Genomic DNA, 245,100 nt, shown 5'->3' with positions numbered 1-245,100 from the left:
TCTGTCTATCTCTCTATTTATGTATCTATTTATCTATCTACATATCGCTCTCTCTTTCTAGCTCTTGCTATCTCTCTATCTCTCACTATCTGTCTCTATCTATTGCTATCTCTCTTTATCTTGTGCTATCTCTCTCTCTCTCTATCACTCGCTATCGCTCTCTATATCTCTTGCTATCTCTCTCTAAATCTAACACTCACAATCTATCTATCTATCTATCTATCTATCTATCTATCTATCTATCTATCTATCTATCTAATATATTTACACCTGTTTCTAAATAACAAAGAAAATGGAAAAATAACTTTGCAGCCCAGTAACATGGCAAAATACTTTGAATTTTAAGCAATAAAACAAACACAGCCCCTTACCATAGCTATTTTTTTTCTTCGGTGTTGACACTGCCATATGTATACTTTGGTAGGAGATGAACATGTTGCAAATTGCAATAAATCCCTGTATTCCTATACCTTCTCACACAATACACTAATACACCTCACACATTCCACCCTCCATCCAAATACCCCTTTTACTTACACCTTTATCTTTCTCTTCTACTCCATCACCCATCTATCTCACTATCACATACAATATCACCACATCAATAAAATATTTAACTACACATCGATCTTCAAACTATCACTAAAAAAACACTAACACTGATCCTCTTATTAAACTATCTTCTTATAAAAATAATTCTTGAAACAACTATTACCTACGCACTCCTTCTTTCTCTTTCTCACACAATATTACTCATCTTCTCTCTAAATGTCCATAATTACCTCTATAAACTACATATACCACTAATTCTTCCTTTTTATCTCTTCTCTTACCACTATCTATTCACCATACCACATAATTTTAATACACAGCATATAATTCATCACTACTTAAACAACAACCATTCTAATACAACTCATATAATTCCAATAGACATCACATACAGCCACTACACTGTGCAACAAACTCATAAATAATAAAACAATAACATTACAATGCCAATAACTCTATGTATAACAGATGCGAGACCTATTGCATTGCAAATAATAATGCTTGTTCCTAATTCTATTTATATCCTTAATAAGATGTTGGAATGGAAAAGCATTACTTCTGTGGATTATGGACTTTGATCCGACAAATAAAACTGGAGCAGTGGTCTAAGCTGTAGAGACTGCAGGATTACATGCACAAAAAAGAAATACAGCTATAGCCCTTTTGGGGTCCCAAGGTACTGAACCTGAAGATGGTCCACTTAGCCCCTTTTCCTTTCACTTCCCTTGTCCCAAAACCAGGCTGTGTTATGTTTATCCAAACTGAACCACGGGACAAATGGTAAGGCAAAGAGGCACAGGTCACACAAAGGCCATGCTTTGCCTTGATCAGGTGTTCTGATGCTTTCTGAGCCACCAGGTAACTGGTAAGACGTCTTTAAAAGCGGGGCACACACAATAAATATAGCTTTTGTCATCTGTGTTTTCCTATGACACAACCTAGCATATCTAAATGTAGTTCTAAGGAGCATCCACTGACATCCCTTGACCTGTCTGAATTGTAATCAACATTTTTTTCATTAATCATTTAGTTCAATGTCTGTGGTTTGCTAATTTTTTTGATTCTCAAGTTTAAATGTTTTGTCAAAAAGATGAAACTGAAGATTCAGGGAATCACTTGGTTTTCATATAATTATATTCTTCATACAATGTATTTATATGGCACTTAATTAATCAGCCTGAACCCCACGGAGGTTTAAGCCTGTAACCTAATTAGGCCAGTGCATTGTCCGTTCAGCTATCTTACCTGTTGTAAACAAGGTAATTGTATGTTACATCATTTCCATGTGTTGATGATCTGGGTGGAGAATGTAACAGACCCAGTTTCAAAAGCCCTGAGCTGTCTTCCAGCTTACCTCCATACATGTGTCTTTTGCAACCAGACTTGTTCAAAGCACTAAAACCATTACATCTGAAAATTGTGTCCAGTTTTCTTTGTTCGTGACAAGAAAATTCTATAAAAACCATTATGGTCTTGGTTTTCAGAGATGCCTCAGAATTTGGTACTACTCTCATCTTGCAACAGGAGCCCGGCGAATTGTCATTTGGTCAGTGTCTTCTCTCTTTTGACACTTTGTTTATCTATGTTTCCAGCATATATTTCTGACACACATACATAGTAATGCTCACAAAATGATGCCTGTTTTGGGGAGATTAATGCAGTTTGTTGTAGCTGTATTCAAAAGGAGAAAATGAAGAACTTGTTGGGGTCCTCGCGTTGGTAAAATTTGTGATCACCCGAAAGAAGAATCTGATGTCTGAAAAGGAAACACGGCACAGTTGCATTTATTAGTCTAGTAAAATGAAAGCAAACACAATTCATGTCTAACAAAAATAAATGAGATTAGTATACAGCATTAGTATTGCTTTAGTATTGCTTATCAACTATTACAAATTAACTGAAGAAATTAAAATTGATTGAAAGTACTGAAGCTGATTTGATCTACGAAGACGGAAGAAGCGCTCTAAAACAGAAACATCATCAAGGATACGTTAGCCGCCGACCCAAATTGAACAGAACATCCTTACACTCACCGCAAATGAGGTCAGCCTACACTTTGCACATTTTGGACTCAAATGCGTTGTCTTGGTTTTCAGACGTAACATGCTTAATGTCCTATTTTAAGAAGGTCGAATGAATTTGCAATTTTGTACATCAAAACCATGTCTTGATGCAGCTACAAATGGCACAGTGTATGTACATATTCACCTAAAGCAACGACAGTGGTGATTCCGGATTTGTTTGCACACAGACCCCACTTCATTGCTTTAGACGTAAGATGTATAAAGCTTTATTTAAGATTTTTTGCCCGACAATATTTTAGTATCGGCCCAGACAACACTATCTGTCATTTGAAACTTTGCAATGGTGTGGAAAACCACTTCATACATTCAATATTTATTAAAGATTTGGAACTCCTAGGAGGTCCACATAAAAAATACATACATATTATTACGACTAATAAAACATAACAGATTTAATTCCACAAACCATCATAGAATTATCAGGGACCTGAGTTAGCGAGGCTAGAATTCCTTTAAGTAAGAGCAGTCAATATTGTCAGTTATCCCAGTGTGTAAAATACATAAAATTATCAACATTAAAATCATGTGCAGAATAAAATTCAAAGTCCATTTTCATCTAGAGGATCAAAAAATTAGCAGCAAGAAGGAAATAACAGAGCATCTCCTAAAAGGTGCAAAGTGCAGTAAGTATCAGCCAGTTCATATACAGAACAAAGTCCAAAGTTCAACTTCAGCCAGAAGATTCAATTTAGAATTAGCAGCGAAAAAAGGAATGATTAAGCATATCCAAACCTGTGCAAATAGCAATTCAGTAGCAGCCAGTTCAAGCGCAATATACATCCAAAATCCCACTTCAGTTAAGTTTTTTTTTTCTTATTAACAACAGAGCATAGTGGGAAACAAGCGCAACATATCCCTATTGTGCTAAATAGCAGTAAATAACAACCAATCAGTGTGCAAAATACAAATTGATAAAAGACAACATACAAATACTTTGCAAAAAGGATGACAAACTTGGGGGTTATCCCCCCAATTGAAGAATATGTTATAGATTTAAAATATATACATAAACTCCTTAAAATAATTAAAAAGTTTTACACATACTGCTTCGTTTTTTGGACAAAAGAGATAGTCTCTTGCTGATGCTACATTTTTAACACCATTTTGTAAAAACATCAGGCCGAAGCTAACGATGACGACTCGAGACCAATACTGGACAAACAAACAAAACATGGTCTAGGGTCTGAATGCTCAGCTTACAAAAGGTACAAGTTTTTCCATTATTCAAATTCAAATTCTGAGACCAGTTTGCTGTTAGGTCATTTAGAGGTAAGAGGTTCATGCGGCATAAAATGAGCAAACGTTGAATTCCGTGTTCTAAATTCCAAAATAAGTATTTTTGTGCAATTCTCAGTGAGTTTGTCCTTACTATTAATTTTAATCTATCTTTAGAATTGCAAAATTTAGTATCTCTATTAAAGCTAATTTTGCCACTTAGGGTTTTTAGGAGAGATTTAAATCTTAATGGTGGGAGTGTGAACACTGATTCTTCTTGTATACCAAAGGTTTTTAGTGCCAATGAGAAATCACGGTAAAAAATGTGATTACCTGCCTTAGTATCGAAGATTTCATGACACATGAAAGCTCCTAGTGAATCTGGATCGCTATTTTTTAGCTGATATCCCCAGCGAATAACCCTGGATAAGCCTTGGCTATAGGAGCTTATTAAACCAAATTCCAATCTAATTGCTGCCGTTAGAACTGACGTGTTAAAATTACATATTTTACGTAGTATCTGGACTTCAATCCTATCCAAAAAACTCCAGTTCGTAACAGGGATTGATTTGATCTCATAGCGCAGAGTTGGATGGATTTTTGCCTTAAAAACCATTATTAGATGTAAAAAGTGTCTTCTGCCCATAGCACTGTAAAAAATACGCAAGCCATTGGTGTGAGATGTAGCTTTACAGGTGCTGTGATCAATATGAGGTGTGTTCTTCAAGTTGCCTGTTAACAGTTTCCCTAAATAGAGGTATGAGTTTACCACCTCCAGCTTTTCAGGACCAATTTGCCACTTAAAATTACATGATTTTCTACTTTTAGTACTTTTCATAATAAAAATTTTACTTTTAGAAATATTAATTTTCAAAAAATGGCCCACTGTATATTTTTGTAGTGATACCAACTTTCTATTCAACCCAAGAGGGATAGGTCCATTACTACTATGTCATCTGCATATAAAAGACATGCAAAAGGCCTGGTACTTATCTTTGGTGCATCTCCATCAATTTGAGCAAAGCATTCGGGTAAATCTGCTATATATAGAGAAAATAGCAGTGGTGCTAACAAACAGCCTTATTTCAAACCATTTTATGTAGGAATTACATCTGATAAACCTTGGTTTCCATACATTAATATCTGGCACCAAGTTTGCGAGTGTAGTGCAATAATTAGTGATAGCAGGGGTGAAGGCAAACCCATTTTTTTCAATTTTCTCCATAATAAAGGACGATCTACCTTATCGAAGGCTGTTGAAAAATCTATGAAAGCCATATATACATTTGAATTACGAGTAATTGTGTATTTCTCCTCAATTAATTTCAACATAAAAATATTGTCTAAAGTATATTGTCTTTTCCATCACCCATTCCGTGAGGTGATCGAGGATAGTCCGTGCAAATATTTTCCCCGTCGCATCCTGTAGGGCTATTTGCCGATAATTACCTGGGTGTGTTCTAGGGCCCTTTTTATACAGAGGAATTAAAATACTTCCCGACCAGGATGGTGGAGTCTTCCCCTGGGAGTAGCAAAGATTAAATAGTGGAGCTAGATAGGTAGCCCATAAAAGTGGCTCCTTTTTTATTACTGTAATGGGAATTTCATCAGGGCCCATTGCTCCTGATGAGCTCATCTTTTTAATAGCTCCGGCCACTTCATCAATTGAATGTGCATAATTGAATACAACATTTTTAGACTGGTCGGGAACCACCATTATTAATCTACAGGAATTACAATTCGCGGGATACAGTTCTAACAAATGAAGTTTCCATTCTTCTTCATTTATAGGTATAGGGAGAGATTTCACTCTAGTGCCACAACAGTCGGAGAGTTTTTCCCAATACCTTTTGGAATTATTCTTTGAAGCTGCCTCGTTTAGCTGTATCCATGCTCCATCTTCCTTTAATTGTCTTAGGGAGCATTTTTTTCCTCTGTCTTTTCCTCTTTAGTTGGTTTATTAATTTACTTAGCTCGCGCAAGAAATTCAGGAATTGAGCCCTCACTAATTTATTTATTTCCCTGTTTATAGTAAGCAATGGGTTTAAATGTGATCTGCGTTTAACAGGAGCATGTGTTAAATTACAAGATTTAGCCAGGAGACCTATATTATAGGAAAAAGCTTCAAATAAGTCTGTTTGAATGGAATCACACTCTACTGTTATTAAATGCTGCTCATCTCTTATTAGCGTCGATAAGTGTGCTTTTAATTTATTGGTCGCATGAGTGTTCCAGTGGATTCTGCCATTTGTTACATTGAACCCTACTGTGTCACCTTTAAAGTTCCAGGGGCCTATCTTAGCACAAGTAAAATCAAATTTAAAACAAATCAGCATATGGTCTCTGAAAACATTTCCTAAGACTTCCATATTCGTAAGTTTGTGGAAAAAATCTGCAGATACAATTAAGTAATCTATAATAGATTTCACAGTTGGCGCCTTATGAGTGTAGTTTGCTGGAATATCTTTTTCTAGCCTCCCATTGGCAATTATGAGATCTAAACTTCTCAAACCTTCAAGTAATAAAACCCCTCTTTTGTCTGTCCTGCTGTTAATCGGGAATTGTGCAATGGGAATATTTAGGGCTTCGTTTTTTTCAGTGTTAGAAAAAAACCTTATACTATGGGATGAAACTTTAGATTTCAAATCCCTAACTAGTAATAAGGACCTGCATTCTTCAATTTCCATGATAGAAGAGATAAAAAGGAATAAATCTTTTAGTAGATAAGAGGAAGATGCGTCGGGAGGTAAGTATGCATTTACGATCAACAAGGAGTCTATGTGGACCTGGCCGTCCTTATGATGTAATCTAATGGCCTGAATTCGGCTAGAGGCATGCAAAAATTCTTTATATGCCCATCTGAGACTTGTACTTAACAAAATGGCAATACCTCCTTTAGCGTGACCTCTATTCACTGGGAGCGCCGGCCGGCTCAGCACAAAATAATCTTCCGTGGACCAGTACTTTGTGATCCAGGTCTCTAGTAAACAAATGATATCGGCATTCTGCTCTTTCAAGAATAAGAGTTTGTTATTATTAGTGTTTAAGCTGGCTGCGTTCCAAGAAATCACTTTAATATCCTTGCTAGGGAGAGTTCCCACATTTTAGGCCTAAGGGTCTATTTGAATTAAGAACACCTGCAACTCAGCTCCATTTCTTATTTTCCTCCTCTACGGGAAGCACGTGCTGAGTATTTTTCTCTAAATGGAGCGAGACCCTCCTACCTTCTTTACCGAGGAAAACCTGCAAAGTACTCTCCTCTGAAAAAGGTAAACCTCTTGCGGGGGATACTAGATCAATGTAAGGCAGCATATTTTTGGCCACTGTTTTTTAATGATCGTTCTACTTCTGGTCCTAGAACATAAATGCCACAACAGCGTAATTTATCGCTGTGCCATTATCAGGTGGGAAATAGCTTTGGAGGTGAATGTTACTCTTGCACCCCTAATATTGTTACATTTTTGAACCTCAACCAGAGCAATGTCATTACTTTCTATCATCTGTAGTCCCGAGATTTCAGCAAAGCAACCCAACAAAAAGGTCCTATTCATATATAGTTCATGATCAAAAATAAACAAGAACTCCAAGCTATAAGGGGCAGGCTGGAAGATATTACCTAGGCTAGATACCTCAGAAATATTATTATTGGAACTATAGATGACATTATTACCCAGAGAGGAAGCAAATAAAGAAGCATTAGGGTTCAAAATACTCTGCACACTAGGAGGAACACTTGTATCTAATGTCACTGTATCATTGTTAGATGTAGTAGGTACACTTGAGTTCGGATAGGAGGAACAAGGACCCGATAGAATCAACTCTGTTTGTTCATCTTCTTTCTTCAAAGCATTTAAATCCAGCTTTGGTGTTATATTAAAGACAATGTTAGGGTCGAAGCGTAGCTGTTTTGACTTTTTTTTTATTTATCCTTCGGTGTTTTTCTCTTTTTTCCTTCAACTTTTTCTTACAGGCGTTGTTACTTTTGTTCTTAGTAGCGTTTTCCTTAATGGGAGAGCATCCGACTTTACGACCATCCTCTATAGGCTGCTTTGAGGTATTTACACCAGTTTTCAGGAAGATAGGGAAAACTTTTCGAATTATATTTGAGTTTGTATTTTCCGTCTTAGTTTGCGGGTGGGATGTAGATACAACCACTGTAGCTAAAGACTTGAGAGTCGAAGAGTTGCTGTAAAGTAGAGGAATGTAATTTATCAAGTATATCTTCATTTTCTTTCATTTTGGCTTTTATTGTTTCTATTAGAGAATGGCTCACCAGCCTGGATGCCATAGTCCCGCTTTTTAACGTGTGGAAGAGAGTCTGTTTGAGTGGAGTAAAGCTTGTCGGAGACTTCCTTTGAAAGTAAGAAAGTGGAAGGTCCCTTCCCTGGATTAGAATTACTAATGGGAGGTACGCAAACTTTTTCTGACAATAGCTTTTGTTCAGAGGCTAAATCCTTTGTCAGGGCCAAAACGGAGTCCAGAATAGAGTCGGAGTTGCTTACTGATTTCTCCATTAGGGCTAGGATGGAAGCCAGCACTCTTTCTAAGCAAAGTAACGGTTCCGACATCAACATTTTTGACTCTGGATTATTAGTTAAAGGCAGAAAGTTCGGGGATAATTCAGGAGTTAATGAACCCCGAGAGTCTAATAAACTTGTTCCACTGCGTGTACTACTGAACAGTTGCAGTTTCACGGGATGATCTTTAGAGGAAAATGAAGTGATTGGAATAAGAATCCTGGACGATTCTAGATTATGAGCGTGAGACAATTTATGGGACTAATCTAAATTAATGTCCGGTAACATAAAGTCTTCCATTATGTGTTCTCCCATTTTTAGGATCAGTTGAGAAACTCCTTCGGGTTCAAGGACTCCATGTGCAAGGGAGTGAATGGTTAGATTTGCCAACAAGGAGTCAGCCATCCTAGATTCCAAATGTTGGTAATCTGTGGCCCATGATCCGCCGGAATAAGATGGTGGAACGGAAGTTACTACTGGTAATGGTATTTCAGGAATTGCCTTGGGCTCTTCATGATCTTCACGTTCTTTTTTGTAGGGCTCCAGCATCCCTACAGGTTTTAAACTCATTTCCTTTTTTGGAAAGAAGGAGGAGATGGTATTTAAACTCTGCAAAAGGTTTATTTGCAGTAAGTTGTTCTTTAGAGGATTAGCTCTAGTTTTTTGACAAGCTCTTGTGTACACCAATCTGCCAGAGCGTGATCTTTTTGCGCTCATATCTTTGTTCATATATTATATTACAATTTCTTTAGCCAGGTCTGTCTGGTCGGCCAGCACGGTCAGCACAACACAGCCAGAGAAATGTGGCTCTAAAGCGCTAATGTTCCGATGCGCCGCTTATGCTACACCGGGCACCAAACGCAGAGCGCTGAGTTTCCACTCTCTGACGTACAGAACACAATTTCGCGATCTCACAAGCTCGAGCGATTGTAATTACTGGCTGCCGGCCCTGGGCTACGGGGCTCAGAAAGACGCAGGAAGGGGATCCACACTTATCTCCAGTAGTCAGCGCTCTTATCCAGTAGTCAGCGCTCTTGTCTACAGGAGGGGAGGGGGTGGAGCAACAGGCTTTTACAATATCTCCTATGTCTCTGAGCCCAACCCCCCTCTACCACTCCACCTCTTCACCACACTGCTCCGTTCAGGCCCAGACCTGTCTATCCAATCTTTTCAGCCACCTTCAATTTGACTCTGCTTTCAGCTCTGCAGTACTACAGTCAGACTGCTCTCTCTTTGATGCACTTAATTCGCTTAAGGCAATTAAAAGTAATTTGATGATTTTTTGTGAATTATCGTGATTAGTAATGTTAGAATTGTGAGTTCAAATCACAAGTCAATAGTACAAGTGAGCCAAACTTTCGCAAAAAAAGAAGAAAAAAGAACACAGGAAAATGTGTGGAAACAGAGTAATGTATGCACTAGAAGGGTTTAACTAAGGGCAGATCCCTTTAAGGACGAAATCCCTCACTCACCAATGGTGACATGCTTCATCATAGGGACTCTCCTCCCAAAGGAAAAACCTAGTTCCTTTGAGGGCTACAACCCTGAGGGAGGAGCTCAGGGATGTTTTTGTGGAATGTATTGGGTAACCTAAACCCACCTATGATGAGTGTAATGTGTGAGTGAGGACGCAGCGCAAATGATAATAAAGTGTATGTGAGATGTTAAAACTGACTACTAAGCAGAAAAACAATTTTAATCTATATCTGCCTAGTGTCAGGATTAAAAAAGCAGTACACCAACGGCATGGATATCAGCCGCTCAAGTGTAATGACAATTGGTCGACATGTTTCAGCCGTATCAGGCTTTCATCAGGACCTACGCAAAGATTGCTGCTGCTCAAAAAAAGTGAGAAAATAATAATGAGTGACTTTAAAGGATATCAAGAACCAAACTCTGGTCTCTTAGTGAGTAGATTTCTTCAAACCTATGGGAGTGAAAAAATATATACAGTGAATACCAATATGATATATATTAGTGAAACAATAAAAAGGTCAAGGGACCAGACATAAGTAAACCCACACAGTGTAACAAAACTCTTACCCGCTATTGCTGGGTATGAGACCTCACCTACGCCTGGCAACCGCTCAGGAAGGGAGCACCGCTCTACAGATAAAGGAAGAGAGGAAAACGAACTAGATTGTAAGTCCCTACATGTATCGGCTATAGCATGCAAGATACTGTTTTATCTTATTGCATGAAAAGGGACTACATCATCTAGAAAATAAAACATAAAAAAGGAGGAATAACTAACAGGAGAAAAAAGCAACCCACGGCATACCACCAACTCAGCCGTGTGACGTGAGGCTATGTTGATAAAGCCCAAAGGTCTCATGGAACAGCATTGTATTGACCAAAATGACCTGGACTGGTATAGTAGAAATTAAAACTACGGGTAAAAAATAGATAATAACGTTGGAGCTATGATTGTAAAGCCCAAAACTACAATAAAACAGCAATGTGTAAATCTGTAAGGCCCAAAAAGGTAAAACCAAAAAACGAAGCTATAGGTGTAGCAGGGGCAGTGATGGCGGTCTTACCTGTCCGTCGGTACTTCTTGGCAGAGAGAGCCTGCTGCCGGAGGTAACCAGACGTAACAGGGCCCCGCCTTTTATCTCCGGAGTACGTCGCATTGATTACATACACCTGATGGTATCGTCGAGATGAGCCCAGTGGGCGCGTTAGCGCGCCTGCTCACAACCGAGAGATACGTACCGAGCAGACTGCGCATGTCCGTAAACGGACACTGATTCTATGCGCATGCGGATGTACGTTAGTATGGCTTAACAAAAAAAGCGTCAGAGTGCGCAGGTTCGGTGTCAAAACCTGAACATGCGCGCATGCGTGGAACCATGTAAGTGATGGTGTGAAGATCAGTTTATCTGGGAAAACAAATCCTGGGGGCAAAGTACCACATAGACAAACTAAAGATGTATATCGTCCCCCCAGACCTAAGGAGGACAAGGCTACCACACCAATAAGGGAGTAGCCAACCAGACATAATTAAAGTATTATGCAGAAAAAGGAAAGGGGTTGTAGCCCTCAAAGGAACTAGGTTTTTCCTTTGGGAGGAGAGTCCCTATGATGAAGCATGTCACCATTGGTGAGTGAGGGATTTCGTCCTTAAAGGGATCTGCCCTTAGTTAAACCCCTCTAGTGCATACATTACTCTGTTTCCACACATTTTCCTGTGTTCTTTTTTCTTCTTTTTTTGCGAAAGTTTGGCTCACTTGTACTATTGACTTGTGATTAGACCCTAGGATTTCTTGGTTTGTACAGTGCTTTGTAGGGGATTCAATCCTTAGTGGTCTTTAAATTTGTCCCTTGAACCCTCCCCCTTGAACTGTTGTTTTTTGAGAATTGTGAGTTCTCCTTGCCGCTGCACACTACATCTGCTGCCAACCACACCGCATCTACCGCACTTCGTGCTTCGCCAGCTGGACTTCACACTCTGCGCACTGCAAACCGGCAGCTTCAGGAATCTACTTCAGAGATCTGCCGGCCGGCCGAAAGCAACAACGGCACCGGCAGCGAAGGTGACAGTGGCTCTCAGCCCTCAACTCCCACCTCCACGGATCATGCGGGCTGTACCCGGGAAATAACCGATGTTTCTGTTAGCTGATGGGCTGGTAGCTCACGGATTACAGATGAAATTCGGGCGGCTGCGGCTCCGGCTGCAGCTCCTCCTCAACCACTACATAAGGAAATACTGCCTCACGCGATGCCAAATAAGCGCAATTTCAAAGTGTAAATAATGACATTGTCACTTCGGTTCATTTTATGCTAAAATTGTAATGGTTTTTACTAACTACACAATAAAGTATTTTTTTTCTCATCAAGGATAAGCAAGGATAGCTATACATCTCCTGAACGGTTGATTATTTGTCCTAAATTCTTTTTGCCTAGTATGTTTTTGAGTTATTTGTTCAACCACATCACTGAACATACTAAGGGAAATCTTTCTGGATAGCAGAAACCACCTATATAATGCAAAAAGACAAGGGGGCATATTATCAAGCCAGGCGATAAAATTATTGCCGCTTTAGCGGCAGAAAACTGCCGCTAAAACGGCGATAATGGGCTTGATAATATGCTCTATGGAATTCCAATTGAAGCCCATGTTAAATGTGAAGGACGTCTAACATGGGCTTTAATTGGAATTCCATAGAGCATATTAACAAGCCCATTATCGCCGTTTTAGCGGCAGTTTTCTGCAGCTAAAGTGGCAATAATTTTATCACCTGGCTTGATAATATGCCCCATTATTATTTGTCTAATTTCATATCAGCTAAAGGCAGCAGAAGTGTTTGCCTCCATTCTAGAGTGGATGGATCAAATTGGATGAGCCTAAGTGCTGACAAAACTGAATTCTTACTTGTCGGTGCAGCATTGACTTAAAATTACTTTTATGCTGGAGATTTAGGGCCTGATTTAAAGTTTGGTGAATGAGATGCTCCTTAACAAACATGACAGATATCCAGTCCCAGTATTACAAGTGCCATAGGATTTGATGCACTTGTAATACAGTGGTTGGGATATCCATCACATTTTTTGAGAGTATTCCATCCACCAAACTCTAAGTCAAGCCCTTAGGTATTGAGGTAAAGGAAAAAGTGAAAACTCTTAGAATTATTTTTGATTAAAAGCTTGAGATGGGTCCTCAATTATCCATGCCATTCAGACTTCCATCTGATGATCCTATGTAAGTGTTGACACCTATTTTTTCAAGAATACATCAACATTGTCAGGGTGGTCCCTGGATCTAATATTTACTAGGGCAATGCTCTCTTGGCTGGGACATGTAAGTCCATGATTAATAAGCTTCAGGTGCTGCAATACATACATTGTGTGGATTTATTGTGATTGCCTATCGTTTGGAGAAACGGACTCGAGAACTCAATGAATATAATACTGCAGTCTCTTACAGGAATTAATGTTATTCAATACACATTATTTCCAAGTAAGTTATGGGAAGACCGTGGGTAATAGCCCATCTGTCTTTCCTGCTTGGGTTGGTAAGTTGGTTCATACCTGTGATTGCCAGGGGGTTGTGAAAGTCTAACTGAGACATATTTACAAGTGGACTTGTACAAATGTATCATAGTTGTATTGTTCACCCAGCTGAACTGAGGTTGATGACCTCAAAGCCATAATCATGATAGAAAAAGCAGGCGCACCGCTGATATTGCAAGTCATTCATTCTACATGACCAGACAAGGTTGCAAGACTAATGCTAGGGGAGTATCATCCGGTTTAGTGGCTATGGAGCAAGTAAAGGCTACTTTACTGCAACTGTGCAGGTTGCGGTTGTTTGCTCCCAATGTCCTACGTCCATCCTACTATTCATCTGCAAGCTGGGCCAAACACAACCCCTTCTGCAGTCGCTGTCAGTGGTAGTGATCAGGGCCGGACTAGCCGTACCGGACATCAAGTGTTTTCCTGTTTCAGTGGGCTGGAAGAGTGGGGGCCGGTTTTGGAGCTGTGGGGGCAAGCAGTGATGCAGTATTGGCCCTCTGTTACAAAGGCAGCAGCAGTGCTTCACATTAACAACACCACCCTTCCCCCCTCCTCGGGCCGGTCCGATAAAATTGTAGCCAGGGCTGGTGTGTGTTCTCAATCCTGCCCTGGTAGCGATGTAAGCAGTTATAGGCTTCTCAGGGAGCTAGTGTGGGGGTGCTCGAGCTCCCAACTCAACAACTGCACAGTAAATGAATACAGAATCTTCAAACACATCCTTGTCTTTTCAAGAAAGAAAACGACTTTAATACGAACAAGAATGTAATAGTACACAGTGCTTATTAACAGACAGCACTATTCAGGCATTGTTTTGCCTCTTCCCACTTGCTCTCTACTTCCCCCTGATCCAGACTCTCCACCAGTTCTAGGGGGTCTCTCTCCTTCTATGGGGATATGCAGTAGTAGGGTCAATCGACCTTATGTGCAGTTTTACAACATTCTCAAATATGTGTGCACCCAATCTCAGTTCAAAAGTTCAAACCACGCGGTAGTGAAAATGGCCCCAGTGGGTTGGCCTCACTGCACACACTCAGCCACGAGAGGGGGTGCCGGCCAGCAGCTCTTTGGTGCTCCTTCTGGCGCAGGGGCCGCACACGGAAATGCACCATTCCTGATCTTGAGACGCCAGCAGCGCTGATGACAGTCCTGGCTTGACGCAGTCCCAATTAAACCAATTGTGAGAGTCTCTAACTTTGGGCTCCTGGTGATGTTACCACAAAGGAGCAAGATGAAAATTGCTGAGGCCCCAATTGGGCCAGGTGACAACCTCTTCTGGGGGGCTACGACTTCAGTAGGTGCAGATCATAATGGGCTGGGTACAATGGGTCACTGCAGGTTCAGCATGAGCTGATCACACAAGGCAGTCCTGGCCGTACATAGACCTAATTCTATTGGACTGTTGCAGCCATGCATAGACTGATCATGATATTTGGCAGTTGCAGCCAAACACAGGCTTATTCAGACGTACCATCATGGCCCGACCGTGCCTCTGGAAGGGCGGTCAAGGTTCCCACCAGGAACAGCATGGAGAGAATGCAAGCATTACAGACACTGCGGTACAGTAGTTTGCTCTCCTCCGTTTTCTTTCCTGGGTGCTTCACAGACACTTCTACTGGGAACTGATGAACCATTTTTAAGAGAAAACTGTTTTCTCTTGTGATTTTCTTATAGAGGTAATGGAAAGCGCTCCAGAAGCTAAAACGAGAGCATATTTTCAGTAAATTTACACTATCTTTCTCAGCCAACGGTCTTTTCTGTATTTGATGACTCCTAACAACATTGTCTGATCAGTAACTGATCACAGCACTATAGTACACGTGCACCTCTAATCCTTGCATAACTGAGGTAAATACAGCCCAGACATTACTTATTCATTTTTGAGGCTCTAGCCATTGGTCAGACCAGCTATCGCAAAACATTACATTGTAATTCCACCTAAAGTGTCAGTAGATGACTTGGATTAGATATTGTAGTGATAGGCTACTGAAGCTGCCTGATTCCTGATCTGGTCAGAGAGGAGGTTGCATGGGGCTCTGCTGGAGTAAGTGAGCCGGGGCTTGTGGCGGCCATGCTGAGCGATGAGGCCTGGTGGTAGCTTGCAAACTGAGGCTGTACGAATACTCGGCACCAAGCAGTAAAGGATGGCGCTACTGTAACCTGGCCTGTATTTAAGAGTGGTAGCCTCAAGAGATCTCCCACCGACATGGTGCTGGGAACAGCAGATATGTCATACTAGCCTCTTCACAAGTGACTACGACAGACAAGACCCACAATGGCAGATGAGGAGCGTGAACTGCGGGAGGCCTGATACTAATTAGACCCTGGGGAGTGCTACTTGAAGGTACTCTACAACTCACAAAACCTGTGACTCTGCTCTTAGTTCACGCAAGGCATAAGACTTTATTATTGACCACCACTATATTTGAGGTTCACAATTGAGCCATTGTTGCAATCTGACCAGTTTGGAGCTTGGCTACGCATGCTTGTGGAAGCACCCTCATTGTGAAAGTATGGGGCACTGTTTTGAAGGTGGTCGCATTTTTGAGGCCGTGTTTTAACAACATCTGGTGGCTTCCAATATTATTTGTGTGTGGCTGATGCATGTGCTTGATGGCTACATGAGCAGATGCATCACTAATTCACAAACAGTAGCTTTCACTGGCACCCTGTACTAAAATGCCCCTGCAGGAATTACACCATGGGAAAGGAAGACACCAAGCAAGGTCAGCTCACTTTTGAACACAAAGACAGTTAGCTCGCACTCCCAACCCGGGTCCTGCTGAGCTCTCTGGAGACTAGTGATGCACCTGATCAATCGGATACTGACATTAAAAAGAACGAAGGATCTCTGAACTGGAAGATGCTGCTGTGGATATTCAAACCTCACTGCAGTAGATGGAAAGAGAAACAACTAAATTGTTGCAAAGAATGAAGATCTTGAGGTGCAGTCACACAGAGACAACATACACATCATGGGCCTTTCTGAATCAACCAATCTTGGCAAGCCTTAGACATGTTGGAAAACTGCTTGCTGACCTAATTATCAGGCCCATTCTCTCGGAATTATTGGTGATGGAGAGAGTGCACAGATCTTTGGGCCTTAGGCCCCCTCTCCTGGGGCACACACCCGGCCTCTTATTGCCAGGCATTTAAATTACCGGGATTGCAACACTGTGCTGCAACCAGCCAGGAAGAAAGGCCCCCTTTGCCACCAAGACAGTATGATATCTCTTTTCCCATAGTTTACGTTGGCAGTGCAGCAAGCCAGAAGGGCATTTGTCAAAGCTAAAAAGTTGCTCAAGGTGCAAGACATCAAACATACCTGATGACAAGTTCAACATAAAAAACATACACATTTATTTGGGAACGCCAAGGAAACGCTGAAGATTTCTAAAGCTGTCATTAGAGATGCTAAGGAGATAAACCGCACGTACAGATGACCAGCATGATTCTACGGGTGAATGATACTAATGAACTGCCTAAAGTTTAAATAGACCTTCGCAATCAGAGATGAGAAATACTCAATCTTCCTGTGGCACCTCATGCCAGCTTCACTGACTGTGTTGTCAACGAGATGGATGATGAACTAAGTTTGCTGGGAAATTTTCCCATAGGGCATAACTATTCTATGAACTAGTGTTGCAGTTTTTTAATATAAACATAAAAAGTTGACATCACAGTGTGGTAGGTATAAACTATATAGTTATTGACAGCCAGGTCTGGCTTTATCAGACACAGTGTATTTGGGGAGAGAGCGATGGTCTTCTGGAGCAAAATATACCTGGTTATGGTAATGTGGGGTGTTGGGTTTTTGAGGGTTGCTCCACTGAAAGTTGAGGGTGATCCTGTATTCGTTGGGGTAAAGTAGCTTATGTTGGAAGCTATACAGGCAAAGACCAAACTGAGGGTTCCAACTGGTGAGCAGGTTTTCTTACTATAACATGACTAGTCTTTTCTATTTTCCCTTTCTATTTGTTGTGAATTCTTGTGTTTTTCCAGTTTTTTGCAAAATTTGTAAAAATCTGTGGTTACCAGTGTTTACACTTTTTTGGCCACAAACATTAATGTGCATGGCGTTTTTCCACTGCTTTTAAAGAATATGGATTTTATTTTCTTCCTTTGTTCCTTCCTATTGCCAATTCTTCCTTCTTTGTTTCTTGGTACTAAATCCCTCTTCTGTACCTTTTCCTTGAATTTGCTCTTCCTAGTCTCTTTTACTTATTTCCATCACCTCCCTACCTTTCTCATTTCCCAGCACCCAAGCTCCTCTCTTCTAGCAGTCAGTCCAGTCCCTGCTGATATGTTTGCATATCATTAAGATTTGATTGCTGCTGATAAAAGGTTAACATTTAACACACATTCCTGCTACTTTATTCTTGAAAGATCTACTGTATTTATGTTGTTTTACTTGAGTCATGCAATGTAAATTGTGGAGTGCTCTGTTATTGCAGGATAGTGCCATACTGTCCTGTTTTTGTTTTGAGATACCAAAAAAGGACGGGGCTATTAAATGAAGTATTCTTAGCCTATTCATGGTCTATGTGCTTATTTAGAAGAAGTCTGCTGTGCATACATTTAGATATTGGGTCTTTGGTGATAGCAAAGCCTTCTCCACTATAAAGAAGCAACTAAAGTAGTAAAGGAACATCATGACCTGTTGGATGCCTTGAGTTGTTTGCCTGTACAGTTCACACCATGAATGAAATTTATCTTAGTACGGTGCGTGCTAAGATTTGATTTACACCATACATTTGGACCTTTGTTTATTTGACAGCAGTGTAGGGAATGTGCTCGTTACAGCTGTCACTGTTCTAGTGTGAGTTCCATCTTGGTGAAAAGAATGAACACAGCTCTACGATGACATTAAATATTTTGGTGTAATTTGTACAGGTGATTTTGTCAAGTGTCGGGCCTTGTTTCAGCATGTTAGGTTCCAAGCCTCATTTTGACATGGCAGCAGTAGGAATGAAAATTGAACTTGGTGATCTGGGACTGCATCATAAACATGTTCACTACTCCAGTATGCAGGTTCCGAACTCAAACATGCACATGTCTTGTCTCAAATTGTGCTGTTTGCAGCACATGTTTTTAAAACATAGGGGCATATTAGCAAGGGCCAGATCGCCGCTTTATCTGCACTTTTTGCCGATAAAGAGGCGATTTTTTTATCGCCCAATTACCAAGCTGTCGCTAACAGCAGTTGATTAACCATATGTTTGTTAAACATAGGGGCATGTTTACAAGGAGTTAACTCCACAATAGCGTCAATCTTTTGACGTTAAGGCAGCTTTTTTTTATTGCCAAATTCACAAGTTGCCGCAAAGCCCAGTTAGCGGCATTATTTCAGCGTTAACGAGAATTTGTCACAGCTCCTTTTCTGTTAGCATGACTTGCTGAAAATGAGATGCAAGGTAGGTGTTCCCGCAAAAAAACTCCCTCAAAATACACAGCGTGATATTTACAAGCATTTCCTTGTACATCGCTAACAAAAGAAAAACAGCTGCTAAGTCACATTTGCAGCAGTTTCTTACCGCTAGCATTTACCTGGTCTTAAAAATGAAGCTAACCTACTTGTACAATAGCGGGCTTATTTATGAGGTTTTGACACAGGGCAGCACCGCAAGGAATCTTGCTGCTCTGTGTCAAATGAGCTGGGCAGGAATGCGCTATATATATAAGATACGGCGCACTCCGGTCCTTTTCCCCAGCGCTGGCACACAATGGGCTGCCAACGCAGGCACCCTTGCACTATAGTGCAAAGGTGCCTGCGTTGCGGGGCTGATTGATTTAGTGCAGGAACCAATCAATCAGGGGTTTATATAGGGCGGCAACTCGCCCGAGAGGGTCTCAAGGTGCAGAGGGGGGTGAGGGGACTGCTGATCCGTCTGGGTGTGGATGTTACAGTCGAAGAGCCAGGTCTTGAGGTACTTCATGAATTGGGTCAACAAAGCGGTTTGCCTGAGGTGGATGGGCAGGGTGTTCCAGTTCTTGGCGGCGAGGTAGGAGAAGGATCTTCCTCCAGTTTTGGTCTTGTGGATCTGTGGGATGGAGGCCAGGGTGAGTTGGGGAGAGCGGAGTTGTCTGGCTGGTGTGTGGAAAGTGCGGTGGTGCTTCAGATATTCTGGTCCTGCGTCGTGGAGTGCCTTGTAGGAATGTGTGAGGAGCTTGAAGGTGATTCTCTTGTTGATTAGGAGCCTGTGGAGTTGTCGGAGGTGTTGTGTCATGTGGCTGCGGCAGGGGATGTCGAGGGCCAGTCTGGCTGCAGTATTCTGTATGTTCTGTAGTTTCCTGAGCTGTTTCTGGATGATGCCGGCGTAGAGTGTGTTGCCGTAGTCAAGTCTGCTGGTGATGGGTGCGTGGTGACTGTCTTAATGGATTCTATGGGGATCCATCTGAATGTCTTTTGAAGCAGGCGGAGTGTGTGGAAGCAGGCGGAGTGCGTGGAAGCAGGATGAGGATACTGCGTTGATTTGGCGGTTCATTCTGAGTGTGGAGTCCAGTAAGATGCTGAGGTTGCGTGCATCGTCCGTAGGTGTTGGAGAATTTCCAAGTGCCGCAGGTTTCCAGGAGTCGTCCCAGGCTGAGGGAGTGGATCCCAGGATGAGTATTTCGGTCTTGTCTGAGTTGAGCTTGAGTCAGCTGTCTTTCATTCAGGTAACAATGGCCTCCATTCTGTTGTGAAAGTTGATTCTGGCAGCTGTGGGTTCATTGGTGGGGGAGATGATCAGCTGGGTGTCGTCTGCCTAGGAAACTATGTTGAGTCCATGGCTTCTGACTGGCTGCAAGGGAGACCATGTAGACGTTGAAGAGGGTTGGGCTCAGGGAGGAGCCCTGGGGCACCCCGCAGCTGATCTCTGTAGATTCTGAGAGGAACGGGGTAGTCTGACTTGCTGTATTCGGGATGTCAGGAAGCAGTGGATCCAGTCCAGTACCTTGGTGCAGAAACCGGCGTTGGTGAGTCTTGTAATAAGGGTGTGGTGAGAGATGATGTTGAAGGCGGCCCAGAGGCCCAGTAGGATGAGGGCTGTGGTTTCATCCCAGTCGAGGAGGGGGCGGGTGTCATCAGTGGCGGCGAGAAGTGAGGTCTTGGTGCTGTGGTTGCTTAGGAAGCCGAAGTGGGAGGTGTACAGGACACAGTTCTCTTCAATGAACTCGGAGAGTTGGGCGCTGATGGCCTTCTCGATGACCTTGGCTGGGAAGGGAAGGAGGGAGATTGTTCTGAAGTTCATGAGGTCTGTCTGGTCGGCAGATGGTTTCTTCAGCAGGGGTTGATCTCAGCGTGTTTCCAGTCGTCTGGGAAGGTGGCGGTTTCGATGGAGAAGTTGACGGTGCGGCGAAGCTGGGGGGCGATGGAGGTGGCTGCTCTATGGAAGATAGGCATGGGCAGGGATACGATGGAGCTCTGGAGTGGATGCTCTTCATAGTCTTGAGCGTGTCGTCTGTGGTGAGCGGAATCTGTTAGGGTGCGGTATGATTGCGTGCGGTGGGGGCGGGCGTAGTGGCAGGGTCTTGGATTTCGAAGCTGTCGTAGATCTGCCTGATCTTGTGGTGGAAGAAGGTGCTGAGTTTGTTGCAAAGGTCTTGGGAGGGTGGGACGTCTGTGATCTTGCAGTTAGGCTTTGCTCTTCTGTGCATTGGTGTTGATTATGTCTTGGAAGGCCGTTTTCTTTGTGATTTTGAGCAGAAGGTGTGGTGTGTTGATGGCAAATTTGAAGGCTGTAAGGGTTTCCAGGATTTTGTTGTTCCTCGATCTCTTCTCGAGTCGCCTGCAGGTGCGTCTGGACTTGTGGAGGACGGGAGTGAACCAGCAGGCTTTCTTGGAGTGTTGCTTGCCTGGTGCCTTCTTGAAGGAAGGGTGCCAGAGTGTGGGCGCAGTTGGAGATCCATCGGTGAAGGTAGCGCGCTGCGGTGTTGGTGGAGTGGTCGTGCTGAGGAAGTCGACGAGACCTTGTTCCAGCTTCAACAGGAGGGGGAGGGGCAATGAGGGTGGTAGTGTGCGTTGGGCATGGCGAAGGCGAAATGTACACAGTGGTGGTCAGTCCAGAGGAGCTCGGTGGTGTGGCTGTAGGTGAAGTTCCCACTGGCAGAGAAAACGGGGTTGAGCGTACGTCCGGCAGTGTGGGTCGATGCAGTGACTAGCTCCTTGAGTCCAATGTTGTTGATTTTCTCCAGTAGGGATGCGGTGTTCTGGTCACTGGGGTTGTCCAGGTGGAAATTGAGGTCTCCGAGTAGGATGTAATCGGTGGATGTGAGAGCCTGGGGTATGATAAGGTTTATGATGGCATTGGTAAAGGGGTGGGTGGTGGCCCGGGGCCCTGTAGACGAGGAAGGGGCACCTTCCTACACATAAACCAATCATTCCCCACAACGCAGGCACCCTTGCACTATGGTGCAAGGGTGCCTGCGTTGGCACTGGGCTCCTGAAATTAGCGCCAGTGCAGGGGGAAACACAGGGCTGCACCATATTGTTCTAAATATTGTACATCCATGGTGTCACAAGGACATGCGCCACTTCTCATAAATGAGGCCCTGAATCTGCATTTCCTCTTCCCCTGGGACTCTGGCTGGTCATCCTTGCTGTTGAGGTGGGGAGGTTGGGGGGGCACAAGAGGTAGTTACTGCAATCAATAAGTGCCCCAACTCAAACACCCCAGGACCTGATGAGGCGCCATCAGGCCTCTTCAAGGGTAATATTAATGTTTGGGGGGCACTACTGACAAATGTAGTGAAGTCAGCCTGTAGAACAGGGAAATTCAACACCTGGTCCCAGTTACTATTTGTACCGAATTATTAGAAAGGTAATCACAGTAACCCAAGCTGCTATCACCCAATCTCCCTATTAGATGTGCTGGTCGAGGTGCTGGGGAGAGTCATCTTAGTTAAGCTGTAGAAGTGGGTGGAAGACACCACCTCCTGACTGACATCCAATATGGATTATGGAGGGGTATAAGTACTGTGGAGCAGGTCTTACCCTGCCTTTTCTGACCTTGAAACATACAGTAGCAACAAAAAAGAACTATCTAGGTTTTGTGGATTTATCAAACACATTTGACAGCGTCTCCCATAGTAAGTTCTGGTATCTGATGGAAGATATCGGGGTGGATGCACAAATTATAAAAAATAATTACAGTGCTCAGAGCAATTCCCCATAGCCAGAGGGTGAGACAGGGCTGTGCCCCGGAACCCTGGGAGTTTATTCTATATACTAAAAGAGGGTACTGATGGGGGTGAGGGGTGCAAGGACATGCCCCATATAGGCCACAAAACCATCTTTACGCTCCTTTACGCAGATAATGCGGTCCTTTTGCTTGACAATTTTGCCTCATATATGGGAGACTTTGACTTGAAAGTCAGTCATAATGAGGTATTTGTAAGGACCTGTGAGGCATCCACTCCAATAAGGAAATGTTTTAGAATCCAAGACGTCGAGCTCAAACAAACTCTCACATTTTCATACCTGGGGATTATTTTCAGTTCAGCAGGCACCTGGAAACAACATGTCAATATGACAAATGACCACTTTGCAAAGGCAACCACTGCACTTTTTTCCTTCTCATCAACGTTGGTGTTAAAGGAACTTTGCACATTTCATCGCGCAAAGTGTATATCAGTGGCCACAGTCTATGGGGTTACGCCAACGTAGTGAAGTTAAATCTGTTCGAGAATGCCTTCCTAAAAAGACTATTTTCGTTCCCCATAAGCTTCATGTCTGCCTTTTGCTAGGGCTGCTTCATATAGAAGAACTTATTAGAGTACAGCCCTTACTCCTGTGGCATAGGGTACGGACTAAACCAGAGGCTCATTTACACAGATTGGTAACAGAGGACTGTGACTCACTAGACCGGTGGCAAATGAAACCGTGGATTTAGAATATAAAGACTCTATTACATGACTGATAGACCGCAATTATTTGATGATCCAGCCTCCCTGTCATATGTGGGTAAGACAGATCTCAAACATGTGTGCCTCCAGTATCATAAGGAGCAAAGATCATCATCTACTCGTCATAAAGTCAGTTTTAAGATATACTCAGATTTGTTAACAAGGATCAGTTTGCAAGCCCAGTTGGCAGCAATTAAGAACAGCCAGCACAGCTCTATTCTAACTCGATTCAGACTTAATATGGTACATTGTGCTGCCACCTCCCCCCATAGCATTGATGTGTGCTAGTGTTTCATCATACATGTGGCACACTCTACGAATGAGAAAATCTCTGGAGGACTTGTGAATTTATTGAAGGTTATAGAATATGAAGTGCAGGTGGTTTTAACAGATTTAACTAAATTGGTTGCATGCTTTCTGATCGATTATCTTATTTTGTATTACTGTGCTTTTGTAATGTAAAGTCGAATGAAGTTTAAATTTGATTGAGTGCAATGCCATGCTTGCTGACTGTATGACACATGCAGAAATATGACAGCAATTAAAACGCTGACGTGGACGTGCCTTGGCAACCCCCCAAAAAGCAGCATCTAGTTCTGGCATACCTTGAAAGACATGGAGTGGAGCTAGCGACGCTGCTCAAGACACACTTGAGTCCTGGGCTCACTGACTATTCTGCGCAGGGCTGTGGACAATGTTGGTATTTTGCCTCATATAGGACTCATTCTAGAGGGCCAGCTATGATTATCAAGAAGACTTTATGCTTTAAACTTCTGTACTTGCATTCAGACCCCCAGAGTGGATTCCTGACGGTGGTAGGCACATTGCACGACACCCACATTGCCCTTATCAATGTGTACGAACACGTGGGCAGTTCTTTTAGGGCATTTTAACGCTATGCATACAACACAGGGCAAAAAAATATAAGCTGGGGAGGGCGTTTAATCGATCCCTGCTGTCTGAACTCGACAGTAATAATCCAACTAGGACGGACCTCCCATGTGCTGCTGGGCTATTGAACCAGGTGTTGTAGATGGGTTGGGATGTGTGACCTGTGGAGGGAATGTGAGATTTGGACATGGCATACTCCTACTATTTCTCTGTACATAATACCTACTCCTGGAGCAACTTTTGGCTTACCTCGACAGAAACAAAATTGTGATTCGATGACATTACTTATTTCCCAGTGCTGATCGAACATGAGCTACCACACACTCCACTGTGGAATGGATGTGACCTTTCTTGTCAAATGCCCTGACCAATAGTGTTTTCCAAAGTTATTTTCAAGCGGCTATTATAGAGTTTGTTTTACATTAATATAGGTTTGGTGGGTAGTACTTCCACAGTGTGGGAGGCTTTTAAGGCCTATATTTGGGGATTTGTGCTTACCAGACAGGGGGAGTGCCTTGCTATATACAAACACAACTGAGGGAGGCTGAGAGGAACCTTTCGGAATTGGAGGTGAAATATGAGACTGAGAGCTGCCCAGGGACGTAATCAAATATGAATGCTGCTCGACTTGAGTATAGGGAACTCGAGGACAGGAAAAGCCTCTATTTGGCTAAGCACACTACAGCTGATATCTATGGGGAAGGTGAGAGAACAAGTAAAATATTTTTGTGACTTAAAAAAAATAATCAATTAAACAGGCCTCTTGAGACATGGGGGGGGGGGGCTGCCATGCTGCAGGAACTTTGGTCTTGCTAAACATTTTTGCGAGCAAATTAACATCTAACTTTACCTAGATGGAGGATTATTTAAAGGAAATAGCACTGGCTTGGTTTGAGGACAGAACTAGATTTTTTATTAAGGAACCAATTGATGCACAAGAGATAATCCTTGCAATTATTACCTGGGCGACTGTAAATCTTCTGGATCAGATAGATGCCTTCACAGTGGAATTTTATAGAGCATTTAAGGCAATCCTGGCTCAATGACTGGCCAACCTTTATCATGTATCAGTTGACACAGAGCTACAACACCCTCCATCCAGAGAAGCGTTGATTAAGGTTATCTTGAAACCTGGCAAGGATAGGCAGGACTGTGTTTCTTACAGAACACTGTCCATCATGAACTTGAACAGTAAAATCCTGGTTTGCATAGTGGCTAATTACTTAACCTGCTGATAAAAAACTTGGTTCTGCCAGAGCAGTCTGGTTTTATATCAGGCAGGGCTACCTTTAGTAACTTAAGGATGCTCTTTCCACTCATGCATCAGGCATGACCCTCGGTTAACGCCCCATTTCTATTCCTAGACTTCGAGAAGGCGTTTGATTCTCTAGAGTGGCTCTTCCTGTTTGCTGTGCTGCACAGATTCAGCTACAATATTCGAGTCCCACAGCCAGGGGATGTGATAATGGTTGCAACTTTTAAAAGTTCCAAATTTAGAGAAGTATGCAAGAAGTCTGCTCTTGCCATAAAGGCTTTAGATACATGGCTGCAGAGAACCCACATACATAAAAGTATAGCCTTTACTTGCAGATGTATGGTATCTTTATATGCTGATGATGCTATGCTGTTTGTTAAAAAAACTGATCTCAATCTAACATTAATTATTGGTGAAATACAAAGAGTTGGGGCCTAATCAGGTATACATGTTAATTGAGAAATTTGTGACATGTTCTCCCTCACAGAGGCCCCCCCTAACACCACACATTAATTACCATCTGTGCTGGTGTGACAGTTCGGTTTAATACATGAGTATCAGAGAGAAATAATTGGAAATATGGGACAATTATTGTCCTGTCACGGACAAATTAAGTCGGCAAATAGAACGGTGGATGACATGGGTAGAAGTGCCCTGAATACAGTGCTGGAGCTTCCCAAATTTCTTTATCTAGTCAATGATACGCATATCCCCCTGGGTTCATTCTTCTTCACAAAATTGAAATCACTGCCTACTAGGTTGGTTTGAGAAGGAAAGAGCCAGAGACTGAAATGGGAAATCCTCACATTGCCCTACGAAAGAGGAGGGTTCTAAGTTTCAGACCTGGAGCAATATTATCATGCCGCCTAATCCCACTATGTTGTACACTGGTTTCATTCACAATGCAAAGCACTACACTTGCAGATAGAGAAATACCAACTGGAAGTGAAGAGCATTGAAACTGGTATTGCAGTCCCAATGGCCTGGCCCCTACAGCCTATCCAAACCGGCCGATATATTAATTGGTCATTACAGACTATGGCTAAAGCGTATGGGTTTTCACAGTTATACTCTCTTGAAAACCCACTCATTGACAACCCAGCACTACCACCCCCCAATTCATCCAACCACACTGTGTAAAGTAGTGAAACCTAGTCTAGAAAAGACTGGCCTTCTGAGAGTAGGACAACTTTACATAGCTAATACGTTTTTATCACTGGAGCAATTCAAAGGAGACAGGGTGATGCCTCCCATAGACATGTTTGAATATTTAACACTGAGACATGCTGGGCTTACAAGATGGCCACTGTTCCCGGATGAACCATGTGAAATTCATCCCGATTGCACGGGCGATTGAAGATCAGAGAGCAAGGGACTGGATATCTAGGTTGTCTAGTTTATACACAACTTGCCTTTCCGCAACTGCAAACAAGATTTTAGAACAGGTGTCTCCAACCTTTTCAATGGTTAGAGCTACTTCTGATCTATGAAAAACGTGCTGAGCTACTGCCTTATATATGGATTTGATAACCGCACAAAAACAGATGAAGCAACATTGTCCCTAGGGCACCCAGTCCTGATGCAGTATGTACACATCATTATTGGCAGACAGTATGTTGGGGAAAAATTGTGTAACTATGTTGTCCGTAAGAACCAGTGTTGTCCCTACACTATCCTTTGTAAATCATCTGTGAGAGATGTCTCAATGGTTTTGTTGTCTCTTAGTCATGCAGTACATAGGATGGAACAATCTTCATTATAAAGCTAGGACCCAAAAGAATGCCATTTTCTGGCTAATTGCCCTAAAATCCATTCATGGGTGCCCAGAAATTGACACATCCTTCACGATTTTAAGATTAGGAATATGTACATGCACACTTAATAGTGCTTTACATACCCCTGCAACCATCCCCACCCACATACATATACCTATGAGGCAAAGATGAAACACAAATTAAGAATGAAGAGATTGTTGTGGGTAGTACCCCTAGAGAAACAAAGAAGAGGACGAAAGAAAATGAGAAAAAGGAGCGAAAGAAAAACAGAAAAGGGAGTGAAAGAAGGAAAGAGAAAAGAGCTCGTTGAAGGAGAGAAAAAGAAGAAAGTATGAAAAAAGGGACTGGAGATAGGGATAGGAAAGAATGAAGGGAGGGAGGAAGAAAGAATAGAGGGACAGAGAAGAGGGTGGAAGGAAGGAGAGGAAGAAAAGAAGGAAAGTGAAGTAGGAAACAAGCAGAAGAAGGACAGAGAGGAACAAAGGAAGGATAAAAAAGGAAAGAAGGAAGGGACGAAAGACAGGAACAAAGGAATGCAAAAAGGAGCGGATGAAAAAAGGACTGAAACAAATGAACAAAGGAGAGAAGAAAATGACAGCAGGAACAAAGAAGAGAAGGAACATAAAAAGCAGCTAAATAGAAAAGAAAGGGAAAGAAGGAATACAGTAGAGAAGGGGAAAGAAAAAATGGGCAAAGAGTAGAAGAGTTAGAAAATAAAGAGGAGATGCAGAAAAGGGGAGGATGGAGGTAAAGGACAAATAAAGCAAGCAAGAGTCAAAGAGTAAGAGAGTGAAAGAGAAACAAAGAAAGAGAAAGAAAAACAAGAGAAAAATTAAAGAAAAAGAATATATAGAGAGAGTATCAGAAAGAAGAATTAAAGAGATAAAGAAAGAAAATTTGAGAAAAAGAAAGAGATAAAGAAAAAGAGAGAATGGATGAAAGAAAAAAAGAATGATCGAAACTGAATGAAAGAAAAAAGGAACCAGAAAGATAAAGAAAGAGAAAAGGAACGAAAAACTAAATTGAAATAAATGCAGTGCAACTGTTCTCCAAATATTTTACTGCCATTGACTTTCAGGAAATAAACCACTGATTGAGACTTATCTTCACTGATGCTATATTTTTTCAGGGTGAAGGTTTTTAACCCATTAACTGTTGGGCTTTTCCACCCTAGTGCTGAGCCCTTTTTTTGTTATTTGTGGTAGTTCACGCTTAAGCCTCCTTAAGTTTTTGTTCACCTATGGTATTGATGGAGCAGGTAAAGCAAACATTACGTACTGGCCTATTAGAAGAGGAAGTTAAAGCCCTCTCTGTAACAGTAATGGATAACTCCAAGGATATCGACTTTTTAAAGAAACAGAATAAAACACTACAAGATGACTTGGAATGGCTTGAAACTCAATCACGTCGGAATAATTTAAGATTCCTTAAAATTCCTGAAGGGGCAGAAAAAGGGGCTGTTAAGGCCCTTATTTGTGTTCTTATGAGAGAAGGTTTGAAGGATAGGCCTGAGATTGATTGCGAGAAGGAGATCCAGAGGGCTCATAGGGACCCTTTTAGGTTGAGTCCAGATAGGAAGACCCCCAGAAAGATTTTGGTAAATTTCTTAACTTTTGCTGTTAAAGAGGCTGTGTTGCAACGGGCTTTGAAAGGGGGTTCTTTGAGCCATGATGGGTCTTCATATCAAATTAGGTCAGATCTCAGTAAAAGAACTGCTCAGAGACAGTGGGAATTGGGTACTAGAATTACCGAGTTACGGAGTAAGGGTGCACAAGTTCAGCTAAAATTTCCTGCAATGCTTAAAATCATGTGGCAGAACAAAATGTTTAATATAAGTAATCCAGAGGAGGTTGATACCTTCCTATCACAGATGGTATGATAATGATTTTTGATCAAGTTTATGTTAAACATAGTCAATACGATGGATATGGTTGAGCTAAGGAAAGCGTACTTCGATATGAAGTAATTTATGGATAGAATTTATGGATCGGCGGCTGTATTTGTCATGTCTTTTTTTTTTTTTACTATCAGCTCCCTCCTCTCCTGGAGGGACAGGGGAGGACGCAAAGGGCGGAGAATATCGCCTTAGGATGAAGAGGGGGTTTCCCAGGGGGTGGGAAGAAGGTGGGAGCACTGGGTGTAGGGAGCAGTGGGAGAGAAATAAAAAAATTGTCCTCATTCGCGTATCTTCTCTAGGGAATGTGTTAGCTGTATATATGCTTGTAGGTTCGAATCAAGATAATTGTGCGAGAATCTAAACTTATGGGATAGAGAATGGATAGGTTTAAAATAGGTAACTTTTTGACCTGGCATGTGAATGGGCTAAGATCTAGGAGGAAATTATCTAGAGTTTTGGAAGTTCTTAAGGGAAGTACTCCCCAAATTATACTACTACAGGAGACTCATTTGGAAAAGATTGAATGTAGACAATGTTTTCAAAAGTGTAGATGGGTTCAGGAGGTAGTATGCTCGGATCAGAGGGGGAGTACTTGAGGAGTCGCCATTATCATTAAAAGCAATAATGGAATAAGATTACTCAAATATGAAACTGACTGTTCAGGTAGATGGTTGGTGGCGACTCTGGTAATTCAAAATTGGCCTCTGGTATGTGCAGTTTACTATGGACCGAATAATGATGATCCGGAGGCCCCAATTAAGATGGAATCCTGTTAATTAGAGACCACGGTACCTATTTTGGTGGGAGGAGATTTTAATTTAGTTATGGATAAGGGATTGGATAGGACCTCTAAGGTAAATTATATGAATCCACCAAGATCATTTTCCAGGTTAAAGAGTATGATGAAGGATTTTACCTTAATTGATATCTGGCGTATTAAGAAGGGGGATGTTCGGGAGTTTACTTTTTATAGTAAAAAGTATAGACATCACTCTCGAATTTACTTTTTTTTGGTAGACCAAGAGTTACTTGGGGATGTATTGGAAATTGTACATGTCCCCGCGATAATGTCGGACCATTCAGCTGTTGCCCTCGCATTGAAGATACAGCAAAAGGAAGGGCAGAGAAGATGGATAGTAGATAGAACCCTTTTCTTAGATGAGGGGATAGTTAATGATCTGAGAGAAAAATCTGTAGTATATTTTCGTACGAATATAGGATCAGTTGGATATCAAATAGTTTCGGATGCTTATAAGGCTTATTTAAGGGGAGTCCTAAGATCTATAATGATAGGGAAAAGAAGGATGGAGAAACGAGATGAGGAATATAAAGTGGAGGAGATTAAGATTAAAGAAAGAGAACTAAAGAAGGCTTCAATGAATGACTTAGATATTGTTCTTGCTTTAAGTAAAGAGTTAGAAGGGTTACAGGCAATGTTTCAAGCATGCATAGATGAGAAAATATCCGATAAATGGAAAGCTAGTAAACTTCGTCACTTTGCATACGGGGAAAAATGTAGCTCCTTATTAGCTTGGAAAACTAAGGCAGTTAGAGCTAGAAATAATATTCAAGAACTAATTAGCAAAGCCTCTGGTGAAATATTGCATACTAACGAGGGTATTTGTAAGGAGGCCTGTAGTTTTATGAATTACCTATATAGGGAGGATATTTATCCTGACCAAGAGGATATTATTAAATGGTTAGAACAAACAGATCTCCCTCAGCTTACTAATGACCAACAGAAACTATTAGGAGAGATTACAGAAGGTGAGATTAGAGTTCAATGTAAGAAAATGGCTAGGGGGAAAGCAGCAGGGCCGGATGGCCTTCCAGTGGAGGTGTTTTAATCTATTATTGATACAATAATCCCAGTCTTAAAAGTCTTGTTTAACCTAATTTATATTAGTGGGGAAAATGCTCCTATGTCTTGATCAGAGGCAATAGTGACTTTAATTTTAAAGCCTAATAAGGATCCGAGAATTGTTGACTCATACCGACCGATTTCTTTGTTGAACTCGGATTATAAGATTTTTTCCGGGGTTATAGCAGCTCGGGTAGCTAGGGTGATAAAACAGGTCATTCACCCTAATCAAAGAGGTTTTATCCCTGGAAGACAACTACATGAATTAACTTTTCAGTTGGTAGGGGTGGTAGACATAGCTGAAATGCGGAGGGAGCCACTTACGATAGCGGTTGACGCAGCTAAAGCTTTTGACCAGGTGCATTGGCCTTATATGTGGGACTCCCTATGTAGCTTTGGATTTCCGCGTAATATGGTTACGGCGATGCAAAAATAGTATCGGGGTCCAAAGGCTAGGGTTTTGGTAACTGGGGTATTGTCTGATTGGTTCACTATCTCTAGGGGGACAAGGCAAGGTTCTTTTTGACTTATATATTGAACCTTTTGCAAATTTGATTAGAGCAGATACTTCCATTCTTCTGTTTAGATCTAAAAATTACAAGGTTAAATTAGCCCTGTATGCGGACGACCTATTGTTGTATACAAGAAATCCGCAGTATGCTATTCCAAATGTAATGAGGAAGGCAGAGGTATTTGGGCGGGTCTCAGGCTATAAAGTAAACACGGATAAAACAGAGATTATGCAGTGGAATCAGATTTTACAAGGTTTTGGGGTGAAAACCCAAATACGATATCTAGGGATTTTAATTCCACAAAAGTTTGAGGATATGACAAAAATTAATTGGAGGAAAACTAGCCAGGAAGTGGCAGGGTTGCTGTTAAAATGGGAAAACCTCCCCCTAAATATATATGGTCGTGTGAATTTAATAAAAATGATCATCCTTCCAAAGATCACATTTCTCTTTACCTCTATCCCTTTGATTTTTAAGAAAGAAGAAATAACAAAGCTTCAGGGTAAAATAGGCAGTTTTATTTGGGCGTCCAAAAGCTCTAGGATTTCTTGGAAAAAGTTGAGGAGGAGATCAGTGGGCTGGCGCTTCCTGATTTGCTTGTTTATAGTTATGCTTTTCATTTTAAAAATGTGCGGATGCTGGCCAATAAGATAGACAAGTCACCTATATGCTCAATCTTTTTTGCTATGTTGGAAGATATCCCGCAGGGCCAACGGTATTTTCTTTTCAAATTTGGAGATCCCAAGTTTTTTAAGAAGATAAGACTAAGGTTTTGAAGGCCGCCTTGAACACTTGGATGTAGGTCAGGAAGGTTTTTAAAGTCCCTTATTTTTCCAGTTATGCTCCAATATGGGATTCCCCCGGTACCCCCGAATGTTTGAGAGATCAGCTCAGTCAGCCTCTGAAAATTAGGTGGTATTCATTATTGGGCTGATTTCAAGCAGGGCTCAGATTTTATGAGTTGGGGAGATTTGAATTGTCTTTGTAAGGGGCAGCTAACAAGATTCAAATACTATCAATTAAGTTCCTGGTGGGTTACACAGGTTTGGGAGGAGGTGGATAATGAAACAAAATTTAGTCAGGTGATGAGATTTGGCCAGTGGAAAAAAGAGGTGTCCTTTTGGTACTGGGCCTTTTTGGAAATGGACAAAGAACTAGAGGCTGAAATTGTGAAGCTTTGGCGTCAGGAATTTGGGGAAGAGGATGTAACTCATTTGTGGCGTATATCTTATTATTATTTACGAACTGTAGTTAAACCAACATCACTTAAAAGAAATCATCTATTCACCACATATAGAGTATATTGGTCACCTGCAAAGTTAACCAAGATCACTAGTAATGTATATAATTGCCCTAGATGTATGCTACCATTGGCAGATGATATTCACTTGTTTATGACATGTTCTAATATATCTTCTTATTGGAATTCCGTGTGCGATTTTATCAGGGAAACGATTGGGATACAGATTACAATCTGCCCTCGGTTAATTTTCTTTGGTTTATGTGTGGAGGAAAATGTGCAGATATCTTTGTGTAATGCGAAATTTTTGTTCTTTGTGATTCTTTTGGCCAGACGGGAGATATGTAGGTTATGGAAATCAGGAAATTCCCCTTTGTTCAGTGATTGTCTCAGAAATATAATTTATATTAGTGAGTCTGATCTGGCATGTGACCCTATGAGCGAGTCGAGAATATGGGCACCGTTAATAAGATGGAGAAATAAAGAATTGTAAATCCTATGATTAAGCCAAAACCTGCTGACGGTAACATCCTCCTCTTAGTGGCGGTATCATCGGGTAGAGGAGAACTGAGGTGGACGCAGCAGAATGCTTGAGGGATACAACTCTTGATTGGCTCTTGGTCCACCAGTTGGTATCCTTATATAAGACCCTGAGCGATCAGAGTGAACCGTAGCAAGAAGGTTGGCAGTATGAGGATAAAAAAAAAGAAAAAGCAAACATTTTGTATACCTCCTCTAATTTGCATGTAATTAATATGTAATCATTCTAAAATTAATTTAATTAACATGTTTGCAGTGAAATTTACTAATCAACTTTTGCACCTTGATAAACACGAAATACACGTGGGATTAAAATGCTAATTGCATGGCAGATTAATTAATTAATTAATTACGGTACGCAAACTAACCTCAGATTGTGGTTAAATAGAAAATTGCATGATTTATGTTGCTTTGTGATTGTTTGTGCTTTCAAGACTATAAAATGATGAGTATTATCGCTCTAAATGTTGCTACAGCTGGGGAAATACTAATATACATTGGGATTAGTGTGGTTTTAAACATTAGAATCTCAATTTTTATATTTTAATTACTGTTATGTCTGTTTTTGCTTAAGTTGGCATTCGGGCCTACTAGGCCACAGTACCCAAGATGGAGTCTCCGAAGACGACGCCACCATGTGAGCGCGATGGTTTCTGCGCAGAATCGGGTGGCTCTGGAGATCTCCAAATGACCTAAAATCTACGACACCGTGTTCCTTGTCAAGGATAGGAACTCGTTTGCCTACCAACTGACGACGGTATGGGAACAGCGGAAAAACAATACAGAACCTGTGGGGGAATGACTTCTCTTCCTCTAAATGTTACATTCAAAACTTTCGCCTGGGAGAAAAATGAACAATATAAAATGTATGCCTTCCTATGCCAGGTCTTTATGAAGAACAAGTTTACCCTGGGAAACGTTTAGAAAACTTACAGATAACCCCGAACTGTCCAATCAGAACATTTCTCTACCCCTAATTTGTTGCATGTTAAGATGAAGTAAGAGGAAAAAAAGGGTATATAAAGCCTTCATCTGCCAAAGGGGGGTGCACATCGGGTTGATCTTACATGGCGTTGGGTCTGCATTGAGCTGGTGACGATTTACATGGTTTGCCTTGGGTTTCTTTGGTTTTCGGGAAGTTATTTCATCTGACGGGTTGATCTTTGCTGTGGGTCGGACAGCCTATCCCGGAGATTGTACCAGAGAATGCTGATAACTCTCTGTTTGCTCAGAGTCGTCGACGCTTGTTAATTGGTAATTAATTGGCTGCGCTTTCTAAATTCATGCTTATTTACTAAATGTCTGATTCCTCTTATAAAACCACAGAATTTATATTATGAACTGTAGTTAATAAATGCTAAACACAGAGAATTATTATTAGATAAACAAAGCTGGAATAATACAAAATGAGTTTGTGGTTCTTTAATTAATTACTGAAAATGCCAAATGTTTTCCTAGACTTTAATTGTGTTTTAGCTGGTTCTAATTCACCATCAACCAGTCCAACTAATTGGTCCATCGACCAAGTGGTGGAGTGCCTTGATGTTAAGGTCAGGATTCTGTAGGTGTATAGGATGTATATAATGTAAAGAAAATTAATCCTGATAGGTAATATGGTACCCACATGTCCAGCGCTTTTCTCCTATGTACGGATTCGAATGAGAATTATTGAATGACGAGTGCGTGTTGGTGTTATGGGCCCACCAATGAATGAGTGTATGGATGAGTTGTTGTGATTACGAATCTGCATCAGATTTCTTGGTAGCAGATTGATGATTTTATTGTATTGGTTCGGTGATTATCGATTTATGTTTTAACACTTTATGTTGAGTATTGTTTATGTTAAGTGTAGTCTGAAATTTGAAGCTTCTGGGAAGTAGGAGGCTGGTTGCCCTGTATGCAGGCAGGGGGAAATGTGTGGCAAGTGAAGTCGCACAGTGCATTGTCTGATTTCAAAGTGGTAACATCGTTGTGTGTTATCTGTAGGGACATTTTCCGTGTGAGAGTGGTGAATAGATGGCGAAGGCCACCTGTGAAATTTCAGCCTTAGTAACAGAAGTCAATTGTGAGCTCTGAATACGCTTATCCCTGGGAAAGTAACAGGTCTCCCCTAAGCTTGTAAGAAGGGTAAGGTAGAGGGAAGTGCTACCTTATCGGCGTAACGGAAAATTCTGTGGTGGGGTAGAGGTAAGCGCTGCCTACTGGAAAGACAGAGTTCTTGTGTAAATGAACAAAGCTATCTCTTTGGTTTAGCGGAACAGGTAATGGAGATGTTTACGTTGTTACTAACAGGTTTTGATTAAAGAAAACGTAAGAAAAGCTTGCCGAAATTTTATGTAAAGGTGGGGTCAGCAAGAGCAGGAGTAGCGAGAAAGGCTGACGTCAAAAAGACCGTGCTGGGATTGGGCAGCTGTAGCTGTAGAAAGACGAAGCTTTCACTGATTGGTGCGTTAGTGTGAGACGCGCTGGGAGTGGAGAGTTACCAGAGTGACGTAAACGCCCAGGATTGGTGCGTTAGTGTGAGTCGTGCTGGGATTGGTTATTTTCAGGAGTGACGTGGACGCTCAGGATTGGCGCATTAGCGTGAGTCGTGCTGGAATTGGACAAAATACGGAGAAGCCGTGAAGGAAGTGATTTGCAAAGCTTAGTGGATTAAGAACTTTTTGAAAATTAAAAATGATGTACTACGATCCACCTGAGAAAGAGAAAAAATCATGGTTTGGAAAAATCAAAGACCTATTTAAAAAGGATAAGCCGATTGTAACTAGAGAAGGACAGATACTTCCTCCACCAAAATCGCCTGCGTCTTTTATGGTAGCAAAATATGGATATCATACATGTATTTGGTTAGAGAATTGGGCAAAGTATACCAAAGACGATGGAGTGCTAGCATTTCCAGAAAATGGTTAATTTAGTGTGGCAGTATTACGAAATTTAAGAGAAAGGATGATGAGGTTAGAACCAAAACCCAGACCTACCCAATTCGAGGCTATGACTGAATGGGAAGAAGAGATGTATGAAAGGGAAAGGCATCGGAGTGGGCGAAGGTATAATTATATGTTTGGTAGACATTGTGGTCAAGAAAATCATGATGACAGAATGAGAAGATGGCGAAATGCGAATATGACTGATGGTATGTTTTCTCTGAGAAATGCTGGAGAGGTGAGTGGCAGAAAATGCACAGAAAAGAGAAATAACACAGGGCCAGAAGGTTACCGATATGGAGTGAGTGAATCAGAAGATGAAGTGCTGGAAGACATGTTTTATAAAAACCCACCTCCATATCAACAGGATTCTCCGTTGGTGACGCCGAGTGCACCGGCAAAGGAGACTGTAATGAATAAACATTTTGAACAAATGCCACCTAATTTTGGGAAAAATAATCAATTTAAAGATTCGGAAATGTCACAGACCGTAAGAACTGAAAATGAAAATTCTGGAGAGTTAGCTAGAACTACACTGGAATTAACGGAAAAGATTAGAGAATTAACTAAGAATATGGAAGCAGTGACTGTGCCTGTAACTATAGGACCGGTGATACCTGTCTTTGATTACCAAAAAGATAGTGAGCATTGCTCAACAGTCCCATATAATTGCGGTTTGCAAAGGGAAAAAGAAAGGAGTGGTTCCGTAGAAAATGACTGGAAAATTACGGGAGGAATATCAGGATTAAGTACCCCTAAAAATTTAACTGTAAATCAAAGTCCAGCGAGTAAGACACCTATGCCAACAGAATCAGCAACCGAAACCCCAGAGAGAATGACAGATAAAATGAGAATAGAGACAACCCCTGTAGGACCAACATCAGAAGAATTAAGTGATTGGTTAGGAGAGTTAATTGTAGGAACAAATTCCAACTGTTAAATTAAAAGCATACCAAGATGAGGAGTTAATGTTTTTATGTAAAAGCATAACTTGGAGGGCAAGGACTTTGCATGAAAAGTTAGAAGAGACAGCAAGTGAAATGAAAATAAGGTCATTACAAAAGCCATATAGGGTAGATTTTTCTGAAAAGGATATTGAAAATTTGAATACTACAGGGAGACTGACCCAAATAAAGAACTGATTGCATTGTTGAGGAAATGGGGTGATGTGGACCGATGGAAGAGTAGATGGTTTAGAAGAAGAGAGGAAACTACAGACAAGGCCTCTCTTGCTTTTCCAGTAAGAGAGAAATAGCCAGTGATAACAGAATGTCCCATGAGAGAAATTCCTGGAGGAGGATATGTGCATGTTCCATGGACTAGACAGGATATTTTGTCATTTACCAATGATTTTCCTAGGTTAAGAGAAAAACCAGTTGAATGGTACCGACAGGTAGAAAGGTTTGTCAAACTTTCAAGGGTGTTGTGGATAGATCTGAATGGTCTCTTCGATATAATTGTACCTGCAGATTTATGGGCAGAATGTAAAATTACAATAGATTGGCCAACACAAGAATATCCTAGGGATCCTAAAACGGGAGCCCCCGATCCAGAAGTAATGAAGAAATATGATCAGGTAATTACTTTTTTGAAAAATAAAGTACCTCCGAAAGAGACTGACTGGGTAAAGATTGACAGAACTCACCAGGAGGTTAAAGAATCAGTGCATGCGTATTACGAAAGGTTATTGTTGGCTTTTAAACAATACAGTGGAGATGAGAAATTAAGTGAAAAGGATTTGAGTCATTTTGTGTACAGATTTGTTTATGGTTTAAGGCCTGAAGTTAGCAAAATGATTAAACAGCATACAGTAGATTGGCAAAACAAAAAGATAGACAAAGTGTTACGACATGCAAAATATTTTAGTGATGAAATTAAAGACAAACAGTGTAAATTGAAAGAAAAGGCAATGTGAGCACAGGTTAAGGTAGCCGAGCGACAAGAAGCCCAGTTAATCGAGAAAGCCAATGGAATGGGGCAAGCAAAACAAAAGCCTAATATTGGAATAGGAAATGGACAGATCAGCATAGAGGAAGCAAAAAAGAAATGGCCATGTCATAATTGCGGAAAATTAGGGCATTGGAAATCCGAGTGTAAATTGCCACCGAGAGCTAATGGTGATAATTCATCATTAAATCCACAGGTGCAGAATGAGGTGAGTTGCCAACCGCCGCGACAGAAGCAGGTTGTTACCCAACAGTGTCAGGTGCCAAAGCCACCTTTTCCACAGAACGTAAATCCTCAAAGATACAGTAATGAGACAGGATTCTACAACGAAGAACAGGTAGCAAAGCTATCGCGCGCTGGTGCCGTTTCGCAGTATTGGATGCAACGCGATAAGAGTGAGTCAGAAGAGAATTATTGATGGTGCCTAGGAGAGGAAGAGGAGTGCGCACTTGGCGCAACTCTAGAGGTAGACCAGACAGGACCCTTTGTGGATGGAAAGGTGAATAAAGAGAACATGACTTTCCTAGTGGATACTGGTGCTACTCGTTCAACTGTTAGATCAGCTGAAGTGAAAAATCTTCCTCTCTTGGGTGAAACAATCCAAGTAGTTGGAGTTTCAAACAGACAAATAAAAGCCTATCTTACTGATCCTGTAAAGGTTAGAATAGGGAAATTCACTGATATGCATCGATTTGTCGTATGCGACACTAGTCCTGTAAATCTGTTGGGGAGAGATTTATTGTGCAAGATGAATTTCACCATCTTTTGTACACCTGATGGAACAGCCTTTGAAACTCCCAATGAAGACGTACTGTATAGAATGACAATGGCAAACTTAGAACCTGAAATTACTGAGGCATTTCTTGTATTTGATCCAGAAGGATTGCATCAAGAGTTGAAAGAAACAGTGAAGACAGAAGTGTGGGATTTCACAGGAGAGGATGTTGGATTAATGAAAAGGGTAGATAGATCCTGTGAAAATAACTGTAAAAGAAGGAGTGAATTACCCGAATATACCTCAGTATTAATTAATACCAGAGATAATTGCAGGAGTAACGTCTGTAATAGACAGAATGATTGAACAAGGAATTCTGCGAGAGATAATGAGCAGTCCGTGTAATTCTCCGATCATGGGTTTGAAAAAGCCAAATGGGACCTTTAGCATAGTACAGGATTTGAGAAAAGTGAATAAAATTGTTGTTCCTTGCTACCCCATTGTGCCAAACCCTTTGGTAATTCTATATCAGATTCCCCATGATGCAGAAAGGTACGCAGTCATTAACTTGTGTCATGCTTTCTTTTCTATGCCATTGCACCCTGATAGCCAACAAAGTTTTGCGTTCCGGTTCGGTGAGCGTATTTTGGCATGGTGCCGTATACCTCAAGGGTATACAGAGAGTCCTTCACCATTTAATCAGATTCTAAAGAAATCATTGGAAGATTTAAAAATGCCCGAAAGTTCAGTGCTTATTCAATATATCGATGACCTATTAGTGGCATTGAAGATATGAGAAGCATGCGTGGTTGACACAGTTGTGCTGTTAAATCATTTGGCGAATAGAGGACTTAAAGTATCCCCATCAAAATTACAGTTTTGTCAGAAGAAACAACAATACTTAGGTCATAAGATTGAAAATGGCCTGAGAAAAGTAACAAAGGACAGAATTAAAATAATCAAAGGAATGAGAGCACCAATGACACAGAGAGAAGTCAGAATGTTTCTTGGAATGATGGGATATTGTCGACAGTGGATCAGCAATTTCTCGCTGATTGCAAAACCACTAGAATTATGTGAAAGAGCCCCTTGAGCTGAATAAAGAAGAGATGAAATCTTTTAAGCAACTGAGAGACTGCTTGTGTGAAGCACCGGCTCTTGGAATGCCTGATTATAAAAAAGAATTTGAGCTATATTGCAGTGAGAGAGATGGGTGTGCTCTTTCCGTGTTAGTGCAAGGACATGGAAGATTGAGACGACCGATTGCGTATTTTTTGGCTGTGCTAGATCCGGTAGCTGTAGCATTGCCTGGTTGTTTGAAAGCCGTGGCAGCAACCTGTAAGAGTTTGGAACAAAGTGAAGGAATTGTAATGGGATATCCTGTGAGAGTGTTTGTTCCCCATGATGTTGCGATCCTTTTGACAAGCAGTAAAACACAGTTCATGACGCATAGCCGTCTGACTAAATATGATAGGTGATTTTGGGTGCTACAAATGTGAGTCTTGTAAGATGCACTAAAGTGAACCCATCGACATTGTTACCTGATGCTGTGAATGCAGAGGTGAAAGATGATGTTGATCATGTTTGTTTGGAAGTGCTTGATTTTTGCACCAAACTGCGTCCTGACATAAAAGATGTGCCTCTGAAAGAGAGTGACTATGTGATGTTTGTGTATGGGTCTTGCCTAAGAACTGGAGAAGAAATTTTGAGTGCTGCATATGCTGTGTGTACTGTAGCGACTGTGTTGGAAGCATCTTGTTTGAGAGGAGTACAATCTGCTCAAGTTGCTGAGTTGTTTGCACTGATTAGAGCATGCAAGTTGGGAAAGAATTTGTGAGTCACTGTGATTACTGACAGTCAGTATGGGTTTGGAGTGGTGTATGACTTTGGGCAAATTTGGTCCCAAAGAGGTTTCTTGACACCGAGTGGAACTCCAATCAGAAATGCAGAAATAGTTGGAAAATTACTTGAGGCGATACAGCTGCCTAAACAGATCGGCGTTATAAAATGTAGCGCACACAGAAAGGGAACTGACTACGTGTCAGCAGGCAATGAGTTTGCCAATGACCTAGCTCAGTATTGTGCACGAAACCAAACTTCATTAAATCGTAACAGGGACAAGGAAATGGATTTATGTCCCTTGCTTTTTACTAACACCGTAAGTACATGGGATGAAGTGAGACAGTTACAGGAAGAGGCAGGGGAAGAGGTGAAGAGACAATGGATAAAATCAGGATGTGCGCCACGAGAAGTAGAAAGAGTTTGGGTTTACAGAGATGGAAGACCAGTAATGCCTAATAGCATGATCTCTACCATGGGACGGATGTACCATGGGCAGGCTCACATAGGCAGGGATGCCATGATTAGACTTTTTAAACAGACCTGGTATAATGCAAAGTTTTGGCTTATAGCTGAGAGTCTTTGTCGGAGATGCCTCATATGCCAGCAATTTAATCCAGGAAGAAAAACTGTGGTGAGCTTGGGAACCATAGGACGGGAGGGAGGTCCTTTCACTCGGATGCAGCTTGATTTCATTGAAATGCCCTCATGTTACAGGCTAAGATATGCAATGGTAATTGTCTGTCTGTTTTCACGGTGGGTTGAGGCTTAGAAGACCAGGAGGAATGATGGGGTTACTGTAGCAAAACTCCTACTGAGAGAGTTCATTCCTAGGTTTGGTTTTCCAGTAACGATTGAAAGAGATAGAGGAACACATTTCCAGAATGAGGTTATAAAATTGATTTGTGAAGCATTGAATGTACAACAGAAACTGCATTGTGCCTACCGAGCAGAGGCTTCTGGAGTAAATAAATGGCACCATAAAGAACAGATAGGGAAAAATGTGTTTGGCCACAGGTCTAAAATGGCCAGATGTCTTGCCTCTAGTTCTAATGACAATTAGATCAATTCCTGACAGGAAAACCAAACCAGAAGTACAAGTCACCGGAATGGACATATGTGGCACTTCCTGATATATAAGGAAGCGGATAGCCAAGAAAGTCTAAGAGTGACTGTGCAGAAAGTGGACGAAGGAGAAGAAAATTCAGAAATCCTGAGAGTTATCTTGTCTGACACCAGAGAAGAAACGGATGATCAGGAAATTCTGAACCAAGATTGTGAACCTAAAGACAAAAACGATTCATACATGGATTGAGTGGTAAAGGAAAATCAAAAGGAATTAAAACCCAGACAAGACACGTGACCTGAAAAAGAACCAAGTAGGCCACCAAAGCCTTAGGTTTAGACAAAGGTAAATTGTTGAAGAAAAGAGGCTAAGTCAAAAGACACTGATAATTAACAAAATGGCAAACAATGAAAATAGAAATCAAACATGTGGATTTCTCAGAAGATGGTGTAAAATGTGTTTTTGTTGTACAGGATTATTAATGCTTGTGTGGATTATATTGGCAATAACAATTTCATTTAGAGTAACATTTGAAGAGATAGTTGGACATACAGTAAATAGAACTAATGATGTAAGGACAGATGAAAGTCATGTCACAAAACTGGTAGATAGAACAGAACTTCACAAAGATAAGTCCATAAACGATTTTTCTAATAATGTTTTTTCAAAATTATTGTACGAATATGCGAAAACAATGGAGGTTAGAGACTGTTATGTCTGCATGCAATTACCTGCATCTGTATCAGAAGGTGTCACTTATCATCACCTTCCTTTGACATATGGGATAACTTGTAGTGTTTTAGCTAGTCTGTTTTATAAAACAGGAAAATTAGAATACTATTATACTGATATTGATAATATTTTCTCACAGATTCCTGTAGTTCCAGAATTAAACAAGGTGATTCCTGGTAAAACGTTAGGTGAATTTTTCCTAGAGAAAAGAGAATTAACTCTAGAAGAGGTGTTTAAGAATAACCTTACTTGTAGTTTAAGAAAAAAGAGAAAACTTGCCTGAATATGGTAGAGGAGAGGAGAATTAAAATGCAAAAGAAGGTGGCTGGGGAAAAGATGGATACAACATTTTTGGATGTTGGGAAAGAAAATCATTTAAAAGGAGAACCAAACCCAGCAGTGGCTTTAGATTGGCCCCAGAAAGGGAAGTCATGCATAAGTAGAGATAATACTGTATATGATAATTATTTTGTAGGTGCAAGTGAATGCCATGTCTTATACAGAATAATAGGAGGATGGGGATTTAAAGGAGGAAAAGATCCAGTATTCCCTGGGATATATTACATTTGTGGGAACAGAGCTTATTATAGGTTGCCGGATCACTGGTGGTACGGGACTTGTTATGTAGGCCTGGTTTTTCCAAAAATATTTCACGTGGAAAGGGGAAATGACAGATTGCATGATATAGGTAGACAGCTAACACGTAGAAGGAGGGAGAGTTGTTCAGAAATTATTGGTGATATCTTTGGAGCACTGATACCAGCAGTTGGAATATCTCTGAATGCACATAAAATTAGAAAATTGTCTACAGTTGTGGATCGTTTATCAACAAGCACAGCTGGAGGGTTCTTAATGGTGAATACCAAAATGGTTGTCATGAGAGCAATGATAATGCAAAATTGACTTGCTTTTGATATTATATTGGCCAAAGAGGGAGGAGTCTGTGGAATGCTGAAAGTACAACATTTCTGTACTTATATTCCTGACAAAAGTCAGAACTTAAAGAAATATATTAAGAATATAACTGATTTGCATGAAGAAATTGTTCCAATGGAGGTTGAAGGTGTATGAGAGAAACTTGGTAAAGGTTTTTCCACTATTAAGAATATATTAACAAAACTAGGTAGCTCCTTTTTGGGAAAAATACTGATACCTGTGACCTTTGTGATTATTTTAATGTTAATATTAAGATTAGGGTGTGTGTGCATGAAAAGAAGAAAATTACAAAATAAGATAAAAAGAGAAAACAAGAAAAGGAAAGAAAAGGAAATAAGAGAAAGAGAGATAGAGAGATAGAAGAAATAGAATTAGAAGAGTTGCAGATAATGTGTACAAGAAAACAAAAGAGAACAATATGGAAAACACTATGATTTAAACTAGCAAATGCAAGAGGAACTGAATAAAACCATTTCCGTTAGAGAAATTTATAAAATTTAGTGAATAGTGGTGATGCTTAAAATCACCAAAGGGTGGATTGATGGAGCAGGTAAAGCAAAAGTTTTGTATACCTCCTCTAGTTTGCATGTAATTAATTATGTAATCATTCTAAAATTAATTTAATTAACATGTTTTCAGTGATATTTACTAATCAACTTTTGCACCTTGATAAACACAAAATATACGTGGGATTAAAATGCTAATTGCATGGCAGATTAATTAATTAAGTACGCAAACTAACCTTAGATTGTGGTTAAATAGAAAATTGCATGATTTATGTTGCTTTGTGATTGTTTGTGCTTTCAAGACTATAAAATGGTGAGTATTATCGCTGTAAATGTTGCTACAGCTAGGGAAATACTAATATACATTGGGATTAGTGTGGGTTTAAACATTAGAATCTCAATTTCTATATTTTAATTACTGTTATGTCTGTTTTTGCTTAAATTGGCATTCGGGCCTACTAGGCCATAGTACCCAAGATGGAGTCTCCGAAAAAGACGCCACCATGTGATCGCAATGGTTTCTGCGCAGAATCGGATGGCTCTGGAGATCTCCAAATTACCCCAATCTACGACACCGTGTTCCTTGTCAAGGATAGGAACTCGTTTGCCTGCCAACTGACGACGGTATGGGAACAGCGGAAAAACAATATAAAACCTGTGGAGGAATGACTTCTCTTCCTCTAAATGTTACATTCGAAACGTTGGCCTGGGAGCAAAATGAACAATATAAAATGTACGCCTTCCCTATGCACAGTCTTCATGAAGAACACGTTTACCCAGGGAAACTTTTAGAAAACTTACAGATAACCCCGAAGTGTCCAATCAGGACATATCTCTAACCCTAATTTGTTGCATGTTAAGATGAAGTAAGATGAAAAAAAGGGTATATAAAGCCTTCATCTGCCAAAGGGGGGTGCACATCGGGTTGATCTTACATGGCGTTGGGTCTGCATTGAACTGGTGACGATTTCCATGGTGTGCCTTGGGTTTCTTTGGTTTTCTGGAAGTTATTTCATCTGACGGGTTGATCTTTGCTGTGGGTCGGACAGCCTATCCCGGAGATTGTACCAGAGAATGCTGATAACTCGCTGTTTGCTCAGAGAGTCGTCGACGCTTGTTAATTGGTAATTAATTGACTGCACTTTCTAAATTCATGCTTATTTACTAAATGTCTGATTTCTCTTATAAAACAACAGAATTTATATTATGAATTGTAGTTAATAAATGCTAAACACGGAGAATTATTATTAGATAAACAAAGCTGCAATAATACAAAATGAGTTTGTGGTTCTTTAATTAATTACTGAAAATGTCAAATGTTTTCCTAGACTTTAATTGTGTTTTAGCTGGTTCGAATTCACCATCAACCAGTCCAACTAATGGGTCCATCGACCAAGTGGTGGAGTGCCTTGATGTTAAGGTCAGGATTCTGTAGGTGTATAGGATGTATATAATGTAAATAAAATTAATCCCGATAGGTAATAAGGTACCCACATGTCCAGCGCTTTTCTCCTATGTACAGATTCGAATGAGAATTATTGTATAACGAGTGCGTGTTGGTGTTATGGGCCCACCAATGAATGAGTGTATGGATGAGTTGTTGTGATTACGAATCTGTGACATAGAATATGTAAATTTGGCCCTTGCGCTGCATCAGTATCCACGCCAAATTTGCGTCCTTTTTTTTTCCACAATCCTGGGAATGCTAAAGGTACCAAGGGTTTGGGATTCCCCTACAGTAGATTTAGAAAATAGCCAAAATACAGCACACTTTTGAGTTTTTTGGGAAACATGTGAAATTAGTGCTCTGGATAAAAGTGCTTTCAGGAACTTTACAAATTTGAATAAAAAACACAAATATTTTACTACAGTTTGGGAATTTTTCAAAGAAGTATCCCAATTCCCCCATTGTGCTTTCAAGCTACTTCCAGTTTGTACTGGAAACCAGTGTAAAACCCATGGGTGATCTAGAAAGCTATATACTTCTGAAAAGTAGACAGAATTCAGAATGCAACAAGAGGTCATATGTGTAGATCCCTCAAAGGTTTTCCAAAGAACATAACTGTTGAAATAAAGAAATATTGAAAATTAGTACAATAAAAACAGCCACCTGTTAGAATGTTTTCATCTATATTAGTTTGCCATACGTTTGGTTGACCCTTTTGGTTGCAGGGATATATAGGGCTCGTAGGTTCTCGAAGAATCCGAAGAACCCAGAGTCAACAACTGAGCTGCACTGTACAACGTTTTTTTATTTGCTTACATGGACACATCACATTATTCCACTGAAATATGAACCTTTTTTTTGCAAAGTAGGTACCTCTAGATTTTGGGCTTTAGCTCAGACAGCACTTAGGGAAACCTAGCAAACATGTACTAGACACCTTGGGGAATCCAGGATGTGGTGACTTGCTTGGCTCACGCCAGGTTGTTTCACCCAGAGTCACTTGGAATCATCAAACTTTGACTTAAAAACACAGTTTCCTTACATGTCTGTGATGGAAAGTTCTGGAATCTGTGGGGAGCCACAAACTTTCTTTCATCAAGCATTCCCCTAAGTCTTCCGATAAAAATTGTACCTCACTTGTGTGGGTTGGCATAGTCCTCATGAAAGGACATAACCCAAATTGCAACATTGATACATCAAAGTTTTGCACTCAGAACTGCCATGTTTTTTGCAAAGTGGGTGGCTGTGAATTTTTGGCCCTAGCTCAGCCAGTACTTTGATAAACCTCGCAAATGCTACACCACTTGGGTGGTTGGGCCTGGTGCCGCAACAGGAATGGATCAAACCCAGGTCAAAGGGAGCCCTGACTCCCATTGACCTTCGTTTGATCCGTTCCTGTCGTGTGTATTAGTCCCAACTACACAAGAGGTGCAGCGTTTTTATCAGCATAAGTGGGGCAATGCTTGGTGGTAGTAATATTGTTGATTCCTGTGGATTCCAGAAGTTTCCATCACAAAAATATAAGGAAAATTTGTACTTTCAGGTGAAGTTTGAGATTTGCAGGGCACTGTGTGTAAGAAAACCTTGTGGGAATCAAGCAAGGCACACCTCCCCAGAATCCCCTGGTTGTTTAGTTTTCAAAAATGTCAGTTTTGGAAGGCTTTAATGGGTGGTGGCAGAGCATGGCCCCAAATGCCGCAGCTACCCCTATTGCCGGTCTCTCCATGTAGCACTTTAGGGCTTTTTGATTCAAGGCCACATGGCCCACCCACACAAGTGAGGTACCATTTTTATTGGGGGACTAGGGGGAATGTTGTGAGGTAGGAAATGTGAGGCTCCCTGCAGATTCGAGAAGTTTTCTCCACCAAAATGTGAGTGAAATGTGTGTTTTTTGTCAAAGGTTGAGATTTGCAGGGCATAGTGAGCAAGAAAGTGGTGTGGGATGCATGCGAAGCACACCATCCTAGACTTCCCCAGATGTCTAGTTTTCAGAACTGTCTGTAGGTTTATCCAGGTGGCAACCTACTCAAGTCCAAAAAGTGCAGCCGTTCACCTTTGCAAGTGGGACAATATTGGGAGTTAGCCACATTTTCTTGGCCCATATGTCAAAACAACATACATAGGAATGGGATGCTTTAATCCGCAGCGGAGCAGAAAGACTGTTGAGATTTCAGGGGTGAGGGTTGGGACTGACGCTAGGTTGGGCAAGACCCACCCCATTATTTTATATACAAAAAATATATTCCTGCCATACAGTCGGCTTTCCGTCCCCCCCGGGCAAATTGGGGGCACACCTCCTGTCTGCCCCAGGACGGAAAAAAAATTGTTTGTCCCTTTTAGTGTGTGGTGTCACAATGCTAGAGTGCCTCATCCGCACCTCTTTCTTTTGCTCCAAAAGCAAAATCCCTGCAGTCAGGTAGAACTTCTCAAACTTTCCCTGGCATCTAGTGGGCTTTCTGCCTCCCCAGCAGATCGGGGGTAACTACCCTCCTTTTCAGTCAAACAGGGGTGCCAGAAAGACTGTTGCCCCATTTACCTGGGGTGGGGGCAAGGCTATTCCCATGCCCGGCAGCTACTCCCGTTTATTTTTTATTTAAAAAGAATCCCTGGTGTCTAGTGGGCTTTCTGCCCTGGGGTAGATAGGGGGTAATTACCCTATGTGACCCCCAGGGGAGGCAGAAAGACTGTTTTCTCCATTTAGTTGGGGCGGTGACATAGCCATGCCCATGGTGTGCCGTCCCATATATATATATACATGTGCAATATATGTATAGTGAGCAAGGTAGTAATGCTGTCGAAACACGTACAACAGTGCCAACAGCATAAAATAAAGTGCAGTTTTTGAATATATATCTATATCTTTATATATATATATCTATATTCACTGAAAAAACCATAGGTTTTAGGGAAAGTTATAGTTAGATAGACATTTCACTCGTACAAAACCATAGAAATTCCCCCAATATAGTTAGTTCAGCTAACTATAACTCGCGCCGCCGCAATGCACTGCTGATGACGTCACATATTACGTCACTCAGGCAATTAATTCCCCTTCCATCCTAGCCCACCAGGTTCCTCCAGTAAGCACCACAGAACTGTGTTGCAGAGAGGTGTAAAAAGGGGCATGACCTGGACCACCTCTCTGCAACGCAGCGCAGTGGCGCTTACTGGAAGCACCTGATGGGCTAGTTGGCCCCCAGGGGCCCTCAGGATGGAAGGGGAATTAATTCTCCAACTTAAAACACGCCAACGGGCGTGTTTGCACACGTCACCTCAGGCCACACCCCCTCCCTTCACCACTGTGTAAACACGCCCCATGGCACGTTTTAAGTTGGGGGATTAAGTCCCCTCGAATCCTGAGGATCCCTGGGGTCCAGCTAGTCCACCAGGTACCTCCAGTAAGCGCCACAGAGCTGCGTTGCAGAGAGGTGTAAAAAGGGGCATGGCCTGGACCACCTCTCTGCAACGCAGCGGAGTGGCGCTTACTGGAAGCACCTGGTGGGCTCGTTGGCCCCCAGGGGCTCTCAGGATGGAAGGGGAATTAATTCTCCAATTTAAAACACGCCAAAGGGCGTGTTTGCACACGTCACCTCAAGCCCCGCCCCCTCCCTTCACCACTGTGTAAACACGCCCCATGGCACGTTTTAAGTTGGGGGATTAAGTCCCCTCGAATGCTGAGGGTCCCTGGGGTCCAACTAGACCACCAGGTACATCCAGTTAGCGCCACAGGGCTGTGTTGCAGAGAGGTGGTCTGGGGCCACGCCCCTTTTTACACCTCTCTGCAACGCAGCTCTGTGGCGCTTACTGGAGGTACGTGGTGGGCTAGTTGGACCCCTGGGACCCTCAGGATTGAAGAGGAATTCATTCCCCAACTTAAAACGTGCCACAGGGCGTGTTTACACATGTCACCTCAGGCCCCGCCCCCTCCCTTCACCACTGTGCAAATGCGCCCCATGGCGCGTTTTAAGTTGGGGGATAAAGTCCCCTTGAATCCTGAGGGTCCCTGGGGTCCAACTAGCCCACCAGGTACCTCCAGTAAGCGCCACAGAGCTGCGTTACAGAGAGGAGTAAAAAGGGCCGTGGCCTCTGAACACCTCTCTGCAACGCAGCTCCCTGGCGCATACTGGAGGTACCCGGTGGGCTAGTTGGCCCCCAAGGACCCTCAGTATTCAAGGGGAATTAATTCCCCAACTTTAAACGCGCCACAGGGCGTGTTTGCACACATGTCACCTCAGGCCCCGTACCCTCCCTTCACCACTGTGCAAACGCTCCCCGTGGTGTGTTTTATGTTGGAGGATAAAGCCCTTGAATCCTGAGGGTCCCTGGGGTCCAACTAGCCCACCAGGTACCTCCAGTAAGCACCACAGAGCTGCTTTGCAGAGAGGTGTAAAAAGGGGCGTGGCCTATGAACACCTCTCTGCAACGCAGCTCCCTGGCGCATACTGGAGATTCCTAGTGGGCTAGGTGGCCCCCAGGGACTCCCAGTATTCAAGGGGAATTAATTCCCCATCTTACAGGGGGAGCGTTTGCAGAGTGCTGCAGGGAAGGATGCACGATGCCGGTCTTTTTTATTTTATTTATATTTTTAGAAGGGGGGCTGTGTGGGCTAGTTGGACCCCTGGGACCCTATTTTTGGGCCCTGGGGAACCCATCCCCCAGGGCCTGACCCCTATCTTGTTAAATTAAAAAAAAACAGAAGGGGGGGCGGCGTGGCCCCCCTCCTGAGGCCATTTTCGGCCCCGGGGATCTCATCTCCCGGGCCATGGCCATTGTTTTAAAAAATAATAATAATTGGAGGGGGGCTGCGTGGCCCCCCTCCTCAGGCCACTCATGGCCCCGGGGACCTTATCCCACAATGGGAGCTGCTGACATGCAGCTTCCCTTATGGAAAAGCAATTCTGCTTTGCTTCATTGAAGCGAGAGCAGGTTTCCCCGGGACACTGCAGGAGCCGGCCCTGGGGGGTGGTGGTCCCCAGGGCCATGAAGGGCTCCAGGAGGGGGGCCACGCGACCCCCCTCTCCCAACAATTGCACAATAAATACTAGAGCCCCGGGGAGGTGGCGGTCCCCGGGGCAGCAGGGGGGGACATGTGCCCCCCATGCTAAATAATTAATCAAGCCCCGGGGGTGGCGGTTCCCGGAGCTTGGGGGGGGCTGTGTGCTCCCTGCAAATATTTATAGAAAGCCCCGGGGCGTGGCAGTCCACGGGGCTGCGGGGGTCCCCATGGGACCCCGCAATTATTTTTCGCCCATGCCCCCGAGACTTGGCCCACCCGGGGGCTAATTAATAACGAGGCGCGGAAGCCCGCGCTTCGTTTTTTAAATTTTCACGGCCGGATCCGCGGCTCCTCCGCGCATCCCACGATTTAAAAAAATCTTTTTTGTGCCCTGGGGGTCCTTGTGTGACCCCCTGAGCAGGCCTAGGGGGTCAGGGTGTTTCTACCCTGCCACCTTTTCTTGTTTTGGGCATTTGTTTTACTGTTTTCTTGTGCCTCGGTTCTACTGAGGCACAAGATGGCTGCCAACACTTCCTGGTTTGGAGTGTTGACAGCCAATTAGCATTAAGCTTGTGATTGGGAGGGTGTGCGGATCCTCCGTGCCTCTAGATATCACTATCTTCTCAAAAACTACTGAATGGATTTACACCATTTTTAAAAAGGTCGCTTTCTGAGCCATACAGTACCTTTTTGCCAAATTTGGTGTAATTCCGTTCAGCAGTTTTTGCTATAACCGTGTCCAAAATTTCCTATGGGAAATTGACTTTTTGACCTCTATTTTTTGAATTTCTCAGGAACTACTGAACGGATTAACACCATTTAAAAAATAGGGCGCTTTCTGAACCAAGGGCTACCTTTTTGCCAAATTTGGTGTAATTTCGTTCAGCAGTTCGGGCTGTAGCTGTGTGTAAAATTTCCTATGGGAAATAACATGGGGAAAACGCGTTTTGGGACCCCCTTTTTTCTCGCCCACCGCTTGACGAATCACCCCAAACTTTCAGGATAGGAGCTGACCAGAGCACCCCACCAGTTTTGAAAAGTTCGCAAAGATTCGTCAACCGGCGCCAAAGTTATTGGGAAAAGAATGTTACGATTTTCCTATGGAAACTAGGTCCCAACTATAACTACCTACTGGTGGCTGCCAGTAGGTAATATAGATATATATATGAAAATAAAGGATGCAGCACTCTTGAGTAGTATTTTGCTAAATGTAATCGTTAGCGTTCACTCCTCCAACGCGTTTCAGCCACACTAGGCTTTTTTCGCGGTCAGTGAGTCTTTCTTTGATTTCACTATTTATACTTCCCATCTCTGCCTTCAACTAGCATTATTTTCAACAGAACGTTACACAGATAACAGAAAGACAATTGCGCTTGTAGTCAGGTATTTACACTTTTGGCAGTTACTTTTCGCTGTATGTTGTAGTCAGCATTTTGCTCAAGCCTGGTAATTTATATTAGGCTGCACATGATAGTCAACTTTATATCACATTTGGGTATAGTACCAATTGAAGTGTGCATGTATATAGGACATGATATTTGTGCACTCACTTTTAAGCATAATTGCGTATCAATGCAAAGCGCGACATTCATTATTGAGAAATTACTTAAGGGTTAAGTACCCAACTCATAGTAACATGTCCTACTGTTATATGGCAGTTTGAAGCTGGTTGGTATTATTTATTCAAGATGTACGTAAAGTTCTTCATCATTATTTATACCCCTGGGGCTCTTCGTTCTGAGTCTTATAATCAGATGTGATTCCATTTGATGTAGCAGTTTCACACGATCACCCCCACGTTCTTCTTGGGGTATCATTTTTATTCCGTAAAAACACATGGATCTCCAGTCTCCTTTTTGACAATTCCTCATATGTTTTGCTGTAGCATATGTCATATCAGCATTCTTTACTGCACTAATATGCGTTTTTTGAGCATGCATTTGGTGCTCCCTATATATTTCATACCACATTTACATTCTATGACGTAGATCACACATTTTGAAGTGCAGGTGATGTTCTGATCAATTATAATTGATTTCCCATTAGGTTCAAGAATGCTGGACATATTGCGTCCTATTTTGCAGGCTTTGCATGAGTTGCATGTTTTGAAGCCTTTCCGCTGGTTTGTTAACCAATTTGTTGGTTGTTTCGATTGAAAGTAGCTTTTCACCAAAAGATATTGAAGAGAAGTATTTTTCTGTAGGTTAAAGTTGGCTTACTGCCAAGCACCTCTCCTATGTCAGGATCTCCCGAAATTAGGTGCCAATATTTTCTCATCTTATTTACAATGCGTCCACTTTCCTTATTGTTAGGTGGTCACAAAACGTGGTGGATCTTTTTCTTGAGGAATTTTTTGTTTTTCAATCAGGGTCTCTGCTCTTGTTTTGTTGTCAATTCTTTTTTTGCATTTGCTCAAAGTTCGTTCATTATAGCCTCTCATTTTAAACCTCTTTTTACTTTCTTGAATTTTCTGTTCCGCATCCGTCTCTTTTGAGCAGTTCCTTTTCATGCGTGTAAATTCCCCGTAGGGGATGCTGTTTATTATTGGTTTAGGGTGGAAACTCGTTCCATGCAAGACTCTGTTGGTAGCGGTCTTTTTTCTGAACAGTGTCAATTCAATCTTGCCATCATCTATATAGATCTTAGTATCCAGAAAATCAATCTCTTTTTTTGTGTGTTGTACATGAAAAAGCCAGACCAAATTGATTTTGATTAAGTTTGGCAAAATACTTTTGAAATTCATGTTACGTTCCGTTCAAGATAAGGAACAGGTCATCTATATAGCGGACCCATAGAATGACCCGCTCAAGATCATTCTGATTTTCTGCATTCCACGCTATGGTCCTTTCCCACCAACCCATAGTGATGTTGTCGTAGTTCGGGGAGAAAGAAATTCCCATAGCTGTGCCATATTCAACAGCTTTATTGAAAAGGAATATGTTGTTGGTCAAGCAGATTTGTATCATTGTGAGAAGCATTGTTGTGTGTCCAAGTTCTGATACATTTCCTTGTTTAAGGAAATATTTGCACGCTGTTTACCCAACAACCCGCTTAGCAACGAGGGTAAAAGCGATATATTATTCACTCCGAAAGTAAAGCGCTGTCAGGCTGACGTTTAAACGGACTGAAAAATGGAAGCTCGAGCAGCGAAGCGAGCGTCCAAATCAATGTTAATGTTCAAGCCTGGCGAACGGAATGAGAATGCTGGGGCGAATAATGAAAACATTCAAGACACGAGCAGTATGACATTAAAACAGCAAATTAATCAAATTGAAAGGCTGTATAAAAAAGAGGCAAACAAAAGCTTGGAAATCATAGTTTTAGAGAACAATATAGAAGTAAAACGCATCCTACGAGGCCTGAGAATTTTCACCATGCCCACACACTCAGATACAATTGAAGAACTGCTGGAGGAATGGGTACATAATAACGCAGAATGCTCTCTTAATATGAGGCGCATACTAATTAAACACGCCAAACTTTATGTGGTTGAGATCACAAACAAAATTAAAGAGATGGAGGAAATCTTAACTAATGAGACGAACCAGGAAGAAGTGTCCAAATTAAGAAAAGAAATGGATACCAGATTAGAGAAATATGAACAGGAGATACAAGAACCCAAAGAACGTAAACGTAAATTCAAACGTGACGAGCAAGATTACCTACAAGGTAGAATATTAACGTTTGCAAGACGGTTTGACAACTTAAAAAAGAACTATCCAGCACAATACACTAAACCCACTGTGGTAAGCACAAGTGAGTCGGACGCCAGTTAATGCGAAACACCAAGAGATGTAAGCAATACCGGAAAAAGATCTTTTTTTAGAAGAAATGAGGCTGATGAACCTAGACAAGACCCTAACAAGGGGGGGGGGCGGCCGAGGAAGAGCGGCAAGCCAAGGCCGAGGAAGAGGGACAAGAAATCCCTCGCAAGCACAAGAAAAACAAGAAGGGCCAAGCGAAAAAAGACAATACTCACGCCGCAACAGGAAATAGAAAAAGTCAACCTCATTGTCAACATCTAACAATACCAACTATCACAAGATGAAAAATCAGTCCTTAACAAAGGCCTATCGTTCTGTCCGGAATCTCACTTTAACTACACGCAAGTACAAATTGATCTGTACAAATACATTAGGAAGCTTAAATTGGCAAAAATACATGCCAACAAAAGGGGTATTGTATATGATGAAAATGCTCTACCAGAAAATAGGGAAAACAATGAAGAACTTGCGATCACAATAGATCAAATGCCGGTCCTCAAGAACATGTTTGACATTTTGTATGAATTGGAAGATAAGGCAATGACCGAAGAAGATATACTGGAACATCTAGACATACAAACTAACAAAAGAACAGAGACTGGGCTAAAAAGAAATCAAAATACTGTCCGGCGTTGTCACCAGGAAATAAAATCGACCTATTTTCTGATACAATTATTGAAAAGCTAGAAAGACTACCACAAATTCGGAACCCTAAACACAGAGAAAATCTAACGACCAATGAGAGAAAAGCAATTGATAAACTAATGGAGAATAAAGACATCACAATAAAGCCCGCCGACATAGGGGGAAATATTGTGATAATGGACACAAAGGACTATATCCAAGAGGCACTACGACAACTAAATGATGGAAATAAATATTGTGGATTAAAAAACAATCCAATAGAGAAAATGACAACGGAATTAAAGGCTAATCTACAACACTGGTATGATAAACAGCTAATCAGTGATGACGAAAGAAAGTTCTTAATGAAGGACTTTCCAGTAATACCATGTATATATTTTCTGCCAAAAATCCATAAGACTTAGTGTTTAGGAGGAGCAAGATGGCGGCTGCTTCAGTGGCCGATTAAGCAAGTGCTTTTCCGCCTCCGCAGATCTACCTGAGTCTCTGATGGCGTTTCTACCTACCTAACTGTTCGCAGCCCGAGGGCATCGGCATCAGTGCTAGCCTCAGCGCTTCTGTGGTCTGGACTGCTCCCGATATATCTAGCTGGCCTCGGAGTTTCTCGGTGGTGCTCTTGTCATTTATGGTTTGGAGATTCTTCTGTGCCGCAGCGGCTTGGAGCGAGTTGCGGAATACGCGGTGTCTACGGCGGTGCTTCCCATGGTCAGTCAGTGGTGACTGTGGAAACCCTGGGAGAAGCATGGCAGGGAAGAATGTGCCTTCGCGATTTGGCCGCAACAGAGGGGCCGGGCAACCTGCTGGGACTCCGGCGAGAACACGGCAGGCGGCAGCGGGGGAGAAGCCTGCCGAGAAGGTGGCTGATAAGGTCGGTAAGGTCCCAGTCAACCGGCAGGAAGCAAATAGCTCACAGCAGGCTCCCCAGCTAGCAATCCCAGTCCCTGTGGTGGCGGAGTTGGAAGGGGATACTTTGGGCTCAGCACATCATATACCAGCGATGTTTAAATTAAAAGGTAAAACTCGCGGAGACGCAGCCTCACCCAGTGCGCCAAGTCTGGGCGAGGGGGGGCCACAGCAGAATTTGGGCACTCAGGAAGCACAACAAGCGATACGAGTGACTCCGGCTATTCTAATTCAGCCAAGTCTTGGAAAGGGGATTCTGGGAGATGGAGTCCAGGAAGGATTAGAGCAAATAAATATGGAGGTGGAACTGACAGCACAACAGCCGCAGCGGCAGAATAATGAGGGGAGGTCAAATATCGCTGTCCAGAGCGGGGCTGGTACTTTATTATCAGATCTTAATGCAAAGACTGGAAGCATAGAGCCGCCGAGAGAATTATGTGATTTGCCAGATAAAGTTTCAACTGTGGAGGACTTCTTCTCTCTATCCGATAGGTCTTCGGTAGACAGCGCTGTACAGGACTGGCTGGAAGGGGCCAGCACGGGGGGAGAGGAGGAAAATCTGGAGGAGTCTGTGGATCTATCGGGCTGAGGTGATCAGGTGCCCAGAAGAGGGGCAGGGAGGGGTTCAGAGGCCTCTTCTGCCTGGGATGAACAAAATTCACCTAACTACGCTGCTTCTGTCATATCGGGCGGAGCTGCCCCTGCTTTACAGGTCCAACCAATGGGAAAAAGTTTAACACCAGCACCAGAAGAGATTACATTAGCTACTATTTATGACCTAATTATGACTCACAGAGCAGAGACTCAGGCCGGGTTAATACGCACTCAGAATGCATGCAAACGACTGCAGAATGCTGTCAGACGAGTAGCTAAGACTTGTTCGGATGTGGTTATAAGGATGAGCGAGGCTGAAACAAGGATCTCTACGTTAGAGGATGAACTATGCGCTCAGAAGGAAACAGTGGGGTCTCTTAAGACATACAGGGATGACCTCCAATTGGTCGAGACGTAATAACCTGAGAGTGCTGGGTGTGCCGGAGGGGAAAGAGGGCTCTGATCCGTTAAGGTTTATGGTGGAGCTACTATCAGAGGCGTTCCCAGAGTTGGGGCACTGGGATTGGCAAAGGGAAGTCCAAAGGGCACACAGATTCCCATTTGTACAGAAGAAAGGACAAGTGTCAGCGTTCCCTAGGGCTATTTTGATTTCATTGTGCAACTTTAGGGCGAGAGAGGAACTCTATGATTTAGCACGGCCAAATAAAAGGAGAAGTGCCAAGGGCTGCGAGTTTTTTGTCCGACCGGACTTTTGCCAGGACACTGTCGAGCAACGGTGGAAGCTTAGACAGCTTATACCAGGGTTTCAAGCTATGGGGGCTCAGGTGTTTCTCCAAAATCCAGCTAAACTGAAGGTGGTTAAGGGTGGTCATAGTCAGTTTTTTATATCAGAGATTAAGGCAAAAGAATATCTTCAGTCAATCTGATTATTTTATATGGCTTTATGCCTTACGCCTATAGATTTGGAGGCACTTTGTTAGTATGTTCAGGGTATTTAGAAGGGGTTATTGCAGACCTCTTATATTTTCACTGTGAGGGCTCTTTCTGGGTTATTTAATGAAGGTGGCAAAAAGATGAAAGGATGAAAGGTATGGATTTATGATTGAGTCCCTGGGCTGTAGTTAGGTGGACAACGTTTGTTTTTTCTCTTATTAGGAAGGTGGGTCTGTAGAGGTGGAAGTTGGGCACTGCGCTTTATCATCACTAGGGAAGTGATTCCCAATGCTCTATGAGGGTGGAATAGGGGGTAAAGGGGAGGGTAGGGCTGGTAGTTTAGGGGGAGGGCTTGGGGGGGGCTGGGAGGGTGGGTGTGGGGGATGGTGGGTGCAGGGTGTAACCGATTCAGCGAGGAGCACAGATTATATATTTTATATTCTATATCAGACCGCTTTAGCTAAAGTTTGCAGATACATATATGTTAGGATTAAAAATTGTATCAGTCTCTGAAAGAAATCAGCTGTATCAGTTGTATATATGCCATGCAAGCTGCTGGTTGAAACTTCTCTGGTGGGTGAAATGTCATAATGCTATGTTTCTAAGATCAAAACATGGAATGTGATACGGAAGTAGGATGAGGAAATTAATATGTTGTACGCTTAATATCTGTGGTTTGAACGATTTTAGGAAAAGACGGGTGTTGGCCAGAATTATATATTCAAGTTCGTGGGATCTCCTTTTTTTGCAGGAGACGCATATTGCATGGTCCAATAGGGCCTGGCTCTGGTCTTTAGGGCTAGAACTTTTGACCTGCACAACGCAGACAGTTAATGCTAAGGGTGTAGCGATACTTGCTAAAAGGGGATTATTGAAGGTCAAGAAGTATAAAGTCGATAATTTGGGACGCTGGGTAATGATGGAGGTAGTGGTTTCTCAGCAAGTTATCACATCATGTTCAATATATGGCCCAAATATGGATGACCCAGGTATTTTTCAACTGATTAACACAGAATTAGCATTATATCCACATCCTATGATTGTTTGTGGTGATTTAAATATCCATCTTCACTCGCAGGTAAATTTAAGGATAGCTGAATCCTATTTTGGTAGGAAGCCGCGAGGTTTTAGGAGCTTGCAGGCGTTGGTCCAGGACCAAGGGTTATATGACGTGTGGGCGGAACTTAATCCAGGTCAAGGCGGCTATACATATTTTTCTGGCCCACATGGGAAGATGGCACGGTTAGATAATTTGTTGGTTTCTGGTGCTGTTTTACCGAGGGCTTCAATTAAGATACTTCCTAAAATTATATCGGATCATAATCCGGTAGTCCTGGAGTTCGACTGTATGGGTTTAATGGCTAGGACCACAAAATGGACATTTGACAGAAAGCTTTTGCTTAATGAGGATTACTGTATCTGGATGGACAAATGGATCCCTGAATTTATCCAGGCGAACATAGGGTCAGCTAGGATAGATATTGTCTGGGACGCATTAAAGGCGGGGATAAGAGGGGAGACACTAAGATTTGCTGCAAGGAAACTTAAAACAGAGCGTCTAAGGGCTATAGATGACTTAGCGGCTCTCTCTCGGCTGGAGCAAAAATTAGTTCAAGAAATAAATTGTGTAGGTAGGGTTAAGGAGGTTCAGGCTGAAGTTGCTGCCTGTCGGGCGAAAATATATCAAGGCTATGCGGATGTGGCTGCTGTCAATTATCAAATACATAGGAGTGAGCTTTATGAGTACGGAGAAAGGGTCGGGAAAGTTCTCGCTAACAGATTACGCCAAAAAGAGGTCCATTCTAGGATAGCTAAGATTAAAGATGTCAATGGGAAATTGGTGGAGACCCCCTCTCTGATTCAAGATGCTTTTAAAAAATATTATGAAAAATTGTATACGCCAGAACCAGTCGCAAGTGCAGAGAGGTATCTAGCGGGAAAGGTTTGCTTGGGGTTAACGGAACAGGATAAAGATGCACTGTCGGGGGGGGGGGGTCTCTTGGGAGGAGATCGAAACTGCTCTGCTGTCGTTAGCATCAGGGAAGGCGATGGGATCGGACTCGATCCCTTTAGAGTTTTATATTAAATTTAGGAAGACGCTAGAGGGGATAATGACTTCAGTATTTCAAGCGGCGTTTGTCGGGGTCCCCCCGGCTTCTTGGTCTCAAACAGTGATAGTAGTTTTTAAAAAAAAGGGAAAGGATCCCCAGGAGCTTTCCTCATACCGACCGATCTCTTTAATAAATGCTGACAATAAAATCTATTCGAAATGTCTGGCAAGGAGACTGGGGGAAGTTATTGGCCCTCTAGTCTCATTACAACAACATGGGTTTATCGCTGGGAGGGGGACCACGGACCACGTTAGGCGACTTATCTCCGTATTTGATTGGGCCCAGGCGATGGGTGTCCCTGTTGGGGTGGCCCCGTTGGATGCCGAAAAGGCATTCGACAGGGTCTCCTGGGAATTCTTATGGGCAGTAATGAGGTGGAAGTCATTCCCTAACGGGTATATACGGGCAATACAGTCGATGTATTCCACCCCGAGTGCAATAGTTCGGCTGGGGGGAGAGGAGTCACAGAGCTTTTTGGTTAACAGGGGCACTCGGCAGGGGTGCCCCTGTTCCCCACTCCTGTTTGCTTTATTCATAGATCCCCTTATTGAAAGTTTAGAGTTTGACATGGAAATTCTACCGGTAACTACGCAGCTATATTCAGTTAAAGTCTTAGCATACGCTGACGATCTTGCGGTTTTGTCATCAGATATGAATAGAGCTATGCCGAGAATCGAGGCTATAACTGAGAATTTCGGCGCAGTGTCCGGCTATAAATTAAACTTGGAGAAGACTCAAGTGTTGCATTCAGAGGTCGGACTGCCACTGGAGGTCGAGGTGGGGGTGGTTACAGAGGCAACGTATTTGGGTATAATTATCTCACCTCAAACCCAAAATATTCCGAGGATCAATGTGGAGCCGATACTCGCTTCCTCAAATAAAACCTTGGAGTGAATAAATCGGTTGCATCTTTCTTTATATGGAAGGGGCAACGTTTTGAAAATGTCCATTTTCCCTAAGCTTTTATATTTGTTTCGGGCCATTCCAATTTTTTTTCCGAATGTTTTATTTTGTAGAATAGAACGAATGTGTACACGTTTTCCTTGGGGTTACCGCCGCTCTAGAAGGGCAATTAAATGGCTTTACTTGCCAGTGGAACGTGGTGGTCTGGCTCTCCCAAATTTTTATTTATATTACTCGGCCTCGTTATTTCAATTAATGGGTGTCTTGATTTGGGGTAAGACGGCAGTTTTGGACCCTGCCTTCTCCCCGTCTATATATGAGTGGTGCTTGGGAGAATCAGCACAAGGGTTACTCTTAAAAGTGTTGGAGCCAAGCTACTACAAAAAGACCAGGTTCAAAATTATCCAGGCGGCTTATTTAGTCTGGAAGAGGTTGCGCAAACAGCTATCTATCCCTAGTATCATATGGTATACACCCTTGGATTCAACTGCCTTATCGTCCGTGGTATTTCAGGATTCGGTTATGCGTAGGTGGTCACAGCTTGGTATTAGGTCAGTTGGAGATTTGCTGGAGCAGGGTGAGATGGTATCTTTTTTAATATTGCAAGACAGATTTGGGGTTGGAAAGGCTGATTTTTTCAAATATTTGCAATCAAGAAGCTTCCTACAGGCCGCAATTGCGGGGGGGGAAATGTCAGCCCCGACAGATCCGTATTTTGGATTTAATAAAAGGGAAATGCAAAATAGGGCAAATATACATGGAACTTATGTTAATACAATCCGATGATCTGGCCAGGCAGGAAGCAATATGGGAGGAGAAAGTGCCGGTAACTAATCTGGATTTACAGCTGGTAATGCGAACTGCCAGCTCTATTTTGCTTTCTGGCAGTCTTAGAAGCCAATCATATATGGCTATGTTTAATCTGTACTACACGCCGGCAAAGATAGCAAAGTGGAAGGCTGGGAGGGGGACTAACTGTTCAAGATGTGGATTTTATGCAGCAGATTTGTTGCATATGTTTTTTTCTTGTCCTGCCCTCCAGCCACTTTTTCTGGATATTGAACGATTTTTGTTACAATCTTTGGGAATACCTATTTCTGTTACAGCTTCTCTGGTTTTGTTTGGAATAGAATTCAGCACAGATGTGGGCAGGCAAGCGGCATCTTACAGAGGTTTTAAGTTTATTTGTATGTCAGTTTTGAGGTTATGTATAACATCTCAGTGGCTGGATCCTGAGCCCCCGTCTTTTATAAGTTGGAGGGCCAAACGTATTTCTATATATAATACGGAATCTGCATTATATAAATTGAAAGGTATTGCAAAGAAAAAATTGGGGGTGTCAATATGGGAGCCGATCAGAACCTGGGTACAGCAATGATATCTAGTAATGTATTATTGTTTTTTTGTTTTTTTTTTGTTGAGAAACTATAGATGTGTATATTCTGATTTTCCTCTGTTTTTTATTCTTTGTTATACATAGTGGTCTGTCAATAATTTAGTGTGTCCTTGCTGAATCGATAAAAAACTCAAAAAAAAAGAAAAAAAGAAAAAAAAAATCCATAAGACTTTGATGAATCCACCTGGGAGACCCATAGTCTCTTCTTGTAGTTCTCTATATGAAAATCTGTCCCAATATGTGGATAACTTTTTAGCGCCAATTGCACAGAACATGAATTCATATTTGAAAGACATGAGTGACTTCCTAAGAATTTTAACAGGAATAGCTTGGAAACCGCGATATCTCCTGGTTACAATAGACGTTGTCTCATTGTACACGTCAATCAGGCATGATGTTGGGTTAACAGTGTGCAAATATTTCCTTAAACAACAAAATATATCAGACCTTGGACACACAACAATGCTTCTCACAATGATACAAATCTGCTTGACCAACAACATATTCCTTTTCAATAAAGAGCTGTTTAAACAAGAATGTGGCACAGCTATGGGAATTTCTTTCTCCCCGAACTACGCCAACATCACTATGGGTTGGTGGGAAAGGACCATAGCATGGAATGCAGAAAATCAGAATGATCTCGAGCGGGTCATTCTATGGGTCCGCTATATAGACGACCTGTTCCTTATCTGCCTTTTACATGTACAACACACAACAAAGAGGTTGATTTTTTGGATACTAAGATAGATGATGGCAAGAGCGAATCTACACTGTCTAGAAAAAAGACCGCTACCACAGTGTCTTGCATGGAACGAGTTTCCACCCTAAACCACTAATAAACAGCATCCCCTACGGGGAATTTATACGCATGAAAAGGAACTGCTCAAAAGAGACAGATGCGGAACAGGAAATTCAAGAAAGTAAAAAGAGGTTTAAAATGAGAAGCTATAATGAACGAACTTTGAGAAAATGCAAAAAAAGAATTGACAACAAAACAAGAGCAGAGACCCTGATTGAAAAACCAAAGATTCCTCAAGAAAAAGATCCACCATGTTTTATGATCACCTACAATAAGGAAAGTGGACGCATTGTAAATAAGATGAGAAAATATTGGCACCTAATTTCGGGGGAACCTGACATAGGAGAGCTGCTTGGCAGTAAGCCAACTGTAACCTACAGAAAAAATACTTCTCTTCAAGATCTTTTGGTGAAAAGCTACTTTCAATCGAAACAACCAACAAATTGCTTAACAAACCAGCGGAAAGGCTTCAAAACATACAACTCATGCAAAGCCTGAAAAATAGGATGCAATATGTCCAGCATTCTTGAACCTAATGGGAAATCAGTTATAATTGATTAGAACATCACCTGCACTTCAAAATTTGTGATGTACGTCATAGAATGTAAATGTGGTATGAAATATAGGGAGCACCACATGCATGCTCAAAAAAACGCATCTTGGAGCATATTCGTGCAGTAAAGAATGCTGACATGACATATGCTACAGCAAAACATATGAGGAATTGTCAAAAAGGAGACCGGAGATCGATGTGTTTTTATGGAATTAAAAATGATACCCCAAGGAGAACGTGGGGGTGATCGTGTGAAACTGCAACGTCAAATGGAATGACGTCTGATTATAAGACTCCCCAGGGGTATAAATAATGATGAAGAACTTTACGTACATCTTGAATAAATAATACCAACCGGCTACAAACTGCCATATAACAGTAGAACATGTTACTATGAGTTGGGTACTTAACCCTTAAGTAATTTCTCAATAATGAATGTCGCGCTTTGCATTGTTACGCAATTATGCTTAAAAGTGAGTGCGCAAATATTGTGTCCTATATACATGCAAACTGCAATTGGTACTATACCCAAATGTGATATAAAGTTGACTATCATGTGCAGCCTAATATAAATTACCAGGCTTGAGCAAAATGCTGACTACAAAATACAGCGAAAAGTAACTGCCAAAAGTGTAAATACCTGACTACAAGCGCGATTGTCTTTCTGTTATCTGTGTAAAGTTCTGTTGAAAATAGTAAATGTACACTACATCTCCCATAATGCTACTTGAAAGCAGAGATGGGAAGTATAAATAGTGAAATCAAAGAACGACTCACTGACTGTGAAAAAAGCCTAGTGTGGCTGAAACGTGTTGGTGGAGTGATAGCTTACGAATAAATTTAGCAAAATACTACTCAAGAGTGCCGCATCCTTTGTTTTTAAAAATTAAATTCGGCCAGGATCCGGCCCCTATGCAGAGCACCCACGGCGGAGCGCACTCAGAACGAAGGGATCACTTTGTGGCATATATATATAGTAGTAAAAAGCATTAGTCTGGTAATACAATGTATTTAGACAGAGATTGCAACTAGTTGGGATATAGTCATGTTTGTTTATTTCTATGCTTGACCACTTGTTGCACATGTGACTCACTAAGGCAGATATAATTGGCAAACTCGCTGTGTTGCGCATCATGTGACCAAGGCCTGTGACAGGCTGAAACGCGTAATGGCGGCGATGGTGTTTTTTATATTTAAATAAATTATTGGATTCTTCATTGCATTTTGGGTCTGCTTCCGTTCTTTGAGGACATTCCTGCAATTTTGAAACAGAGTTTGGATGTATATATACATATATATATATATATATACTTGAAGATGAAGGATCACAAGAAAACAACAGCCAGCCAGGGCAAAATTCTGGATCTCAAAGGATACAATGAGTCACAAAGAAATAAAATATCCAAGAAAGAAGTGACTCAAACAGATAGTTTCACCAAAGAACAAAAATATATTTCCACTACAACGTTTCAGCTTCCGCCTTCCTCAGGTAGTACAAGATGGTTTGCTCAGTGCCTGCACAGATGACACAGCTGAATTTCCAAATCAATGCATCCAGATGGACTGAACATTACTGACAATACAACCTGATTACTGCATATCTCAAGAGCTCTCAGGACTGCATTGATTCCACATTCCAAATGGAATCTTCACACATGATGCTTTTTGAAAATGTAGCTGTGTCATCTGTGCAGCCAATGAGCAAACCATCTTGTACTACCTGAGGAAGGCGGAAGCTGAAACGTTTTGAATGAGTTGTGGGTGCACCAGGAGAATGAAGTCCAGAAATCAACAGGTAATGTCAATAAAGTTCTTTATTTTTAATTTGTACAAACTGCACCAAGTGTGTCAAGGCTCAGCCAACGCGTTTCATTCCCTCTCAGGGAACTTCATCAGGGCTGAAAAGATGGTGTACAAGGATAGTGTCAATACCCAATATTTGTAGTAACAACAAGAAAACGTGGGAGAAGGTCCAAGGGAGAGATTTTAAAGACCAGCAGGTTGTGAATCCCCTTAACCGAATTACTGTAACACTGGACAACCTGGGTCTAGTGCTGAGTCAACAAAGATAAACAAAAGGCATATCTACTAGTTCCGACATCTCTAGTTAGAGAAGAACCCTTTAGGGAACAGAACCCATCAATCACCGAGGAGTCAGTGTGTTGTCATCATCTGGGTCTGTTTCTCTTGATACACCGCACCAGGTCTAGATGGAACGACCTGATCGCGAGTAAAGAGAGGTGGCATACAAGGGTTGTAATCAGATCTCCACCAGATATGACGAAAAGGTGAATTCTCCTTCGCGTGAGAGGGGTTCAAAAAAGTGCAGCACTAAATCAAAAAAGTGTGAATAAAAATGGCTAGAGAAACTCAAAAGTGCTTTAATCGATAGAGTACCCCTGCCAAAATTAAAAAGCAAAATGGCAATTTAGCATAAATACATCGTCATTATGCTCATTGTCCATAGTATCTGGTCGGTCGACATGTTTCTGCCCACTGGGATCTAAATAGTATCAAGGGCATTCATCAGGACCTCAATTTTGCTGCTACTATGAAAAAGTGAAAGTGTAAAAATATTTATTGTATTACAGACATTCCTACCACCGGTTGAACTCCGTGGATGTCAAAACCGGGTACCTAGGAAAGTGGAAAAACATAGATAAGGAAATGCGAAGAGCTATCAATGTTAACATGACCAGCAGACAACAGTATAAATATACCGTCATAAAAAACACAAATTAGTGTTGGTTACATCCAATAGTGTATTAGATTGCACTTACCCTACAGTTCTGGGTGATACCCTCACCTCAACCTGGTTTCTACTCAGGGAAGGGGGCCCCGCTCTGATAAAGGGGAGAAGAAAAAAGAAACAAGGCTGTTGAAAAACATGCCTAAATCTTTAAGCTCCCCATCATAAATGACTAAGAAGTATGAAGTTTATCCATGTCTCTAAAAAAAAAATATATAAGTGGAGGCACAAAGCATGGCAGTGATGTCCTTATAAGGGTAAATTACCCCTGCCTTCTAATCAGAAAAAAAGGGAAGAGCCCTAACAATTCAAAGATAGATATAGTTAAAAAGCCATTGAAAGACCCAGAAGGCTCTTATGAAAAACGCTAGTGTTAAGGACTCTTATGTTGTTGGAAAAGGATTCAGAAAAAGATTCTGAGGCATTCCCAGAGTAAGAGCTAAGCTTACCTCTCCGTCGGTACCCCAGGGCGGTCTATGAGTAAAGACCGGAGGTACCGACGCGAGCAGAGAGGGAGTGTTTTATAGTGTACTAGATTGCAAACAGGTGGGTCTGTTACATCGGGGTGGCTTTGGTAAAGCCTGTAATGTTTGTGACAGCGTGAGGACCCAAATGCCAATAATGAGTACTGCGCATGCGTTGAAAGCGCAATGAAGTGCGTATGTGTTGTATTAGAGACGCTGATCTAGTACATCTCTAATGCAAACAGGTGGGGCTGTTACATCAGGGTGGCTTTGGTAAAGCCTGTAATGTTTGTAACAGCGTGAGGACCCAAATGCCGATAATGAGTACTGCGCATGCGTTGAAAGCGCGATGAAGTGCGTATGTGTTGTATTAGAGACGCTGATCTAGTACATCTCTAATGCCGATATCGAGTACTGCGCAAAAGAGTGCCACCAAACTTACCAATCATTTCATCTCGGCAGGCCACAGAGAAACAGATCTTCGTTGGGTAATACTTGAGCAACCCTATATTCCCCAACATATTATGGACATCCAACGTTTTCTCCTCTGTAGAGAACAGAGATGGGTTTATCGTCTACACTCAGATACCACAGGACTTAACGACGATATTCCCTGGCTTTTGCTATAAGCTATGTGGACATCAAGGAGCATGTCCCTCACTTAGTTCACTCTGGTTAAACTCCTTTTAATCTGTTTAGTCAGATTTGCCCCCTTTTCATTAGCCTTATTTGTGAAAACTGCGTATATAGTTTGTGATACGTTCAACTCGAGGGTTTTCAACACATACATAATCTACTATATCTGTGAATCCTTCGTTGAACTTGTCGCACTTACACATTGAACCAACCATAAGGCTACCGCGACATGCCAGATTAAAATCCAGTCATAATAGTTCCTCATCTTTCTGTTTCTACTGGTCTGACAAAGCCCCACCTGTCTTTGCTGTGATTGACATGAGCGCATGCTCATCGATTAAAACACGCTTGGGTGAGGGGTTCAGTTCACATTTTTATAGAGGTTGTTTGATCTATATGATGTCCTTTCAAAAGCCCTCACGTTTTGTTTTAAAATTACAATTTCCATCTTGAATTTAATTCTTACAGTGACTAAAGCGGTTATCTACTTCAGCCGCTTTTGATACTAGAAACTGCCGAAATCCCTTTCTATCTATTTAGTGTGGGTATCTAGTACAGGCGCTCTACAATATTAGAGATGTACTACCACAACGTCTCTAATATAACACATGCGCACTCTATCGCGCTCTCAATGCATGCGCAGTACTCGATATCGGCATTAGAGATGTACTAGATCAGCGTCTCTAATACAACACATACGCACTTCATCGCACTTTCAACGCATGCGCAGTACTCATTATCGGCATTTGGGTCCTCACGCTGTTACAAACATTACAGGCTTTACCAAAGCCACCCTGATGTAACAGCCCCACCTGTTTGCATTAGAGATGTACCAGATCAGCGTCTCTAATACAACACATACGCACTTCATTGCGCTTTCAACGCATGCGCAGTACTCATTATTGGCATTTGGGTCCTCACGCTGTCACAAACATTACAGGCTTTACCAAAGCCACCCCGATGTAACAGACCCACCTGTTTGCAATCTAGTACACTATAAAACACTCCCTCTCTGCTCGCGTCGGTACCTCCGGTCTTTACTCATAGACCGCCCTGGGGTACCGACGGAGAGGTAAGCTTAGCTCTTACTCTGGGAATGCCTCAGAATCTTTTTCTGAATCCTTTTCCAACAACATAAGAGTCCTTAACACTAGCGTTTTTCATAAGAGCCTTCTGGGTCTTTCAATGGCTTTTTAACTATATCTATCTTTGAATTGTTAGGGCTCTTCCCTTTTTTTCTGATTAGAAGGCAGGGGTAATTTACCCTTATAAGGACATCACTGCCATGCTTTGTGCCTCCACTTATATATTTTTTTTTTTAGAGACATGGATAAACTTCATACTTCTTAGTCATTTATGATGGGGAGCTTAAAGATTTAGGCATGTTTTTCAACAGCCTTGTTTCTTTTTTCTTCTCCCCTTTATCAGAGCGGGGCCCCCTTCCCTGAGTAGAAACCAGGTTGAGGTGAGGGTATCACCCAGAACTGTAGGGTAAGTGCAATCTAATACACTATTGGATGTAACCAACACTAATTTGTGTTTTTTATGACGGTATATTTATACTGTTGTCTGCTGGTCATGTTAACATTGATAGCTCTTCGCATTTCCTTATCTATGTTTTTCCACTTTCCTAGGTACCCGGTTTTGACATCCACGGAGTTCAACCGGTGGTAGGAATGTCTGTAATACAATAAATATTTTTACACTTTCACTTTTTCATAGTAGCAGCAAAATTGAGGTCCTGATGAATGCCCTTGATACTATTTAGATCCCAGTGGGCAGAAACATGTCGACCGACCAGATACTATGGACAATGAGCATAATGACGATGTATTTATGCTAAATTGCCATTTTGCTTTTTAATTTTGGCAGGGGTACTCTATCGATTAAAGCACTTTTGAGTTTCTCTAGCCATTTTTATTCACACTTTTTTGATTTAGTGCTGCACTTTTTTGAACCCCTCTCACGCGAAGGAGAATTCACCTTTTCGTCATATCTGGTGGAGATCTGATTACAACCCTTGTATGCCACCTCTCTTTACTCGCGATCAGGTCGTTCCATCTAGACCTGGTGCGGTGTATCAAGAGAAACAGACCCAGATGATGACAACACACTGACTCCTCGGTGATTGATGGGTTCTGTTCCCTAAAGGGTTCTTCTCTAACTAGAGATGTCGGAACTAGTAGATATGCCTTTTGTTTATCTTTGTTGACTCAGCACTAGACCCAGGTTGTCCAGTGTTACAGTTACAATACCCAATATTTAACATGTAACCTGTATTAACCAACATTGTACAACTAAAATCATATCTAAACACAATTGCACAGGACTTCCAAACAGAAAACACATCAATATACAATGATCAGGGAGGAGCCAAGATGGCCGACGGGTCGGACGCCTGAGCTCCCGGCTCCGTGGACCGTCCGGCTTCTTTTGTTAATCCTGATTAATCCTCCTGACCTGCGCCGCCCAGCCGCCGCGGATTACCGGCATTGAAGTGACTGGCGTTCTCCTGACACCTTTATCGGCGGGTTTGGTGGCTGACTCGGTGTCTACTACGACCTCCGGCGCTCCCACGGGTCCCTGCGTAGATGGCCGCCGCTGGACGCCGAGGGATGTGGACGGGGTGCTGAGCTGGAATACTGCGGGTGATCGCGGGGGAGGAAATGCTGGCCGTGCGACTGGAGTCAGACCCTTACGTCCGGGTCGGACTCCCCCGAGCGCCGGCAGTGGTGTGGACGACGTCGGAGCCCCCTAATGCTAGCTCTCCTCCGCCACCCTGAAGACAAGCGAGCGGACTCCATTTTGTAGCGTCTTCCTGCGGCGAACGGCCGGTTCTCGCGGTGGCCGTGGGGCGCTCTCGCCCGGTGCAGCTCCCGAGTGGAGCACGACGCTTTTCCGGTGTCTACATCCTCGGATCATAGTCAATTTTGTCCCGTCACTAATTGCCCGCAGTGGAGATGACAATGGCGTCTGCTCTTCTTGCTGAGACGCTGGCTGACCCTGGACTCGCAGTGTCTGCGCGCCCATGTGCCCCGGAGCTGATTGCCGCATCGGAGGAACAGCGGGATAGTGCGGACCGATGCTTGGTACAGGAGGGACCCGACCTGTGGGGATGTATTGGCCGCCCTTGTGGCGTTAAAAGTGGCAATGCAGAGTACTTGCCGGGCGCTGACCCGGAGAATCGATGAGGCACTGGTTGCAACGGGACGTTCCCGGCTGGAGGATCCCCCGCCGCCCCTGTTTTCTCCTGGAGGTGAAACAATGTCGCAGAGTGGGGGGCCGGTGGTGCGGAGTCCTCCTGGCTACAATGTAACGCGTCAACCCATCGACACGGATACAGTTGCAGGGACACCCTTCACTTTGAACGTTGTGACTCTGCCTACGAACTATCTGCTGAGACCTAGCCTTTCGCTTCCCTTGCCAGATGTTACCCTGAAAGCACCTATCGCTCGAGCCTCTGTGGCATGTTACTGCTGCGTTTGGGACCCTGTGGTACGATACGTCTTCATTGTCCCCTTTCCTCGAGAGCGGCCATCTTGTCTCTTTGTCCTGGCTGAAGGTGACTCGCAGCAATGGACGGGCCTGAATCATATCTGCCGGTCCGGACAGGGGTGATGGCATGCCGGTTGTCGCTTTGGTTGGATCGGCATACGGGGCCCTGGACTGATACACGTTTTGTAATTTTGGATGAGTAGTCTTTAATGACCAGTTTTTGTTACATGTCGCTGCGATTTCGCCTCCTGTTTCCTTCTTCTGCCGGGGGGAGGACTTGTGAAGTGCTGAAGTGCTGGGTGTTATTGAATCGGGACCACCGGGTTTACGTGGGTCTTTTGATACTGTACTGTACATGGCGCAGGATGTATGAGCGGCGCGGGAGTCCGGGAGTTCGGCAGTGTGGTGGGCTCCTCCCCGCTTTATGGTCTTTTTTCCTTTCTTCTTTCCTTAATTCTATATTTCGGGTTCCTATGGGGCGACAGACACGTAGCTAGGGGGGGGGTAGGCCATAGCCTCGGCATGCGTGTAGGGTGGGGGGTCTTCTTCGATACGTTTTTTGTTACTATGGGCCTTCTTTTTCTTTCTTCTGTCCTTTTCCTACGTCTTTTTCTAGGGTCAGTGGGGGGGAATGGTGTTAGGAGGGTAGCGGCTGGGAGGCACATTTCGCTGCGTATCTATATCCTGGTATTATAGTTTCGTGCCGCCATTTTAGATATGTTCACTGTTAGTTGACTCTCCTGTTGGATGTTACCCATTTATTGTATGTTCGTCTGTTCTGTGCACTGATCCGTTCTAGCTCTGTATCTCCTTAACTTTAAAACTTTTTAAAATTAACCTTACTGTCTCCTGCCACTCAGTGCACGTGGATTTTGCAACATAGGTCGTATGCTTTTAGGTGCTGCCGTGCCACCGAGTGGACGCGTACTTTGCTATCAAGCATCAGAAGTGTCGAGGCCGGCCGGATGGTTGTAGGCCCGTATTTGTCTTGTACACAGTGCTAAATAAAGGTTTTAAAAAAAAAATAAAAAAATATCACACAACACTAAAAAGAAAAACATAATAATACAGAATCTCCAAAGAGATAGACATCCATGAATATTGACTCCAACAATTTATATTACATATATTAAACATAATAACGTGAACTAAGGTCCAACATTGAGAACACCATAACCTAACATGACACAGTGATAACTTTAAAATCTACAACTGATTTAAAACATTTATACATAGTGAGAGACAGGGGGCATGTGCAGTGTGTATATAAAACTCATTTTAAAACTAAGACACCCTCTCCCTTTGTAGTTTATATATAGTTGACTGACAGAATCTAAAGTTAGAACGGCACTAGTGGCCAGGTACTTGCTTAGTTATGACAGTAAGAAGAGAAAAGGGAAGGATTGAGGGCTATGGATAGACAACGGTGACCACTGATTGCAAATAATATATACCCAAGCAGTTGAGCTAACCACTCATATAACTCAATGTAAAGGGATTCATCATGCATCCGAGAGACAGCATATCTCAATAGCATTGCATAGCTCATAGATAAAACGAAAGACATCGTCTATTAGTAACATTGCATACCTCATAAATAATATGAAAGAGCAACCGAACCTCCAACCGGCCCTACTGAAGGTACAGCACGGCCCACACCGTAGGAACTCCCTGTAGCTTAAGTACGAACCAATACTCCTGAGTTCCAGCACCTAGTGGGCGTACAAGGTTGATATATGTCCAAGTTAAGCAGATGGCAAACCAAGTATGTTATCTTACTCAATCAAACATTGTCCTTAAAAAAATCTTAAAAGACAAGAAATGATCATAGAGAAACCAAAAACGGTATCGGAGGCTCATATACCTGACATTTCAAAAATGTCGATAACAGAAATTATGTGGTCAATCTAAAAGTCTAGGTCTGGAACAATCTGGCATTCTAGCTGTATATGTTAAGTTTCTCCAGAGAAGAACCTGGGGGGGATAAGATAAACACTTTTCTAAAAGGCGACAGAGGCAAACCTAAACCCACCCAGAGAGTCGGCAGTAATAGCTAACATCGCTGGCAAATGAGATACATCATGTTACGCCTACCTGTAGTTCTCACGAGCCGATTGTCACAAAATCCTGTAGTCAGGTCGAATATCAATGTCCAGTCTGTGCGACTGGAACCTAATGAAAGGGCAGCAGGTATAAAAAGTCCTGCATCAAGCGACCTGAGGAAATATAAATTATATAATGTATACGGCGTACCAACGACCAAATAGAATTGAATAGAAAGAGACCCAACATCCAATAAAATAGCCACAGTGTGGATCGCTTGGTCACATCAACTGTTAGCAAGGATACCTGGTGCAGGCAACGTGTAATAATGTTGTCAAAAACACTACCTTCGGGGGGCGTGGCTAGCGGCCGACGAGTATGGCCGCTGCTTGAGTGAGATTCCGTATCCCCGCCGACAAACCTTCAAAACCCTGTGCCATTCAGACCATTGAACCCGTTTCAGAACTGCCGCAGGCCCCGTGGAACCGGCTGGGGGTGATCGAGTAGCTGCGGAGCACCCGCAGAGGTGACTTCGCGGGCCCGCAAGACAACGAAGGTGTCTCCTCCATGGCGGGGTCCGGACGCCCGGGGCTGGAGGTCGGGACCCTGTGAGAGTGGCCGCGCCGTCACCCCTCTGGGACGACCTACAGAGCAGGGTGCGGGCCCGCGATCGAGGCGGCCTCGGTCGGATCGTGGTTGGATTTCTGGAGCAGGTTGGCGGCGGGCCAGTGGCGTAGAGGCGGGCGCCCTGCAGCAGCTCCTCCAAATTGAGGCCCCGGCTTTGGAGGCCTGCTGGGCCTGGACCTGGCACTGGGTGCGATCAACTTCCTGAAGTGAAAGCCAAAGCGGAGGGGTAGCCCGGGGCTGCCCGTAGACACCGGTGTCGGCTGGTAAACGTCGGAGGGACACCCGGAAGGTGCGGCTTGCCTCCCGCTGACGCATGAGATCAAGCGTGCCGTGGCAGGGGCTCAGAGGTGAGGTGGTTGGCGTCCCGCGGCGGCTCCCATAAATCAGACCCCCGATGCTGGAGGCCTGCTGGGCCTGGGCCGGAGCTGGGTGGATCGACCCCTTGGCAGTGGAAAGGAAAGCGGAGGGGACCTCGTTGACATCAGGACGCTTTGCTGAGGGGAGAGTGCGGAGGGAGGTTTGATAGCACGCAGGAGAAGATCTTCGGTGACAGCGGCCGGCCTCCCCCCCCCCGCTCACCCTCGTGCCTCAGTCGTCCCTCCTTTCTCAGGGTGGACGGTCAAAGGGACCAGGCTCTTGCGCCCTGAGTGGACACCAGCTCCCTACTTGAATGTGGCGGTGAGTGGCGGTCATTCGGGGCGGGCCAGCTCGCCTCCAGGGATACTCAGCGGTCGGCTGGGGCCAATCGTGAACAGTGAAAGCAACGGTTACGGCTGCGCCCAGGCAAGTTTATCTCTTAAGGGGTGCCGAAGACAGGGGCATTGGTGTATTACATGGTTGTTGGAGGTGGAGGAGTCCGGCTGGCCCTCCCTGCCGTTGGGGGGGTGAAGCATCGGTACAGAGGCTACGAAAATCAGCCACATAGACAATCCCTCCCGCACATAGGAGTCTGCCGGCTGTCGTGCTGCAATGGCCACGGGTGGAAAGGGTTCCAAATCGAGTGCCCAAAAACAGCTAGCGAAAGTTGCGTGGTCCAAAACGCCGGGCACGGGGGACTCACCGCCGTCAAAGCCGAAGCGGAGGAGCGGCGACAGAGGCAGCCACATCTGGTCAAACCCCGGAGCCTACTGTTCACGATGTTATGGCGGCCATAAATGGGGTGAGGGCTTCGGTGGAGTCGGTCACGGTGGAGGTCTCTTTGGTCCGAGCCGATCTCAGGAAAATGGATGATAAGGTTAAAGAACTAAAGGTGGTCACTGGTGCCCTACAGTCCGACACGGCGGAACTCCAAGTGCGGATGCTTGACATGCAGAAGCGGCAGGACAGAATGGCGCAGCAGCTCGACGACTATGAAGGGAGGGTCCGTCGCAACAACATCCGAAATCTGGGGATTCCGGAGAGAACTGAATGCCCGGCGGCGGACCTCTACGTGGAGGACCTTGTTACAAAGCACCTAAAGCCTAAATCGCTGTCCAGCTATTTCTCTATTGAGAGAGCCCACAGGGTACCAGGGGGAAAACCGAAACCAGGGCCCCCCCCCCGAGGCCCATTATTGCTCGGGTGTTCAACTACCGAGATAGGGATGCCATTCTACAGGCGGCGAGGTCCAACCCCCCCCTTCATATAGACAACTATGATGTGGCTTTCTTTCCGGACTTTACGGCCAAGGTCCAGGCCCAACGGCGAAGTTTCCAAGCAGTAAAAAAGGAACTAAGGGACCGAGAAGTTAAGTACGCGATGCTTTTTCCTGCACGTTTGAGAGTGGAATCGGAGGGTAAATCCTGTTTTTTTGACTCTCCAGTGGCTGTATGGGACTGGATGGAAGGATGGTGCTCGGCGGGCAACCGTAAGAGAGATAGACCAAACAGATCTGGTCGTTATAAAGACCCTGGCAAAGAAGTCGGAGAGAACGGCCTGACGGAGGAAGAACGTCAGCTTAAGGACAGAGACTGAGTAACCCGGGTGATGAGGAGTACGATGTGCAATTCCAACGACAAATACAGTTGGGGGGGTGGGGTTCCATTGAAGCGGGACCGCGGTTTGGATGGGGACTGTTAGACAAAATTGAGTGATATGTTCCATTAACGTGACCTGGTATAAAGGCGTTAAGAGTAGTCATGGATGGCTTACAATACAGGATACAAGCGTTCTGATTAGGCGGGGGGGGGAGCTAAAACACCCCGTGTATATTTCAGAATGTTGGGGGGGGAGAGAGGCACTCTGCCACGTTTGGGAGTGGGTAGTTCGAAATCCACAGGCAGGAGGGCAGGGAGGGGGGTGGGGATTGGGGTTGGGGGGCATTGGGTAGTTGGGAGTTTCTTTGGTTAACTAGGAAGAGGAACTGCTTAATACTAGGCTGGACGTACATATGTTTCTTTCTGATTGGATTAACTCATGGCCTAATTGCTCACATTGTGATGTAGGATGGAGGGGGGTAGAGAACGGACGCTTTCTGTGTTGACATGGAATGTAAACGGCATGGGGGATAAGATTAAGAAAGGGATTGTACAGCAGTTTCTGAAGAGGCACTCTCCGGATGTGGTCTTGCTACAGGAGACGCACTTGGTGGGACAGAAGTCTAAATCTCTCACTAGATGTATAGGGTATAGGCTCTTGGTCCATGCTGAATACACGTCGGGGTCCAGAGGGACGGCAATTTTGGTAAAGAAGTCTGTACCTCTAATAGTCCGGGAGGTGTGGGCGGATCAGGCTGGAAGGTTCGCCGGAGTGGAGGCCAGCTGGGATGGTAGGGACTTCAACATAATTTCGGTTTACTTACCGCCAGCCCTGGGTAAAATAGCGCTGGGAGACCTTGGGGGCAGACTGGCGAGACTTCACGAAGGTACACTAATTATGGGAGGGGACTATAACATGACACCGGATGACACAGTTGATCGTCACCCGCCGAGGGCACAGGCAAAACTTAACACGCAAATGCCTGACTTCATGGCGGCGATGGGGCTGGCGGACGTGGGCCGAGCGCTCCACCCGACGGACAAATTATTCACTTTCCTTTCCAATAAGCACCACAATTTATCACGAATTGACTATTTCCTTACACATAGCCTGTCAGTGGGGAATTTCGTTACGTCCCGCATTTTGCCACGAGGTATTTCGGTTAATTCCCCGGTTTGGGTGGACTACACGCACTGGGAGAGACAGGCACGCTCCACTATCGTCATAAACCCATGGCTCTTGCAAATACCAGACATTAGGGAGGAACTCAACACGCAAACGGAGAACTATTTTGTTGAAAACAAGGGCTCGGTTGCATCGGCCCTGACGTTGTAGGTGGCATACAAGGTGGTTCTGAAGGGACACGCGCTCTCCCTGAAGCTGGGATACATCGCTAAGAAACGTGAACTCCTGGCTAAGGTGGAAAAAGATCTCATAGACCGAGAACGCGAGCATGCACGGAGACCGTCCCCTGATGCTGCCCACAGGCTTCTATTGAAGCAAGACGAGTATCGGGTAAAAACAAGGGAACACATGCTGGCGAAGTATAGCCGTACCCAGCACAGAATCTATGAGATGGGGTATAGGACGGGTAGAACCCTGGCGTGGCTGGAGAGGAGAGAACAAGGCTCAAGATGGGTACAAAGGTTGACCACCTCGGAGGGAGACACTGTGACCCACCCTAGGGACATCGCAGAGGAATTCGCTGTACACCTGCAAAAGATATACTCCCCCTCTACCTCCTATGAGGCGGAGGAGTCACGCCAGCTTCTCCGAGACAGCGATGTCCGAATCCTTTCCGATGCAGATAGGAAAATCCTCGACGAGGATCATTCAGTCGAGGAAATTGGTAAAGCTATAGGCCAGCTTAAGTCGGGTAAGGCGATGGGGCCTAATGGTATTCCTGTCGAATTCTTAAAAGCTACGGTATCGCGGACGACATTGCATCTGAAGGCCATGTACGAGGAGAGTTTAGAGGTAGGACGGCTGCCAGAGGATCAACGACTGGCAACTATAGTAGTGATTCATAAGTCGGGTAAACCGATGGACGCTTGCGGCTCCTACAGGCCAATCTCGCTAATTAACACCGAAGCGAAGGTATTGGCGAAGGTCCTTGCTGAAAGGCTGGTATCGGTAATCGCATTGTTGGTTCACCCAGATCAGTCCGGGTTTATGCCTGGAAGGAATACCTCCCTGAACCTCAGGCGTCTGCATAATGTAATGGCCCGTAGGGAATACATTGAGGAGGCTGTTGTCACTTGACGCCTCGATGGCCTTTGATTCAATAGAATGGCCATACATGTTCGCAGTATTGGAAAAGATGGGTTTCGGCCCCAAATTTATGGCCTGGATACGGCTGATGTATGCTGATGTCTTGGGGCAGGTGAGGGTAAATGGGTATACGTCCCGGATATTCAGACTGCAAAGAGGCACTCGGCAGGGATGCCCTTTGTCCCCGCTGATATTTTCTCTCCTCCTGCAGCCCCTGGCAGCGTGGGTACGCCGGGATGGAATGGTCCGAGAGCTAAGATGGGCAGATGGCATAGAAGACCGAATATCTCTCTACGCGGATGATGTTCTGCTGTACTTAGCTTCCCCATACACCTCTATAAGGGTGGTGCTGGATATATTTAGGAATTTCGGGAAATACTCGGGATATGCGATTAATTGGCATAAGTCCGTGCTATACATGTTGAGAGGTCAGGTCCCCCAGCTTCCGGCGTGTTGTTCGATTGAGGTGGCGGCAACGGGGTTTCGATATTTGGGGGTCTTTGTTACGCCGGATCCAAATCTCTTTTATGAGTCCAATTTGGCCCCCCCATTGGCCAAATTACGCGCAGATGTGAAACATTGGAGATTCCTACCGCTGTCGCTGCTGGGACGGGCGTCGCTTTTTAAGGTGCTGGCTCTACCCCGCTTCCTATATATCCTGCAAAATTGTCCGCGCAAGGTTCCAGACTCATATTTCAGAGCGATTGATGGAGAGGTCCGTACGCTGTTGTGGGATGGGAAAGCCCCGAGGGTGGCACTAAAGAAAATGACTAAAAGCTGGTATGATGGCGGCATCGCATTGCCAGACCTGCAACTGTATTATTGGGCGGCACAGCTAGCGACCATTAATCAGTGGATTTACCAACCTCCAGATGACCCAGCATACGCTTTGGACCGCTATCAAATGGATAGATCTGGATATTTGGGGGCATTGTATGCCAGCGGCAGGAGAAACAGGGGCCGATTCTTTGGGCCCACCCTACATACACTGGAGATTTGGCATAAAGTACACTCTCGCTTGGGCTGGGCTGACATTCTCACGAAGGTAACGCCCCTATGGCAGACGCAGAAACTGGGCATGCTGTGTTATCAGCCTGGTTTTAACAAATGGGACCTTATTGGCATATCAATGGTCAAAGACCTGATTAAACAGGGGGCCATAATTAAATTCGAGGAACTGCAGCGGCAATATCACCTGGCGAGTGGGGAAACATATCGCTACTTGCAAATTCGACATGCTCTAAAGGCGGCCTTTCCGTCCTTGGTGGGCATACCGGAATCTACGCCACTTGAGGATAGGCTCTTAGATGGGCCCCTAGCCTCGAAGGCAATATCACTTACGTATAAGAAACTGTGTAATAACCTCCCGGATATTTTTGTGAGACTTAGGGTAAAATGGCAGGTGGACTTGGGGTTGATGGATGACGAGGACTGGCAGGAGGCACTTATGTCCCCCCGAATTGGAAATGCGTCAACAGACAGAAAGAGCAGATTGCTTGTAATGTATATTTTGTTTAATGACTTGGTATATACGAAAGTAGGGTCCGATAAGAATTTATCGTCAGTCTACGATGTATAATGATGTGGTTAAACCAATAAACAAATTTAAACCAAAAAAACACTACCTTCGCGTAGGCAGCGTGCATCTTTAATTTTAACTCCCAAGTAAGAATCAATTGTATATAGCCTAACTCCGACCTTCATCACAAATAATAATTATGTGGTTGTCTGTGCCACCATGTGCAACATTCAACATTAAAGAGCAGTTTGAATATCACACACCACTTTGGTCCAAGCAACCAATACTCATACTTGAGTGATAGTGAAAGCACATGCGGTCACCGACGTAAATTTCCCTATACTCAAATATAAGATAGAGCCTTAACCTCCGGTTTGCTAAAGAAGTACCCAGGACCCATTTTTTTTTTTAAACAAGAAGTACCCAGGACCCATGATATGTAGTTAGGATAGGTCCCGGCCCAACATCCACTCCAATACGTGAACCAAAGCTAATAACACAAAATCCCAACTTGCACTGTTCAAGCACTCAGAAGATACTGTTAGGGGCCCAAAACATTTGACATGCTCAGTTTCAACTAAAAGGGGCCCGTCAGCTGCCGACCCAAAGTGCCTACGCATAAAGCCTAATATGCCAGCAGTGTCCTTACCGTGTTCCAAATACGTACGGTCTGCACCCCATCCGTTATCGAGTGTGTCCCGCCGTTCATTCAAGTATCCTTAGCTCCTCCCCAAAGTCAATGACAGCCAATCAGAAAGCCAATGACGTCAAAATGAGCAATACGGGTGCACAACACACCAGTGAATGGTAACTGAAGCCGCCATGTTGGGTGGATTTAGATAACGGGTTTGGCGCCCGGGCAAGGCGTATTATTATAATGGGAAACCCAGAGTGAATATATAAAGACAGCTATATGATGATGCAAGTGTTTCGGGAGTGAAAGGCCGTCACCTAAGTCGGGACATCTGGCAAACATAGAGACAATACTTAAAAAGTCTTCCCATAGGTTCCATAGTACAATATTAAAAGCCCAACTTTTTATAACAGTAGACCCTAACAAATCCATCTGGTAATTGGAGTCAGGGAATAATATGTTGGCATCCTACAAACGCAGAGGGTGTAGAGTGACCATAAAGGTTAAGCATACAAGGAAGTGGGTGGTGAGTTCAGCCGCCATCTTGAGAAAACGTAAACAGTAGGTAGTCCTCTTTCTATTGGTGTCATGGTTGACAATTAATTTGACGCATGTTGGTTGTTAACCGGCAACATATGATCTTTCTAGCAAGCACGGAGTAAGAATGAGAGTGATCTTAGGGCATATTCAAAACATAGTGGTTGTCCGAGGTGGCCAAGAGGCATGGAGACCGCACCACCATAATGGGAGGGTAAGTAAACCAGTAACCCCTAGCAAGTGCCAATACAAAAAAGAAGAAAAGGGAGGAACCAAAATAAATAAAGACACACAATCCACGTAAGATGAAACGGGAGAGCTAACAACCCAAGAGCATAGGAAGCTGAAACGTTGTAGTGGAAATATATTTTTGTTCTTTGGTGAATCTATCTGTTTGAGTCACTTCTTTCTTGGAGATATATAAATATATACAAAAAAAGAAGCAGAGAGAGGTGGAAAGCAGCTCCCTTATACAGCACTCTCAACACCAGCGACACTCCAAATTTGCTTACCTCAAATGTCTGTTTTTCTATCAAAATCTTTAAGCATAGGATTAGCATAGTGCCATCCACGTCGGGATAGAAAGGGACAAAGTATTTTGCTATTTCCACAGCAAAGTCTTGAAGCATAGGACTAGCACACAGTGCTATCAATGCCAAACTTTAAAATGACCAAAGCCTTTTACCACTCCAGACACAGTATTACAGCTTTTGGTTCGTAAAATACCATCCAAGCCAACCTGAAATGAATAAAAGCAACCCCTGAAAAAAAAGAAATATATATATATATATATATATCAGTCCCAAAATGAAAAGCAATCCAAGTGCGCTCTCAGGAGAAAAACCACAAACACGGAAATGCAGGAAAGGGTTGTTTAATCCACACCGCGTTTCAGCTCGGAAGCCTTGTTCACGTGGAAGATCGTGTAAGACAAGGTAACTGATAAAGTTGCATTTCAAGAACATAGACATAGGACAAGAGGAAAAGCCCGTGGACACAGAGATAGACTGTGCCAGACATATTGGAACATGAAATGCTGTATAGCATATGACTGGATTTCAATCAAAGGTTGCCATGAAGCTTGCTCAAAGTAAACAATGCTTGTAAAATAAAACAAACAGACTTAAATGCCTTGATGTCACACAAGAATGCATCATGTAGTATCACAGTCGCTGCATATTTATGCAATAAATTCAAAAATAAGTGCTCAAATGTAAAACGAAGTGTAGAGCTGTTTCAAATGAATGCATAGTGCATGTAAACTGAATGAAGGTGCCAGTGCCTTACAGTTTAGTCATAGAAACCATGTTGAATTAACGACCCAAGTGGGTTACTGTAACGAAGCGCAGCAACGTATATACCAGGCAGAATGGCAGGTGTGTATGTAACATAAAATTAGGTCAAATACCCAAGGATGAAGGTAAAGTACATATGTGCCACGGACATCCAATTGTAATGGAAAAGAAGCAGAATACATCAGTTACCGTGCTCGAAAAAGTGAAGGAACGGAAGGAAGGGTAGGTGGCCCATGTGAGGTGAGTGCCAGTGAGAGGGCACCTTCCTTTCTTCCTGAAATAAAAGAAACAAAAGAAAACAATGTTAAAATTGCCGAAGCAAATACTTAAAAAAGTACATGGTACACAATTTGATGAGGAGAAGAAAATCAACCTGTGGTCCGATAGACATCATAGGAAGAAAAGGAAAAAGGAAGGGCAAGGTCACAGAACCACATATGTTTAACATGATGTCACAAAATTGAAAACAATTACAATGGCATTACCAAAGAAATCAGAGAATTCTTAACATGCAGCACTACTTTTGTCATTTATGTAATCGAGTGTCCCTGCCTTTTATGGTATATTGGAAGCACCACGCTTCCTGCCAAAAAACGCGTCCTTGAACACAACAGAGCCATAATTCACAAAGATGAGAAATATCCAGTGGCTCGACATTTCAAAGACATACATTTCTCCAACCCCGAACTCCTCACTTTTTTCATCCTAGAACAGATTACAAAAAATTTCAGAGGAGGCAACAGGGTACTTAAATTAAGGCAACGCGAATCGAAATACATAGTTGAATTTCAAACCAAACATCCGGGGGGCCTCAACCATGATGAGGAACTTTCTGTTCATTTAAAGGAATAATCATGTTTTCAATTTTGTGACATCATGTTAAACATATGTGGTTCTGTGACCTTGCCCTTCCTTTTTCCTTTTCTTCCTATGATGTCTATCGGACCACAGGTTGATTTTCTTCTCCTCATCAGATTGTGTACCATGTACTTTTTTAAGTATTTGCTTCGGCAATTTTAACATTGTTTTCTTTTGTTTCTTTTATTTCAGGAAGAAAGGAAGGTGCCCTCTCACTGGCACTCACCTCACATGGGCCACCTATCCTTCCTTCCGTTCCTTCACTTTTTCGAGCACGGTAACTGATGTATTCTGCTTCTTTTCCATTACAATTGGATGTCCGTGGCACATATGTACTTTACCTTCATCCTTGGGTATTTGACCTAATTTTATGTCACATACACACCTGTCATTCTGCCTGGTATATACGTTGCTGCGCTTCGTTACAGTAACCCACTTGGGTCGTTAATTCAACATGGTTTCTATGACTAAACTGTAAGGCACTGGCACCTTCATTCAGTTTACATGCACTATGCATTCATTTGAAACAGCTCTACACTTCGTTTTACATTTGAGCACTTATTTTTGAATTTATTGCATAAATATGCAGCGACTGTGATACTACATGATGCATTCTTGTGTGACATCAAGGCATTTACGTCTGTTTGTTTTATTTTACAAGCATTGTTTACTTTGAGCAAGCTTCATGGCAACCTTTGATTGAAATCCAGTCATATGCTATACAGCATTTCATGTTCCAATATGTCTGGCACAGTCTATCTCTGTGTCCACGGGCTTTTCCTCTTGTCCTATGTCTATGTTCTTGAAATGCAACTTTATCAGTTACCTTGTCTTACACGATCTTCCACGTGAACAAGGCTTCCGAGCTGAAACGCGTTGTGGATTAAACAACCCTTTCCTGCATTTCCGTGTTTGTGGTTTTTCTCCTGAGAGCGCACTTGGATTGCTTTTCAATTTGGGACTGAATTTACCGGCACGCTCCGCCGGAGTGTGCGCCACCTCCCTCTCTGGGTCGCTGCAGTCAGAAGGAGCAATTCTGAGCCTGTTTGTATATATATATATATATATATATATATATATAGATATATGTATAACGGATCCACTCTTCGTTTCGGTTGAGACGGCAACCAACTTTCGGGGAGGGGGTCTGGTAACGGAGGCAACCGACCTCCGTAACGATATCGGAAGATTCCAACTCCCGCTACTTCCAACCTCCACATGGCGGCGGCGAAGGAGACTCAGACCCCGCAGAACTTCTGGCAAGATGTTTATTCTTTAAACAACAACCCACGCACGACGCGTTTCGGGCCTCAGGAGCCCTTGATCACATGCGGTTTTACATATCGCCATTGCATTTTTTATGTGTTTGTTTGGTGTCCACCCACTTTCACCACTCCGTGTCACATGATGATTACCATGGAAGAAAGACTCGCTTTGTATGGCGACTTATGTGAAGCCCTTTACAAATGTACAACTTAGTTTCTTGCTGGGTGTTTACACATTGCCAGTAAAAACCACATATTTGACATACATATTATTAAAATATATATGCGCTAATGCTTCAAACTTATATAAATATATAAATATATAATTCATTTGCAAAGACATTACGGGATTAATCCACATACAATGCATATGTTGTAGCAGCAAATCTTAATTAACATTGATCAAAAAGAGCTCATTTCCGGATAAATCCAGTAAAAACAACGGAGTAAAGTGCATATGTGTTTAGCAAAGAAAAAATGAATGTTAATGTGCAAATTGGTGCAAGACGTGCAAATAATATATAAATATAAAGTGCAATGCAATATATACAAAGAGACCAATTCCAGTATACTTAAAATGCAAACGTATATAAATATTATTAACAGTAACATTCCACTCACGAAAAATACTATTAAAAGACATATTTTATAAAATTGCTTGCTAAAAACTTCATTATACTTAAAAAAGGTCTGATTTGAGAAAAAATCCTTTCTATATGGCGACAGATGTTACATTTCCAATACACATTTTAAATTATTGATGAGCATCATCTGTGTGCCTGTTACTATTATTTCTAATTATTGTCTGAATGTATCATGGGTGATGACAAAGTTTCATTTGTACTCATCTCATATAGTACCTCCGCACCACAGATATAAAACAACATCTAATACTTTAGAGTTTCATAAAAGGTTGTGCATGTCCTCCGTGTTGATAAACCCATTGGGCCACTTACTGTCGAACTCTAGAATGATTTTGGTTTCTAATTGTCTGAGTTGGCGTTCCCTATTGCCACCCCTCCATGGTTTCGGGATAGCATTAATCACATAATAGGTAAGACAATTAATATCATTCGCATGGGTTCGTTTAAAATGTTGTGCCACTGGGTACGCAGGGTCGCTGTGGAGAATAGCCCTTATATGCTGCAATATTCTGACATGCACCTGTAGCTTCGTACTACCAATGAAGTTAAGGCCACAGGTGCACGTCAGAACATATACAGCATATTCTGTTTTGCAGTTATAGTTACCATGAATTGGAATTGGCGAATCACTAAATGGAATTGAATAATGTGTCTTATTACAGCCAAATTTACATGCTCTACATGTGGCACATTATCTAAAGCCATTCGCTGGTTGCAACCAGGTGGCAGCTTTTCTGATCTCTGGGGAATTTTTATCAAGGATAGATCCCATTGTTTTGCCTTTTCTGAATGTGATCGTTGGGGTTTCTGCTAACCTGTTGTGGAACACACTGTCAGCACTATGGGCCAGTGTTTCTTAATAATGGCTCTAATTTTGCGTTCCTCATTACAGTAGGTTGTGATTAGTCTTGGGGTATCCACCTTGCTTGATCCAATAGCTGGTTCTTGTTCTGTCTCACTATTGTCACTTTTTAAAAGGCTATATCTGGGTCGCGTACTAGCTTTTCTAGTGACTTCACATATTATTTTATCACTGTACCCTCTAGCTTTCAATCTTTCCAACATTTCATTCAAGCACCTATTGAAATCTGCCTCATTACTGCAGATGCGCTTGAGTCTAAGGATTTCTTCATATGGTATACTTGCAATCAAATGCCTGGGGTGTGAACTATTCACATGTAGCGTGATGTTCCCAGACGTTGGCTTTCTATATAAGGTAGTTGAAAGTTTACCTTCTTTGGTGTGAAGCCTCACATTAAGAAATTCAATTTGTGTCTTGTGGATGTGGGACGTGAAAACTAGATTCATAGAGTTTTTATTAATATCTTCGAGAAACTGATGGGCTTCTGTCTCATTTCCTTTCCACAACATGAAGACATCGTCTATGTATCTAAGATATGTGATTACATATGACTCAAATGGTGCTTGGTGTGTCTTTTTGGGGACCTGTTCCTCCCACCAGCCAATATGCAAGCATGCATAGCTGGGGGAGAAACAGGCCCCCATAGCCACACCTCTTTGTTTTTGAAAACATCATTAAAAGGAAAAAAGTTATTATTGAGGCACCATGAGATGAGCTCCAAAATTACTTTATTGAGTTCATAGAATTCGCTAGTTCCTGTGTATAAAAAATGTTTTACCACTCTCAATCCCTGGTTGTGATCTATACTGGTGTACAGTGATTCTATATCGAGCGTAATTAGATATAGATCGTCAGTCCAAATTAGACCTTCAAGAATTGTAGGTGGGAAGCAGATGGGGGTAGTTACCCCATCAGACATTTACTAAGGGTGGCGGTATGGGCATGTCCATGCCCGGCAGCCCTCACCCCTATTTTTAAATAAAATCCCTGGTGCCTAGTGGGCTTTGTGCCCCCCCGGAGGGGGGGGGGGGAGATAGGGGAAAATTGCCCCCATTCTTTCGTCGGGGGGTACGAATGACTGAAATATATAGTTTGGCACGGGGAGCACAAGCCCTTGCCCAAGGGGCAACTTTCCCTATACCTGGTGGCTAGTGGGTGGATCCCTGTTTGGAGATCACTCTCCTGTAGTGATCCCCAAGCAGGGGTCCACTAGGCAGATGTACCATTGGAAAGGGAATATTCTCCCTTTTCCAACAATACCTCTCCCAAAGGAATCAGTGCTCTAGGGGTGAGATATGCCCCTGAGCACTGATACACTGAAAGTAAAACAAACCCATGAGCTATTTTTACTTTCACTTTACTGCAATGATGTCAGAACACCTTGCGTGCTGATTATGATTACAGTACCCAGAAAAAAAACACTCAGGCTGCTCGAGTAGCTCTTCCTGAACAGTCCGACGATGAAGTAAAATAAAGGACTCACTCTGGTGCAGAGCATCAGAGAGGCTTATAAATACCTCACCTGTGTCGGCCAATGTCCAACACTCGCACTGGGGAGGTAGTGTGGCCGTAGGCCATTGCCTGACATTCGCAATCAAGAGGTTAAATGGGGTGCTCTGAAGCATGGCGTGTACTAATTGTTGATTAAGGCTTTGTATCAGCAATTTAATTTTTTATTTACGGGGAGAGAAGGTTGCATATTTTTCCTGTAATCACCGTTTCAGGCCTCACAGCTGCATTTCCCGAAATGTAGAGACAGGAAGAGAGCTACGCCAAGAAAAGCTGCAAGCTACTGGTAGCTAGTGATCGACCTGTTGCAGACTTCTGTTTTTGAATAATGGGAATCTGACCTTGGGGAGACAACCGATCCTGTAATGTGGAAATGTTGTGCCCAAACTAAAAAGATGTTTAATAATTATATATATATGCTAACAAACTTTAAATTCCTAAACAGGTTGTACTACTCTCCCAGAACAGACCCAGAAAGGTCTGCCTCTTATACATGATCTACATTCGACCCTCTGGGCTTTTTAGTTTGGGAATGTCCTCCAACTGTAGCATGCTTGGAGGAAGTTGCACAGATCATCAGGGAGATGGTGGGCTGTCCAATGAAATGCACCCCAAGATTGATGCTCCTAGGCTATGTAAGGCATGTCTCTCAGTCAACAAAGAGACTGGTTGCAGTACTTATCCTGTTGGAAAAAAGTAGGTTGCTGAGATCATAGATGAAAGGTCTGATACCTAAGGTTGAAGATTGGTTGAAAGATGGTAAGCTAGACCCAGAGACCTACAGGGCCACTTAAACACAGCAAGGCGAGGACCAGCAAGAACAACCCTAACTGCAGAGTCTAACGAGAAGGCCATGAGCTTTGCCTCTAAGAACTCCCTGCTGAGATGGTGGGAAAACCTTTGCCAATATCGTGATTGACTATGGTGGTTAATTACGTGTATTATGCAGTTGGTAGGGCCCTCAGGATACTTGGATGCTAATTGAAAAATGTATACTCTATAGCTATGAACATATCATTGTCCATAACAGTATCAACTAATTATGCTTGATCAGGCGTAAACCTGCCAAGAAACTGGAAGATATGTCTGTACGTATTGTGTCTGTTCTTTTATTTGCGTTTTTGAAAAATTAAAACTAAAGATTAGAACAAACCTATAATCATCCATGAACTTCCAAAGCACAGCCAATAAATTATTAGAATGGATTTAAAGAGGGTCATTAAAGGAAGGCTAAACTAATAGCTAGTCAAATTAAAAGTCCGCCGGATGAGCGGCCCCTTTAGTTGGCAATGCTTGAATGTGAAGGGTTCTGGTAGTTCTTTAGGTGAGGGAAGTCAATGGTCACGTTTTCCTGAATAGTAATAACCAGGTAGCACTGGTTAGTTACACATGCAACTCCGATGTAACGTATCTAGTAGACAAACAAGCTGCGTTCCAAGATGTGGTGGTATACAGTCGCTGAGGTTGTTGGAAGAATGTAGATTTTGCTACAAAGCACAGGGTTAACATTTTGGGTTTTAGGCATTTTTGGTTTCTGCATGCAGATGAGCAGCGAGTGGGTGCCATGTGCATTGTGAGAGGACAGGGCAAACTATGTTTGCACATAACTTGTAGACGAGATGTTCGAGCTACAAGATTTACTAGGAGCAGGAATGCTCTACTAAGGTAGATGATGAACATCTTTTGATGACGAAGAGACAGGATGCCGGTGCTTGTGTACCAGGAGTGAGGGAACAGCCAAGAAGCAACACTGAAAGGGTGTTTTTACAACAGGCCAAAATTAAACAAGTGTGATAAAGATCTGTGATATAAAAAGCTTTCTTATAAAGCAGTGACTGACCCAGGTCAATATCACTTTCCATCAGTGCCTACACTATCACAGGGCTTCAAGACACTGAGGGGCATATTTACGTAAAATGCCGGGGGACACAGCTGCGCTAAATTTAGCAGCACCACACTCCGACATTTTTAAAATGCAGGGATGCACTGTATTCACAAGAATACAACGCACCCATGTGTTTTCCCTATCGCTGGCGTACAAAAAGCTGAATAGCGCTAGCACAGGCACCCTACTGCCATGTTGCAAGGGTGCCTGCGCAGCCTGCACATAATCAATCAAGAATGGCGATTTGCTCTTATTCTCTACAGGACACATGAAAAGAGCAAAAAAACTTGAATCGCCATTCTAACGCTATGGGATTCGTTTTTGGCACTGCCTCAGCCTTGTAAGTCTAGGGCTGCATCAAAAAGCAATGGGTGTTGTGCTGGAACGCCCACAGCAACACGCATTGCATGGCCCTTTGCAGCAGAGAACTGCAGCGGAAAGGGGCATATTTACAAGCCACGTTAGGGGGCTTAGCGCCACCTTGTAAATATGGAAAATGGCGATACACCACCGGAGCGTAAAAAAAAGTGATGCTTCGGTAGCAATAGGGGCTTGTAAATATGCCTCCAGAACGAGTTATTTCATGAACATTGTTCTTGAATCTCCCAAGAATTTCACCAGGCAGGGAGTGTACCTGACATTCCCCTTGTAAGCTGAGGGTCGGTAACACACGAGGGAAATGGAGGCTTATAAAAAAAAACACAAGAAACACATATTTAACTGGTTTCCACATGCCCCCCAGTTTGGTGACAACAGGGCATCAAAAAATAATACAGTACAGTCCACATTTTCTGGCAATGACTTTCCCAGGGGAAATGAAGTGCTATCAATTATTTTGGAAGTGCCCACGGTAGCATCACAAATGTTTCTATTTAACAAAATAAGGACGTGTTCATGAGAGAAACTGTGTCCTTGTAGTACACTGTTTAGGAACAGAAGCATTAGGATGAAGGGCAAGTGCAAGCAGGTGACCTGTGGGGAATATGTTTAACTACCCAACTAAAATATAGTAGCCTAAATATTACTTACAAAAATATTGTGAAGGCAAGTAAGTATAGATTAACTTTTCTTAACTCCACATTTGTTTACCTTAAATATATATACATACAATGTCAAGGTACATATATGTGGATTCAAGAATAGTGAACCTATACTTACCCATATATACTTAGCTTCGTCATGTTTTGGTAGTTGATATCTACTCTACAACAGTGGGTGGATTATGAGCTGTGAAAGCAGGTGGCGCCATGCTGGGGTTGGCATGAAGAGGCATTCCACCCCTAACAAAAGAGGAAGTACCCAGTTTCCCGACGACAGACGACAAGTATTCAGGAATGAAGTGTCATCAATAGCTAAAGCCTGGGTAGTGTCATCCCAGAGAATCTTAGGAGAGGTGGGGACAGCACATTACTATCTTAAATAGGCCAGACTCTCTAGTTAAAATGTAACCTCGTAATTCTAACAATTGAATATATTTAAACCCGTTAATAAAATCAGGAATGAAAAGGGCCTCTAAAGCAGATTAATGAACACAGAATCATCGTGAGCAGCTTCTGAGGATAGGAGTCTAGGAGGTGTAGGCTCAGTCACACGTGAGGTGTGGGAAACCCTGGCCAAAACGTCTTGTAGTCTGGGAACTTCCTGTGATAATATACTTTCCAGATCAACAGACAGACAGCATTAGCACGGGTAGTGTATGCCAATGATGGAAAACCTGTGAAAGCTCCGATCTCCTGCTACACAGAAAAGGGGAATGAGTAGCAATATTCCCCCCTTTAAAGCCTCGAGATCAATCGTATTTCAATCAGCCAAAAGCCCAAATCAATTAAATGCGATGCACCAAATAAGGCACATAATTGCAGTAGCATGCTACACTATTTGTTCATATAGTAATTGGATTTGCCCCTTGATGCTGTGATGTGCTGAAAGTGCTCGAGGGTTCTGATGGATTTTTGTAAGTAGGGAATTGTCAAGGACAAAAACTCTGAGGTAAACACATACACACCTATACAGTAGGCAGAAAGTACTTCAGAGGCTTACTTTTTTCATTGTATTTGATTTGTTTCTTGGACTAGAAGGTCCACAAGAGCTTTAAGTAATCTCAGTTACTATATAAATACGACACCACAAAATGTTATCGACTGCCCCTATGTGTTGGGAAAGGTTTGAATCAAATAGATCACCTTATCCACTTCAATGCACATTTTTGAATTATGAGACTGTACGTCAGAATACCAAGCACATGTTGCCTTGTCCCCCTGATCCTTGAGGGTTCCTTGCTTAATTTGTTCATCTGAATATAGATTTGGTTTTCCCGTGGCCCCCCCCCTCCCTCTCAGACCCCCTTTTTATTGACCACCCTAGGGTGGTCCTATGTGGAGTTCCTCTGCTGTGGTTAGACGCCCTTTGAATGTTTTTCGCCTTGCTTTTTGTTTTTCTTTACTTTTGTTGATATTTATGTAAAATAAGGTGTATCCTGACTTCCCTTATGTGCAGCCTGATCTCCTGTCATTTAGCGGAGCCCCTGCGGGCCAGTCATTGTTTTTGAACTGCTTGAACATTTCTGAATACTAGCGGCCGGCCCAGGTGGTTGTAGGCCTGTGCTTGTACCCTTTTTCTCTGCACAATAAAATTTATTTAAAAAAAAACAAAAAAAAGAATACCAAGCACAAAAATATTGTGCTACTAAAATATAGCAGCCTAAATATTGCCTACAAAAATATTGTGAACGCAAGTATATACAGCTAAGTATAGGTTTACTTTTTTAACCCCTTCCATGTGGCGCGGATTCCCCCGCGGTGCTGACCGTTGCTTGCGCGGGCGTGGTCATGACGGAACGGTTCCGTCATGAGCACAGCTCAACCGACGCTCATGACGGAACCGTTCCGTCATGAGCACCGAAGGGGTTAAACTCCACATTTGTTTACCTTTAATATATATACATACATTGTCAAGGTACATATATGTGGATTCAAGAGTAGTAAACCTATACTTACCCATATATACTTAGACTTAGCTTCGTCATGCTTTGGTAGTTGATATTTAGTCTACAACAGTGGTTCATAACCTGTTGTCTGGGGACCTCCTGGGAGTCCGGAAAGCCTCCTTAGGGAGTCTTCAACTGCTTAGAAAACGAAACAGTATTTACAGAACGATAAAGTGTATTTAAATAAAGAAGCAAAACATACAACCGAATATTTTAAAATGTTCTACAAATGTGAAGTACATCGAAATTAGAGGCTAAAAGATTGATTTGTGTGATATAGTATGGATGATGAGTGGCCTCAACTGAATTGAGAAAACCACCAACCTTCCTATTAAAATGTAATTTTTTTTTACATATTTGTCTGCATATTAAACAAAAAGTTTCATCATCTGTGTTTTTGTTTGATGAATGCCTGTTTCTGTATTTGTTGTTTTGTTCTGCAGTTCAAATCTTCGAAAATCCTTAGGCCAGGGTCCCCACCTCCAGTAATGACTGAGTGGGGGTCCCGGGATGCCAATAAGGATTCAGTTGGGTTACCCGGGTTACTGAAATGATTAAGTGGGGTCTACAGAAGTCAAAGGGTTAAGAAACACTGGTCTACAATATTTTGGTAACACATTATTTAAAACTCGATATTTAGGTAGGATACCATTGATGAAAGTTTAAAAATCACGTACAAACTAAAATGGAAATCTTAACCTAAGGTAAGATCTAAGAGAAGATCTGGTGTTGAGGTAAAAGCTAAATCAATGGAGTGTTTATATTTTAGCCCCTCTAGCCGCTGTAGTCTTTATCTACCCCTCTTCTTGATCTTGAAATCGAACTAGCTGACATGACACGGCTTTACAGACACTTGCATCTGGATTGAGGCACAATGCATCTCTTGCCTACTAGTTGAAGTTTGTGTAGTATTACACTGCATGAGAATCTCTCATTTAAAATACATTTGATAACTCACAGTATTCTCTGATTAATATCAACTGTAATTGATTGTGCTTCTAAAGCATCTCTGTTGGAATTAAATACTCTGCGTCGAACACAATTTAATGTGAGATTATGCCCAACAGAAACCCGCTACTCACATCCTTGATTGGCGATTTGTTCATCAACTGATGTCTTACATCGGCAGGCAGTGTAGAGAAAAGCTCCCTCTCTACAAAGAGCTGATTCTTACTGAGATAGACACATTTTTCCAATTCCACCGGTAGCTTTTCCAGTAGGTTCTCGTTTAGACTTAGCACATTTAGTTGCACCAGATTGCCCACCAATGAAGGTAGGGTTTGGATCTTATTGTGGGAAAGAAGAAGGGTTTGGAGATCAGTACATGTAAACAGTTCCACGGGGAGATCAGATATGTTGTTATGCGATGCATTGAAGTACTCCAGCTTCTGCAGCTGACCGATCTCCTGGGGAATCATCTCAAGAGCATTGTAAGACATATCCAGATGGCTTAACTGCTTCAGATTACAAATGCTGGGATTGAGTTCCGAGATCATATTGTTATTTACCTGCAGGGTGGTAATGGCACTTATCTTTTCAATAATTGACGGAATACTGGTAATTCTGTTTTCAGATAGTTTTAGGCAACATAGCTTCTTCAGGTGTTGGCAACTGGCAAGTTCTTCAAGGGAAGTCAGATTGTTGTTGGTCAGCTCGATTTCTTTCATGTTGGTCAAACTGAAAATGGAGCTTGGTATCCTGTCTAGCTTGCAGTCCAGAAGCCTTAGGTGAGTCAGGCTGTAAAATTTCTTTAGGCTAGAGAGGGAATGAAAACGTGCACCCTCGTTGTGAATAGTCAACTGACTGAGTGTACCTGCTACATCCAACATGGCCGATGGGAGCTTCCCCATGGAGAGTTGTAGATACAAAGTCTTGAGCTCCTTCAGGCCTCGAAGTGAGTGGAAATTTATGGTCACCTTGTCAATCTGAAGGCGTCCTTTCAAGTAGAGCTCCTGGAGCTTCCACATCTGATACAGCCATGAGGGTAACTCCTGTGCTGAAGAGTAGTGCACTCTTAAAACCAGCAGAGTTTTCTTTAGAAACATTAGAGCCTGAGATTCCATTTTCACGTTGCAGTTGTGGAGACACAGCTCTTTCAGTGCTCGTAGGTGTGTGATGGTAGAACTGATTGTCGGTGATCTGATAAATTCTAGCTTCAACACTTCAATTTCGTTCACTTCGAACACCTGACTTGGGATGCAGGGAATCATGAAGAGTCGCAGCTCTGTTTTCCCTTCAGAGTTGATGGTCAGGCACTGCCTCAGTTTCTCAGTTGTCCAGTAATGGTTGAGGTTAACCTGCAGCAGCTTGGTCTCACTCACGTCGGAAAGAAAGACAGCAAACTTCCAGGAATACAGTGTATCATACTGGTCAATGAGGTGCAGCAAGAAGGCAAAGTCGTTGACCACGTCAGGAATATCGCTGATGCCAGATTCCCTGCGGGTGGCTTCAAACGAGTACTCTTTGAGCTTGACATAAAATATCCAGTAGACAGTATAGAAGCAGGTGCAACAATAGATGCTGAGTGCAAACAGGTAACCTATTGAGAGCATGCTATACATTCTCCATAGTCCATGGATACAGTAGTAGTCTATGAAGCCTGTTATATTCAGAGAGTCAGTGCAATGGACAGTATATCTCATTCGAGGGGTGTAGACTGCAACATAAGATAGGAACACCACTGTCTCCAGAGCCCGCAAAATGGTCTGCCTCTTGTACATCTGGTAAAGAATATCTTTCTCTTCCGTGTGAACACGAAACATCTTCACCTTTTCAAACAAAGCTTTCGCTTGCTCACCTTCCCTTTTGTCCAGTATCTTTCCTGATGTCCTATCAAGTGATGCTCCTGGGAGCTTTTTTGATAGTTTAGTTGCCAGCGAGGGCTCCTCCACTGGCCCCTCTGGCGGCAAGGTTTGGACAACATGTTCCGTTTTACTTTCTATCACTAATGTTGTTGTAGATGGAATGGAAGAAGTGGGGCTTATCGAAGAGGAGCTGGCCGGTTCGTAGTAGTATTCAGGGTCTTCGAACACAGTCTCTGAAAGTGCTCTGGTGGTCCAAGGGGAATCCAGGCACTTGCCTAGCACGGCTATAAAATGCTCTATCTTTGAGCTTGTTCCAGGAAATTTGAACCAGAAATTGCTACTGATGAAGAAAATCATGGAATTTGTGAGAATGAGATAGGGAAAAAACTTTGAATATGTCAAAATGGCATTGTCGTAACACCACTGGTTAATGAGCCCATAGTACTGTAGGTCTAGCTGAGTTTTAAAGCCAGTGATCATGACCTTTGTGTCCGGTTTATTCAAGGGAGTCACGTTCCAGACATTGTCAGTCACAGAAAGACCAGGAGGCACAGGAATACAAATCATTTTTTCAAATGACACCTGTAAAAGATCAAATATGACAAAGTTATGTAAGAAAAACAGTTTTGAGAATCTTTGTATTTAATCAGTTTTGCAACTCGCATAAGTTAGTTTTATGATGAGTTAGATGTTGTTAGCTCTGCTACTACTAATAAAACCGCTACTACTTACACCATTTCTATAGTGCACTCTACTTTTTAATGTGTTCTTAAGACCAGCTTGAGTGGGTTGCACATTGTGGTGGGAAATTTGTTCACAACCTGTGTTACTAATTTAAAGAACAGTGCATTGGTGGTGCCTGGACCGCCTATTACACCCCTACACCTTCTTGTAAATGGCTCCAGTTTGCCATAATTTGGATCACTCAATACCATGCCACACCATATTTTCCGATTGGAATGTCGCTGGGTGTTTGTAACTGGAGACTGAGAATGCCAAGGTCACTGCAAAGGTAACTCATCTCACTCTTGCAGCTAACCACCTCCCACTGTCCACTTGTGGGAACAGATTACTGAGGCGTGTAGGTTTTTCATGTTTGCTTACCACTCTTGTCTGTCCTAAAAAGCTATGCCTACTAGGAACTGCCAGCAGAAAGACCTGAGGGCAGATTAAATATTTTTTCACGCAACACATCAAGACAACTTGCTGCCCTGCACTTCGTGGAAAGGCGAGGCTAGGAATGCGCCACTTCTATCAAGATATAACGCATTCCTGCCATCAGCCTGTGCTGGCGCACAATCTGCAGCCTAGTGCCAACACAGGCCCCCTCATGCCATAAAGAAAGGGTGCCTGCGTTACAGGCAGGATTGCTTTTGTGCAGGCAGGTGTCCCTAGAAGGATTTTTTGTGTGCAGGCAGGTGTCCGTTCCTGCACAAAAACAATCCTTTGAGGCATTTTTCACTTTCTAAGTGTGCTGCAGAATGCTGCACACTCCGAAAGAGGAAACAACAAGGAGAACTAAACATAATTGTCCTTGTTGTGCCCCTGGTGGGAAGGCGTACAATTCTGACGCAGTTCCAGGTCCTCCAGTGTTGATAAATCAGGGAATGCTTCAGAATGCATGAGTGGGAACAACCACAGTCCACCCATGTAATACCCCCACCATGCAGATTAACGCAAGGCAGTAACTTGTGCTGCCTTGCGTTACTACAGATTTATTAAGCCATGCAGGGCTACACAAGGTGGCCTTGCATGACTTGGTATGTATCATTCTAAGTTTTGTCTGGCCCTGCGTCATCTTGTGTGCTGCATGGGCAAAGCAAAACCTTAATAAATCTGGGCGATGGTTTTTCTTTCTTGGCTGAAGGCGAGGATTTTACATTTCAATTCAATTCAATTCAAAAAGCGATTATTCATCTTAAAATACAGAACAGTCAGTATATTAAAATTAGATACAACCAAAAATAAATACATATATTTACATATTAAAACAGTTCCTAATACAAGATTAAATATATCCCACGCACAAGACTTTGAACACATCATAAAAAACTATTAAAATACATAATTCCACGTAGTTCGTTCAATACCCCAAGGGGAAATATCTTAGCTATTAGGGCCCCCCATTTTTCATCCGCAACACCCATGCCCAACTCAGGAACTTAGCTGCTCCTATTACTGCGATCTCATTATAGCCAGATTTCAGCAGCCTCTTAGCAGCCATCGCAGAGCTGGTTCCTAAGGACCGACATGCTGGTTTTAACCACAAGCTACGAGGTTTGTGATAGACCGGACATACAAATAGGAGATGGTCAATATCTTCAGTATGATCCGGGCAAAATCGGCACTTATCACCAATTCCTGGTTGCCACTTACATGTAAACTTCCGGAGTGGCAATGACCCAACTCTGCATTGGTGGTAAAGCTTGCGGTCTAATGGCTTTGATATAAGGTCCCAATAGCTTTCCAGGCAGGGTTCATCTTTTAGATCTAAAAAATCTCTAGACAGAATGGGGCTAGTGACAGCGGAGAACTTCTTTATTTTAATTAGCTCCCAATATGCTGCTCGATAGGATTCTTTGGAAGGAAATTCCACCGATTCAGGGCTCTCCCAAAGTTCTCTCATCCCATGTCAATAAGGAGAGATTTTATGCCAATCAGCCATGGGATCCTATGCAGGCGATCCAATCCCCTTACTTCGGTCAAAGCCCTAGCAAAGAGATGGAGCTCTGGAGTAATCCAGAGACGCCTCCAAAAGGCCAACGGCCTATAACGGGCAGTATCCACAATACTATGACAGACTAAGTCAAACAGAAGTGGAGTACGGGGGGACGATTGGGGCAGGCCCACAACCGATCTCATAAATGTATTCTGGGCTGTGGACAATTGGTTCAGGTTACAAAACCCCCAGATTTCAGCACCATATAAAATAGCGGGAATAATTTTAGTCGTGTAAATTTTGACCACTGGAGCTATTGGCTTAGTTAATGATAGCCTGTGTTCCTTGGTCAATGCTCCCGCTAATTGAGTGTGTTTCAGTGCAAGGATCTTAACTTGGGGATCCCAGCTCAACTTATCGCCAAAGGTGACACCCAAATAGGTGAAGACTTTTGTCTGCTCCAGAGGTTTCCCACCCATAAAGACTCGTGCTTTAACGGGCTTGGACCCATGGAGCACCATAAACTTAGTCTTCCCTACGTTAACCACAAGCTCATGTTCGCAGCAAAATTCCTCAAAACGAGACAGAGCTAACTGCAGCCCCTGTCTCGTCTTGGATAGTATCAGCTTATCATCCGCGAACATGAGCAGGGGCACCTTTTGGCCAGCGAGCATCGGCGCGTCCGTTGGTTGGTCAACAAAATACTGCACTACCCCGTAAATAAATAGAGAAAACAGGGTTGGTGCCAGCACACACCCTTGCCGGACGCCCTTTCCTACCTCAAATTTCTTTGTAACCTCGCCCAGTTTCCCCCAACGAACCTGAGCATACGTTGATTCGTGGAGTCTAACCACGAGGGAGACTAGCTCTTTAGGCATCCCCAGTCTCAATAGGACCTCCCATAATTTTGCTCCTGGCATGAGGTCGAAGGCAGATTTTAGATCCACAAAGGCAGCAAAGAGCATTCCCCTACCCAAAAAGACCTCCTTCCAATATATAAGGACAAATCTAAAAGCCTGATCCAAAGTCCCCATATGACACCGGAACCCCGCCTGTAAAGGAGATAAAATGTCATTTTCAGACATCCAGCCCTGGATCCTACCCAATATTACACGTGCTGTTATCTTTTGAATAGCGTCAATTAGGCTGATGGGCCTATAATTGGCCGGAGCGGAACGATCACCCTTCTTATAGATAGGCATGATTTCCGCTCCGGACCATGATGCAGGAATTGGGGCTCCACCAGCTATCGAATTAATTAAATTTGTAATATAGGGTATCAATAAATCAAAATCCTGTTTGAATAAATCGGCTGGAATGCAGTCAGGCCCCGGTGCCTTACCACTTGGGCTAGACTTAAGAACTGTCTCTACCTCTTTTGTGTTGAACAGCAGAGGGACGTCAATTTGGATTTGTGGGACAACCCCTGACCTCTCTGAAACCAGTTGGAATTGTGTTTCGAAGAAGACAACCCATTGCTGCGGTTCGACATTATTATTCGGGATTATTGACCGATGTCCATTCCCCCATTTAATAAGATCCCAGAATTGGGTCATATTCCTGCCTCTACATACTATCAGCAGACAACGCCAACGATCCTCATCCCATTCTTTCTTGGCGTGTCTGATAGCCGTTTTATAAGTTACTCTACACTGCTTAATAGTACCATGGATCCTAGATTTAATGGTTACCACTAGAGCTTTGTGAGCTAGCTTACACGTGTTGTTATACCACAAGTTAGGTTTATACGTACTAATCTTTTTAGCAGGTCCAGCGTTTATGAAAAACCTTTTTAGGCCGCTAAAGAGGTCACTATGGATTCCCCCCAACTTGGCATTTAGGACCTCCTGAGAGCCACATTCGGAAAGTTCTCTTAAAGAACCTGACACTAGAGCCCTAATTTCTGCCACGTTCTTTCAATCCATTGCTACCTTGGCCCACCGTACCCTTCTTAAATCATTCGCAATAGTTACTATATTGGGGCAAGTGTCGCCTTCCATCAATACTGGACCACAAAAACTCCTATCATCACATTTAGGAACCAAGGGGTTGTGGTCACTTTCAGGGCGACATTGCACCTATTGGATCTACCATTATCAAATGTCACCGCACCCTTGGCATCGGACTTAGTCCTACCATTAACCGCCCTTAGGCCTCGTTCCAGGCATAACCCTTTCATTTGAAGTGCGGCCCCAGTCCATTTTCTAATAGGCTCAAGATCCAGTTGTGGGATCCCCCAAAGTGCATCAATCTCTTCACTAAGCCTGCCATCATCTGAATCTAGTGGTTCAAAGCAGGTATTGAAATCCCCTGCAATAATTAAATCATCATTGGGGGCCAATTGGGACAAATAATTCTCTAAAGCCATTATGGCCTGGGAGCACCTCCCACCAGGTTGACCCCTAGCGTAAACATTATACAAAGTTAAATCAAGGCCGCTCACTGATCTAACCCTTATGGCCAGAATATATGGCCTATCAATGCTGACCTCCTCCACCCTTATCCCCTCAAATTGTCTCACCCAACAGGTCAGTCCACCAACTGCTCTACCCCTATGACCCCTTATTGCTGCTTAGAAGAAATTCTACATTTACTTTCTCTTTATTTGCTCAGCAGCCAAAAAAACAAGCATTTGCAATGCAATTGGTCTTGCATTTACAAGAGTTTGAGCTATTGGCAATGCAACTCTCGCAAGTGCGAGACCTACTGCATTGCAAATTACTAGCGCCCATGCGGCGCTTTCACATTCATGGAGGCCGTGCGCCTTTCTTTAGACAAGCCGTGTCTAAAGAAAGAGGTGTGGCCGACATTAAAGTGAACCTGCGGAATGGGGCGCTTTTTGACAAAAAAAGCATCGGTTTGTCAAGTTGACAAACGGACTTTTTTTTGTAAAAGCGCCCATGCCACACTTTCACTTTTATAGCGGCTACGCACCTTTCTGTAGACGCAGCTTGTGTAAAGAAAGGGGCGCAGCCTCCATGAATGCGAAAGTGCCGCATGGGCGCTAGTAAACAAACCAAAAATACCACAAAAATAAGTATGTGCGGCTTCTATACTTGAAGCGGACCACGCTGCTAAAATAAGGAAAGGAAGAAACGCGAACACTATAGTTAAAGCGGACCACCGTTAGTAAATAAAAAAATTAAAGCGGGTGCAGTGCTGCGACGTAGTAGGTGGTGAAGGGGCAAATCATTAAACAAAATAGTGTTCACAGCCAAAATAAAGCATACTCTGTAGCAAAACAAGTGAAAGGTCCAATCGTTATAGGAGGTAACAAATGCAGACAAGGTGGTACCAAGGAGGGACTAACAAGCCTAATACCGACTCGGAAGCCAGCGTTTATGAAGGATAATGACCCAAGCCAATTAAAAATATGGAAGTAGAGTGGACGGGGCTTCAGAGCCATACTCCAATACTGCATGCCTCTCAGCAGTGCATGCGCTGCCCAGGCTTGACCTAAAAAGGAAGGCTATTGACTAACATAGGCTGACAAATTTATTGTGAAAAGCATAGCTGTCTTTCGCATAACTTTTCATGATAAAAAGATCATACCTATAGCTTTGATCAATGGCCTGCCATCCTACACAAAACAGTACTGCTATATTGAGCATTAGCTTTCCCATAGAGTGAAAGGTAAAATACAAGGACACTTTTTCAGAGGGAGCACACATTGGCCCAATCAAATGCTGAACTCAAGGTAATCAAAATGTAGACCTCTCTCTCAGTAGTACTTCTGAAAGCTTTGTTTATGTTGTTCACCCAAGGTATGGTGATAGTTCCGCTGTCAAACTAGACTTAAAAAGCACTGAGCACAGGGACCAAATTATTGGACACACTACCACACAGGAGCATTGCGGGGTACAAGCCGTGAAGATTTCTCCAAGAAAGGATGGGCAGCCAGTCTTGGCTTCCCACTAAAGAATGGTAGATTGGATGAGTGCTTCTCTAACTGCATGTACCAAGGCCCCCACCTGGCTTAAGATATGTATAGGAGAGTACTCCCTGTCCCAGTCACTGGGGAGAGGCAAACCCCAAAGCAGCAGGGTTAGAGTCAGGGTTAGAGTCAGTGACCATACTCACCCCCACTAAATGTTCATGAGAAAATGCTATTCTAGTGCTCATTTGAAGACCTGCAGCCACTATAAAATGCTTAAAAACATCAAGCTAAAGTAGGAATTCGTTTATCATTCTCCTCTATGCAGCCTCTTCTTACCTGTTCATAATATGGCCTGTGATCCTTATCCCTTACTTTTCTCAAATGATTTTGAAACTCCTTTGGAGCAATACTGACTTGGTTTTGAAAAACTTGGCATTATAGTTGCTGCATGGCTGCACAATATGGCTGCCGTTCAGCACACATATGTAAGGGAGGAGGATGTGAGCTAACGGAACTGGGGAACCAGGTTTGAGTCTCGGTGTCGGCTCAACATCCTGTGATTCTGGCCACATCACGTAATCTCCCCGTGTCCACTTAAAATGAATGTGCCCTTGTGTAATGTAACTGGTGCTCACCTAAAGCGCTCCAATATCTTCGGGCGAGTTTGCGCTATATAAATACTGCAACAACAAAAATTAGCACTGGTTGAGTTGTTTACTGTTGCCCTCTGTGAAAGTCAAAAAACGATCTCTCGCACACGTCATTCCGTTTAATCTCTGGATGCAGCAAGGTCACTCCGCGGCAGCGATGTGATGCGCGCGCTTTTCTTACAGTGTACTCAACCCCTGCTTAGCCTTAAATTAATGATTGTTGACCACGGTCTCTTGCTCACCACCAGATGAAACTCCTGGCAGAGCTTTGTTGTACCAAGAGAGCTTTTGCTTTTCTGCTTCTGACACCAAACCTGACAGCAGGGGGCAGTATGCGCTCACTGGTTACTTGTCCAACCGGAGGGATTTCCAGGAGGTGTTTTTTGTTGACTAGCTTCAAAGCGATATTTCTTGTAATAACTGTTGATACTTAAAAAAAAACACAACACGTCTCTCACGATACTCGCGTGTCACATCCTAGTCAGGATAAGTGAAAAAAGTTTGCTACTTATGCGCATTAGGGTGTAGAGTCAGTCGTTCAGTGCCAGACACCGCACAGGGGCTCAGGTTTGGGGAGATGTAATCCGAGGCTTAATGTCTTAACTCTAACAAATATCAAGACCTGATATTGTAAGGGCTACGAAGTGACATCTGTGAAAATAGTCGCTAAATACTGACAGAGTCGGAATGGGAAAGAAAATAGGACCAGGCACTAAAATAAACAAGCATTGGCCGCGCGGCCGTGAAAGTGACGCGGACGCGAAAGTGAAAGTTATCACGATCGCTTGTGCGAGCTCTGCGCTTAATGAGCATGACGAGGAAAGCCAGATGGCACCTCTGCTCGTAATCGCACGCCCACGCGCGTAACCGAAAGCTCTAGGCCGGCCATGGTAGCATTTTCTGAGCCCACTTACTAAAAGTCTCGCTAGAGCAGTGCATGCGCTGGCTCAGGCGAGACCTAATCATCAGAAACAAAAGAACTACAGTTCCATCCTAGGAATAACAGCAGCAAATAAAACAACACCTCCAACCACCCCAAAAAAAAGATTTAATTATCCGTTTCCTGTTTCTTCACTGTTCTCCTTGTTTATTAATATCAGGTGGTGCCTTCTTCCGTTTCGCCACTCCTACTTTCCATCTTAAACGGCCTTCAGCGCCAGGTTTAGGGCGGTATAACTGGTGCGGCAGCACTAGGCACTGACCTGGAGGGTGAATTGAACTCGGGGAGGGGGGGAGGAGGGCTGAGTTAAGTAATCACTTACTATTTAAAAGCACCCGATGCAGAATTTCTTGTGCGTCCAGCTTTCAGGCATCAATAAAAATGTCAAGATAACTCTTGCAATTATTGTTCCTGCTAGAGAGAGATAGATCAGAGTTTTGTCTAGTGGCAATTTGGACTCGCCCTAATGTTGCATAGAGGATAAATAGGACTGTTGCAAAGAACAGATCTGTATTTTATGTGGATAGCTGAGTGGATTGGTAAAGCCAGCCCTTACCAGTGCTTTAAAACAAATTAAATGTATTTGAGAGAGGGGCTATGGAGAGAGATGAGGGGTCCTTTTGACAGCTGGCCGTGAGGAATCCAAGAAGGAGGTTATTGGGGGGGCGCCAAAAAACAATTGTCGCACCGGGCACCACCAGTGCTAAAGCCGGCCCTGATGGTCTTAGTTGGTCAGGAAATTGGTGTGGTGACCTTGTAATACCTTGGTGCTGCTTGCAGACTCTTTCTTGCTTGCTGATTTCGGAGTCCTGTTGCTGCCCAGGACATGGGTGGTGCAATAGGCGCTCCGCATTCATGAAGACAACCAAGGTCTGATAGTTAGTTGCACAGAGCTGTCTCTGCTTCATAGGCTTGGCCATACCAGTACAGGACATGGTGCCTGGAAGACGGCCAGGTAGGCAATCTGCAGCACTGCACACACGACACACTACATTGCAGTCCTTCTCTTTTCATCCTTGTGGCATGAAGTAGGGCCATGCTAACCTTTGGAAGGAGTGCCTCTGTCATTCATTAGAAGGCAACGTTGCACTTACGATGTCAGGATGGACATGTTCCTGGCAAAGTTCATCAAGAAAGATTGGCTGCTCGTGAGAGACAAGCCACGTTAATCCCTGATAAAAACTGACTGTGGCCAACGAAGCCACAGGTTAAGAAATTAGATTTCCCCCAAGATGTATTCTGCCTGCTGAGTAAGGCGGAGGAGTGGCATTCTTTTTCTGTAATTGACTGTGCAGTGTGACGTGTATTGTTTATTGTTTGTTTTGTTTATTGCCTGTGTGCCTCTATAGTTCGAGCTCTGTAAAACTAGATGAACCTTTGTAAAGATCTCTTGGCTATACCTTCTCTCAGTATCTCTCCTTCTTACTTTTTTATCAACTGCCTTCAGTTAATCCATGCTTGTTCACCTTTGTATTTCTGTGTTATATGTAAACTGCTCTGTTGCCCATATGACTAGGTCGGCGCTATATACATATATCAAATAAATAAATACATATACATCTAAGATGGCTCTTCCAAAATGGTGTGTTCTCATGCTGCAGAAGTGGTGTTTTATTTCGGCTGTTTCTGGCCTATATCTAGGACCCGAGCAGAAGCATGAACGAACTAGACAGAAAACATTAAATAAGATATGTGTCGGTCAAAGACATTTGAAGTTGATGGATTCCTCTGGGGTTTTAGGTGGTTGGAGACTTTTCATTGGTTGCTGTTGTTCCTAAGATCAAACTAATTCCAGGAACTCTGAAAAACGTACCTCTGTTTTTGTTTCTACTGCTTTCAACTGACTGCTGAGCAAATAAAGGAGGAAGTAGATTTATTATAATAATCGCCATGTGTCCTTAACCAAAACTTTCCTTCATGTTTACGAGAAAATGTTATATTCAGGCATAAGTCTGGTCGAATGAACGTTCTTACTATACTGACAGTATTAACTTTATTGGTAAAGACAAATAATGCCAGAAACTAACCATATCTAACATAAACCTACATTATTTTCTGACTGAGGTTGACGTAGAAAATTCTAAAGGGGTAGATGTTCATAGCCACTTGTTCTTTTTAAAAAGTTTTTAACATCGTTTTGGAAGTTTGTGACTTTTAGCACGGGGACTCTGATCCGTTGACAGCTAACATATGACAGTCATGACTGTTTTTTAGCGGGGGGGGGGTGGGGGGGTGGAGGGGAGGGGGAGTTGGTGAACTTATTCAATCGGGTCCCCTTTCTGGGTACCAGTAATGCTCATGTAGCTGGTGACGTGTTAGTAGAATTTCTTACTTTCAGGGAGACATTCATTAGCTATCGGACCCAAGATAGTTGCCACTCCCTTTAGAGTCCAGAAAACGCCTAACATTTTCTCAGAAGCACAGATGCACGCTGAATCAATTAATGTGGCACGTCGAACAGAACGGTATCGTTATCATTTCGATAAGGTTAGAATCAGAATATGTTTATTGCACAATTATTTAAAATCATTACAAATACGTTAAAATCAGATTAATAAAAAGCATTCAGTCCTCGGCACAAAGGGAGCTGCTAGTCGTTATGTACAGCACGGAGGCGTAAAAATAGTTTGTTAATATCCGTAGTTCCTGTGGTGCCCACCTTACTACACGATTTTAAGCAGTGTCAGCCCATGTGCAAAAATCCTGGGAAGACCCCCTTTGGGGTCTAAAAGGGAATTAAGGGGGATATGTACAAGAAAATGTCGGAGTGCAGTGAAATGCGGAATTTGGCAATGTCACGCTATGACATTTTCAAAAACGCAGGAATGCGTCATATTTTAAAAAAAAATACAGCGAACCTCTGCATTTCCCCTGATGCTGATGCTAAATTAGATGCCTAGCGCCAGCGCAGGCACCCCTGCGCCATGTTGCAAAGGTGCCTGCGCTGCAGGGGTGATTTATGTGCAGGTAGGGACACCTTCCTGCACATAAACAACCTTAAAAGGTGATCTGCTGTTTCTGCAGGACACATAGAAAAAGAAAAATATGAGGAGAAATTAATACTTTCTCCTCGTATCGCCATCCTAAGACCAGGTTTTACTTGCCCTTAGATTTTGCCACTGCCCCATCCTTGTAAATATGGGGGCAGTGCCAAAAAGCAATGGGCGTTGCAGTGTAACGCCCACTGCAATACCTATTGCCCGCCCGATTGCAGCAGTGGACTGCTGCGGATAGGGGCATATTTACAAGGTGGCGTTAAGCAACATTAAGTGGCTTAATGGCACCTTGTAAATATGGGGTATGGAGCAATGCCACCGGAGCGTCAGAACAAGTGACGCTCTGGTGGCGTTAGGGGCTTGTAAACAAGCCAACTGAATCAAGTGTCCCTACCCTTATTCCGAGCGGGGAGTGTGGATGTATGATAACTGGCTTATGACCCTATAACACCAACATGTTCCAGCCCTACTGGCCAATGTGAGATCCTGGGCTTTCGTCTGGGTAGGTTAGTAAAGTTTAATAAAGAGGTCACTCCCCCATTGATGTGTCTAACAGGCAGTTCCTTTAGTAGGCGTGCAATTTGCATGCACAATTTTTTGATATACTTACTTTTGTTGGGTATTACCAGTAACAGAGGATATAATATACAATATAGAGCGTCAGATGTATAGGAAGTTCATGCATTTAAAACCTAGGTGCAGTACACATGAAAAGGCGTCTATACCAAATGGTCCCAATAATGCATGCAAGTTTGCATGTCAATATGGGTGTATGTGATCGGTCATCTACTTGCTTGTGATCACATACACGCTAGTGGAAATAACAAACAAACACTAAGGGCCCCATTAGGATGGCGGCCTGACTTTAGTCCGCCCGCCACCCTAGCAATGTTGGGACCGTCAGCCAGCGGTGCAGTGGTACCGCACCGCAAATTAGGATGAGACCGCCATGTGGCGGTCGCAATCCGTATCTTTGACATTGCGGCGGGTGCTGCTGTAAGCAGCACCCACTGCAATACCAGCCAAAGAGGCACTTTGTGCACTGCCATGCACAACGTGGCAGGCACCGCGCGGTGCCTGCCACCTTGAGCATGGCAATGTAGGGGGGTGCCATAGGTACCCACCAAGTGCAGTCCCCCACCCCTACACCCCCCCACCCCTGGGGGCCCGCAACATTCCCCCTAAGCAATTCCCAACAGCCTTTCCATGGCGGCATCGCTGCCATGTAAAGGTCCTGAAAACCCAGCATCATAATATGGATGATGGTGCCTTCTAGGCACCGCCACCATATCATGCCACAGTTCCGCCCGGACGGCAATCATCACGATTGCCGACCGGCGGAAAAGCGGTGGACAGACTTTCGTCCGCAGCGGTACCCCCTGCCATGGTAATGTGGCTTTTTTGGTTTGTATGTTCGGTGTAACAAAAACTTTAATGAGTTGGTGTTAAATGAATTTTGGATTTATTGTGTTCAGTTTGAACTGTTTTTAATGCACATGAGATTTATTGTTTTTTTTTACAATTGTGAGAAAATTAAGGTTTTTAAATGACAACACTGATGTTTAAAGTATGAGTCTAGTTTTTGCAAATATATGAATACAACCTCTGACGCTACATTCTTGGGTCTGGTGGTATTTTAGCCGAATCATTCCAGTATATGTGCACTCTCTGTTTATCGGTGTTGGTAAGTCTGACTGAAGTTAAACCTGTGTGAGCTTGAGTTTGTTTGTCTTCCCCAAGGGACATATTTTCTCTTTACTTTAAACAAATGTTGCATGGTAATGTGATTATCAATCACCAAGAAAGAGAACAGGGAGCAATTAACAGTCCAGCACCCATGCTCCCATATAGGAATATTTGCACAAGAAGAAGTCTGGTGGAATGTATATAAAGTGAAGGGATCTTCCTTATTGGAAAGTGCAGCCCTCACACACCCATGTGGGTTTTATACTTCTTTATCAAGCTTTGCTCGTGTGGTCGGCGCTGCAATGCCTCTGAGGCCCTGCAAGAGTGCTCTTTATCGGAGATCTTTTTTCTTGGTCGTAATGATACATGTTGATGCGTTGGATTTCGATAGAGTGTGTAGTGAAAAATGTTGTTATAAAACTGCCTATGGGGTACCAAAAAATATTTTAATATTTAATATTTTAATCGGGGGTCCCCTTGGCAGGGTTAAAAGCAGGTGAGTGTGGATTGTGAGTGAAGTGTTACGAAGCGTGACAATCTCTTGATAGGTGCTTAGGAGGTCGACATGTTTCATGCCTGCGTGGTCCTGGAGGGACCCGTGGCAGTCTTTCAGGACCAACTGAATCAAGTGTCCCTACCCTTATTCAGAGCGGGGAGTGTGGATGTATGATAACTGGCTTATGTCAAATTATCTCAAGGGATAGTAAAAGTTCAAATGTACCCACAGAAAATCTCGCTATTCGGATCTCAAATTCCAAGCTAAGAAAGAGAAGAAAAATGGAAAGCATAATATCACATATATACATGGTTAATGCCTCCTTAAGAACCATAAGAAGGTTTTCATTGATAAGTATTAATTTACTGAATAATTAGAAACGTGATGGTCCCGGTCCTCCGCTGCCTCACACTGGTGCTTTCCTCCTTTCCACAAGGCCTGACGGTGATAGGAGGCGACTTCAACGCCGTTTTACAGCCCACTTGTGACACACCGGTTACACCATCGGCAGTCCGCCTTGCCTCTGCAAAACGATTATCTGACTGGTCCTCGACCTTGGGTCTCTGTGACGCCTGGAGGGTGTGGAATCCCCGCCAGGTCCAATTTACCCACACGTCTGCGGCTCACACTCTCGTATCGACCTGTTTCTACTGTCGGCCGTGGACTGTCAACGGGTCCACAATCTTATCCAGGGGTGTCTCAGATGACTCACCCGTCTCCCTTCGTCTCGGCAACCCCCCTGGCGTCGCCCGGACGGTATGGCGATTGAATGCCTGGTTCCTGCAGGATTCCAAATTCACGGAGTCCCTTGGGCAGGAACTGCAGCAAAATTTTTCCACGAATGCGGGCTCGGTCCCTTCGTCGGGCACGCTGTGGGAGGCCAGCAAGGCCATGCTGCGCGGGGTGGCTAGGAGTTTGGTCCACGCGAAGCGCCTGGAACAAACTGCCCGACTTACACAGTTGGAAGCCCAGGCGGCGCAGCTGGAGGATGCCCAGGCTATCATCTACAATGATGACTCCGCCCGTCAGCTTACCCTGATCCGAGAAGAAATTCAGCGGATCTCGATGGAGTCCGCTAAAATGCTCTGGCGCTCTTCGGTCGCGCGGGTGTATGGTTGGGATGACAAAAATGGCAAACTTCTCCACAATCTGGTGTCCTATCCTAGAGCCAATCGCATTATTCCCGAGATTCGGGATGGAACCGGAGCTCATCACACCACCTCCCAAGACAACCCTTTATGCAGCCCGTCCTCCCCAGTCCTCACTGGCGGCTCTGCTGTTCGAGACCGGGACTCAATAGCCCTGCCTCTCCCAGACAGATTCCGAGGCTCTGGACCGGCCATTCACCCCGGAAGAGATACATGGGGCTATCTCACTATTGCGCTCCGCCAAAATGCCCGGGCCCGACGGTTACCCCCAAGAATATTATGAGGCCTACCGAGACACATTGGTTCCGTACCTACAAGACCTGTTCAAGCATGTAGTCGAAGTGGGGGCCTTCCCACCAGAGACAGATGTGGCCTCCATAGTAGTCCTCCAGAAGACGCAGCCGCCCTCCCTTTTATTTACGGACTACCATCCCATCTCCCTTATCAATACCGAAATTAAACACTTCGCCACCGTGGTGGCCCAACGGCTCCGTCCCCACTTGCAAGAACTGGTGCATCCCGATCAATGCGGCTTCATGCCCGCCCGGGGGACCCAACATTGTATACGCCGTCTTCACCTCGCCCTTGCGCATCGCCATCTCCTCACCCCGTATCTTGCACTGCTTTTCCTAGACTTTGAAAAAGCATTTGATACGGTGGATTGGGGTTATCTGGGGGACGTGTTGGAGAGGATGAGCTTCAGCCTCCCTTTCCGACGCCTCGTCCGGGTCCTCTACTCCACCCCCAAGGCGAGGGTCCTCATCAACGGCGTGGTTTCGGAGGCATTCCCTGTCCGGAGGGGCACACGCCAGGGCTGCTTCTATTTGCACTAGCAATGGAACCCCTGGCGTCCCTCATCCGCCAGAACCCCCTCATTCGCGGCTGGGCTTGGGATCCACACCAGATCGCCAAAATTGCCCTGTACGCCGATGACGTCCTCCTCTTCCTGGCGGACCCGGAGAGCTCGGGTCCGTGACGTCTGGACGTCCTTTCAGGCTTCGAACGGGTCTCCGGCCTCAGGCTCAATCCGGTGACGTCCACCCTAGTTCCCTTGCACTCTTCTCGGGCGTGCTTCGACTGGCAAACGACCATCCCCCTGCGGAGGCAATCCTTCAAATATCTGGGGGTGTGGGTGGCCCTCCTCCCGGAGCTCGAGTGGGCCTTGAATATCTCGCCCCTGGTCACAAAAGCCAAGGCGAACCTCAGAAGATGGCAGACCCTTCCCCTTAACCCACTCGGTAGGAGTGCCCTTTTCAAAATGATGGTCTTCCCCCGCTTCCTATACATCCTGCAAAACGTGACCATTCATCTATCGGGCAGTTGGTTTCGGGAGCTGGACGGAGTCCTCACACAATTTTTATGGGGTGGAGGGAGAACAAGTGTGTCTCTAGCGCATTGCCACATACCCCCCTATGATGGAGGAATGGGGGTGACTAATCTCCATCTCTACTATTTGGCCACGAGGTTGATTGTGATCCACGACTGGTTCGCGGGCGGCTTCGGACGACAGATTTTGCGCAACTCCAGGCATACCTGTACGGGAGCCCAGTTCCCCAGGATCTACCCCCTGTCACTAGAACGGTGCTCATGGCATGGCGTACCGCTCTACGGTATGTTAAATGGGATCGGAAACTCACCAGGCAGATGCCTCTGTGGAGTGGGGCCTGGCTAGAAGAGGTCTCATCCCTCCAACACTTCCGTAAATGGGACCACATCGGGATCTCGCAGCTCGGGGACGTTTGGGTGGGGGACCATGTCAGATCGTTTGCAGACCTACAACACCGCCACTCCCTCCATTCCTGCCAATTCTACAAATATTTGCAGTTGAGGCAAGCTCTCCAAGTCCATATCCCGGCCCCCACCTCCCTTCCCGAATTTAGTCCCCTGGAGGCCCAAGTGATGATGGGGAACCTGGGCAGAGGGGGGGTGTCCCGGATTTATCGCTCCTTGGTGAATAATGGCCCAGCGTCCTTAGACTCGCTCCGTGCCCGGTGGGAGGGGTGGTTGGGCCACCTAGAAGACGCGGACTGGAGGGACGCCCTTATGGCACCCAAGACCCTGACCCTGACGACCTCCTCCAAGCTGCGTCTAGTCCAACTCTACTACCTCCACATGGCTTACCTCACCCCGGCGAGAATGTTCAGCGCTCGCTTGCGGTTCTCTCCAGCGTGCGCGCGTTGCACCCACTCCCCAGCCAATTTTTATCACATGGTGTGGCAGGGGTGGAGCGCGAACTTACTCAAGCTCTTGGGTGGGAGGTCCCTCATGACCCGCTGCGCCTGATCCTGGGAGTGTTCGATGGCCTTGATGGATCAAGGCCCGATAAGCGTCTTCTGGGCACGGCTGTGGTGGTGGCAAAGCGTGATATCACTGCGCTTTGGTCCCAGGCCAGGCCGCCCACCATGAGGGCCTGGAGGCGGGGGTGGACTGGTGTGGTACCCAAGAGGAGCCCCTCTTCGAGGCCCGAGGCTGCCCAGAACTCTTTGGCAAAATATGGGGCAAATGGTTTAATTTATCGCCAGTGTGAAAGGTCCAACTGGTAGTGTATGTGCTGAGCAACGGGCGCAGGCAGGGTTTCACCCACATGTGTCGTTTGAGCCAAATTGTATCCCGCTCAATACAAAGTACTTGTATAATGTGTATGTGTGCTACCAATGTGTTTTTATTCTGAAAAATTCAATAAACTTGATTATCAAAAAAAATTAGAAACGTGATAGGAGTGCATAACATAGCTCCTTGGTGACAAGTGCCACAAATACTAGAGCAGACAAGTGACACAATGGTGATGGCATGTAAATATTGCAAGACATATAACAAAGACATGTTAATAACAGACACTCATGAACCCGACTCCTGTAGTAGCCCTGCTAAGGTTAGGGATACTTCTTACCCAGATGAGACAGGACTTGTAGCGCCTTAGGTCAAGGTAGAGGACCGCATAATAACTGCGGTATAAACTGTAACACATAAGTCAGGGCAGACAAATTAGGAGCACGGCAGGAGTACCTGGAGAATCCGGAGCCTGCCGCCACAGTTTTAAATACTCACAGAGTCAGACGTGGAGATGTGTGTGTGACCTACCCCTCGCTCTGCATGCCTGGAGGTGGCGAGTGCAGGGCAGGGGCAGCTGTTTCATGCTGTGCGATGGTTTCAAGTGAAATTCATGCACCCTATCAGTGACCAGGAGTTTGATCACACAGTGCAGATCAGGGAGGTGCTGCCAATAGGTCATGTTGTATAGGAGCTGAAAAGGCGCAGCCATTTTGGCCTAGTCAGAATCTGTACAGAGAGTATGTATACTCTCACCCCAAAGAGGGTTTGTAAATCACTTTATTTTTCCCAGCTTACCCGGTAAGGGATGCAGAACTCAGGAGTCGCAGGAAATTGCTGCTGCCACGTATCAAGACGTGCCCTAATATTGAACTGTGCCACATGTAGTTGTGATCAGGTATATTCAGTTGAGGGGTGGTAGGAGCTTGGCTGCCATCTTAAAATGGTGAAAGGAAGCCAAGACGCGTTTACTAAATGTTGGTCTATGAGTATAAAATTACATCGTCTGGATGACAACACAGTCAATATGTTAAAAGATAACATGAATGTGTCCTTCCATTTTTCGTTTAAAAAGCTACTTGGCCAAAGTCAATATCTACTCGTGGCCAGGTATGTTTAGAGAGATTTTTTATTTTATTTGAAAGGTTTTATATAGCGCAAGCTACACCCGAGGGTATCAGAGCGCTTTACATCGACAATGAGAAATAAACCTGGACACAACAATAGCAATAGATGAAGCAAATTAAACACAAGGTTATACAAAAATAAAGGAGAAATTAAGATTACATATTTGGCAGATTGCGTAAATTGTAAACAGAAAACAAAAATGAGAGGGCCAGGATGAAGTTATAAGTAGCGATATAACAGTATGCCAGGGAGGACTTATTGCACATAGTAAGGGGGGAGGGTATGGTGAGCGGAGATCATGGGAGTAATTACCCCAATAATTTATTGAGAAGGTGAATTTTAAGGTTTCTTTTGAAGCTGTCGTAGGAGGGGTTGCAGCAAAGTTCTTTGGGAAGGGCGTTCCAAATGGTTGGGGCCTTGCTAAAGAAGGAGCGGGATTTCAAGGCATTTTGTTTTTAGTAGAGGGGGTATGAGAAGAAGAGTGTTGGAGCTTCTCAGCTTACGGGCATTGCCAGCTCTTTTGAGTTTGGTTGAGAGGTAGGTTGGAGCATTCTGATAGAGGGCTTTGTGCGTAATGCATGCAATTTTATAGGAGGATCTGCCGTCGAGGGGGAGCTATTTGAGGGTCTTGAGGGCAGGGGAGATGCGGTTGAGGCGGTTGCAGTTGGTTGTTAGTCTTGCTGCAAGGCTGAGGACGGATTTGATGGGGGCAAGGTGGATTTTGGGACTACCAGAGAGAAGGGCATTCCCGTAACCAATTTTGGATAGGACCAGAGATTGGATAATTAGTTTGAAGTCGTCAGCTGGTATGAAGGGTTTGATTTTTTTGAGATGTCGGAGTGTGAAGAGTGCACTTTTTACTGAGTTCTTTATATGGGAGTTGAGTGTGAGTTTATTGGTGATGCCGAGTGATTTGACAGATTCGGCGAGGGAGAGAGAACAGTTTAGGGCATTAAGGTCAGCGATCCATGTTTGGATGGGGAGAGGGTTGTTTTTGGGAGAGAAGAGGATGATCTCAGTTTTGTTAGGATTTAGTTTAAGATGGTTATTATGGAACCAGGATTGGATCTTGGTAAGTGTAGTGTTAAGGTGTAGGATATCGGCATGGGACTTTATTTTATAGTACAGTTGTGTGTCGTCAGCGTATAGGTGATAGTTGATTTTTGGGTGAAAAGGGTGTAGTATCCAGGGGGTGTTGAGGGGTGGGAGAGGGTTGGGGGTGGAGGAAAGCGCGGTCAATTTTAGCGATTTTTTCGCTGAAAAAGTTGGTGATTTCTTCACATTTGTTAGTGGAGGCCACCGGGTTAGGGAGTGTGGGTGAGGTTTGACTTCTAATAATGTTGGACAATTCTCTAGGTCTCTTTTTGGCACGAGAGAGTTGATGACGAAAGAATGATGCTTTTTCCAAAAAGATGTATTTTTTGTAGGAGGATCTTGCATTTCTGAAGAGAGCAAGCTGGGACGGGGAAGGGTGTTGTCTCCATGTTCTTTCAGCTAGTCTCAGTGAGCGTCTTTCTTTGTTAAGGTCTAGGGTGAACTATGATTTAAAGGGGACATTTTTTAGCGTTCTTGTTTTCAGGGGGGCGAGTTGCTCAAGAACCTCAGTGACAGTTTTGTTAAAGTGCTCAGTGAGTTGATTAGCATTAGCGGAGGGGGCAGTGAGACTGAGTTGGGATTGGAGTTTATATTCCAGAGTGCAGGGGGGGGGGGGCATTTGCCTAAGATTTCTGGTCACAGTTGTAGTCTTATTTTTTTGTATCGGGACAGGAGGGGCTGGAGGGAAGATCGAGAACAAGATAAGATGGTGGTCAGACCAATCGATGGGGATGATGTTGGACAAGGATGTCAGATCAAGGTTGGAGATGATGGCGTCAAGCGTAGCTCCTTTGGCATGGGTGGGGGAGCGGCAGAGCTGTTTGAGGTCGCTAATCTCAAGAAGGCTGTTGAGAAGGATAATTGCACGGTTGTTGGGTTCATTCCAGTGGAGGTTAAGATCTCCAAGGAACAGATCATTGGAGTTGGAGAGTAGCGATTTAGTAAGAAGGTCGCATAGTTCTTCGGCAAATGGATGGGATTCACCAGGAGGGTGGTATATGTTATGGAGTCGTATTGGGGGGGGGGGGGGAGGTTTTTTTTTTTTTTACATTGGCCATGGAACTTTCAGGATCAAATATTTTTATTATGAAGGGCCACACATGTGCAGGCTTCCGAGTAGGACGGTATTCTGAGAGGTTGGCGCCTGACGGATCGTGAGGACTGCACTCCCGATCTGGGATTGCAGAAGAGACACTTCTCATATATTGCATGAACTCGCAGCTGGGTCTTGACTCGCCCTGGTCTTCGGGGCGTGGGTGGGCGCTCTCTGCAGGTATGAGCAGGCTTTGTAATGGCTGCCGTGACAGTATATCCATTCCCGGGGAGGGCTCCTGGGATTCATCGGAAGACTCACACCCCTTACCATGGTACAAGTTTGGGGTTTAAAGCACTCTGCTCAGTTGGGGTAGCGGGCAGTTCTGGGACCGCCGGGCAGGGAGGGGGAGGGGAATGGGTCTCAATTTTTGATGTTACGTTTGGTATTGGTTTTTTATTGTTTTAGATCCACGAACTATATGAGGGTACTTTGCGATATACACTGTTGGTTTATCTGTAATGATACGCACTGAGGGGTTCAACTGTGCACTAAAGCATGGCACTCACACCAGACGGATTTGAGGACACAGGTACCCCCTCGCTGCCATCAGAGGCGCCAGGCACCCCCTTGCCGATCATATCCTGGAACGTTAATGGGCTGGGCAACAAGATAAAAAGAGGGCTGGTCCTCCAATATTTAAAACGTAAAGCCCCAGCAGCCGCACTAATACAAGAAACCCACCTGGTGGGGTCGGCCTGTAAGACCTTAGATAGGTGGGGATTCAAGATGATGGCCCATTCGGCGTTCACCTCTGGATCCCGGGGAGTGGGGATACTGGTACACAAAAGCTTTCCTCTGATCATTAACAGATCGTGGACCGACGATCTGGGCCGTTTCGTCGCGGTCTCCTGCCAATGGGAGGGTAGAGTTTACAACTTAGTCTCAGTCTATGTTCCACCCGCACTGCATCAAGCTGCCTTTCAAGAGATAGGAAAATTCTTACTAAACCTCCCGCACTTCACACACATTGGCGGAGTTTGCGGTGGCTTTGGGACTAGTTGATGTGTGGCGCGTAAGACACCCAGCCGAACGACAATACACTTTCCACTCTGGCGCCCATAATAGTCTCTTGAGGATCGACTAGATTATCATGCTTGGAATGACCCCGGGAACACACTTTGAGATATCCCATCTGCCGAGAGGCATCTCAGACCACTCACCTGTTCAACTAGTCTACCTCTCACGGATACCGGGCCGGAGACGACTCTTCCCTATTTACCCCGGGTATCTTAAGATTCCCAAGATAGGTAAGGGCCTCCTGCAGACTACGAGGCAATATTTCAATGAAAACGAACACTCAGTAGCTTCCCCCACCACATTTTGGGAGGCATACATACCAGTGCTCCGTGGGCACGCCATCTCTTTAGTTACCCACCACAAGCGGGAGCAACAAACACATATAGATACCCTGGAACAGGAGGTGCTGCGGGCGGAACTTGCACACACTAATAGCATAACGGATGCTACGACACTCGCCCCGAACCTGACACAACAGGAGTATAGAGCATATGCATGGTAAGCAGCGAAAGCTCGAAACACAGAAACACAGCACACGATTTACGAAATGGGGGACAAAACGGGTAAGCTTCTGGCCTGGTTGGATAGAGTCGCTGGGTGTCCCAACTAGTTAAGAATGATGGCACTACTACGGCAGACCCACAACACATAGCTGACATATTTGCGGCCCACTATGAAAAAATGTACACGTCCACAGCCACGGCCACTATAGACGATAACCTATCCTTTCTCCGGGACATCCGCATACCTACCTTATCGGACGCAGACATACAGGATTTGGAGGCGGCGTTGACTGAGGGCGAGCTGGTACGGGCGTTGGGGGCGCTTCACACAGGGAAAGCGATGGGGCCTAATGGCATACCAGTGGAATTTTACAAAAGAGCGGCCACAACTGTGGTGCCCCATCTGCTCAATATGTACAATGATAGTCTGCAGAGGGGAATGCTGCCGAGGGATCAGCGTTTAGCCACCATTGTAGTCATACATAAAGCAGGTAAGCCGCCGCAGGACTGCGCGTCATACCACCCGATATCCTTAATTAACGCAGAAGCCAAAATTCTGGCAAAGACGCTGGCACTTAGGTTGCAACCGCACCTCACCACACTGATACACCCGGACCAATCCAGGCTGTATGCCGGGTCGTAATACAGCCCTCAATCTCAGGCGTCTGAATGGAGTAATGTCCCGCATACCCACCGTCCAAGAAGATGCAGTAATCCTATCACTGGATGCACGTATGGCGTTTGACCTTGTCGAACGGCCATTTTTATTTGCGGTATTACAACGCATGGGTTTCGGCCCTAAATTTTGGGCGTGGATTCAACTCTTATACACCAAACCCCTGGCGCAGGTGGTGGCGAACGGGCGCATCTCAGGAGACTTCTCATTGGGCCGGGGCAGGAGACAGGGCTGTCCCCTGTCGCCGCTTCTCTTTGCGTTAATACTGGAACCGCTGGCTGCATGGATAAGACAGGACCAGATGATCCGCGGGATGAGGTGGGAGATGGGATGGGAGGACCGTATCTCACTTTACGCGGATGACGTCTTGTTGTACATGACGTCCCCGGCACGCTCCATTGTTAGTCTGCTAGACATCTGCACCGTGTATGGACAAGTTTCCGGATACACGATAAATTAGGAGAAATCCCTATTGTATGTCCTATACGGGTCCACTCCGAGGCTACCGCCCGGTTGAGAGCTGCAGGTGGCGACCAGGGGATTCAAATATCTGGGGATATATATTACGCCCCAACAAACACTTTTCATTGAAGAGAACCTCATGAAACCGCTTAACAAATTCCGACACGATGTGAAACACTGGAGGTCGCTACCGTTGACGCTGCTAGGCAGAGCCGCCCTATTTAAAATGATGGCGTTACCAAGATTCCTGTATGCCTTGCAAAATACTCTGTTTCCAGTCCCCCCGGAATACTTCAAGGCAATTGACGCGGAACTTACTACCTTATTATGGGACGGGAGGCCAGCACGCATAGCGATGCACAAGTTACATCGTAGCTGTTATGATGGGGGGATCGCTTTGCCCAATATAAAACTGTACTATTGGGCCGCACAGCTTATGATTATAAATCAATGGATACATGCATCACAGAAAGAGCCAGCTTTTCGACTAGACAGGTACGTCCTGCCGGCGGACCACATTCTAAGGGCCCTATACACAAACACGAGTAAGAGCACTCTTACGGGTCCGACAGCACACACAGTCAAAATATGGCACACTGCCCAACGAGCGCTGGGCTGGGAAGGTAGATTGACGCAGACAACACCGCTCTGGGAGACCCAACGGCTGGGCAAGCTATATAACACTAAGGGATTCAAACAATGGAACCTCATAGGTATCTCTAAAATAGGGGACCTTAGGGATCGTTCCTTTTGAGCAATTGAGAGAAAAGTATGACATGGCCCCCACCGAAATGTTCAGATATATGCAGGTCAGGCATGCACTGCTAAATACAATACCACTGGATACACAGCTACCGGAGACCTCGCCACTCGAGGACAGACTCCTTACGGACCACATGACCAAAAAAGCCATTTCCCAAACCTACCGTAAAATCATAAATAATCAGCGGGACCCCACAGTGTCCCTACGAGATTGCTGGCAGGAGGACGTGTGAGTACTGGACGAATCAGAGTGGCAGGAGGCATTAGCATCTCCAGAGAGGTGGCGATCTCCTCTAAACTCAAACTTGTGCTGTTGAAGATTCTTCACCGTATATCCTATACATGCACCCTGATGCACAAGTTGGGTCGAGAGCCCGACCCACTGTGCTTACGACATTGTGGGCAACCGGGCACATTTTTTCATATAATAACTTACTGGGAAAAACTCATGAGGGTCATTGCAAGAGTTGGGGAGGCGGAGGTCCCGCCTGAGCCAAAGAGGTGCCTCCTTAACATATGGGAACCAACAGATTTGAATCTGAGGATGCAGGAGTGGGCGACACTGGGGATGACGATTGCAAAACGTAATATAGCACAGAACTGGGGTTCGGGGCTGCCCCCCACATATCAACAGTGGAGAGGAGACATGGATAGTGCTATGGTGGCGGAAAGAGCGGTATACTTGCACAGGGGATGCCCCAAGAAGTGGTCTAGAATATGGGGAAAATGGAATGAATTTCGAGGAAATATATGTGAACCCCCACGGGCCGAGTCAATCTCGGATGCTAGTGTATAAAGGAGGGGTTTGTTCTTGTGGCGAGATGGGGGTAGGATGTTTAACCGTAAGCAAGGTGTTAGATGGGCTGAAATTAAAACAAAGGGGAGGTTTAGGTCCACGCAGAAGCGACACAGAAATATTGTAAAATGTATACTAAGGAGGAAATACCCTCAAGTATTATGCTGTAAAATGTAACAAGTGGATCAAATTCTATATTGCGTGGAAAAAATTTAAATATATATATTTTTATTGGCGAATAATTAGGCAAGTCTAATGCACAGCAAGCCGCCTATAACCCATTACGGGCCGGCCACAAAGTTCAGATGCATACCAAGAGGCAGGGCCTAATACATTAAAGTAGTCATCACAAAACGAGAATGATAATACACAGCATGTCGCCTACAGCCCAGGTTGGGCCGGTCGCGTATGGGGTGCAGAAGATAAAGGCCTTCCAAGTTCAGTAAGAACGCAAAAATTATTGTAGACAACTGAGAGTAATAATGACCATGGCACTGTATTGCTGAGTGCTTTAGAAGGCTTTGCATCCCAAAAAAGAGGAAACCATGAAACAGAGAGCAAGGAACATTTAGAGTTGAACAAAACCCACCTCCCCCCTCCCCTCTCTCCCCTTCCGACTAGTCCATGCTAAAAGTGCAAGATTGCTAGGTAGGATGCCTGTGGATCAATCACAATAGGATTATGGGACCTTGACCTCTCCCTTTTCGGGAGGCAATAGCTTAAGAATACGCAAGTAAGCTGGACAGGTCAATTCCCTGAAATCTTTGGACAGGATAGTAATAAATGGGGACCATGGGGCACATGCATCAAAGGTAGGAATTGCGAGTCCTTAATAGCAATTATTAAGAAATCGCTATGAAGGAGTCGCAATTACCTATGCATGTAGGTTTTGCAAAACAAATTGTGATTCCTACATATTCCTTAATAGTGAATCGCAAATTGCAATTCGCTATTAAGGAATGGCTTCGTATTCATTCCTATGGGCCTAAGGCCCATAGGAATTAATGGGATTGCATTCGCAATATGCGAGTACCAAATAGGTACTCGTAAATTACACATGCAATTTCATGGGTGCAAGGAGGCCAAAAGGCCACCCTGATGCACCCCCAAAAAATTTAAGTATGCACATGTGGTGCACACACATGCCCTAAGGGCATGTGTATGCACCACAATGCACTTTGAAAAATGCATTTATTGCATTTTTCAGAGGAATTGCAAATTACCATCAACTTGAAGTTGATGGTAATTTGTGATTCCAAATTGCGAAAACGCAATTTGCGAATGCATAATGCATTAAATTTAGGGAATAGCAATTTGTAATTCCCTAACTGCATTCGCACAATAGGTAAACACAAAATTTGCGATTACCTTTTTTGAAAATTGCTTTTGGGTTGATGAATCCCAAATGGCAAAATACTGGTCGCAAAGGGGCCGATTCTGCGAATCGGCACGTTTGCGACCGGTATTTTGCTTGATGCATGTGGCCCCATATTTTTGCATATGTTGTGGGTTCAGCATTGGCGATCATCGATAATCTTTCCATACTCAACAAGGTCAAAAGCTGATGGAGCCATTGTCTATGAACTGGGGTTTTGTTCGAGTCCCAGTTTGTCAAGAGTAGCATGTGCGCAGCATTAGGGGACATAGCTATCTGGCAGCCTCTAATGGACCAGAGTGGGTAAGTGAGAGCATTAGGGAGCCCCAGGAATATGTATGCGGGGAATCTGGGAAGCTCAGTGTTAAAAGCGCTATCTATATCATTCAGAATTGGCTCCCAGAATCTTGTGAGCTTGGGGCAATTCCACAAAAGGTGTATCAGAGACCCAGGATTGCCACAGCCTCGCCAGCACTGACCATCTCATAGCGTGTTCCATTTCTGAATGTGTACAGGGGTATGATGCCAATATGAGCAAATTTTATAGGCTGTTTCAGTGTGTCCTACATTATATGGTGTGTTGTGGGTCCAATAGAATATGTATCTCCATTCTTTGTCAGTGAGACTACGCCCAAGTTCAGCCTCCCAACGAAGCTGGCTCGGGGTCGTAAGAGTGATGGGTGCTTTCATCAAGTGGCGGTAGATTTCTAAGATAAATTTCTTGTAATGAAAGGGGGTCCAAGGTCTGCTAGCTTTAGGGCACATCTCTGTATTGAGCAACCAGTGGGTGAGTGGGTGTGAGTGAACCTGTCATGTTCCGACAAGGAGTATTGTGCTTTAGGTTGGTTAAAAGGGATCGGACCGTCGTGATCACAAAGACAGCCTATCCGCTTGCAGCCACCCGCCAACCACTGTTTGGGAATGCCCGGAGACAAACCGGGTGGAAACTCTGGGTTTGCAAATAATGGGGACATAGGAGTAGGGAAGGACGAGACCCTGACGGTTTGCACTACCCTGTCCCAAATTTTTGATGTAACGCTGGTGACCGGGGATGAGTAGAGTCCTCAAGATCTATGGGCCCGGGGATCCAAACCTCCCTCCAGATGTTCAAGCCCGCTACCGTTTGGTCCATGAAGACCCAGTGTTTTCCCGTCATTGGGCAATTCTACTCAATCAAATATCTCAGTTGAGCAGCTTGGTAGTACTGCAAGACATTAGGAACCGCCAGGCCCCCGGTTTGTTTAGTGCATTGCAGCAATGCTTTTGTAGTCTGGGCTTTGCCCTTCCCCAGAGGAAGCGATCGATCTGTTGTAACTGCCGAAGCTCCCCAGGAGGGGGAGAGAGAGAGAGCGTCTGGAAGATGAAAAGGGCCTGGGTCAGGACATTCATTTTCACTGCGGCTATCCTACCTAGCCAGGATAGAGGAAGGCGTAGCCAGAGGTCTAGGGCTTTACGAATTGCGGCCTTGAGTCTAGAGTAGTTGGCCTGTACAGTTTTAAGGAGACTTCAAGCCAACGCTAGCCCCAGGTAGGGGAGATCGGTTTCCACCCACTGGAAGTCGTACCGTGCTCGTAGAGCTTGCTCAGTGTCTTGGTGAATGGTAAGATTTAGTATTTGTGATTTCAGCAAGTTTAGCTTAAAACCTGACACAGCCCCATATGCCTCCAGCTCTGAAATAATAGCAGAAAGTGAGGAGAGGGGTCGGGTGATAGAGAATATAATGTCATCAGCATAGAGGCGAATCAAATGTTGATCAGCTCCAAACATAATACCAACTGCGTTGGGGTCGGCTCGCAGCCTCTGAGCGAAGGGTTCCATATATAGAGCAAAGAGAGCGGAAACCCTGCCTTGTGCCTCACTCCACCTGGAACCCGCTGGAGCTCACTCCGTTGACCCGGACAACTCCATTGGGTGCACTATATATGCTGTGCACGCATTTCACAAAACGCTCGCCCACCCCGAAACTCCTAAGGGTTGCGAACAAGTAGGGCCAGAGCACTCTATCGAATGCTTTCTCTGCATCGATAGTTAGTAAACGTGCCTCTTCCCAGGAGCGCTGGACTTTGTCAATGAGGTGACATACATGCTTGGTGGTTTCCCCACACTGGCCATAAAGCCAGCCTGATCTGGATCGACCAGGCCAGGCATCAGGGGATTAAGGCGATGTGCCAGGATGCTGGCAAACAGTTTTGCATCCAAATTGAGCAGGGATATCGGGTGACATGAGCTGCACTGCTGAGGGCCCTTCCTGGGCTTCGGGATGACTGAGATGGAGGTTTGCAACAATACTGATTCTGTCAGCGTCCCGGTATCCGCGAAGGAATTAAAAAGGCAAGTTAACAGGGGAGATAGTTCAGTACAGAATGTCTTCTAAAAAATAGCGCTAAATCCATCTGGGCCGGGCGATTTCATCAGCTTCAGTCTTGCAATCGCAGAGATCACCTCTTCTATTCTGATAGGCTGGTCAAGTGCCTCTGATTCTACGGTTGGAAGCGGGGTGATCGCAGCAGACTGAACGTGGGTCTGAGATTCTGAGATTGTCGCGTGTTCCCCCATGTACAAATTAGCATAAACGCCCAGAATTCAGCTGTGATGGCTGATGCATCAGATATCACCAAGCACGTCTGTGTTTGGATGGCTTTGACTGTGGTTGTGTATTGTTTGCTGCGTAAGCAATGAGCTAGTATCCGGCCCCCTTTATTAGTCCCTATTTAAAATATATGCTTGAGGCACAGCATAGCATATTCGGCTCTGTCTAGATCGAGGCGCTTGAGCTAAAGTGTCTCCTGCTCCAGCTTACCCCAGATTCTAGGAGCTCCAGTGCGCTTATGGATGGACTCAAGTTCTAATACCGATTCTTCCAACTCCTCCCTTTTATCTTTCCGGGCCTTGTTGTCATGTGCTGCTTTCGCTATAAAAGCTCCTCTAGCAACCAATTTACGGGCTTCCCAAACTGAGGAGGCAGGGACTTTACCCGTCATTAACGGACAAATAGTCAGTGATCATCTGCCTGATTGAAGTCACCAAGTCAGGAGAGTGCAACAGCGTTTCACGCAAGTGCCATTGTGGTTGTTGGGAGGGGGTGCGTGAGTTGTAAAGGTCAGTGTGCTTGCCGTGTGGTCGGACACGGAGTGGGGCTCAATGGAAGAGGCCATACTTCGGTCCCACGCCAAGGGAGAGGCTAGACGGGTGTAGGTTTTGTGCGCCAAATAGAACGTGTAGTCCCGTTCATCGACGTGCTGTAGATGCCACACATCGCGGCCAGCAAACAACTCTTAATCTCCAGACAGGTACCTAAGATCACCCCCTGGAAACACCTAGATCACCCCCTTCCCTATCCCCGCATCCAAAACTGATGTGGGAATCTCATGGTATGAATTCTGTGAGTGTCTTGCGCTAGCAAATGTGTTACTAGAAGAAAACCAATATCTCCTTGCGAGAGTTAGGAAAGTATTGCAGACCTCTTAGTGGGGTTGTTAAGGTCTTTAACATTAAGGCTAAGTAGTTTGACCTCCATAATACAAAATGTGAAGAGGACTAGGCAGGGGTAAGTTGGGAGCCCAAGAGGTTAGATGTGAAACATATGAGGGCCAAACAATCAGGGTGCGATCATAGTGGTTCGAAGGTATGCCATTCTTCCACCAAATAGTCAGTTAGAAGGGGAACCCGCAAACAACACCCCAAAACCTCAACAAAAAGTGACAAACCAAGATAAACATTTAGTCCATAGAGTCTTTTGTGACTTGGAAGTCTGGGTCCATGGGGATAAGCAAGGCAGAGCTAGCCAACATTAAACGATGTGGATTAATGCCTCCGCCCCCACCCTTATAATAACAACTCCTCTGCCAGTACACAGTACCTTATGAGGGGGGCCAACATCAGGTTTGCCTTCGCCGGAGAGGCAACGCAGCACCTCAGTCCTTTCTCTGGCCATGGTGGCCGAGTCCGGGCAGTAAAGCACGTTCCTGCCCTGGACATTCTTATCAGTCGAGGGGCATTGGGAATTCGAGTCAGGAGGTGCAAGATTGAGGATTTTGCAGACCTCGGTCAAAGAGCCTAGTTGGTGGTTTTTACCGTTCAGCTGAAAAATGAGGCAAAATGGATGGCCCCAGGAGTATGAAATGCCCTGGGAGAGGAGGTGATTGGTGGCCGGCCGGAATTCCTTCCGCTTCAGGAGGGTGGATGCCAGGTCTTGAAATAGCTGCAGAGAGTGGCCACGAAATTGTATCTTCTGGTCAGTTCTGGCAGCCCTGAGGATTGCCTCCTTCTCAGTGAAGCTATGGATACAGACGAGAATGTCCGCTGGTGGGCGAGGAGGTGCCCTGGGGAGGCCGACTATATGACATCGATCTAACTTGGTGCTGCTCGGCGCGTTGTCCTCAAGGATGCTTCCAAACAGGGCCTGGATATAGTCTCGAGATTTGTACACCTGTGGGGGTACTTATGCGTATGTTGTTCCTTCGTGACCTGTTTTCCAGGTCTGCGGCGTGAGCCTGAATGTCTAGTAGCTAATCCTGCAAGCGGATGATCTCCTGATGGAGGTCTTCTATTTCCACGTCCCTAGTCAGGGAGCTCTCCTCAAGGGCCACCACTCTCTCCCCCACTTCATTGATGTCTTGGTGCACTTCCCTTAGTTCCATCATGACATCTTTTTTAACCGTCTGTAAATCTTCCTGCAAAGATGCAAACGGTGCTTCCAGGAACTCACGGGTCACCGAGCTCTCCACATTCTCACCTTCGCCCGGTTGCTTAGAATCCTAAATTGGCGATTTCTCTTGGTGAGAATCCTTCGTGCCTTTAATCAACATGTCCTTGACAGATCTGCCTTTTTTGACTGTGGCTGTGGCCATGGCTCTCCACTCTTGGGGCGAGGGAGCAAGGGGTGTGAAATTCACAGAGGCACTGCCGAAATACTGCCTGAAGTACAATCCAGGGCAAAGCCGAAATCCAGACAAAACTAATGCGCACCACTGGTGTGTGCATACAGCCATGGATTCCCAGCGATGCCATGCAACCACCGAACTCCCAGCAGGATATCAGCCGCAAAGTCTGCTGCCCCACAGGACCTAGCACAATTCGGTTCTAGTGTCAGAAGAATAGTAGAGGGCCACAGGAAAAGAAGAGTGTATGTGCTGCTTGGCCACTTTGATGCAGGTTCCCAAAGATGTTAGGGGGCTCCAAGGTGGGCCCGAGCGATCGCAGGACCTGAGGCGCTTAAGGATGTTGCAATCTGCAATAGAACGTAGAGCCCTTCCTTGTTTCTAGCGGTAGGCCCAAGCTCCAGGCCGTAGATTTATGCAGTCACGCCCTGAAGTAGATTGTCCTGTGTCCTGTGCACCCCCCACAAGGCCTAGGAGCGGCACTGGGTATAGAGATGCAGGTGGGGGCCAGCGCAAAAACAGAGGCGTCGGAAGGAGCAGGCTGGGTCGTGGGCTCAGGCACACACCAAGTGCACTCACCACTGGTGGTCCAGGTTCCACCGATGGGCTATCAACAGGGCGCAGGCCCACTCCCGATGCACGCGCTGATAGAGGCCCATAGAGGGTAGGGCCACCAATGTAAGAGCCTCGGGCCACTGCTAGAGACGGTCCGCCTTCATTCTTCCGTCCTCGTGCACTCAGGGTCAGCGCCTCTCCAGGAGATCCCGCTCAGGCGACGACCAGGCAATTAGCCCCCGCTCCCGGCAATCCATAGAACTTTTTAAACAGAAAATGGAAGGACACATTTATGTTATCTTTTAACATCATGACTGTGTCGTCATCCAGACGTGATCATTTTATAGCCATATACAAACATTTAGTATAAATTTCTTGCCTTACCATTTTTAAGATGGCCGCCAAGTTCCCACTACTCTTAACTGAATATACCTGACCACAACTATACGCATCATAGTTCAATATTAGGGCGTGTCTTGCTACGTGGCAGTAGCCCTTTCCTGCGATTCCCGGGTTCTGCATCCTTTACCGGGTAAGCGGGGATAAGAAAAATGACAAACAAATTCCCTTTGGGGTGAGAGTATACATACTCTCTGTACAGATTGTGACTAGGTCAAAATGACTGCGCCTTTTCAGCCCCCGTACAACGCAACCTATTAGCCGCACCTCCCTGCCCCGCACTGTGGGACCAAATTCCCAGTCACTGATCGGGTGAATTAATTTCACCTAGAACCATAACACAGAATAAAACAGCTGCCCCTGCACCGCACTTGTTACCTCCAGGCAGGCAGAGCGAGGGGTAGGTCGCACGCGCATCTCCATGTCAGACTCTGTGTATTTAAAACTGTGACAGCAGATTCCCCAGGTACGCCTGATGTGTTCCTAATTTGTCTGCCCCGACTTATGTGTTACAGTTTATACTGCATTACGCGGTCCTCTGGTTTGACCTAAGGCGCTACAAGTCCTGTCTCATCTGGGTAAGAAGTATCCCTTCCCTTAAACAGGGCTACTACATCATTGTATGTTCTTACAAGTCCTTGTCACATGCCTTGCAATAGTTACATTCCATCATCATTATGTACCTTGTCTGCTCTGGTTTTTGTGACACTTTTCACCAAGGAGCTATGTTTTGCACTCCTAGCACATTTCCAACGATTCAGTATATTAATTACTTATCAATAAAAACCTTCCTATGGTTCTTAAGGCGGTGTTGATCATGTACAGACGGTATACATGTGATATTATTCTTTACATTTTTCTTCTCTTTCTTAGGTTGTAATGTGAGATCCCAATAGGGAGATTATCTGTAGGTACATTTGACCTTTTACTAACCCTTGAGATCATTTGTCATAAGCCAGTTATCATACATCCACACTCCCCGCCCTGAGTAAAGGTATGGACACTTGATTCAGTTGGCCCTGAAGAAATGCCACGGATCCTTCCTGGTCCATGCAGGCGTGAAACATGCCAACCTTTTAAGAGCTTATCAAGATACTGTCACGCTTCGTAACACTTCCCTGACAATCCACACTCACCTGCTTTTAACCTTGCCGAGAGGACAACTGATTAAAATATTTTCCGGTACCCCGTAGGCAGTTTAAAACCACTTTTTCACTGTACACACTATTGAATTCCCACACACCTGCATGCATCACAGCTAAGAGAAAGGATCTCCGCTAAAGAGACCTCTTGGGCGGCTAAGCCTGATGATGAAGCATGACACCCATATGGGTGTGTGAGGGCAACACTTTCCAATAAGGAAGATCCCCATACTTCATATACATCCCAACCAGACTTCTTCGTTAGAGCGACAGCTACCCTCTATTTGTGCATGGTGATGTAAAGCATTACAAGTCAACACTATGGGAATACATATGTATTTGCGTGGAAGCAAAGAAACTATTGAATACTATTGGTGTAGTATAAAATGTTAAGTGACAGTTGCATTGTCAAGACTGACCTTAAAATCTATGTAGGTTAATGACTGCCCTCCTACTGTCAATGCTGCTGCCAGAGAAAAACAACAGAAATTGTCTGGCGACAGCTGCACTGTCATGCCAGACCATAAGAAATTGCTGGAAATCCACTCAAAGCAGTGGTATCCCACTTGCCTTGCCTGGCATCTTGTGATAATGATAAATGTAGTGGACGACCCAATCTACCCTTGAGGGCTCGGGCAAAATTGATGAACAGGTAAAGGGTGCCATCAAGGGATTTATTGCTTAAATACAAATTGTTAAAAGTAATTGAGTTTGTAAGCCAACCTTACATATAACTGAGATTCAGAATTACACAACTAAGTATTCTAATAAATCCCTTGAAGGCACCCTTTACCTGTTCACCTTGTGATAATGGCTTCTCACCTAGTGACAGTGTGAAAGGAGTTGAAATCGTGAAACACACAGAGGCGCCAAGTTAGTTGGCAGGTCTGTTAGCTACTTCCTTTTCATGTGAAATAGCAAGCATTTGAACAAATTAAGTAAACTCCTCGAAATTCTTCCAGATTTCCAATATTAGGGTAATAAAAATGTCAAAATAAATGCACCCAGAACAAATGCAGGTGTGACACAAAAAAGGGATTGGTGAAATGCTCAAATTAATCTCCGTTACTAGGGATTACTCAGGGTGTTGCAGTCTGGTCCATTGTTTTATTTGCCTATTTTGTCACTCCAGACAGAGGCGAGCGATTTCAAAATCAGACTTGATTTTGCTGTAATAGAAAAAGTCTAGCCTGAATTGCAATGACAGGTCATCTTTAGATTGGAAAACAAGCAACCGCAAAACAATTTCAGCCTTGTTGGGCCTCATCTACTAGGAGCAGTTGAGTTCTAAGGCTCAGTGAGCAAGGAATCCAAGTGAGGGCATATGTATTCCATTTGGAGCATCACACTTGTTTAATCCTTAGACCAATTTTGCAACAACCCCTGAGTGCAGGAGTTTCAGTTGATGTCATAACTGACATATCTAGGAGTGTATATTCATGCATATGTAGCACTTTGTTGTCATCTTTAAGCCTTACAGAAACTCTGGGATCTATTGTACCCAATGAGTAAAACACATCTTAGCTGACCGAAGACAGAAAAGGGACTCAACATTACCTTTATAAACGTCGCTCAGAGTTGACCTAAGCAATCAGTAACGTGCTCCACAAAACAAAATGAGATCTCTCTATTGTCAAAGATATGGAATTTTTTTTGCATGAATTACAGAATTCTAACAAAAAGACAGACATAGGGCAACTGGTCTGAATATTGTTTGGAACATCCTAAAACTAAACATACTTTGGATAATAGAGCCTTAAAACTAATATTCCACTTCAGGATCAGACAGCCACACTCAAGGTAGGAAATCCAAGTCTTTTATTTATTTTCACTCGAGATGAAAGAAGTGTCTTTGTATATTTAGTCCATATGCTGTTGTATATCCAAATGAAACATAGGTATGTGTTCAACAAAGTATTGCCATTATACCGTGGATGATGATACTGTTCTGAGTCCTGTAGTACAACAGTTTAGAGCATTAGTATTCCAGTTCCCAAGCATTTAGCGTGGCATGTGCAAAGTTAATTCTTTTAGGGGAGCTCACGGTTCATTCCAGGGTCATGTAAAGAGAAATAGGTACTGCCATCATTGAGTTGATCTGCGTGTTTTTCTTTTGCCTCCAAGTTACCCTTAGTACTAAAACTGGGCCTCAAAATCCCAGCATCAATAGTCCTAACTCCACTTGACCTTAAAAAGAAAGCAGTACCACCTTCAGGCAGCTGGTCTGTCTGTCTCTCTGTTCCCTCCTGGTCTTCCCTTTATGGTATGTTATGCTAAGGTAGTCTTGTACGTTCACCACTGGTCTCTTGGCGCCAACAAAATATCCTGACTGGTGAAGCTGTCATTAACCAACTAAATTCCGTAAGCCTGTTTAAACAACTGGGTCTTCAGACTTTTACGGAAGCCACTGTAATCAGCTGCATGGTGAACAGTGGCAGCCCCTCTATAAGGACGGAAGAGCGCCGTACCCCCTTGCCAAACCCTCAAATAAAACGATAATAAAACGGGGTTAAACCTGTCTTATTATTGTTTTATTTTATTCCCCCTGGACCCGCCCCCAGGACTGTGACGATGACACTGTGACTGTCTCAGGCCAGCCAAACCGTCATGTGCACTGAAGCTCTCTCCAGCTGCGTTGCTGGGGCTGGAGAGACCCGGCACAGGCTTCGAGTCTGCCTGGGAGCGCTAGTTGACAGCGCTCAGACCAATCCTGACACTGCTTTCATGCAGTGTCAGGATTGGCCGCAGTGTGGCCCGGTAGCCTGTGCCCAGAAGAAGAAGGAAGAGCAGCACAATGCAGCAGGCGGCGGTAGCGGTGCTCAGGTAAGCTACTTTCCCTTTTTTCTTGCTGAGCAACATTAGGCAAACTTGCATCAACTGTATACGCATAATCCAATCTGAAAGAAATAGTCCCAATTACTAACAGCTTCCGAGCTGTTACAGATAGTAGTGTTGCTACTTTCCTCAAACTTTTTAATAGGAACATGCATTTGGAAACCAAGGAGTTCACTTTGGGCACTAGAGAGATTTCCATCGATCACCACCCCATAGCTCTCAGCTGAAGTATATGGAATCAGAGGTGAGCCCACATTGCTTGGCAAGTAAGGATGGTTCCAAACTCAGCTATTGTTATTCATCAGAACTATCTCTTTTTTATCTGTATTTAATTTCAACTCATTAGTCTCCATCCAGCTGGCAATGTATCTCATTGTATTTTGGAAATGCACATAGAAGGAAGGAGTGCGGCCTAGATCTAACAACAATCGTCACTGTAACTATGTACACAGCAGCCGCTGGATGCTAACTTCGCAATAAGAGGTTGATAGGGAGTTTTATTAAAATACAAAATAATATAGCTAAAATTATATGTGCAGTATTAATGTGCAATTTATAATGAACTGAGAAGACGTTTAAAAATATGCAATTGAAGTAGCCAGATTTACTTATTCTAGGCCTCCAAATGCTTTAAGCAGCAATGCTTCGCAAGTGGCCTGACTAGATGCGCTGAAACAGGCATACATTTTTTTTTAACTTGACCTTTACATGAACATGCCTTTAATGAATTCCACACACAAAACTCTGCAAAATATTTGTGATTAATACAATAACCTCCTGAAATGTTTCTTAAAATCTTATCGTTTAATACAATTATAAAGCATGATCACGCAAGAAATACAGTGCATGATCTAAAATGGTAAAATATTTGTTTTATTCTCTATCAGAGGATGCTGTGTTTCTTGTTGCAACAGATGTTGCGATTTTACATAGTTCATTGATAAGCTAAAATACAAGCTGTTTTATTAGAAGGTTAGGTGTGTAGTTAGGTTCATGGGAAAGGATGTTTAAATCAAAAGACCTCATGTGTAGTCAAATTGATTCAATAAAGTTGCACAATCAATGATAACTGTCTGCAGTCCATTGTGCTCCACGTGAGAAAGGAAGGAATGAGCCGTTCTCTGAAGAATACTGAAGGCTGACTGGATGAAAGGAGAAGAAGGTGAAACATATACCGCAACATTTCTTTTCGACTGTGTATAATAGTATGTGTTCGTAGAGTAGGTTTATGCTTTTGCCCAACCACTTCACATACCTATTTTCTACACCATTGGTCCAGACATTTCTGGTGGTTGCAGTTGCTACTCCTGCTGCAGGTTTATTAGTTGCGCTGAGACTCCACAGAGTTTTATAACCTCTCTTTATGGGGAGTTCTGCTTTGATAGATATTGATTTTGATTTGAATTTTGAGCTTTATGCTTGATCTCGCTCTTTTGTTTCGAACTTGAACACTTCTTTGGTCCTTGCTGACACTATTTGAGCCCCATTCTTAGAATAGGGATTCTTTCCTTTATGGAACACACTTAGGGGCAGATTTACAAGCCCCTTGCGCCACTTTTGTGTCACTTTTAACATGGGAAAAGTGACGCAAAAGTGGCGCAAGGGGCTTGTAAATCCGCCCCATAATGTTTTATTATGATTTTGATCTTACCATATTTTTAAGATCAATTCTGTTAAATGACTGAAATATTGAACTATTTGTGTAAAATATGATTTACTAAACTCTGAAATACAATAAAACCCTTAAAGACCAACTTGTTAAACTGTCATTATTAACTGAATTTGGAGTCGGGATCGTGGTTATGATTTATGTGGTGATTTGCTCCTGTTCTTCTCTAACATTGTGTCCAAAGTCTGTTGTACTATTGACCAGAGACGGAAAGATAAAGCGAACAAGGGAAAAGCAGGCTTGTGTGACTCAGTAAACGGTATTATTTAAACCAATTCCCGCTCCAGCAAATTCTGGTAGAAGAGGGAAGGTTTACGTCCTGAGAAGAGGATATATAAATATTTACCCAAGTTAGATTAATGCCCGAGTCTCAAAGGCCAATGCCCAAACTTGAAGTCTGACAAGGTGTGATCTTCGGAGGCAGATGCTGTATTGTAGTTGTGAGTATTAACAGGGTAATCCATCATGAATTGTGATTATTGTTGTTTATTTCAAGAAACTTGGAGTTTGTGTGTCGAATGATTTGATGAACTTATATGCTTACTATGGAGAAGTTGAAGAGTTATCAGGCTTGCATAGCCTAAGATTCCGGGATACTGAGATATTGATATTGAGATCGATATTGAAAAGTGTAAAATACACTTTATGTTTTTTTGTCTGCTGGTGTAGATCATGAGGTACTGTCGACTACATAATTGAGATTGGGATTATAATGATCTGTTGCGATTATACGAAGATTCATTGCTATGGGTGACTTCCCCCGATCGAGATTTCACTTACGAATGTGAAAATCTTTTTTTGGGAGAAAGTCAGAAGGTGTAAAAAACGTATTATTCCTATTGTTGAGTTGCCTTTGATAAATACATAGTGGAGCAGGAAAAGATTGTTTATTTGTTTGTTAAAAGAGTATAATTGTGTGTACGAGAGAAACTGTAAATGAAGGTGAATTGCTGCAAGGAGTGAGATCATACGCCATAGTGCACTATGCTGAGATTGGTTGGTTGGTTGGTGTACTCTCGCCCTGTGATTAGTGGATGATGACACAGAGTGCCAGGCTGTGATAGGTCAGCTGTTGTGTGGGTATTGTATTGTGATTGGTTAACAAATCTTCAAAGATATAAACTATGACCGGATTGGAGAAAGAGATTTGACGTTTACGGAATAGAATGAAAACCTTTAATTTGGATTGTATTGCTGAACTGTTTGCTGTTGAACTTTGCGAAAATCATGAAATGCCTTAAAGGATTTAAGAATTTTGTGAGAGGTGTTGTTACAATTCCAATATGGGAAGGTGAAGAAGCGCCTTCTGAGGGTACACCTTTACATTATATGACGACAAAATTAGAATTGCATACATGTTTATTTCTCCATCAATGGTGCAAGATTACTAAAAAAAGAGGGTCCATTGCGTTTTCTGAGAAAAGGTCGCTTTGAAATTAGAAATATTGAAAGGTTGAAGAAAAAGTTGTATGAAATGAAGCCATAACCTAGACATACGCAGTACGTAGCACTAAACATGTGGGAAAAGACCGCACAGGCACAGGCAAAGAGAGAAATATCAGAATAAAACTAGAAGAGCAGTGCATAATTATGCAGATGCTTGCAGGGATGAGGAACAACAGAGATGGAGGAAAGTTATAGTCAAGGGAACTAGACTATACCCAGCTATTACCACTGAGACACCCAAGAAATCGAAAAAGAATAAAACTCAGGAGAAAGAAGATGAAAAGGATACGAAGCAGACTGACACAATAATGATTCAGGGGATGAAATACTGGATCCACCACCTTATGTGAGCCCTACCACTAGTGCAGATAATAATGCAACTACAAGTACTACAGTGGCTGCTGCCCCTGTTGAACAAAGCATAATGCAGATTGAGAGACCATTTCAGACATTCCAGATTGCACAACCACCTATTGGTATAGCACCAACTATGGTCACACCAGGTGCTACTGCTTCGATCATGACTGTTCCGGTACAATTACCACAAATTGCAACAGTACAAACAGTGCCAAGGCCAATTGTGACTGCCCCGATAAACATTACCCCAACTCCGGAGTTCCAGGAGCTGTAGGAGGAGTGACTGCAACAGGGTTCATCCCGACCTCCCAGAATTCACAAATTGTTGCAGAAGGGGAAAAGATAGTGTTTACAAGCCCAATAGTCTAGGGAGGGACAAATTTATTTGAGGATGGGATTTTTCCACCATGGTTTGAGGAAATGGCAGGACTTAGAAAGATAGAAAAGGCAGAATGACAAGTTACCTCCAGAATCTGAAATGGACAGTCCACTTAATGTTTCTAAAAATGGAATTAGAGGAAATTATATGGGTATGTTTACAGCTTGAACATTTGAACCAGTATCAGGAAAAATAATTGATTTACCTGCACACCTGACTTATGTGTTTTTACCGAAAGTGTTGTTGTGTACTCAGTTTAACAATGCGTGCAGCTGTGATGAGTGCCTGCCACTGACCCCACCTCTGAAATATGTAAATTACAGGGACAGAACGAATCTGTCCACTTCACAGCGCACCTTTTCTGCTACGGTCCCGAAGGTTTCCGCTACTAATTTGAAAAAAACATAATAACAATAATCCCAAATCGTAGAACTATACACAAAATATAATAAACCAATTTTTCTTTCTTTAATTTGTCTTTATATCACCAAATGATAAAGTATTTCATCAAATGCAAACATTTTAAACAAAAGCAGTCATTTTAAACAAAATTACATCTTATACAATGATGATTCTGTTCAATGGTTCTCCACCTAACATCAAATGCTAGCGTGATGTTTGATCCTTAACGACCCCAATGCATTTCGGGTTTGGGCAACCCTTCCTCGGTGGGGGGGGGGGGGAGACAAACTTGTGTATATCTTATGCTTTGCAGTCGTTTATTTGTTTTAAGCAGCCTCCTAGCGGGACAAAACAAAATTACTGTAAGTCATGACAGTGATGCATCAGAATGAACTATGTATATCTGTGTTCCTCAGGACCGTTAGCGCCAGAGTTCCCAAAGCGTGAAAATAATGTGCCTCATGCGCATGCGTAAACATGCCCAATCCAAACTGGACTTCATGCAGTCATCGAATAGTGTCAATAAAAATCCATGTGTGCAACCTATTAAAGAGTGTAGCGAATAGTATACCCGGTTAAAACTAAAAAAAGTGCAATTTTATAGCTGTTTGGTTAGACAACTGTATTGAGGATACATCGACATCCTCATAGGTACCTGTTCTGTTAAGTTTACCAGCCTGGTCATTGGCGTGAAACTCGAAGAAACCGGTTTGAAAAATCTGTCCAAGAAAAATGTATAGAGGGTGATTCGATATTAGTGCGGTGTCACATGAACCAGGCTAATCCACTGGTATGAAATAGCAACGCAAAATCTTACCCGCTCGATTCAATCTCTCTACTCTATGATCGGAAGAAACCCTGAAAAATATATAGGTGCATTCAATTATAACTACACTCACAAGACCAGTGAAGTAATTACAAACGTCTGTAAGTAGATACATATCCGCTCACAGTGCGGGCGTCCATAAGGGAATCTTACCGCAGTCCTGTCGGGGATCTGAATTTCAAACTCGTCTTCAGTACGCTGCCGAACTCGTGTGTACTGCTTCCTTATCCCGTCGTATTCTAATGCCGTTACGTAAATGTGACCTCAATGAACTTACGCCCCTCGTAAAAAAACGTTAGGAACAAGAACAACTTTATGGATCTAACATAACGCAACGGACTCACTAGTAAACTGCTGAGTCCATAAATCTAATGCCATCCACACACAAGAGTGCCAATGTAAACAAGCTTCCTTATCTGCATCTAAAAAATGCGATAGTTGAGTGCAGCCTTTAATCACTAACTGTAACAGAATGGAATCGCCGACCGACCGCAGTGTCAAAGCAAACATACTTCCTTATCTACATATAATAAAGTCCATTGGCGGAAAATTACCAGTGTTCACCCTCAGTAACTGATATGAAATATAATTGTCATGTTTATTCATGAGCCTGAACATGCCAGTGGTCCACAACACTAAATGTGTACTGAAATCAATAGGTATGCGGGGAGAGTGGTACCGCGATCATCAGAGACACAGATTCACAAATGGATGGTACACATTGAATTTTACATATAATAATTCTGATGTTTCCATCATAAACAACACTAAAATAATAATTCTAAAATGATTTAGAATATAGTACAACAGTCCTGTTATTGTTGGTACGTCAAATGTATTACAGAAAACATAACATTTCACAATGATCATTCAATCCTTTGGGAATGAGAGTTCCCAAAAATGTTATCCAGAATGTCTCTCTCTGAGAAAGTAGAGTTTGAAAAGCAATCCTTGGTCTGCTCGTTATTTTTTCTAACACTGTGAATTTTAATTGTGCTATTGGGTGATGTGGGTCTATCCAGTGAGCAGCTAAACATGAGTTACTGTTTTTGGTGCAGATCATACTTTTGTGTTCCACTATTCTTGTTTTAATTGTTCTTGCTGTTCTGCCTACATACGTAAGACGGCATGGGCATTGGATGGCATATATTACTCCTTCAGTGTTGCAATCTAAAGAGTGTTTCAACTTTATTTTCATTCCTGTGTGTGACAGTTCCAAAATTTTGACATGCCTTTGAATGTTTGTGATGTTTTTGCGGAGTAGTATTTAATATTTCCTTCATGTTTCTAGTTCAAGTGTGAGCAAGTTTGTTTGAGAAAATCTGTTTAAAATCCGTTTCTTGCTCAATGATCTCCCATCTTTTCATGGTGGTCTTTTTGATTTGATTGGCTTGATAGGAATATTTTAGTACGAAGACTTCCCTTTTACCGCTGACTTTTGGGTTATGGGAAAGTAGCTCTCGTCGTTTTTTAGAATTGACGACTTCACGTGCTGTTTGTAAAATGTCTAGTGGATATCCGCCTTGAGCATATCTGATGGCTTGTTCTGCAATGAGGGATTCAGTCTGGTGGTCATCGGAAGAAATTCTTTTTATCCTTATAAATTGTGATACAGGCAAATGTTTTTTTAAAGATGAAGGGTGGAACTTGCATAATGAAGTGCATTGTTCTTATCAGTTGGCTTTTTGTAGACTGGATAAATATGTCTAGGAAATTAATCTGATGTTTCTGTATGTTGAGTGTGAATTGAATCCGTGGATTATGTAGATTGAGTGTGTGAATGTTCGCTTCAAGATCACCACGATCCCCTTTCCAAATCACTAAAATATCATCGATGAAACGCATGTACGTAACCATATTGCTCTGCCACTGCTCATTGTGAAGAATGTACATGTTTTCAAAATCCGCCATAAATGTATTTGCATACGAAGGGGCTCCTGGAAAGCCCATGGATGTCCCTATACGTTGCAGGAAGTATTTGTCTTGCCATGTAAAATAGCTGTGGTATAAAGAAAATTCCAACAGTTATAAGAGAAATACACTATTAACTTCATTCCGTGGGTTATTAAGTAACCTCCATTCTATAGCCTCTATTCCTTCTCCATGAGGGATCGAAGTATATAGTGCTACTACATAAATAGTACATAGCCATATGTTCTTACTGAATTCAGATCTTAAGTGTTCAAGTTTGTTGAGACAATCCGTGGAATCCTTGACATAGGTTTCCCACGCCTGAACCAGTGGTTGAAGATGAAAATCTAAATATTGACCAATGGCTTCATGTATTGAACCGCAACCAGACACAATAGGACAAAATGGAGGGTCCACCTGATTTTTATGCATTTTGGGGAGCATGTAAATGTGTGGCACCTTCGGGGTAGTTATTACTAAAAACGTTTCGTTTTTTTCACTGATCCATCCCATCTCTTTGGCATGCTCCAAAATTGTGATTAAAATTGCCATGAATTATTTGGTGGGATCCGACTCCACAGGAATGTATGTATCTGTATTCAACACATGCTCATCCACTTTCCGATCATAGTATGTGGTATCCATTGCAACTATAGCGCCGCCTTTATCCGCAGGTTGAAAAAGCAAATTTCCATCTGAACTCAAAGAACGGAGAATTCTACGCTCTTTAAGAGTCAGATTTGTGCATTTTGGCAATTGATATTTTATGTTCTGCAGATAATTTTTACCAATTATTCAAAGTTATCAAGGGTTTTATGAGAGAACGGAGCCATGAACGTACTTTTAGGGCGAAAATTTTCACATGTATTTTGAGGGGTCAGTTCTTGTGGGACCGTCGTGGTGTGAAAGAACCATCTGAGTCTTGTGTGCGCTGTGAAGTGGACAGATTCGTTCTGTCCCTGTAATTTACTTAACGCCTCTCCCTGCCATTTCTGAAACACAAGACTGCACCAAATTTACAAGAATGCGGTGCAGCCTTGTGTTTCCCCCTGCGAGGGCACTAAGTTTAGCAACTTAGCACCAACGCAGACACCCTTGCACCATAGTGCAAGGGTGTATGCGTGCAGCGGAGGATTGTTTATGTGTGGGAATGCGTCCCTTCCTACACATAAACAAGCCTAAAATGCCATTCTGTCACTCTCATGTGTGCTGCTTTCTGCAGCACACATGAAAGTCACAAAATGGCATTTTTTTTTAAAGCATTGTTTATGTACAGGAAGGCGACCTTCCTGTACATAAACATTCCATGTGCTGCAAAAGGTATGCAGTTCCTAAAGGAGACGGGGGAGAGACAGGTCTTTCTTCATGATGCCCTCACACACCCCGAAGGATGTCATACTTCATGATTGGGCTTTGCTCCTCGTCGGGCCGGCGCTGCAATGCCCGACGGGCTCACCGTAAACGGGGCTCTTTGCCGGAGATCTTTTGAAGAAGCCGTGGGGTGTGTGCGGGTAAGAGGGCAGGGCAGGTGTAGTGCACGGGAGGTGGATCTTAAAATAAGTCTGGATCAGTCCTATTCAAAAACAATTTTAATGCTTTAGGTAGATCCGGCTTAATTAAAAAGAGTGTGGATGCCCTATGTGGATGCAATGTTCCTAGAGGGCTGTCGCAGTGTAGTGGATCAACATGTTTCGTGCCTTTGTCGCTCCTAATGAGTAGTATGGCACTTCTTCAGGACCTAAATAGATGTGTGGTGCACTACTAGTAATCTGGCTCCTGAAGTGTAGGAAGGTAACCAGACATTGTAGAGTGAAGCCCTAGCAGATCAATACTGGGCAATAGAAGACCTGTGGGGGCGAAAAACAAGAAAGGAGGGGGGGGGGGGGGGAAGAACAAATGCACAACAATGGAGGTTAAAACCTGGCATGAGCAGGGGATCTTTCAGTTAAGTTACGCACTGCCATATGATCGTCATGTGAAGGCATGCACATGTTGTGGTATTTTGTAAACATGCCAGCGTTGGTGGTGTGACGGTAGTACAGTGGTACCGGCAATGCTGGTTGTTCAAATACAAGGCAATTCGCCTCTAGACCTGTATAGATGCGGGTGACTATAACAAATATGAAGCGCCAGCTAATGAAAATCATTATGCATGGGGCCATAATGACAGAGTACCTTCGCGTTTTGTTCATTATTTATAGTATGTCATTATTGTCAATAAGTTTTTTCTTGGTTCTGGGCTAGTCATTCTTTGGTATTTTTGTTTCTTTGATATATATGTGTTTAAGAATTTTTGTCTTTTTTCATTTTTTCTCTATTATTGTGTTGTACTGTGTATTGGTTGTCTTTATTGTGCTTTTTAATGTATATATATATATATGTATATTTATGTGCAAAAAATGTCTTTGTGATTGTTACAGCCCTGACGAAGTTCCCGTGGCACTAGGGAACGAAACGCGTTGGCTGTGTGCCGTTTTTAGTAAAACAACTGCGAATAAAAGAAGAATCGTTTTGGACTTCAAGTGTATTTCCTGTTTGACTTCCATTAGAGTGCACCTTCCATTTTTTGTTTGGACTGATTAATTGATTGGCATCTCCCAACAGCGGATGCGGGGAGTTTTTGCACTTGACTTTTGATATACGCTATTATTGGAATTGAGGTGCTTGACCTTGGTCAGCTGTTGTTTTCTTAATTGCTCTGTTCTGTTCTCATACCTTCGCGCCAACGTAGCCCCCAATGGCCTGATAGTAACCAACTCCCCGAGGATCTTCCTCGAGGACAAGCAATTCAAGGAAGAATGGTCGCTAGTATCCTGGAAATGTACCAGAGACTTATTGGTGCTAATTATCAGGACAGCTAAACGTTTGGCTGACGAACTCATCACCAAAATTGTGATAGCTGAAGGAGCTTTAAAAGCTACCATTGCCAACGCAGCTTCAAGGCCAAACTAGCGGAAATCACGAGGGAAGTTAATGATAACAAGGACTACCTCATGAAACAAAAAGTTACTAAACTGCAAAAAGATATCGCTAGGTTTAGCAAGGTAAAGGTATACCCATACCTCAAGGAAGATTACATACCCGCAAGAGAAGATTACTCGTCTGATGATAGTTCCAGCTCTCGCAGATGCACCTATTCCTCCAGTAGCAACTCCAGCACTGAGACGCGGGGTGCCAACCAACAACAACGCAACATGATGTACAGATACGGACAATCACCCTACCAGGTACCACCAGCCTACCAAGTACCACCACCCTTTCACGGCCAACAGATGTGGCAATACCCTCAATACCAGCATGGTCCCCAACCTCTTTTCGCCCCCTTCCAACCACAACCTCTTTTAGGCAGAGGCTGGGGCAGAGGGCACGGCAGAAAAAGAAGAGGGACCCAACAACAACAAAAACAAGTCCAATGGCAAGACCAAACCCAACAAATGCAGATGGAATTACGGAGCCATCTGGAGAAGAAAAACTGATCGTGAACCTCTCTGAGAGACAACTCACCCAGACAGAAACCACCGTACTCAAACGTGGGTTGGGATTTGTTCCCACACCCAGCACCGACGACTTCCGCACCAATTGTGAACTCCAGAATTTTTTCAGGAAGATACGCTTAAAAGCTTTCTTCGGCAATCAACCAGCACCCGTGACCAAGGACACGGGTCTTCGTAATCCCTCCACCTTCACTCCAACCACAGGCATGGTCCCCCCGGAGATTTTTACTTTTGAAAAAGCTGTTTTAAAAGAGATGGCGGAAAAACGCACCAAAAATACCTTCATGATCACCTCCAAAAAAGAATCAGAGGCGATCAAACTCCTGGCTAATGACCCAACCATCACCATCAAGGAGGCAGACAAAGGGGGCGCCATCGTGATTATGGCAACAACCGACTACAGAAATGAATGTCTACGCCAATTACGCAGTGAACGTTACTACCTACCCATTACCGAACACCCCACAGCGCACCTGACCACCCAAATCGACTCAATGGTCTCAGCAGCCCTCAACCAGGGTTGGATTACGAAACATGAGGCGGAATTTCTTACCAATAAAAACCCCATACTCCCCTATTTTTACACTCTCCCGAAGATACACAAAGGGGTAAGCCCACCACCCGGGAGACCTATAGTGTCAGGAATAGGTTCAGTTCTGGAACCACTCTCCAAATTCTGCGACCACTTCTTTCAACCCCTGGTCCACACTATACCTTCCTCCATTACACGAGGGATGTCCTTAGACTCATTGAGTCTACCAATGAAGAGGGCCTTCTACCTGATATCCTACTAACTCTAGACGTAGAGGCCCTCTATACTAACATTCCCCAACTCAACACACTAGAGGTAGTGGAATCCAGTTTGCGCAACGGCACATGGACATCCCCCACCCCCATCAGTTTTATCATGGAGTGCGCCCACATTGCTCTAACCGAGAAATTTTTCCAATTTGAGAACAGTCTCTTTCATCAAACCCAGGGTACATCTATGGGTAGTACATTTGCCCCAAGCCTGGCATGTCTTTACATGTCAGACTTTGAGGTCAAACATGTACTTACCAACACCAATCCCATCAGGGATAATGTCCAACTGTGGCGACGCTACAGAGACGACATCCTGGTCTTTTGCAAAGGCACCAATGACAACATCACCGTCTTCCTCACCTGGATCAACAGCCTCAATCCATACCTCAAGTTCACAGCCAATAGTTCAGACACTGAAGTCCCCTTTTTGGACCTCATTATAACAAGCGAACCAAACAGGCTGATCACCACCACTTACAAAAAACCCACAGACAGCCACTGCCCCCTACTCTTTCAGTGCTTTCATCCCAAAGCCCTCAGGGAAAACCTTCCCTATGGGCAATTTCTGCAGTTACGCAGGAATTGCAGCAACATGGAGGACTACAAGAGACAGTCATCTGTGCCAATCTAGCACGGAGACAATATCCTGCTAGCTAGATAAAAAACAAACAAAAAAAGAGCCCAAAATACCAACAGACAAGCCCTTCTAGAAAACTAAAACAAACCCAAGACCGACTTGCTGACTTGCGTCACCACCTACACCCCAGAGTCCAATATGCTCAAGAAAGTAATCAATAAACATTGGAAGATCCTACAAGTAGGGGAAGGAATATGCTACTTACCAGTATGCATCTGTTCTTGGCATGTAGAGCTGCAGAGTTGTACACTTAGCATAGATCGCCATCTGGTGTTGGACAGTCTTTGGAAGTCACGAGTTTGGTGACTCCTCCTTCGGTCCGTACTGCGCATGGGCTTCGGCTCCATCCTCAGATTGTTTTTCGCCAACAGGGAAATGATGGAGCGTAGTAATAACAGTGAGAAACCCATGTGTTGTATCTAAATAAGATGTACTGGAATGGATACAGGTAGCCGGGGAGGCGGGTGGGCGTGTACAACTCTGCAGCTCTACATGCCAAGAACAGATGCATACTGGTAAGTAGCATATTCCGTTCGAGGCATATGAGCTGCAGATTGTACACTTAGCATAGATTATATAGCAGTACCCAACCTTAGCGGCGACCACCGGTATCCGTTGCAGCTGTTTGAAAAAGTGTCTTTAGTACAGCCTGGCCCACCCTAGCTTGCTGCTTGGAATGCACATCTACACAATAGTGTTTTGTGAAGGTGTGCGGTGTAGACCATGTGGCTGCTTTGCAGATGTCATCTAAGGGTATATTCCCTAGAAAAGCCATAGAAGCCCCTAACTTTCTTGTAGAGTGGGCTTTCGGAGGAACAGATAATGTTCTCTTTGCCTTTTGATAGCAAATTTGTATGCATTTTACAATCCACCTAGCTATCCCTGATTTAGAAATGGGGTTGCCTTTATGTGGTGGAGAGAAGGAAACGAACAATTGTTTAGTCTTCCTGAAGGGTTGCGTTCTTTGTATGTAGTATAGCAACGCCCTTTTCACATCAAGTGTGTGTAGGGCCCTTTCTGCAACAGATTGGGGTTGCGAAAAGAAGACAGGTAATTCCACCGATTGATTGAGGTGGAAGGGGGAAATGACTTTGGGCAGAAACTTCGGATTTGTGCGAAGTATGACCTTGCTGTGATGCATTTGTATGTAGGGTTCCTGTATGGTGAACGCTTGTATTTCACCAACCCTTCTAAGGGAAGTGATAGCTACAAGGAAAGCTGTTTTCCAGGTGAGAAACTGTAGCTCACATTTGTGCATTGGTTCGAAGGGCGGACCCATTAGTCGTGTAAGAACTAAATTTAGATTCCATACAGGGGAAGGTGGTGCCCTGGGAGGAATTACTCGTTTAAGGCCTTCCATGAAGGCTTTAATAGCGGGCACTCTGAAGAGTGATAAATGCTGTCTGTTTTGTAGATAAGCAGCGATCGCTGCTAGGTGTAGGCGTATGGATGAATATGCCAGGTTACACCTGTGAAGATGGAGCAGATAGCATATGATGTGCTGTATGGATGCATCTAGAGGGTTGATTGTATTGTTACGGCAGTAAATTACAAATCTTTTCCACTTTGCGGCATATCATGCTCTAGTGGTAGGACGTCTGGCTTCCATGATGATGTTCATGCAATCAGGGGGAAGGTTAAGGTATCCGAATTCTAGGATTTCAGGAGCCAGATCGCCAGGTTGAGCTGAGCTGGGTCCGGGTGCCTGATTTCTCCATGGTTCTGGGTTAGGAGGCATGGGGATAGATGCAGTTTTTGATGTGGTACCACTGACAGTTGTAGTAGCGTGGTGTACCACGGCTGCCTGGCCCACGTCGGAGCTACCAGAATGAGTGTGAGGGAGTGCTGTTGTAGCTTCCTGACCACTAATGGAATTAGTGGGAGAGGTGGAAAGGCGTATGCAAATCTGCCTGACCAGTTCATCCATATCGCATTGCCCTTGGACAATGGGTGTGGGTATCTGGCGGCGAAGCTTGGGCATTTTTTGTTTTCGTGGGTGGCGAAGAGGTCTATCTGAGGATGCCCCCACTGTTGGAAGAATGGGTGAAGAACTTGTGGATGCAGTTCCCATTCGTGTAGTTGTTGTGTTTGTCTGCTGAGCAGATCTGCCATGGTGTTTTGTACGCCTGGAACGTGCTGTGCCAGGAGAACGATGTTTTGGGGAATTGCCCATCTCCATATGCTCTGGGCTAAGCGGGAGAGCTGGGGAGAGTGTGTCCCCCCCTGTTTTTGTATATAATACATCGCAGTCATATTGTCTGTGCGAATGAGGACTGCTTTGCCCGAAATCTGTTTTTGGAAAGATTTTAGGGCTAGAAAGATCGCCAAGAGCTCCAGATGGTTGATGTGGAGCGATTTTTGCTGTGGCGTCCATAGACCTTGCATGGTGAGGTGTAGGAGGTGCGCTCCCCAGCCGGAGAGCGATGCGTCCGCTGTTAGAATCACCTGAGGAACCGGGTCCAGGAACGGCCGCCCTTTGGAAAGGTTTGTGGTGTTCCACCACTGCAGAGAGTGATGTGTGCGGCCGTCCACCAACACCAGATCCGTCAGCTGACCCTGGGCCTGGTTCCACTGTTGTGCTAGGCACTCTTGAAGTGGACGCATGTGGAGTCTTGCATGGGGCACTATGAAGATGCAAGACGCCATCATTCCTATGAGCTTCATAAACACTCTTGCTGGAAGAGAGTGTTGAGGAAGGAATGTTTTGCGTAAGGCTTGAATGCTTGTGATTCTGGCTGAGTTTGGATAGGCAATACCCTTGGAGGTGTCTATAGTGGCCCCGAGATATTGCTTTGTGTGAGATGGTATGAGGTGGGACTTTTGGTAGTTCACCGTGAAGCCTAGCTGGTGGAGCAGTTGGATGGTGCTGTTTGTATGTTGCACACATTGGTCGTAGGACGCGGCTTTTATCAGCCAGTCGTCTAGGTAAGGGAAGACGTGAATGTGTTGACGTCTGAGGTGTGCTGCTACTACTGCTAGGCATTTGGTAAACACCCGTGGTGCGGTGGTGACCCCGAAGGGGAGAACCGTGAATTGGTAATGTTGCCCGTCCACCACGAACCTGAGGTATTTCCTGTGAGAGGGGTGTATTGGAATGTGAAAGTATGCGTCTTTCAGATCCAAGGTTGTGAGAAAGTCTCCCTGGCAGAGGAGTGGGAGGACTTGCTGTAGGGTGACCATGTGAAAATGGTCTGAATGTATGTAGGCATTTAGAGGCCGGAGGTCGAGAATGGGTCTGAGGGTCCCGTCTTTCTTTGGTATTAAGAAATATAGGGAGTAGACCCCTAGATTTTGTTGATTGACGGGGACCTGCTCTATAGCGTGTTTTTGGAGGAGTGAGAGTACCTCTTGTTTGAGCAGTGTGGAATGTTCTTGAGACATTGGACGGTGCCTTGGTGGGATATTGGGTGGGGTAGATGTTAGTTCGAGACAGTACCCTGACCGAATGATTTGGGTCACCCATTTGTCCGATGTTATGGACTCCCATGTGTGGATAAAGTCTTGTAGTCTGCCCCCGACCGGAGTGGGATGGTCTGGGGGGAGCGGAGGGGAGTCATTGTGTGGGTGGGGTGGCAGAACGGGTGTTGTTGGTTTTGCCCCTGCCCTTATTGTTGTTGCCTCTGTAACCGCCCCTTTGATTGCCCTTTGAAAAGGTATTTTGAGGAGGGGACTTGTAGGAGGTAGAGGCGTTATCGGTGGAGGAGCCTCTGCCTGTGCCACGAAAGGATGAGCGTCGAAAGGAACGTTTAGAGGCTTGTGTTTGGAGTGCCCCCATAGACTTTGCTGTGTCTGTGTCCTTTTTCATCTTTTCCAACGCTTCGTCTACCTTTGGCCCAAAGAGAGTTTGCTGGTCAAAGGGGTGATTGAGTATGGACGCTTGGACTTCAGGCTTGAACCCTGAGATCCTGAGCCAGGCATGGCGACGAAGCAGGACACTTGTATTTATGGCTCTAGAAGCCGTGTCGGCTGCATCGAGGGCACACTTAATGGAGGTGTTTGTAATTAGTTTACCCTCCTGTATCAGGTCATGAGCCTTGCGCTTGTGTTTTTCTGGAAGGTGCTGCATAAGAGCCTCTAGTTCGTCATAGTGTGCTCTGTCATATCGCGCAAGCAGTGCTTGTGTGTTTGCAATGCGCCACATGTTTGCAGCTTGGGAGGCGGTGCGTTTACCAGACGCGTCCAGAAGTTTAGATTCCTTGTCTGGCGGTGGGGCTTCTCCTGAGGATTGGGAGTTAGCCCGCTTTCTAGCTGTGGAGACAACTAGGGAATCTAGGGGAGCAGGGCCCTTAATGTATGCAGGGTCTGTGGGTGCCGCTTTGTACTTCTTCTCTATTCTAGGGTTCAGTACTCTGGCCCTGACAGGGTCTTTGAACACCTCTGTAGCGTGCTTGGTGACGCCCTTAAGCATGGGTAAGATAGAAGTAGATTTGTCTTGTATGTCAAATGTATCCAGTAGGAAGTCTTCTTCCACTGGTTCACTGTGCATGTCCACCCCATGATAGTGTGCTGCTCTCTGCACTAAATGATGAAACCCTAAGGAGTCCTCTGGAGGAGACGGCCTGGATGGGTATAGGTCGTCCTGAGGTATATCTGGTATATCAGGGTTATTGTAATCCTCCCATGGGTCTGGGGTCCCTGGTGGAGTGGGATCCACTGGGGCGTCCGCCGGGTAATTGTCCGGGTCCCCGTCATCCGGATCTAGGGATGGGGCCGGATCGTAGTGAGGTGGAGGTGGCGGAGACCTGGGAGGGGGAGGGGGTGGAGGTGGTGGAGGAGGTAGGGGAGGCGGTAGTGGGAAGGGCACTCTGAGGGGTGAAGTAGCAGAGTCCTTCCTTTTGGGTGGTGGAGGAGGAGCCGGAGTATCAAGGCGTCTTTTCTTGATAATTAAAGTCAATAGTCCAGTCTTTGGATCTTTGGACAGAGTCTTTTGTAGAGGGTCTGGTGTAAACAGAGCCAGTGGCGTCGAATCGTCCGTCGGCACCGGTGATTTCGGAGCCGAGGGCTTCGATGGTTTGTGTGCGCCATGCTTTTTTGGGGCCTCCTGTTTTTTCGGCGTCGAAGGAGTTTTCGGCGTCGGAGCCGACAGATTTATGTTTGTGTTTGGTCGGCACCGAGAGTCCAGGCTTCGGCACCGGTGGCTTCGGAGTCGAGCTGGATATTGCTTTCTTCGGTGCCGGATGCTGTTTTTCGGCACCGGGCGTCGGCTGGCTCGATCCCGAGCTGCCGTGAGACTTTGGATGCTTCGACACCGAGCCCGAAGGTGGGGTGATCGAAGCTTTGGTCTTGGTTTTGCCCAGGCCGGCAGGCGAGGGAGTAACCTGAGTCTCTTTGGTTTTGGGCGCGGGGGTGGGAGGGGGCACAGTACTCACGGCCCGCTGCGCCGGTGTGATGTCCTCCACGTCGGAGTCGTCGGCTTCGGAAGCGCTGACGACGTCTTCTTCCTGCTCGGTGTGTGTTTGCCCCGAAGCTTCGGCGCCGTCTCCGAAGATGTCCGGTGGAGCTGCAGACGATGAGTGCGCCATGGTGCGTCGAGCTTTTCGATCCCGGATGGTTTTCTTCGATCGAAAAGACTTACAGGCGGGGCAGTCTCTGGCCTCGTGTTCTGGAGAGAGGCAAAGATTACACACCTGATGGAGGTCGGTGTGGGGAAATTTAGACCCACATTTTGGGCACTTTTTGAACGGAGTCCTTTCCATCGGCCGGGACCGGAGTCGAGGAGGGCCCGAAGGCCGGTGCCGATGTACGGGATGGAGAAAAGTGCCGCTTCGAGAGATGAAGATGATGATGAAGAAACTCGAAGATACGAGGATTTTCCGTCGAGGCTGGAACCGTAGAAGTTCGAAGCCGGAGCACGAAGTATCACATCCGAGCCCGATGGCGGAAAAAAACAATCTGAGGATGGAGCCGAAGCCCATGCGCAGTACGGACCGAAGGAGGAGTCACCAAACTCGTGACTTCCAAAGACTGTCCAAGAAGAAAAACAAACTGCAAACATCCGGGCCCAACACCAGATGGCGATCTATGCTAAGTGTACAATCTGCAGCTCATATGCCTCGAACCAAACATTTAGCAAACCCAGGTTCACCTTTAAACGCACAGCAACCATCAAAGACTTGCTTATCAATACTAGACCCAGGCAACAGACTACAAACACAAACACTCTTTGGGGCCTACCGCCTGTTACAGGTCATTTCCCCTGCGGTCAATGTGTTGTATGTCTACTTACAAAAGCCACAAAAACCATCACGTTGACCGAGACATGGAAACAAAATGAACACACCAATTGTAATACCAGCAATTGTGTTTATCTAATCACATGTCCCTGTCAACGCCAGTAGATTGGCATGACGACACGCCCAGTAAAAACAAGCATCATCAAACATAGGAGTAACATCAGATGTAAAAAGTCAACCACCAAGATGTGTACCCACTATGCAGAAGCACAACATTCCCCTAACGACCTCCACTGGACCATTTTAGAATCCTCAAAAAACATCCACAAAGAAGCGCTGTTCAGAAAAGAACAACGCTGGGTCTTCAAATTGGTGTCCCATATTTGGGGGCTCAATGACGATATCCCCAGGGCAGAACTAAACCACTAACTTATGGGGAGAAGGCTCTCCCATATGTACAACAACTTAGGGCTTATAGTTCACCCACATATCCGTCTAGCCACCAACCTACTATTCTGCAGGAACTCATTTCCAACCTGAACCTTGCTAATAGAGTCCTTATACTGACAAACCATGGGCGACTTCCATCCAGGACTCAATCAGTCCTCGTTGTCACCACTAGACTATTTTATTTTTCTACCTTTCCAGCACCCAGCATAACATGTCTTTCACCGCTACTGGCCCTCCTACCCTAATTAGAATTCCTTTAGCGCCCGTATGAGGGCGTCAGATACTACCAGCAGCACCTTTACTGCTTCAAATTGAGATATCATGATTGACCATGAGCTAGGAAAGTTGCCATGAGTTCAGGAATATTTATACACGGGGACCTTTAAATGAGCTAACTTGCAAATATCGATCCCTACATGAGTATCTGTAAGGGTCCCCAATACAGCGACAATTGCTCACCGCCCCCCAGCATTACTTAATACAGTTACACTCCTCACAACCTACACGAGTTTCTTTTCAGGGTCCTCAGTACAGCGACAATTGTTCATCGCTCCTCAGTTTTACTTAATAAAGTTACATTCCCCACAACCAACATGGCGGCGAGAATTAGCGCTCCAGTCATTGTTCCCACGCTTTACTCAAATACGGAGATCCCGGAAGAAGCACTCACGGGGCTCAGAGCAAGGGTAGGATCCCAGCTAGTTGCTGTCCACCCAGCAGTGAGTATACTTCTACCAGCGTCACATGGAAATCTCCGATAAGATTTGTAAGCTTGGTAACTTGTGAATGTGGTGTTTCGAAACCGGCCCCCGTTCCCTTCCAGGACCAGAGCAACGACGTGCTCTGTTTCTTCCCCATCTGGCCATAGATCGCTTTACTAGGGGTGAGTTTCCATGTCTCGACCTAACATGTAACTATGTAGCTATGCTCTAATAACTGTGTAACCTTTGTAAAGATGTAATCTGCAACTATGATCTGATACTCATGTAAAGCACTCTGATACCTCCGGCCAGCGTTATATAAAACATTTCAAATAAAATAAAATTAAAATAAACAGCGATTCCCCTCTCTAGTGGTTTCGCTTCACACCACCTGGTTCACTTAATATGCCACAAACACATCCGTTTACGATCATGGTATGTTGCGCAACTTTCACAATTTTTACAATCTAATGTACGCTGCGCCCTAACGATCTAATGCCTCAGTGTACAGTGGCAACTACCTTCTTGTGCACTTGCCGTTCGGGCACCTCCGACAGATTATACCCTTAGTCACCACCTTAGGAGAGCTCAATTTCACTCTTTGTCTTTATGCACTGAGACCCAGCTTCGATGCGACGCACCATTATGCATTTAATCGATCCAACTATTTCATACCTTGTAAACTTGTGCCCGAAGTACATTGTGTTTTAGTGCATGCCTCCTCAATTACCACCACCCTTCATCGCAAGAGGCTCCGAATACTCACGGATAATTCCGGTTCTTTGAACCGGACTCTGTCGGGGTAAACACTTATATTTATCACTACGTTCCCCACTACGATGGCGCATAGTGGCACTGTCCACTCACGGATATTCCCATCGGCTTCACGACAAACTGGGCATTAACTTAGACACGAGCACGTTGGTTACAGAGGGTTCCACTACAGTTGAACTTAACCTAACCAGACCACACGTCGCCCGCATATTTACAGGTCTAGAGGCGAATTGCCTTGTATTTTAACAACCAGCATTGCCCGTACCACTATACTACCGTCACACCACCAACTCTGGCATGTTTACAAAATACCACAACACGTGCATGCCTTCACACGACGATCATATGGCAGTGCGTAACTTAACTGAGAGATCCCCTGCTCATGCCAGGTTTTAACCTCCATTGTTGTGCGTTTGTTCTTTCCCCCCTCCTTTCTTGTATTTCGCCCCCACAGGTCTTCTTTTGCCCAGTATAGATCTACTAGGGCTTCACTCTACTACATCTGGTTACCTTCCTACACTTCAGGAGCCAGATTACTAGTAGTGCACCGCACATCTATTTAGGCCTTGAAGAAATGCCATACGACTCGTTAGGAGCGACAAAGGCACAAAACATGTCGACACACTATACTGCGACAGCCCGCTAGGAACATTGCATTCACATAGGGCGTCCACACTCTTTTTAATTAAGCCGGATCTACCTAAACCATTCAAATTGTTTTTGAATAGGACTGATCCAGACTTGTTTTAAGATCCACCTCCCGTGCACTACACCTGCCCTGCCCTCTTACCCGCACGCACCCCATGGCTTCTTCAAAAGATCTCCGGCAAAGAGCCCGGTTCACGGTGAGCCCGTCGGGCATTGCAGCGCCGGCCCGATGAGGAGCAAAGCCCAATGATGAAGCATGACATCCTTCGGGGTGTGTTAGGGCATCATGAAGAAAGGCCTGTCTCTCCCCCGTCCCCTTTAGGAACTGCATACCTTTTGCAGCACAGTTCTCTAGGAGCCCTGTGTGCAGGACCTGTTTAAACAACGGCTCCCGGTCCCAAACCCTTTTTCTTTGACATAAACAATCAATCCATCCACAAGGCAGCACACATGGAAAAAGCAAAAACAAGGAGAAATAATGCATTTCTCCTTGTTTCGCCAACTTAAGACCAAGTTTTCCTTGGTCTTAATTTTGGCGCTGCCTCCTATGTAGGCCACCATTGTACATAGGGGGCAGCGTCAAAATGAACGGGTATTTTAGTGAAACGCCCACTGCAACACCTACTGCCCACCCCTTTCACGTTAACAATAGCATGAAAGGGGGCCTTATTTACAAGCCAGCGTTACGCTTCGTTAAGTGGCTTAACGCTGCCTTGTAAATAAGGTGCAGACCCGATCGCCACTACGTCGATATAAGTGACGTTGTGGTGGCGATAGGGGCTTGTACATACGTCCCTTTGTGTCATGGTTTGTTATTGGGTACAAATAGTGTCTATAACGCCTTGGTACTGGTATTGAAGGTGCCGGACTCAGGTATTGCCCCGGCTAGTGGCCCTCCCCCCCCCCCGACAATAGGTCAACACTTACTAATAACAGACGAAGAATAAAGTGGGGGGTAATAAAGCAATCACCTGAGAAGTGGAGTGCACTCTATAAAGTTGTAGTACCAGTCCTGCAAGAACTTAGCAGCGTTTCTGCTGAAGAGGACAAGTTAGCCCCTTTCAATCAAGTCAGAGAACTCCATGTAAGCTTGGCAACCAAATTGGCTGATATATTCTACCCGAAAATGCACCCCAAAAAAAGAAAATTGGCAACTCAGCCATGGTTTAACGATAATTGCCGAAAGGCGAAACGGGCCCTGATAGCAGCCATCAAAGCAAAAAACAAGCTATTAACAAAATGTAAGAGGGCTTTATATAAAGAGGCTGTTTGCCAAGCAAAGCAGTCCTGGGAAGTGAACAAATGGGAGGACATAAAAACCGCCCTATTAAATCGGAATATGAAGGAATTCTGGGCCATAGTTAGAACGGATGTATGTCGTTACAACGCACACTTTTACAACGCATGCACTTACAACGCATTTTTTACAACGCAAAATCCATTACAACGCACTACACTTACAACGCATGACACTACAACGCATTTTTAAAAACTACCTTTACAACGCTTACCATTACAACGCATAATAGTAAATTGCATTTAAGGTAAGTATTAGATAGTATAGGGGTAAAAATTGCTATTCTAACTCCAGGGGGTGCAACAGTAGGGAAAGTGTTGGATAGTATAGGGGTAAAAATTGCTATTCTAACTCCAGGGGGTGCAACAGTAGGGAAAGTGTTGGATAGTATAGGGGTAAAAATTGCTATTCTAACTCCAGGGGGTGCAACAGTAGGGTAAGTGTTGGATAGTATAGGGGTAAAAATTGCTATTCTAACTCCAGGGGGTGCAACAGTAGGGTAAGTGTTGGATAGTATAGGGGTAAAAATTGCTATTCTAACTCCAGGGGGTGCAACAGTAGGGTAAGTGTTGGATAGTATAGGGGTAAAAATTACTATTCTAACTCCAGGGGGTGCAACAGTAGGGTAAGTGTTGGATAGTATAGGGGTAAAAATTACTATTCTAACTCCAGGGGGTGCAACAGTAGGGTAAGTGTTGGATAGTATAGGGGTAAAAATTACTATTCTAACTCCAGGGGGTGCAACAGTAGGGTAAGTGTTGGATAGTATAGGGGTAAAAATTACTATTCTAACTCCAGGGGGTGCAACAGTAGGGTAAGTGTTGGATAGTATAGGGGTAACAATTACTATTCTAACTCCAGGGGGTGCAACAGTAGGGTAAGTGTTGGATAGTATAGGGGTAAGAAATACTATTCTAACTCCAGGGGGTGCAACAGTAGGGTAAGTGTTGGATAGTATAGGGGTAAAAATTACTATTCTAACTCCAGGGGGTGCAACAGTAGGGTAAGTGTTGGATAGTATAGGGGTAAAAATTACTATTCTAACTCCAGGGGGTGCAACAGTAGGGTAAGTGTTGGATTGCAGCGCCGGCCCGATGAGGAGCAAAGCCCAATGATGAAGCATGACATCCTTCGGGGTGTGTTAGGGCATCATGAAGAAAGGCCTGTCTCTCCCCCGTCCCCTTTAGGAACTGCATACCTTTTGCAGCACAGTTCTCTAGGAGCCCTGTGTGCAGGACCTGTTTAAACAACGGCTCCCGGTCCCAAACCCTTTTTCTTTGACATAAACAATCAATCCATCCACAAGGCAGCACACATGGAAAAAGCAAAAACAAGGAGAAATAATGCATTTCTCCTTGTTTCGCCAACTTAAGACCAAGTTTTCCTTGGTCTTAATTTTGGCGCTGCCTCCTATGTAGGCCACCATTGTACATAGGGGGCAGCGTCAAAATGAACGGGTGTTTTAGTGAAACGCCCACTGCAACACCTACTGCCCACCCCTTTCACGTTAACAATAGCATGAAAGGGGGCCTTATTTACAAGCCAGCGTTACGCTTCGTTAAGTGGCTTAACGCTGCCTTGTAAATAAGGTGCAGACCCGATCGCCACTACGTCGATATAAGTGACGTTGTGGTGGCGATAGGGGCTTGTACATACGTCCCTTTGTGTCATGGTTTGTTATTGGGTACAAATAGTGTCCATAACGCCTTGGTACTGGTATTGAAGGTGCCGGACTCAGGTATTGCCCCGGCTAGTGGCCCTCCCCCCCCCCAACAATAGGTCAACACTTACTAATAACAGACGAAGAATAAAGTGGGGGGTAATAAAGCAATCACCTGAGAAGTGGAGTGCACTCTATAAAGTTGTAGTACCAGTCCTGCAAGAACTTAGCAGCGTTTCTGCTGAAGAGGACAAGTTAGCCCCTTTCAATCAAGTCAGAGAACTCCATGTAAGCTTGGCAACCAAATTGGCTGATATATTCTACCCGAAAATGCACCCCAAAAAAAGAAAATTGGCAACTCAGCCATGGTTTAACGATAATTGCCGAAAGGCGAAACGGGCCCTGACAGCAGCCATCAAAGCAAAAAACAAGCTATTAACAAAATGTAAGAGGGCTTTATATAAAGAGGCTGTTTGCCAAGCAAAGCAGTCCTGGGAAGTGAACAAATGGGAGGACATAAAAACCGCCCTATTAAATCGGAATATGAAGGAATTCTGGGCCATAGTTAGAACGGATGTATGTCGTTACAACGCACACTTTTACAACGCATGCACTTACAACGCATTTTTTACAACGCAAAATCCATTACAACGCACTACACTTACAACGCATGACACTACAACGCATTTTTAAAAACTACCTTTACAACGCATACCATTACAACGCATAATAGTAAATTGCATTTAAGGTAAGTATTAGATAGTATAGGGGTAAAAATTGCTATTCTAACTCCAGGAGGTGCAACAGTAGGGAAAGTGTTGGATAGTATAGGGGTAAAAATTGCTATTCTAACTCCAGGGGGTGCAACAGTAGGGAAAGTGTTGGATAGTATAGGGGTAAAAATTGCTATTCTAACTCCAGGGGGTGCAACAGTAGGGTAAGTGTTGGATAGTATAGGGGTAAAAATTACTATTCTAACTCCAGGGGGTGCAACAGTAGGGTAAGTATTGGATAGTATAGGGGTAAAAATTACTATTCTAACTCCAGGGGGTGCAACAGTAGGGTAAGTGTTGGATAGTATAGGGGTAAAAATTACTATTCTAACTCCAGGGGGTGCAACAGTAGGGTAAGTGTTGGATAGTATAGGGGTAAAAATTACTATTCTAACTCCAGGGGGTGCAACAGTAGGGTAAGTGTTGGATAGTATAGGGGTAAAAATTACTATTCTAACTCCAGGGGGTGCAACAGTAGGGTAAGTGTTGGATAGTGTAGTGTAATATTATGCGTTGTAATGATAGGCGTTGTAATAGAATGCGTTGTAAAGGTAGTTTTTAAAAATGCGTTGTAGTGTCATGCGTTGTAAGTGTAGTGCGTTGTAATGGATTTTGCGTTGTAAAAAATGCGTTGTAAGTGTAGTGCGTTGTAAAAGTTGCGTTGTAAAGGTTGTTCCCCAGTTAGAACAGGTAGCAGGGAAGGTAACCCAGCCATAGAGCCGAATATACCAGTAGAAAAGTGGGCAGATCATTTTCAGGCGCAATACACAATGAAGCTAGATTCTGGCCCCCACAATGGCAGTCAGACTGCCACCCAAAGGGTCTCATGTGTAGATACCGGCCTGGCAGCTGAGGTAATTACTTCCTCACCTAGGTATACTGATGGAGTGGTTGTTGGGATCACCCTTCTCGAGGTCTCAAATGCAATCAAGAATCTTCCCACAGGCAAAGCACCGAGATTAGACAGGCTCCCAGGGGATCTTTTTCGTGAAGAACCAACAATTTGGGATCCCTATCTGTGGGTACTATTTAATGCTATAATGAACGGCATGCCGATCCCCGATACCTGGGCCAGGGCAGAAATTGTCCCAGTGTGGAAATATGGATTTTTCTGATCAGTTATGTCCCCTATCTTGGACCCCAACGGTTCCATGTATGTATCACAAGTACATGTATGTTCCCTCCAGTTCTAGTTCTGAAGACGCAAACACATGTGCGTCCACCGTCAACATGTCCTCTGTCAGATCCGCCATGAATAGGCCGGATATTCCATTCCTAAGTATGAAAGGCCACCGGCTTTATATGGTTCACTTATGCCATTTTACAGTCCAGGCAAGTAGGCCCTGATTCTGTCATCGAACTCTTTTTGCCTTCTGCCTCTGAAAGCTCCAGTCTGAGCCTGCATCTGTGACCATGAACTTTGTCTCATTCTCTGCGCGGCTCACGAAGCCTGACATCAGCCTGCTGCCTGCCAAAAACTGTACTTCACCTTCGAAATTATCTGCTCCGTTCCCTGCCCAATGCATTCCTGTCTAGTAGTTTAAGTAAACATTCTTCCAGCTACCGAGCAAAGGGCCCGGCTTCTCTGTCTTTATGCAAGTAATTCATAGCCCTGTTACTATGGAAGATTCCTGCCCTCGCATCTAGTGTAGACACTTAGACGCTTGTGCACGCACACACAGTCAGTATAGAATAGATTTTGTTCAAGAGTCCTCCCTTTGTGGATAACATAGTTCTTTAAACATAGGACGTTAGATATGATTTGGGATTAGGTTGACTTGACCCCCAGACTTCTTGTCTCCACATGTAGAGCTAAATGTCAAGTCCCCCTCACCCCCTAGTTGCACGTCAATCACACGTCATGCTGCTGCGCACGCATCTATGCCAAGTATAATCTTATAGATCCACCTATATATGACATCATAACCAATTATGTTCCTTTTTACTCCTCATTACACCCATTTTCGGTTACGTATGTGAATCGTCATCTTCCTTATCAATTGTTACGCCTCCCGCATCTATTCCATTGTAATGTATGTTCTATAAAAGTCATTTCTTGTCAATAATGTATGTACTTCACTTCCTGAACCTCCGTGGTGATGGAACTTGGAGCAACCGATTATAATCGATCATTGGAATAAAGCCCATTCCGAACCTCTAATACCACGGATTCTGCCTCTTATTTACTGAGCTATTTTATTATGTTTCCGTATCAAATTAAGTCCCGGTAATTAAATTATTTACCACATGAATGGCGCCCGAACAGGGACACTTTCTCATCTCACGCGCCGGCGGTGAGTTGCAGGCCCGGTCTCCTGCCACAGCTGGACGGACAATTACGCGTACCAGCAGGATTTCCTGTATCTCCCTCCGGTCAAGCGGGGGCGACTGAGGCTGCGATCAACACCCAGACGAGGCGGTGAGAAGTGCGAAGTATCCCGACCAGAGCCTAGCTGAGAGAGCAAGATCCGAGGTATACAGAGGCCCACCAGTTCCCGAAGTCCGAAGTCGAGTCCAGTTTCCGAAGTGTTCGAGTCGAGTCGAGTCCAGTCCGGTTCAAGTTCAGTTCAGTTTCCGAGGCCTTCCGTTTCCGAGCTACCCGGTGAGTACAATTACTGGGGAGGCATTCTGACGTGCACATAGTTTGTGCCGGTCAAGACGGGTTTGGGTACACAAATCCGGTCTGCACTGTTTCAGCAGTGTATCTGTACTGTTTAGCAGTATATCTAGTATATCAAGTATATAAATTCAGAATAATTCAGTTAAAGTCGAGTATTATGTTTTAGTGATTAAGTTTCTTTAGACCATCATCATTATTGACTGTTCAGGTAAATGTTAAATGTTAAATGTTTTAAGTACGTTCTGCATATTGTGGTATGAATGACTGTTCATTATCGTGTTTACTGTATTAAGTTTGTTCAAAATCGAGTATCAGATCAGTTCTCAATATGCCGCTCTTTTCGAAACTAAGACAGATCACAACAAGAAAAGGGGTACTCGAAGAAGCCGTTCCTATTCCTCCTAGGGACACTCCAGGGTACTTCATGTATCATAAACATGGCTTAGATGCTATATTATTTCTTGATTTATGGGTAGACTACACCAAGGAATTACCAGAAAGTCAGAGGTGGCCCACAGCGGGAACCTGGGATGCAGAGTGCATCATGAAAGTAGAGGAAGAGTTATGGAAAAGGAAAGTCAGACAGTCTCAGAAAGATGCCATTGAATTATGGCGTAAAGAATCTCATAGACGTACCGAAAAAGCCCTCCGACAGGAAGAGAGAAATAGAGAGAATTCAAATAAAGTACGAGAGAACCTATTAATTGAAGAAGGTACAAGAGTGAAATCAGAACAAGTAGACAGACAAAGAAATGCCCTTATGAATGGTATGTATCCCCTTCTGGCCGAAGGATTACCTAAGGCTACTCCAGAGATACCAAAAGACTTGCCACCCCCATTATTCCCAATAAAGGTACATCCTAAGGGGCATCCTAGAACCGCAGAAGATGTTTTTCTTTCCTCATATTTAGATGACGCAGCTCCCGAGTATGCTAATCCCGCCCCACATAGACCGCCTGCCAGGGAGGTTCAACGCCAAGATCCAGTACCCGTATCTTTACAGCAACAAGTCCTGACACAAGTTCCGGCAAGCACATCTGTTTCTGCATCCGTTCCTACAGCTACTTCTATAGCTGTGTCAACACCTATAGTTGCTGTATCACGTTCAACGAATCCTTTCACGCCCGATACCCCAGACGGGGCTACGGGAGGTGCTACCAATATTTTTTCTACGACACCCAGAATAAATAAACTTACTTTTCAAGAGTCAGCACATTCACGTACCCCCAAACTCATAAATGCTCGTACGCTTAAGGAACTTCTTGTAGATTGTAGATATGACCCTGTGCCCGGCAAAGAGGACGAAATGACCCTGGCATCATTACGTATCAGACGAGCCGCGGTGTATTTAGGGAAGTTACCAGGAATGACTGTGCATCTAGATAATATATACCATTTTGTCCAAACAGGGCGAGATTCTGAAAGTATTAACAGAGCTATGGAATATCAGAAAGTGGAGATACAGGGGGAACTGTTACGTTTCCTCATAAATTGTGTGATCAGAAATCAAGACCGACCAGGGGTAGACCCGGAAGCAATGCAAATTCTTACCAGATGGAGTCAGAATATATCAGAAGGAAGACATGATAAGCAGAATTGTATAATAGCCATGTGCCGAAAGATCCGTAAAGAAATAGAACGCTTACACGAAGAAAGATTAGCGGTAGACGAGTTCGAACAAAGCGAGGAAGAAGGATCAGGACTGCCCACAGGACAGTCAGACACCATAGCCTATGTAGGTAGAGGAAGATCTTGTAATAATAATAGATGTCTTATTGACCCGATACGTCCGATATGTCCAGATAATAACAGGAGTTTCACAACACCCATAATCCATATAAGGTCTAACGAGTATTCGTTCCAAGCCGCTGACAAATTACTCCGAGAACGAAGGGGTTATCATTTTCTCGATTCTATGGATGAGCAAGAATTAGCCAGGTCAGCTGTCCATTGGGTTGACAGTCCCGGAAAGTACAGTGATGATACAGTAGCACGTACGTTTTTGAATCTCACCCCAGACGAACAGCGTTTAGCTGGAATTTATATGATTCAACAACTCCTTATACTATATCAGAGTCAGCATTCGGACCCTGGTCCCTTGCCTGATATATTGACTGAATTACTCATGAATAGATGGAGAGGTTCAGGTACTAAATTAATTAAAGAAATACTAGAATCAAGAAAGCAGTACATTCTTTTTGTATGTTCAGAACATGTTTCACTACCCATTAAGGAAAGAACCACGTATTACATGGACAGACAGAATCCTTTACGAGAAGTACACCCAATAAAGGGCGAGGACAATGAGTTTAAACGCGTGTTTGTATACACGCCCATATCGAAAATAGAATTGTTAGAAATGAAGAAAGTGGTACCCAGTCATGACAAAGACCCAGCGGGTTTTCACCGAGAAATTAAAGACATGTTACTCATGGGAGAGTATACCTATCCCGACATTATGACAATATTAAAGGTATTGATGCCTGCTGGCATTTACGAAAAACTCAGGGAAAAAGAGTGGGAGGTGGGAGACCAAAAGATAGAATGGTCAGCGTTAGAAGCAGAAGAAAGGGCCCGAACTGCAGGAGCAGGGCTTGGGGATAAAACTAAAGCACTACCAGGTTTACTAGTACAGGTACTGCCACGTTTATTAACTACGAAAAAGGAAGATTGGGGTACTATTTCAGCCTGTAAACAGAAGCAAGATGAAGATACTAGTGATTACTATGCCCGATTTGAAAAATGTTTTGGTATAAATAGTGGCATAAAAGCAAGTAGCGAATCATACCCACATCTGTTTGTGACAAAATTAGTGGAAAATGCCTTGCCTCAAGTAAAGAACAGAGTATTAAAATTCGAGAGTACCTGGCAAGGTAACACCCCATCACAAATGTTACAAATGTTGCAGTACCATCACAATAGAATTAGAGAGGAACAAGAACATGAACACAGACGCATGAAAGACACGAAAATGAAAATGCTAGTTTCTCAGACAGTTCCAGCTGAAGGACATAAAAAGGGTACGACACATTCCGGTGATTCAGCAGGACCTATAAAAGGGACATGCAATTATTGTAAAAAGCCAGGTCATTACGTACACGATTGTCCAGTTTTAAAACATAATATCGCCATAGGTAATACAAAAGAAAGACCACGGCCACCTAGACAGGATCAGAATGAACAAGGAGCCCCGCAGCATGCACAGTCCATGCCAGCTCCACAACAGTCTGTACAGTTTGTGCCAGCTGCACCAGCGCTGCCTGTTGCTGCCACACAAACGACGACAAGACAACTGTACCAGACCGCACAGTATGACTATCCTGATTATCAACGATACGCATGAACCAGCCTAGAGAGGGAAGTTGACTTACCCCTTATCGAGATCCCAGTAGACCAAGAAGGACCTTATGTACATAGTGAATTATTAGGCCAAGACAGAAAATTTTTACTCGATACCTGGGCAAGTCGAACAACCATAAAACGTAGTGAAGTTCCAGGGGCACCCCTCTCAGGCTCACAGAATATTTCCCTTGGTTTTTCAGGAAAACCTATTGTTAATGAAGTGTCACAACCTCTTCCACTTACGATAGGACCTTTGACCCGAACTACAGATTTATTGCTTACTAAATCATGTCCAGAAAATCTGTTAGGAATAAAAACACTGAAAACTCTAGGAGCTATAATATGTTGTTCTCCGGAAGGAGTAAGATTGTTTTTACGTGATTTTAAAGGTCACTATGTATCTAGAGACATGGATCCCCGACTGCAGACTTTACCTACACATCTATGGGCACAAGGCCCTACTGATGTTGGCCGCATGAATATTACACCATATCGAGTCACATTAAAGGCAGGAGTGGTACTACCACGAATGCGACAATACAAGTTACCACCAGATGCTGTAGTGGCTTTGCTGCAAATCATTGACGAGCTCATTGCCCAAGGAGTAGTTGTGGAAACAGACTCCAATGTATGTAATTCACCAATAATTCCGATTCTTAAACGAACAGATCCGAAGGCCCCGCCAGTATATCGATTGGTTATTGATCTGCGCGAATTAAACAAGTGCATTGTGCCACAATTCCCTGTGGTCCCTGATATCTCGTCATTATTGACAGCCATTGATTCCGAAGCAACATTCTTTACTGTAATTGATCTTAAAAATGCCTTTTTCAGCGTCCCAATAGATCCGGAAAGCCAATATTTGTTCGGATTTAGTTTAAATGGACGTAGCTTTAAATTCTCACGCGCACCTCAAGGATTTACAGAAAGCCCCAGCATCTATAGCCAAGCACTGAAACGAGAACTTGACAGTATCCACATGCCAGTTAACACTGCCTTGCTTCAATATGTCGATGATCTGCTGATCACCGCGAGAAGCGAACCCGAATGTGAGAAAGCATCACTGACAGTTTTACAATTTCTAGCTGAAAAGGGTCACAAGGTGTCCCCTTCTAAGCTGCAATTCTGTGTCCAGCGAGTTGTTTATTTTGGACACTCGCTGTCCAAGGAGGGAAGGCAGCTTACACCCGACCGCATTCAGTTAATAGCTAACATGCCAATACCCAAGACACAAAAGGAAGTACGAGCCTTCATAGGCCTCACTTCATACTGTAGGCAGTGGATTCCTCAGTATGCATTTCTAGCAAAATCGCTCATTCAGTTGACAACACAGGAGGCAGCCACATCGACTGTCCTCCCTTGGACTCAAGAACATACACATGCCTTTGAAAGCTTAAAGAAAGCTTTATGTCAAGCACCTGTTTTAGCAACGCCATGTTACAGAAAACAGTTTACACTCTTTGTTACAGAACGCGAAGGTACTGCCTTGTCAGTACTCACACAGGAACAAGCAGGAGCACACAAACCATGTGCTTATTTCTCTAGTACATTAGATCCCGTAGCTCAGGCTCTGCCTGCGTGCCTGAAATCAGTGGCAGCGACAGCTTTAGCAATAAGACAGAGCGATGCCATAGTGTTAGGACATCCATTGACAGTTCAAGTACCACATGCAGTAGAGGTTCTTGTAAATAGAACGCAAACACAACACTTGACTATAGCGCGACTTACAGGGTACGAACTTACATTGTTCCAGCCACATATAGAAATCAGACGCTGTAATACATTGAATCCTGCCACACTTTTGCCAGTAATCGGAACAGACCCACTAGCCCATGACTGTATTGAAGTTATTACAATAACGACGAAACCCAGACAAGACTTAACCGATGTCCCATTGCCAGATCCAGACCTGACATTGTATGTAGATGGTTCATGTATGAGAACAAATACAGGAGAGTTAGTGGCTGCTTACGCAGTCACAACAGATACTGAAGTCATTGAAACAAATCGTATAAATACTTTGTCAGCTCAAGCCGCAGAGCTCATCGCTCTGACACAAGCCTGTATTCAAGCCACAAATAAAAAAGTCAACATATACACTGATTCACGTTATGCATTCGGAGTTGTACATGACTTCGGCGTGCTGTGGCGAGAGAGAGGTTATTTAACTTCCCACGGTGCCCACATTCAGCACGGACCCCTCATTCATGCCTTATTAGATGCGATACATCTACCGACTGCAATATCAATTATGAAATGTAAAGCTCATACGAAAGTCACTGATATCATTTCTCAAGGCAATGATCTAGCCGACAGAACAGCTAAACAGACTGCTCAAACACAAACATCCGACATGACAAAGACAATAGTCCCGCCGCCAACACATTGTATGACAGTTAAAGATCCTACTCTTGACGTAATTGACATACAGACACATGCTACACCAGACGAAATAAAGAAATGGACTGAATTAGGAGGGATCCAAACGGATCAAGGATGGTTGATGAAGGAAAAGTCTGTGTGGTTCCTTCCTGATTCAATGGTCCAGGTTATAATTAACACCGTACATAGTCCCGCACATCTAGGAGAAAAAGCTATGCTAGATAGCATTCAACACATTTGGTTCAATAAACATTTGCGAGCAGCAGCCAAACAAAAGGTCCGTACCTGTATGATCTGTTGCCAGTTCAACCCAGGAAAAAGCGTTCCCGTAGAACAGGGTGGATTTCATCCTCCTGATCACCCTTTTGAAGTCCTCCAGATGGATTATATCCAGATGGAACGATGTCGAGGATTCAAATATGTTCTCGTAGTTGTTTGTGCTCTTTCCCGTTGGACGGAGGCATACCCGGTTTCAGATTACACTGCCCCGACTACTGCCAAACAGTTGGTTCGAGAATTCTTCCCACGATACGGTCTACCACGTGTTGTTCACTCAGATAACGGTCAGCCGTTCTCATCCGAATTAATGAAACATGTTTCACTTTTGTTAGGTTATCAGTGGAAATTCCACTGTGTCCGACACCCTGAGGCAGCAGGTCTCGTAGAAAGACATAATCAGACCCTGAAAATTAGATTGTCCAAAATATGCAGGGAGAAAGGTGTCGACTGGGTAGTAGCACTACCAGTTGCACTCTTTTACACGAGAATGGTAGCACACTCTCGAACAGGGCTATCCCCGTATGAAGTGATCTTCGGCAGACCACCAAATATGTGGGGGACGCCTATGCCACGAAAAATAACTGATATTGACTGTAATATGCTGACAGATTATTTGGCTTCCTTGATGTCTGCACTACAATCTTGTCGTTCACAGGTAGCTGCAGCCTTTCCCGACAACACTGAGGTGAAACCCCTTGACGTAGTTCCGGGGGACCTCGTTCTGGTGAGGAATTTCGACCGAAAGACTCAGCTGGAGCCCAGGTGGAGATCACCCAAATTGGTCCTGCTCACCACAAGGACAGCCGTGAAGATCGAAGGCAGAAAAGGATGGGTGCATTCAAGTCATATCAAGAAATTTCATGGACTTCCTTCGGATGTGAATAGCCCACCTCGTGTGTCTTCACCCATTGACTCAAAACTACCTTTGGCTGAGGCCAACAGTCAGGAACTTTATAAACTGAAACTCAGGCCTAAACCGTCGGACGATTTGATTGTTTAAGTCCTCTCCAAGGTGAAGCGGTTGAATCTGTCTCCGACATGTATCCCTCAGACCTGAATCATGGAAAATCGCGAAAAATGTTGAAACGACAGGCGTACTGTAAATCACTGCGTAGCCATTGCATAATGACGTTATTAATTTTGGTTTTTTTGAGTCTTTTAATAATTACTGCAAGTATATTGTTGCACATATATTATCCTATTTCTAGACATGTTTACAATGTTACTGCTGAACATTCTTTTAGTGAATTACCTCCGCTTGAGTTGTCTTATAGATTTGCGCTGCGCAATAACACTTTTATTAGTATGTTACATCATTCCCATCAGGTTAGCAATGCTACAAATTGTTGGATATGTGGCCGACTCCCTCCCTATCAGAATTATAAAGGAATTTTACCTCTCTTTCCATACCCGTTCACACACAACGGCTCATGTGGAGCATGGTTTAGTTTAATTAATTCTCTAGATTCGAATTCTGCAGTTTATCAAGATAACTGGGTATGGGGAAATTTGAACTTAATTTTGCTTAAGGTCTGCTACCCCAACAAGGAGGGACTTCCCCAGAGAACAGGAACTGATCTAGAAAATGAAGTGTATGGATTAGGTAATTTTACACTTAATCTTATGATCCTAAATGTCAAATCCGAAGCTACTCCAATTTTGCCCGCTATGTCAATTTTTCCAGTAAAGGGTGAACTATGTGTAAGGAAAAATGGTTCCATACATATGGGCCATAGTAAATGCACCACTGTAGTAGAATTTAGTGATCAAGGCAAGTCTACATTTAGAGCTTCTCGCCATTCTTATTTCATATGTGGTCAGACGGCATATGTACGTTTGCCTCTAGACTGGGATGGTACTTGCTACATTGGATTCCTTTTGCCACCTGTTTTTCTAGCTCCCCCTGATTACCACAGAAACACTCATTTAGTAAATAATAGAGTAAGGAGAGATCTCCCAATAGTCGATTACACTGAAACAGCATGGGAAAAATACACAGATTTCAATAAAGGTCTCTTTCCCTATATAGGTACTGTTACTATAGTAAGCTGATACGTAGATTAACTAGAACCCTTGAAGCAGTAGTGAATGAAACTATTTCCGCTTTAGGCAATTTAACAGAAGAGCAGTCTGCTATGCGGATTGTTGTGCTTCAAAATCGTCTTGTCCTTGACGTCATCCTGGCTGATAGGGGCGGAGCTTGTAGGGTCATCGGATCAAGCTGTTGCGTTTTCATACCAGAAAATTCGCCATCTGTATATAAGGCCATAACTCGCCTTCATAAGATTGTAAGCCAGATACACCAGAACCCAGGCACCTGGACTTGGTCCGGTTGGTTTTGGAGTGTACTATCTACCTTTGGATGGAAGGTCCTATCTTTCCTAGGTATTGGCCTTCTCATACTATTCAGTTGCTGTCTATGTCTACAATGTGGACCAGCGATCTGTGGTCTGTGTGCCACATCGTGTATTCCACCACCAAGATTTCATTCGTCACGGAAGAAGAAAGAAGAACAAATGATGTTATATGAACAGATCAATGGATTGATGAAGATTGATATCTCTTAACGGGCAAGTAGGGGACAAGGAGGGAATGTGGAAATATGGATTTTTCTGATCAGTTATGTCCCCTATCTTGGACCCCAACGGTTCCATGTATGTATCACAAGTACATGTATGTTCCCTCCAGTTCTAGTTCTGAAGACGCAAACACATGTGCGTCCACCGTCAACATGTCCTCTGTCAGATCCGCCATGAATAGGCCGGATATTCCATTCCTAAGTATGAAAGGCCACCGGCTTTATATGGTTCACTTATGCCATTTTACAGTCCAGGCAAGTAGGCCCTGATTCTGTCATCGAACTCTTTTTGCCTTCTGCCTCTGAAAGCTCCAGTCTGAGCCTGCATCTGTGACCATGAACTTTGTCTCATTCTCTGCGCGGCTCACGAAGCCTGACATCAGCCTGCTGCCTGCCAAAAACTGTACTTCACCTTCGAAATTATCTGCTCCGTTCCCTGCCCAATGCATTCCTGTCTAGTAGTTTAAGTAAACATTCTTCCAGCTACCGAGCAAAGGGCCCGGCTTCTCTGTCTTTATGCAAGTAATTCATAGCCCTGTTACTATGGAAGATTCCTGCCCTCGCATCTAGTGTAGACACTTAGACGCTTGTGCACGCACACACAGTCAGTATAGAATAGATTTTGTTCAAGAGTCCTCCCTTTGTGGATAACATAGTTCTTTAAACATAGGACGTTAGATATGATTTGGGATTAGGTTGACTTGACCCCCAGACTTCTTGTCTCCACATGTAGAGCTAAATGTCAAGTCCCCCTCACCCCCTAGTTGCACGTCAATCACACGTCATGCTGCTGCGCACGCATCTATGCCAAGTATAATCTTATAGATCCACCTATATATGACATCATAACCAATTATGTTCCTTTTTACTCCTCATTACACCCATTTTCGGTTACGTATGTGAATCGTCATCTTCCTTATCAATTGTTACGCCTCCCGCATCTATTCCATTGTAATGTTTGTTCTATAAAAGTCATTTCTTGTCAATAATGTATGTACTTCACTTCCTGAACCTCCGTGGTGATGGAACTTGGAGCAACCGATTATAATCGATCATTGGAATAAAGCCCATTCCGAACCTCTAATACCACGGATTCTGCCTCTTATTTACTGAGCTATTTTATTATGTTTCCGTATCAAATTAAGTCCCGGTAATTACATTATTTACCACACCAGTCTTTAAAAAGGGTTCTCCACTACTCCCTGCAAACTATAGACCGATCAGTTTGATCGATGTCACACTGTTTGCACAGGTACTTTTAGACCGTATCCAGGGGTGGATGCAAGATAATGATATTTTAAGCCCCTACCAAGCCGGATTCAGGAAGAACACTTCCACCGTTGACCAAATATACAGACTCTAACTTATATTTTAGGAAACTGTGACAATGGAGGGTGGCTGCCTCTATCTAATCTTCGTGGACCTGAAAACGGCTTTTGACTTGGTGCCCAGAGAAAAACTATGGGGGGTACTAAGAGATTTGGGGATTCCTTCCTACCTCCTAAGCATGCTTATTAAGCTGCACGATGCCAACTACGCCAAAGTAAGATGTGGGAAAGGGGGAGAATTAACCCCACGACTCACAGTTGACAGAGAAGTAAGGCAGGGCTGTGTGCTCGCACCAACCCTGTTCTGCCTCTTTGTCAACGCACTTATTGCCCAACTCATTGAGGTTAAGGACAACGATGCCCCAAAGTTAGCAAACTCAAAGGTTCCAGCACTGATGTTTGCGGATGACACACTCTTGATGTCTAAGTAGCCGATGGGAATACAGAGGATACTGGACAGTTTTGTCATCTTTTGTAATAACGGGGCTGGAGATAAATACCTTGAAGGCCAAGTTTAAGGTCTTCAACCCAGCCAAGAAAACACGCCCTAATCCCCATTTAGATGGCACTGTCCTGGAAAGGGTTCCTGTATTTGACTATTTGACTACTTGAAATATGGACTGGGGGCCACAAATTGCCAAAGCTAAGCTTAAGCTAGCACAGACTACTGGTGGGATTGCTAAATTACTGAGGGATTCCTCCTATAAACCTACTGGGCCTATCATTGAAATTTACAAGGCACAAGCTAGGGGTGGCAGAATGTATGGGGCTGAACTCTGGGGACATTGTTCTTGCAGTTATTTAAGCAAAGTCGAGAACAGCTTTTTAAGACAGATTTTGGGTCTCCCTTCCAGCACCCCGTTAACCCCCCTGCGGCTAGATTTAGGTATAAGGCCGATTGGAGATGAGATTGCCCTAAGATCTCAAATTTTCTGGCGTAGGTTGTGGGTGACCCCGGAACTGGCAGAATATCAGACAGAAACTAAAGAGTTAATGGGTCTTCCAGGGGTAGAAAAAATTGCTTGGTTCGCACACACAAGGGAAGAGTGCAGTAGGATAGGCAAACCAACCCTCTGAAGTAACCCTGAAGAAACATGTTCTGCAGTCACACGTGCTGAACTGGTGAGAATTTATCGAACATATAAATTGGAAGTCATTCATGGGAATCCGGATCTAGGTGTTCTGACAGCTGAATTCCTTACTGTAAAAGATGAGTATAAATTAGAACCCTTCCTGGATGATATTCTACCTTTCCCAGAAAGAAAACTATATCTTCAGTTTAGATTTAGTACCCTTCCTCTGCGGGCCTTCACTAGCAAATGGTCTGGAACTGCCCAATGTGGGTTCCCAGCCTGTAACCATCAGGAGGTGTCAGAGCAGCATGTTTTATTTTTCTGTCCAGGCTACAAATCTGCAAGACGGTGTTGGCTTATACAGTTGTGCAGAAACATGGGGTTTGTGCACTGCCAAGAGGCACTTAGAATTCTGAAGTATGATACCTCCAAGCCCATTGTCTTTGCTGTTTCCAGTTTTTTAAATTCAATGTGGCGCAGGCGTTGGGCTTTCCTAGAAAAAAAAAAAATAATAATAATAACCACACCAGTTGTTAATGCATAGACTGTTTTTACTGCTCATACCAAGGAGAGAGAAAAATGTGTTTTAATCTTTTTATTGTTCCAGACTTTTACCTATGAAGATGATTATTTTTAACTGAGATACTATACGTGTAATTCCTTGTATGTATACTTTTATTTGCACTGATTTTATCGGACTCGCTGTGTACTGTTTGGTCTCTGCAATCGACCTGTTCTCTACTGGACCCACGTTGTGCTTTTCTTTTTCTCGTTAGTAATGCACTTGCACTTTTCTGAGCCTACTGGCTCTGCTTATAGGCCAGTGCAGCTTAATTTCTTTTGCACGCAAAGATGTTGCACATTGACTTTTATATGTTCGTTGGATGTGTTTTTATCTTATAGTATTATGATTTTGATTGTACTGCATACATACTTTTATGGTCTTAACAACCGAAATAAAGGTTTTTGAACTGGAACTGGTTATTGGGTTAAAACCAGAGAGTAGTACGCATATACAACAGAGTATGATCTGCAGGCAGACTAAATTGCTGGATGAAATTGTCAGGTATAAAAATACTGTAGTGATGAATAAGATATGAAGTAGAGAAAACTCAAGGAGAAATTCATGTTGGCCAAGATTAAGTTTGCTCAGAAACATTTTCAGAATCAGTTCTTTGCAGCAAATCAATGTGGTAAGTAAGGTGTTGGTGTACAAATAGGAGTACAAGATACTCAGGGAGGATTTTGGTAGAAGTAGAGGTGTTCTGGTTGATCCAAATTCTGGTATGGATGTTGCAACTCTGAAAGAAATTACTACTTGTCACTACTGTAACAAGATCTGGCATTGAAAGAGGGAGTGCAGACTTAATCCTGACAGAGTACAGATCTGGACCCCATGGGGGAAGTATAGGAATGAATGGTGTAGGACCGGGGAGGTGCTGGAATAGGAAAGGATTGGAAATCCATGCTGCTGGATAAGATATTGCGAGTCCTGTATAACTTCTTCCTTCTCACTACCGCCAGATTATACCCTGTCTCTGTATTATTGCAATGTTGTACTAAGCAGCTATTTTTTTTTTTTAACAACTATTTGTATTGGGTCAACCATCAAATACAATGCAGAGCTCTGTAACCCAGAGGCAGACTGCTACATGATACAATCGAAGTATTGCGTCGACTTTTAGTATATGCTTTATACAACACAGAAATAATGAAGAAACAAACACCCCCTCAATGCACTGTCTTGCACTACACATTTAATACCAGGTATTCGCCCGCCCATGAACAACATCTGCGGCCGGACCCTCTAGATCCCACGCCACATTGCTGCCCAATTAGCCCTTAACAGCAACATCCCCCCCGGTTGGGGGCTCTAGGTCCAAGCCTCTATAAATCGCCCACCTTCTCCAGATCTTTAAGTGCTTCTGCGGACACCCTCGAGCTTTAAAAATAGGAACCTCCAGACCCATATTGAAATCAAGCCCCTTTTTCCAAGTTGAGAGCGAGTTTGGGAAATAGGGGAGCTCCCACCCCAAAACGTCAGCAAGACAAGCCAATACCCCCCGCCAGAACCTCTCGAGCACCGCACACTGCCAAATCGTGTGGAACAGGGTGCCATTTTCATGGCCACAGCATAGACAATGCGGGGATGCTATCAAACCCGCCCTCCACAGCCAGACACGAGTGTAATATACCCGGTGTAGGTAATTGAATTGGATCAACCGGAGGCGCATAGCTATTGCCGCCCCGCGAAAGGAAGCAACTGCTTCTGTCCAATCCTCGCCATCCAGAGGACCGAGGTCTTCCTCCCACGCCTCCCTGAGTTTATCTAAGGTAGTGGGGCAATTTGTCACTAGGGATTGGTATATCTTGGATATTTTATGGTCCTGCAGGTCGCCCATAAACAGTTTTGCTTTGACGGGAATTAAATCAGGGAGAGACTCCAAATCTGCAACGCTGGGAAGGACAGCATGCCTAAACTGCAAGTATTTGTAAAATTGTGTTTTCGGCATCTGAAATTCAAGCTGGAGATCCTGGAAAGACTTTAGAGTCGTGCCACGCTTTACATCTCCCAGGGTGGAGATCCCGATGTTATCCCAGTCCCGGAAACCCTCCAAACTAGCAAGTTGCGGCAATCTACCATTGGACCAGTGGGGAGTCTCCTTTGTCAGCCTGCCCCACCACCCCATCCCTCGCAGGGCCTGACTCCACACCTGGAAGACCACCCTCATTGCGGATGGCAGTGCCCTGCATATGTGAGCCGAGTACAAGACCGTGTGTAAGGAGTGGGGCCCCATGTGCCTCCGCTTCCACTGCATACGCGGGGTCAGATCGATCCCCATACCACCATTCGTTCAATATCAGGAGTTGCGAGGCCACATAGTAGGAGCAGACATCCGAAGCGGCCAACCCACTACAATAAGGGGACTGAAAACACATCCGTAGCGCTACTCTAGGTGCCCGTCCTGCCCACAGAAAGTGTCCCAGGACCGAGTTGACCTGGCGAAACCACGAGGAGTTGACAGGGAAGGGATAATTCTGCAGCTGGTAGAGCAGACGCGGCAACGAGATCATCTTAAAGACGGCCGACCGACCTGGAAGGGAAAGGGGCATATGTGACCAGACCCTCAGCTCGTCGCGAACACGCGCCCAAACCGGTACAACATTACGTTCCCAGGACACCCCTGAAGAATCAGACAAAAAAAAACTAGATACTTCATACCTACCGTGGTGACCTGCACTGCAGAGGCCCAGGGACCCAAATCCACCTGACGGCCCAGTGTCCACAGAACGGATTTACTCGTGTCCATCAATAAGCCAGATGTTTCCCCGAAGATCTCAATGATGCGCAGCAATCTTGGGCCCGTACTATTGATGTCAGTCAAGAAAGAGAGGACATCGTCTGCATATAGCGCGATACGATACGACAGTTCCTGAGCCCATTCAAAGCCTGCCACCTGTGCATCCATCAGCACCCATGCCACCAAGGGCTCCATCGCTAGGGCAAGAAGGAATGGCGACAGCGGGCATCCCTGACGGGTGCCCCGCCCAATAGGGAAAGTGAAAGAGGCAGCCCCCGCAAGACGGACAGACGCTGTGGTATGTGTATAAAGTAATTTTAAATAGGACAGAAAGTGTGGGCCCAAATTCAAATGATCCAAAAACGCAAAAAAAATAAGTCCAACTAAAGGAATCAAACGCCCTATCCATATCTGCCAACAGGAGGCACATCCAGTCTCCGAATGGTGTCTATGGCGATGTGTGCCTGTCGAATATTATGTTGGGTCGCCCGTTGAGGCATAAAACCCGCCTGGTCTGGGTGGACCATCAAAGCAACATGGGAATGAAGGCAATTGGCCAAGGCCTTGGCCAAAATCTTCGCCTCAATGTTTAGCAGTGAGATGGGGCAAGATGGTGAATGTTGGGCTGGGGGACGGCCAGGCTTATGAAACACGATCCTAAGCAATTGTTTAATAAAAAAGAATGTTTAAAAAAAAATCCAGACAGAGCAAATGGAAATGTACAAATGCAGGGAGGAAATCAAATGCAAATTAAAAATGTGCCAGAGCAGCAGATGCAAGTGCCCGTGCAAAAACAAGTCCCATTGATGCAGTGTCCACAAGCCCCGATGGTCCCACAAAATATGGAAAAACCTACATTTAATTTGAATCAGTTGCCTAAGGCAAACTTGAACCTGTTCCACAATCAAAATCACAACCCATTTCAACAGTTTCCTGTATTTAATAATGATGGTTTTGGCTTAGACAATTCCCATTGACGGTGCCTGAGAGGGCAGGAAGATTGCATGCTTGGCACAGTCTTGGAGGTAGACCAGAGTGGACCATTTGTAGAAGGAGAGATTAATAGCCACCCAGTGTAATTTCTAATAGACACCGGTGTTATCCAATCAATTGTAAGAACAGTAGATGTCCCACACTTACCTCTCTCGGGAAAAAAGATCCAAGTTGTAGGCATTCCAGATAAACAGATCACAAACCCAGTTTCAGAGGGAGTCACTATAAAATTAGAATAATTTGAAGAAAAGTACCAATTTGTTATTTGTGATTCAAGCCCTGTAAACCGGTTAAGGAGAGATTTGTTGTGCAAGTCAAATTTTACAATATACTGTACTCCTGATGGTTTGGGGTTTCAGACCCATGATGAAGATGCCGAGTTTAAAATGGCTCAGCAAGACCCAGTTGTAGGGTTGTTCCCAGTGAGAACGATTGAAGAGCTACCCCCTGATTTGAAGGAAACAGTGAGCCCAGAAGTATGAGACGTGACAGTGAAAGATATTGGACTAATTAAATGTGTAGAACCTGTCCGAGTCACATTGAAACAAAACACAGTGTATTTGAAAATTCTACCATACAATGTGATGCCAGATAAAGTTGCAGGAATAACACCCATAATTGAAAATATGTTGAGCCAAGGGGTTTTGAGGGATTTAGTTGGGAGTCCATGCAACTCTCCGATCATGGGTTTACAGAAGCCTAATGGTAAATATTGAATTGTGCATGAGCTCCAAAAGATTAACAGCATTGTTGTTCCATGTTGTCCTGTGGTACTGAATCCAGCCACCCTACTTTTTCGAATCCCATGCACTGCAGAGTGGTTTACTGTTGTTGACCTTTGTCAGACTTTTTTTTCAGCGCCATTGCATGGAGATAACAAGAATCTTTTTTCATTTATCTTCCAACAGAGTCTTGGCATGGTGCCAAGTCCCACAAGGGTATACAGAGAGACTTTCCATTTTCAACCAAATCTTGAAAAAGAATCTGGAGTTGTTACGGATGCCCTACAATTCAGTTCTCTTGCAATATATAGATGACCTAATTGTGGCATCCGAGACACAAGAATCTTGTAAGCAGGATACAATTGCACTTCTAAACCACCTGGCTGAAAATGGACATAAAGTGTCCCCAGGTAAATTGCAATACTGTCAAAAAGGAGTTCAGTATCTGGAACATTACATTGAAAAAGGAGTGAGGAAAGTTTCACCAGAAAGGGTGGAAGCGATTCTGCAAATGAATCTACCCCGAACACAGAGAGAAGTCTGGATATTTTGGGGAATGGTTGGCTACTGAAGGCAGTGGATACCTAACTTTACCCTAGTAGCTAAGCCTTTACTGAGGCTTACACACAAAGAAGTGTCTGATCAGCTTCCATGGGACAACTATTGCTTGAAAGCTTTCCTAGAGCTGAGAGCAAGTCTCGGTCTTGCCGCGGCACTAGGAATGCTTGATTACAGTAGGATGTTTACATTGTTTAAGACTGCGCTCTCTTAGTACTCAGATGCATGGAGATGCTTGAAGACCTATGACTTATTCCTCAACAACTCTTGACTCTGTAGCTGCAGGATTGGTCGGCTGCCTTAAAGCTGTCGCCACTGTCAGTTTCAGTTTAGAAAGAAGTGAGAGGATAGGACATCCTTTAACTGTAATGGTCTCACACTCTGTTGAAATACTGCTTTCCAGAACGAAAGCTCAGTAAATGACCCACAGTAGACTTATCAAGTATAAACTGCAAATATCGGTAGCAGATGTCACTATAAAACGTTGCCTAATTTTTACCCGTCAAACTTTTTGCCAATAAATGAAAGTGCTTGTGATGAAGTTGTAAATGATTATCTAGATGCCACGAATCTATATGCCAAGGCCCGACATTAAAGATAAACCTTTGAATGAGCCTAATTATATAATCTTTGTTGATCGTTCTTGTTTGAGAAACAAGTAAGGTATCCTGAGAGCAGCTTACGCTGATTGCACAATTGTTTATTTTTTTAAACTTTGTTCTATTGATTTTTTATTTCAACAAAACAAGCAGTGCATGGCCCCAAGCATACATTAGGTGGAAAACCACACTCACATATTATGGCAGTGCAGTAAGAAACAGCATCATACAAGGCAGAACATATATAGCAGAGAAATGTCCAGTAAGGTGGCAGTATTGTATCGATTCCAGGTCATTGAGCCAGGTAATCAGTAAGATATTCATCAATGTCTCACGTGGCTGTCACATCTATTATACATCGGTATAGAGTTCACAGAATTCACACATCATCATCTGAGCCATCCTCCGAGCTAGAATCACCCTCATCATTACATTTATTGAGGAGGAGTCCCCACATCATAATGGCCTCTATGGCACCCTCATCAGTACAGGAAAGCCGCATACGTTGTCTGCACAGTTAACGATATCGAGGAATCTTCATGGTTTCGAGGTATTACCTCAGCACAAGTTGCAGAACTATTAGCCCTTTACAAGAGCCTGTAAACTGACAGCCCTATTAAGAGTGAATTAATTTACAGATAGTCAGTATGGGTTTGGTGTTGTCCACCACTTTGGACCATTATGATCATAAAGAGGTTTCATGACATACTCTCATACTCTGTTACACCCATCAGAAATGGCAAACATATGAAAAATCTATTAGAAACCCTCAAGCTGACAACGGAAATTGCAGTAGTTAAATGTGCAGCTCACCGAAGTGGCAATGGTTACATTGCATTTGGAAACAGATATGCTGATGAAGTTGCACGGTATTGTGCACTAGTGTCCTGAACATTTAAAGGACCTTGCACATGTGAATCTGAGGAGGGCACTGTCTTCTCAATTTTGATCTCAGTAGCTGAGACATGGAAATAGCTTAAAAGAGTACAAGAAAATGTTTCAGAAGATGGATAGCAAAGTTGGGTAAGATCAGAATGTGAGAAAAATCAAAAGACATCTGAATGTCAGCTGATAGGAAACCAGAGTTACCTGACAGTTTTTTTGTCTATGACACAACATTACCATGGCCACGCACATCTAAGGAGAATTCAATTGTGAGGTTATTTAGACTAAATCGATTCAACCCCAGATGTAAGATGGTTGAAGAAGAAATGTGCCATTGTTGTGTAACATGTCAAAAATGAATGTAGGAAAACACATACACGTCACACTGAGTCACATAGGGAGTTCAGGATATCCTTTCAACAGAATACAGATGGAATTTATTGAGATGCCTGTTTGTAACGGGTTGAGATAAGTCATGGTTATAATGTGCATCTTCTCTCAACTGGTGAAAGCTTACCCAACACCGAGAAATTACAGTCTCACTGTAGCTAAACTGCTGCTGCGTAAGTTGATACCCAGGTATGGAATGACGGTTTCTCTGGAGTCAGATCATTGGACTCATTTCAATAATGAGGTCCTGAGTATGGTAGGTGCAGCATTACATATTGAACTGAGATTGCATTATAGTTATCGATCTGAAACTTCTGATATCGTCAAGCAGCTCCATGGCACCATAAAGTCTCAATTGGCAAACGTTTGTTCTTCAACATCACTGATATGGCCTGATACATTGCCTTTGGTGTTAATGAGTATTCAAAGTATTTCTGGCAGAAAGACTTGTTTATCACCTCACAAGATCTTAATGGGGTGGTGCGCTGAGACTGCCTGATGTACCTGTAAATGCACATGTGAGAATCACAAATGACAGGATAGTTGATTACTGCAAAAGATTGGCTGATGTGATGCATTCAGTTTCTCACCAGGTTGCAGCTACCACACTAGCTCTGCATACAGAAGAGTGCCACAACCTCAATCCAAGAGATTTGGAAGACTTGTTTGGAACCGAGATGGAATGGCCCCTACTAAGTGATCTTAGTCACGACAACAGAGTGGTGCTGTTTTGTTAAAATGTTTGATCTTATTTGTTTGCAGGAGACCTGTGTTATTAATAACTCCCCTCCTTTGGAAGGGCACAAGTCCTTTTCAGTACCCGATACTCGTTCTAGGGTGGGCAGGGCCAAGAGGGGGTGGGCCTTACTGTTTTTGTTTCATTAAGGCTAAAAGGGGTCATTGTTGAACTGAATACAAATAACCCGTATCTGCAGGCCTTGTTAATTTCTTTAGGACCTAGAAGTTTATTGCTTCTGAACGTTTAATATGCTACCTCGTCTCTTCCTGCAATGTATAACATAACGCGGCTGGGCACCTTTTTGACTAAATTCAATAGCTCTGTTCGCCACACTTCTAACATCGTTATGGTGGGAGATTTTAATATTCACCCATGTGGGGACCCAGAATCGCAGAATGTGGGGGTTCAGGTTGTCCCCGTTTAACATCTTGATCATAGAGGTCAGGGGGGCATTTTTAACAGCTTATTGTGTGATTTTGATTTCCAATCAGTCATGGGTAAGTTGGACCTAGATCAGAGGTCCATCATTTCCACGTTTAAGGGGCAAGGTGGTGGTACCTTTATTGATTACATCCTTGTTTCGACTCCTCTTTTTTATTTTTTTATTTGATAGCTGATTTCAGTATTAAGGCAAGCATTTTTAGCGATCATATTCCACTATGTCTTAAAGTTAGTTGTCCTGTATTGAGCATGAAGAAGGGGAGGGGGGTGGTGCCGCACTGCGGATACCTGATGGGGGAAGAAGGTTGAAATGGATACAAATCACTCCTGACTCCTTTTTTGCGTCTCTTCAAGTTGATGCCAGAATGATATCCAGATTTGCCTGACCACTCAGCCTCAGTCGGACGAGAAAATTATTAAAGCGTTTGAATACATGTTATCACTGATCAATTATCGTTCCCATTGTCCATGAGCAAACATGACAGAGTTCTGAGGTGGTTAGACTCAGAATGTTCTTTAGAGGACAGGACGCTTAAAAAGGCATTGCATGTCACACTGAGAAATAACGCTTTAATTAGAACATACAGAAAGCAGTATAAAGTGGCCCTTTGTACTCCCAAGCAAGCCTTATAAGGAGGATGCCTGGAGCAAGCTCATGGGAGCTAGCACCATTAAGAGCATGACAAAGTTCTGGAGCATCGTCAATAGTCCATTACTGGGGTGGAGGGAACAGCTAATGCATTGGACGCCCATTTCTCTGAGAATAATTGGGTCAGCCATTTTGCGGGTATGTTTAGGGGTTCCACCATTGAGGGCACCCTACCTGAGTTAGGCATTGGAAAATCAGCTTTGAGGGTTACGGAGGGCGAAGTGAGGCGGGGAATACATGGTATGACCCGCAACAAGACTCCTGGCCTGGATGGAATCTCCTGACCTTCATATAGATTTTTGGGCGTCAGTTTCTCCGGGTTGTGGGGGGAAGACGTTTTCCTTAAATTGGTCACACTCTTATACAACTTGCCAACAAGTTCTCAAAAGATCAAAAAGATTATCATTAATCGTTGGGAGCTTCTCCAAAGTGAGTCAGATTTCAAGGATATATTTCAACAAACACCTTTGTTTGCTTTTACTAGATCGAAAAATTTAAAAGAGATTTTGATGGCTCCTCCAAAAAGTTGGAAGAAGGTATATCAAGGCATGAAAAAGTGTTCAAATTGTGTTCACTGTAACAATGTGATTATTGGAAATATATTACATCACCCACAGATAGGAAAAACAGTTAAATTATTTCATGATTCAGACTGCAATACTAATAATCTAATTTACTACATAAAATGTCCCTGTGGGAAGCTGTATGTTGGTAAAACTGAGCAAAAATTCAAAATTCGTATATCTGAGCATAAAAGTACTAACAGAATAAAAACAGTAGTTTAGTTACACACTGATAAGAAGCAAGGCACAGTATAGCCCAAATGCAGTTTTCAGTGATAGAGAAAGTTGCCCAATACCCTGGCATGGCTTGTACTCGATCCCTGCTGCAAAGGGAAATATATTGGATTAGAAGACTTGAGACCCAGGACCCAAAGGGTATGAATGATAAAATTGATTACTCATGTTTTCTGTAACCAAAATGTGACATCTTCAAAGTTGAAAGAGTTAACATCTTCTGTGGTATTCCACTATGTATTGTATCCATGAAGTCATGAGCATTAATTCAATGAAACCTTGGTTTATATTTTGATGAAGAGAGCATTTTTTGTTTATTATTTCTCTTTTACGTTCATTTTCATTTCGTGATCACTTGCGTGGATGAACGGCAGTGTGAATATCTATTTTACATTGTTTTCTTTAACCTGTGTGGGTACAATTGGTTGTATTTTTGGAGTCGTTTTCCGGTAGTTATACACCCTAGTATAGTGATTTTTCGAGAATGTGGATTTTCATGATGGTGGCTGTGTAAGTTTAAGTGGTGAGGTAGTCCGTTGTTTATGTTTACACAAGGGTTGCGGAAAGTACTTCCGGGTCTAAAGCGGATATTTGAGCAGAAGCGCAGTTGACCAGTATCAAATGAGGAGTATGCGGAGGCAGTTGCTTGGAAAATAGTTGCAAGAAGACGAGCGTCGTAGCTAAAAAGTTGAAGAAGGTGAGGGGAGTCGTTTTTCGGTTACTTTTTTGTGCCCCCAAGTTTCAGAGGGTCATTCACAATAGATTGTTTGTTACAGATGGCATTGCAGTCTCCTCTTTGGTGAACTCCACGGAACAGCTCTCATGAGGAAGGTATGTGTGACTTCTGTTGGTCATCGGCAGAGTCGGGCGGTTTTAGTGAGTCGAGGGTTTTTCAGTAGTTTGTTGTTATTTGCTTGCAGATTTCCATTGAATGCAGGAATTCAGTTTGCATTGTAAGTATTTCGAAGAAGTGGTCACTATGGTGGAGGGCACACAGTGTAATATTGATGGCGGATTTTTCTTACAGGGTTTCTTTGTTTATTGTTTTCGTTTTGAACATGCCATAAATGCTCTCATAGCTCCCAATAAGAAATGTAAGTAAAGAGTTTATTTTCCTTGTATTGAACGATGCTTTTAATTTGCTTGTAACAATGTATATAATCCAAACAACTTAAGTGAGTAACCTAAAATACTTTATGTGTATATAGTTTTCGCAGATCGCAGGCCCCCGAAGAAGGGCCAACTAGGCACGTAATGCATTGGGCAATTTCTGGAAATTTTCGGATTTAATGCTTTGAACCTGTATTGTTTAATTCAAGTTTATCACAGGAGAAAAGATTACTTGTTGCACTGTATAAAATGTTTGGATGAATAACAAACCAGTGTATTGTTTAGTTTATTCATTTTAAACACTTGCGAATGTGCTTGATTAATAATTAGAATATGGTTTATTAAGAATATTTTAATTGAAAAGTATTATTGAGTTGGTAATTCACCACAGCAATAGTGCGCAGAGGCTGAGTCCCAGTGGCTTATGATAGGTTGGTCAAGTTACTGGCACAGTGTAGACAACATGTGCTATCCACTGCAGCACGCTGGTCCTTCAAATCAGTTTAATCAATAGAGGTAGTTTTAAGCTAAACAACGCACAAAAGAATCTAAAAAGGAGTGCTTCTCTGTTAAATTCATCCTCCAGCCTCATGGGCCACCTCCACTATCGTCCCGGTGATCAAAAAGGGGGAATAGAGACACTGCACACTGTTATAGGCCGAATTCCTTACTGGAATCAGTGGCAAAGTTGTTGGCCGGATATTGTTAGATAGGCTGTCTAATTGGGCTGCTGTCTAATTGGGCTGGAGAAAATAATATATTTTACGGCGCACAATATGGTTTCCATCCCGGTCACTCAACGATTGACCAATGCCTGAATCTCTTTATGCTAGCAAATAAATACAAAGTTGCGCGCCCTTGCACAATCTTCTTAGCCTTTATGGACCTTTACACCGCATTTGATTGCGTGAATAGAAGTAAGCTGTGGTGGATCCTGCTCTCCACTGGGGTGGATAGAGACATCGTTTTCTTCTTACATGATTTACACAGAGACACTAATGCTGATGTGCAATACTCAGGAGATCAGAAGGTTTCACGCACCTTCCCTATACGGAGTAGGGTCCGCCAGGGTTGCATCTTGGCCCCATTTTTATTTAATATCTATATTAATAACTTGGAGAAGACCTTACTGGAGACCAAGGTCAATTTTCCTCAGGTGGGACGGCGAGGGCTCCCAGTTCTGCTCTACACAGACTATGCTGTTTTAATGGCCAGGACCGAACGGGGCCTGCAAACCAAGTCTCTTTTGTTCATTTCATGAGGGAACAGGACATGAAGGTTAACAACTCTAAGTCCTATATCATACAAGTGGGGGCCCGTAAGGTAGGGCTTTCACCGATACCCAAAGTCGAGTGTATTTTCCTACCTGGGGGTTTTGATAGATACTAAATTGAAATGGGGGCCCCAACTCATTCGTAAGAAAAATTACCTGGCATGAGACTCTGCAGCCATATTTAACCTTGCCTCTAGAATAGGAAAAAGAACGGTAGGGGCCCTATTAAAGATCTATAGGGCCAAGTGCATTTCTAAGGCACTTTATGGCCGCAAAATCTGTGGGTATACTAATACAGACGTTCTCCAAACTGTAGAAAACAAGTTCTTGAGACAACTTTTATCCATCCCCCAGGGTACTCCCTCCTTCACTGTACACGAGGAGCTTGGCATGACTTATATTATTGATTTAACAGCATTTTGCCCCGGGCCCTATGGTTAAAAATTTGGGCAGATAAAGGGACCACATTAAATAAAGCGATCTTAAAAGACTGCTTGGCCCTACATCACCAGTTATCTTTTTGAAATTATATCGGGTGCTTTTCTGTCTGCCCTCGAACAGATACTAAATTGCAGCCTTGCTCACTATACTGCATCTGTATTAGATTATATCTGTTGATTTCTTATTTTGGACCCCTTTGTTTGTTACCGCCTTTTCCACGTGATTTTTGGAATTTGTTGCTTTTTAATAGTCGCGGACAGACCCTGTTTCGCAGGCTTTCTTAGCATAGATACGCCTCTTCGTGGTATGAGTCCACGCTTTGTTGTGATGACGTTTGCAACTAGACTTTTAGAATTATTTTCTTTTCATCGGTCATGGATAGATTTGACCCGCTGGGCCTTTAAGCACAAGATACGTCCTCTTGCATAGATATGCCTCTTCTTTTTCTTTCCATCGGTCACGGACAGATTTGACCCGCTGGCCCTTTAAGTATAAGATACGCCCCCTTGCGTCTAGAACTGATCGGCCACTGGTCTATTTAAATGACCCTGCAACACGTCAGATTGTTCTTCGGACCATCTGGTTACGAGTATTTTCACCTGTTAACTCGAAGAGATTTTTCCTGTTTTGTCGATCCTTTTGTCGGGTGGTCTCCGCGATGGATACATCTCCCAAAAGGTACCGTACTTAGATGGTGCGCCGTACTTCAGCGCATTGCACTTCCCTCTTGTGCATTACACTTCATAGCATTTTATTTTATTATATTTTTCAGTTCAGTGAGAGCACCGTGACGAGGAGTCTCTTAAGTGGACCACCCTATGGCGCCTTTTCAAAGCAATAGTAAAATCCGCCCTTATCGGCATGGTCAGTTTTTCTATTTTATTTTGCTCATTTAGCATGCTTCGTTGTTATCACCTCTACGGAGTTATTTTTTATTTTTTTACTTTTTCTGTATTAGTTCCCTCTTTGACCATCCAGGACCTTCTTTAATCCTCTCTCCGAAAACTCCGATCAAGATCTTGAGCCCCTAAACAATTCCTAACAGGTGAAGTCTTTTTACTTGATTACGACGTTCCTGATAGCATTGTGTGACATAAATTGAGTTCGTCGTTTAACGAGCCCCCGATTTGGCCCTTATATTCTTTTTAGCGTATTCGCGCCATCGGCGTTTTATAATATGTAATTAACTACCACACCTGAGCTGTATCCGTGCAACTATTTCAGCCATTGCCCCTATTCTCGTGCCTTTACCTAGAACCGTCCTATTCTCTTAGGGGATACCTGACCTGTCAAAAGCCTTCCGTTATCATCTTGCCTATGCCCCTGTTAGATTTTTATGTTTTCTCAATCTTCTATTTTCATTGTTCCTTTTAGAGCTTGAGGTTCAATTCACTTAGAAGACCTTTGTCTTGGTACGCTTCTACTATCAGTCTGTGACCAGATTGTTCTTGCCGCCACTTCGCCAGCTTGACTCGATAGCTATAGTTATAGCCGATACAGGTAAGCAGGAAAGCCTCCATTACTCCGGCCATTCTTTTTACGCCTTTAGCGACTTTAGAATCCCATTAGGCGCTATTGACATGCTCTTCTTTTTCTTCCTTCTTTCTCTCCCTTATCCTCTTCTTTCTTCTTTCCCTTCCCCTTTTTTTGTCTTTTTGCTCTTTTTGTTTTTTCCTTCCTTTTTTCTCTTTTTCTTTTTCCCCATTCTCTCCTTTTTTGTTTTCCCCTTCTCCCGCCTTTTTATCAGGACATTCTAGTTTTTCTCTGCATTTAAAAAAAAAAAATTCATGCCTAGCTTTTGACACTTGTAACTAATGGTCTGTTCTTAAATATATTTTTGTATACAAATCATGTTGTTTTTTTGTTATTGATCAATACTTGGCTTATAATTTGATGTATTATTTTTTTGCTAGGTCCCAGAAAAATATACTCAAATTCCTTACTGTTTTGCCCTGAGGAAGGTGGCACCCATTGTTCGGTGCGTTCACCGAAACGCGCGTCGGCGCTTCTTTGAAGTCCACCCGAGCCCCAATTCCTTAGATGCAATTTGGACCTCTCAACATTGTATCAAATGTTTTTTCCATGATTCTATTTATATATTGTTTATTGTGGCCATTTTGAGCCGTTCTCATTCGGGTCATTTTTTGACCATTTTTGTATCTTTGTATCTTTATTAGTATGAAGTTTGATTTTGGCGTGTTGTGATACCGGTATAAGTGTGTGAATTTGTGTGTAGTGGATGATGTCTGGGACCTTTTGAACTTTTGGTTTTTGTGTATCTTTTGATGTCTACTTTATTAAATTATGAATCAGTACATGTATTGAATACGTTTGTCTGAACATTAATCCTTGTGAAAAATAAAAACATTCATTAATTGACTTCGTTTCTTACCTTGAAACTGTTTTTTGTTTTCTCATGACCAGCCTTAGTTTGAGTGTCAGCCTATTTATTAAATGATACATTGTACATTCTGGAAGAAATAGGTAGAGCATTTTTCCTTCATTATTTATTCAGTATTTTCCCCTTAGTCTCTACCTACATTTGCTCTGCAGGGGTTCCCCTTGTTGTATTGGTGGCCCTACATTATGGCCCTCGTGTTCAGTGGCTTAAATATATTGAAGGAAGTCTAATGAGTATGGGAAGAGGAGACTTTTTTACCAACCAAGGATTTAAACACCATTAAGGCGGCCTTCTACGAGCAGCAGATTGTGCCTAGGGAAGGGAAGGAGCTTTTGAAATCAAGTGTTTGTCGTTTTATTATGCTAAGAACAACCCATCTGGAGGAGCCGTATTTACTGAGTTTTATAAATTCATATGATTGATTTTAATTGACTAGGTTCAGGTTTGACCTTTTTTATCTTCTTATGGCCCACCCTAGGGGACAAAGTAAGGGTTAAATACTTCCGCCCTGTGGTTGCGATGTAAAATCTCCACAGGACATGGTACATTTTACAATGTTCTGTAGTTTTTATGATACCCCCAGGAAGTCTTTTCCAATTCCGGTTTTAAAAAGAAGCTACTTTTAGGCAAGTGTGACCCGCTTTTATTTTTTCACAAATCCTTACGGGCAGCACTGTTTGTTATGTACTACATTTTTAAAATCTGCTATTAGACTCCGGTCCAGCTGTGATTAGTTAGGTTGTGTTATGCTTACCCTTCCCGGCACTATGCACTTCGAAATGTATGGCTTTTATGTTTGATCCTCTTTCCTAGAGTGGTGCTATATTGTGCCCTGGATCAAATCTTTATCAACGTGGTATTGTATGCAACACATTTCTGACCTTGCATTTCTGTGTTCGCCTATTTATGTCCCTGTATTTTGGTATGCTGCTGAAAGGAGTGCTTTTAATTGTATTTCTTTTGTGCTTTTATGGTTTTAAAATTTGAAACCGAATAAAGATGATACTACTACCAATACTACTACACTGCTGTCAAGTGTGCTGGAGTACCAAATTGGGTGCATGCAATGCAAACAAGAAGACAAAGAAATCCATACAAAGAGATGTTATTCTCTGAGCCTGAACGAAGAGCACTGGTGATTGCATCACCACAAAATGAACATCCACAAAGAACAGTGACAGAAAGATCACAACAGCAGCAAGGAGAAGAAAGGGCTGAAGACCTGCAGACAGCCGCATTGAATCAAGAGCCTGCTCTTTCACAAAGTGGCATTGAAGTCTCTGACAAAAAAGAAGACACCAGACCTCAAATTGAGAAGACTATTGAAACAGCATCAGCACAAACAGAGGATCTGGGTGAAGGAAAAAGCAATAAACAAGAAGAGTATCCCACAAATTTGAATGGCTACGAAACTATGGTCAAAGGAAACTGGTAACAAGTGTGTCATGGTTCGAATATCACTGACTATGACTGAGGAGACGGAGTCATGTGGTGGAAGTGACACAGAAGAAGATCAACAAAGACTGAGACGATCAAAGAGAGTGAGAGTGCCCTGCCCAAGGTATTCTGCACATGAGTGGGCTTACTACGTGAATCAAGAGCTGAACGTATCAGTGGATTAAGTGTGTGATGAGAAATCTGAACTGTTTGACCCCCAATGTAACACATCAGTAACAAAAATTGGATAAAGCTGTTTGATGAAGACATCTGAAAAAAAAATTGAGAGACATTTGAAAGACTAAAATTGCTTGGAAAGTGCCAAATACTGAAATAAAATATTCCTTATTTGTTTTAAGAAGATTTACCTAGGTCCAAGGCTGCAGTTGAAGAGCAGGGATAACATTTTAAAAGAACAGGAAGTAGAGTTAAGGTTGTCCATACAAATATTTCTGAATTAAAAGAGACTGTGTAAAAGAGGCTTTTTAACATAAACCATTTGCAAGAGCATTGTTTGGAGAAAACTTTGAATTGAACTATTAAACTACTGCTGTACATTTGGCTTAAACTATCTGATTACAGACAGACATATGTTGCCTGAGAAATAGATGCAAGATTATTATAGGTCCTATTTTCGTAATAGCAGCGTTAACGATTATAATAGTGTTAGTAGGGTTCTAGTTAACATCTGATAAAGAAATTAGATCTACAAATGTAACTGCAACATTCACGCACACAACAGATTAGGAGCAATTGAAATCATCATTTGCAAGCTACAAAAGAGATGATTACACAACTAACGTTTATTCTAGATTAGTGAAAGAATACAAACAGACTATGGACGCAAAGCACTGTTATGCCTATGCCCCTACCATCATCAGCTGCAGAAAAGGGTACCTACAATCATATTCCATTGTCATATACAATCACACGTAGTATACTGTTTACATGTGTATATAGGTGAGAACGTTTTGAATATATTTCTACTCAAATGAGGATGTAAAACTTTCTAGAGTACCATTACAGCAAAGCATAAGTTTAAAAGCAAAAGAAATGGGCACAGCTTGGATTACTTTAGACAGTCTACGCCTATAGATAGTGTCAAGGCTTACAAAAACAATCTAAAACTTTAATAAGACTGTTAGAGAAAGTCTTTGTTATGGCATTAGAGGGAAGAAACACTTACATATCACATAGTACAGATAGGGAAGAAGATGTTTTGAAAAATGTTTGGGAGAGAGAAGAAGAAGAGTTTAAGAAGAAAATTGGCTGAAATTAGGCAGAAGACGAAAAGGGAAAATCTGTGTTTACAAACGAGGAACACACAGTAGAACTAGACATGTGGGGATTAGTAGCTGGGAATGACAGATTAGTAGATGGGAAAACATATTTGAATTCATGGGGGCACAAGGCAAATTGTACAAGGGGAAAATACTGCAATTCCAGGAGTTTATTTTGTTTGTGGACAAGATGCTTAATTTCAGTTACCGGCTGATTGTGAGGGTATTTTCTATTTAGCTGTATTGCTTCCTAAGATGTATCATATATATAGTTAAGATGCATTACCAATGACACCATTACACAGACACACAGAAGATAGAACTCAATTAGTGGGAGACATTTTTGGTGCAATTATACCACCAACAGGAGTTATACTGAATGATGTGAAGATGAGAAAACTTTTAATAGTTGTGAACAAGCTGATAACCAGTATGTCTTGAGCTTTATTAGTTGTAAATGGCGAATTAGTAGCTATTAGATTCATGGTTTTGCAAAGCAGGATAGCATTAGACATTTGCTTGCGGACAAAGGCGGCGTCTGCAAGATGATTAAATTCAGCATTGTTCATATATTCCAGACAAAAGCAAGAAAATTCAAGAATTCGCAAAGAACATTTCTGATCCAAAACTTGAATTAGAACAATTAGAAGCACCTTGTATTTTGTAAAATTTTGGAAAGTAAATTCACACAATTGTAAACTTGTTTGTCACTGAAGGAGAAGGAATCCTGAAAGCTATTTTTATGTCAATTATAATAGAAGGGCTTTGTTTTCCTTATTTGCTTTTCTCAAAGGCTGTAGATATTGCATTAACAGAAGAAAGAACAGGAAATAGCATTGAATTATCACATCAATGAAAATTGCAAAAAATCAAAACAATTTAAAATTTTAAAGAGAAAACGACCAGACTCAACTGAAGATGAAAGGGGGATCTAAGCGTTATCACATGCAAAAGTGTAATGGTTAAGGTATCGATCAGAGGGGGGAATTGATAGGGAGTTTTATTAAAATGCAAAATAATATAGTGAAAATTAAATGTGCAGTATTACCGTCCAATTAATCCTGAACCAAAAACACATTTAAAAACGTGCAATTGTAGTAACCAGGTATACTTATTCGTACTAGGCCTCAAAATGCGCCAAGCAACATTGCTTCACAAGTGGCCTGACTAGATATGCTGAAACACGCATAAAATGTTTAATACTTGACCTTTCCATGGCCATGCCTTTAATGAATGCCTCACACAAATGTTTCTGATTAATACAATAATGTTCTGGAATGATTTTAAAATCTTAGCGTTTAATAGAATTATGAAGCATAATCACACAAGAAATACAGTACATGATCTGAAAGGTGGACTTTTAACATATTTGTTTTATTTTCTAACTGAAGATTTTGTGCTAAATTATTTCTCGTTACAACAGTTGTTTCAAAGTTAAGTTAACATACAATCTGCCTTTTTAGAAGGTTAGAGATGTAGTTATGCTTGCGGGAAAGGAGGTCTAAATCGAAAGACCTGCTGTGAGGTCAAATTGATTCAATAAAGTTGCACACTCGATAATAAATGTCTGTTGTCCATTGTGATTTGCGTGAGAAAGTAAGGAGTGTGCCTATGCTCAGAAAAATACCGAAAGCTGATTGAATAAGAGGAGAAGATGCAACAGGGACTGCATCATTTCTTTTCGATTGATAATAATAATATGTGCTCCTAGAGTAGGTTAACTCTTTTTGCCTAACCACTTCCCAGACCCATTTCCTACGCTTTAGGCACAGGCATTCTGGCCAGACCTTTTTGCTGGTTGCAGTTGCTATTGCTGCTGCAGACATATCCTATTTTTTTTCATTTGCACTGAGACTCTACAGAGTTTCATAAATCTCTCTTTATGGGAATTTTTGTTTGGATTGATATATATATTTGAATTGAATTTTGAGCTTTATGCTTGATCTCACTCTTTTCATTCTAACTTGAACTCTTCAGGAGTTTTTACTGACACCATTTTAGCCCCATTCTTAGACTAGGGAGTATTTCCTTTACGGAACATGCCTAATGCATTATTCTGATTTTGATCTAACCATATTTTTATTATCAATTCTGTTAAATGATTGAAACATTGAACTAATCAAATAAAATAATTTACTAAACTTTGAATAACAATAAAGGCCATAAAAACTAACTTAAGCTCTCATTGTTAACTGAATTTAGAGTAGAAATTATGATTATGTTTTATGTGATGATTTGCTCCTGATCTTCTCTAACACGGCATCTAACGTCTATCACACTTTTGACCACATCCATAAAGATAAAGAAGACAAGCGGGGATCAGTCCTTTGTGAGATGGTAAACTGTATTATTTATAACGATTTCTGCTTCAGCAAGGTCTACTGTAAAGATTGAAAAGATGAGGGGACAGCAAGGATCCCTGAGGGATTCCACACTCCAACTTCTTAGATTTAGATGAAAATTGTCTAATTCTAACACACTGTGAAGCATATGTACAATGAGTTAACGCCGCGGTAGCGGCGATATTTTTATCGCCCTATTAACAAGCTGTCGCTAACAGCCATTAGCAACAGCTTTCTGGCGATACCTGCCGCTTTCAGCATCGCCACTCAGGTTAGCGATAACTATCGTTAATGACATGCAAGGTAGGCGTTCCAGTGCAAAAACGCACGCTTATCCCACTTCGCAATATTTAAACCCATCGCCTGGACCCGCGATATGTTAAAAAAAAACAGCCGCTAAAGGCCGTTAGCAGCTGGAACTTAAGACCAGAAAAAAGCGGGTCTTAATAATGTAGATAACCCTTGGGACCTCATTTCAGCAGGTTCTGTAGCTGGACTGCGCTGCAAGCAATGTTGCTGCGCTGCCCTGCGACAAAACTATAGTGCAGGACTGTTCACCATCAATAAGATAGTGCGCATTCCTGGGCCTCACTCATGAAAAATGTGACAAGACAGTGTTGCAACACTTTTCACTACCCCCTTCTTGTGACACCACTCATGTGCTGTATTAACTGGACAGCACTCCATTACGCAAGTAATGACAGATAAGTCTGGAATCCTGACGTATCTGTCTGCGCTAAAGTCACCCATTGCTGCAGTTGCGTCACAACCATGACGCAACTCCAGCAATGCATGGGGCCAGCCTATCCTTGTGGCACTGTGTCACCCTTAAGCCTGTCATCATGCAGGCATAAGGTACTGACGCAGTGCCGTTCTTGAGGGGTGCCCGGGTGTCGGCGGAGTTGGAGATTCATCGGTGGCGGTTGCGTGCTGCGGTGTCATCGTCTATAAGCATTGGTGCTGCTGAGGGAGTTGACAAGACGTACTTCGGTGACCTTGATCTAGCTGCGAGGGGGGCGATGATGGCGGTTATGTACGGTGGGCATGATGAAGCCGTAATGTATACAATGATGGTCGGTCCAGGAGAGTCCGATGGTGTGGCTGTAGATGAAGGTCCCGATGGCGGAGGAGACGTGCTCGACCATGTGTCCTGCTATGTGGCTTGCTGCGGTGACTAGCTGCTTGAGTCTGATGTTGGGGATCTACGGCAGGAGAGGGTGGTAATCTGGTCACTGGGGTTGTCCAGGTGGAACTTGAGTTCGCCGAGTAGGATGTCGTCGGTGGATGGGAGAGCCTGGTGTGCAATGAGGTCTAAAATGGTATTGTAGAATGGGTATCCATGGCCCGGGGGGCCTCCAGATGAGGGTGCCGCAGAGGATGGGGTTGGGGTTGTTCAGGATCTGGAAGTTGAGGTGTTCCATAGTCACCATTGGGTCATTAGAGTGGGTGGTCAGTCGGAGTGTGCTTCTGTAGGTGATGACAATGCCTCCTCCTGGATTGTCGGGGTGGTCCTTGCGGTTGATTTAGTAGCCGTCAGTGAAGGCGATGTCCGGTCCGGAGCAGATGTTGGTATCCAGGGTTGATGGTGAGGTGGGTGCTGGCGCCGTAGAGCTGGAGTGTCCGAGAGGAAGGGTCCTTGGTGTTGAGCGCGGTCCAGCCGCAGACGGACGCAGATGGGCTTGCCTATGGCGTGCCTTTGGCACGGGAGACGTCCATTACAACGCAGGCATTATATCGTAATGCCTTTAGAACGCAAACCCAACAACGCTGGGGCCTTTACATCACATTCCATTACAACGCATTGTGAGGTCAGTAATGGGGTATTTTTAGGGTGGTTATGGGTATGGGGTGTCAGAGATTAAATGTGGGGTGTATTATGGGGTAATTTTTTTAATTTGGAGTGTGTTTTGGGGTCAATCATGACAATTGGGGTGTGTATTTGAGTCAAATATGAAAATTGGGGTGTGCATTTGGGTCAAATATGATTTTTAGGGTGTGTTTTGGGGGCTCAAAGATGAATTTTAGGGTTAAAGGTTTGCTTTGGGGTGCAAGGGTCAGATTTAGGGTTGCACCCACTGAAGTGGGAACAGTAATGTTTACATCTCCGCAATCCAACACCTTCCCTACTGTTGCAATATGCCTAGTATTAGTATGCATTGTAATGGAATGCGATATAATGATATCCGTCGTAACTCCATATATACCTTTGGCACACCAGTGGTACGCCCGCTGCGCATGGCTGTACAGCGGCCGCCATGTGCTGCAGGGGGACTGGACAGCTGGGAAATGGGAAATGCCTGAACGAACACTGGATGGGGGGTGGATGCCGGGGTGTGTGTGTGAGCGGGTGTTGTAAATATTTAAATGAGAGAAATCTTACCTTGAGGCCGGGTCCCGTGTCTTCGTTGCTCCTGCTCTCCTGAGTCTGCTTCCAGGAACAGGAAGTAGGCAGTCAGGCTCCCTCCCCTAAGCCAATCACAACACTGCAATGTGGAATAGGGATTGGTCAGTGGCGCCAGGACGAGGCGTTCAGCCAGGGGCTGGAGGTGTGGGCATGTTCGCCATGCAGGCTGTAATGCAGCCTGCATTGAGTCCCGGACAGTGCGCATGACTGCTTTGTGCGGCCTGAGCGGGCCGATCAAACAGTCACTCCGCATTTGAGTGGGCATGCCACTCCGCCACTGGCCTGCTCCATGAGTGGAGCAGCCCTACCCACCCTCCCGCCTGCAAAGGAAACATGGCACGATAACATCAGGAAGTTATCATCATGTGATGATTGTTCCTCTTCTTCCACTGCTTGGAAGCAGTGTGGCAACGCTCTTCCGCTATAGCGGAGGAGCCGGCACATCATCTACTGGTGCTAGGCCTGGGCGACTTGACCCCCGGGCCTCCTCTACTACGTATCCCACCTTCTCCTTACCTGGACATTGACACTGTGGTGCAATCCGCTAAACTCTCTCCAAATCTGTGACTCACCCAGCAGGAGCCTCAGCCAGGTGGGATTTCACAAGCGTGGGTACAGCAGTCGCCGCCAAGACTGCTGGAGAACCTCCCAATGCAGTTGATGTCCCCTTAGGCGTGAACTTGCAGCGCTCCCGCAACACAAGTTTGGCGCAGTTCAGCAGCCTCACCCTCCACAGCGTCTGGCCAGCGCAACCTCATCCGGCCTGTGATGCGGAGAGGTGCCGCCCACCATTGGTAATCCTCTCTGTGCACCCCGGTGTAGTGGTGGATCGTAGTATGCGATGCAGACCTCCCTACATTGGTGCGCAGGAGCGCCTCTACCATTCACAGCTCCAAGGGGCACAAGGCGGTCTTCTCACACAGGTCAGCAATGTGTCTCCATACGACTGGCCAGACTTCACCACCAGGTACGGGCGATCGCTGCGCCTCAACGTCTACCACTACAACTCATCGACTCCACAGCTCCTCCGCATCCCACTCCAGGCTCCAGACGCAGGTCCAGCGACGCATCCAGGCTCCAGGCGCAGGTCCAGCGATGCTTGTAGGCTCCAGGCGCAGGTCCAGCGACGCATCCAGGCTCCAGGCGCAGGTCCAGCGAGGCATACTGGCTCTCATCCTGGTCATTCTGGATGTTGGGTGGCTTGCAGTGGTTGTTGATGTGTGCTGCACTTGGCCCTGGCTGCTCCATTCTGCATTGTATTGGTTTGTATGCCTATTTTCCATTGGAGGTTGACTGATAGGCTATTTTTTGCATTAGAGGCAAAACAAATTCACGTTGGGTTGACTAACGTGTTTTTTTTTTTGCCGCTAATGGGCCTATTGGTAGTTTTCGCCCGCTAACGCCGGAATTCCTATTGCCATCGCAATAATGTTAGCAGCAGTTTTCCCCGCGATCCCTGATACTATCACCATGTAGCGACGACTTATTAATACGCTGCTAACATGGCGATAGTTTTCAGCGGTAAGCGGCGATAAAAATACTGCTGCTAACTAGAGTTAGAGATCTTTAACGCCAGTGCTTGTACATATGCCCTTGTGTTTGATCTTCTTAGAAGGATATGAGTCACTGCAACACTTTATATACAGAAGGAAGGAAAGATCCTATGCTTTTCAGTGATACACTTCCGTGGTTGGTTCTAAGAAAGAGAGAAGTGTGAGCCAGTCCCTGGAGCAGTTAATTATTTACTGGAAGAGAAAAGAAGGTGTTCCTGAACCCATCTCTTTTACAGTTGAGCTCCAACTCCCTTTCTGCCTGCTTCAGTGACATTTCAGCCTGCAGCCTTGAATCTCAAGGGCCTGATGGGAACACCATGTTGTGCTTTCTTTTCCTATAGACAGTGGTGGACTCCACTCCCAACCTTTAACCGCAGCTGTACTATCCATTGAAGCCACCTGCGAATAGACAGGAAACAGAGACATACTTATGCTTTTTGGGTATGGCCATGGCGGCAGTGTCCTGGTGTGTGTACCTTTCAGTTAAGTACAGGGTCAACAGGGAGCATGTGGACAAAAGGATCTGATTCGCTGAACCTCTTTGTCCCAACTAATAACAGCAGTCCTGTCAAAAACCTCCATTCTAGTCTTACTCTGATGCTTAGTAATTGTCTGGGCACAGAGGCCACAAACAGATATGGTGAAACTTGCACTTGGTCTACAATAAAACAATTAAAGCAAATACAGTAAAGAAGCTCTTTTTAAAAATCTTTCACTTTTTCTTCACTTAAATATCAAGTCGGTGCTTTCTGTCTATGTACAATTCTACACACCATTCCAGATGCAAATTATGCGACAAAGGCCTTTAGGTGCCTTTCCATCCAAGGCTTTCAACCAAAGAATTATCTCTTGAAGCCACTTGAAAATTAAAATCAATCATATATTCCAAAAAAGCCCCAAATTCAACATTTCTCAGCAGTAGTCACATACCAACCATTGTCACTTGTGGATGTCTCGATGTATGAATTATAAATGTCAAGAAACTTAAATCAGTCTTCTGAAGCTGTCCCATCTACGCACTTGCCATTACTATATTTCAATATCAGAATCAAACCCACAGCATAGAATGCCACATAAAAAACATAAGCTTGATGTGGGTATACTTTTGGTCCACCTGAAGAGGCTTGAGAAATAGAGAAAATGTAGTTGTAGTCCTCGTTTCCCTGTTACATCAATTTGACAAAGAGTGATATCACAAAGTAACTGTATTAATCCAGGACATTAATATCATACACATCAGAGTACACATAGTCAAGCTCTGTCTCACTTTGTCGAGTTCTTGTTGTGTAAAAAGGAATGTTTGCTGCAATGCAAATAGGGCATAATCCTGGATATTTGGTTTTATTTTGAGAATTTTCTCCCACTGCTAATGTGCACGCTCATACTTGTACAAATGGTTTGACAAGGAGCTAAAAGCAAGTCAGGAAATTATTTAATTATCTGCCCCACATTTCACCTAGCAAATGACTATAGCAAACAAATCAAGTTCCCTTCGATTTTTGGGAGAGGGAGAAATATTTGAATAGAGCAAAATGTTAAACTTTAATGCACATTTTTTAATGAGTATTGTATACACAACTTAAGGTTTTTAGGAAGCTCTTAGGAGAAGCTTATGGAATAACCCAAAATGTAGATTTGACCAGAGTCGGACTGGCCTACAGGTGCAATCAGGCAGTGCCCGACAGGCTTGTCTGACAGGTCAGTGTATGGGCTATTTTTTCAGCGGTTTGTGGGCCTGTTTTATAGCAAAGTGGGACTTTTTTACGGTTGATTACCCTGATATTACTATAGGCATTGCCTGCAGCAAATACAAATGCATGCAGTCTTCCGTAACTTGCAAAATACCCATACCGTGTGCCTTTACAAATTCAAAAATGGCCTGATTTGCAAATGTGGGCCACTTTCGTACCTGTTTAACTAATGAGGGACACTTTTATTTTACTGCCAAGGCCTATTTCTTGTCCCAGTCCGACCCTGGATTGGACTTTATAGACTGGAGCACTATGTCTCTGCAGCACTTTATGTATGTGTTTATAAGGATCGGGGGTATTGCTCCTTCAGTGTGCTTTCAGGTCTTGATGGGTTCTAACCGCAAAAGCAGCCCTATCTTTCAGTGGCAGCTATAGCTGGCCCAGCGCTTACTTGCACATGATTTAGTTCCCATAAACAGACTTTAGCATTTTGGTGTGCCAAAATGTAAAAGCTAGGATAAAATTGCTCTCCGTAAGTATTGGCGTTTCCTCACCTGAAGGCTGGCTGCAAACACTGACATCATGAGCATAATGATGTTTAAGTAGTCAGAAATGACATCCCACCATGGTTTTAAGATCCTTAACGCTGGATTCTGTGAGCTGAAGACAGTCAGGTCTGTCAAAAAAATCATATTTTCTATAAAAAAAAAAAGAACAGAAAAACACACACAACAAACATTTTAATTAATGGTTTGTATAATGACACAATAACTTCCAGGCTTGAGATTGATGTATTTAGCATTAACAGTGATCAGAGGCTCCTATAGCAGCACCCTAAATACGAGGTTAGGGGCAGTTTTCACACTTTGCCCTTTAAAGTATGGTATCTACAGAGCAGTTCAGTGAAAAGCAATTGTTTGCCAAGATTAAGAGGTATAGAATGGTACCGACAAGGGCACTAAAAGTTTTACATCCTAGCTACAGTTTAATAAAAGTATTCAAATAGACGCAACCTATCTACCCTCATTTACACTGAGTAGGCTCCTAGATGTAACTTTTTTTTCCATACGTATATACACGGTTTATAAAGCAACCAATTCATCATTCCAACACTTTGTACGTATTTAAAAATGCTGCAATTGTTCAGCATGGTGTTGATCTTGCTAGCCATGTAGGGCGGGAGGCTTAAGTTTACTGCAAATTAGATGATACAGAAGGCTTTGAAGGTGAAGAATCCAATTCTCCTATCAACCAGTCGGAGTCATGTACATTTGCATTTTTGTTAAAACTGTTTTAATTTGGTGTGTCGTCTTATCAAATACTCAAATCCTTCACCAATTTTAAAACTCAAGCTTGTGTTTCTGCCTTTAAGGAAAAAGTTGAAAAAAACTGACTGGTGTGAAAAAAATCTAAATATTTTTGATTTTTCTAACTCTATAACAGTGCTGTCAAAATTGTTGCATTTTCATCAATATTAGGGACTTACATGAAAAGCTGTATCGAAGCTTCCACAGAAGTGCAGAGGGCAAAAGTTTAAAAGCATGTTTCTACTTCAGTTTTAAGGCTATGCCTTGAGAAGCATCTTTCTGATATCAACTGATTTTGTTGAATTGCACTGACATGGCAACTCAGTGACATGCTTGGCACTATATAAAAACATGTGTAAATAAATATAACTACATCATAACCAAGTATGTATGTATATACACACACACTTATATATATATATTCACTGAAAAAATAATGGTTACAGGGATGTCATAGTCAGGCTCAGTTTTCACACATACACAACCATAGAAATTCAGCAGTTATAGTTACCTGAGCTAACTATAACTTACACCTCTGCAATGCACTGTGTAATAATGAGGCATCTCAGCACGCTTCAAATAAGGTAAAGTATTTTATTATTTAGGAGAATACATTATAACGTCTAACTAGTAAGCCTGGGTCAAACTCTCTAACTTGGAAACTGGAGCACGGGAGGCGTTCCAGATTCCAGAAGGGTTTTTTGGCAAGACACCACACATTTCCCTACGTTGGCAATTAAAAGAATAACACAAGAAGAGTAACATATGTACATAAATAAAAAAAACATGTGTAAATAACACAAAAAGAGTAACATATGTAAATAAATAAAAACATGTGTACAGTATGTATGAATAACATAACAATGATATAAGAATACCGAAAAACAACACTTGCTCACATAACAATCTTTATACCAAACAGGGCGTTGCCGAGTTCTTTGCATATGGTGGTTATTCAGAATTCCACCTTTTGAAGAAATTGACTTTCTCCAATTTACTCTGCTGTAACAAAGTTTGGGTGATGACATATCAGTAGAATCAGTAAACTTTTCATCAGGCCACAACCACTGAGGAATCTTCACCACTTTGGATAAACTCCAAACATTTCCATCAGATAATTCTACCACCTGACGACCAACACGAACCACTTTCAAAGGATGATAAAACCGAGATTCCCCGGATTTGACAAACCTACCTTTCTTCACTCATACCCAATCATTGACTTTAACAGGAGAAATGACAACTTTATCATGACAGCATTGAACAGACACTGCTTTGTCGTTCTTGTTGAGCAATAAATCTCTCATCCATGCTTGACTCCTATTAGACACACTCTTCCTACCCCTCATTTTTTCAAAAGGCGAAAGATCACCTATATTCCTAGGAGTATTCCTGTAACTCTAAAGAACTTCACTAATGGCTTGACTACAATTCTTGCCATTGGAAATGGCTAATTGTAACCCCTCCTTAAATACTTTGATCCACCTCTCTACAATCCCATTGCTCTAGGGATAATAGACTGAAGAACGTTTGTGAACAATGCCATGACCTTCAAGAAAACTTTTCATCTCGGTGGAAGTTAACTGTACCCCATTATCCGTAATAAGAGATTCAGGGAAACTTTCTCTTTCAAACACCTCATTTAAAAACTGGATCACAACTTTCGCGGTAATATTAGGAACTATTTTAATCTCAGGCCACTGAGATAATTGATCAATAAGTATGATGGCGTAAACAGGATTCTGACCCAAACACATGAGACCTGCAATGTCCAAGGAAACACATTCCCACACACAAGAGGGTCTGTAAACAGGAAGATGATCATAGGATACAGTCTTCTGAGATTTATCGCTGATACAACATTCTATACAATCTCTGACCTTACGTTCAATAGATTTGTCCATAGCTGGCCACCAAAACTCAGAAGCAATATGACATTTCAATTGTCTGAATTTATTCATGCAATTGTCATCCCACAAAAACGACTTGTTTTTTTTCATTAAGGTTCTCATATGTACAGTTTTGTCAGCAAATAATGGTATAAATTTTGCATAGTACTCAGCAAGTCCTAAAAAGGATCTGAGCTGGTCTTTGTTTTGAGGGTCAGGAGCTTGTTCAATGGCTCGGATCAAATTTTACCTGGGGGAAATACCTTTTTTTTTTTTTTTTTATTTAGCCAAAAGAGAGAAACAACCAGACAAAATACAAAGCAAACCATAGAATCAGAGTGTACAACCTGGATAAGCAAATATAGGGTTCATGGTACATGTTACAGAGTATAAACAAACAGAATCATCGCTGCCCTTTAATCCCATTGCAGGCATTGCCAAATTCGTTCTATTTTGTTCTGAGAGCGAGGACCCCTGGCCTTTGCCAGGGCGATCTCCAATTCATATACCCCTCTTAACAGCTGCCAAAACTCCGCAAATGTTGGTGGTTTAGGTTCGATCCAGACCCTGGCGATGCATAATCGGCAACAAGCCATAATGATAGAAAATAGAGCTGCTGAGATTAAACCTGGCTCATCTATTAACCCCAACAGTATCTCTTTCTCCGAGATAGCGATGTTAGTCCCTGAGAGGTTGCATAGCTCCCTGGCAATCCTAGACCAAAAGGCAGATAATGAGGGACAAGTAATAAACATATGTCTAATATCGGCAGCATACAAAGTGCATTTAGGACAAAAGGTTTTAGGTGCCGTATAGGACGAAGCCCATTTGGAAATGATTTCCGGCGTATAGTATAGAAGAAATAACATCCGATGTTGCTGAAGTTTTAGGTTAATAGAGGTGACAGAAGTATTTATAATCGATAGTGACCTATATAGAATAGTTGTAGTGATGCTAGTGCCAAAATAGCGATTTAGTTTCTCAACAGCCTGAGGAGCGTCATCTACGGCACCTAAAATTAAGCATTTATAAATTTTCCCAATACAGCCCCTGCCACGAATATGTAAGAATGAACTTGCGGGTTCCCCCAGTGTGGTAACTCTCGCTAGACCTTCCCCGTTAATAAAAAAATCCCTAATTTGCAAAAATTTAAAGAAGGAGTGATTGGGGACACCGAATTCATCTCTGAAAAAAGAAAATGGTCTAAATCCGTCCTGATCATATAGTTGCCCTAACTGCAGTAAGCCGCATTGTTGCCAAGTCTTCCAGGCAGAATCGCCAAATAAAACCCCCAGCCTAGGATTCCCAAATAGATAAGTGCTAGCGTGCAGCTCAGGAATGTTATACTGCTTTGAAATATCTCGCCAAATCCAGGCGGCATGCCGCAAAATCTTGAAGCGAACGCGTTTGAAATAATTTGGGTCTGTCATCTGGGCTAGTACGAACCTATAATCCAACCCACATGTTAACTGATATGAAGTCCACTTTTGGGACATACCAGGGCCATCCATCAGACTCTGCAAGCGCATAGCAAAGGCCGCCCAAAAATATAATTTAAAATCAGGTACACCAAAACCACCCCTCTCGTATGGGAGTTTAAGGAGTTTAATAGTCCGCCTGGCCCTTTTATACCCCCAGACAAAGCTGCCTATAATGCCATCCAGTCGTTTGAAAAAAGAAGATGGAACCCGCAAGGGAATACTCCTAAACAAATACAAAAACTTTGGGAGGACATTGATCTTGATAACATTACAACGCCCCCAGATAGTTAGGGGCAGTTGATGCCACCTGCGCAGATCCGTAGCCACTTTCATGAATAGTGGTTCATAGTTAATCTTAACTATTTCCTCCGTATGGCTGTTGAGGCTGACCCCGAGATAAGTGGCCTTTTGGGTAATACCCAATATAGGTGGACAAGGGCTGTATTCAATATTAGTAATCGTTTGAGTTTTACTAGTGTTTAGTTTATACCCAGAAATTGATCCGAAGCGCTGAGCCTCCAAGGCGATCTCCCCCATCGCTTGGACAGGGTCCGTGGTAAAAGATAGCTATATCATCCGCATAAGCGGTTATTTTAATATAGACTTGATTAAAAAGGACCGGGTTAATCCGCTGATTCGATAACAGATGACAAATGAAAGGCTCGATATATAAAGCAAAAAGAAGAGGAGAGAGGGGACACTCCTGACGGGTGCCCCTCTGAATGGAAAAAGTATCTGAGGTCAGACCGTTAAGCCTAATAACAGCCTGCGAGTTTGCATAGATTTTCTGGATTGCTGAGACAAACTTGCAGCCAATCCCTACTTTTAACATTATAGCCCAAAGTGAACCCCACGTTACTCGATCGAACCTTCTCGGCATCCAACATTAACATCGCAACTTTACCACCTAGACATTGAGCCGCATCAAACACAGCTATGGCAGTGTTAATGTGAGAAGTGGTATCCCGCCCAGGAACGAAACCGTGTTGTTGATCCGACACTATTAGCTTTATATATGGAGCAAGTCGAGAAGACAAGATCTTTGAAAAAATTTGGCATCTTGGTTAATAAGTGAGATTGGGCGATAGGAGGCTCTCTCGTCTTGAGGCTTCCCTTTTTTAAGAAACACAATTATGTTTGTTTGTTTCCAGGATGGAGGGACATCACGGGCGTTCATAATATCATTCACCATCTTTAAAAAAAACGGTCCCAAAGTTCTTAAAAAGATTCTGAAGAACTCCAAAGGTAGGGCATCCCCCCAAACAGCTTTCCCTGCGGGCAGAGCCTTAATTGCTTCCAATATTTCAGATCCATCCACATCCCTGTCCATTGTGAGGGTGGTAAGAGGGTTTAAGATTTTCAAGCCACTCTCCTGCAGATAGGCATCTAGCCCATGATGATCGCTGGTCGTATCGTCCCTATATAGATCTGTATAGAATTGCCTAAATTGCTCTAGAATCTCTACCGAATGGTGAAAGGTTCGGCCATCGTCCCCGACAATGCTCTTGATTTGCGTATGGGCTCTAGAGTCCGCTAACTGATAGGCAAGAACCCGTCCAATCCTCTCTCCATATTCATATTGCCTTAATCTGGTTTCATGATACCGACTAGCCACCTTTATCCCTTAGCTCACGCGTAGTCTTGGCTCTCGCTATTACAAGTTTCTGATAGATATCAACTTCTCGATGATCTCTATTTAGTATTGTTTTAATATGTTGCTGTTCTAATTCCAAGCATTCCCCTTGCCCTGCAGCGACGAGCAGTACCTTGGCCTGGTTTTGACGAAACAAGTACTGCTGAGTGATACCCCTAATGAATGCCTTTAAGCTGTCCCAGACCATAGACCATGAAGCAGTATGAGCGTTGGTGTCTATAAAATCCACTAGTTGTCCTTGCATGCGTTGAATATAGTCATGGTTCTTAAGGAGACTTTTAGGGAAGGTAAAACCCCTTGCAGCCCGGGGTGCTGTTAGTCCGAGACTTATTGTAAACAATAGAGGGTTATGATCTGACGTGATTTTTTGACAAACCTCGATATTAGAGTTTGATAAACGAGCCCGGTTAACAAACACCATGTCTATCCTGGAGTAATGACGATGTGGTTGCGAAAAATAAGTAAAACCATTAACTAAAGGATAGACCTCCCGCCAAAAATCAACCAGCTGGTGTATTCGTAATAAATCTTTAATAGCCGCCCTAGTAGACACCATTCTAACCCGACCCGAAACATTTGAGGAGTCCATTTTCTGATCTAAAATACAATTGAAATCTCCCATAAGGATAAGCTCACCATCCCAGCCCAGCAACTCTAGTTTAGAAAGGAAATATCCTTAGAGCAGTCACTATTCGGACCATAGACCACACAGATAGTAAATTTGTGTCCGCGAACCAAAAGCTGAGCGATGACCCATCTGCCCCTTTTATCACTGAGTGAGCGTAGTAGCGTAAATTTAGTAGTTTGTGCTTGCAAAAGAGCGACACCACGTATTGAGACAGTTTGTGAGGTACAGGTTATTAATTCATATCCCATTTGCTTAAAAAAAGATACGATCCTTGAAAGCCAGGTGGGTCTCTGTTAAACCGATAATCAGCGGTTTATAAGCTTTTAGTTCCTCTGAAACTAATCGCCGTTTATTCGGGGAATTCAGGCCAGCCACGTTCCAGCACATTATGCGAACTCTAGACATTTTCTTCCGGGTATTAGATCAAAACACTGTTCCTCCAAGCCACAGTCTTGTCCTGATGCGGAAATTCCATCATAATCAATAACATTCTTTTTAACACTCTTTTGGCTATTTTTAACTTTTGCCCCCCCCCCCCCACACCTACCCCCTCCCTCCACCCCAACCGGAGACCCCCCCACAACCCTGTGCCTACGGGCCGGAATCACCCCCTTACCCAGCTGTCAACAGACAGCGATACACCAAAGTGCACCCCCCACAAAGAGCACCCCCTCCCTGCCTCCGAACACTAATAGGTACGACAAAATACCGATACGTTGCAGAGCCAGAACCCCGCCTGACCTTACCAGGTAAATCATTAAACATTAGTAGATTATCTCAAAACAAAACATAAAAATGCGCAGAGTTACAAAGACCATGATATACCCCCAGTTAAGGACAACCCCTGTCATTTCTTTGGTAGTTGTTGCCATTTAGATAGACCTAACTTGGCCTCTTGTTCGCTAAAGAAAATGTGTGATCGCCCATCTTTGATCACCTTGAGACGGGCAGGATCTTGTAAAAACACCGATGCGCCGACAGCTTTAAAAGGATTCATTAGCTGCCTTAACTGCCACCGTCTATCCATAGTGTGTTTACACAGATCAGAGCAAACAAAAAAAGACAATGAATCGTGTTGTACTGGGGCCGTGGGTCGAGCTTTAAAAAATATGGCTTGCCTCAATAAAAAGTTCCCAATATATACTAGTATTGGTCGAGGGAGTGATGAGGATCGAGAAGGGTTAACAGCGAGGGGGAGACGGTGCGCTCTTTGAATTTGCGAATCCATATCCCAATCGACAAGGTCGGGAAATGCTTTAGAAAAGAGACTAACAATGAACCCTCGGACATCGGCACCCTCCCTTCCTTCAGGTACCCCAAAGACCCTCAAATTCTGGCGTCTTTGCCGGTTTTCCAAGTCCTCAACCTTTGATTGTATGGTAATCATCAGTTTATCTTGAGCCTTAATTGAAGCACAGGCGGCAGCGTTGGCCTCCTCCACCTCGGCCACCCGCTGTTGAAGGTCAGAGACTTCAATACCAAGATTTGAGACCTTTACGACAACCTCCTCCAGGGCGGTTTTAATCTCTTGCCTATCCGTTCTTGCCAGGAGAAAGTAATGTTGTGTCTCCTCATGTTGAGTTGCCGATACTGAGAGTACAGTAGATAGAGTGGGTTCAGGACACAAAGCAACGTTTGAAGCTTTGCTACTGCGTTTCTTGGCGTGCTCAGCTGCCTCTTCCGCTGGCGAGCCTGCTGGTGTCAGAGATGCCAGACCCGGTGGCCAAGAGCCTAGGGGTAGCTGTCGGCCCCCTACTGTATCGGTTAAGTCAACTCTTGCTAGATTTTTATCACTAGATGTGACCGGGATTATTGCAGAGGGGGTTTGAGTAATGGGGCTAGCAGAGATCTCTGTACTCTCCAAGTTGATAGCAGATGTTACACCATCTGTCGCAGTGTCTCTGCAGACTCTAGTTTGAGCTATTGAGGCTTGGTCTTCTCCCACCACTATCGGTAGTTCTAGGGGAGTAATAGGAGCGGATCTATGTCTTTCCGACCGAGTTGCCGAACCTGTTATAGAGTTGTCCAGGCTAGCAGATAGGCCGATATTGGATAGACGAGCGACCATGGTTCTCACTTCTCCTTTAGTAGACACCCATTTGCGTAGTGGACTTGATCCCATATCCTTTTTTAAAGAGCTAATAACATCTGGCCTTGTAGCGCCTTTGCCACCCATAGTGGCGCCAGCTACTTGTGTCTTCCCGTGGCCGCGGCCCTTGCCAGCTCTATAGCCAGCTCCACAAGCTTTAGCGCCTTTGGTTTTGCCGGTTTTAACCACTTGGGGCTGTGACTCCATCTGCTCTGGCTCCGATTCCGCTACATAGTCTGTGGTAGAGTCCTGGATTTGAGATACACATGGGATAAGGCTGCATCTTCGGTATTCCCAGATAGCAGACCGTCACATTCTGGGGAGTGGTCGGTACTAGATAGCCCGGTTCTCCCGGTTTTCCCAGCCTCGCCCACATCCTTAGCCATCCCGCTCTCCACTGCAGCATTGAGTACCTCGGCTATGGGAAAACCCGGAGCGGAGGTTTCCGACCCAATAGCCTGTAGAAGAACAGTAGCTTGACCAGATTGCAAAAAATTCATGATGGGTTTGCCAAGGCTGCTGGTGTTAGTGGTAATGTTGGGTGACACAATTGCAGAGGTGCCCCCGTTGCCGCGGCCCCCCCTATCCCGACCATGTACCTGCATGGGACTATGCTGAGTGTTGCTGTTGCCGTGAGTAGCTGCCAGCTCCTCCTCTTTGTTAGCCTCTGCAGCGGTAGTTGCTTGTAGAGCCGCTGACTCGCCACCGTGCTCCGCCCGGACCCGTCGAGTGCTCCGAGGGGGGGCCATCCCGTCAACACGGGGTTGCTCACCTCGTGCTAAGCCACCTCGCGCTGCGAGCACCGAAAACAGAGCCGCTGACTTGCGCGAGTCGGCACATCGGTAGGTGTCTTGTGATGTCTTGCGATCCGCTCCTTGCGGTTTTATGTTCCGGTTGTATTGCAGTTTTGGTTCTCCGCTTGCTGTGTCCGCGTTTAAGCCGTTAGTCTCAGTCCATTTTGGCAAGGCGGGCCATAGCCTTCAGCCGGAGGTCAGGGCAGCGGGAAGGGAGCACTAAGGAAAGGCGTCCTTCAGTGGCGAACCGACGTCCGCCATCTTCCGTCCGTCACCTGGGGGAAATACCATGTTTGTCGATTGAATGACCTAGGTAGTCAACTGATGATGCACCAAATTTACATTTGTCTTTGGTTAAAGTTAAACCATTGTCTTGTAATATGCACAAAACTTTGTGTAATATGTCAGTATGTTCACTAGAATCAGAGGCAAAATCAAAATGTCATCTTGGAAGTATAGTACATTATCAATGTTTTTAAGTAACTTGTGCATTAACCTTTGAATAACAGAGGATGCGGAAATTAATCCAAAGGGCATTCTCTTGTATCTAAAAGCCCCCTCTCAGGTGATGAAAGAGGTAAGATGTTTGCTATCCTCATGAAGAGCTATTTGATGGTAAGCGTTAGATAAATCAAGAGTAGAAAATATTGAGGCACCTTTAAGTTTCGTGAACATCTCACCTATATTTGGTGGGGGATGTCTGTCTACCCATACATTGTTGTTAAGATCTCTTAAGTCAACACATAATCTGACTGTACCATTAGGTTTGTGTGCGACCACAACCGGAGATAACCATTCTGATGATTCTATTTCCTCAATTACATCAAGATCACACAATCTTTTAAGTTCATTTTCAACAGCTTCTCTTAAATGTAAGGGAACATTCCTAACCTTGTGAACTTTGGGTACAGCATCATGTTTTAGAATAATTTTATGAACAACATTTTTTAGAAGGCCCAATTTTGCAGATGAAAATACACTGGGAAATCTTTTTTCCCACTCAGATGCAGGATCGATATCAATATGAAAAATCTAATCTGAAAACCCAAGTACTTGATCGGGATGGTTAGGGTCTAAAGTGATCATTAGATCTCTTTGTTGAGGCCATCCCAAAAGACATGCAACATATATTTTGGAGGAAATAGTTTTACCTTTGAAACTAAGAATAGATGTGAAAAACCCTAATACGTCAATAGGTTTCCTACCATACCCAACCAATTTGATATGAGTGTGTGTCTGGCCCCAGAATCAGCCATAACCCTCACATCCTTGTTCCCAATTACAACAGTGCAAAAAGGAGCATCCTTCATATTGCTGTTAACCTCATATACAGCTAAGAGAAATTCATCATCATTGATGTCACCTTTAACTTCTTTCACATTCTCATCATTTTGACTTTTTTGATCAAAGTTTTTATTTTTTAGCCTGTTCTTGTTTCTACACATCCTTGTGTAGTGTCCTTTTAATTTACAATATCTGCACACTTGACCTATGGCAGGACATCTTTTGTCGTTGGCTAAGTGACCAGGAATACCACATTTAAAACAAATATACTCTTTCTTGTCTTGGTTGAATTGAGTTTTAAATTTCACTTTACTAAACGTGGCTTCCTTAGGATTAGACTTTTTAACTGCATTAACTTCAGATGCTTTTTGCTCAGCTAGTTCTTTTAAACCTAGTTCCATATCTTCAAAACGATGAGCAATGTCAATAGCTTTGTCTAACGTTAAGTCTTCTGCAGCTAATAGCTTTTCTTGAAGCCTGACATCGGCAACTTTGTGTACCATTTGGTCACGTATCATTTGATCATGGAAAGTAGTGTAATTACATTTAGATGCTAATATTCTCAAATCATTTACAAAAATATCTATAGATTCATTGACCAGCTGACCTCTGCTGAGAAATTTGTGACGTGACACCACCTCATTAACTTTTTTTATATACCGTTTATCCATTTTTTTGATAGCCTCTTCAAATACATCAGTATCGTCATCGGATGACGATATGCGATTCGTACTTGGTGGTAAGTGGCTTAAAATATGTCTTCCTTCCGCACCAAGACAATGTTTTAAAATGGCTAATTTTCTTTTATCAGTATAGTCTTCACCACCTATGGCTTCAATGTATGCTTCAAAACCTTCTTTCCAACGTTTCCATTCCAACATGGGTTCACCAGGAGATGGCAGAAATGGTGCAGGGGCATTGAAACCCTCCATTAATACAGAGAAAAATAAAATGTGAAGCTGGAAAATAATAATTATATTAGCAACATGCAAATAATATGGAGGCAGTATTTTAATTTTTATATAAGCTGTGCACATCAGCGACTTCTCTATTAGCTATGCGCAGAGATTCTGAGTTTTAAGTAAGCTTTTGAGTTGCACCCAATATTGTGAATAAGCTGTGCACATCAGCGATATTTGAACCAGTTGTGCACGTTATGCTTTTTATTTATTTGCGCTTTAGAGATGTAGGAATCAGCTGTGATTGTATGAAATTGAATTTGTGCACACGAGCGTTAAATTGAATAAAAAGGCTGTGCGCATCAGCGATGTGCAGCTCAACTGTGCGCTTTGAATGATCATTAACACAAGCGTGGCAAATAATATAGTATTATCCAGTTCATACGATGTGCATGATCAGTTTACAGCACATGCGTTGAACTTAACACTTGATTTAAAATCGCCGCCTAAAATAGCCGCCACGTTGCATGAAGATGTCCCAAAGTATGGCCGCTGTCACGTTTGACATTATGATGTCAGAGCGCTTTGTTTGTAGAGAGTGTGCGCGCCTGCGCAGAGAGTTGTAGAAAACGCTGCTCTCACGAAATCGTTAAATATGCATAAATGTCTCACCGGTTGCTTGCTGAATGCGTGGTTTTCAGCATATACCATGCGATGATGTTGGACGAACACCGGAACACCATGCAGGGATCTCGGAGGATTGAAAACGACAGCTGCTTGATCTGCCTGCCGCAGGACTCCAGGCTTAAATCAGTTTTTTTAGATCGTCACCAGTGTAATAATGAGGCATCTCAGCACGCTTCAAATAAGGTAAAGTATTTTATTCTTTAGGAGAAAACATTATAACGTCTAACTAGTAAGCCTGGGTCAAACTCTCTAACTTGGAATCTGGAGCACCGGAGGTGTTCCAGATTCCAGAAGGGTTTGGCAAGACACCACACACTGCTTATGACCTCACTTATATTACCACTCATGACATGGTCAGTGGCATCATTGATGACATCTCAAATTACCTCACTGGTGACATCATCCAGTGATTCTAAGTGTTTTCTAAAAGTTGATGAGTGTTAAACATATATACTAAGGTACCACAAAAGTTAAATTAGTATACTGTACGCACTACTAATGAGTAATTAAATTTTTTAACATATATTATGTGAGTGACTGTGTGTATCCGTGTGCGAGTGGGTATCTGAGTGGCGTTATGGGTGTGAGAGTTGGTGTGTGAGTGAGTGTATGGATGTATAAGTGGGTGTGTGAGTACCTGTGTGTTAGCGAGTCGCTGGTCGAGTTACTGTATTAGTGAATGTGTGTGTTTGTTGCTATATGGGTGAGTGAGTGGCTGTATGGGTGATGAGTAGATATGCGAGTCATTGTATGGGTGACTGACTGGCTATGTAAGTGGTTGTATGAGTGTGTGCCTGGGTGCATAAGTAGTAGTATGGGTGAGTGAATGGTTGTTTGGTTCAGTGAGTTGCTGTGTGAGTGACTGTTTTGGAGAGTGAGTGTCTGTGTGAGTAGCTGTATGAGTGAGTGAACGGGTGGGTGAATGGTTGTGTGTATGGGTATGTAAATGGTTGTGTAAGTGGATGTCCGAGTTGTATGGATGAGTGTCTGTGTTGAGAGGCTGCATGCGTTAGTAAATGGGTGTGTGAGTGAGTATATGGGTGAATAAGGGTGTGTGTGACTGGTTGTATGGGTGAGTGACTGGCTATGTAAGTGGCTGTCAGGTTGACTGAGTGGCTGTGTGAGTGACTGTATGGGTGAGTGGGTGTGTGAGTAGCTGTATGAGTGAGTGTGTGAGTGAGTGTGTGGGTGTGTGAATGAGTGGCTGTATGGGAGAATGACTGTATCTGTGAGTGAGTGGGTGTGCAGCTGGTTGTATGGGTGTGTGAGTGGGTGTATGAATGGCTGTGTGGATGTGAGAGTGGACGTGTGAGTTGTTCTGTGAATGATGTAATTTGAGACATCATCTGTGATGTCACTGACCTTGTCAGAAGTGATTATTATGTGAGGTCATAAGCAGTGCATTGCGGGGCATAAGTTATAGTTAGCTCAGGTAACTATAACTGCTGAATTTCTATGGTTTTGAGAGTGTGAAATCTGAGCCTAACTATAATGCTCCTGCAACCCTTGTTTTTTTCAGTGAATTTCTAAGTTTAAAAAAAATTCCATTTCTTAACTATAGCGTCCATGTAACCTTCGTTTTTTTCAGTGAATTTCTACAGTTTTTTTAATGTTATTTACTAACTATAACGTCCCTGTACCTTTGTTTTTTTAGTGAATTTCAAAGGTTTTTTAAAATTTTTATTTCCTAACTGTAACCTGTAACCTTTGAGAGAGGGTGTGTGAGTGGCTGTATAGGTCGGTGAGTAGGTGTGTGAGTGGATTAATGGGTCTGTGAGTGATTGAATGGGTCTGTGAGTGGATGTGAGTGGTATGTGGGTTGGTCAGTGGGCGTATGACTGCCTGTATGGGTCTGTGAGAGGGTGTGAGCGTAGCTGTGTCAGTGTGTGAGTGGCTGTATCGATCTGTGAGTGGATGTATGAGTGACTGTGTGGGTCTGTGAATGGATGAGTGAGTGGCTGTATGACTCTGTAAGTGAGTGTGTAAGTGGCTTCATGGGTCAGAGAGTGGGTGTGAGTAGTTTTGTGGCTGTGTGAATGGATCTATGGGTCTATGAGTGGATGTGTTAGTGCTTAGGTGGGTGTGTGAGTGGGTATGTGAGTGGGTTTGTGGGTAAGTGAGTAGCTGTATGGGTGTGTGAGTAGCTGTGTGGGTCTGGGACCAGATGTGAGAGTGGCTGAATGGGTATCCGAGTGGGTGTAACTTTGATCACTCAAGTTTGTGGCACTATGAAGAAAATACCAGTAGGATACTGGTCTACACCAGGCCTGGCAATGCTGTATAAGACAGGGACATTTTTCTGGGTGTCAGTCTGCATCTGTAAGAAAGAAAAAACATAACTAAGGAGGTCACTACTGCGTAAGTCTTCAAAGAGAGGTTTTTGGTTTATTCAAATGCAAAAAAATCTATGATCCAGTGCATACATAAAAATAAGTTTAACATGTATAGCAAAAGTACAACTTACCTGTGTAGAGCATTATCTCAAAATACTTGATCTCTGCACACAGTGTGAAGTTACTGGGTATTGAACCATGGGGGGTTTGGTAAATATTAGCCAAAAAGGGCAAAATGTATGAGAGCCTCATATATATTGAACACGCTCTGGGGCTTGTGGGTAGTTACAGCGCTTCCTTTGTTCTCAATATATGTACTGTGTACCCCAGTTCTACCGTACCTGCTTCATTAATGATAGCTGTGTCTCTTTGTTAAGTCACTTTCCGGTGTCACTCTAATCATGTGTGTCTACACCAGCATTCTCACTGGCCACAAGCAGAAACCTCACAAGAACTCCATGACTGGACCATGACTCCACAGAGTCAGTCATTCAAGTACAATCTATCAAACTATGTCAACCAAGGGGAACCAAGTCATAAACTGCAAATAAATGTTATTGAGAGGTGGTGGTCGCTGGAGAAAACCCTGGTGTCAGGAAATTGCACAAAAGATCTGATCAATCGGGCATTGGACGCACAACCGGCATCAGGTCAGATGATGACGAATATAGTTTGGAATCTTTCTGTAAGCAGTAAGGTGGAAAAGGCAGGGGTGCCTGTCAATGACGCATCTGCCAGGCAGGCATTGTCAAAGTCAAAGTGCAACCCTGGGAACATCCTTTGTTCTGGAGACTGAGCCGACTCTACTATGGTATGGTTATATAGGAGAAGGTAATCAGGAGCAAATCAATGATTAATTCCACTTGGTTACTGGCCAAAGGGCGTGAGGGGCCAGGCATATCTTTTACCACATCAGGAAGTGACTCGTGCTTTGCAGCTTTAATGCTGTTTTGTGGGAAAAGTACAGATAAGCGTGGGAACTTTTGAAGTCCTTCCTTTAGGACAGAAAGCAAACAGTGCCTCTTGGCACATTCTGTTCCAAACCATTTTCATTGTCGTGCGGGGTTCTGGAGGGCTCTTCTCTTAGTCCTACACTTTTTAATGTATAGGTTTCCTCTCTTGCACCCCTGATTAGGTCATTTGGATTTGCTCTGACATCGTATGCAGATGACACTCAGATTGTGGTGTCTCTGCTACCAGGGCAAGAGAGGGGGACAGAATTACGATTTCATGATTGCATGGATGCAGTGGGTAAATGGATGTCCCAAAACTGCTTAAAACTTAACTTGGGTAAGACGGAGGTTATTCTGTTTGGTAATGCTCCCAGGTTTTGGACCCCAAGTTGGTGGCCAGCTTTGCTGGACGTACTTCCAATCCCCTCCAGGAAAGTAAAAAACCTGGGAGTCTTGATTGACGATAAGCTTCAGTTCGAAGACCAAGTTAATTCAGTTGTTTCAGCTACCACATTTGCCCTGAGAACATGTAAGAAAATTTTACAGTATCTACCAATGGAAAATCAACGTGCAGTAGTGACTGCATTAACTATGACGAGGCTGTATTATTGTAACAGCCTCTACCTTAACATTCAGGAACGACTGTTGCATAGACTCTAACTTCTACAGAACTCGGCCGCTAGACTGCTTACAGGGACGGCTAAATTCGCCTGTTTCTGGCGACATCAGAAGACTCCACTTTCTGCCTATTAAGAAACGGGTGCAGTTTAAATCACTCTGTACCGTTTTCAAAGCTCTTCATGAGACCGGTCCAGAGCCTCTGAAGCAGCAGTTTCAGTGGTATGTTCCCAATAGACCACTACGCTCTCTAGGAGCTAAATTGGTAGCAGTTCCAGTCTTTAGAAAAGCCAGCTGGGGAGGTAGGAGTTTTCGGGTGGGGGCAGCCAAAGCTTGGAACGCCCTCCCATTTCAGCTTCGAAATAGTATGGATCTCTTGGCTTTCAGGAAAGCCTTAAAAACCTGGCTGTTTAATCTGTGGCCTTTTTTGGTGAGCTCTTTGGGAGGTTCTTTGTAGATAGCGCTAGGACACCTTCGGGTAACAGTTTGCCCTTTAGAAATATTATAACATAACATAACATAACAGATTACAGATTCTTGCCTCTGTACATTGAACGGGAACATGACCAACCACACTCAATCAATCAATCAATCAATCATTTGTAAAATGCAGCACTGTCACCCCTAGGGGTATCTGGGCGCTGTGTTTCTGTTGAAGAGCCAGGTCTTTTGTCTCTCTCCTGAAGTCTGCCAGTGAGGAGGCTGTATGGAGCTGGAAGAGAAGGCTGTTCCAGGTCTTGCCAGTGATGTAGGAGACGGAGTGCCCACCGATGCGGCTGAGAAAGGTGCGGGGGTGTGAGCGATTGAAGAGGAATGCAGGTGTGTAGCAGGTTGGCGGAAGTTCAGTCCATGGTTCATGTAGGCAGGTCCTAGGTCGTGGAGGGCTTTGTAGGCGTGCATGAGGATCTTGAACTGGCATCTCATCTGGATGGGGAGCCAGTGGAGGTCTCTCAGGTGCGGGCGATGTGTGTTCATTTGGGGAGGTCCAGGATGAGTCTGGCTGCAGCATTTTGTATGCTCTGGAATCTTCTGAGGAGCTGGGTCGAGATGCCGGCGTCCTATTTTTTTTCCCAATTTTTCATTTATTCTGGGAGGGGGGCTGCGTGGCCCCCCTTCCCTGGGCCAATTTTAGCCCCGTGGACCCCATCCCCTGGGGCCCGGCTTTTTTAATTTAAATTTTTTTTAAACTAAAATGGAGGGGGGGCCTCACAGCCCCCCCCTTCCGGGACGATTTCGGCACCTGAAACCCCATCCTCGGGCCTGGCCTCTTTTTAAATAAAATAAATAATTAATGGGAGGGGTTGCCATATGGCCCGCTTCCCAGGGCCAATTTTGCCCCGAGGACACGATCCCTGGAGCACGGCCTTTGTCATTTTGATTTTTTTTAAACTAAAAAGGTAGCGATGCCTTGCAGCACCCCTCCAAGGCCAATTTCCGCCCTGGGGACCCCATCACCCAGGGCCCGGCCTCTATTGATGGGTACCCTAGACCCACCCAGGGCCCCCACTTTCTAGTGTCGGGGACCACGGGGAAGCCTCAAGGCCCCTGAGGAAATATGAATTTTGTGATCAGTTATGTCCCCTATCGTAGACCCCAACGGCTCCATGTACATGCTATAAGTACATGTATGTTCCCTCCTGCTCCAGTTTTGAAGACGCAAATATATGTGCGTCCACCGTCAACATGTCCTCTTTCAGATCTGCCATGAATGGGTCAGATATTCCATTCCTAAGTATGAAAGGCCACCGACTTTATGTGGTTCACTTTCCACATTTTACAGATTCAGGCGAGTAGGCCCGAATTCTGTCATCAAGCCTTTTCCTGCCTTCTGCCTCTGAAAGCTCCAGTCTGAGCCTGCATCTGTGTCCATGAACTTTGTCCTACTCCCTGCGCGGCTAACGGTGCCTGATCCAGCTTGTCGCCTGCCAAAAACTGTATTTCACCTTCAAGATTATCTCCTTCGCTCCTCATCCGATGCATTCCTGTCTAGTAGTTTAGGTAAACATTCCTCCAGCTACCGTGCAAAGGGCCAGGCCTCGCTGCCCTCATGCAAGTAATTCATAGCCCCGTTACCATGGAATATTCCTACCCCCTCGCATCTAGTGTAGACACTTAGACGCTTGTACACGCACTAACAGTCAGTATAGTCAGTATAGAATAAGATTCTATCCTAAGAGACCTCTCTTTTTGGATAACACAGTTCTTTAAACATAGGATATTAGATATGATTTGGGATTAGGTTGACATAACCCCAGACTTCTGTCTCCACATGTAGAGCTAAATGTCAAGTCCCCTTCACCCTCTAGTTGCACGTCAATCACACGTCATGCGGCTGCGCGCGCATCCCTGCCAAATATTTCTGCTGACATTGCAGGATTCTCTTATGGATCCACCCACTTGTGACATCATGTATGATGACGTTTCTTAAATTACGCCCTCTATTAGCTACGTATGCACCTTTTATCAGCTGTTACGCCTCTTGCATCTGTTTCACTGTAATGTATTTTCTATAAAACTGCCTATCTGTCAATAAAGTATGCCCTTCCTTCCTGAACTTTCGTGGTGATGGAATAGAATGTCCACAATTCGAATTGTATTCCTTTGTATAGGAATAAAGCCTTTTAAAACCTCTAATACCACGGATTCTGCCTCTTATATTTACTGAGTTATTCTTAATAGACTTTACCGCATAAAAAATAGTACCGGTAACGAAATATTTACCACATAAATTGGCGCCCGAATAGGGACACTTTCTCATCTCACGCGCCGGCGGTGCGTTGCAGGCCCGGTCTCTTGCCACAGCTGAACGGACAAAAACGCGTATCTACAGGATTTCCTGTGTCTCCTTCCGGCCAAGCGGGGACGACTGAGGCTGCGATCAACACCCAGACGAGGCGGTGAGAAGTGCGAAGTATCCCGACCAGAGCCTAGCTGAGAGAGCAAGATCCGAGGTATACAGAGACCCGCCAGGTTCCGAAGTTCCGAGTCCAGTCGAGTCGAGTCCAGTCCGGTCCAGTTTCAGTTCCGTTCCGAGGCCTTCCGTTCCGAGCTACCCGGTGAGTACCATTACCGGGGAGGCATTTTACGTGCACATAGTCTGTGCCGGTCAAGACGGGTTTGGGTACAAAAATCCGGTCTGCACTGTTTTAGCAGTGTATCTGTACTGTTTAGCAGTATATATAGTATGTTTTGCATATAAATAAGTATTATCTAGTGTCAGTATAATGTCAGTAACTAGTTTTCTATTAGTTATCATTGTTCGTAAAACTGTTAAGTGTTAAATGTTTTAAAATACGTTCTATATACTGTGGTGTGAATGACTGTTCATTATTGTGTTTTTTGTATAAAGTGTGTTCTAGTAATAAGGTCTAAAAATGCCGCTCTTTTCGAAACTAAGACAGATCAAAACTAGAAAAGGGGTACTCGAAGAAGCTGTTCCCATCCCACCGAGGGACACTCCAGGGTACTTTATGTATCATAAGCATGGCCTAGATGCCGTATTATTTCTTGATTTATGGGTGGACTACACCAAAGAATTACCAGAGAGTCAGAGATGGCCCGCAGCGGGGACCTGGGATGCAGATTGCATCATGAGAGTAGAAGAAGAATTATGGAAAAGGAAAGCCAGACAGTCACAGAAAGATGCCATTGAATTATGGCGTAAAGAATCGTATAGACGTACAGAAAAAGCACTCAGACAGGAAGATAAGGGTAAGGAGAATTCAAATAAAGTCCGAGAAAATCTGTTAATTGAGGAAGGTACCCGAGTAAAATCAGAACAAGTAGATAGACAAAGAAACGCCCTTATGAATGGTATGTATCCACTTCTGGCCGAAGGGTTACCTAAGGCTACTCCGGAAATACCAAAAGACTTGCCACCTCCATTGTTTCCGAAAAAAGCACATCCCAAGGGGCATCCCAGAACTGCAGAAGATGTTTTCCTTTCCTGCTATTTAGATGACGCAGCTCCCGAGTATGCTAATACCGCACCACATAGACCGCTTGCCGATGATGCTCATCGCCAAGATCCTCCGTCTGTACCTCCGCAACAACAAGCTCCGACACACATTCCGACAAGCACATCTGTTTCTACCGCTTTTCCCGCAACGACGGTTGCTGTCTCACCTTCAACAAATCCTTTCACGTCCAGCACCCCAGACGGTGCTACAGGAGGTACGACAGACATTTTTTCTACGCCACCCAGAGGAAATAAATTTTCCCTTAGAGAATTAGCACACCAACGTACGCCCAAACTAGCAACTCCCGACATGCTTAAGGAACTTCTAGTAGATTGTAGATATGATCCTGTGCCCGGTAAACGGGACGAAATGCTGCTGTCATCATTACGTATTCGACGAGCTGCAATATATTTAACAAAGCTACCAGGAATGACTACACATTTAGAAAATATATATCACTTTGTCCAGTCGGGGCGAGGTCCTGAAAGTATTAACAGAGCTATGGAGTACCAGAAAGCGGAGGTACAGGGACAACTGTTACGTTTCCTCATAAACTGTGTAATCAGAAATCAAGACCGGTCTGGGGTAAACCCGGAAGAAATGCAAAAACTTGTCACTTGGGGCCAGAATATATCAGAAGGGAGACATGATAAACAGTTATGTATAGTAGCTATGTACCGAAAGATCCGCAAAGAAATAGAACGAATACACGAAGAAAGATTAGAGGTAGACGCCGCTGACCTAAACAGAGAGGAGGAGGAGCAAGAGTCAGAGCAAGTAGACACGATAGCTTATGTAGGTAGAGGAAGACCCCATAATAATACCAGAGGTTTTAATGATCCGATACGTCCAATACGTCCAGAATATAATAGACATTTTCCAAACCCTATGCTAAATACAAAATCCCCCGAACACTTATTCCAAGCCGCTGATAAATTACTCCGAGATCGAAGGGGGTACCACGTGCTCGATTCCATGGACGAACAAGAATTAGCCAGGTCAGCAGTACAATGGGCTGACAGTCCCGGCGAATACAATGACGATGTACTTGCACACACGTTTCTGAATCTAGACCCATATGAACAGCGTTTAGCTAGTATATACATGATTCAACACCTCCTTATATTATATAAAAGCCAACACTCCGATCCAGGACCCTTACCTGACATATTGACAGAACTACTCACGAATATATGGAGAGGGTCAGGTACTGATTTGATTAAAGAAATTCTAGAATCCCGAAACCAATATTTAAATTTCGTATGCCCAGAACACGTTCCAGTTCCCATTATGGGAAGAAAAATGTATCACATAGATAGACAGAACCCGTTACGCGAAGTACACCCAATTAGAGGTGCCGGCGATAATTTTACACGCGTGTTTGTGTACACGCCTATAACTAAACTGGAATTATTAGAAATGAAGAAAGTAGTACCCAGCCATGACAAGGACCCAGCAGGTTTCCACCGTGAGATAAAAGACATGTTACTCATGGGAGAGTATACCTACCCCGATATTATGAAAATATTAAAAGTCCTATTACCCGCCGGTGTTTATGAGAAACTCAAAGAAAAAGAATGGGAGGTGGGAGACCAAAAGATAGATTGGACAGCATTAGAAAACGAAGAAAAGGCCCGAGCTGCAGGAGCAGGGCTTGGGGAAAAGACTACAGCACTAGCAGGATTACTAATACAGGTACTGCCACGTTTATTAACTACGAAAAAGGAAGATTGGGGTGCAATCTCAGCCTGTAAACAAAAACCAGATGAAGACACTAGTGATTTCTATTCCCGATTTGAAAAATGTTTTAGTATAAATAGTGGCATAAAAGCCAGTAGTGAGTCATATCCACATCTGTTTGTGACCAAATTAGTTGAAAATTCTCTGCTACAAGTCAAGAATAGAGTATTGAAATTCGAAAGTACCTGGCAAGGTAATACCCCATCACAGATGCTACAGATGTTACAATATCACCACAATAGAATTAGAGAAGAACAAGAACACGAACAAAGACGTATGAAAGACACGAAAATGAAAATGCTTGTTGCACAGTCAGTTCCAGCCGATAGTCATCAAAAGGGTGATTCCGCAAGTCCTGCAAAAGGGACATGCAACTATTGTAAACAACCAGGTCATTATATACACGATTGTCCAGTCCTGAAACATAATATTGCTACAGGTAGAACTCAGGAGAGACCACGTCCACCTAGACAGGATCAGAATCAACAACAAATACCTCAGAATGCACAACCTAGGTTAGTTCCGCAACAACTAGCTCCGCAACAGGCAGCTCCACAACAGATCGTAGTACCACCTCAAGCGCAGCCTATTGCTGCAACCCAAGCAACAACACAACAGATGTATCAGTATGCACAAGCAGATTATCCCGATTATCAGCGATACTCATGAGATAGCCTAGAGAGGGAAGTTGGCTTACCCCTTATTGAGGTTCCTGTAGACCAAGAGGGACCTTATGTACATAGTGAACTATTAGGGGAAGACAGAAAGTTTTTACTTGATACAGGGGCAAGCAGAACAACTATAAGACGCAGTGAAGTTCCAGGGGCACCCCTCTCAGGCTCACAAAATATTTCCCTTGGATTCTCAGGAAAACCTATAATCAATGACGTAACACAACCTCTTCCACTTACAGTCGGTCCATTGACACGTACTACAGATTTATTGCTTACTAAATCATGTCCAGAAAACTTGTTAGGCATAAAAACATTGAAAGCTCTAGGAGCCATAATATGTTGCTCTCCGGAAGGAGTACGACTATTTTTACGTGACTTTAAAAAGGTCACTACGTGTCCAGAGACATGGATCACCGACTGCAGAATTTACCTACACATTTATGGGCACAAGGCCCCACTGATGTTGGTTGCATGAACATTACACCATATCGAGTCACATTGAAAACAGGAATAGTACTACCACGAATGCGACAATACAAGTTACCACCAGATGCTATAGTGGCTTTACTGCAAATAATTGACGAGCTCATTACACAAGGAGTGGTTGTTGAAACGGACTCCAACGTATGTAATTCCCCGATAATTCCGATTCTTAAAAGAACGGATCCAAAAGCACCACCAGTATATCGATTAGTTATTGATCTGCGCGAATTAAATAAATGTATTGTACCACAATACCCTGTGGTCCCAGATATCTCGTCATTACTCACAGCTATTGACTCAGAAGCAACGTTCTTCACTGTAATTGATCTCAAGAATGCTTTCTTTAGTGTCCCAATAGATCCGGAAAGTCAATATTTGTTCGGTTTTAGTTTAAATGGACGAAGTTTTAAATTCACACGCGCACCTCAAGGATTTACAGAAAGCCCCAGCATCTATAGCCAAGCACTGAAACGAGAACTTGACAGTATCCACATGCCGGTTAACACTGCCTTGCTTCAATATGTCGATGATCTGCTGATCACCGCTCGAAGCGAACCTGAATGTGAAAAAGCGTCACTGACGGTTTTGAAATTTCTGGCTGACAAGGGGCACAAGGTGTCCCCTTCTAAGCTGCAATTCTGTGTCCAGCGAGTTGTTTACCTTGGGCACTCGCTGTCCAAGGAGGGAAGGCAGCTTACATCCGACCGCATCCAGTTAATTGCTAACATGTCAGCACCCAAGACACAAAAGGAGGTGCGGGCTTTTATAGGCCTCACTTCATACTGTAGGCAGTGGATCCCTCAATATGCATTTCTAGCAAAACCACTCATCCAGTTGACAACACAGGAGGCAGCCACATCGACTGTCCTCCCTTGGACTCCAGAACATACACACGCTTTTGAAAGCTGAAAGAAAGCTTTATGCCAAGCACCTGTCCTAGCAACACCATGTTACAGTAAACAGTTTACACTCTTCGTTACAGAACGCGAAGGTACTGCTTTGTCAGTACTCACTCAGGAACAAGCAGGATCACACAAACCATGTGCTTATTTCTCTAGTACATTAGATCCAGTAGCTCAGGCACTTCCAGCGTGCCTGAAATCAGTGGCGGCAACAGCTTTAGCAATCAGACAAAGCGATGCCATAGTGTTAGGACATCAATTGACAGTACAAGTACCACACGCAGTAGAGGTTCTCTTGAACCGCACACAAACACAACACTTGACTATAGCGAGACTCACCGGTTACGAATTAACATTGTTTCAGCCGGAGGGGAGGTGCCAAGATGGCGACCGGAGCAGACGCTTGAGCGCCCGGCTCCGTCGGCCTTTGGCCTCGGACTATCATCCTGCTTCCTATCCTCGCCGATTTTCGAGGTGCAACGTGTGCGACGACGCGCTGACCGCGCCGCCGCTTTCCCGGAGTCTTAGCCCGCCCGGATGCCGGAGTTCTTGGTGCTTTTGTTCTCCGCACTGGACCCCTGCTCTATTGTGGCCTTGGCCGGCCCCCTGGAAGCTCCGCAGTTACCGGACCCGCTAGCGTAAACCTGAGCCCCACGGTCCCGGTCCCACCTCACACCACGGACTGTCGCCAGATGAGCCGGGGGAGGGACGCCCAGACACCTCCTGCGCCCCGCAACTGATGGGCTGGAGCTACAGGGTAAGCCCCGGTGCGGCGGGTCTCCTGCCCCGTTCCGTGGACCGCGCTGTGGGAGGCTGCAGACCCCCTTCTTCTATTGCCTAGTCGGCTGCAGAGAGAACCCGAGGGAAGGGCAGCGATTGTTGGCTTTTCTCTGTTGCGGCGCAGACCTGAGGGGAATTGCCTCCTTGCTACGACCTCCCCCCCTGGCCACCGTACCGTGCTGCGGTAAAACATGGCGATGATTGCCTGCTCGCGGCTGGGGGATGCTACTCCGGTCTCGCCCGCTGCCCGCCTCGCCCTCCCTCTACCAGACACCAGCTCCACAGTGCCGTCCCGGATTGCTACCGATGGGGGGGAGCAGCCTCCGCTGACATGCGGCTCCGTTCTGGCTGCCCTGCGGGACTTGCGTCTACAAATGTGTCTTGGCTTGCAAGCGCTGAGTGAGCGGTTTGACTCCATACTGTCGGCTGCGGGTCGTGAGCGCCCCGTTCGTCATCAACAAGGCGTGGGTCTGCCAGTGCTTTTGTCCTCTTGCGGGGACGCAATGGCTGTTTATGATCGTGCTACACTGGTGCCTGCCTCTGGCTTTACCGGCACCCAGGATCAATCGCTCTCCAGCTCAATTGCGGATACTTTGTCTCCCCGTTTATTGCTGCCTGCTTCGTTGTTGCATGCCTCATCGTGCCCGCAAGGGTATCCAGCGGAGCGACACCTGACGTCCTCGAGGAACTGTTCACGGCGGCTTACTGCTTCTTTTCTGTGGAACTCCTGTGCTTTACATGCCAGGTTTGGACTTTATGTGGTGTACAAGGGGACCTCAATAGATGGTCGGCGGCCATTTTGTGACTCTACTTCACCATCTTCTCCCAAGCGGCCATATTGTCTTTGTCTGCACGGGGGGCGGGGCCTTCATGTAGGGGCTGGTGTAATTTTAAGCCCGCGATCGGGCCAGGGCTAAACTGATTTATATCGCCATGGTTTCACGGATGGGCTGGACTGGGACTGGAACTGTTTGCATATGTTGTGCGCACTCGTCGCGGTTTGTCCGCCTTCACTTCAATTGTTGTGACACGTTATCTTCCCACGACCGCTTTTGGCGTAGTGGGTTCTCAGTGTGTGGAGGCCATAGCTGGCCGTTGGTTTCGGGCGCTCCGGGGTAACGTAGGCTCCTCCCCACTTACCTCTCTGTTCTCTTATTTTTCTTCACTCTATTCCTACTTTCTCTCTTGTCTATATTTCGGGTTCATTGGGCGACAGGCACTATGCTGGGGGGGGGGGGCAGGCCATAGCCTCCGCATTGGTGTAGGGTGGGGGGGTAATTCACTGTTTCTACTTAGTTCTATGGGCCTTTTTCTTTTCTGTTTCTGTGCTATACTTGTTTCGATTCGGGGTCCGGGTGTGGGGTGGATTGAGTGGGGGCGGCTCCGGAGGGGTGCATATTTACTCATGTGACTATCCTGTTATATAACTGCATCGCCTCACTGCCTGAGGTTTTCCTTCCATGACCGTTTTAATGATGCTGCTGCTCTCCTGTGTGGTGAAGCTATCTTGCGGACTCGAATCTCCTTGGTTCTCATTCTTTACTGATTTTTCCCTGATAAAATTATTTTGAAAAACCTTAAAATTAACCTTCACTTCTCCTTCCCCTGGTGTCAAGGATCTCTCCAGTGTATACCTCACGACTCGTTGCTAACCTTGACCGTTGATGCACAGGGGATGTAATGTTTGTACCAGTGCTTAAATGTACCGTGGCCGGCCTGACGGTTGTAGGCCCGTATTTGTTCTTTTAATATGCACAAATAAAGGTTTTTAAAAAAAAAAAAAAAAAAAAAAAAAACATTGTTTCAGCCACATATAGAAATCAGACGTTGTAATACGTTAAATCCTGCCACACTGTTACCAGTAGGCGGAACAGATCCATTGGCACATGATTGTGTCGAAGTCATTACTATCACGACGAAACCCAGACAAGACTTGACAGATATCCCTTTGTCAGATCCAGACTTGACATTGTATGTAGATGGGTCATGTATGAGAACAAGTACAGGAGAGTTAGTGGCCGCTTACGCAGTCACAACAGACACTGAAGTCATTGAAACAAATTGTATTAACACTTTGTCAGCTCAAGCAGCAGAGCTCACCGCTCTGACACAAGCCTGTATTCAAGCCACAAATAAAAAAGTCAACATATACACAGATTCACGTTATGCATTCGGAGTCGTCCATGACTTCGGCGTACTGTGGCGAGAGAGAGGTTATTTAACTTCTCACGGTGCCCACATCCAACACGGACCCCTCATTCAAGCCCTATTAGACGCGATTAATCTACCTACTGCAATATCGATTATGAAATGCAAAGCCCACACAAAAGTTACCGATATCATTTCTCAGGGTAATGACCTAGCTGACAGAACAGCTAAACAGACTGCTCAGAATCAGACTCACACAACTGACATGACAAAGACAATAGTTCCGACACCAACACATTGCATGACAGTTAAGGATCCCGCCCTTGATGTAATTGACATACAGACACATGCTACACCAGAAGAAATAAAGAAATGTACTGAATTAGGAGGGATCCAAACAGATCAAGGATGGATGACGAAGGAAAAATCTATATGGTTTCTTCCCGACTCAATGGTCCAAGTCATCATTAACACTATACATAGTCCAGCGCACCTAGGAGAAAAAGCTATGCTAGACAGCATTCAACACATTTGGTTCAACAAACATTTACGAGCCGCAGCTAAACAAAAAGTTCGTACCTGTATGATATGTTGTCAGTTTAATCCAGGTAAAAGCATCCCCGTAGAACAGGGTGGATTCCAAACTCCCGATCATGCTTTTGAAGTCCTCCAGATGGATTATATCCAGATGGAACGATGTCGAGGATTCAAATATGTTCTCGTAGTTGTCTGTGCTCTTTCCCGTTGGACAGAAGCATACCCGGTTTCAGATTACACTGCCCCGACTACTGCCAAACAGTTAGTTCGAGAATTCTTCCCACGGTACGGTTTACCACGTGTTGTCTACACGTTTCCCTTCTATTAGGCTATCAATGGAAATTTCACTGTGTCCGACATCCCGAGGCAGCAGGTCTCGTAGAACGCCATAATCAGACTCTGAAAATTAGATTGTCCAAAATATGTAGAGAAAAAGGAGTCGATTGGATAGTAGCCTTACCAGTTGCGCTCTTTTACATGAGAATGGTAGCCCATTCTCGAACAGGGCTATCCCCGTATGAGGTGATCTTCGGTAGACCACCAAATATGTGGGGGACGCCTATACCTCGCAAAATCACTGATGTTGACTGTAATATGCTGACAGATTACCTGGCTTCCTTGATGTCTGCACTACAATCTTGTCGTTCACAGGTATCCGCAGCTTTTCCCGATAATACTGAGGTGAAGCCCCATGACGTGGTTCCTGGTGACCTGGTTTTGGTCAGGAATTTTGACCGGAAGACCCAACTGGATCCTAGGTGGAAGTCACCGAAGTTGGTTCTACTCACCACAAGCACATCCGTGAAAATCGAGGGACGGAAAGGGTGGTTGCACTCGAGTCATATCAAGAAATTTTATGGACTACCACCCAGTGTAGATACTCAACCCTGTATTCCCTCACAGACAGACTCAAAGCTCCCCTTGGTTGAGCAATCGAACTCAGAAATTTATAAACTAAAATTGAGGTCTAGTAAGTCAGACAATTTGATTGTTTAAGTCCTCTCCAAGGTGAATCGGTTGAATTTGTCCCTGACATGTATCCTCTAGACCGGAATAGAGAAAGAAATCATCAGATGCAGCTCAAGAAGCATGCGTATTGTAAATCATTTCGTAGTCACTGCACAGTAACATTATTAATTTTGTTTTTTCTAAGTCTTCTGATCATCATTGTCAGTATACTATTACACATGTATTACCCTATTCCTAAGCGTGCTTACAATATAACTGCAGAACATTCTTTTAGTGAATTACCTCCGCATGAGTTGTCCTATAGATTTGCGCTGCGCAACAATACATTCATTAGTATGTTACATCATTCCCATCAAACCAGCAATGCCACAAATTGTTGGATATGTGGCCGACTCCCTCCCTATCAGAACTATAAGGGAGTTTTGCCCCTCTTTCCCTATCCGTTCACACACAATGGCTCCTGTGGAGCATGGTTTAGTTTGATTAATTCCCTAGATTCAAATTCCGCAGTTCATCAAGACAACTGGGTATGGGGAAACCTGAACTTAGTTTTGCTTAAAGTCTGCTACCCTAACAAGGAGGGACTTCCCAAAAGAACAGGAACTGATCTAGAAAATGAAGTATATGGATTAGGTAATTTTACACTTAACCTCATGATCCTAAACGTTGAATCTGAAGCTACACCAATCTTGCCCGCCATGTCAGTATTCCCAGTAAAAGGGGAATTATGTGTAAGAAAGAATGGCTCCATACACATGGGCCATAGTAAATGCACCACTGTAATAAAATTCAGTGATCAAGGCAAGTCTACATTTAGAGCTTCCCGTCATTCCTACTTTATATGTGGCCAGACCGCATATATACGTCTACCTCTAGATTGGGATGGTACCTGTTACATAGCATTCCTTCTGCCACCTGTTTTCCTAGCTCCTCCTGATTATCATAGAAATACCCATTTAGTACACAATAGACAGCAGAGAGATCTCCCAATTGTCGATTACACTGAAACAGCATGGGAAAAATACACAGACTTCAATAAAGGTTTCTTTCCCTATATAGGTACAGTCACTAATAGTAAGCTGATACGTAGATTAACCAGAACCCTTGAAGCAGTAGTGAATGAAACTATTTCCGCCTTAGGCAATTTAACAGAAGAGCAGTCTGCTATGCGGATTGTTGTGCTTCAAAATCGTCTTGTCCTTGACGTCATCCTGGCCGATAGGGGCGGAGCTTGTAGGGTCATCGGATCAAGTTGCTGCATTTTCATACCAGAAAATTCGCCGTCAGTATATAAAGCCATAACTCGCCTTCATAAGATTGTAAGCCAGATACACCAGAGTCCAGGCACCTGGACTTGGTCCGGTTGGTTCTGGGGCGTGTTGTCAGCCTGGGGATGGAGAATCCTATCCTTCCTAGGTATTGGCTTTCTCATACTATTCAGTTGCTGCTTATGTCTACAATGTGGGCCAGCGATTTGTGGTCTGTGTGCCACCTCGTGTATCCCACATCCAAGTTTTCGTTCGAGATCCCGGAAGAAGAAAGAAGAACAAATGATGCTATATGAACAGATCGATGGATTGATGAAGATCGATATCTCCTAAGGGTCCGAAGGGGACAAGGAGGGAATGAGGAAATATGAATTTTGTGATCAGTTATGTCCCCTATCGTAGACCCCAACGGCTCCATGTACATGCTATAAGTACATGTATGTTCCCTCCTGCTCCAGTTTTGAAGACGCAAATATATGTGCGTCCACCGTCAACATGTCCTCTTTCAGATCTGCCATGAAAGGGTCAGATATTCCATTCCTAAGTATGAAAGGCCACCGACTTTATGTGGTTCACTTTCCACATTTTACAGATTCAGGCGAGTAGGCCCGAATTCTGTCATCAAGCCTTTTCCTGCCTTCTGCCTCTGAAAGCTCCAGTCTGAGCCTGCATCTGTGTCCATGAACTTTGTCCTACTCCCTGCGCGGCTAACGGTGCCTGATCCAGCTTGTCGCCTGCCAAAAACTGTATTTCACCTTCAAGATTATCTCCTTCGCTCCTCATCCGATGCATTCCTGTCTAGTAGTTTAGGTAAACATTCCTCCAGCTACCGTGCAAAGGGCCAGGCCTCGCTGCCCTCATGCAAGTAATTCATAGCCCCGTTACCATGGAATATTCCTACCCCCTCGCATCTAGTGTAGACACTTAGACGCTTGTACACGCACTAACAGTCAGTATAGTCAGTATAGAATAAGATTCTATCCTAAGAGACCTCTCTTTTTGGATAACACAGTTCTTTAAACATAGGATATTAGATATGATTTGGGATTAGGTTGACATAACCCCAGACTTCTGTCTCCACATGTAGAGCTAAATGTCAAGTCCCCTTCACCCTCTAGTTGCACGTCAATCACACGTCATGCGGCTGCGCGCGCATCCCTGCCAAATATTTCTGCTGACATTGCAGGATTCTCTTATGGATCCACCCACTTGTGACATCATGTATGATGACGTTTCTTAAATTACGCCCTCTATTAGCTACGTATGCACCTTTTATCAGCTGTTACGCCTCTTGCATCTGTTTCACTGTAATGTATTTTCTATAAAACTGCCTATCTGTCAATAAAGTATGCCCTTCCTTCCTGAACTTTCGTGGTGATGGAATAGAATGTCCACAATTCGAATTGTATTCCTTTGTATAGGAATAAAGCCTTTTAAAACCTCTAATACCACGGATTCTGCCTCTTATATTTACTGAGTTATTCTTAATAGACTTTACCGCATAAAAAATAGTACCGGTAACGAAATATTTACCACACCCCTGTAGTCCTGCCGGCTCTCGCCTGGCATTGCTTTTACACATAGGAAGCTGCTGTCATGCAACTTCCTGTGTGTAAAAGCAATTGTGCTCCGCTTTAAGCCAGCGAGAGCTGGCCCAAAGCGGAGCACAGTTTACTATGGCATGGCAGGAGCGGTAAAGCTCCGGCCAAGCCATAGCAAACAGCAATGTCCTGGGGTTGGGTACCCCAGGACATAGCAGGAGCTGGCCCTGGAGGGTGGCGGTCTTCAGGCCCATGTATGGCTCCAGGAGGGGGGACACATGGCCCCCGTCTTCAATTGTAAAGAGTTGCCCCAGGGAGGCGGACGTCCCTGGGGCTGCGGGGGGGGGCGGGGGGGGGGGGGGTGTGTGTAGCCCCCTCACATTAATATTTTATTTTGCGCCAGGGACCTTCACATCTTGCCCTGGGGTGGTGGCAGTCCCCAGGGTGCGGGCGATACCGAACATTCAACCCCTGTATTTCTTTAAAACTACGCCCCGGAGAGATGGTGATCCCCGGGGCTACTGGGGAATCCATATGGGCTTTACTTTGTCTGCCCCGTGATATAGCGGTCCCCAGGGCATGGGGATGCCGCATGGGCACTCCCGCTTAATTAAAAAACTCTGCCCCCGGGATTTGGTCCACTCAGGGGACTTCATGAAAAAGCTTCATTCATGATTCGTCAATGGGTGCCAAAGTTATTGGCAAAAGAAATAACGATTTTCCAATGGAAACCTTGGTCCTAACTAGAACTACCTACTGACTATCGCCAGTAGGTAATGTATATATATATATATATATATATATATATATATATATATATATATTCACTGAAAAAACCATAGGTTTCACACATGTTATAGTTAGCGGAAATTTTACTGATAAAAAACCAATGAAATTCCCCCGTTATAGTTAGTGCAGGAAACTATAACTCACGCGACCGCAATCCTCTGCTGATGCTAATACTGTATTTAGACACTTATTTGCCCATGTCTTCTTCCATACATTTTTAGCTATACATATATTACAAATATTTTTTTTTCATAAAGACATATGTCATCAGCAGAAGATTGCGGTCGCGTGAGTTATAGTTTCCTGCACTAACTATAACGGGGGAATTTCATTGGTTTTTTATCAGTAAAATTTCCGCTAACTATAACATGTGTGAAACCTATGGTTTTTTCAGTGAATTTGCAAGGTTTTTTAAATGCTAATTCCTAACTATAACGTGTGTGAAACCTATGGTTTTTTCAGTGAATTTGTACGTTTTTTTAAATGCTAAGTTACTTTACGCCATTCGTGGCGTGCGCGCCCACTTAACGCAGTTCGTTCCGTGCGCGCACGGTGCGCTTCGCGCACCGCGCGCCCACTTTACGCAGTTAGTGCCGTACACGCAAGGTGGGCACGCAGTGCGCTACGCCCACGTTACGCACCGTGCGCACATGGAGGACATATTATGCGCTTCCTTGTGATAGGTAATCTGTTAAATTTAATTTGTAAGTGATGACAATAATATGCCATGCACAGAGAGTGGTTTTTTTTTTAATTAAAATTTTTAGCGTAAGCGCACCGTACGCGTACGGTAAGCGTAAGCGTAAGCGGCGAAATTTTCAAAAAGTAAAAATTTACCGTTTTTGGCCTTGGGGGATCTTTGAGGACTCAACTAACATAGCTATGTGCATGGGCGCTGTCTAAACAGCCCCTTTATATGTTTTTTGCCTTTGTTTACAGCCCCCCCCTCAGAGTGCGAGAGAGAAAATGGCGGCCGCCGCTTCCTGGTTTCGACCGATTCGAATGTTTACTTAGATGTAACAGCCAATCAGAATCGCGCTCGCGCACGCCACCGTACGCGTACGGTAAGCTTACGGTAAGCGTACCGTAAGCTGGCTCAGATATATATATTGATTTAAAGGCTATTTTCTCAGAATCTACTGAACAGATTTACACCAAACCTACAAAAGGCACTTCCTTGACCTGAGGACTACCTCTCTGCCAAATTTCTAGTAATTCTGTTCAGCCGTTCGGGCTGTAGCCTGTCTAAAGGTCCTATGGAAAAATACATGGGAAAAACGCGTTTTGGGACCCCCCTTTTATCTCAGCCCCCGCTTGACGAATCCCCCCGAGACTTTCAGGGTAGGAGCGGAGCGTAGCGCCCCACCTATTTTGAGAAATTCGCGAGGATTCGTCGACCGGCGCCAAAGTTATTCAAAATAGAATGTTGCGGATTTCCTATGGAAACAGGGTCCTAACTATAACTACCTACTGGCGACCGCCAGTAGGTAATATATATATATATATATATATATATATATATATATATTTTCAAACACAGGTAGCCCAGTAAGCCGCAAACGAATCAGAGAGAAGGTTTACCAGCCTTTAATAAACGGTATGGAAAGAAGCATCAGTCAGTGCAATTGGCAGCCTCTCCTGCGCCTTATGCGTTTCGAGTTCATCTCTTCATCAGAGGTGCTTCGGGAAAGGTTCGCGCTTGGCTGGCAGTTCCTCCTTTTTAAATCACGCTTCCTGTTTGCGTTGCAAGTTCTTATGGGAGTTGTAGTGCCGAAATATTCTCCACCTCAATAACGGTGCGCCGATCACTGCCGCAGATCAAGCCCTCACATGGGCCCTGGCCTAGGCGTCCTTCCTCTATCCGACCTCTCTGCTCCACATTGAAAGTGGTGAATCCGCTTCCGTGGCCCCCTGGGGATCATGGGGTGGTGCTGGCTTGGCGGATGGGCGTCCGCCTCATCAATTCAAACACAGGTAGCCCAGTAAGCTGCACACGAATCAGAGAGAAGGTTTACCAGCCTTTAATAAACGGTATGGAAAGAAGCATCAGTCAGTGCAATTGGCAGCCTCTCCTGCGCCTTACGCGTTTCGAGTTCATCTCTTCGTCAGAGGTGCTTCGGGAAAGGTTCGCGCTTGGCTGGCAGTTCCTCCCTTTTTAAATCACGCTTCCTGTTTGCGTTGCAAGTTCTTATGGGAGTTGTAGTGCCGAAATATTCTCCACCTCAATGACGGTGCGCCAATCACTGCCGCAGATCAAGCCCTCACATGGGCCTTGGCCTAGGCGTCCTTCCTCTATCCGATCTCTCTGCTCCACATTGAAAGTGGTGAATCCGCTTCCGTGGCCCCCTGGGGATCATGGGGTGGTGCTGGCTTGGCGGATGGGCGTCCGCCTCATCAATTCAAACACAGGTAGCCCAGTAAGCCGCACAAGCCTGTGCGGCTTACTGGGCTACCTGTGTTTGAATTGATGAGGCGGACGCCCATCCGCCAAGCCAGCACCACCCCATGATCCCCAGGGGGCCACGGAAGCGGATTCACCACTTTCAATGTGGAGCAGAGAGGTCGGATAGAGGAAGGACGCATAGGCCAGGGCCCATGTGAGGGCTTGATCTGCGGCAGTGATCGGCGCACCGTTATTGAGGTGGAGAATATTTCGGCACTACAACTCCCATAAGAACTTGCAACGCAAACAGGAAGCGTGATTTAAAAAGGGAGGAACTGCCAGCCAAGCGCGAACCTTTCCCGAAGCGCCTCTGATGAAGAGATGAACTCGAAACGCGTAAGGCGCAGGAGAGTCTGCCAATTGCACTGACTGATGCTTCTTTCCATACCGTTTATTAAAGGCTGGTAAACCTTCTCTCTGATTCGTGTGCGGCTTACTGGGCTACCTGTGTTTGAATATATATATATATATATATATATATATATATATATATATATATATTAGCACTGGGACGCTCAAGGGCAGCCATGCGCTTTAGAAATCTGCTTTCATTTCATATATATATATAGTCACTCTGTAGTTAGGGTGATCAGAGATAGGGATTTTTTAGATTTTTGTCCGTTAATAACTTTGCACCTGTTTGACGAATGTCTGTTAAACTTTGTAGACCTACTGCCACTGTTTCATTCTGGGAGGACAGAACGTTTTGCAGTGTTTGGTCAAGGGGGTGCAAAGAAAAAAAGGGGGGTCTCAAATCGGAGTTGAAACCCAATGCATTTTCAATAGACTTTTGTATTTCGTGTAGTGCGAAAACTGTCAGCTTGATTTTTATGAATTTTGGCAGTATTACATATTTGGAGGGAACAGATGACTCTGTGGGGGTAGTGCAGGTAAGTAGAGTAAGTATTTTTTAAGTTATAAGGTTTTTCAACATAGTGATATCTTTTAGCACAATACTACTAAAAATAGCAAGGAAGCCCAAAAAATAAACTAGACTGCATATGTAAAGTGTCAGATTTACTACATGAACATCTGACATACCCATTTATGTCAAATGCGAATGGAAACATGGAAATAAATACATATTGAATATAATACATCTTAATCTACATAAGTTTCCTTTGCATGCTCTCTGATTCACAAAATAAAACTGACGCAACAAGCCAAACAAAAACCATCTTTCTTCTTCTGTGACACAAAATGAAACACTGCCCTAGCTGTAAGCCACACAAACTATTATTTGGAAGATATGATAATTGTCCACTAGAAAAAAAGAATAATCTAAATTTTTATAATAACAATGATTGCCTTTTTCATTCACTTTTGCCTTCATATGTAGCATCATCTTGCCTAAAGTAGGAATACATGTTAGGATTCCTGCCACAGCTCAATTGTCTTGACCATCACAGTATACCGGCATGACTCATATCATTCCACCCAACAACAATGAATGACCAAACGCCTTGCACCCTGACCTTTGACCAAATTACATGCTGTTGGTAATAGCTAGCTGCGGCTGGCGTTCCCTGGTGTATTTGAAAAGGCTTAATAGCTTTAACAAATGTTTTACCATGCATATGCAAGGTCAGGTTTTAGGCGCCATGGAAACATCCAGAAAATCCACCAGAATAACCATCAAACAACCGGCATAGATGACCTCAACAAGAACCTTCTGGAAGACAGCCCTCAACAAATTAATTCCCTGCACCTGTTTCTTGCTATTAGCAATTAGAATGTAATCTTTGTGAACATTCTAAAACACCTTCTATAAGACAGTCCCATCAAATTAATCATCTCTACCTGTTCCTTGCTATAAGCAATTAGATCACGACCTTTGTGATCATTCTAAAACACCTTCTAGAAGACAGCTTCATCAAATTAATCATCTCTACCTGTTCCTTGCTATAAGCAATTAGATCACGACCATTGTGATCATTCTAAAACACCTTCTAGAAGACAGCTTCATTAAATTAATCATCTGTACCTGTTCCTTGCTATAAGCAATTAGATTGCCACCTTTGTGAACATTCTAAAGCACCTTCTAGAAGGCAGCCTCATCAAGTTAATTATCTGCACCAGTTTCTTGTTACAAACAAATAGAATGTGACCTTAATGAATGTTCTAAAGCATTTTTAATTAAAAAACTGTCCACACTCCTCCCCTTCGCTTAGCCTCTTCGCCTGCCACTTACCCTGTTTCCCGGCTTCCAGGACTCTGTCTTGCCAGATCCCTTGATCCTACCCCCTTCGATCTCACTGCAAAGAACGTCCTGCATTAGCCTTGCACCTGGATGGAACAAAGAACAAGAAGATAAAGGAGAGACTCATTAACAGACTTGATTTTATTACACGCTGAGCTGAGTCGCAACATTGTGTTGCAAACAACCAGCGTTTTCGTTCATCCTGTACATAATGTTTGCAAGGCTCTGCCAGAGAGGACTTGGGTGAAGCTAACCCGTCCAAATTTGATTGTTGGGTTTGATGCTGAAATCATACTCACTACAGTTTTGAAAATTTTAATAAAGGAGCCTCTACGGACAATAAATGAAAACAACACAAAACAACAACAAAACTAAAGGTTGGTTGAGATTTGAAAATCTTTCGTGAGATGATACCTTAAGAGATAAAGTTAATACTAGACTAAAGCCTTATTATTTGTTTGTTTACAGGGACCGTATCTGTCAGTACTATTCATCAGACTAGTGTGAATGCCTGCTGCAGTGTTGCTGTTGAGTAGACGAGCAACAGCATCTTTGACTCTAAACGCTCTCTCCATCCCAACCTCCTTCCCCTTGGGATTTGCCACCGCAGCAGTGTCTCCTCCTATAAACTGAGGGCAAGTCTCAGGAGGAATCGTGAACTTGCGCTGCCGCCCCATTGGAATCATCTGGGATCCAGGTAGGTGGCTTATGACAATAAAGCCCAAAGAATAAATAGACTGTATATGTAAAGTTACAGATTCACTACATGGACAACTGAAAGACCCATTTATCGTCAAATGCTAATAGAAACCTATAAGCAAATACATAATAGAATACATCTTAATCTACATAACTTTTCTTTGCATGCCGTCTGGCTCACAAAATGAAACGGTGGCCAACAAGCCAAACAAAAAAAATCTTCCTTGTGTACTCCTGTGCATCAAAATGGAAAAGTGACCTAGAAGTGCTACATAAACTACTCTAAGGATGACATGATAATTGGCCATTGTGAGAAGTTGGCCTGGTATATGCTGTCCACTAATTGAAGTGGGCTCCTTGCACCAGTCCAAATGACCCTTTTGATGTATGAGGTAAAAGATAACCTTGAGAAAGCTATCCTAGTGGTAGCTGTGGAGAGCAGCCTTCAGGCTTAATCTTGAAGGAATGTAAAGCAGCTTGTTTTACCAGAATATCACCTCCTGAATTAATTAAATGAAAGGAGAACCACACAGTAGTTATAAAAATATATATTTATTAATATAACACTCTCTAGTATCCTCTACCCGAGGATTGAACACAAAGCACACAATACTATATCAGTAGAACAGATGTGTAAGTAGCATAATACACAGTGGGCTCCAGGGGAGACCAAACCATATACTAAATTAGTGGTATAACAACCACGACTCGGGTCAAGACAAGGTCTAGAGCATGTAGAATTGTTGGGACCCCAAGTAACCACCCAAAGTGAGTAGATAGGGATCCCACGGAGGAAGGGTGCAGTGTGCTAACACGACCGCGGGCTCCGTATAATCCTATGGTATTGTTGTTGTATAAGCTTTATTTGGCAGCTCGCGTCATAAAAAGCTATAAAAACACCATTTTGATTAAAAAAGAAATATAAAAAGTTCAACTGATACAATGGCAAATTTCAGACAGGTATATACAATCAATCAGTCCAAAGGTAAGCCCTGTTTGAAATCGCCCCTCGAGGGAACATTTTGGGGAGACTATAAACAATAAAGTGCACATGCAAAAGTGTTTAAATAAAACTATCTTTGCCATCTTGGGATCCCTCCATCAACTGTATGCAAACCTCATGCTACTAGCGGCTACTGCTTTCCTGTCAAGATCTTTCATCTTATAGACCATGCATGCCTTAAAAACTTAGCCACACTGCAGGCAAAAAGCGGTCTAGGGTCTGATCTAAGAATACGCAGGGCAGTGCAATGGTCTTGTGTGCCAAAGTTTTGGCAAATCGGTTTGAGCCACTTCGCCCTTGGCATGGAATATGCCTAGCAAGCAAACATGGAATGGGCGACACTTTCTACCGGGGCCCTGCAGCATGGAAAGTTCTTAGATATTGGGATGCATGTGTGCTAGTTAGCTGTAATGTCATGAACGGGAAGTGTCCCAAACCTGAAATGCATATACAACGTCCTATCTCAGGGGAACTTGATTATATCTAAAAAAGGTTCTAAGTATCTATCCTGTTTGTGAAGATAAACTTCTGCAGTTAACCTCCCCAGGTTTGGTTTACTGGATTCTTGCTGGTCCACCCATTCCCAGTAGAGGCGCTTGAGCTCTTCTTTCCTCGGTGGTTCCTGCATGTCCCAATGTACTTGGAGCCCTAAAGCTAACATCATTTTTCTGACACTAGATATCCAACCGTCTTTTCTACTTGTGTCAAGCCTGATGACCTCAGATAGGGTTTCCGCATAAGGTAAAAGCTCAGGGGTTCGCCTAATGCGTGTCCAGAGGAGCAACGGGAGGAGCCTTGCTGCATCGCCAATTGATCGTCTGCTCATATCAAGCATAAGAGGGGAAAGGGGAGCATATTTGGGCAGCATCACTAAATCCCCAAGGATTTTATGCTCGGATCTGCAGAGGCTGTGGGTCTTCTCAAAACCCCACAACTCTGCTCCGTACAACGCTGTACTAACTGCCTTCACATCATAGACCTGCAGAGCTGGAGCTACTGGTCTGCTATGCGATAAACGGTGTTCCTTCCCAAGTGATCCTGCCACCTTTTGTGGTTCATCAGCATCTTAGCTAGGTGGTGCTTCCAAGACATGTTATCTGAGAGTCGGACACCAAGATAATCAAAGGTCTAATCCAAAATGGTCGCACACTGCTGACCTACCTGCGTGTTACCCCAAAGAACTGTGGTCCCTGTAGTCAGCGTCGGCGAGTACACCTATGCTCGTGTCGTGAGTGCAAGTGTGAATAGCGTTAGCCATCCCTGGACACGTGTTTCGAGGTTGTTGCCTCTCGTCAGCAGGGAGTAGGAAAGAGTGCAGGGTTGCTGTGTAGGCTGCTAAAATCATTATCAGGTATGTACCTCTCATAGCAACGCAGGTGCGTAACTTAAGCCCGTCGACTTCCCGGCTCAAAGAGCCACTAAATAACTAATTCAAAATGGTCGCACACTGCTGACCTACCTGCGTGTTACCCCAAAGAACTGTGGTCCCTGTAGTCAGCGTCGGCGAGTACACCTATGCTCGTGTCGTGAGTGCAAGTGTGAATAGCGTTAGCCATCCCTGGACACGTGTTTCGAGGTTGTTGCCTCTCGTCAGCAGGGAGTAGGAAAGAGTGCAGGGTTGCTGTGTAGGCTGCTAAAATCATTATCAGGTATGTACCTCTCATAGCAACGCAGGTGCGTAACCTAAGCCCGTCGGCTTCCCGGCTCAAAGAGCCACTAAATAACTAATCCAAAATGGTCGCACACTGCTGACCTACCTGCGTGTTACCCCAAAGAACTGTGGTCCCTGTAGTCAGCGTCGGCGAGTACACCTATGCTCGTGTCGTGAGTGCAAGTGTGAATAGCATTAGCCATCCCTGGACACGTGTTTCGAGGTTGTTGCCTCTCGTCAGCAGGGAGTAGGAAAGAGTGCAGGGTTGCTGTGTAGGCTGCTAAAATCATTATCAGGTATGTACCTCTCGTAGCAACGCAGGTGCGTAACCTAAGCCCGTCGACTTCCCGGCTCAAAGAGCCACTAAATAACTAATCCAAAATGGTCGCACACTGCTGACCTACCTGCGTGTTACCCCAAAGAACTGTGGTCCCTGTAGTCAGCGTCGGCGAGTACACCTATGCTCGTGTCGTGAGTGCAAGTGTGAATAGCGTTAGCCATCCCTGGACACGTGTTTCGAGGTTGTTGCCTTTCGTCAGCAGGGAGTAGGAAAGAGTGCAGGGTTGCTGTGTAGGCTGCTAAAATCATTATCAGGTATGTACCTCTCGTAGCAACGCAGGTGCGTAACCTAAGCCCGTCGACTTCCCGGCTCAAAGAGCCACTAAATAACTAATCCAAAATGGTCGCACACTGCTGACCTACCTGCGTGTTACCCCAAAGAACTGTGGTACCTATAGTCAGCGTCGGCGAGTACACCTATGCTCGTGTCGTGAGTGCAAGTGTGAATAGCGATAGCCATCCCTGGACACGTGTTTCGAGGTTGTTGCCTCTCGTCAGCAGGGAGTAGGAAAGAGTGCAGGGTTGCTGTGTAGGCTGCTAAAATCATTATCAGGTATGTACCTCTCGTAGCAACGCAGGTGCGTAACCTAAGCCCGTCGACTTCCCGGCTCAAAGAGCCACTAAATAACTAATCCAAAATGGTCGCACACTGCTGACCTACCTGCGTGTTACCCCAAAGAACTGTGGTCCCTGTAGTCAGCGTCGGCGAGTACACCTATGCTCGTGTCGTGAGTGCAAGTGTGAATAGTGTTAGCCATCCCTGGACACGTGTTTCGAGGTTGTTGCCTCTCGTCAGCAGGGAGTAGGAAAGAGTGCAGGGTTGCTGTGTAGGCTGCTAAAATCATTATCAGGTATGTACCTCTCGTAGCAACGCAGGTGCGTAACCTAAGCCCGTCGACTTCCCGGCTCAAAGAGCCACTAAATAACTAATCCAAAATGGTCGCACACTGCTGACCTACCTGCGTGTTACCCCAAAGAACTGTGGTCCCTGTAGTCAGCGTCGGCGAGTACACCTATGCTCGTGTCGTGAGTGCAAGTGTGAATAGCGTTAGCCATCCCTGGACACGTGTTTCGAGGTTGTTGCCTCTCGTCAGCAGGGAGTAGGAAAGAGTGCAGGGTTGCTGTGTAGGCTGCTAAAATCATTATCAGGTATGTACCTCTCGTAGCAACGCAGGTGCGTAACCTAAGCCCGTCGACTTCCCGGCTCAAAGAGCCACTAAATAACTAATCCAAAATGGTCGCACACTGCTGACCTACCTGCGTGTTACCCCAAAGAACTGTGGTCCCTGTAGTCAGCGTCGGCGAGTACACCTATGCTATGCTCGTGTCGTGAGTGCAAGTGTGAATAGCGTTAGCCATCCCTGGACACGTGTTTCGAGGTTGTTGCCTCTCGTCAGCAGGGAGTAGGAAAGAGTGCAGGGTTGCTGTGTAGGCTGCTAAAATCATTATCAGGTATGTACCTCTCGTAGCAACGCAGGTGCGTAACCTAAGCCCGTCAACTTCCCGGCTCAAAGAGCCACTAAATAACTAATCCAAAATGGTCGCACACTGCTGACCTACCTGCGTGTTACCCCAAAGAACTGTGGTCCCTGTAGTCAGCGTCGGCGAGTACACCTATGCTCGTGTCGTGAGTGCAAGTGTGAATAGCGTTAGCCATCCCTGGACACGTGTTTCGAGGTTGTTGCCTCTCGTCAGCAGGGAGTAGGAAAGAGTGCAGGGTTGCTGTGTAGGCTGCTAAAATCATTATCAGGTATGTACCTCTCGTAGCAACGCAGGTGCGTAACCTAAGCCCGTCGACTTCCCGGCTCAAAGAGCCACTAAATAACTAATCCAAAATGGTCGCACACTGCTGACCTACCTGCGTGTTACCCCAAAGAACTGTGGTCCCTGTAGTCAGCGTCGGCGAGTACACCTATGCTCGTGTCGTGAGTGCAAGTGTGAATAGCGTTAGCCATCCCTGGACACGTGTTTCGAGGTTGTTGCCTCTCGTCAGCAGGGAGTAGGAAAGAGTGCAGGGTTGCTTTGTAGGCTGCTAAAATCATTATCAGGTATGTACCTCTCGTAGCAACGCAGGTGCGTAACCTAAGCCCGTCGACTTCCCGGCTCAAAGAGCCACTAAATAACTAATCCAAAATGGTCGCACACTGCTGACCTACCTGCGTGTTACCCCAAAGAACTGTGGTCCCTGTAGTCAGCGTCGGCGAGTACACCTATGCTCGTGTCGTGAGTGCAAGTGTGAATAGCGTTAGCCATCCCTGGACACGTGTTTCGAGGTTGTTGCCTCTCGTCAGCAGGGAGTAGGAAAGAGTGCAGGGTTGCTGTGTAGGCTGCTAAAATCATTATCAGGTATGTACCTCTTGTAGCAACGCAGGTGCGTAACCTAAGCCCATCGACTTCCCGGCTCAAAGAGCCACTAAATAACTAATCCAAAATGGTCGCACACTGCTGACCTACCTGCGTGTTACCCCAAAGAACTGTGGTCCCTGTAGTCAGCGTCGGCGAGTACACCTATGCTCGTGTCGTGAGTGCAAGTGTGAATAGCGTTAGCCATCCCTGGACACGTGTTTCGAGGTTGTTGCCTCTCGTCAGCAGGGAGTAGGAAAGAGTGCAGGGTTGCTGTGTAGGCTGCTAAAATCATTATCAGGTATGTACCTCTCATAGCAACGCAGGTGCGTAACCTAAGCCCGTCGGCTTCCCGGCTCAAAGAGCCACTAAATAACTAATCCAAAATGGTCGCACACTGCTGACCTACCTGCGTGTTACCCCAAAGAACTGTGGTCCCTGTAGTCAGCGTCGGCGAGTACACCTATGCTCGTGTCGTGAGTGCAAGTGTGAATAGCATTAGCCATCCCTGGACACGTGTTTCGAGGTTGTTGCCTCTCGTCAGCAGGGAGTAGGAAAGAGTGCAGGGTTGCTGTGTAGGCTGCTAAAATCATTATCAGGTATGTACCTCTCGTAGCAACGCAGGTGCGTAACCTAAGCCCGTCGACTTCCCGGCTCAAAGAGCCACTAAATAACTAATCCAAAATGGTCGCACACTGCTGACCTACCTGCGTGTTACCCCAAAGAACTGTGGTCCCTGTAGTCAGCGTCGGCGAGTACACCTATGCTCGTGTCGTGAGTGCAAGTGTGAATAGCGTTAGCCATCCCTGGACACGTGTTTCGAGGTTGTTGCCTTTCGTCAGCAGGGAGTAGGAAAGAGTGCAGGGTTGCTGTGTAGGCTGCTAAAATCATTATCAGGTATGTACCTCTCGTAGCAACGCAGGTGCGTAACCTAAGCCCGTCGACTTCCCGGCTCAAAGAGCCACTAAATAACTAATCCAAAATGGTCGCACACTGCTGACCTACCTGCGTGTTACCCCAAAGAACTGTGGTACCTATAGTCAGCGTCGGCGAGTACACCTATGCTCGTGTCGTGAGTGCAAGTGTGAATAGCGATAGCCATCCCTGGACACGTGTTTCGAGGTTGTTGCCTCTCGTCAGCAGGGAGTAGGAAAGAGTGCAGGGTTGCTGTGTAGGCTGCTAAAATCATTATCAGGTATGTACCTCTCGTAGCAACGCAGGTGCGTAACCTAAGCCCGTCGACTTCCCGGCTCAAAGAGCCACTAAATAACTAATCCAAAATGGTCGCACACTGCTGACCTACCTGCGTGTTACCCCAAAGAACTGTGGTCCCTGTAGTCAGCGTCGGCGAGTACACCTATGCTCGTGTCGTGAGTGCAAGTGTGAATAGTGTTAGCCATCCCTGGACACGTGTTTCGAGGTTGTTGCCTCTCGTCAGCAGGGAGTAGGAAAGAGTGCAGGGTTGCTGTGTAGGCTGCTAAAATCATTATCAGGTATGTACCTCTCGTAGCAACGCAGGTGCGTAACCTAAGCCCGTCGACTTCCCGGCTCAAAGAGCCACTAAATAACTAATCCAAAATGGTCGCACACTGCTGACCTACCTGCGTGTTACCCCAAAGAACTGTGGTCCCTGTAGTCAGCGTCGGCGAGTACACCTATGCTCGTGTCGTGAGTGCAAGTGTGAATAGCGTTAGCCATCCCTGGACACGTGTTTCGAGGTTGTTGCCTCTCGTCAGCAGGGAGTAGGAAAGAGTGCAGGGTTGCTGTGTAGGCTGCTAAAATCATTATCAGGTATGTACCTCTCGTAGCAACGCAGGTGCGTAACCTAAGCCCGTCGACTTCCCGGCTCAAAGAGCCACTAAATAACTAATCCAAAATGGTCGCACACTGCTGACCTACCTGCGTGTTACCCCAAAGAACTGTGGTCCCTGTAGTCAGCGTCGGCGAGTACACCTATGCTATGCTCGTGTCGTGAGTGCAAGTGTGAATAGCGTTAGCCATCCCTGGACACGTGTTTCGAGGTTGTTGCCTCTCGTCAGCAGGGAGTAGGAAAGAGTGCAGGGTTGCTGTGTAGGCTGCTAAAATCATTATCAGGTATGTACCTCTCGTAGCAACGCAGGTGCGTAACCTAAGCCCGTCAACTTCCCGGCTCAAAGAGCCACTAAATAACTAATCCAAAATGGTCGCACACTGCTGACCTACCTGCGTGTTACCCCAAAGAACTGTGGTCCCTGTAGTCAGCGTCGGCGAGTACACCTATGCTCGTGTCGTGAGTGCAAGTGTGAATAGCGTTAGCCATCCCTGGACACGTGTTTCGAGGTTGTTGCCTCTCGTCAGCAGGGAGTAGGAAAGAGTGCAGGGTTGCTTTGTAGGCTGCTAAAATCATTATCAGGTATGTACCTCTCGTAGCAACGCAGGTGCGTAACCTAAGCCCGTCGACTTCCCGGCTCAAAGAGCCACTAAATAACTAATCCAAAATGGTCGCACACTGCTGACCTACCTGCGTGTTACCCCAAAGAACTGTGGTCCCTGTAGTCAGCGTCGGCGAGTACACCTATGCTCGTGTCGTGAGTGCAAGTGTGAATAGCGTTAGCCATCCCTGGACACGTGTTTCGAGGTTGTTGCCTCTCGTCAGCAGGGAGTAGGAAAGAGTGCAGGGTTGCTGTGTAGGCTGCTAAAATCATTATCAGGTATGTACCTCTCGTAGCAACGCAGGTGCGTAACCTAAGCCCATCGACTTCCCGGCTCAAAGAGCCACTAAATAACTAATCCAAAATGGTCGCACACTGCTGACCTACCTGCGTGTTACCCCAAAGAACTGTGGTCCCTGTAGTCAGCGTCGGCGAGTACACCTATGCTCGTGTCGTGAGTGCAAGTGTGAATAGCGTTAGCCATCCCTGGACACGTGTTTCGAGGTTGTTGCCTCTCGTCAGCAGGGAGTAGGAAAGAGTGCAGGGTTGCTGTGTAGGCTGCTAAAATCATTATCAGGTATGTACCTCTCGTAGCAACGCAGGTGCGTAACCTAAGCCCGTCGACTTCCCGGCTCAAAGAGCCACTAAATAACTAAACCAAAATGGTCGCACACTGCTGACCTACCTGCGTGTTACCCCAAAGAACTGTGGTCCCTGTAGTCAGCGTCGGCGAGTACACCTATGCTCGTGTCGTGAGTGCAAGTGTGAATAGCGTTAGCCATCCCTGGACACATGTTTCGAGGTTGTTGCCTCTCGTCAGCAGGGAGTAGGAAAGAGTGCAGGGTTGCTGTGTAGGCTGCTAAAATCATTATCAGGTATGTACCTCTCGTAGCAACGCAGGTGCGTAACCTAAGCCCGTCGACTTCCCGGCTCAAAGAGCCACTAAATAACTAATCCAAAATGGTCGCACACTGCTGACCTACCTGCGCGTTACCCCAAAGAACTGTGGTCCCTGTAGTCAGCGTCGGCGAGTACACCTATGCTCGTGTCGTGAGTGCAAGTGTGAATAGCGTTAGCCATCCCTGGACACGTGTTTCGAGGTTGTTGCCTCTCGTCAGCAGGGAGTAGGAAAGAGTGCAGGGTTGCTGTGTAGGCTGCTAAAATCATTATCAGGTATCACAGTTCTTTGGGGTAACACGCAGGTAGGTCAGCAGTGTGCGACCATTTGGATTTATTAATTTAGTGGCTCCTTGAGCCGGGAGAGCCGACGGGCTCTAGGTTACGCTCCTGCGTTGGTACGAGAGGTACATACCTGATAATGATTTTAGCAGCCTACACAGCAACCCTGCACTCTTTCCTACTACCTGCTGACGAGAGGCAACAACCTCAAAACACGTGTCCAGGGATGGCTAACGCTATTCACACTTGCACTCACGACACGAGCATAGGTGTATCCGCCGACGCTGACTACAGGGACCACAGTTCCTTGGGGTAACACGCAGGTAGGTCAGCAGTGTGCGACCATTTGGATTTATTAATTTAGTGGCTCCTTGAGCCGGGAGAGCCGACGGGCTCTAGGTTACGCACCTGCGTTGCTACGAGAGGTACATACCTGATAATGATTTTAGCAGCCTACACAGCAACCCTGCACTCTTTCCTACTCCCTGCTGACGAAAGGCAACAACCTCGAAACACGTGTCCAGGGATGGCTAACGCTATTCACACTTGCACTCACGACACGAGCATAGGTGTATCCGCCGACGCTGACTACAGGGACCACAGTTCTTTGGGGTAACACGCAGGTAGGTCAGCAGTGTGCGACCATTTGGATTTATTAATTTAGTGGCTCCTTGAGCCGGGAGAGCCGACGGGCTCTAGGTTACGCACCTGCGTTGCTACGAGAGTTACATACCTGATAATGATTTTAGCAGCCTACACAGCAACCCTGCACTCTTTCCTACTCCCTGCTGACGAGAGGCAACAACCTCGAAACACGTGTCCAGGGATGGCTAACGCTATTCACACTTGCACTCAAGACACGAGCATAGGTGTATCCACCGACGCTGACTACAGGGACCACAGTTCTTTGGGGTAACACGCAGGTAGGTCAGCAGTGTACGACCATTTGGATTTATTAATTTAGTGGCTCCTTGAGCCGGGAGAGCCGACGGGCTCTAGGTTACGCACCTGCGTTGCTACGAGAGGTACATACCTGATAATGATTTTAGCAGCCTACACAGCAACCCTGCACTCTTTCCTACTCCCTGCTGACGAGAGGCAACAACCTCGAAACACGTGTCCAGGGATGGCTAACGCTATTCACACTTGCACTCACGACACGAGCATAGGTGTATCCGCCGACGCGGACTACAGGGACCACAGTTCTTTGGGGTAACACGCAGGTAGGTCAGCAGTGTGCGACCATTTGGATTTATTAATTTAGTGGCTCCTTGAGCCGGGAGAGCCGACGGTCTCTAGGTTACGCACCTGCGTTGCTACGAGAGGTACATACCTGATAATGATTTTAGCAGCCTACACAGCAACCCTGCACTCTTTCCTACTCCCTGCTGACGAGAGGCAACAACCTCGAAACACGTGTCCAGGGATGGCTAACGCTATTCACACTTGCACTCACGACACGAGCATAGGTGTATCCGCCGACGCTGACTACAGGGACCACAGTTCTTTGGGGTAACACGCAGGTAGGTCAGCAGTGTGCGACCATTTGGATTTATTAATTTAGTGGCTACTTGAGCCGGGAGAGCCGACGGGCTCTAGGTGACGCACCTGCGTCGCTACGAGAGGTACATACCTGATAATGATTTTAGCAGCCTACACAGCAACCCTGCACTCTTTCCTACTCCCTGCTGACGAAAGGCAACAACCTCGAAACACGTGTCCAGGGATGGCTAACGCTATTCACACTTGCACTCACGACACGAGCATAGGTGTATCCGCCGACGCTGACTACAGGGACCACAGTTCTTTGGGGTAACACGCAGGTAGGTCAGCAGTGTGCGACCATTTGGATTTATTAATTTAGTGGCTCCTTGAGCCGGGAGAGCCGACGGGCTCTAGGTTACGCACCTGCGTTGCTACGAGAGTTACATACCTGATAATGATTTTAGCAGCCTACACAGCAACCCTGCACTCTTTCCTACTCCCTGCTGACGAGAGGCAACAACCTCGAAACACGTGTCCAGGGATGGCTAACGCTATTCACACTTGCACTCACGACACGAGCATAGGGGTATCCGCCGACGCTGACTACAGGGACCACAGTTCTTTGGGGTAACACGCAGGTAGGTCAGCAGTGTGCGACCATTTGGATTTATTAATTTAGTGGCTCCTTGAGCCGGGAGAGCCGACGGGCTCTAGGTTACGCACCTGCGTTGCTACGAGAGGTACATACCTGATAATGATTTTAGCAGCCTACACAGCAACCCTGCACTCTTTCCTACTCCCTGCTGACGAGAGGCAACAACCTCGAAACACGTGTCCAGGGATGGCTAACGCTATTCACACTTGCACTCACGACACGAGCATAGGTGTATCCGCCGACGGTGACTACAGGGACCACAGTTCTTTGGGGTAACACGCAGGTAGGTCAGCAGTGTGCGACCATTTGGATTTATTAATTTAGTGGCTCCTTGAGCCGGGAGAGCCGACGGGCTCTAGGTTACGCACCTGCGTTGCTACGAGAGGTACATACCTGATAATGATTTTAGCAGCCTACACAGCAACCCTGCACTCTTTCCTACTCCCTGCTGACGAGAGGCAACAACCTCGAAACACGTGTCCAGGGATGGCTAACGCTATTCACACTTGCACTCACGACACGAGCATAGGTGTATCCGCCGACGCTGACTACAGGGACCACAGTTCTTTGGGGTAACACGCAGGTAGGTCAGCAGTGTGCGACCATTTGGATTTATTAATTTAGTGGCTCCTTGAGCCGGGAGAGCCGACGGGCTCTAGGTTACGCACCTGCGTTGCTACGAGAGTTACATACCTGATAATGATTTTAGCAGCCTACACAGCAACCCTGCACTCTTTCCTACTCCCTGCTGACGAGAGGCAACAACCTCGAAACACGTGTCCAGGGATGGCTAACGCTATTCACACTTGCACTCACGACACGAGCATAGGTGTATCCGCCGACGCTGACTACAGGGACCACAGTTCTTTGGGGTAACACGCAGGTAGGTCAGCAGTGTGCGACCATTTGGATTTATTAATTTAGTGGCTCCTTGAGCCGGGAGAGCCGACGGGCTCTAGGTTACGCACCTGCGTTGCTACGAGAGGTACATACCTGATAATGATTTTAGCAGCCTACACAGCAACCCTGCACTCTTTCCTACTCCCTGCTGACGAGAGGCAACAACCTCGAAACACGTGTCCAGGGATGGCTAACGCTATTCACACTTGCACTCACGACACGAGCATAGGTGTATCCGCCGACGCGGACTACAGGGACCACAGTTCTTTGGGGTAACACGCAGGTAGGTCAGCAGTGTGCGAGCATTTGGATTTATTAATTTAGTGGCTCCTTGAGCCGGGAGAGCCGACGGTCTCTAGGTTACGCACCTGCGTTGCTACGAGAGGTACATACCTGATAATGATTTTAGCAGCCTACACAGCAACCCTGCACTCTTTCCTACTCCCTGCTGACGAGAGGCAACAACCTCGAAACACGTGTCCAGGGATGGCTAACGCTATTCACACTTGCACTCACGACACGAGCATAGGTGTATCCGCCGACGCTGACTACAGGGACCACAGTTCTTTGGGGTAACACGCAGGTAGGTCAGCAGTGTGCGACCATTTGGATTTATTAATTTAGTGGCTCCTTGAGCCGGGAGAGCCGACGGGCTCTAGGTTACGCACCTGCGTTGCTACGAGAGGTACATACCGGATAATGATTTTAGCAGCCTACACAGCAACCCTGCACTCTTTCCTACTCCCTGCTGACGAGAGGCAACAACCTCGAAACACGTGTCCAGGGATGGCTAACGCTATTCACACTTGCACTCACGACACGAGCATAGGTGTATCCGCCGACGCTGACTACAGGGACCACAGTTCTTTGGGGTAACACACAGGTAGGTCAGCAGTGTGCGACCATTTGGATTTATTAATTTAGTGGCTCCTTGAGCCGGGAGAGCCGACGGGCTCTAGGTTACGCACCTGCGTTGCTACGAGAGGTACATACCTGATAATGATTTTAGCAGCCTACACAGCAACCCTGCACTCTTTCCTACTCCCTGCTGACGAGAGGCAACAACCTCGAAACACGTGTCCAGGGATGGCTAACGCTATTCACACTTGCACTCACGACACGAGCATAGGTGTATCCGCCGACGCTGACTACAGGGACCACAGTTCTTTGGGGTAACACGCAGGTAGGTCAGCAGTGTGCGACCATTTGGATTTATTAATTTAGTGGCTCCTTGAGCCGGGAGAGCCGACGGGCTCTAGGTTACGCACCTGCGTTGCTACGAGAGGTACATACCTGATAATGATTTTAGCAGCCTACACAGCAACCCTGCACTCTTTCCTACTCCCTGCTGACGAGAGGCAACAACCTCGAAACACGTGTCCAGGGATGGCTAACGCTATTCACACTTGCACTCACGACACGAGCATAGGTGTATCCGCCGACGCTGACTACAGGGACCACAGTTCTTTGGGGTAACACACAGGTAGGTCAGCAGTGTGCGACCATTTGGATTTATTAATTTAGTGGCTCCTTGAGCCGGGAGAGCCGACGGGCTCTAGGTTACGCACCTGCGTTGCTACGAGAGGTACATACCTGATAATGATTTTAGCAGCCTACACAGCAACCCTGCACTCTTTCCTACTCCCTGCTGACGAGAGGCAACAACCTCGAAACACGTGTCCAGGGATGGCTAACGCTATTCACACT

The 245,100-nt window shown here is 44.2% G+C and overlaps 1 protein-coding gene across 1 annotated transcript; it reads right to left on the bottom strand.

Annotated features, from left to right (window-relative positions):
- Nucleotides 1–81,688: 81,688 nt before the first annotated feature.
- Nucleotides 81,689–230,729, bottom strand: LOC146856261 (volume-regulated anion channel subunit LRRC8C-like). The gene is made up of 4 exons (XM_085651226.1): nucleotides 230,720–230,729; nucleotides 194,234–194,376; nucleotides 92,225–94,528; nucleotides 81,689–81,838 (listed from the first exon to the last, which is right to left on the bottom strand). The coding sequence occupies exons 2-4, from the start codon at nucleotides 194,369–194,371 to the stop codon at nucleotides 81,689–81,691; spliced, it is 2,592 nt and encodes an 863-aa protein (XP_085507352.1). The 5' UTR covers nucleotides 194,372–194,376; nucleotides 230,720–230,729.
- Nucleotides 230,730–245,100: the final 14,371 nt, after the last annotated feature.

This window comes from Triturus cristatus, chromosome 4_1, assembly GCF_964204655.1.
Source record: "Triturus cristatus chromosome 4_1, aTriCri1.1, whole genome shotgun sequence".
In the NCBI taxonomy this organism is placed as follows: domain Eukaryota; kingdom Metazoa; phylum Chordata; class Amphibia; order Caudata; family Salamandridae; genus Triturus; species Triturus cristatus.
This window is presented reverse-complemented; position numbering and strand designations above follow the sequence as displayed.

Coding starts and splice junctions, on each gene's coding strand:
- LOC146856261 (XM_085651226.1), bottom strand. CDS start 194,371: ATGATTTTTTTGACAGACCTGACTGTCTTCAGCTCACAGAATCCAGCG. Junction 94,529..194,233: donor TGTTTGCAGCCAGCCTTCAG/GTGAGGAAACGC, acceptor GATCTTTTACAG/GTGTCATTTGAAAAAATGAT. Junction 81,839..92,224: donor ACAAATCGCCAATCAAGGAT/GTGAGTAGCGGG, acceptor AATCTGTTCTAG/GATGAAAAAAGTGAGGAGTT.